Raw genomic sequence first — 288,358 nt, 5'->3', positions numbered from 1 at the left:
ACCTTAATTTATGCCCAACAAATGGGCAGATACCATCTGACAGGTGATTCGTTATTTGTCTATGAATTTCTCATCTAACCTTTATCCATTTACAACGACAGTTAATTTATACAACACGCATGCCACATCACACACTTTCATATGTAACATATGAGTCTCTACCTCTCTTCTGCTCCCACTCTCTCTGTGCTTGTGTGTGTGTGTAACCTTTTTGTTGCCGTTGCTGTTTTTATACGATATGCACAAATGAAATAATGTTTTTCTGTTGTGTGTCGGCAAATTGGCAAGCAAAAAAGAGAGCATGAACAAAATGGCATCAGGTATCAGGACTTTGCTAACCAAAGGCTTAGATTACACATGCAGATGACTGACGATATTGTATTTACTTACATAAGTTCCAAGGCAAAAGCAACAGATAGAGAACTCTTCAAAGTAAGAGCAAAACAAATAGAAAACTTGGATTAGCAATGAAACTTTGAGACACATTTGAAGAAGACTTTAAGGCATCAAACTTAAATCGATCCATCAACGTTTTACAAGAATGCGAAGCTTAAATTAATAGAGATAGACAATTACTTAACAATTAATTCAAAAGTTTTCTTTTAGAGCAACTTTTATGTGTCTACCTATAATCCAAAAATAAAAATGCGTTATCCAAACTCGCAACAAATGTTAATCCATTTACTGCAGTTCAACACAAATCCATTTCAAGACAAGAAACTAAATGGCAAAGTTAATAAAAAAATGTGAAACATATTCATAACTTCAACGTGTCACCTGACAACAAACGAGCATTAAAATCAAATACGCCAGCACACTCCATATACTCCATATATGGTATAAAATACTTCTATTGTAGCAGTTGTCACAAAGAAAAGGAAAAAGGATGCAGTTGCACTTGAAGTGCTTAATGTTAAACGCAGCACATTTTTCTTTTGACGTCGTTGTAACAATCGATGTGAAAGCTCTCTCGCATCTCCCACCCCACAGATGATTTACTAAATCAAAAATAATTTGATGACGTCACACACGAACACGCACACTCACACGCACACATACATATGCTAGTTCGCGATGCTTCATAAATTTCAGCATTAACAAAAGGGGTAGAAAAAGAATTGAACGCAGCGAACGGGCGGAAAAGTGCACAAAGTGCAGCTCTGACGCACACATCGTATATCATTACACACACACACACCGACACTCTGACACTTAGATACACGGAATTTGCAACGATATTTTACAATATAATTATGTCAACTACAGAGGACGACGACGAGGATAAAATCTGCGACGAGCTCTTAACATCTCAACAATACTTTGTGTGTCCGGTTCGGTGGCATTGCCATTGCCACTCTCATTCTCATTCCCATTCCCATTTTCATTTCCAATTCCTCTTTCGCTGCCCTTTTTACCCCTTTGCCTAGAGGGGATACAGCTCCAGCGCCAGTTGGCCACAAGAGCCGATGACAACGACGACGGCACACAGAAATAGCGGTAGCTAGCATCAACGGCGCCAGCATATAAAATTATGACACCCTTTGGGAGCACAGAACAGAGCAGTTTTGACTCTTACGTTCACGTCAAATGCAATAAGAGTGAGAGAGAGACGGAGAGGCAACTAGTATAGCTGTTTCATATCTTGGTGTAACTCGCAACTGCTCAACTGTTGCTGAACTTTGTAACTCCATCTCTCCAGGCTTTTATTGTGCAACAAAGGCTTCGCCTTTTATACTCGTATTGCATGCACACAAAATAAACAAAATCCAATTTATTATCAAATTTAATAAACAAATAATTTCGATGGCAAAGAGTTCAATTCATATTTACGTAGGAACATTCCGATTGTCATTATGCTTACATTTGCAGCAAATAACAAATATTTTAAATAACATGCATATCCAATGCAAATAGTAGACAAAAAAAAAAACAAATTCTTTACTTCAAATCTTAGCCATTGCGTATACGTAATATTCTCAGAGGAAACTTGCAATAAAAGTCCTTGCTTGAATAATCAATAAGACGCAACGTAATTGCTTCTCATTAGACTTAATCAACATTATTTTTAGGAATTCATCTTTTAATTAATATTTAGCTCAAATGATTCTTAAGCGTAATCAAATTAATGTCAAGCGCTTTAAAGGCGTTTAGTTGAAACGAGAAACTGCCAATGCATAGTTTAGTTAGCAATTATGACAAAAATGAGACGACGCACCTTGAAATGCAAATTTTAATTACTTTGCCACTTTTGGTGGCAGCTTTTGTGGTTTGGTGTTCAAAAATTAAATCGAAATTCATTTGTCTTAAGCAACCGCAAGAAACACAGCACTCACACACACTCACACACACACACACACACACATACAGTCACAATCGCACGCCCACACACACAGTCACAGTCACACGTAGTCGTATGTGTAACCGCACATTTGGCACGCAGTCAACCGTTGGGCGCCGCAAAGTATGCTACACGCATTGCAACTACAACAAGCTTCCCAAAAGACAGCCGCTGAATTTAGGTGGGAAAACAACAGAAAGAGAGAGAGCGAAAAAGAGAGAGCAAGAGATAGAGAGTGCGACCTGCAAGTTAAGCAAAGTTGGCAAACAAATTAAATAACCATTTGGCGACTTTCCGTTTCTACACACTGAGCGCAAATAATGAAGGCACAAGTCTAGCCCTTTCCCCAATCTGACGCCAATTACGCCGCCCACTACGAAGGCGCAACTAAGACGAAGCATCAAAACTTCAATGCGAGACTTTAGTACGCCTTTAATCTTTACTAAACTATCTGAATTGAATATTATTTTAGGGCTTTCCTATATATTTTATGAACTTCATTTTCAAATGTGACCCTTAAGTGAATAAATCAAACGTTAATTGATCCTTAAACTTATAATTTCATTTTAAAATGTAAGGCTTTAGAATAATTAAAAAAAAAAAAAACAGGTATATATTAGTATAATGAAAGTTGCTGATAAATACTGTAAAAATATAAATTCAGAGAGCCTTAGTTCCATATTTTGTGACATTGCAACTTCAGCTTAAAATAAAAATTGTCGATTGAAAAACTTGAAAGTTACTGATATTAAGTGAATTTTAGTTTCAATTTTTTTTGTGACATTGCAATTTTGACTACAAATTTTACGCAATTACTAGCGAATTATATTTTAATAAGGAATATATCAGCAAACTATTAAGTATCATTAACAATTGAAAAACTTAAATGAAACTGACACTAAATATTACTAAGGTGAATTGTAGTTCTAACATAACGATAAACGAATTTTACCTCCACGTTTTATAACACTTCAATTTGATCTTAAAATGGTTATCAAGTGCTTATATGTTGCAATCCATAAATATAAAAGTTACGCTAGAAGCTTTTAATTTGAATTAAGAAACTATTGTTTACTCTTATTAAGATTGGAGGCGTATTTTCAGAAATAATAGTCAGAATTGACCCGAGTAAGAGTTTTATAAAATAAATATAAATTTTTTTAATTTTTAATAATCAATAACTGTCATTGAAATTTTGCTCAACAGATTTAATCAAATGACTTTACAAATTGATATAAATTATAAACTTAAAAACTTGCTAGCTATTACCAATATATATAATATATATTAGTTGAATTTACTAATATATTTATGAAACGTTTCAAATGTCTCGTAAGAGCCAATGCAAAAAGCAACGAAAAATACTTTTCTCTTTGCTGCCTTCTATTTCAGTTGATTGACTTTTGTGTCTTCGGCATTGACCGTGATTAATCCACGATGTATAGACGACATATAGTGCAAATACTATTGGTTGTTTGTATGCTAATGAGTTTGCAATTTGATTCACCTTTAATTGAGCTCCAATGAGGTTTGTGCTTACTGCGCTGTTTGATTTGCGATTCAATTTGCTCATGTCACTGTTGGCTATTGGCTGTTTGCCGTCGATGTTGTTGCTTTTGCTGTCTGCTGTTTTACTGGTGCTGTTATTAATTCGATCACATTGTATCGTATATGAGCATTAAAGCCACGTCATTGGGGGCGAAGATACAGCAAACACAAATTTCTTTGCACTTTGCCGCCGACGTGACAATTTATCGACTTTCATTTGTCTTTTTTTCCACTGTCTGTTGCGTTGTTGCTATTTGTGTTGTTCTTGTTGTTGTTGCTCTTCCTGACATTTTTTTATTATATTTTTATTTTCTTTTTTCTGTTTTCTGTTTTCTCTTTCCTGTGATGGGCTTCCTTTTGTTTCTCTGCTCCTTTTTTTTTTTGTTGTGTTTTTCATTTTCATTTTTTTGCACTTTTTTCACATTTTTTGACAAGGACACACTGATGATAAATGTTACACGAAAAGGTGATATTATAATTCTGTTGTTTATTTTCATTCTTTTTTTGCGTTGGCAGTGCTTGTCTTTCCGTTGTTACTTTAAACGTTAATTAATATTTATGCATGTTCTTGTTACTATTATGTTATGTCGACCTTTCTTTTCGCTGTTGTCAATCCTTTTGTCGGGCTTTCCATAAATTGTGTGTCCTTTTTTTTGTGCATAATCACTTGCAATTGCTGAACAAAAATGTTAAATATAAATCTATAACTGACTATAAATTAAGAACTAGCAATCAAATTAGTTTGACATAAAAATGTAAATGAAATAAAACTGTCTTAAATATAAAATTTAATCAGTTTTATGTTCATATGAATGAAAAAAAAATAAATGTGGAAATCAAAGAATAATAAAGGAATCCATTTAGATTGAGGTTTTATGCCTAAATCAAAAATATAAATTATAACTTTCGAATTATCTAGTTAAAAGTAAGTAAAAGTAAAGTTGAAGTAAACAAAGAACTATTAAAAGAGCTTTACAGGGTTTTATTTTGAAATTGTATTCTCAATGTAGAGTTAATTGACAGGATCGTTATCATGTTCGCATCTGAGTGCATATCCAATGTCGAAGTAGTAGTAGTAGTAGTTAGATAAGTGGCATTCAAAGCCCATTGGTATTGCGACATGGATTTCATGCACGAATTGCCATTGCACATGTTTTGCAAGGCAATCGAAATGCAAACAAGAAGCTATATAGAGACAACGACTATACTACGACTACGACTACAAACAGCAGGGCTGCAACTGAAATTGAAGTGTGCAACTAAAAAATACAAGAAGAAGACGAAAGAAAACACAGAGACACGGAGAGAAAAAGAAGGTGAAAGACGCTGTAAGGCAGAACGTGATTCTCATTTCAAATTGATTTCCATTTGGCAGATGGTTCGCCGAATGTGTTTGTTGTAATTGCAATTGATTTGCCTCGGTAAGTGACTTTGGCAAAAGCAAAAGCAAAGGCTAGACTAGAGCACAGAAAGACCCACAGGAGTTTGAAGCTTGCCAATTCGGGGCAATCGCGAGAACGCGTCGTCTGCAGATTCAGATTAATATTTGTTCAGCGCCAATGCCAATGCAGCGCATTGAGACACGCAGTTATCTAACTATATATATATATATATACACTATATATATATATATATAGTTAGATGAAGATAGTAGTGGTAAAAGCCGTCGCTACACAGCAGCGTTTCCTTTTTGGGGGCAACCGAGGCAACTTCAGCCAAATGCTTACAATTCAAATAGGATTTGTATTTGTTTGCCTTTTGGCTGAGCTGCGTTTGCTTTGCCGGGGCATAAATTGCAGAGAGCAACTCAACTACCTGACATTCAGCGTGTATCGTTTTAAGTGTGTGTGTGTGTGTGTGTATATGTATATGCGTGTGTATGTATTGGTATTAGTTTGTTAACCTAGGTGCAAGTGTGTGTATGTGTGTGTATTTCCGTGTTTGCACGCGGCATCCCAAAAGTGTTGGGCAAATATTCAGGCTAGTTTGTTAGAACGCTAATTTGATGTGCTGCGAAAGTATCTTTTGGATACACTCTGCATGTGTGCATGTGTTTGTGTGTGTGTGTGTGTGCGTGTGTGTTTGCGGTCACAACAGAACGCCAACATTCACCTACAACGTACGGCTGCGCATTAGTGATATCTGTGCAAATATTTGGGCACACACACAGGGCGTATGAGTAATGTGTGCGCGTGTGTATGTATGTGTGTGAGTGTTGCATGCCTATCGCCATATCGTCTCAATGGCAGTTGACAATGATGAAGTGCATGTGTTTGCGAGCACAACTCTAGATTGAGCCCATTCAACTTCAACCACAACCAACAACAACAGGCAACGAGTAACATTTGATTGGTCTCTCGCTTTCGATAGATTGGCATTACATCTGGAAACGTAAAGTTCAAATTATTGACTCAACTCAATTTTTGAAGACTTTAAACGCTTTTTGCCATTTCTAGCAACGAATGGACAGCAGGAAATTAGTTGTATGTCTTCAATTGCAAATGCAAATGAATCGCACCTGCAAAAATCAATTTATTAATGCTTTTACTTTCCTCTTTTACATCGATTAGCGAAGGATAGTAAAAACTTCAAGTTTTCAATGCAAATCGCTTCAAATCGAAGTTATTATAAAGTCAAACAGTTCAACGTTGAGTGCCGTTGGGGCGTTTAATCCTTACTCTGCTTCTGAGCGCTGGACAAGTAACAAAATACGAAATTTAATAAAACAAATAAGAAAGCTACAGTCGAGTGCGCTCGACTGTTGAATACAAACAAAAACAGTGCGGTAATATCACAATTTTAAAATATACCAAATTAATTTACCACAAAAATACTAAAAATATACCAAGAGCTATATTTGTTATATTAATATAGTACTACCACAGTAACTAATACAAAAGTATTTTCTAAATAAATTCTACAATTTATGTCTGATCGCAACTAAATTTGTAGGAATTATAAAGACTTCAGTATTTATTGTATGTTATATACAAAAAATCAAGCTTCGAAATTGCGCTTACTATCCGACTTTTATCGATTTGCGGGGCGTGAAAAATATGTAATACAAACTTGATCTACGTGTTAACATAACAAGTGCTATCACTTATAGTCTCTGAGATCTAGGTGTTCATACAGACGGACGGACAGACAGACAGATGGACAGAGGCACATGGCTATATCGTCTCGGCTGTTGACGCTAATCAAGAATATTTATACCTTATAGGATCGGAGATGCCTCCTTCCTTGTGTACTTTTCTTGCCGGCACAAAGTTATAATACCCTCTTTCCCTTTCAGTAGTGGGTATAAAAACCCAAGGGAAAAAAGGGCGAAGGCTATGCCAAGTACACACAGAACTAGTAATAATGCACTAGTTGCGAAATGAATGACTAGCAGATACCCTCCATTAATACAAATTTTAAACTTGACAGATAATTATGTAAATTTAAATCGTTATTGGCAGCAACTCTTGTGAACTGAAAAGTCGTGCTGGATATCTGCCAAATTCGCTTGATAACTTTAAGGCAGCAATAAGAGAGCTCAAAAAAGGACGCACTGTGTATAAAGCTGGGCTGTTGGTTTGCTGGGTGGCTCAGTGAAGCCACTTGGAATGCAAATGCATTCGACCAGGTGGCCACTCAAGGCCCTTTGCCGCCTGGTGGTCAGGTGCAAAGCGTACAACGTTTGAGTTGAGTATTTATGAGAGCGAAAGCGAAAGCGAGAGAGAGAAAGGGAGAGAGAGAGAGAGAGGAAAAGAAGCCTTACTTTATGGGTAACTGGCCACGCGGCTTGCCACACAGAATTTAATGAGTTCTTTGTTTATGAATTTTCATTTATCTGGAATTACCGCGCACAGACATGAAGCAGAAAATGATTGCTCAGCCACGATGCTGTCGCTTTCCTCTCGCTCAGTCCGCGCACCTCGCGAAAAATTGTATAATAATATTGAAGCTTATTACCACAAGGTGAGCAATGTTATTATTGTCTGACTGAAGGCGTTGAACGCGGCGCTCTGAAGGATGCCCAAGGTGTTGACTTAGGACTGTCACAGCCATCGCAACCGCCGCCCGATGCCCGATGCCTGATGCCTGATGTCAAGTGTTTTCCATAATGCCAACTAAGCCCTTTTGCCACCTTTTGCAATCAAGTTGAACATAAGTAAATTTAAGACGTCGCCTCGCGAAAAGTCTTCGCACTCAGCTGAACAAGCATAAGTCCCTATGCCACCCAAGCAATTACACAACTTTTATTGCGTGTATTAAAAATCCCCAAAAATATTGAAATTGTTTTTGAAACACTTTAAAATATTTCAAGAAATTTCAATGCATGAAAAACGCTTAACTAATTAAACAATATTAAAAATATATTTGCTTATTGCCGAGTCGAGACTTTTAATCGATGTTGTTAAACATGGTTTTGTTGGCCATTGAAGCAATCGTAATGAAGACAAATAGAGGCAATTCCTCTTGGTTTGTCGTTGTCTCCCAACTTCATGGTTTCAAAGTCGTCTCCATTCAACCAGTGTCACGATTACTGCATATTTGTTTAGGTCTCTGCGCTTTTTTTAGTTTCCCTACCACAACTTGTGCCTTCGTATGTGTTGTTTGCCTTAGTTTATCTCCAACTCCAAGTACCCTAGCATATTGTGCATACTAATGTGTGTGCTAAATTTTGAGACTTAAATGTAAAAGTTCAAAAATTGAAAGAAAGAAAGAATAAATTTACTAAATTTTTGTGATAAATTTACAACTAAAAAAGTGAATTTTCTAAATTAAAAGAGAGAAAGAATACATTTTTTTAATGTGTGTGCTAAACCTTAAAGCTAAAAAGTGAAGTTGCAAAAATAAATGAAATAATAAATTTGCTAAATTTGTATATTACAATTAAAACTAAAAACCGATTTTCTAAAATTCAAAGAATGAAAGGAAAGAATAAATTTGTTATTGAGTAACATAAATGTGATTTAATATGGTACGTATAAAATTAGTAAACTTTATTCGTATTAAACTATTTATAGGGTATTCTAGAGTCAGGTATTATTGCCGAATGCCTTGTGGCTTGTTTTTATTGTTGCCAGCAATGTGATTCTCCTTTGGGAGACACACCATGCACATTTGCTGCTGTTGTCCGGCCACCAACTAACAAAAATACAAATACAAATACAAATATAAATTCAAATACAAATTCAAATACAAACACTACAGATGGAGCAACAGAGTGCGAGAGTGCGAAACAGAGAGAGAGAGAGAGAGAGAGAGAGAGAGAGAGAGAGACGGACAAACACTGTGCGGAGTCTACTTCATTGTATTGCAGTTATTGTATTTGAATTGGACAACTAATGTAAATAATACATCACATACAGTACGTGCTATAAGATTACGCCCAAGTAGAAACTGACGTTGGACAGATTTCCTATTTATTTGGCTTTTTATACCCAGTACACATTAAAAATGTGCACACACACACACCTACGACATAAGAAAAGGGTCTAATGTTTGTACAACAGTCGTTAAATTTAATGTCTTGGCATAGGATATTTCGTAGTTGGTCATTGCCATCCAGAGAGAGATTGAGCACTTGTTTGTTATTAACTTGAAAGATGAGAATATGTGTGTGCAACAACACAATTTTCATTAAATGCCACAACACAGAATTAATTGTTCTTTCAGAGCACTTCAAATTAAACAAGAATTCAATATGCGTGCAGCATAAAATTTTGTAAATAATTCGCAATAACAATCACAATCACGCACATTTATATTCGTATTTGCACAGACGGACACGAAAAATTGTTTAATTGCAATTATGCACTGCCAAATGGTAAACGTGAATTCAATCTATCGACTGGCCAGAAGTAAGCTTATCATTACTTTGTATTTTTTAGTTGCTATGAAATATATAGAATCCGGTTATAGCGACTTTCAAGGGACCGTCGTTATATCCGGAACACCTACAAACCAAAAATTGTAAAATAAAATTTTGTTTATTTTATGGTTGCCATAGGTTTTTAAAATGCAACTAATTAATGTTTTAATCAACTTAATTTGTATGGGGACCCACCAAGTCATCGAATTTTAGTCTCAAAAACCGGATGGACGCTATAAGCGGCGTCGTTATAACCGGATTCTACTGTATGTGGAATGTACAATACAACTGAGAAAATAATATATCTAATATTGTAAAATAAACATTTGTTATAGTTTTTTGTATACTTCTTCAAAGTAGTGCTGTTTAATTTCATTTTTATTTAATTTTGTATTATTTTCAAATTTAAGTCGGTGATCAGTTCTTATTTTTAGTGTAATTTTCTTAGAGGTAATTTCATTTGACTGCTTGTAGTATTTTCAAATTTTATTTTAGGGGCTTTTGAATTATTATAATCAATTCTAATTGTAAGATTTGTCAACTATTTTTCTCTTTAAATATTTTCCTTTTGTAAATATTAAAGCTAGCTATTAATATTCAGACACTTTAATCTTACAATTATATTGACAAACACAAGTTATATTAAAGCTTTAATTTGGCACCTAATGTCTCTTGCAACAAAGAAGGAAACCATTTAATTCGCTTTCAACACATTTGTGTAAACATTCATAGATTAGAATAGCACAACAAGTTCCGCTCTCTGAAACTTTACTCTATCCGCCTATCCGTCGAAGGCGAGCAGAAGCAGAGCCATTATATTATAGGAACGTTACCCTTATGACCATTTAAGTTAATCTTATGTTTATTTGTCCATTGATTAATGTGCGATGCCAGAAAACCCGCAAAGGTCGTTGCTGGAAAGTCTTCAATCATAGTTTGTTTGTTTGCTTCTATTCGGAGGCCTTTTTTCTTTTTGGTTGCCTTACTCATATGTTTTCTATTTTTGCTATTCTCGTGCTCTAGCATTTGCCTTCTTATTTTGTGATATTTTTTTTTGCCTTTGCAATTTGTAGCCTTCTATGGATTTATTTATGCATAAAATTTATAGGCAGAAACAAGCACATTTGTGTCATTAGCCGCAAATTTTTGACCCATTTGTCATTAGGCTCGAATGCGAGGGATTTGCATAAAACAAACCCAGAGAGAGGGGAGAGGGGAGAGCAAGCCTTGAATACACACATGCATAAGTATGTCTAAGAATATACGCACACTCGCTATCTGTTTGTTGTCTGTGTGTGTGTTGTTGGTCGGCTAAAATGTGTGACCGACAAGATTTATCAAGTAATAACAGACATTTCGGACAACCCATAGACCCATTAGTCACACGCTGTTTGACATTGTCTGAAAATATCATTTTAATCACAGCCGAGCTGCAGACTCCTCCTGCAGCTAAATCGCCATTGTGATGACCCGTTGCTCACACACACACACACACACACATAGACACATTATGTTTGTCGTGTATGTGTGTTTGGGAGATATGCATATGACTGGCTTCTCGTATGTGAGTGATATAATGCAAGTACTGTCTGCTCAATACTGAATACGCCAAGTACAAAACACATTAACATGCTTCAACACACGTATTGGGTGTGTGTGTGTGTGTGTGTGTCGATGAGCATTGACCTCACATGCTTTTGCACCTTCATTCAGCCATGAAAGCGCAATGTAAAAGATCTGAAACTGAGACTGAGACTGTGAATGACATCAACTCAATTGATTATCTCAAATATATATTTCAGAATCGATTTCAATTGACATTTTATTAGGGCAGCTCATGTGAGTGGCTGATTGAAAAAATTTTAAATTAAAATAATAAAAAAAAAATGAAATTAATTAATTATTAATCTAACTGATTAGGATAACAAAATTGTAAATAATATATGACGCATTAATTATATACAAAACATATTAATATATTAATATAATTTTATTCTAATTACCTGTTTAGTTTAGAATTTCAATACAAAATAAATTCATTTATTTTCACTTGTAGTTCAGCTTCAATTTCTTTAGCTTAATGATTAACTGAAATCTATATTTTAGATTCGAGTTCAATTCACTTTTTATAAGGGCAGCACATCTTTATTTTGTACTTTAATATATGAGGAAAATTCAAAATATTTTAAATAAACAATTTTAAATTGACGATTCCGAAAACTATTCAAGTTAAACATACATTTTTTCAGCTAAACTATTTATAAGCATGATAAGAATAATGTTAATAATCTTTGAACAAAGGAGTTCGTTCGTCAGGATAGATCTTGACGGAAGTATGAATAAAACACATCCATTCGCTTTGACTATTTATCTGGTCTATCTATTTATCTGGTCAATATTAGTTAGTAATTTGTACAATGCAAATGTTTATGTAAATGCACTGCTAACATTCGTCATCGATAGCGATTGATTGATTCATTTATGTTATTTTCAATGATAGCAAATTGATCAAATAAATTAGAACAAAGATAACTTGTAAATGATTGAATTTCAATTTTAAGAAACAATTTTACTTAAATTTAATGGAATTTAATGACATTCTGAATTTCGCCACTGCATCAACTGTGGATAACAAAGTAAATAAACTGCGATTATTAAATTAAATTCGATTCGATTCAAATACTTCTGAACCCAAAGTAATCAAGTTTTGAATCGGTTTGAGAAACTTACAGTTACTTTGCACATCTTCAAGATCGATGTTGCTATGAAACGAAGTTATCAAGCAAAACGTACTATATGTTAAGTGTGCATTTTGAGTATGACATCGAAACACCATCGGCTGACAGGCAAGCAAGAAAGAGGAGAAGAAAGATACGATGAATCTGGATTTGTAGCTGTGGAAGCGCTGTGAACAATGATTGATTGTATTTTGAAATGCATAACAAGAGACAGGACATGGACGAGTATAAAACAAATCAGGAATACAAACGAAACACGATGGCCGGAGTGGTTGATGGGTTGATAGTTTGATGGCTTGGCATTTGTGTGTGTTGGCCAATGTGTCGTATGAGTGATTACATGCAATCATTTTTGCAATCAGCTGGCAAGCAGCAAGCGGCACAAACTGACTGCATGCTGAAATAGTTATTACATTTAAAATAAATGATGTTTAAATTGCAGCTCAGACAGACTTTTCCAACACACACACACATACAAACACGCATAGTTGCGAAAGCAAACAATGAAAGAGACGGAGCTAACAATATCGAAAGAGAGACACTACAAACTCTGTCATGAACAGCAGCAGCAGCATCAGCAACAATCTGGCTAATATACAACGACAATGATGATGGCTAAGCTAAAGGCAACGGAAAGGAGAAGGGGGAGGAGAGAGAACAAGTATAGTATATTGTCATTTGATTAGATTACAACGCATTTGTGTGCTAGTGTGTGTGTGTGTATGTGTGTGAGCTGTTGATCTATGTTAACAACATGGACAGCGGGCTCTTGAGTGCCAGCCAACCAACCCATCGCACACTCCAGACTCCAATGATATCCGTTTGCTTGCCTATCTGACTTGACCTTCTCCTTCTACTGTCCTCCATTACAGACAGTTGAAAGCAACACGCCATCAACAGCAAAGTCACTCAGCTCAAAAGTCTGGCCCATCCATCCATTGCCCATTGCTATTGCTGCAAATTTTATTATCACATCCAAGCAGCAGCCAAGCCTCCACGTTCACTTTGTTCTCCTCGAACCCAAGCTAAACAGGGGAGCATACGCTCTTCTGCACTTAGTACAATTTTCATGTACATTTTTACATTTACATTTCACAATTTTACATTGACATGCGGCATGTGGCATGCGGCTTGGCCTTAGCAAAGACTTTTGCTTCTGCTTTTGCTTCTGCTTCTCATTCTACTTTTGCTTTTGCACTCCGGACATCGAGCATTTTGCAGTGTCACTTTTGAACTGTTATCATATTGTAAGGACAAATTAATTATAAAGTCATGTAATTGTTTGACAATGTTGGCCCAAATTACAAGATTCTGTGGCCAACAAGACAACAACATACGAGCAGATGTAGAATGTGTGTGTGGCTGTGTGTCTGTGTGTTTACTGGTCAATGATACATTTCTGCCTGCTGCCAATACGAAAACACACACATAGATGGTAATCGTTGTGTATATTCGTATGTAACCCAATTAGTTGACAAGCGTTTCAATATGGTTTGTTGCTCTCAGCATGAATACAATTGAAAATAATATAGCAAGAAGATGTGTGTAAACAGGCAGCAAATGGAAGTACTTTCTGACTGCCAAAGTGTGAACTTCTCACTCAAACGTTGTGCAATAGATTCTCACATATATTTTTTATTATTTGTCTAATTATTCAAGTTACCTTTTCAACACATCCTTAATCAATCCTCTATTTACTATAACTTAATCGGGATGCGAAATTCTTATCGAATTATGATTTCCAATTTCTTTTTCTTTATTATTATTTAATTCATTTTATATTTAATAATGTAAGGTGGCCAATTCTTTTGTTAATTTTAATATTTTTTCTTGTTTTCTAATAACATGGAGTGTATTGTAAAGAAAAGCGATACGTGTTAAAGAAATTTTATAAACTAAAAGTTGGATAATGAAAACTTATGGATAAAAACCTAAAAATTAAAGAGTGTATAAATCAAAGCGATGAACTATGAAATCATATTTAAATTTATAAACATTTTCTATGCAGCTTAAACCTCTATATAAAACTATTATATTAATTGCAGACAAACTTAATCAAGTGACTATAAAGCACAATCTTAAAGACTCAATAATAATGCATTGAGCAAGAACTTCATATCTCAAATCATCGCCATAATAAGGTCTAAATTATTGGCTTTGCCGGCAGCAGCAGCAACAATGACAACGCGACCAAGAACAACAACAATAGCAGCATTTTGGTACAATCGTTTTTGCTATTTCCGTTTCCGGCTGCACACACACACACACATGCAAGCAAGCACATCCGAAATAAATGATATGATGTGATTATGCAGCGCCATATATCTAACTGGGAGCAGCCGAGAGCTCAAAACGATTAATTATCAAATTGTTTTGTTCGTGATTGTCTTTTGTGACCGTCGCCTTTTGCTCCTCTGCTCCTTTGGCGCGTCTTCCTCTTCCTCTTCCTATCACTATCCTCTTCTGTTCTGCTCTGTTCTGTTCTGTTCTGTTCTCTGCCCTATGCCCCGATAAGCACTGGGATAACGAGAATTATGCTGGCTGTCTGCACCGGCCATTGTCTATTCATTTGCATGTGTGTGTGTGTGCTGCCTCTGTCTGTGTATCTGCGTCTATCTGCATACTTACATGTGTATGTGTGCAGCTTCAATTTCGCATATTGTTCAGTTTATTAAACTGCATCGAACTCTGTGCAATCTGTTAATGGAAATAATTTTACAAGTATTCAGCACTCACTATCACATTTTTTAATGTGATGAGAAACAATTTCTAATGGCAAGTTATTAGAAAATCATTACTTCAATTGTTATTGTTTCTAGCTACAATATTATTGTTTTGTATACTATAGAACATATTTCAATTTACTTTCGTAGTGTTTCATTTGCTATTGGTAGCTATATGCAAAGATCTTAAACTCAACCGTTTCCATAATATTACTATTTAAATTTTCAACACGATTACATTTTATGTTATCGTGTTAATAATTTTAATATATTGTAATTAAAGCAAGCAATAATAAGAAAATTTTACTATTTTTATTAGCTTTCTCTATACATACAAGTACATATAAAGTTCGTTGTGCTAACTGTTGTCCAGCTACTAGCTTAATTTCTTCATAATAAACTTAATTAAATTCTAATCACAAAGATTATATTTTTCATAATCCTTTGCTGAAAGCCTTTGCAACCATTGCTTTAGCAATAAGTATGCGATACTTTTAATTCGAACGAAATAAATACATAAATTGAGTTCCATATAATTGATTAGAATGAAGCGCACATACACATACACACACATGAAATAACGAGCTAAGAAATCTTTGTTACACCCTCCCGCGAAGCCACGCCCACTTAACACATCCGCCTTCACTAATATCTCAGTCCGCCGCCTAGTCAAAGACACACACAACATATGAAGCGAATTGATCTAAATTTTTGGCAATGACTTTTTTGGGCACATGCTTAAATCAACAGAACATCTTGCTCTGATAATGCATTGTAATATCATTCAGCTCTACACATCTAATCTGTAATGCCTTGCATTTCTGCACAACTGTTGAGCAATAGTGGCAACAGTTGAGCATCAGTTAATCAAAAGTACCCAAAAGCAAGCTTGGCAATCTTTGTGAAGCCCATCCACCCGACCACGCCCACTTAAGATATTAACCTTCACTATTATCTCGGTCCGCCACCTAGTCAAACCCACACACAACATATGAAAGATATAGATCAAACTTTTTGTCATTGACTTTTTCAGTCACATACTTAAATCAACTGGCCGCGGCTTCCTCTGAGAATGCAATGCAAAGTCTTGTAGTTAAGTATCATACAACTGTTTAGCAGCACTGACAACTGTTGAGTAACATAAGCAATCTTTGTGAAGATCTTTTGCTTGACCACGCCCACTTAGCTGGTTCGCACACACAAATTTCTTGGTCCGCCGCCTAGACAAACAGAATGACATCAATTTTTCACAAATTCTTTCAAAATTTTGGCAATCACTTTTTGTACAAATCGGTTACTAACTACATACTCACAGCTTACTCTGTCAATTTTTTACAGCATTGTCTATAATAATCGAATGATATACTTAATCATTTTTAAATTTGAATAATAATCTGGGCATCCGGCGACAAAGTTCATATGAAACAGCCACTCAAAGTTCTAAGTCTACACAATAAAAGTTTAGATTACAAATATGTGTGTTTTATAAAGCCATAATTTTTTTTATTATTTTGATTCCGACTGTTACAAAATCATTATTATATTTTATTGCGATTGACTAAAATTTGAAAACTATATTAATATTTTTATAAATATATAAAATAAATAAATATTCCTTCACATTTTCTTATAAAGTATTCAATCAAATGTAATAAAAAAAATAACTAATTTGTTTTTATGCTTACTTTTTTCACTAGTATTATTATTTATTTTGTATTCCCACATTGCTTTACTGAAAGTCGTTTCAAGTGCCAACTACAGTATGGAAGCGATAAGGAAACATCAAACTACAAAGAGAATGGCATTGCGTTTGACTCCTTTCGATTGAAGTCACAAACGAAATGGCCATCGTCTGGCCAGGCACACTTTGAATAAGGCTGAACACAAGAGAGCTCGTATACGTAATGACAGTGACTGCGAGAAGTATGTAGATGGACCCACATCAATGTGCTGTCAACGCGTCAGAATCGTTATGGCCATCAATGATTCGTTGTTGTCCATTTTAATTGCATAGCCAAAGTCATGCATTTTTCAAGCCATCAACATTTCAACACACACACACATATACACGCACACACAGGACACACTCATATCTCGTCATGAACGTTGAAACTCAGATCACAAACAAAAAGTCAAAAAGGAAAAAAAAACATCTACACTTGTTCGTATTTGCAATGTGCTCTTTCGTAGGGAAAGTATGACAAGATGCATAAAGCAAAAATTTAATTAGTGCTTTCTTTTCTTCACAACTTCATGCTAGATAATATTTTCGAGAAGTTCACAAAGTCCTACTAATTACTAAGTCTATAAAACAAAGTAAGAATTTTGATCAATTTTTGTATATTTATTTAATTAACTTATTTGAAATTATATAATATTGATATATATTCTTTTTATGTTGGTAAATATCAAACACACATTGTCTTTATATCATTGTCTTATAATCGGCCTTGAGTTTTTAATTCAGTTCGCTTAAGACATTCTAGTCAATCTTTAAACATTTAGTTGACCGACTAATTATACGAAATTTCTGAAAATAATTAATGTTTACCTCAATTAGTTTAGAAGACAAGCTCATTTGCTGAACAAAAATACCCTTAATGCATTTAGAGTATGAACAAACAATGTGAAGCAATTTATTGCTCTTCGGCATTCAAGTACTCGGTCTTGTGACCACTTTGTAACTACTATGTTCATGCTTACATACGTATACATATGTATTCGTGGTCCCTATATCAAGCAATTGCTTCTCATGGGGAATTCTGAATATTGTATGATATGCGTTGAGTTTTCTCGGTTTTATTACCTTTATATGATTTCCACAATACAATGAGAGTCCTTTTTGTTGCTATCCATAGTTTTCCTGTCATAACAACCAAACATATTTACTTCCATATGCAAGTTAGAGTATTTGATTGCCTAACAAACTAACTATGGAATGTGTGATTCTTAAACAGAGAGTCACAACTTTAATTGGAAAATTGACTAGAGTACCCGAATAACTTGTTTGTTCATGGTTCATGCTGCTGCTGCTGCTGCTCTTTTGTTTATTATGTTTTCTGTTGAGCAAGGGATTCGTTTTCCTTTTGCTGTTGCTGTTGCTAAATGTTAATGTGACTCTCGCACTCTTTCGATATTCTCTGAGTGATTTCTTTGGAAGTCAGCGTCGGTTGGCAGCATGAAAGCGAATTTCGAAATACTCCATGTGTCTGTATGTGTGTGTGTGTGTACAAATGTATGCACATGTTTGAAAATTTAATTAAATCAACATGCATAAACAAATTATATTTTTGTTTGGCTCACGCATTGCGCGATTGCTCGACTTCACAATGCTCCTCGGTTGACGGTTTGGGGATACAAAAGCAAGGAATGAGATTGCGATGTTGTGCTGTGCTGTGTGAGTATTGCTTTTGATTTTGCTTTTGATTAACATATTTCTTTTATCTGAAAAGGAAGTCAGAACGAAGCGGACTCAGGCGTTGCCTTTGTGCGCTCATGAGCATGAGCATATTATTAAAGTTATGAAACATTTTTGATAACATTTACCAAACAAACAGTAAAAGCATCAAATCAAAAACAAAAATTCTTACATATATGTACACCATATACTTACATATATAGTAACTGATTTTGATGCATATACATATGTAAGTTTATCGGCATATATAGTATATATATATTTAAATGTTGGAGGCACATACGTGTTTCGTCTGTCAGTCGCCATGACAAACTTAGAAGTCAGGAACACCAAAAAGAAACTTTTTTAATTAAAGCCAACAAAAACAAAAACGAAAAACAACAACGAAAAAAAGTAAGCGAAGGAACAACAACAACAACGACAACAAGGAGAAAAAATACATAAAAGTTGCCCCACTGATAATATCTTTTCCTGACCATCAGTCGAGGCCATCAACAAGTTGAACGAATTTTTCTGCAACGCTCTTCGGCTTTGTTCACCTGTTCATTCAGTTAGTCTAACAAATAGAATTTCTTTGCAAAAAATTCTTTAAAAATATATCAAGTATACTAGAGAACTTTTAGATATAAATGAATATTGCTATTCAATGAGCAGAGCATTCGCTAGTCGCATAGTCTGTTAGTTTAGTGTACTTTACTTGAAGCATTTCTTGTTATTTGTTTATTTTTAACGATTATTCTGCTTCATTTCCGGTAACGGAATTAAATCGTTTAGACGGCAGTCTTTTGTATGATTTTGCGTCGGCTTTCTTTCGTTTTCGATTTTCTGTTTTCTGTTTTTTATTTTATTTATTTATTTATTTTTTCCTTTTTTTGTGACAAAATTTAAAAGCAATTGAGATTATACTTTGTCTTTGCTCTGACTTTGTGGTTTACCAAATCAATTTGCTATTGACGCCTCAAGTGCTATTCTGAATGGTCTTGCGCTTTTTCTCCCAGCAGCAATTGCTAAATTGAAAATGGAAAATTGAGAATGTATAGAGTCATTGATTTATGTGTGTCGTTCGTCAGACATGAGATAGAAATGTGTTTTTTGCTAATACCCGCTACCCATATAGAGTAGATGGGTATTATAAAAGGCATTTGCGACCACATAAAGTATATATATTCTTGATCATCGCCAACAGCCGAGACGATATAGACATGGCCTGTCTGTCCGTCTGTCTGTCCGTCTGTCTGTCCGTCTGTCTGTCCGTCTGTCTGTCCGTCTGTCTGTCCGTCTGTCGGTCCGTCTGTCTGTCTGCCCATCTGTTAGTATGAAACACAGAACATCAAAGACTTAAAAAGATAGGGATATAATATATGTTATATGTTCTTGGTATACTTTTATAAATGAGATGCGGGTATAAAAAAGTCCAACACACTCAACCATGGATAAAAACTTGTTTTTTTTTTGGTATGACAATTCGTAGGTAGTTAAAATTATTTAAATGATGTCCAGTGTTATTGTTAGCTTAGTGTTTATCTATTTCCCCATCCAGATGTCAATGAAAAGTAATGGCAGGTGGCGAATATTTAAATAAGATAACATTTCAATACTTTGCTCGTAAATAATGCGAACTGCAGTTTCGTAATAGCCTCTAATGGAGTTGCTACTACAAAATATATTGATGTAATGTGGCTGGCAAATCGCCGCAACTTTATATTGCATTATTTTTATTGACTTCCTCTTGCTGCCGAAGCAGCTGTGGAAAGTGAAAGTGGAAATGAGAAAAGGGTGCAAAGAGCGAGCGAGAGAGAGAGAGAGAGAGAGAGAGTTGTAGCAATTGGCAAACATTCCAAAGTTGTTTTGGCAGCTGTTCTTTATAGAGAAGAACACTCATCGTGCCATACATTTGACTGTTTGTTCCACCTTCTCCATCCACTTCTTTTGCTGATTCTCGTTCTCGTTCTCGTTTTCGTTCTCGTTGACGTTGTCGTTGTCGTTATTGTTATTGTGTATTATTATTATGATTATTGTTATTGTTTTTGCATTTTAAAGCAAATGGACTTTTATGCGTTTCCGTGTATGTAAGTATGTTTGTATGCCAGTTCGGTTGAGTGCCAAAAATTAGCCCGCAATATTCGTTGGCAGTCCGCGCCAAAGCATTTTGATGTTCCTTTAACTGCCTTGTCCGTCGCCCATCAATTTTACTTACTTTACAGCAACAGCAACAACAACAGCAGCAGCGGCAGCCTCTAAACATTCGAGCACATAAAAATCAAATTTCCGCATAAATTACCAGCTCAACATTTTTGATGGTCCTGCTCCCAATTCTTGGTCTTTGCTGCTGCTCCAGCTGCTACTTCTTTATACTATATATATATACATACGTACATATATATGTATGCATGTGTTAACATAATTGAGGCTTTTATATACACGCCGAATAAGTGAGTGTATATGTGTTTTTCAGCGATAGAATATTTCGTAATAATTGCCGCTGATAAGCAATAGAATTGATGATTGCTTGTTGTTGTTGTGTCCATGAAATGACCATGTGGCAGTTAATAAGCTGATTTGATGTACACACAAATCACACGAGTTGATGTACACAACACACAAATGCGAATTTGCCGCCTACCTCGTAAAATTATTGTGTCATTTGTGACGTCAAAAAAGTGTTATACTAGTTTAGCTACTGATGAAGTCTTCATACACAAAAATAAAACCACTTCTTATTTATATGTTTTTATGTTAATAATAAAACTATTGTATTATATTTATATATTTTATTGACTTCTTAATGCAATCAAAGTTAAATGGGGATGTTATGTTATGCCGTTTTCTGAGATCAATTAATTAGCTGTTAAAACTATAAAAGTATTACAAATGAAAGTATTTCCATTTTCATTTGCTATAAATTTCATTAAGAAATTTAAATAAAATTACAACAAGAATTCATAATAGAAAAAAAAATTAAAATACTCATAAATAATTAGATAAATTTCGTTCAGAAATTTGAATAAAATTCCAAAATCAATTTAAAAAAAAAAAAATTAATACAATGTATAGTTCAAAAGAATCTCGATTTTTAATTGCACTCTAGAAATTCTAAGGTTTACGTAGCGTCCGCAGAATGCGCTGAGGCACTGTGTGTATAAACATTTAGCACAGTTATCGCCAATCCGATCATCGTGACGAACTAAATACGTTTGCCTTACATTTTGTGATGTTTTGCAGTGGCAATCGAAACTAAGTCGCGGCACCAATGATTAGAATTGACCTCTGACCTTGAGGCGCCTGATACGCGATATGAATCTATGAATGCTGGAATTACGCATTGAGGGCGAATCAAGTGTCGCAGTCGCGATTGAAATTCGCAGCATTCAAGACGTGAAACCCAAAAAAATATGCGTTTACTATCAATCTTGTTACTCAGCCTTTGTCTGTGCCTCAGCCTGAGCGCTGGCATGGCACGGCGACTGCAGCGTGAGGCAAGTGCGGCACCAGAACCAGCTCCAGCTCCAGCACCGGAGCCAGAACCCGCGCCTGAGCCAGCGGCTGCTCCATTGCCAGAGCCAGCTCCAGCGGGGAACGAGGACAAGGAGATCTTTATATCGGATGCGACGACAACATCAAAGCCACTGGGAACAGCCTCGATCAAGTCGCGGGCAATTAGCATGGATCGTGGCCTCTGCCAGGAGCGATCACGCTATCATCCACATTTTCCCAAATGCCATCAATTCTGCAAGCGACTGGAGCATTGGATTGGCCAGTGTTGGCGTGAGGATTGTCACTGCATCTCTTAAATTGAGAAATCACTTCCAAGAAGTCGCCCATTACTTTGCACTTAACTCAAATTTGATATGCCTAACAATGATGAACTTTGCTGTACTTAGATGCGAGTGCTTATTAAAGTTGCAACAAGTTTTCCCTGCCATCATTTCCTGCCTCTTAATTAACAAGTTTCGTATTATTGTATTTGAAATCAAACCGAAAACATTTTTGTAAGTGTGCACAGTGTACTAATTAAGTATACGCATGGCTCATAACTAATTCTATGTGTTTTTTGGTTTGTAGCTCTTTAAAGCCGATTTCAATTTCGAAAGTCGAAAGCAGTTGGGAAAATACGAAATACGCCGCTGTCGCTTTTGATGAAAGCGCAGCTGGCAAGTGCTTTTATTTGTGTGCATAGACAAATGCATACATAGATACATTATGTAACTACGAATGCATGTATGTATGTACATGCTCATGGCAAACACACAAATAAAATCCACGCATTTTGCTAGTTTTGCATGATGGATCTCCGTCAAACATTTGGCCGAATTCTCAGCTAACATACGACCGACGTACTGCATACATGACTGACTGTATGTATATATATTTATGTGTCGATATGTGTGTATGTGTGTGTGTGTGTGTTTGAAGTGTGTGCCAATGTGTGCTCGCATCTCTTTCATATGCTAATTTAATAGTAAACAGTGGCAAAAATGCGCGCACAGGACATGGCTACCAGCCGAAGGACCGCAACGACACACAGACAGACATTCGGAGGGACAACAGAATGCGCATACATGTAACGAGTGACAGCTACTAATAGCACACACACACACACATATGTTGTTGTTGTTAGTGTGCATAGTAAGCACACAACATGCATATTCATGAACTAAGTGGCTGCATTTCAGCGCCCTGTTTTGTAAAGCTTCTTTGTGCAAATTGTGAGCATTAACAATTCCTTTTTTTTTTTAGTCACTTTTTCACTTCCACCTTTTTGTATTTTCACAGCAGTTTTTCTACGTAGTTTTCTGTTTTTCTCCATTCTTATTCGTTTTTGGTCTGCTCCAATTTTGACAGCTGCATCGCATATAATTTTAAAATGAATGTAATACACAACAAATAAACAGAACTTAGTTAGCAGATGACTAAATTGCACTTGGACATTAAAATGAAAAGCAGCCTGAAAAATAATCCACAATTAAAAACGCAAAAGAAGCTGCTCAAACTCTTTGGAATTGGAAATGTATTTCGATAACTGTCAGCCGATATCACTTGCTGGCACATCTATTAAAAGGCATCTAAACAAATTATTGCCATCGGTTGACATTTGCAATGAGCCGCCGTGAGAGCAGACATTATAAGCTCGTTTGATTGATATGATTGTATGGCCATTAAAATTTAATGAGCTACGAGAAATGCCAAAAATATGCCTTAACCTCTTGACTACCGACCGTCTCCATCGCTTTTTTGCTGGCTGAGTGTGACATGGATATGAATATGATTTGGGATACACATTGTGATACCCTGTAAAACTTCGCTATTTTGATTTAAAGAGATTCTTTTCTTTTATTTTTCTTAATTGCAATTCGGCTGTCTTACTTAGTAGCTTTATAAAAAACAATGCTTATTAACACAAAACAATATTATACTACAAACTTTTGCCTGTTAAGCTTGGCAACGTCGATTTTACGAAAATCTTCTAATTTGTCTCGTTTAATTGCAACTTTGTAGCCTCAAATATTATTGATTTATATATTAGAATACTTACTGCATATCTCCTAATTCGATTATTCTCACGCAAGCAAATGAACGTAAGTATTGGCCAGTGTAAGACATAGATTGTGATACCCTGTAAATCGCCTCAATTTTTATTTTAGGCAAATCTTTTCTTTTATCGCATTTTTGTCTCACTTAGTTACCAACACAATATATTATTGATTGCAATTCGACAAAAATACGGAGTATTTGGCACTTCGATCAATGCTCGCAACGAGCGCGTCTAAATTGGTATTGTTCTTGTGTGCTCTGCTCGCTGTTTTTGTTGTATGTCCGTTCAACTGATTTAGCTCAATAATGTGACGCGTCTCTCACTTTGATAAGGGTCTCTTGGCTGCAGCTTCAACTCTGCTGCTACCGCTGTCAACAGATAATGACAACAACAACAACAATAATAACATGAGCAAATGCAATAACAATAAGTGGCAGGACAGCAAACACGAGTTCGTTATCTTTACCGCAATGTTAACACTGCTACACGGTCTTCCCATTGCCTGTATGTATTAGGACCGAAGAGTTAACGATTCCACCCTCCGGACCCTCACTCCCTACAAATATCACTCATTGCATCCCACGTCGATTGTTTGGTACATAACCTGTGCTCATTTAAAATTAGTCATCCCAGTGCTTAGCTAAATTTAGCTTAAGTATTTTGTCTAAAGGTCAAATTTGAAAATTTCAATTATAATTCAAGCATTCCTGACAAAATTAACAAGCTATTTTAATTACATACACTTTATTACAACTCATTCAAGTAACATGGGTAAGACCCATATTTAGCGTCAAAAAAGTAGGAAAATACTATCTAAATATATAATATTTAAAGTTATTTATAAAGATTTGCTTCTAAGCCACAGTCTAACAATCTGGTAGATTTTGGTATATTTTGAATGCAGTACTATCTTGTATTTTGTGCTCTGTGGTATTTTTTATTGTAATACTATATCAATATACCAAATATTGCATTTGGTATATTTAAGTAATTTTTTGGTAAATAAATTTGGTATATTTTAGGAATATGATTTTATTGAAAACTGGTCGCGGATAATTCGATTGTATCTTTCTTGTTTTTTTTTCTCAAATTTGGTATTTATAATTCAGTTAGTAACTGAACATTTATTTATGCAAGTATCTTCATGCAAGATAATCTATAGGAAAGTATAGGTCATAGCGGACAGAGCGGACAGAGCAGACAAAGCGGACAAAGCGGACAGAGCGGACAGAGCGGACAGGGCGGACAAAAAAATCGAATAACAAACGTAACTTTAGAGCTAGAGCTACGCATTTTGGTATATGCAATAATAACTATAGTAATTGTGATTCCTGAAAACTTGGTTGCGATCAGACAAAAATTGTGGAAGTTATTAAAGAAATACTTTTGCAGAGCGGACAGAGCGGACAAAGCGGACAGAGCGGACAAAGCGGACAAAGCGGACATGGCGGACAAAGCGAACAGAGCGGACAGAGCGGACAGAGCGGACAAAGCGGACAGAGCGGACAGACCAGCCTGAAATTATTAAAAATGTTATAAAATATATCTGAAAGTTTCTCTACCACGATGCGATAATATAATAAATTTCCCTTCAAATAGTTATAATATATATTTAACAATGTTTGCCAATTCATATTCTAGATTCACTGCGTGAATCGATTAAACTTTATTAATTTTCATAAACATATACATAAACAAATATGTATGTATGCATGTGTGTGTATCCATATGTTGTGTGTCTATACTACTACTTAGCGTCCGGTCGATGTTTGATATTTGATGTTTGATGATGTTTGTTGTGTTTGATGTCTCAGCACGATATTAACACGATTAAAACTAACGAAGCTACTCTAAAACTGCGAAACTGTGAACAATGTGTGTGTGCATAACTTTTGCATAATTTTGTGAGTTTACAAGGTGAAAGTTGTCTTGACATTGGATCCCTGCTTGGTCATGGCATCCTTGTGCAGTTGATATTGCAATGAATTCTGCGGTCCCAGGCGCAGAGCATCGCGCAGCTTGTGCCCAATCTCAAGGACTGCCTCCTTGTTATCGCCATTGGCAGTCCAGATTGAGATTTTGTTGCTCTTGCCACGAATGTTGACAACAGCGCCGCAGATCTCATCATAGCGATCGAACACTTCGCCGATCAGGCAAAGCAACTGAAAATTCCGAATCGTTTCTTTATTCAACTATTGCAGAAATAAGAGTGTAAAAATACGCACCACATCCATCCACAATTTGTCCAAATCATCCTTCAATATCTTATTAAGTGCAATCACCCAACGACCGCCATTATTATTGGCAGCATCCTCCCACATGGGGCGTATGCCCTTCTTGAACAGCGAATAATCGCTGCCCAGCTTGATCTCCGACGGCGGCTTGATGTGATTGTAGAGGTTCCAAAAGTCCTCGACAGTATCAAAGCTAGTGATTTCGTTTTGCATATCCTCCCACGTCTTGGTGCGATCGTTCTCCAAATACCACAGTGTCCACACATACTGCAACGGATGCTTGTCTAGCACCTCGGGCAGCATTGCGCCGCCATCATCCTGCAACAGATTGCTGCACTCTTCAGGTTCGGGGCCACTAAGTTCTTGGGTACAAATTGCCACATCACGTTCTTCACGCTCTACCTTGTCAGTGACCGCATCGGTTGCAGCAGCCACATCGGTTGCAGCAACAGCAACATCAGCTTCAGATGCGTCTTTGCGCTCCAATGTTGGATTATCATCGCCACTTCCGGTTTCCATCATCGATTCGCTATTGGGAACGGCACTTTTGAACATTGTCTGCAATTCGGCAAAGTCCTTCATAACTGCAATGGTTAAATTACTCGAATATATTGCTAAGCTGAATGTGGTTCAGAAACCGTTTTGATCAATACTGCGAACTCGTTGTACTGTTTATGCAAAATCCAGGGACAATATTTACTATTTTTTATGTTCACAATTTAAATGTTATTAAATTGTAAACGAACTAATTTTTTGGAGCTGCAAAAGTCAACTGACTATTTCAGACTACGTGCTCCCTTACATTTATATGCAAGTTGATGTTTTTCCCTAGGCATTCTAGAGAGACCAAAAGTTAATAAACAGTTTTTTTGATTTGTCTCAAAATGCTTGTGAAATTCTTCTTTGACAGCTATAAAGAAAAGTATTCACCTATCTAACAATGTATTAACTTTTTTGCAAAGCAGCAAACATGAAATGAATCAAGTAAATAATATATTATATATTATAACTATTAGAAATAATAATATTTATCAGCTAAACATAAAATAATGTTTGCGTTGATATTTTCAATTATTTTACTTTATTGGTATTCGTCTTAGATCGAAAGCAGGGCTGACAAAATATTTGTTCTAGATGGCTTTCAATGGCACCAGCTTCGAGCGACGCTTTTTGCCCTTAGCAACAACAGACTCTGGTCCACCTTGGAGCATCTTCTCTTCATCAGTTTTACGTCCAAGACTGGAGTTCAGCTTGATCGAATCCTTGCCAGCGTTCAACTGTTTCTTTTTGGCCAAAGCAATCATCTTTCGCCAGTCGGGGTTGTTCTCGCCTTCGCCAGCTTTGCGTAAATTATAATTGGGCTTGGGACGCTGCTCCTTGAGAGCCTTCCACTCATCGAGACCCATTTGCTTGGGTGTATCATCGATTAAAGGCTCGGCAACAGCTGCCTCATTGCCAGAGTCCTCATTGTCCATGTCCACATGCTTGAGGTCATCGATGCCTTGCTTCACAGATCCCCAGTTGTGTGCGCCACCGCCATTGCGTTTCTCCACGGCCTTCACGCCAGTCTTATTAGATCCAGACTGGCGATCAAACTCACGTTTGCGACTACCGCATTTATCCATTTTGCGGTAACGTGCTGAATATGCCTTGCCCGGACGCTTGCCAACCTCATTGTTGTAATCTGGCCAATTGTTTTCGGCCAAAGTGTTGCTGTTGACACTTAAACTTGCAGAGCGTTGTTGCTTCGTCACAATGCTGGCACCGACATTTGCCTTTTGTCCCGCATTGTTTTTGTTCAAAACTACTGACTTGTTCTCCATTTCAGTTTTCTTCATGTTTTCTACAAATGGACGATCCACGGATGTCTTTTTTTCGGCCACAACGGATACCTTCTTGGGTAGAGGAAGTACGACGGTCTTGTCATCATCGTCCTCGAATAATAAACCGAACCGATTGTTAGCCATTTGTTTTTTTTGGAAAAACTAGAGAAAAGTTTACAAAATGAAAATCTTGAAGCTGCTTCTCGTATTTTCAGCTTTTTACTTAATGCTGTCAACGAAAGCAATGGCTCAACAATCGATTTGAGTTATCGTTTCTATCGAAAATCAAGGACTGACATTTTGAAAGTTAGTGAAAAATATCAATACAATAATATCGGATACTTAAACAATGACCAAAATGTTACACAGCACATCTTTAGATATCTACTCATATATGTACAATATTTTATATTATAATGATTATAATGAATTATAAATAAAATAAAAAATCAACATTCTACAAATCGTTTTTAACGGAAATTTATAGTTTAGATAGTTGCTAGATATATTGATATGATAAATATCTTTCTGATTTCTTCCGAGTATACAATTAAACTCCTGCGCAGTTGAAGCAATTTTCAGAATGGAGGAATATTCGACGCTAATGATGCAAATTAATGAATTACTTTGCAGTTGATTTGTATGATAATGCCAGTGTTTATCTGCCTTGACTATAAATAGCGCACCTTGTGCGATATTATAACGGCGGACACGGCGCTTCTACTAACTGTTAACTGCTTAGTACAACAAGCACCGTGGGAGTCGACACTGCAAGTGCCAAGAATCTAAAATGGGCGAAATGAGAAAGCAGCCAGAGAGTCTTGGAGGCAAGTTCGAAAGACTGGAGGTCATGTAAATTGTTGGCCAGATACGAGATACAAGAAGAAGAAGAAGAAGAAGAAGATGAAGCGAAGGAGAGGCATACATATCGTATCGTATCGTATAATTCATATAAATTTGTTGGGGCACAAAACTCTCCCCGGGGTGCATTTAACTAAACGCAACGGGCTGGCTGGCTGGCTGGTTGGTTGGTTGGCTGTGGGCCACGGCTCTCTGTTTGCCACTGATGTGCCGGGTTGGTTGACTGCTCGTGGCAATTATAAATTGTTGAAAATAATTTCATTAAAAATGTAAAAAGCGGGCACCAAATAGAAAAGTGTATTATTAAAAGCCCAAGACCTCGCCTGCGACCTGAACTCGAGTAACGACTCAAAAGCGAAGCTGGCCATGGAGCTCAAGCTGGGCATGAAGCTGGAAATGGAGCTGAAGCTGCTCGAATGCTCGATGCTCGATGCTCGATGCTGGAGCTGGACGATGCTGTAAGGCTGCGATGGCAACGTTTGTCCTACATTTTGGCGCCCTTGTTCTCGCATCCGCCGTGTGTCTCAGTCCGTGTCTGTGTCCGTGTCGGTGTCGGTGTCGGTGTTGGCTACGTGCTGCCATTAACTTTGCTTTTGCCTCGCTCTGCTTCTCCCTCTCTCTCTTCAGAAAGACATTGTCCTGTTATTGTCCTTGTTGCTGTTGTTGTTGCTGTTGTTCGAACTTTGACTTCCTGTGCCCGAAAGGTTTGCACTTTGCGCCTGCTATTTGGTTTGCAAATTTAATGCGTTCGTAAATTTTCCACTGAAAATGAAATTTCATTTGCGTTAGTTCATTTCGAGTGCTCACTACACCTCCTTCTCCCCTTCCACACACACTCTGCCTCCTCAGTTAGCAAAGTTACGAGTATGTACGTATGTTTTTAGTACCATCATTTGAATATTAGCATCGAGTTGAAAACGCTCATTTTGCTGCCCTGTCGAAATGCGTGCTGCATTTTTCGCAGGGGCGCAGGAAATTAAATTGCCAATTTTACATAAATCGTTATCCTTTGCCAGCAGCAGCAATAGCACCAACTGTCTTCGCTCTTCTCTTTCACTCTATATTTTTCGCATTTGCTTTTGCCTAGAACTGCAACTGCCCGAAGCAAAAGACAAAGATAAAATAAAGTGAAGAGAGCGAATGCAATGCCAAGAAGTGTTTAACAATAACGTAGATGATTTCTGTTCATTGTCACGAACGCATTACGCACTCGATTATTTTCTCATTTCAATTAAAAGTTGCAAATGACAAGTTACAATTATTGATTTCTCTTCGTTAGTTTCGCCAAGCTAAAGTTAATTAACTTTTAATCTAACTGACAGCAACTAAACTTTACCATAAACAGTGTAAACTAAGTTCATTTGTAATCTCAACAAATTCAAAGATTTTTCTTAATATAATTACATTTGAAGTGAATTTTAAATAAACATTATACATTATGCTAGGGAGTTGACAGCAAACACAGCGCGAACAAACAGTCTGCCATTATTTAGGTGCTTTCTTGGCGCTACAGCTACACATTACTCATACCACATGTTGGCCAGGAAGTGACGTTGACTGTGTCAAAATTATTAACACGCAGACTTCACACACACACACACATATTTGATTCATATGCGCTCCATTGAGTTTAAGAAACGCGCCTTGAAAAATGCCCGCTCCTATTTTAATAAAATAAAAGTAATGAGCGTTGCCAAATATCATTTTCAGCAAATTAGTCGAAATAATTTAATGCCAACTGCTTCCTCTCCTGCGAGTGTTGAGTGCTGAGTGCATAAATTCATCAAAACGTCGTCGCTTAAATACTCTTCTTGAATATACTCAAGAAAATGGAAGTTTAAGTTAACGAATTACTTTGAAGCTTTGAGGAATACAATTTATTTCAATGCTAGCAAATCTTTTACCTATTAGTCTTTTGATTTTCCACTTTGTATAGCAATTATTCAGCTTAATCCAAACTTTAAAGTATGGAGATCATCATGCTCGCTAACTCGCATTTGTAAACGGAAATAAATGAAAATCGTTTGGCAGTGAAATGTGTAAAGTTACATTTTATGGTAATTAATTTGAATTCACATGATGAATTATTTAATATGTATGATTTTACGGATGATCGACCAAGTGATAAAAGATGTGCGAAAGCTTCTCCTCTTTTGAAATTCTTCTCTTCCGCTGCCGCATTTTATTTTTCGACCGTTTAGGCGTGTTGGTTGGGAAATGGGAAATGGGAATTGGCAGTTGGCAGTTTTGGGAGTTGGCAGTTGGCAGTTGGCAGTTTGGAAGCAGTTCGGAAGTTTGCTTGCATTATGTCAGTGGCATTTAAGAGGCTTTCATATTAAATCAAAATTAAAAGAAAACCAAGAAAGCGAGTAAAAAGCGAATCCAACATGCAATTAACAAAATTAGGCGGGTGCAAAAAAAAAACACACACACACACCCAGAAAAATACTTACAAAAAAATAACAACAAGAAGAAAAACACAGAAAACAGCAAGAAGAAAGCAACCGAAAAGAAAGAAAAAAAAATTCAGCAAATTAGCTTAAATTTTGCACGCACGAGTGAAACGCAGTGGCAGCCCAAAGTGGCCCAAGCTGAAGCTGAAGCTGAAGCTGAAGCTCCAGTTGCCAGTTGCCGGCGATGGGAAGTGATATAATTGCTGGGGCAGGAAACGTTAACTGACTGAGTGAGTGACTCAACTCGAATCACTGAGAGAGATGCGAGCTGCACAAACTGGGAACTGGGAACTGGGAACCAGAGAAGCGGGAAATCGGGAACCGGGAACCGGGAACCGGGATATACGCATAGAGGGAATGAGAGTGGAGCGAGGAAAAAAAAAATGAAAATAAACGAAAAGAAATAAATAAATAAGTACGAAGTATTCGGAGTTGGCGGAGCGCCCAAAGTGTTGCACACTTGACTGCGTCCAGGGTATGAGCTTTGGGAATTGGTTGGCATGAACCAGCGGGATTCGCATGCGGATTCAGAAAGAATATGGAACTGGGGGGAAGGGGTGGAGAGACTGCGGATGCGGCTGTCTGTTGGCTTACACGGTTTCCCACACAGCAGAGCTCGCCTGATGCCTGTGTTTATGTTGACGCCTGCAGCGTTTTTGTTTTTTTTGTTCCCCTTCTCGCTTCCTCCCCCTCCTCCATCGACTGCTGCTGCTGCTGCTTGCGACGACGATGATGAGTCGCGGTGCCAAGCTCAGATAAAAATTCATTTCTGAAATGAGCTTCATGTTGGTTAAAAGCAAATTGCCAAAATACCAATTCCAAAACGGAGTGTGGGTCATTCTGGGGATCTGTCCGTACTCATCTGTCTGCCATATATTGTATACGATTCATATGTCTGAATCTGAATGTGAACAGTCTGTGTGTGTGTGCAAATGCGTGAAAATGTTTTACGTGACGTGTGCTGCTGCTGCTGCACGTCATCAGCACACTCTTTGATTTCGCATACATTTCGTTATTCAAAGCAAACGCATCAAAGTATTAATAACAACACAAACTACATTACAAAACTTATACGCAATTCTTTCTCATTGGATTCACATATTTGAAATTAAATTACATCTTTTGATATTTGTTATCCGAATGGTCTCTTCTTGACATTCATGTCTGATTATTAAATTAAGATAATTTCCAAGATATTTAAAAATATATTTACAAATTAAACCACAATGACGTAAATTTGTAAAAATTAATTTTTTAAATTTGTATAAATTATTTATATGTTATTGAACATTCTTTTTATTAATAAATTAAAACGCTGCTTTCATGAAGTTAAATGTTTAAATAGTATAGCAGGCTCTTCTTGTTAAATAATATTTCTTCATGAAATGACAAAAATTTAATCAAATTATTTTAAATTATGTTGTTATATAGAAAACAAAAAATATCAATTTGTCAGACAAAGCAACTAAGGTCCATAGTAAGTAGGTTCTATACTAAAGTATTGCTTAAGTAACTTCTAAGATTTGTATTTAATCGCAACAAAATTCCTTTTAAATTCGGATTCAATATACTTTTGATACTTATTATGTGCTCTTCCGATATTTTTATGCTTATTGTAACATAGTGATAGTGATAAGTAAAAATAGTGATAATAAAGGTATGCAAAAATTAGAAAAAAGAATGTAATTTTCGTAGATAAATACCTCAATTTAATGCCCGTTCCACATACAAATCTCGCAACGAGCAGTAAAATGTTGTTTTGTGCAGAAATACCCTCGAGAAGTTGCTAATAATAAGGCATATCTAGTGGACTTTAAAGCTTAACTCAAACGTAACGCATTTATGATGAGGTTTTGTGTGATGATGCTCATCCTCGTTTGTTACTAGGTTACCGCCGTTAAGCAGGCGCCTTCAATTGGTTCGCACACTCAGTGGTCTTATTTATTCATATTTTCGACTTTGAGTGGCAGCCACTAGCATTACAGCTAACCGCTTGCATCCCAAAAAAACAGAAAAAGAGAAACAACAAATGAACATAATGACCTAAGCTACTAAACTCCCAACAATTCCATTATCCTGCCCACACTTTCCTGCTCTCTCTCTCTCTATCTATCTATCTATCTCTCTCTTATTTTCTCTCTCTCTTCCTCTTGCTCTCTGGGACATTCGCAGTCGGAGCACCGGATGCAGCACTGATAGCGGAACTTCTACTATCTGCTAACTGACTTCTAGCTCCCGGGGTAGATTCAGCTTCGTGTTCGTGAACTGAGTTTTGGATAGATGTTTCTGTTTCGGTTTCGGTTTTTTTTTTTTCGTGTGGGTGGGGGTTGGGTGCGGGGTGCGGGGTTGCGGGTGGCTCTTCACCAAATATTTTCATTGCGCACTCGAATATTCAGTGAGCAAATCGACGCTTGGCCAGCAATTGCATTTAAATAGTTTTTCATTTGACTGGGCAATTTGCGTTGTGTTTTGTGCCTGAGTATTTCCAGTGTGCCGTGTTTATTATGCCTTGTCTTTTTGTGCGTTTGGCATTTTGTATAGTCCTCCTCTGCTCTCCTCCTCCACTTCCATCTTATTTGCTTACGGTTTCAGTTTCAGTTTCGGTTTCAGTTCCATTTCCCTTCCCAAGTCAAAAATGCGTAATGTCAGTTACACACTTTCTTGTGGCAAATAGTTGTAATCGTTTTTTTTTTTTTTCCTTACTCTTTTTTCATTTTGTGGCATAGTTGTGAGTTGTTTGCAATGCGGTTGAATGCGTTTTCAGGCCGCTGACTAAGCAAAAATCTCAAATATTGCCTCAGGTAATTTGCAAGCATTTGAATGCTTCAATTTTCAGCTCGCATTTAAATCGATGAATTCAGTTTGCAATATTGTCAAAGTTTTTGCGTTCAATTTCCATAACTATTGTTAGACCACAGCCTTAGAAACTTTTCATTTGGATTGGTACTCAAACCATTTTCGTTTATGCGTTGCTTAAATTATTTTTAAAGTGCTTCACTCTATTAAAACATTTGTGCAAACCAACAAACAGTTTGTGTTTTTTTATGCTTGACACCCTCTAAAAATTTATCAGAATTGTATATAAAATTCAATGAATGGTTGCTTAGCTTAAAAAAGAATTTGAGTACTAAATGCTCTGAATATTAATATGACAATTGGAACTAATTTGTTAGGCCTCTTTTTCTAGAGGGTATTTACTAGTCTGTTGCATTATTAGATACTGTTGTTGTTGTGGGTGTGCTCTGCTGGTAGCCAAGTATTCCCTTGTCCAATTAAACGCGTTTTGTTGCCCGCCAAAAAGCAACAACCAACTTTTTTGATTAAAATTAAAGAAAGTTTTTTGAACTGAGCACTCGGCCATAAGTTTTTTGACGTAGAACAACGGCGCTGTGGCAGCCAGCAACGAGGCAACAATAACAGCAATAACAACAACAACAATGGGGCAACAAGTGGCGGGATAATGAAGGCTGCTGTTGGATTAGTGTCTGGGCATGGTTGAGGCGCACAAGTGCATAAGGCGCTGTCTCTCGTTGTTGCTGCGTAAGCGAAATTAGGAAATAAATTACAATAACAATAAAATGAAGTGGCTGGCTAACGTCGCGCAAAAAACAGCTTCCAGCAGCAGCAGCAGCAACAACAACAACAACAACAGAGACGCAGTCTCAAATCGCAATCGCAGCCCGCTGGCGATGACGATGACGATGGTATGCTTGGAACTGCAACAACGCCTCAAATTGTTTACTGGCAAAAGTTTAACCAGAAAAATTACAACATCGCCGCAAATTATCTGCGGCAGTGTCGCAGCTTAAGCATCGCCAACTGTAACACACAACAACAACAATAATAATAACAGCCAAGCGAACAGTGAGAGCAACAAATTGGCATCATTTCAATGTAAAACTTATTCCAAGTCAATTGTTGGCACTCGGCGCACGGCGCGCAAGTCGTCATGCCACGCCCCAGCATCGCCAACGCCCCAACGCCCCAACACCCAAAACGCCTTAACCACACACACATACACACACACACACAGCAGCAGCAGCGCCAAATGAGCATTTGAAACATTTTCATGGAAAACTTTTTCTTTGTCCACAATCCACGTCCGCGTGCGCGCGTTTTATTTTATTTCATTTCATTTCAGTTGAGTTCAGTTCAGTTTTTTTCCTCTTCGTTTCTGTTTTTTTTTTTTCTCGCTAGCGCGGAAATCGTAATGAATAATTTTGCTTTTAACTGTTTGGGGAGCCAGCAACAACGACAGCGACAGCGACAGCGACAGCGACAAATGCGAGAGACGAAGTCTGCGCGTTTGAGACAGAGCAGCAAGGGAGCTGAAGAGAGACAGAAAACAAAATCTGTATCGGAATCTGGCTTGAATCGTCAATGTGGTTGTTGTGGTTGTTGGGTTGGGATTTTGGCTTGGTTCAGTTTGCTATTGTTGACAACTTGACATCGCCTAGGTGGCCAACACTTCCATAGGGAGATTCAATTCGAGCTGCCAGAGGGGAAGCATTCAAATGGTTGAATTGCTGAAACTAAATCTCTGCTTGGCAATTTTCATATTTTAACTGATCTTGCAAGAGAAACAAGTACAATAGTAATAATTAAAACTCTTTATCGCTAACGAAATTTCACAAGTAAACATATTTTAGATTACTGAAAAAATGTTGAGACTAATTTGGCAATTTGTACTTAAATAGATTAATTTTATGAAGAACAATGTGAGGAATATGTATGATAGGAATGACAAATTCTCATTTATTTTATTTGATTTTAATTTCACAAGTTTTGAATTCATAATAAGTACTAATTTCATATTTGTAAAAAAGGAAAACATTCCACAAACTAAATATTTTAAGAGAAACGTTCTCAGGCTAGTCGTATACTTAACATAGATATTAAGTATACGCAGATTAATATTCTTATTATGATTTGTTTATAAGTTGTTGAATAATTGTTTCAAGTACAATTTAGAGATACTTTTAAATACATATTTTGATGCTCAGCTGCTTCACACAAAATTTCGTTTCCGTATGATTAAAATTTTGAATTGCGGCGCTGTGTGCAAATTTTGAAATTACTATGTAAGCAGATATGCAAAACTACAACCAATAATTAGATGAAATTGCAGCTTGCATTTTATGATGAGAAAACTATAAACAAATTTGATATTGGGCGTCTTCTTATTAGGCTAAAAAAATGTAGTAATAATTATAAGTAATATTCAATAGCAGCTATTAGCAATGTCTAATTATATATAAGCAAACATAAACTCTTATTACATACAAAATAGGTAAAAAGAGAATAAAATAATCGTTAAAGGAGACACGATCTTCATTTTCGAACTTTTACTTCTCAACTCCCATTTATTCGTGTTCAAGCTTAACAAGTTTCTTCTTTCGCAAGAGCTTAAATAGAATAATAATAAAGGAAAAAAAATGTATGGTTCGCTTGTAAGTCGGCGTCAAGTGGTAAACAAGCCTCGTCTCGGTTATAAATAGGAAACTGAAACCCACAAATGCATACGTTGATGATAAGCTTGTTTTTCACATGAAGCAATTAAATGACAACATAAACAAACCGAGAATAATAATGCATAAATATGCATTACGCTGAAAGGTGTAAAAAAATGCAAACAATCCGACTTGTTGATTGGCTTATGAAAGCGATTCAATTGGCAAGCTAAAGCTTAGCCGAATTTAACAAATTTCAACAACAGCAAACAAAAAAAATAGTGCCATCAACAAGTTATTTTGGAGACTTGATTCACTTGTTGACAACCCAGCCTTGAGGGTCACATACTTTTTCAGCTGACTGTAGGGTATTTACGTCTGGATATCTACAGTACAATTCGAGCGCACATTCAAAGCCATTTAAACCAGTTCACTTGCTTGCATCCGAGCTTGAGCCTGCTGCTGGCCAAAGCTGTTGGCCCCCAAGCCTGTTGGCCGGTTGACTGCTTTGGACTTGCTTGTTTAGCCTGCCAACTTGTCTGTTGTCCGTTGTCCGTTGTCGGTCGTCTGCTGTCCGTTGTCGTGTTGCCTCTGGTCGCTTCTTCCAGTTAATGCAGCAACGCTCTCAAAGGTGCCACAGTTGCCCGGTGGCAGCGGGGCGGGACGAAGAGGCGCCACAATGCAAGGCGCGCGTTTCCGTGGCAATTGAAGTAAACGAGCAACCAGATTTGCTGGCTTCCTTTTGGGAAGCTGGAACTTGTTTCTTCTGTTTGTGCTGCCACTGCGCTGATTTAGTTTTCGTCTCTCGCCCACTCACTCATTCACTCACTCACTCGATTGCATAATGCAATATTCGCTTTCCATTTGGACTCACGCATTTTGCCATTTCCGGACATCACATATCCCCACAGCATTTCGACTCCGTCTCCATCTCCGTCTCCAGCTCTAACCGTCGCCGTATTGTATCGTAAAGTATTGGTTTGGTTTTCATGAAGCTAATTAGTTGCCAGGCAACCAGTTAGCCACTCTCTGTGTCGCCTTTTATATTTGCCATTTATGGACATCGAATGAATTGCACTCACATCGAAGCGATGGCATTCATCATCACCTGACGACGGCGTGAATGGCATGCAATTATTATGAAATCAAATAATATGAAATGATAAACCAAACATTTGCACAATTTCATTTGGATGCGCATCCATCAGTCTATCATCGATTCAGTCATTTGGTTCTTTATAATTTTGGATTTTGTTTGATTTGTGCGAATTACCCAATTCTCGCAATTTGAGTTCATTTCGCATTTGGCAACTGAAATCAACTACAGTGAAGACTTTGCTAAACATTCTTCTTATGATAAAGAAAAATATCAGTTTTTTTCATATCAAATTTAATTGGTATACATTTTAGTTTTTCAACTCATTTAAATTAATATTTATAACAATATTCTCTTTATATTTTATTTTATTTTATTTTTGCAGAACCTTTTTAAATAAAATAATTAAGTTTTCTATATACATAAGTAAATTCCATAAGTTTTTATTCAATAAATGTAAAAAACTACTAACGTAATCGTTCTTTAAGTATATGTATATTGTTCAGATATTGTCCAAACGTTGAACTGATTTGCATTCCAATATGATTTTCATATGATAAAACATATTCGAATTTTTCCTAAAATTTAATCAGTATTTTTTAAGACACATTAAATAAATAAGTTGCCTGAAATCGATTTATGACCGAGAAATCGGTTCTCTTAAATATCTTTTTGTTTTGTAAAGCGCTTCCTACGAAATAATTTATTTATTTTTTTTTTTAATGTGAAATTCAATCTTTTTCTTTAGAAATATCAAATATATAATAACATTATCGTTCGTTAAAATATGTGTTCGCTTATTGTGTTAAATGCATATTGTTAAAAAAAATTAGCTAAACCTTAAGTTTATTTATATGACAGAAATTGATCGTTTAATAAAACTTATATTTTGGCACAACACAATTAAATAATTCAATTTCTCCCAAATTTAGTCAAAAATGTAACACAAATGATAGCATAATCAACTTCAAAAGAAGTCAGACTGTAAATTGTTTATGAGAGCGCAAAATTTGTGCGGGTGTCAAATAAATCTGTGAGCAGATATTTTGGGAAATTTTCGCATTCTCAAAAAAACATTTTGCTATAGATTAAGCAGTCACATCTTTCATTAGCATGCGATCTGAGCTAAACTGACTCATTGTTCCAAATAAAAAATAATAAAAAAAAAACAAATCGAAATGTCGATACAATACAATTACCTGTTAATTTGTTCAGAATTTGATTTAAATTTAAATTGGGTAAGTTTCCTCTAACGAAAATCCAGTTCTTTGAAACCAGTCTTTAGATAGCACTTTGAAAGAGACAAAACTCTAAATATGGGCCAGATATCCGTTTACTTCAAGTGAAAAGACAATAAAGTATAAGCCTAAACAGTTTAAGCTGTCATCCCATGCAACACTCAATTAAATTTTATGAATTAAATTAAGAATATTACCCAAAATGAAGAGATCGTGATTTAATTGAGAGTGACGTATTATTTTTACGTATTTCTGAATTAAAAAATTTTATTGTTATTGCGAGAAAGTAAACAAAAAAGGTATTTTACAACAATTAGTTTTTTATTTATATTATGTCAAAATATCAATGTTATATCGGTATACTGATGACAAGTTAGATCGATAGCGGTTGGTGTATCGATGACATCAAGAGGAGTCCCGTAGAAACAACGAATTTATAAATGCTTTCTATTAGTAATTACAATTTTAAAATAAGCCAAAATAAAGACACTCAAAATTTTGCATAACAATTATTAATGATGCAACTGCATTTAAGTTTTTTAAAATGATATATACACTAACTTCAGGATAACGTTTTATATTCATGTATTTGTGAGTATTTCGTTATTTGTTTTTATTAATTATGTTGTATTTAATTTTTTTTTAGACAAACACATATATATACAAAAAGTTTACAACAACGTATTATTTTTAGGAATATAAATTATCTTGAATTGCATCTAGAATTTATTGAGATAAGATAAGGATAAAAGATACAGATACACAAAGCGAAGTGATATGTTATATAATTAATATTACGTATACGCATACGAGTCTTAAAGCCAATTAAAAGTGAAATAAATGCTTGTTGTTTAGCCGTCATTCAGAGTGCTCAAAATAATCAGCAGCGGATTCACTTGTTGCTGCTAAGCTGCCAACACATGCAGCATGCCACTTAACTGGGCCAAACTCAAATTCAGCGCGCATTTACAATTGTATGCGCAAACAAGAAAAATTACAGGTCTAATGTGGAGTGGATGTGAGCGAAGAAGAAGGAACTGAGCAAAGTCGATTGCTGTTGTGTGTGTTATTTGCGCTGGCTGCTTGCTGCTTCCGAGCATTTTCTAATCCTTGTTGTTTGTGTGCGAGGACATCAACTGTTGGAGGAGCCATGCGCATCATAAACAGTCGAGTCGAGGCTCGACTCGATTCAACTTGCCAGCTGTGACTGCTGTTGCCTGCCTCTGCCTCTGTCTCGGCCTCTGTCTCGGTCTCTGTCTCTGTGAAGGCTTTTGTTATTACAGCGAGTATTTTCCTTCTTTATTTCTTTTTCGTTTCAGTCAACGTTTGCACTGCTAATTATAACTCTTTTTCTTTTTTTCCTTGTCCTGACTGGCAACTAACAAACAATAACGTAATGGCGACAGTAACTGTAAATGGATGTTAGCAGCCAAGGCTTTCAAGTGCCGCACAGCAACCATCCAGGCAAATTCTTTATTTCCTCTACACACGTATGTTAAACACAGCAAACTTCTCTGGCTTTAAAGTTGCCACTGCCACATTTTATGTGTGACTGCAAATTGGGGCTTTTATTTTTGATGTAACATGGGCATTTTGGACATCATTGTTGTTGCTCTGCGTTGCTCTACGTTCATGTTGCTATGGCATCCAGAAGTAACAGTTAAGTTTTACAGAAAGCCACTTGATTTTATTAGGAACGCTCATAAAGTCTTCTTCGTCATTGTCTTTGTTGTTGTTGCTGTTGTTGTTGCCCAACACCGAGCGAACGTCAGACAGACGATGGAGAGTGGAGAGACAAGCGACCCTCGAAACAGTTTTTATAGTCACAAACTCTTAATGGATGTAAAATTTGCAATGCTCTTGCGTAATAACCGTGCCGGATAAAGAGACAATGAGTGTGGAATCGCATTTAGGATAATTGGAATGCGGTTCATAAGTGCCCGCCCATTTAATTGGGCATGCCCAACTGTCTTTATGGATTGCCAATCAAATGCGCATCAAGAGTGTGCCATTCTAAAGCCAAACGCTTAACCCAGATTTCATCTTAAGTTGCACAAGTATTTCCACTTACACTTTGATCATTAGATTGCTGTTAGCTGAGGTCATTTAAGTTATCGACTAGCAGATTTAAACATATTTATGTGAATGGGTTTATTCAATATTTTATAAAGATATAATTTAACTATAACTGAGTTTTTATTGATGCATTTATAGTATAATTGTATACAAGGAGAGTCTGGTTTCAATAGGATTGTACCCAGATGAACACTATTAGTGTTGCCAGATTTATTCTGTTTCTTTGGTTAACTTATGTTTAGGTAATTGTTTTATAATATTTGGACTTCTTGCTTTTCTCCATCACCGTTTTTAGCACATCTTGCTTCTTTTCATTGTTATTTTTAATTATGTTCACTCTACTCACGATCGATTCATCTGCCTTTCCTAATTTATATGACTATCGCTGCTGGTATTGATTGCACTCTTACTCTACATTGCTAGACACATTCCAACATATCTATTTGTAGAAATTATTTTATTTTATAAAATTTGCTGCATAATAACATTTATCTTTTGTATTAGTCATTGACTAGCATAAATTAATAAAACTGAAGATACAATTTTAGTTAACAGAATTGACTAAATATTACATTTATTTTTTTTTTTATTGTGAAAAATATTTTTTGTTCATTTTTATATACTGGATTTATGGTTGCTAGTATTTTAGTCTTTTACCAGTCATACATTTTTACTTTCAGTTATTGCTTCTTTTGTCCTTTACGATGAATTTTCTGTTGCGCTGTCTTTTTTATTACATTTTCAATTACTTCATCAACGTCACATTGCTATTAGTTCTGCTGCACCTTTTCTTTTGTCTTCTGAATGAACGCAATGACTCGAGTAAATTCTGTTTGTGAACAAACGTTTATTTCTTAAAATCTTAGTTCTTATATAGCTAACAATCATTTTGTATCTCTAACTTTTTTTCTTTTTATAATTATCATGATCTAAATTGTCACGTCACAGCGCAGATAGCGTGTGATATACTTTTAGCATCTAATCTTAGTTGTCCAGTGATTTTATGACAATAATAATTCCATATGGTGATATATTTATTTGTTCATGTTTAACCTTGAACGTTTCTGAAGAGCTTCTTTAACTTTTCCCACTGCCTTTTTCTGTGCATTTTCCCATGCCTTCTCTACTAATTATAGTATTTAAATTATTGTTTTCTAGATGTTTCATACATCTAAGTACACATTTTATTTATTATTTATACTTTTGTCAATATACTCATTAAAAGTTATCTTTATATAAAAAGTATATAAATAGAACTAATGAAATTAACTGATGTTTTATATAAATGAATTCAGAACTATGTTTCAACTGTTGTAACACTCAATTCCCATTGGCTATAATGTCATATTATTTGAATAACAATTCTGTTGAGCAATACGCTATAATACCTGCGATGAATAACAGAACGCTGCGTGGATTAAAGTTAATAAATATAAGCTAAGGGCGCAATAAATTTCAATGCGAATATGAGCTCATAAACTAAAAACAGACGTTAATGGCAATACGTTGCAGGACCAACCGGGAAGTGGGGGGAAATGGGGCACGGGACACGGGTTAACGGGTTGCGGATGTTGCAGCACAAGCACAAAGAATGACGGCAAAACGAGCCTGCAACGGACAGCAAACGTGTTGGTGGCAAGCGGGTTGCGTTGGGCTTCGAGGGTGTGGAGGGGAAGGAGGCTTCAAAGCAAACGAGATGTTGCTTGTGGCAGCAGCAACATCATCGCTACTGCGTTGACCAAACACTAAGCCAACGACTTCGTGTTGCTTTTGTTGTTGTTGCTGTTGTTGCTGTTGCTGCTGTTGTTTTGTGAGTAAGTAGAATTTGCATTTTGTGGCAGCAAAGTGAAAAACGAGAAAACTCAAAGCGCCGCCAGCGACTGCTAATTGGCTGTAGTTGTGTTGTTGCACTTGCAGTTGATGTTGGCTTGGCCCCGTGTCATTGCTGTTGCTGTTGCCATTGCCATTGCCATTTGCTGCTTGCTGCTTGCAAACAAAGCAAATATGGGCACATCAAGTGAAACAAAAGCAACCAGCGCGCTTTAAACAGACGCTGACAATGACCACGGCCTCTAATGATAATCAGTTTGATTATGGTAATGATTGTGCTCCAAATGGCAGCTGTCTTCAATTTTCCATCAACACAGCAGCAACAACAGCAGCCAGAAACCAACTGCAAACTAAAAGCAGACAACAACAACAATAATAACAACAACCACAACAACAACAGCAAGCTGAACAAACAAGAAACGATCGGTGCCAGGTGCTTGCACCTAACCGATGGCCAAGTTGCAAGCAGCAAGCATGCGGCAATCGGTTAGTTGCATGCGGCTTTTGGGCAAAGCCTATAAAATGCAACGCCGCCGCATTGCCAATTTCACTCTCACTTTGTTAGCTAACACGCGAACCAAGAGGCCGCGCCAAGAGGCATCGCATCGCATCGCATCGCAAACTCAAACAAAACCTACATACAAAGCGTCACTCGCGATTCGCGTACGAAACGCGCACACGTGTCGTATGCGTAATGTTCATTTCAACAAATAAACTGCAAATTTGATTCAACTAAATCTAAGCAGCGAGAAAAAAACAAAACAACAACAATCAACGCGAGATATCGCATTATGTTTTTATCTTTTTTTTTGTCACGTGCTACGGTATTTAATTGAGTGTCAAAAGCGTCAATAAAAAGCAATAAAAAGCATAATAACAACCACAACAACAACAGAAACTACGAAATAAAGAAAAATACGCAACTTGCAACAATGTTACCCATAAAGGTGAATAAATTATTAATTTATACCTATCATATTACATTTTGCTGCCACCAACAGTAACTAAATTTTTTGTATTATTTTTTAATAAATGTTTGCTTCATTTTTTGTGTTTATTGTTATTGCGGTAAAATGTGGAAAATTTAAAGTTTTATTGCTTAATTAAACCTAATTGAAATGCAAAATTACAAATTTTCTTACTACTTTGATCGACTAATCTATTTGATATCCTAAATTTACTGAGGTTTAATTCGATTAGCAGCTTGCATTTCCATCAAGTTCTAAATTTGTAAATATGTGTTAAGCAAGCAATTTAAATAATTTGAAAATAGTGTTTGTTTATTAGTGAAAATTTATTTTCAACAATTAAAATGAGTTTTAGTTTTTATTTTTTATTTTGAAGTTGTAATGTACAATTTTTAGTATTCCTTTGTTTCAAATATAGTTCACTACCTTAAACTCTCTTCTTGCAAGAATAAATAAATAAAATATGCTTTTATATTATTGTATTCTTATTTAAATTTCATCTAATTAATATCAATGGATTTTTATTATTTCAAAAACATTTTAGTCAGAAAAAAATAGTTTAATGAACTTATTTATTATTCAAAACCATAAATTTCAAAGAATACCACAGATACATTAAAAGAGCAAACAAATAAATTTTAATTAAAATACTATTAAAATGGATTTGATTAAAATTTAGGAAAGGTAAATAGATAAAGATATCCTCAGCCATATATAATTTTATTGAAATTAAATATATTCTCTATGCAATGACGAAAATTAATAAAAAAAAATACAGTCAAATGACTAAATAAACAACTATTTTAAATTGAAATAATTTATCAATGTTTCTTATAGATGTTAAAAGCCTATAGTTATATATCATTTAAATGTAAAATTAATAAAATATGTATTGCATTTATTGAAGTTTAAGAAGTGTAAATACGACACACACCTAAAGACCTCTTAAATTTGATTTAAATAAAATGCATTCTAAAATCACATGTTAAATATATAAAATAAATTTGCACTTGAATTCTAAATAGTTCACTGTTGGTTTTGCATGGCATTTTATTGAGCTTTCGAGCGAGGTATGAATTTCGCTGTTGGCTGATATTAAATAAATAATTACAGTTATAATGACTGAATGTGTTTGTTTGTTTTAAGTGTAACTACATACTATAATTTGAACTGTGTTCGCTCAGGTTCATTGTACGTGGCATTCAGAAAATTGTGTTCGGCTGATGCCAGCATAATTAATACACAGTTTATAATTATGTGTGTGTGTGAATGTGTGTGTGTGTGTGTGTGTATCAGTGCAATAATAATTGTACCAGCAGCAGCAGCAGAAACAGAAACAGCAACAGCAATTTGTTTAACACTGCCTCTCACATGCGGTGGCTACAATTAAATTAATAATTGCATTTATAAATCAATTTAATTAAATTATTATGAAATTACAATGCAAAATGGCTGTGATAAAGCAAACACCGCATAAACATCAAACATGCAAGACTATCAACACACAAACGAACGCAATTTTAATCAAATGTTTTGCGGCCGCTGTCATTTATTGCATCATTCAAATAGTGCATTAAAAATGCATTAAACCGGCTGCACAATTCGCATAATGCGCTAAATAAATGATGGCACATCGCAATTGCCAAATGCACTCACTGCCCAGTATTATTTTATTCACTTATTCGTTTGCCAATTAAATCTAAATGTCCACTCAAACTGGAATGAATTTACAATTCTCGCTTTTTCCATTTTCCCTATCATTTACAGCTTGCTGTCCTGCTCTTTTGTTGCATCTCCTTCTCGCCAGCCGAGGAACTCGAAGCTAAGCCCACGGATGCTAAGGTCGAGGCTGTGGAAACCACTAAACTGACGCCCAGCGTCGAAGAATCGAAGAGTAAGACGGAAAAACGCGATTCTTCAGATCAAACAGGTAAGCAAAAAAAATGTAAATAACAAAAATTATGTTGTTGCAGCAAATTTCCTATTAAAAACAAACAAGAAATAATTAAATAAATGCCTTTTAAACAAATGGAATTTATATTCATAATCATCTTTCTTTAAAAACAGAATATATTTAAGAACAAATTATTAAGAATTTGTGTTAACATTCAAAACAAATGCAAGTGATTTACTCAACTCACAATTTTCATATTGTTAATTCTCTAGCGGACACTATTTACAGTAAAAAAAAACATAAACTGAATCAATTTTAAAAATAAATAAAGTTTATTCTTATAACTCTATATTTAGAGCTGAGATTGATTTTTCAAACTTTTTCCATTTTATCACAAAATGTATAAATTCATGAATTTTTTGGATCAAGTACGAATTTGTTCGTTTGTGAAATTATCTTAAAATAGAAAAATTATTCCAAAATCATGCTTACCGCTAAATAATGTGGTAATCAAGAGCTATAGATTCATAGATGTTTATTGTTATAAACTATGTGCATCACACAAATAAGACTAAATAGATGTTGTATTCACAATTTTCATTTAAAATTATATATATTGGCAATATTCACAATGAATTACACATAAATGGATTGCAATTTCAACTTGATATATTGACAGCTTGCATAATAAGTTTTATTCTTTCGAAAAATATATATGAAAAAGAACAATTGTTGTTATTATAAACTGCATCGTATAGAAATCTAAAAAGTTTATTATGAAATGAAAGCGAACAAAAAGAAACACAAGAGTGTATTAACAAATGCGAAAACAATATGCATTGATTTATTGAAATTAAATGCGAGGAATTTCGTGTAATTAGGTTGCATTTAATATTTTTTCATTAAAGAATAATTCTAATAATTAAGCGTGTAGAATGCAAGCAAGGCAATCAATCCGAGTGAAATTTGTTTGAATTCAATCAATAAATTGTGATAACTAAATGACGAAGAAATGAAAAGTGTAATGAAATTTCATCGAAATATTTATTTTCTGAATTCAATGTAGGCACCGTGTTCATAAGCAATCCAACCAAAGAGACCGCCTTCCGGCCCATTTACCCAGCGGCCACATACTACGCGGCGCCAGCGGAAAGCGATGCGATATTTGAGCCAACCACAGTGCGCTACACAGCAGCCGATGCAGCAGCAGCAGCAGCACCACAGCAACAACAGCAGGTAAGTGATGAGCACTGAGCAGCAATCGTTAATTAAACAAACGCACAACACTTTTCAGGCCTTTTATGGCAAGTCGGAAGGTGGCAGCATACGCTTTGGTGAACAGCGTCATGGCGCTGTCAGATCATCCCTTCCAGGTCCACTGAGACTTTCACAGCACCAACAGCAACAACAACAGCACCAGCAACATCATGCTGCGCCACCGCATAGGTTTAGCTATGCAGTGCAGCCGCAAGTGGAGCTTTATCAGCGGCCGATTGCCAAGCAACATGCGCCAATTTACAACTATGTCGAGGCGGAACCGAGCATGTATGAACGCCTTGCCCCACAGCAATACCAATTAGGTGGAGTCTCGACAGCAGCAGCAGCAGCCGCATCGTTGCCTGGCCATCGTGTGCAATACATTATCGCCATACCACTATCATATATGCGACAATTGCAACAGCAACTGGGCGGCAACTTGTTGCAAGTGCCCTCGAGCCCAGCTCCAAGCAGCAGCAGCAGCAGCACAACCACAAGCACCACCTCGACAACCACATCAACAGCTGCACCACCGTCAACACCAGAGTCAGCAATTGCCTCAGCAAGTCATCCAATTGTCCAGCTACTCGGTCCATTGGCACGCGATCAACCGAGCGTGTATCATCGCCATCAGTACTATCCAGCTGAGGGGCCAACGGCAGCGTCTCCCTATGCTCAGCAGTATCTGCAGATACCAGCTAGCGTTCTGCTAGCTGCCTCACAACAACTGCAGCAGCATCATCAACAGCATCAGCAACAGCAGCAACAACAACAGCAACAGCCACAAACGTACGCAAAGGTTGCTCCCACAACGTCGCCAGTCTATCAGCCATTCATCTATCAGTCGCAGCCACAGTTTCAGCTGCCACGCCTCTATCCAGCAGCGCCCATGATCTATACCGAGCAGCCAGTGGGTCAACAGACCACGCTTTATGGTGAGTTAAGTTAGCAAGTGAATTCAAACAATTTATGAGTTGCCTTTGAAAAAGGTAATAAAATTTAGGAAGGAAATTACCTTTTGGCTATAATTTAGAGAAGGAGAAAATTTAGAAAAGTATAAACGGAATACTAATAATTATGATTGTACTAATATAATAACAATAATAATAATAAAAATAGGAATACTTCAGGCAAAGAAATTGAAGCCAACACTTGACTAAATCAACAGATGAGTTTAGGCTATGAAATTGTAGGGAAATGCAATCTTTCAATTTTTAAACAGTTTGTTATTCATAGCCTCAATACCAATAGCAAAGAAATTCAGTGCAACACTTATCTACAATTTAAATCATTTCAAATATATTTAGTCAACAGTCTGCTGCCTATAAAATTTTTACAAATGTATGAAATTTGTTTGTATATACAAAAACAGACAGACAGTTTAACAGTGTTAGATAAAAACAGCTAAAGCAACCTCATAAAGTTTGCGCATTGTCAAATAAATGTTGCAGCAAATCTTGATAAAGTTACTGCTTTGTATGAAAAACTTGGCTAGAAAAGTGCTAGAAGAAAAAGAACATAATATACACACCCATTTTATTTTAGATTTTAGATTTATTAAGTAGTTAAAATAGTACAGCAATAAAGTAAGTAAAATAAGAACACAATGTAAGGAAAACTCATTCAGGCCAAACAGATATGCATAAATCAAAATTAGATAAATCTCTAAAGTAAAGTAACAACATGTGCATATTCGATCATTTACTAAAGTAAAGTAGCAAGAACAATAATTAGAATCTTTAAGTATTAATTGCCAATCAATTAAAATATGCACAATCAGAGCAGCAAACAACTCTAAAACTTAGTTACCACTCTACTCACATCCTTACTTCACCTTGGGATGCGGCAATTAGTGTCTATTTGATGCAAGCTCGCATCGGTGACGCTAATTTAAATAACTGCAAAAGAGCCTTTGGGCAATGTGACTATTGCGAGACAGAGAGTGTTGAGTTGGTGAAGATGACATTGCCAAGCCTTTTGTAATTTTTTTTCTCTCTCTCTCTCCCTGTGTGTGTGTTTATGTTATAGCATATCCGCTGGCACCGCAACATCACCAACCACTGCAGCAGCAGCAGCATCATCATCACCAGCAGCAACAACCGGCACGTCTAGTCCGATTGGGCCCCAAGCATGGACAACAGCAACATAAATACGCAGCAGTGCCGTTGGCAGCAACGGCTTCTTCCGTTTCATCGGCGCCAGTGGCAACAGCAACAGCAACGACAACAACGGCAACGGCAGCAACTCTAGTGTTACCAACAGCAACAACAGCAACGCATGAGGCAGTGCAACAGCAACAGCAACAGCAACAACAACAACCACATCATTCACTGCCCATCGTGCACTACAATCCAATTTATGTGCAGGCACCACCAGAGCAACAACAACAACAGCAGCAGCAGCAGCAGCAACATCAATTTGCAATATTGCCACGTTTTAGCAATAATAACCCAAAGGCGGGTTACAATCTAGCCCATGAATCAACGCCACCAATTCATGTTGTCAGATTGTCAGCAGCCAACGCATTAGGGCAGCACCAGCAACCGATACACCATTACCATCACTACCAGCCAGCCATGGCACAGCAGCAACAGCAACAGCATCCACATCTTTACCAGCCACATGCATTGCCGGTGGGCAACTACATTGAGGAGCAGCCACAGCAGCAACATCAACAGCATCAGCAGCAGCAGCCAGCTCTTATACCGTATTTTAGTCATCCGGGTGCCGTGCACTATGGCACGCATTTGTATCATCCGGCATCGGTTGCCGCCGTCTCAGCAGCAGCGGGCACAAAGCAGCTACAACAACAACAGCCACAGCAACAACATCAGCAGCGACAGGCAAGTGAAACGACCGCAACAAGTGGAAGGTTGCCAGGTGACAGCGGCGTCAAACAGCCAACAGCCGCCACGAATATTGTGAAATATCCCTAAGCGATGTCTGACGACAGCAACAGCAACAACAACAGCAACAACAACAGTTGCAACAGTCGAAAGCACGGCGACAACTGCAGCGAACTGTTCACTTTGCTTGCGGCTATTTTTGTTCCACTTGTTTCATATGTGATGTTTATGTGTGAGTGTTTGTATGTGTGTGTTTATGTGTATGTGTGTGAATGAATATCCTACAAAATATTTTCTAACTTATTGCAGCAGTTGCAGTTGTTATTATGATTATTTTGTTCTTATTGCTACCAAACTAATTCGCCTAATTTTCTAGAATAACTTTTTTTGTGTTGTGTTTTTTTTATATATACGAATGTTGTTTTTTTTTATTATTTTTATAATTTAATATTGGGTGCTGTGCTTTGTATATTTTGCAAAATATTTGACATTTAATTGCCTTGAAGTTTGTGTCCAACTTTTGTTTGCTCTTCGCGTTGTGTACATATTTTTTGAAATTTTTGAAATAAACTCTCGTTAATATATTGATAAAATCTGCTATTAAATTATTATTTTTCTTTTTTGTTTTTGTGGGAATAATTTGATGATGACTCAATGAAACAGAATTGTTGAGCTTAAAGTTTCTTGTTTTCGTTCAATGTTTTTCCACTTAAATACACAAAGTATTCTACAGAAATGTGGCTTACTTTGCATTATTGTTCGACTTAAAGTATTTTTGTGTGATTAAAACACTTAAATGGAATTAAAAAAGAAATACGAATGAATAATCGAAAACAAATATTATGCACGTATTTCAGTTGAGAAAAGAAATGATTGAAATTCTCGTTTTCGGGGTTTGTCACTATAATGATATTAATAAGAATGATAAAGTTGAGTATGCTCGACTGCGATATACCCGCTACCCATTTGTAATAAAAGCAAAACAGTACGGAATTATTCTTTAAAAATACCAAAATAATATACCACTAAAATACTAAAAAAAATACCAGAGTGTATATTTGGTATATTGGTATAATGATACAAGCTAAATATACCGAATTAATAATATTGCAAATATACTATGAATATACCAAAATGCTTGAAATTCTCGTTTTCGGGGTTTGCCACTATAATGATATTAATAAAAATGATAAAGTTGAGTATGCTCGACTGCGATAAACCCGCTACGATATTATTCTTAAAATATACCGAAAAATATACCACAAAATTACTAAAAATATATCAGAGCTTATATTTGGTATATTGATATAGTGATACAAAATATACCGAATTAATAATATTTCAAATATACTATAAATATACCATATATTATTGGTGAATTGCTAAATATTTGGTGTATTTTTATAGTTCTACATTCCAAAAATACCAAATATACTAGATTGTACAAAATATACTAGATTGTCAGTAAATGCAACTTAGACTCGTACAAAAGTATTTCCTAAATAACTTCGACAACTTTTATCCGATCCCAAGCAAATTTTCAGGAATTATCGACACTGCAATTATTATTGAGTGTACCAAAAATCGACAGCTCGGCAGTTGAACCTGATGAAGAATACACGTATATATTTTATATGCCTTTAGATGCCTTCTTCTGCCTGTTAAAAACATTTCCTCTCGACACAAACATATAATACCCTTTTAACCTTTGGGTAGCGGGTATAATAATAATAATAATGATAATTTATTGGCAAAGGCAAATCGTAAATCGCATATCCATTAACCGACTTATGCGGGCTTTGGCAAGCCGCCGGGTTAATCGACTCGCCCCCTCCCCGCACACATCAACTACATTCATACATATGTATATAGAGCGAGTATATTATGTACATAACTGAACTCTCGATGGAGCATGTTAAGCGTGTTGTCATTTAATTGAAAACATTTCTGTAAATATGATTAAGCCGAATGCATAAGCTGTGATTTGGGGCACAACTTCTGGTTTGGGGAGAGGCGACCGCAGCGAAGGCATCAATTAAAATGCCCATATTTAATGAACGCCTATTAAGAACTAAAGCACGTGTGGCAGCTGTGGCAGTTGTGTGTTGCAGGTGACAAAGCTTTTTAAGCTGCTGCAACACATACATACACAACATTTTGTTAGCTCTCTCTCCCTCTTGTCGCCCTGCTGTCTTTTCCGCTTTTAATTTTTTTAAATTTCCTGTAAATTCATTTAATAATGAGCTGGCAGGATTATATAATAAGCGCTTCAAAAGTCCATGGTCGCCTTTGTGCGTGTGTGTGTGTGCTTCGTTCGGTTGCCAGTGTCAGTGTCAGTTCAGAGGCTCATAAAAGTCACAGACCCGCAAATCCGTTGACATGAACGTTACAAAAAAAAGTATATATATAAAAGTTGGCAGTAGAATCGTTGCCGTCCATTCAATACTCTTGCAGTTTTCAGAACTTCATCTTTATATTTGAAGAGCTAATAAATAAAAAAAAAGCAAATTTTATTAAATTTTATTGCACTAAGATATGTTAAGCTGATTATTAAATTTGCATTTGCTATGCCTTGAACAACCGGAAGTGAGCACTTTAATGCCGCACCGCATGAAACGTGCCAAAGTTTTGAATGCCAGCTGCAAAAGGGTATTCAAAAGGCTGGCAAAGGGGCGACGAAAGGACTAAGAGGCATAAGATAAACAACTTCCGTTGAACGCCAGTGGGTGACACTTGCATAAAATGCGCATTTCCGGTTGCAGCTGAAATAAAAATGGCGGGCGGCACGCACGACGCACTCACTGCACTGCACTGCACTGCACTGGACTCCACTTCACTCAAACCAAGCCAAACCAAACCAAACCACTCGACGCCATATTCACGGCTACGGAACGTTGCTGCCAGTCAGTGGCCATATTGGTGACCATTCGCTCCGTCGAGCGTTTCTTTTTATATATTTTTGCTCTGCGTGCTTCATGTTTTAAATAATGAAAAGCTGCTGTGTTGTGCGTGAGTGAGAATGTTGTCGACTTTAACAAGCATTTTCAATTTGATTGCAGGCATGATGATGTTCGCACTTCACTTTCGTGTAATTCAACTGAGACGCGTTCACGATTTTACGATTTTATTTTGTTTAGCAGCGTGAACATTGAATAAGCCGTTTTGATAACCTGCAAGCGCATTTCAAAAGTTATTGATTATTAATTATTATTGGCACTACAGAAATGCATAAAAGGGAAGCAGAATTTTCGTGGAAATATTGCATAGCTATAAAGCATTTTATTAATTTTTCTTATGCATTTTGTACGACTCGAAAACTTTAATAATAATATCGTATATAATCAAGATTAATTTCACAACTTTTGCAATCTTCATTTAATTGCATTCAACGTGAAATCGAAATTAAAATAAATTAAAGTGAAATATAATTTAAAATTTTTAATATAATTTCGAAGGTAAAAAAAAAACTAAATAAATATAATAATAAAGAGAAACATATATTTAAAAATATACCTAAATATAACAATTTTCCCTTAACGCTCAAATTGAGTTAAATTAAAAAGCAGAATTCGAATTCTGTTCGCTAGGCTAAAGACATTTTTTTTGGTGCAAATAAAAAGTCAATTTATTTTAAATTTAAACAATATCGTAAGTGAATTAAAAGCATCTCACTTACACAGCTACTAAATGATTACTTACCGCCAAAAATGTTGTCATACGCACAGGCATCGAATGGGCAGCCACAATGGTAACCGAACGCTGTGCACGATTGAGCATCAAGAGCAAAGTGCGCCGAAACTCGATGGACTGATCCAACCAATTGCAAGCGTAGATGGCATGATAAAGTTGCTCAGCACCAAGACCGATATCTTCGGTGGCATAGCAGATGATGAATGTCTCAAAGACAATGGCCACGAACATGAAAAACAAATGGAGCAACTTCGAAAAGCTAACTTTAACGAAGAAAATGTAAAAGGCAAAGGTGCAAATCGAACAAGCTGTGCAGGCAAATTGATAGAAGAACACCGACGACATTGTATCCTGTATGATGGAAACCAATCTGAAAATAGAAATGAGAGTATTAATAAATAAGTATACAGAGAAAAAAAAGTAGATTGCAAATATTGATGTAAGATTGTTTCTATCTTAAAAACAATCTTAATTTTGGAACGTTTGAATTTGTTTTAAGCTTTTGGCCGCTGAGATTTTTTGAAATTGTTCCGTTCTTAAAACAAGATTCAAATCTTGAATTTTAAGATTGGACCATATTGAATTTTTGTAGAATTTCGATCATAATTCAAGAATAATCCTTATTGATTTTAAATTCGATATCATTATTCAAATTTTTGTTATTGATTTTAGCATATTATTTTTTTTGTGAATTATTATACTTGCAATAAAATAATCTGATGATCCCGAATGCAATCAATGAGTTGTTCATAGGCCAGCGACTGCGACTCTCGACCATGTCCGATCATCGAAACGCGTTGAGCCAAAGCTCGATAGTGTCCTGCCACCATAGTCATATAGGACATGGGATAGGTGTCATTGCTGAGCGTCATCAGAGCCAACGAATAGAGGCTCAACGTTTGCCAGATGACGGTGAACAAATACACACGATTCGAACGCTGCCAATTCCATGGATACCAAGTGGGAAACGCCAACTCCTGCTCCGCTGTGCAGGCCACAAACAGCATGGACGAGGTGAGAATGATGACAAACCAACGAAAGAGACCCAGAAAAATACGTGTCACCAGTTCAATATGCTGCTCGACAATGTCGCGCTCGCTTTGATGCTGCAACCGGCCATCCAGGTGATGGAGTATCTGATGGAATCGCTTCAACTGGCCGCGTATGCGCCACACATTGAAATACTTGACTTGTTCAACGAGAACCACAGAAGTCAAATAGAAAGTCTCACAGAATTCGGTTAGATTGCTGCTCAACAGGCACTCGATGTAGAAGGACATTGGCACATGCACGTTCGCAATTAAATTGATGATAATGCCATAGGCCTGATAGTGTTGGGCCCAAAACGTATTTCCCTCGGGTGGATGCAGGCCAAAGATGCGCCAAATAATCCATTGATAGGCAAAGGCACGCGTCGAGTCGACAACAACTGCGGGTAACATTTTATTCACAACACTTTTCGACACTTGGCTTTTATAGCTGCCGCCTAGACTAGATTTATGCAAATTGCTCCAGCACCTCCAATGGGGCGGCTACTTAATGCGTAAATTGCCACCCCAAAAAGCGTTTACCCCACACACTTAAAGTTTCATGCTGGCCATATCAAATTAAAGGCGCACTTAACTCTTTGATGGCGATTAAAATGAAGAGTGAGATGCGAAATGACGAAATTGCACTGCATTAATTTTGCTTGTTTAACGTGTTGAAATAAAATGCGATCGCGAGCAAGAAAAAACCCAGTAGTATAAAACATATATAAGGAATTAATAATAGATTATTGAACAGGTTGAATGAAGCTACCAAAGCAAAGCGCATTTTTACTTTGTTCATACCAGTTTTGTTGTTAACCAAAAAGCAACTAAAACCAATTGAATTGTGGGCGTATCTGCATTTGGTTTGCCAGAGATACACAATATACAATATATATTTAAAGTATAGTATAGAATGTCTATCGGGGAGCACCGCTCACAGGTGTCAAACGCGGCGTGTATTCAAATTAATAATGCCAAATTGATTATATAACATTTGTCAATGAGAATCTGGTTTCTGGGCTCAAACCCATGGACCATGGAGCTTAGCCATCCGTCAGATACAACACAACACAACAGTACAGAACAGAACAGAACAGAGCGTCGTCATGATTGAATATGATTGATTTTGGCGGCATAAATTATGAACAGGGCAAACCCAGCCAACATCCCAAACATCCCGTCCATCCCTGCTTAGCCCCCAAAAACTCTGGGCAACCTGTCGCGACCTTGGCCATTTGACAAATGAGCTGCGTAAGCCGAAAGATTTGCACAAGGCGCATAATTAAATGGCCACCGGGCGGCAAATTGGCATTGCCAGAAGCCAACAGAAGGCAGACGGATAGAAGGACAGAAGGACAGAAGGACAGAAGGACACATCACCATCAGGTGCTCTGGTCTCAATTTTAAATAAATAATGTCAATTGCAGGTCAATTATTGGAAATCGAATTTGTGACTACTTGCGATACTTGACAACTGGCATTCATAAAATTCAAATTCAAATCGAGTTCAATTAGCATTCGCATCAAATCACTGACTAAATTCGAAATAAGTCAAAGCGCTTATTTATCCATCGATTTAAATCGAATAATAATAAATACATAAATCTGCTGCCAAATCCTTTTTGCTTTAATTTCTCCAATTTATAAATATATTTTCGTATGCATTTCAGGTATTTGTTTTTATCGATTAAACACAATTATTAAGCAGGCATTTAAAATTTATTGATGGTAATTTGAATACATACTCTATTAGTTAAAGCATTTTTGACATTTTAGCCTGAGCTAATCCCAACAACAAGAAAAATAAATATATATGAATACCCGTATATTCATTTGATATGGTATATTTTGAATGTGTTATATTCGTTTCTTCGGATAACAATCTGGTAAATTTTTTATTCTATGTTATATTTTGAATGTATAGCGTAGAAGATTATTAAAACGGCTTCTGCATTCGGGTTTTAATCGCTTTGGTTTACACTCTAGTATATTTTATACTTTATGGTATATTTTGAATGTAGTAGTATATTGACATATAGATACATTTCATGTATTTTAGACATATTAATTTTGAATAGAAATTTTTGAAGGTATTATATTAGTTGTTTGGATTGACAATCTGGTATATTTTGTACTTTATGGTATATTTTGAATGTAGTAGTGAATTGATATACCAAATATAGTCATCGGTATATTTTAGTATTTTAATTTGGCATAATATATCGTAAATGTTATAGTATATCGATATACCAAATATAAACTTCGGTATATACTAGTATTTTCTGGTATATTCAGTTGGAATATTTTAAGTTATACTTTTATTGAAAAGGTTAACGGGTATCTCAGAGTTGTGAACTATCGACTGTAGCTTTCTTATTTGTTCAATAAATATTTAACAACTCAGCTTTGACATTTGTTATATATCTATATGAGTATATATATATATATATATGTATTTTTTTTTTTGGGCATCATAACTATTATCAAATAGACTTTAAAATTAAAACGTATATTATCTTTTGGGCCGACGGAAATTAAATGGAATGGAAATGAGCAAAGTCAATTCCACGTGTTATTTACAGATTTCCGGCAAAAACTTATAATGAAAAGCATAAATTAAATGCGAAACAGAAGAAAAAATAACATAAACAAATTAGATTGAACAGCATGAATGTCAACACGCATATTTCTAATACATGCTGCAGCCCACTGCAATGAATCTATTTAATTGCAATTAGCATTCTGTGAATGTAGTAGCTAAAATAAATAGAAGCGACTCTCGCTCGCTCTCTCTCTCTCTCTCTCTCTCTGTATTTCTATAACAAAGGCAAACGCCTTCGTGTGATACAAATTGCTGGTTAACTGCCTCGATTCGTTTATAAATGTACATGGCATGAGTATATGCTATTATTAATGAGATAAACATGACCATATTTATGGGCCGGACATCTGCATTGAGATCAGCGATCATTGATCATCATCATCGATGATCGCAGAGAGCGCATATCGAAGAGCGATATCTCATTTAGTATGTACTATACAAATTTGTATCATCGATAAACACCAAATGAAATAATCATGAAGAGAGAGAGAGAGAAATCAATGTGTGGCAATTTGTATAAAAGCATCTTGCGATTATTAATTATATTCACCTTTATTGTTCTACCCTTGAGGAATATGCAAATTCGTTAATCGGGTTTGATGAGCTGCAGAAATTTATGCGTTTTATTTTGCTAAAAAAAAATTTTATTATATAAAAATATGTTAGAGTTGTATTTTAGCTTAAGAAATTAATCCTTTTTTGGTTTGAAATGAAATTATAAATAAATAAATAGAATATCTGAATTTTGAAAAATGAAAGAAATTTAGCAATTAAGACAATTCGAATATAGTTTTAGTGCAAAATTTAAAATCGTAAATATATAAATAAAGACTGCGCTTTAGCTATAAAAATAAATATTTTTTACTTTGCTAATAAACAAAAGAAATTATAAGTAATTAAATATAACTTATAATGAAATTGAGAAATTAAAAAATTGTATTCACCCAATAAGTAATCGAAAATATAAATAAATACAATTTTGAAATTAAAAATTGAAATTATGATTATTTAGACATTTAATTAAATAATTCACTAAAGAAATTGCAACATACTTTTATTTCATAATTTCTGTCAATAAATTTTTGCTAATATGGAATAAATATAATAAACAATTTTTACCAACAATTAATTCGATGCAGTAAAAATGAGTTTACTTTTAACGTTGCCATAAATAACTAAAATATCATACAAATAAATACATTTTCTGATTTTTAATTGTCTATAAATTCAATTAATTTATTGATTACAATAAATTTTTATGTTTTTTTAAATACATATATAAATACACAAGATAGTACAAAATAATAACAATTTGTTGCATAAAAAATGTGTTTTACGATTTTACAAGTCTTTATTCCTTGAATTAAAAATATTAAATATATATTCAAAAAGTAATGAATATGTACCAAGCGAATACTGAATGCATTGAATTTTATTGAATAGCGCACAAACAATAACACATTAAAATATGACGCCTACGCATAAGAGAACTCTCATATACCGAAAAGCAAGTTGTCAAGTACACGAATATAAATAACCTGATGGCTAAGCTAGCTCTATGAATGAATGAATAAATGAGTGAATGAATGACTGAGTGTAAGGCAAAGCTAAGCAACGCAAAGCAAAGAAACAGTAAATGACTTTTAACTGAAATCAAATAAAACACATCGAACAACAAAAAGCAGTTCCGACCTGACAAACACTGCCAAGTTTGTCAAGTCAACTTTGACGAAAACCGAGACTCGAAAACTCTCTGGCTCTGTCTCTGGCTCTGACTCTGGCGATGATGACGCCAACGTTGGGTTTCTACGAGTATTGTCTCACTTCTCAGCTGTTCTCAGCGACCTTTTTTTTTTTGAGACAGATACTGAGATACGGACGTGGACAGGCTTATAAATAGCCCAAGACCGTCTAGAAGCCGCTTTAGTTCAAATCGAACGCTTCAAGTGGCATATAATTTTAATCTAGGCAACTACTCGACTATATCCATCCCAAATTCTACTCCTTTTTTTTCTATATTTTTTATTGTGTTGTTTTTGTTGTTTCATAAAAGAAGAAGAAAATGGTGAGTGCATTCAAGTGAGCAACTGTTCAATGTAAACAAAACTCTTGAAAGATATCAAACAAATCAAACTGTTTAACTCGATATTTTACAAAACAAAATCGAGATATAAAAATGCCAAACAAAATAAAACATGATTTAAATATGCTACGTGAGCCGAATATTCAAACTAAATGAACTTAATAAACATTAATAAAAAAAAAATAAGAAAAAAAATTGTGAAGCGTCGGCGTCACTGGAAATTCCTTCAATTTGAGTTCTGTTTGAAGTGTTTGCTTCCGGCACTTGGCTTAGCCAATGAATCAGACAAACTAACAACACAAAAAATGACAAACTGTTAAGAGAAAAATCTGATAAATTTTGTAATAAATTTACGTAGACTCGGATGGTTTTTTTGATCCTACAATTTGAATAATTTCGAGTGATATAAAATGAAACAAAATAACGAAAAGAGACTCCAAAAATGTGTATTTATAATTTAAGTAAATTTATTTGCTTTAATACAATTTTATATAATTTCATTTTGTTAAATATAAATAAAAAGATGAAGACTAAGAGTTAGAAAATTTAAAAGAATTTTAAATAACATTATTTCGTAATACACAATTAAATGCAATATTAAGAGTAAATATAAAAGAATCGTACGAAATACTAATAATAAAAATAATTGCAAGAATTTGTAATGAGAAAAGAAAGCACAAAACATTGTACGAAATACTAAGAATTAAAATAATTGCAAGAATATTTCTGCGAATTCTGAGCAATATGTAAATTTCTCAGGAAGCAAGTCAATTAATGCATATAACAAAAAAATTTGAGAAAAGGGAATGTTAGGTAGACGATAAACTAGCAAAGTTAGATCTTTCAATCATATTCTGAGTTGGCTTAATAAATAACACATTTGTCCCACAAACTTAGAGAGTTAAACATAGCTCACAACTCAAATCGATTTTTGGGGAATTCCGTAAAAATAATTAGCTAGAATTATGCGGATGATTAATCGCACGCTTTAAGCTAAACTTATGTGAAGCGATTAATATTCGATCATAATTTGAGATCATTCTATTCCTATTGCATTGACCTTGTATGGCCAAAGCAGCGGCTGCTGTCTTACTTTGCTCTAGTCAAGTGTGATTTTGAGGTTGCTTTTTTTGGGGCCGAAAGTAATTCAGGCAAGCTGCTGCCAATTTGCATAATTTTGCGGAATTTCGTAGTCATTTAATGTGTTCGAACTGAAATCGAACTTGTCAAACAGCAGCGCACAAACAACAACAACAAGTTTATTTGCCATGTGTCATCCGCAAGCACAAAACGATCGCAAATCTTCAACGAGATAATGTAATAAAGCCATCGAGCCCAGATGACGGACCAAATTTGGTAAAGCAATCTTAATTAAGTAGCGCAACTAAATCGAATATTTAACGCTCACCGGACACAGTCGTAATACTTAATACGCTGACGATGTTAACGATATTTGTTGTCGCTGACGATGCGATGACGATAAACTAATTTGTTTATTTATGAATTTAGAATTTTGTTATTTTTGTTCTCACTTTTTTTGTTGTTTGTTTGTTTGCGTTGCTTTGCGTTGCGTTCCAAGTAATGCTATGACACACCGTATTTTTTGAAGAGCGTGAAGCAAAGTGAACTTTATGTAAACAAGTTTCTGGTTGATTAGCTATAAAATGCAAGGTATTCATTTCATTCGATAGCTTATCAATTTCATTTGATGTGATATCATTTTATTGCTTTCAATTATAAGATTCGTGATAATGCAATTGGAGGGGCTCGAATGTTAGCTTATTAAGATTAGTTCGACTTTTAGTGAAAATACATATTTTAAGAATTTGTTAAGCGTAGAAATTCGTTAATAAGAATTTGTTGCGAATTAAGAGCAATATGTAAACTGCATATTTATATAACAATTCGAAAGAAGCAAGTCAATTAACGTATATAGCAAAAAAATTAAAGTAAAGGGAATGTTATTCCACATTAAATTCATTTTTCAAAAAAAGACACAATACATATTTGAGTGACATAACTTTAAGATACAGAAAAACAAACCATATCTAAGGGACTTTTTGCTTATTTCTTATGTCTAGGTTCTATTTTACAAAAAGAATCTACAACGATCCAAAAAAAAAAAACATAATTTAGTGTTGCATCAGTCGCACTACTATTTTAAGGAGCATAGCTGTATATGCTCTTTTAATTTGTATTCCTTTTGAAATTTGAATTTAAAATTAAATCAAAATATTAGTACAATAAACTAACACATTAGCTCTTGAAATATTAGTTATCATTGCAATGATTTCGTCTTTTAAATTTGATTTTTTTTGTTGTACATTCTAAATAAATTTAAGGTTGCAAAGAGTAACTTTTAAATTGGTTCATAAACAAACGTTTACTACTTTTAATATAACAATTTTGTAATCATTTTTATTTCTTCAATTTTCCTCAACAGTTTTTACAGTATCAACGGCTCTTAGGCCTGGCAGTGATGCTCATGGCAATCGGCAGTTCGATGGGCAAAAAACTAGAGAAGCGTTGTGTCAACTGTTCATATCGTACGTATTACACCTATGGCAACGATGGCCGATCCCTGCAGCGCGTGATCTATACAAATCCAGTCTACACACGTGGTATTTACAATATACAAGAATACAGTTCTCCATACTCACACAATGTTGTCTATGATTTAACTCTTGACTAACTGCCAAAGGCACTTTTACCTTTTAATACCAGAGCAAAAAAAAAAAATTGAAGCATTTCCGTGAAATTATCGTACGGCAGATTTTGTTGCAAATGGTTTGATAAAATATTACAATGAATGCATTTTTGTTTATTTATTTCTTTACTTTGTTTATAAATTGAGACGCTAGCAAATAGGAGACTTTAGTTAATGATTAAATTGTTGTTAAACAAAAATATTATTCACTTATAGTAGCTGTAAGAGAGCAAGATATTTAGTAGATTAAATTAGTTTTTTCATCATGATTATAATTCGATTTTCACTAAACAAATAGTATTAATAATTATTCATTTTTTTGTTGAATTTGAATTAAATTTTTTTGCTTAAAGATGATTAATTTGTAAATCAATGATTTAGTCAATATTTTGTAGAATGAATTAATTTATTTATTTATTTATGATTTTTCATTTTTTTTTAATTTGTCATGTGGAATTGATACAAAATTTAACAAGTGTAGAATGATTTTAAGTAAATACAATAATAACTATAGTCCTTATAATTCTTAAGAATGTTAGAGCGATTACTTAAAGAATAATACGTGTCTTAGTTGCTTTGGCTGGCAACGTAATATATATTACACTCTATGGTATATTTTTAGTGTATTCTTATATGAATATACCAAATATAGTTTTTGGTATATTTTAGTATTTTTATGATATACCATATATACAAATTAAATGGTATATTTTTGGAATTATACCGCACTCCTTCGCTTTTATTCAAAAAAAGACAAAGTTCTGTTTTCGACTTTTGCGGAAATGCAACGATAAGTTGAGCTAACGAAAGCACTTGGTTAATACGAGTTTAAATCATCCTTAATCACACTCACAGACACACACACACACATACGCAGAATCACCACACTCACACACTCACCGATGTTTGTATGTATTTTGTATATAACCACGTAGTTGAAATTAGTCGTAGTCGTATTTTGCAATCGCACGAAACACCTTTATGCAACTGCCGCACACCTTTTCTCTTTCTTTCTCTCTCTCGCTCTGTTTTGCAATCGTGCCACCTGCCACCTCCCACCCGCGACCATCTGGTATTTTTTGGACATCCCATTTGAAGGCCAGACCTATGGCTGCAGCGGCAATCCGTGCGGAGTGAATGCCGTGTGCCAGGAGGCCTCCGGCGGCCGTCCGGTCTGCTCCTGCCCGCCCGGCTTTAGCGGTAATCCGCTTACGCACTGCAATCGCGGCGAATGCCTCGACAACATCGACTGCCGCGGCGACCTGCAGTGCAAGGATAATCGTTGCGTTAATCCATGTGTCGGCGCCTGCGGCATCGGCTCCAATTGTGACGTAAGTTGTTGACAACCTTCGCGCTCGCTTCATCCAATGAAAATGACATGATGACATGATGTTTTGCAGGCCAGAAATCATGTTGCTGTCTGCAGTTGCCCGGCTGGCTACAACGGAGATCCCTATACCTCGTGCCATCTGAACGATCCAGGTAAGCCCGAAAATGTTTTAATAAAAACGAATTAAGGATTAGAGCCAATGAAATTACGATAATATTTCATTATGTGTGATTAACTAAAGCGCGCTTCGCTTCAACGAAATGCGTACACAAATCACTTTACATTTAAGTCGCAAAAAACTTGTTATTATTGTTGTTGTCGCTTTATAGCCAATTGACTGGTTTTGACCAAAAAAAGTCATTTTCGGGCTGGGCTGCGCTCGCATTGATTCATTTTTTTATTCAGTTCATTTTTTATGTAGGTTGACGTGCATAATATTTTGCTCGCTCAATACAACAACAACAAGAACAACAACAACAGCTGTGTGATGAACGCCCAACACAAAACGCACTTGCTCTTTGTAATTTTATGCTAATTAGCTGGCATTTTGTTTCGTAATTGTCAAGATCAAGGACGGGGCCAAGTAGGCGAAGGCGAAAGCGAACGACGCAAACCAGAAATGTCGATACTCTTGCATACTATAAATGATATCAGTCTGTATAAGTTTGCTATCGGCTTTGCCATTTCTATATTATTAGATTAGATTTATTACAAACTCGATATCTTTAGCCAACAATGTTATCTGCTTGATGGTCATATAGATTAAGAACGTTGTTACATTTGTTTATATTATTGATTACATAATGGATTGGCTTATTTTTATATAAATATTAAAATTTATATAGTAATTCATTAAATTGTTATAATAGCATAATTTCAAAACTACAATATCTATTTTAAATAATTAAAAAATATATTTTCATTGAATTTCTCTATAAAATTTCATTTCACACAAAATAGAACAACAAAATGCACTTGTTTACATAGCAAATTAATCAGTTTCTCATAATTCATGCTCTCTCTTTCTCTCTTTACCTGCAACTCATGTCTTCTTCTTGAATTTTAGCACTAGCAACGAGCAACTAGCAATTGCTTCTGCTAAAAAAAAAAAACGAAGGCCTTCTGCTATCCTTTTCCCACTAATGCAAGCTTGAGAAGTAGCCACTTCATCCCTTATACTTTTACACTAGCAAGTAGCAACTTCTTCCGTTAGACTATTGCACTAGCAAGTAGCATCTTCATCCCTTATACTTTTGCAATGTCAATTAGCAACTTCTTCCTTTATACTTTTACACTAGCAAGTAGCAACTTCTTCCGTTAGACTATTGCACTAGCAAGTAGCATCTTCATCCCTTATACTAATGCACCAGCAAGTAGCAACTTCTTCCTTTATACTTTTACACTAGCAAGTAGCAGCTTCTTCCCTTATTCTTTTACACTAGTAAGTATCAACTTCTTCCGTTAGACTATTGCACTAGCAAGTAGCAACTTCTTCCGTTAGACTATTGCACTAGCAAGTAGCATCTTCATCCCTTATACTAATGCACCAGCAAGTAGCAACTTCTTCCTTTATACTTTTACACTTGCAAGTAGCAGCTTCTTCCCTTATTCTTTTGTACTAGTAAGTAGCAAATTCTTCCTTTATACTTTTATTCCGCTATACTATTGCCCTGCTAAGTAGCATCTTTATCCCTTATACTTTTGCAATGTCAATTAGCAACTTCTTTCTTTATACTTTTACACTGTCAAGTAGCAACTTCCTCTGTCAGAAAAGTAGCAACTTCTTCTGCTAGAGAATTGGCAATTTCTTCTGTTAGACAAGTAGCAACACCTTCTGCTTTCCTTTTCTCACTAACATAACCTTGAATTGTTGCAAAGTCTTCTGTTATACTTTTAGCACTAGGAACTAGCAATTTTTTCCGTTAGAAAAGTAGCATCATCTTTTCGTATACTTCTAGAACTAAAAAGTAGCAACTTCATCTGCTAGAATAGTAGCAATTGCTTCAAGTTAACTAATTTAATTCTGCTTTTATAAAAGTGAAAAGAATAACATTTCTGTTATTCATTTTCATTATGCTGGGAGTATTGTTCAAATGAAACCACTATATTTGCTGATCTAATGGCAACGTCTGCTTTACTTTATCGTTACGTACATTTTCTTCAACTTAACTTTTAACTTGTTTTGCTTTAGGTGATCGTTTGAAGCTCTCACATATTCAACAGCTGAACTCCTTATATTCAAATGTATATATGAAATACCAATTTATTTTCAATAATTTATTTTATCTCACTTCTAAAAAAAAAAGTACTGCGGAATATAGATTTTTTAAGTGAACTTCAATGTTAGTTAAGTTAGCATAAATAAGTATTGCAGAATATAGATGTTAATATTACATGAAAATAAGTAGAATAATGATATACATATATTATATATAGAGCATTTAGAAGTCGTTGTATATAGAAAGGCGCATTAGTTGCTTGGCACAGTCGAAGAGTGTGATTTATGCAGGGTCATGTTATTCATGTGCAGGTTTGCTGTTGGGTCAAAGGAGCAGTTGGGCAGTCGAAGGCAGTTCCCGCTCCCCCCGCTCCCCGCTCCATGTCCCCGCATAGTGGACAACTTATGCGGCAGTAACAAAGCGCAAATAATTGGGGGCGTGGCTGGGCGATGGCACTTGAAATAGCCCTGAATAAATCGAATAAAGCAATGGGCCCCGTCTCCATCTCCGTCTCCGTCTTCGTCTCCGTCCACAGTTCCAACTCCAGCTCCAGTTTCAGTTCAAATACAATAGTAGTCAAAGCTCATTTATGCGCATAATTTTTACTTATAATTTACTTTCATTTTTTTGCTGTACAATTATCGTGGCTTTCTTTGCGGCAATCCTTGTTTCGGATTCCTTTCATTGATGACGATGATGATAATGATGATGATGACGATGATGATGATGATGATGATGATGATGATGATTTCGAAATTGTGGCATTTGTAACCATGACAAAAGTTGTGGCACACTTTGGCAATCATTGCAATGCTTAAAAGTAACTCAACAACGGACAAAACAACAGCTAAATGCTCATATTTATTTATAGATTTGGTCAATCGACTCCTCCTCCACAAAATATAGCTTCAGTCGACCACTTGAGTACTGCCATCTCTGATTTCATTTCCATTTCCATTGTTTTGCCTATTGTTTGAAATTTACATTATGGATACGTACTTATTGTGTATATCCCCAGAATATATACATATATAGTCATCAGTGTATATATATACAAATATGCGACATGAATTCAAGTGCAAATGGGCGTCTCCAATGTCCTTCTCTCTCTCTCTCTCTCTCTGTCTGTAGCTGTCTCTTTCTGTGTAGGAGTTGGGACAGCTGCAATCGCCGTATATAAATTTCTATGCCTTCAATTTATGGGCTTAAGCCAAATGCTAATTGCAATGCATATGAATCAATACTGAACCAACAAAAAAAAACCAAAAAAATTTGCATTTAAATTGGAAATTTATTTAAATGCACTCAATGAAATTGATAACCGAATGCTGAATGCCACAAAACTTAATACCCTGTGCGCTTGTCTCCTTCAAAAGTTTCCTAAACTCGCAGTTGTCCCCTAAAGGAAATTCTCTTAAAGTATAGTGAAGTCTTTACTTCGCCTAAGGACATTCAACTTAATTCAAATGTGGTCAACAGCTTTTACATTCAGTTTCAAAAGTGTTTAATGTAGAGACTAAAAATCTCTATTTAAATTGAGAAATATCAACAGCATTTTCATTTTTGCTTTTCAAAATACAATTATAAAATTGCCAAGCTTTTCTGAAATATTTATTTTTGCAAAACAAATTTCCAAACTTCTTTTTAAGCACGTTATAAAAAATTTTCTATTTTGAAATTAAAATACTTTAAAATCAAAATTATCTTGTTTCTACTTAGTTAATATTACAAATTTGTTTCATTTTCATAGAAAGAAATCAATTCTTATTCAATACAAATTTTTAAATTTTGAATATATTATATTTCTTTATACATAAATACTTTCCTTTCAAGAAATCAATTCATTTATCTGCAATATTTATGTGACATAAAACTTTACTTGTTTTTAGGTAATTTTTAATATTAATCAATCTTTTGCATTAACAACTTTAAAATGTAAAAAAAAAATACTTAAAATGTTCTTTATGCAAAGAAAAAATACATAAAAAGATTCAATTTTTTGCAATACAAATGTTTAAATTACAAAATTGACTTTCAGTTCGAAATGTACTTTATTTTAAGAAATACTTTTTTTATGTAATTTACAGAAATGAATTTAACAGAAATATAAATTTGTTAATTCAAATTTCCTTGTGACAGAAAAATTAAAAGAAATTAATAGATTTTATGCCAGTGATTCAAAAAAACATTCAATTCAAAATTAATATTTTTTTTAAGTAACTTCCATAAATGAAACTATTACAATATTTAATTTTGCACTCGAAATTTAATTGCAGTGAAGTAATTTGTATATGAATTGAATAAGAATTTAGAATTTTGTATGAAATTCACCCTGACAATTTATTATTTATTTATTTACATGTTAATTATTATACAAAATAATATAATAACTATAAGAAGGGAATGCTAGCTATTAAGCCTGATAATTTTATTTATATTTTTAGAATAGAAGTAAGTTTATTATTTATTGATTTACTTGAGCATTTCATTTTAAATTTTATTTATATACAATAGAAGCGACTATAATTAATATTATAGGCGGTTACAACTTTATTTAAAACTATAGCTACAGAAGTCTCAAGCAAGTTCCACAATGTTTAATCATCTTGTATTTATACTCAGTTCTTTTCTCGCTTTGTGGTCCACATTTATTCCTGATAGTTAACACTTTATTTTCAATACCATATTGGCTTCTTTATTACATTGTCATGGGCGGGGATTACTCGATAAAAATAATAACAATATATTTATCGCATCGATTACTCGTACATTGCAGAGGAACAATGCCATCCGAGTCCGTGCGGCATTAACACCAAATGCGAGATCATTAACTCGGTGCCAACGTGCTCCTGCCTCCACGGCTATCTGGGCAACCCGCTGAGCGGTTGCCGCCACGAATGCGAACACGACGGCGACTGCGGCGGCCGCGACATGTGCAGCAACTACAAGTGCGTCCCCTCCTGCGGCCAATGCGGCATCGGTGCCAATTGCAAGACGGTGGCCAACCATCGAGCCATCTGTGAGTGCCCCAAGGGTTACATTGGCAGTCCGTACACCGAATGCCGTCCCGAATGCTACGGCGATGTCGATTGTCCAGCCAGCCGCCCGGCCTGCTTCTATGGCATCTGCAAGAACACATGCGAGGGCGCCTGCGGCGTTGGAGCCGATTGCAATCTGCGTGGATTGACGCCTGTGTGCAGCTGTCCACGCGACATGACTGGCGATCCGTTTGTGCGCTGTCGCCCCTTCACCAAGGAGGATCTCTGCGATCCCAATCCATGCGGCACCAATGCCATCTGTGTCCCCGGTCACGACAACACCGGACGCGAACGTCCCGTCTGCAATTGTCTGCCCGGACACACGGGCAATCCTCTTTCGCACTGTCAGCGCGTAAGTTTTGCACTTCGCAATTTGAAATTGCCTTTGATTTATTCTTCTCTTCTCTGTTGCAGGGCGAGTGCTTGAGCAACAACGAGTGCCCCGATCACCGGGCTTGCATCAACTATCAGTGCGTCGATCCCTGCATTGGCAAATGCGCCACAGGCGCCAGCTGCGAGGCGAAAGCTCATCTCGCCGTCTGTCGTTGCCCCGCCGGACAATCGGGCGATGCTCTCGTCTCGTGCCGCCAAACGCGCACCTTCCCCGTGGCCAAGTACCACTAACATAAGTCTAAGTGTTTCACAGTGCTAGATGATGTTCATTCTGGCTACCAAAACGCCGCACTGCCTGCCCGCAACAACAACAACTGCAACAGCAACAACAACAACAACAAAACTCTCACTCACTTTCACTCACAGTTCTCAGTGCTTTTCTATTAATCCAATTGCACCTAATTCGCCTGTGACACCGCTAAATAAAAAACAAAACAAATACAAATTGTAAAACGAATAAAAACGAATTAAAAAAAAATATAATTACAAACAAATTGCGTCTCTCTTTGATTATGGAATGGGTACTAAAAATCGCTAAACAATATTTGCTATAAAAGATGCGAATTTAAGAATGCTAAATTCAGTAGCAAAAAATTGAATAATTGGTAATAAAAACTAGAATAATTGATTATAAATTATTTAGAAAAGTAAATATCAAAGACCACCCAAAAATTGTCTATGAAAGATGCCAATTCAAAGATGCTAAATTAGGTAGCAAAAAATTAAATAATTGGTATACAAATTATTTTCTTTAAAGATGGTAATTTAAACGTTTTAAAAAATTAAGAAAAAAATAAAGTAATTAATTATAAATTATGTAGGAAAGTAAATATTAAAGACCACCAAAAAGTTGTCTATATAAGATGCCAATTTAAATATGTTTTATGTTACTGCAACATAAAATAAATTCATTACAAATTATTTTTGTTTAAAGTTGACAATTTAGAGTTGTTAAATTATGCAGAAAAAATAAAAAAATTGCATATAAATTAGTTAAAAAAGGAGATATTAAAAACCACCATAAAATGGTCTATTAAAAATGTCAAGTTAAAGATTTAAAATTTGGTAGCAACAAAAATCAAATAATTGATAATAAATTATTTTAAAAAGTATTAAAAACCACCATTAAATTGTCTTTAAAAATGTCAACTTGAATATGTTACATTAGGCAGCCAGCAAATTTAAAGAATTGCCTAAGCTTTACAAAGCTTTTAAATACAAAATTGTGGCGATTAAATATATAGCTATATACTATAAATATTGGATTTTAGCAATTGATAAATGAAAAACTCTACCTATAAAAGGAAACATATAAGAAAGCTTGACTCTCAATAAAATCAAAACATTGTGGTATTATTATTTAACGAAAATATACTGAAATATACCGAAGGTTATTTTTTTGCTATATCGATATACATTTCCATTAAAAATATACCATTGAGTACAGAATATACTATTGAGTGTCAAAATATACCAAATTGTCAATCAAAGCAATTAAAACTGGACTTCAGCAACCGCTTCTTGCCATCTAAAAGTGTTTCGTTAATAACTTCTACAAATTTTAGCTCATTATTAAATATCAAAATCTGTTTATACGGACAAATATATATATATATATATATATATATGGACAAACTTCTAATAACCTTTGTGTAGCTGCTACAAAAAAGAATAATTACAGCAATTAAATGCATAAAAAAAGGAGAGGCTAACTTTGTTATTCCTAACTAAAGTTCGTCAAAGAGAATCCACTCAAATTTGTTGCAACTGTATTAAAGACACCTTCAAATTCCATTGCACAATCTACATCATCTGCAAATATAAATTGTATTATTAAATATCCTTTTTTGTTCTGTACTTTAACCATACTTACACACTAGCAAAAAGTTGTGCAAGAGAGTTATTTAAAAATTGAATTAGTGGCTTTATTTTATAACGTTCATACTCGTTCTCATTCTGCTGTGAATATGAATATATACAAGTATATATATGTATATATAGCATATACATATATAGAGGTATATGCGAGTATATATCAAATTATATATGCATGTATAGTGTGGATAGTAATTAACTATGGATTTACCGCACTTTCTAAAAGTCTCTGCCATTAAATAATTATATTTGGTGTTGAAACACAATAAATATGTATACGATTTCTGATTTTAAAAAGAGTCTATTATCAATCTATATAGTAAATACAATCATATACAGTTATTATTGATCTCACTTTCATATCTAATTGGCATATGGAAAACAAATTTACAGACCCGACAAAAAAAAAAAACAAAAAAATATATATAATAATAATTATATTAATTACACAATATATAATTGATAAATTGAACATAACTAAGTGGTAAGTGCAAGGAGGTGGTCAAATATCAAAATTGGAAGTGAAGTTTGATTGATGATCGAATACTACACATATCAAAAATTCATCTGATAACTGAACTATATGTGTGTGTGAGTGTGTGTGTGTGTGGCTGTGGCAAATATCAGTTTCAGTTTTAGGAGGGGGGTTGTTAAAAATAGTTTCCTTGGCGAAAGTGTTGTACAAAATGCCATTTTTTGTCGCACAAAATTGATAAATAATAATACAACGATGAAACGTATAATAATCATAGATCATTTGTTGGTTTTGTTCTCATTCTGTCTCGTTTTCTCAGCTGCTGCGTATAATCGCAATTATTGTTTCAATTATCGTTATCATTATTTAGTATTATAATATAATATTGTAAATACGATTTTGTTTGTTTTTGTTTTTTGTTTCTGTTTCAAATATAAATATATTCTTGTATAAATATGCAATTTGTTTTGTTTTGTTTTTTTCTTTTTTTGTTGTTTTTTTTTCTCATCTTTATGTATATTTATATATAATATATATAGATATACGTATATCGAGATACATATATGTATATATATACACAAATATATATATACATATCGAATTTATATATATGTATATAATATGTATATAAATTGCTAAATACAATTAATTGCGCTTTACATTTTCATAATTTTTCTTTTCTCTTTTACGGCTCTGAGGCATTACAAAAATTAAAACAAAAAAAAAAACTTGTCTTGTGTGTGTGTGTGTGTGTAAACTACATGTTGGTCTATCTGTTTGTGTGTGTGTGTATGTGTGTGCCATTATGAACCTGTACTACGCGCCACCACAACATATTCTCATCAAGATTCGACTGCAACGACGCCGCTTTCAACTGCAACATTTATTGGATTTCCGATTGCCCTTCTTGTTGCTCACGACAATGCGATCCTTTTGCTGCTCATCGGAGGCGGTGCGCAGCTTATGACTGAGCACCTGCCGCGTTATCGACAGAAACATATCCTCAACGTTGAGGTTATCTTTGGCGGATGTCTCGAACAGCTGAATATCCATTTGTCGCGCAAATCGTTCCGCATCCTCCGTAATGACAACCTTTCGATCCGGATCATCGTTTTTATTGCCCACTAAAAAACGAAGATTGCACATACATTTATTTATATCTCATTTCAGATACATGACAGAGAATACTCACCTAATACTTTGTTGACGACATCGCAATTGTTTTGGATCTCCTCGAGCCAGCGTCGCACATTCGCAAAGGAATCGCCATTCGTCACATCGTAAACAATGATCACTCCATGCGTGCCTCGATAGTAGGTGCTGGTGATGGTGCGAAAACGTTCCTGGCCAGCGGTATCCCAAATCTGCAGCTTGACACGCAGTCCATCGATGACCACCGTGCGTATCTTAAAGTCCACGCCAATTGTCGTTATATAACTGCCCGAGAATGTGTCATCTGAGAAGCGTATAAGAAGCGAGGATTTGCCCACACCTAGACAAAACAAAAAAAAAAGAAAGAAAAACCATGAATAATGTATTTGTTAAATGGGTTTCAAGAAGAGAGCGTTAAGTGAGCAAAAGAGATAAAAGAAAATTCCATGAAATTTGTGTGGAATGTTCGACGATTGTTTATCCAAAAATAAATGATTTGGTAAATTGCTTTTCTCCAATTACAGCCGCAGTTAGCAACAAACTAGAGCTTTACGAGTTTCGTTTTTAAAGTAGTTTAAGAGAAAATCAATTGATCGATTCTACGAAATCTGCCAAAACATAAACATTGCACATTAACGAACAAGACATAGGAAATATACGTATTCTTAAAACACTATTCTTTAAGTTAAGCTTGAGTCCAGCGCTTAATGAAGAACCGGGCTGTTGTTCATTAAGTGAAGACAAAAAGCACGAAACATTTACTTAAGTTAATTTCAAAATAAAGTAATAAGAAATGAATAAAAAGAAATAAATAATGAATAACAATAAGTAAATACGAGGGTTGCTATTTATATTTCTGGCCTAATAATGAAAATGCGAATATTTATAAAAAAAAAAAAAAAAAATGGATTTATTGTTTGTCACAGTATTCTCCAGCAAGATTTATATACTTTTGAATGCCCTCAAATGACCACGCCTTTTTTCGATGATGTGCGGGTATAAAAAGAAGTCATTGGGTGCCAAGTCAGGGCTGTACGGCGGATGACCCATGAATTCCACATTTTGACCGCAAAAAAAAGGCGCGGGTTTGAGCTGGTGTGTTGGAGTTCACGTTGTCATGGTGCGGAATGATCCAACTTTTCTTGATCGTTTTTCGAATTTCTACAAGGACTTCAGGCAAACAAATTGTGGTGTACCACTCAGAATTGACCGTCCTACATTGCTCAAGCGAAACTGTCGCCACATGACCAGTTTTACCGAAGAAACAGGCGACCATTTGCTGAATAGTGCTTCCTCCACGAACAAGGTTCGTTGGATTTGGCTCGTCTTCAAAGACCCACACGGTCGATTGCTGTTTTGTTTTGGGCTCATAACCATAGATCCATGAATCGTCACCTGTGACGATCTTATAAATGTCTTTTGAAGCACAGGGAATGTATTTTTTCAAAATTTCTTTGAACCAATTCACACAAGCCTTTTTTTGAGCAATTGTCAAATTGTGCGGGATCCAACGAGAACAATCCTTTTTTACGACCAGGTGTTTATGCAATATCGAATGTATTCTGGTGGAAGAAATGTCAAAGGATGCCTCTATCTCACGATATGTCACATGACGATCTATCGGCCACGATAGAATCCATTAAACCAGTATTTCACAGGGCTATAGGATGACACTTAATCGCCTTATAAAGATTTAAGTTCATCGGTGCACTCTAATCGTAATAATCCAAGTTGAAAGTTGTGAAAAATAATTGCTCGAAAGTGTTCACGAGTTAATTCGATTTTTCTGCCGAGGTAAGTTTTTGATTAATCGTTTATCGAGATCAATCGTGCTCGTTCATGAACAAGTTGTATGGAGCTTTTATTGATAAAAGTCCAAACTTTTTTTGGGAAATAGCCAATTGGTCCCAATAGGGCTAGAAGTGACCAGAGGCCAGAAACTTAAATAGCAACCCTCGTACATGATTCGAAGCGTTTTTTGTTGATTGAGGAACCAAAGTCAAGTTTAGCATATATTTCAACCCATGCTTAACGAAGACACAAACCAGTTGTCCAAGCTTGGGTCAAACTTCTCTCATTTACACTAAGTCTCTCGCAAAGAGGGAAGGCAAAACAGCTGATTGGTCGAGACAACAACACAGCGAACAGCGAAGACAGCGCACAAAGAAAAAATAACAACGAAAAGATCCCAAATGTTGAATTGAGCACAAACGTTGCACTTTTTCGTTGTTGCTTTATGAATTGTTGCTATTTATAACGCTCTCGCGTTGTTCTTGCTGCTGCTGTTGTTGTTGGTCAGGTGAAAAACATGCAAAAATGCAAGCGCATATTACGCATACGCACGTATGTCTAAGCATGCAAGCTTGTCAGCGGATATGTGAGCATGTTAGTGATTGAGTGTGAGTTTGTGTTTGGGTTTGTATATACATATGTATGTATGTGTGTGTGTATTTGCATTTTACACTTACCGCTGTCGCCAATTATAAGCAACTTGAACATATGATCAAAGTGGCGTGCCATTTTGGAGCTGCTGCTGCTGCTGCTTCTACTGCTTGTAGTTGTTGGTGTTTTAATTTATTGTTAATCGGCGTCCAAGTTGCGGAACAATGCAAAAAAAAATTTCGTTACTGCTTGTTGCTATTGTTGTAGTTGCGGTTGTAGTTGTTGTTGTTGTTACTGCCGCTGCCGGTGGTGTTGTTTGCCGTCGTGTTTGTGCCTTGCTCCCACATACACGCACATGCACACACAGACACACCCACACACATACACTGGCGTGTGCCTATCTCGCTCTCTCTCACTCCCACAGCGCTGCCTGCCTGTGTGCCTGATGCTGATTATTGCTGCTGCTGCTTGCTGCCGCCGGTTGCTTAAACAATATGATAAACTGTTGTTCTGCTGAAGCTGCGGGTGTGTGTATGTGTGATAAGCTCTCTCTCTATTGTTATTGCTGTTGTTGTACGTAGAGTTTATAGTTGTTGTTTTTGTTGCTTCTTTTGTTACTTGTTATTTAATTCTCGCCCCGGCGTTAAAGCACTTGACGCTCACGTCTGTCTTTCCATGTATTTTATCAGTTGTTGTTGCTGTTGCTGTGTTGGAAGCACAGTGGAACTTTTGCTTACAATGGTTATTTGAGTTGCTGCGCTGCTGGTGTGCGTATTTTTCAAAAATATTACAATTATAATGCTTATATTAATAATGTCACAACTCAACGAACGCACAAACACACGCACAATAAATTAGCAAGTCGCCCTCTCTCCTTCTCCGTCTTCTGCTGGCTGCTTGGTTCCCTAGTCACTCTCCCTCTCCCTTTCGTGCACACAAAGCCAGCGGATTATGCCTCGATTTTTTGTTGTATTTTAGGCGTTAGGCGTCGTCGCTCGTTTTCACTCACAAATATTCACTTTTTGGTGTTGCAATTATGTTTTCAATTATTTCGCACCTGCTCTGCTGACTGTTTGCACTAACTTAATTAAAATCATAATCCTAAATAATATTCATATTATGAGTAAACTATTACTAACACACGAATATATGGAATGCAGTGTGACCAAATCTCAACCATCAAATATAACTACTTTGGTCTCAAATATACCCAACTTTTCCATAGCCTAGTATGTATAGTGACATGAGTCTAGTATATTCTGCTGCTGGCTCTTGGTGTGTGGTCACATTGACGTTCCGCTCTGATATGTTTTTTTTTTAGTTTCATTTTATTATATATATTTTATATTTTTTTTTTCCTCACTGATAAAATTCAAATAACTTTTATAATAAGTTATCGTTAGCAAAATAATAAATATATTTCTTATGTAGTTGTTTCTTTTTTGTCCTAAAAAAAAAACATCTTCGATGAGCACCTACTTGTGCAAAATTGCAGCATAGAAACGTATTAAATGTTGGTATATCGATAACGATAGCAATGCACAAATCCGAGCGAGATATTCTGGGAATCACATCTTCAGTCCTTGTCTAGTTGATGTGCAAATAATTTATTAAAAAAAAAATCCATTTATTACATTAGGTAAAAATAACCAACAATTAGCAAACAAAAATTTTTAGCATTCACAACTTACAAACTTAAAAAAAAAATATGCACCAATATTTTCCAGGTTGGTGGATGTGTTTAATGAAAATACATTAAATTGAAGAGATTCGTGTCCTTTAAAAACTGCCTTATACCAGGTTTTCTTCATTTCTTAACTTGGTGAATATGTTTTATAAAAAAATATAGCTGCAAACTTCACGCTTAAAAGATAAATGGATGCGGTACATGAAACCACATGAGATCATTGGACTCTCAATTGCTCTTCAACAGCAATTCAACAACGCCTCGGGCTGCAGCGCGTGTTGGCTACGACGACGCATTGGATGCCGACCTACATGCAAGTCCGTCGGTGATCTGCGCTTTAAGGCAGAGCGTGAGCGCGTTTGATGTTTTAAAGGCGGCGATTGCGACTTCTCCTTCGCTGATCTCTCCACAACGAGTGTGCCGCGTCTTTGACGCAATCGAGCTGCACGATTCTCAGTTGGCTGAGGCACTTTGTTTGTATCTTTGGGGTAGCCACTGAGACGCGAACGTGAACGTGTTTGACGCATTGTTTCGGAAGACAGTTGCGGTGTCACGGCAATTGAGGCACGACGTTGGCGTGAACGCGTTTGACGCACATTATCCTTTTCAGCCTGAGATTCAATGTGATCAACATTCACATCCAAGGACAATCGACAACTCAGTCTCGAGCGCGTTGGAGGCACTGTAGCCTTCTCTGGCTGGGATTGAACAAGTTCATCATTGGCATCCTGCGACAATCGGCAACTCAATCTCGAACGCGAACGTGTTTGACGCACAGCCATCTTTTCTGACTGAGATTCATCAGATTTAACATCCTGCGACAATCGGCTACTCAGTCTTGAACGCAAACGCGATGGACGCACAGTATTCTTTCCTGCCTGAGATTCAATATGATCAACATTCACATCCGGGGACAATCGGCAACTCAGTCTTGAACGCACAGTTATATTCTCCGGCTGAGATTCAACATGCTTTACATTCACATCCTGTGACAATCGATGTCTCGATCGCGAACGAGTTTCACGCATTTCAATAGCTGTTTCACTCGATTGCGTAGACTTTTCCTCTGAGATTGTCTTGCGTCTGGAGCGAGAACGAATTGAAGGCGTTTGAGTTGCAGTTGTATTTGAAGTTAGCTGATTATTCTCTTTATCCTCCTCCCATTGCATGTCCCTATTAAGAGCCTCCCTTGCCGCGTCTGCTTCTGCTTTCTTCTGGTTGAGCATTGCAACAACGATTTCCAAATCATCTCCCATCTCCGAATCATTCAACTTATCTTTGATCTCAGACTTTGACTCAAGCGATGCTTGATCACCGTGACTTGATCGTTGATCGGAAACCGGCATCTGATCATATTTCAATTGATTGGCTTTGCGTGATTCTTCCTCTTGCTTCTTTAGCAATGCACAAACGATTTCCAAATCATCTCCTATATCAGAATCGCTCAATTGATCTTCGATCTTTAATTTCGGTTCAAGCGCTGCTTCCATGGCATGCCCTAAGCGTTGATCTTGCAAAATCGGTGAAGAATTCTCCTTTTCCAGCTTGTTAACTATGATGGGGCCACGTTTATTCTCGTTATTCTCCTCCTCTCCCTTCATGTCAGTCGTTGTCATGCAAATGTTGCGATTACGAAAACGAGAATCTTGACGTTCTGCGGACGGTGAACAATTGCGTGGACGCAAAGGCGTAATGCTTGGAGCATTCTCCTCTTTTTTCATTGAATGTTCCATTGTCTCGAATTTCATGTGTGAACCATTCAAGTTCGTGGCAGTTTCCGTTGGAATCAAAGTGTCATTCAGTTGCGGATCGATTGTATCATTTGTCACGCCATTGCAATCGTTGCAGCAATAATCTTCAGTGTCCAATGGTGTGCACTGTGTGTGCATTGGATTGCCTCCACAGAGATTGCAATACAATAGAATTTCCGATACCGATTCATCTGGATTCTCGCGACGCAATTGACAATTTTCGGCTGTGCACGTAGTCGTCAACATCCGTTCACCGTCATAGGCATCTGTTTGTTCCCAAGAAGCATCACTAAAAATACAAAGTAAATTTATAATTTCAGTTGCAATTATTTGCTGGCAATGATCTCTTACCGATTTGGCACATAGATGCCCCACATGCTAACCAAATGAAACTTTTCCTTATCGTTGCACAACGGACACTTGAAGAAATATCCCGCCGAGTTGGCATATTGTTGCAAGCAGCGCTTGTGATACCAGCCACGGTTGCAACACTTGCCCAAGATGTGTTCCGTGAACTTGAATTGTTCCTTTTTGAGCAACGTGTCCAGGCAAACGGCACATTCTTCTTGATCCTTGGGTCGCTGTGCGAACTTCTTGACATGCAAACTGCAAAAGGAATTGTACGTGTTGCAATATTGATTCTGGGCTCCATTCTTGATGCCGCATTCGGTGTGAAATGATCGATGGCATTTTGTGGCACAACATCCAATGTTGGCACCGTTTTTGTGGCAGTAGAAACATTTCTGAAATAATGAAGAGAACTAGTTATAACAATTCGAAAGTGAACATTTGTATATTTCGGTTTTTAAGGTGTGGAAGAAGACTTGAATTAATTTTAATAATGGTTCGGCTTTAAAGATATACAAGAGTAAAAAGTCGGACGCAGGTGGCAGGTATAATAATAATTGATGCTGTTGCTGCCTGTTGAGTAAATTTTACATACATTTTACATACATACATACATATGTATGTAAATTGCCTGCAATAAACACAAACACAAAAACAAAACGAAAACTTACCAATTTTTGTGTGCGTTGTGATTCGATTTTGATATCTGCTAAAGTGAAACAGCAAATATCGTCGCTAGTTTCACTGCCGTGCTGCACCAAATTCGAGCTTAAATACTGCAAGAGTAACAAACAAAATGTTAGCAAATTATTGGACGTGTTGTTGTTGTCCTTTACCCACCAAACAATTCTCATGAACAGTAACGCGGCCATGTCGACGAGAGTGCATTTTACCCAGCAAAAGCTCATCGTTGTTGGCACTGTGACACAACAGGCATTTCGTCATATTTCTTACACGTTTTATCCGATTTGTTCAATATTTTAAATGAATGTCCACAATGTCGAATGCGTTTATTTCTGCAAACTGATGATGCGCCGCATAAATGGCGGGATCTGTTGATTAAAACTGGCGTTGCCACGTTTTTTAAATATTATAAGTGGCAGCTCCTCCGACATGTAGCAATAAAGTAGATATCCCGTATCGATAATTAGGGTATCGATAGTCGGTTGACAACTCAGTATTAGCGGTCTATTTGATTTGTGCGTTAAACGTACTTATTGAATTAATATAAAAGACGCAAATATTTGAAATCTTTTGTAAATACATATATTTAAGTCATACACATTATATTTCCTTGGTACATACGCATACATTCGGTTGGATAATAAGTTATTTGGACCGTCGCCTATCGACGACAATTAAATACAATACAATCTTGGTTGTGGTTGGTTATTACACAAATTCCATACAATTAAAAAAAAACCATAATTTGATTGCCCTAACGACTTAAGATGTACATACATAGTAGTATAGCATTATTATCTCTTTACATATACACTAGAATTATAAATAACTATCGCGTTGTTTGTTCTACATATTAAATTGCTAAAAACCTTAATCACTACATATTGCGGTTTTGCGAAGAACAACATCTCTCTCATATATATATTGTTTGTATTAAGGGGGTAAAACACAAAAACAATGGGCAAATGAGCAAAAACGCGAGCACAGAGAATTCTATATAGACAAAAATCCTCGAAACTCTCGTTCATTATTTTAGATGCCCGCACGCTCTAGTGCACTTAATTGTGTGCCAAGACGTTCTTCGCGGGCCTTGCGCTCTGCGCTAATCTTCTTCGAGCTTTGATAAGTGTTTAGAAATGTCTGCACATCGATTTTGCCATTCAAAAAATGCTCCACATGCCGATCGCAATCGGCATCCGCATTGGATGCAGCAATTTGCAATAGTTCCTGCATAAAGAACACAAATAGTAAGTATATGTGGTATGGGTTTAGTGAACCATATTTACTCTGATGTGCTGTGGGGCATATTCCTCGGATTTCTTCAAGTATTTCTTGTTCAGCTGGTCACACTTTTCACCTAGCGTTTTTAACGCCGTATAGTCATCACTGAGCCGCCGCTTGAGCTCCACAAGATGTGAGCCCTTGCTTTCGTTTTCACCTGCGTGATTGAGAACAATTAAACCGTGTACAATGCCAAATGATGATGACAACTTACGTGAGATGTTCTCCACTTGATTCATCATGGAGTCGAGTTCCTCGTTCAAATGCTGCACCACCGACATTTCCTCAATGAAATCATCAAAGAACTCGGGATCGCGGTCGAGCTGCTTTAGCTCATCCAGTGACAGTGTTGATAAATTTGGCATATTGTCATCCTCTAACTTGAGTTCATTGACGCCATTGTTGTCCTCATTGGTCAATTGTTGTTGTTGCTGTTGTTGTTGTTGTTGCGTCTGCTGTGGCGTCTGCTGCGCAGTAGGCATCTTGCAGCCGAAATAACTTCAAAATTCTGCAGAGGTTCTACATACAAGACTTTATTACTAGAAAAATCTAACATATGTGCTATGTTAATTACAGCATCATTTAACTCACCTATTGCAATTTTGCATTAAGTTGTCTAACTTGCAAAATTTGAAATCAAAGTTTTGGGAGTTTTTGGTATAGTGTTATGTTATAACAAATAAAAAAAAAAAACTGCATTGCATTCTATGAAGCACCGTTTGTTTGCCAATATAGCGTTGCCACTTTGGCCCAAAACATAAGACACTTGCCACTGTGATGCGATTGTTTGTTATTTAATTGCTATTTAGTTATCACATCAACAATAAATTGATTTGTTGCCAAATATAATTGCAATTAATTGAGAAGCTTCTATATTTTTGCTTCTGTTGTTATGTGAGTGTTATGCGCAATAGAGATGAGATGCGACTGTGATTTTTGTTCAAGTAGAATCACACGATTGTTTTTAAGGCTTTAGAAAACCAAATAAATGCGTCTTTTGGCCAATAACTTCTGGACTTATTTTTTTTACAAGTTAATTGATATGATTTCAATTTATTTCAAATAACTTTCGTAAATATTTTGCAAACAAAATAAATCACAATAAGAATCGTGATAGTTTTATCACTGCTTTTGACAGTTGCACATCACTAAGCAGCGCAGTGTTGTTCATCTCTTGTGGTGAACAGCTGATTGCGGTTTTCACATTTCTTTCTGTTTTGAAGTTCACCGCACAACGCGATTCGTAAATAAAACTGTTTACATAATACAAATTACGGAAAATGGCCTTGTTTGAGATGAAATGGCTGAGACGGTTTGTTCGACGTCACACAAATCCCATAGCGGAGAATCGCGCAGAATTGTGGAAGCGCCGCCTCAGCATTGGATACGCGATACTGGCTTGGCAGGCATTTGGACTCGTCTGCTATATGGTCTACACGGGTCGCAATGATTGGGCCAAGTATTATGGCTACAAAACGGCTGAAGAAGCGGCTCTCTCGCCGGCTCAACAATTTGCCAAGCATCTCAATGTGGAGGGCACAGGCAAAATTATACGTATCAGCGGTTTCTCCAAAGTAGAGGAGGTGCCATTCGATGCTACTGAAGCCAAACGCGTCAAAGAATAAGCACTGTAATTTATAATTTAGTTCTTAACTTTTTTTTTTGGTAATTGTTAAATAAACGTGCAAAAGCGAAACGAGAATACTGGATTTGGTTTATTATTTGCCCTTAAAATGTAAACGCGATACGGTCACACTGGTCGCTAAACGCAAACAGAAACAGACGCCGCTGCTGACGCTCAGCAGCAAACAAACACAAACAACAAGCAAAGCCAAGGCTGCTAACGTTCGCGCTGCATGCAGACTCAACGTCTCAATCGCTATCGCTCGGCAATAATATTGAAATAAACATCATAATAACAAAATTCTAGTGAAGAATTAAAATTTGAATGTGTATGTGTAATAATTAAATCCTTCGTCGTGACTGCGTTGCTGCTGCTGGTGCAGTTGTTGTTGCTGCTGTTGTGTAGGTCGTGTTGCATCTAAAAATAAGAATAAGAACAAGCAGCACAAAAAGAAGAACAACAACAACTGCAGACTGCAAACAGCATCATCGAAATTTATTTAATGAATATTAATTGGCTATCAAGCGAGGTCACACTGTCTGCTCTCCTCTTCCTCTTTTGCTCCTTATTGTCGCGGCGCTTCGCAGTGTTAGAGTGTGTGTGTGTGTCAGAGAAATAACGGGACCAACAACAAATGGCATTTGCAATGCTCTCTTGTCTAATTGGAATTTTTGTGCCGAAAGAGAAAAAGTCGCTCAAGCTGCAAATAATTGCTAATTAGTTGCATTTCTTTTTCGTTGTTGTTTTGATGTCTTGCAAAGGCTTCATTCGCGACACGCATACGAATTTCTAATGCAATTAACGTGCGCGCCGCTGTCGGCGTCGACGCCGACGTCGCTGCTGCTGCTGCTGCAACAGCAGCTGTGTGGAAAATGTGTTTTTTTTTTGTTTGAATTTTTTTTTTATAAATATGTAATGCTATTTAAATGCTCTTCTTTCCATTCCATGTGTGTGTTTCATAGTGCAAACAGCAGTTGGAAAAGAGAGTCAAGTGTTCAACAACGTCGCAGTCATCTAACGGCATTTCAGTGTGTTGGCAATTACAAAAACAAAATCAAAGTGCAAGTGCTGCAGAACACACACACACAGCACAGCAGATGTGTGTGTGTGTGTACCGTTGATTGATTATTACTGCTTCTGTCTTGCGGGTAAGTTATAAACAATCTACATATGTATGTATATCGCTCTCTCTTTTCTTTGACCCTTCTTTGCTGTTGCTCTCTCTGTCTTTCTTGCTGGCTGACTGGCGAAATTGAGTTTTCAAGAGTTAATTAAAAACTCATTAATTATATAATTTGAGTGAAATTTTTCGACTTCACTTTCTGCTTCTAAGCCACAGAGAGAGATGGCGAGAGACAGCTGCAACAGCAAAATACAAGAAAAAACATTAATAAGCAAAACGTAAATCATTAACAACAACAACAGCAGCAACATCAATGAATAAATTTCAACAGAAATGAGCTGAGTTTAGAAATGCAACAATAGCAACAACAAAAGTATAACAACAATAGCGTTAGTTTCTATTTTTACATAGAAAAGAAAAAAATGAAACCGTTTTCTAAAAATAATTTATTTCGTATTTTGTATCTCGTTTGTATTTTGTGTTTATTATTATTTTTTTTTTCTTTTTGCTGTGAGTTGTGCTCGAGAAACGAAAGGAAAACGGATTATAATGGCTATGAACAACAATCGAATCATAAAATACAAAAAAAAAAACGCGTTATAAAAAAAGCGCCGCGAAATGTTTAGCATATGGTAGAAATGCGAACAAAGCGTGCGATAAACACAACAACACGCAAACATAAACACACACATGTCAACAAGGCACATTTCTCGAGCATGAAAACGGTGGAAAGGGAATTGGCGGAATCGTAATCAGGAATGGGGAATGGGGGAATGTGGAACCAGGCAACTCTGCGGAGTGCGGGGATCTTAAGGGTTGTCAACTTGAATTTGCGACACTCTTCGATAACAATTTATGATCGATTTCAATTCTCAGTTTATAATGAGAACTAAATATTTGAATATGAAAATGTAATGAAATTGTTTAAAGTTAAAAAGGAAAAAAATAACTAGATCCTCAAATAATTCACGATCTCTTTAAATTTGTGAAAATTCTTCTAATAACTCACATTCTGATGGACAAAATAGCAAAGCTTATTCAAATTAAAAAACCTAGCTGAAATCGTCAAATAAGTCACGATCATTTAAAGTGCATATATCTCTATAACTTTGATAAATTTTTATAACAATCAAATCAGTCAGAACTTTCTACATTTATTTGAAAATTTTTGCACATTTCTAAATTTGAATCTAAGCACTATATTATTTTTTATATTTTTTCAATAATAATGAATTATTAGATGATTTTTTAAGGATTTTTATACCAATAACAGTAAAATTTTAAAAATTAGTAATTGTCAAAGCATAAATTGATCATAATTTGCTTGTGAAAAGAGTTTGAATGTGTAATTTAATATAATAAAATATTTATTTTTATCTAATACATTTATCAAACCTGGCGTTGAAACGCATAGTCCCCAAATTATAGCGCAACACTGGCGCACCAAAGCGTAACACACACAAATACACGCAATGAAATCGACAAAGCGACAAACAAACAAACAAACAAATATTTTGCTGCTCACACGAGTGAATGCTCATGGACTCAGTGTTAGAGTTTGGAGTTTGGTTTGTCATACTCTATACAGAAAATCTTACGAATTTGCATGATCACTAAGTCGCTTTGTTTGACACTTTCTTCGCTCAGTTTATAAGTTATTGGAATACAACTTGTTTCCGATCTATACATTAGCTAATAGTATTACATATCATACAAATAAAGCTGTTTATCCGCCTGTCCGTTGCTTTTCACTGTGGTAAGGCTTTTGATACGAAATTTGGTGCATAGATATATTTTTGATATTGCAATAGCATATGTTGAGCCCAGCTTGATCAGATTACTACATCATATATATATTATAGAGCAATTCTTTCGTCTGTCCGTAACTTTCTTTGGTGATATTTTCTTCATTTTTTAAGCTATCTAAATCGAACTTGTTGCTGATGTTTCTAATAAAACAAAAATATATCAAAGCATTTGTATTTTTAATAGCATATGCTAAGTCCAGTTGATCAGATTACTAAATCATATAGATAATTAATAGCTGTTCGTCAGTCTGTCCGTAACATTCTTTGGAAATAATTTCCTTAGTTTTTCAACTATCTAAATCGAACTTGTTGTTGATCTTTATTTTTACTAAAACAACAAAAAGATATTAAAGTATTTGTATTTTTAATAGCATATGCTAAGTCCAAGTGATCAGATTACTATATCATATAGATAATATAGATCAGTTCTTTCGTCTGTCCGTAACTTTTTATGCTAATAATGTCTTTAGTTTTTAAACTAAATCTAAATCGAACTTGTTGATCATTATTTTTACTAAAACAACAAAAGTATTTGTAATTTGAAACTAGTTAGTGTATTGAAAGTTCGTTGTGTTGCAGCGCAACTTTCTTGCATTTCTTAAGTCGTTGCTTTTTGTGTTTTTAAATACTTATGTCATGCTCGCTGGTTAGCCAGTCGACTGTCTCTGACTGTTCGACTCTCTGGTTGTCTGACTATTCGACTAGTTAACTGCCCACTGGGTTTCTCAGGTGCCGCCGCAGTCAGTGCCAGGCGTAATGCGATCCGTTAGTACGACTTGCGATCGAGGCGACGTTGGTGGAGAAGTGGGAGAGGGGAAGGGGGAGGGGAGGGTTTTGGAAGCAAGCACCTTATGCGGTGGTTATCACCGCTGTTGCGATAACTGACGTTGTGTTCGTGTTTCAGATGGTCATAGACCCCAGCAACAACAACAACGACGACGTCGAAGTCGAAGTCGAGCTGGTCATAACCAAAACCAAAACCAAAACCTAAACAATAAACATACTATAAAAAAAAAAGCGAATGAGAAGAACAACAGCGACGTTTGTAGAATTAAAAACAACAGAACGAAATAATGCAGAAAACCGCAAATAGCCGACGCGGTTTGTGGCTTTTGTGGTTCCGGAACCGCGCAACCAACAACCTTTCCCCTCTTCCCCCCCTTTCTATCTGTCTATCTCTTTGGTCTATCTGCGGGTCGCTTGATAAGCTCACGCAGCAGCAGAAGCAGAAGCTATCGCAGTTACCAGACCACAGCATCAGCTGCTATAAAGAAGAAAAAAAAAGAAGTGGAAGAAAGCTGATCGACTATGAGATACCTAAAAAGTCATTAAATAATATAGAATAGTTGAAATGGAGAGAAAAACCTACAAAAAATTCATTTTAGTATTTTGTGGTAACAACAAATTATAAAATAAGTTTTGAAAAATCAACCACTAATTTATTTGAGGTCATTAAAATACTTTGATATTTTGTAGAATCAAAAAAATGTAGTACAAATTTATTAGAAACCACAAAAAAAAGAAAGTTTTGTATTTTATAGTAAAACACATTTGAAGAACATATTTTAAAAATGTAACTAACTATCTTTTATCAATGATCACATATTTAATATGTTCATATATAATAATAAAAATGTGTCGAAATCGATTTCTTTTCTTTTTACTATGCGTTTAAGAACTAGAACTTTGGAATTAGAATTTCATCATAATCATCGAATAGTTTGTATAGAACTTTGGAATTAGAATTTCATATAATCATAATCATCGTATAGTTTATGTTTGCGTCTGGTATTAAGTCTTAATAACCCTTCTCTGACCCTAGCGGGTATAAATAGAAAAGATACTAAACGAAATGAACTGAAATGGAAAAGCAAAAGCAAAAGCAAAAGAGAGACATCAGAAGTAATCTACCGGTTGTCTACCTGAGGCGCTTGTCTCTATTCTAACCTCGCTCCCTCCCTCTGCCCTCTGGCTCTGCCTCTGTCGCTGTCGCTGTAGAGAACGAAGCAAGAATCACAGCATCGAAAGAAACTGAAACTGAACTGTCATCTATTAAGACATTCCAGCCAATGGCTTGGACTTGGACTCTTCTTTGGTTGATTGCCCTATCGCCTGGGAAAAGTTCATGCCTGACTTTCCACCTTGAGTAAACCCCACGTCGCTAATCCGACAAACGCTGTGAAATCGATACATCAACGTTGCCTTTGCCGGTTCTGCATTCTGCATTCGCTTCTCTATTTGCCCGAGGGTTGCCTCCAAAGTTTAGAAGAAAGCTGCTGAAGAAGCTTTGTAGATTGTAAAGGAGAAAGTCATTTAAGATTGAGATCAATTTATTTAAAATCGAAATCGAATACAAAATTATTATTGTTGTTGAGAGATCAGTGAGAAATTTAGCGAACTGAAACCATGCTATTATTATTAATTTATATTCTTTAGCAAATTTTTATTTCATAAGTCTTTGCGGATCAAATCTTCCATCCTTCGGTTCGTGGAGAACAGCAAGTGTATTAAAAAGATTGCGCTTTATTTGTTCTTGTTATATATTCATTCGCATTTTTATTTTATAAAAATATGTACCGGAAACTGGTAATTTTCGTTTATCACATGTGATAATTAATCGTTAATTTTACTATATATGAGTGTCGCATAATTGATTTCGCGAATTCCGGTTAAATTGCATTAAAAGGTAAAAGCTGTGTGTGAGGGAGAAGAAAGTTGATTGTTTTAAGATTAAAGATTTCGAAACTTACGTGACGGCACCAAGTGCATTTTGTTTGGCAGCATTGTTGGTCTTCTTTTTCACTATAAATGCACATATTGATTAATTTAACAGATATATACATATATACATATAGATATATGTATAGTAAGGAGTTGAACTTACCGTCGTGATTATCAAGGTTTTCTCTGCTTGGAATGCCATTGATGGCACAATTGCTCCATAACGTGGTCAGGGATGTTCCAATATTTTCGAGGGCACTCAATTTGTGTCCGCCTTCGAATAAGTCGTTAACTTGCATATCATCGTCTATATCTTTGGCAATATCCTCAGCAATGGGCGCGTTATTCTGCTTTGGGGCGTTCATCGTTCGATAAAAAATTGATTATTAATTGTTAAATAGTAGAATTTTCATGAAAATCGAACAACAAAAAATGGAATAAACAAACAAATATTTCGACCGAACCTAATCACAATAAAATTCAATTGCTCCTAAGATACTAACAAAAAGAAAACATAAGCAAAAGACTACTTGACTACCTTACCCTATTTTGAAATTGTCAAATTCCCCGCGTGTTGAGTTGAGTGCTATAAAGCGGCTCTCTGACAACAACAACAGTGTTGGGCAACGTGTTACGCATGCGCTGTTGTTGGCAGACATAAGTAACATAGCGCTGTTGTTAACATGCGCGCGCGCTCCAAAAAGCAAACATTTTGCGCTTGCAAACTACGGTCACACCGTTTACAGTTGGCTCGTTCAGAAAACGCGCGTCGCGTCGCGTTCGCGTTTTGTTGTCAGTTTCTTAGCTCTGTTTTTCTTTTTTTTTTGTTTTTTTTTTTACGTTCGTGCGCGCTTTGTTTGTTTTTATTTGTACGACTTTGTGTTTAGTCTAACTGTATATACGTTCTAACTGTATGGCTAACACACACAGTGCGGTATGTGTGTGTGCAAATAAAATTGATGCAAAAATTACAAACCTCTATACAAAAAATACCTTTGCTGGCTGCAAACAATTAAATGAGAGTGTATGCGTGTGTGTGTGAGTACACATATCGAAAGCTAGAGCGGCGTGTGTACGTGTCTCCCCTGTATATACGAAAATACCTCTGTAAATGCGTGAGTGTGTATGTGTGTGTGTGTGTGCGTGTGTTCAATTCATTGTTAAGCGGTCGCAACGGCTTCAAGCGCTGCTGTTGTCTTGGTTTTTTCTTCTTCTGTGTGCACGACATTCTTCAAGTGCTGCTGTTACTTTTATTTAATTTACTCTCCTCTCACTTACAGCGAGCTGTTAAGTTTGTTGTTACCCCAGCAACAGTTTCCGCTTAAAGTGCATTTGTGTGTGTTTGCAAGTCTTGCATCCTGCTCTTGCTGCACTCCTTTGCAACATTTATGTAGTGTTGCAAAACGCGCGTGTGTGTGTGTGTGCTAAAAACATACGTGAATTTGTGTATTTGTATATTCAATTAGCATTGAAATGCAAAAAACAAGCTCACGAGCCACCTTTATTTTCGTATGATAGCAAAATATGTAATTATCTAATAGCCTAGCGCATTATCGCCAAAAAAAGACAAACATCAGATAAACCTAAAACTGCCTTACCATACTTCTGTCTCTCATTCTTGTTCATTGTGTGAAATGACCCACGCACCTGATAAAAAAAAAAAAAAGATAAAACTCACTAGCTTGTTTTGTAATTAATGAAATAATCCGAAATTTTCGCGTGCAATGATGTCATGTTTGTTTTATTTTCTGTATTTTCTGTTGCCTTTTGCTATTTGTGCTTCAGTTTAAATGTGTCGCTGTCTTGTCAAAAAAAGTTGAAAGCCTTAAAAAGCCTTTTCAACAAAAGCACACAAATTTGCGTGTAGATTGTTGTGTGTGGGAAGTCATTGCATGTAAACAAAAAAGGTTACAACAAGCTGTGTGTACGTCGACGTCACAAAATTGCTTGTAATATGTTATAGTATTTTATTGCTACTACCCTTCAATGCTATCTCAACAGTCACAGCGATCATGGAACAGCTGTGACGTCATGCCCTGTAAAGAGCGTGAGCGCAACCTGATCGCAGGGCAACCTTAACAGCGCCGGCCGGCCATAGACGGCAGAAAAGAAGAAGAAGCAGTGTCATTTATGGACAATACGCATGCATACAAACATATGATGCGCATGTGTGTGCGTATGTTTATCTATATGACTTCAAGCAGTACTTCCCCATCGTTGTCGCTGTCGTTGTCGACGTCGTCTGTCTTTTTAATGCACATTTCAATTTCTCAATTCGTATATACGAATGAGTAATCCATACGCTGGCCACATGATGACAATGAAAACAGAAAAAAAAATAGCAGCACAAAAACAAAAACCACATGAGCAAACACAAACAAAACAAACACATATATACATAAATATACATACATATGAGTGTGTATGCGTGCACTTAGCTACGTGCGATTTTTTAAACTAGACACCATTGACGTTGCAATCGGCATTGTTGTCCTTTGCATTTCAATTTGCAATTACCTTCTTATTAACAGCATACTTAATGAGTGTGCTTGTTGTGGTTTTGCGTTTTGTTTTGGTTTTTAGTACAAAACGCACTGTTGACGCGACGCATGTTAGTTAACAGAACAGTACGCTGTTATTGCAGCTTGCGAGTGTGCGAGCGAGCGAGCAAGCGGCACATTCATGGTGGCTTCGACCTTCTCGCTTCCACACCCTTTCTATGGGGCGGCGGCGTAACAGCAAAAGCAACGACAACAACAATGCAATGCGATTGTCAGAGCCGACAACATAAAACGAGTTTTTGTTGTTGTTGTCGTTTGGTTATTTTTGTTTTTGTTTGGCATGCAACACAAGACAAGAGACGCGCGTTGTGTTTTATTAGCATCTGCTTTGAACTTTCATTCATCGGTTTGCTGCGCTCGCTTTACTTTTTTTTTTGTGTCTTTTTATTTCACTTGCAATGGCAAAAATGGGAAGAAAATGTCTCGCAGAAATGTTTGTACTTTCTCTGCAGAGCAAATGAAAGAAGTCTTTATATTTTGTTTTTATCATACATTTTATTTGTGTGTGTGTGTGTGTGTTTTGTGATAACAGCGATAACGATTAATTTATAACGAACGACAACGAAATATTAATAATCATCAAAATACAACGAACTGCATAAACAAAAAATATACAAAAATTAAAAAACAAACTCGACTACAATAAAAAATTCATAGAAAAGTTAATGATTTACGTTTTGCAACAACAACAACAACAACACCGAGAACAACGAGTACAACGAGAGCAAAGTTTTATAACAATTGCAACACAATGATTAAATTAAAATCATTATTCCGCAGAGGACAAGGAACCTCGAGTTCTGCCTCCTCCAACAATTCGACGCACAAGCAACAGCAGCAACATTCCAACAACAATCGACAGAAGTCACAGTCGAGCACATCGCTCAACACGGCGCATGAGCAGCAGCAGCAACAACAACAACAACAGCAGCAGCAGCAGCAGCAACTGTTGCAAGCACAACAACTAAACAACGCAACAACAACGACAGCAACAACAAAATTCTATTCAAATCACGAGGCGACTTACGAACGTGGTGTCGATGTTGGTGACGAGGCAGCGTTGTTGCTGACAACACAACAACAACAGCAGCAACAGCAGTTACGCCAGCAGCCACAGCAGCTGAGCAACACGCTGCCGCAGAAGAAATCAAAATTCAAAGGACAAAAGCAGCCAAAGCAATTGCCACAGCAATCACCACAGCAACAGCAACTGATGACTTCGATTGCAGCTGCGCCGGCGCCGAACAACAGCAGCAGCAGCAACAATAACAACAGCAATGTGTTGCAAGATGGCGGCGTTGCTGCCGCTGCCGCTGCTGATTTCTATCAGCAATTAGCGGCAGCAGCAACAACCACAACAGCAACAACAACAAGTGCCAGCAACAGTAGCAGCAGCAGCAACAACAGCACCACCGGCACCAACAACGCCGCAACAGCAGCAGCCAATGCCGCGGCAGCAGCTGTTGCAGTTGCTGCTGTTGCAGCAAGCAGCTATCAGCAGCAGCAACAGCAACAACAACAGCAGCAGCAGCAACAACAACAACTGCAATTCATTAACAACGAACAGCAGCAACAACAACTGTTAGAGGTGCGTATGACAAACAAAATACATACATATAAATAATGCATATATATTGGAATAAATTTGAAACGTGTTTGGTTTGCAGGCTAACAACAAAATGCAGGAATTGCAGAAGCAATTGGAGCGTTTGGGACGCGAGCAATTGCAGCTGGAGACGCGAATCACGGAGCTGTTGCCATACCAAAGCGAGGTGACCAAACTGAAGGGTGATCTGCTCAAGATGCAGGTAAAAAGCCAGTTGAATCACATGGCAAAAAGAAGAAACAAACAAGCAAACATATAGTATACTCAATCAGTCAGTCAGTCAGTCAATTAACCGCAAAAAGCTGTCAATTGTCGTCTAATATTGTTACTGTATTTGCAATTGATGTTGTTGATGTTGTTGGTGTTGTTACTGTTGTTGCTGCTGCTGCTGGGGGCGTTGCGCTTCGTTACTTTAACCAATTTATTGATATTCAATATGTTTCGATATATATGCGATGCAACAAAAAACTGCGCTCATTTAATTGAAATTGTCGCCACCTCAACAGTGCGCATTAAAAGTAAGCTAACAGGCAAATGTCTCAATCAATCAACAACTGAAACTTGGCTTAATTTTATGACTATAATTTGCATTATACATTGGAGATATTTATTGGAGGGTTTAAAACAAATCCCGTCTTATTTTAATGCAGTTCTCTAGCTCTTGCTCTTTATTTATAGTGATTATCATTGTAGATCACAAGCGATCGATATTTGAACATTCTTATTCCAGTTCAAATACAATTTGCAGTCAGTGTTGCAAGCAACAACAACAATAAATAAGGGAAAAGAATTCGCTCACCTGAACTGAACTGAACTGAACGCTCGCTCTTTCTCTCTTATTACAGAATCAACAGGAGAAAACTCAAATGGAAATTGGCAATCTGAAATATGAAAATGAATCTTTGCGCAATCGTTTGCGGGACGTTGTCAACTCGCCATTGTCGGACGCCGAGAAGCAACAGATTATCCAAGATTCGCAGCGTTTGCACAGCTCAGCGCCCGCCTCGATAGCATTGCCCACAGTAAGAGTGCTCTCTATATATACAATAAATATATATTCTATAATCAGTTATACATTTGCAATTTTATTAGGCCAACGAAGCGACCAACGATGGGACGCCGTGTCTTACGCCCGATTGGGACAAACACTCGTCGTCCAGTGAGATATCAGTAGCGTGTCTGCAGGACAAGATCATACAGATGGAGGAGACGCACTATTCAACCAACGAGGAGTTGCAGGCCACACTCCAGGAACTCGCCGATCTGCAAACCCAATTGACCGACACACAAACCGAAAACGAACGTCTCGCCGAGGAGAAGGATGTGCTCTTTCAATCGCTCTGTCGCCAGACCGAAAAACTCAACGAGTCACGCACAAATCGCAGCACGATGCAAGAGCTCATGTTGCTCGAGAATAAGCTGCTCGATTTGATACAATCATCGCAAGAGGAACGCGAAGCTTTGCTGCTCAAGCAGGAGGAATTAATGAGTGAGCTGGCCGAGTTGCGGCAATCCCGCGACACTGTTCAACTCGAGCAGCAGCGGCAGCGAGAGCGCAATGCATTGCTCGACTCGCAGCTGGATGCGGCGAATGCCGAGCGCAAGCAGAGCGAAGCTCAGTTGTCGCTGGCCAAGGATGAGATATCGCAGCGTGCGATCGAGATCAGTCGATTGAGCACGCTGCTGGAGAATGCGCGATCGAAGATCGAGGAATTGGAGGCGGATTTGGCGCGTGGCGACAAAACCGATCTAAGCGATGTCCTCGATGCGGCCCGTCGCGAAAAGGATGCGCTCGAGGAGCGGCTGGCTGAGCTGCAGGATCAATGGTCACGCAGCCAGGCGGAATTGCGACGATTGCGCGAACAACTTGCCGGCCTAACCGAGGAGTGCAAGGTGGCCAAGAACAATGCCAAATGCGCTGTCTCGCATCTCGAGTTTCGTCTGGAGCAACTGCAACGCGATAAGGATAAGCTGAGTGGCGATTGCCAGACGCTCGAGGAGCGTGTCAACGAGTTGCAGGTGCAGTGCAAATGCCATCAGGAGGATAAGGTGCAGCTGCAGCAGTTGCTCACCGAAACGCAGCGACATCTGAGCGATGCGCAGTTGCATTTGAGCGACAGCGAATCGCGACTCGATAAGGAGACGCAGTTGCGCAAACGGGAGGCGGATGAGTGGCAACAGTTTCAGGCCGATCTGCTCATGACGGTGCGTGTTGCCAACGATTTCAAGACTGAAGCGCTCAGCGCACGCGAACAGCTGGTGCTGGACAACAAAACGCAAAAGGAGAAGATCCGATTGCTCGAGCAGCAGCTCGAAAAGTTGACCAAGCAACGTAAGTTAACTACTATTTCTTTATTCGTGTCTCGATTTTATTGTTGCTCTCACACTGCAGAACTGCAGCAGACGGAGACACAGCAATCGGTGCTATCAACTGTGCAGCAGGAGATGGCCTCGCGACGCAGCAAGCTCAGCTTCAGTCGACAGGATTCGCGACTCTCTGTGAAGACGCTCATCGAGAGCATTGAGAACAACAAGCCGGTAAGTGGCTGTAATGGAAGTAATTCATTCAATTCCTATTATGAAATAAGTGCAGTTTAAGTATTAGAATTATGAAAAGTATATTGCCAATTAGTATATAGATAAAAAAGCGATTTTTATGGACTTACAAATTAATATCAACAGATAGCTTTCTAAACTATATTACTAAAAAACATTATACCTGAAAGTAAATTACAATTATGTAGAATTTGTATTCACTCTTTTAACTAGGCAGCGAGGTTTGAGTTTGCATTTTGCTATAAAAACCATGCTTAATTAGAAATTTAAATTAGCAATGAGTTAGGCAACCAATTGTCAATTAAAAATCATAAAAATTATACAACAAAGTCAGGGTTTTCATGCTAAATTGAAATCTTCAGTTGCAGATAGTTAAAACAAGGTTTTTTTTTTAAAAAAAACCCTGACTTATTGTACGTGCAAATTACGTGAACTATGCTGTGTACAAATTACAGCCTTTGACCTTTGAGAGAAGTTATTTGAAGCAGGGCTTAAAAAAATCCAGTCTTATTGTACGGGCAAATTATATGAACTATACTACTGTACAGGCTTCTAACTCTTATCGTTAGTTGATAATTTAGTTTGTCAGCTAATTTAGAATGCGTAATAGAAGATATTTAAAGCAGGGTTTCAAATAAAATTCAGTTTTATTGTACGGATAAATTACTCGTAACTCTTGCTCTCTTAATTATTATTGTAGATTATAAACGATCTAATATTGATTTCTAATTCTTATAGCAAGGCAAAGCGGATGAGACGGAATCTCATTACAGCTCAACGTCCAGTTTGAACAGCGGCACACCCGAAGCGGGCCACACGCCCATCATTTTGCCCGTATCCAGTGATTGGCACGAGAGCGTAAGCATAAAATTCTATTTTTGTAATGAATATATTTTGAATAATTCTCTTTTTGACTACGCAGCTACGTTTGCCCGTTCTGCAGAGCAGCAATCTGCATGTGAATGTCAACAATGTTGGAGGAGGAGTGGCAAGCAACATTGCTGCTGCAACCACACCACCACCAGCAACATCGGCAACAACTGCATCAGCAACAACAGCACTATCAAGCGCAGCTAATCCAACCAAAGTAACTCAGCAGCCGCCACAGCTGCAGCAGCAATTGTCGACACAGTCAACGGCAAGTGCGGCATCAGCAGCGACATCGGCAACATCAGCATCAGCATCATCATCGCAGCCTTCCACACCAAACACGCCCAGCAGCTTGCAGCCCAGTCTAACAACGGCGGGCGGACAATCGCCAAGCAGCGCTCTTGTGGGCAGTCTTAGTTTTGGCAACGTCTCAAAATCATTCTTGAGTGGTGAGGAGCAACACTTTTCAAAGATGTATTTATTTGAAATATGAAATATATATTTAATTTTAGGTGAGCGCAAGGATCCGCTCAATATGCTGGCCAAGAATGGCGGCTCGAAGCGGAATGCACTGCTCAAGTGGTGTCAAAATAAGACGGTTGGCTATCGCAACATTGACATTACCAATTTTAGCTCATCGTGGAACGATGGCTTGGCATTTTGCGCCATTCTACATTCCTATCTGCCGGATCGAATACCCTACGATACTCTCAGTCCGGTGAATAAGCGGCGCAACTTTTCTTTAGCCTTTGCTGCCGCCGAATCTGTGGGCATTACCACCACGCTGGTGAGTGTAAAATACTTCGAATTAATCATCCATTTTCTGTACTCATAATGTTTCTTATTTCACACACAGAATATCAATGATATGTGTCAAATCGAGCGACCCGATTGGACACAGGTCATGTCCTATATCACAGCTATCTACAAGTACTTTGAGACGTAAGCTGGAGCCAGAAGCAGAAGCAGAGGCAGAATCAGAAGCAGAGGCAGAGGCAGAGACAACCTTCAGTTGGGAGATAAACTGTAGCTTTTGTAAATGCATTATTCTCTCTCTCTCTCTCACACACACACACACATACTTTTATTCTTTTTGTTTTTTTTTTCTTGGCTGGCTAGCAACTATTTATTATCATACAGCAAGCTACTCGTATTAATGCATTTCACATGGCACCGAGCAATACTATTTTTTGGCACGAATCTTCGCCTAGATAATGAAAAGTTTTTTCAATCCTAGATTTGTAATACGTATTTTTTTTTGTGTACTTTTTTTTTGTTCTCTTTTTACCGTGCAACTTTTGCCCTACTCATATAAATATATATTTAGCTATATAAATAATATTGTATTGTGTCAGGATTATTCAGTTTTGGGGGGTATAAAGTTGGGCCAAACTTGTATGCATTAAACGCTGATTTTAGAGTTTATTTTATATACTTAGACCTAGAGAAAATGAATGGTCGATTAGCTTTAGCATATTTATTATAAAAACAAAAAACAAAAACAATGAAAACAATAACGATGATTATCTTTATCTTTATTTATACACAACAAACTATTTTTATATTGAATTCTAAAAATACTATAAACAAAATAAATGGAATCATTAAAAACTTTATGTATTTCAATTCAAAACTCGGAGTTGTTTTTTTATGGATGGATTTCTGGTAAGATATATAAAAAGGAAGAGGTTTTCTTTTATTATTTTATGTATTCTATTTTATTTATTATTATATTTTTGTATTATTTACCTGTTGATGTAATCAACTTTTTTATTTTCTTACTCTGAACTTTTTCTCACACATATTTCATATAAAAATTCATTAAAATTTTGTCGGTGGTTGCTTTGAACTTGGCTCATCTTCCGCAAACATAAAAATTCATTGTTAAGTTAATAATTTTGATGGCGATGAGATGCCACGCCCCATTCACAATTTGTATTCATAATGAAATGCACACAGAGTGTGGTGGGGGAATGAATATCTTATGTTATTTTTTATGGTGTGGCACATAAAAGCGAATTAAAAAAGGTTTACACTTTGCTTAATCAAAAATTTAAGGTTTTGCTTATTAAACAGATCAATCTTGTCCGCAACATAAGCATTTCTGCCAACAGATAAGCCCAGTTAGCAACGTCGTCGTCGTCGTCGTCGTCGTCGCCTACTTCCCACTCGCCCCGCTATTTTGCTGACTGCCATTTGCCAGACCACAAGGCAAATGCCTAAGTTGAATGAATTTTTGAAGCGAGAAAGCGAAACCCAACCCAACTGAAGCGAACCCAACCCCAAACCACACGAATCATCACAAAGTGAACTCAAGTGAAATATAAGTTGAGAGCACACAAAAAGAAAATGGCGCTCTTTAAACATGATACGAAAATTTCCCTAAGTGCCAAACAGAAAATTTCCCAAGGATTTCGGTATAGACAGAGAGACACACACACACATACACACACACACAAAGTACCATTGTATAGAGAGATGGAGATACATTCGGCAGCCAGAAAGAGATGCCGCACATGCTGCACAGTGGGCGGGATTCAACGAGACGTCGACGACGACGACGACGACGACGATGGCGCCCACAACGACGGGGGGCGTGTGGCCTGCGGCATTTAATTAAGTGCTTAAACGTGCGCACACAACTCCCCCTCGCCACGTTGCTTGGCATCGTGAGGGGGATGAGGAGGGGAGAGAGAGAGAGAGAGAGCAGCATGAGGGTTGGGCGACGACGACTCGGGGAAACAGCGTGCGATTTTTTAAAATTAAAACAAGCCGATGATTGATGTACTCAAGGCTAATAAGTGTCGGCAAGTTTTTGTTGCTGGCAATTTAAACTGTCCAACCGAAGAAGCAACGTAGCTGATGCTGCAAGCTGAGAGCTCCACAGATGAGCTGAACTGAACTGAAACAAATGTCCTGCTATAGGATTGGTTATCCCAGGACTTAATAACTGCCAAAATGAATGCAAGGTAGGCGAATTTTTAAGCTTTTCCTTTTTGGTAATTTCCAAAAATTATATCTCTAATCTAACAGCATTTTTTTATATCATAGATTTGCACAAAACGTTTTAATTATGTTGCAAACATCATATTGAAATTTCATTGATATTGATTGTAATTAAAATCTCATAATATATAATAATATGATATAATATCAAACTGAAGCTTATAAATATGTATATAAAAGTCATATTTGAATGGAAGAATATTACTATTTTATATTCCTATTCATATATTTTTCTAAAAGTAATAAAACTTGCAAATTTTAACGAATTTTGCATATGTTTAAGTACTATAAAGAAATTTTCTTATGCGAGGAATGTTTTACATTACATGAGTCTACTATATATATAAATATTGAACATCTATAAAATATCTTAAATCTTCTTTACATAGTTTTTCTTTTAGTTTATAGAAAATGCTAAATTTACGGTGTTAATTTACTTTAAAATTTAAAACTCATTTACTTGTAAAATATAGTTGAGTATTATTCAAATAAAATTTGAACTCTTTAAGAAATATTCAAAATAATATTATACATAAAAAAAACTAGTTGACATCATTCTAAAAAAGTTGTTTCCTTTGTATGTATATTTAAATTCGTATTTTCAAAAATAAAAATGAAACATCAATGAAGTTTTATTCAGTATTTAGATTTAGATGCTTTAATTTAATATGCAATTTAAAATTTCTGTTCATTTCTTAATAATTATGATAATGTTGTCATGAATTTGAATTTATGAGTGTCTTGTTTTAATTGGAATTGGAATTTATTAAAGATGAGATAAACTCCACATAGAGAAAAAATCTAGATTTAAAAGTAGAATGCAAATCTTGGTTAAAGAACTTTTCGATCTTAAAATTTTGAAAAAAGATTTTTTAATTGAACACGATAATTGTTATTAGTGTGGAATTGATTTACTTATGTCTTATAAATTGTTCTTAATTATAATTTAAGTTGATTTACGCATAAGTATTGTAAAATAGATTAGTCAGAGCAGCTTCGATGTGGAATTAATTTGCTCAGCTGCTGGCGGCTTAAACTCTTTGGTCTACTATTTGGTTTTGTATCTGCAAATCTGCACGTTGCTGTCCGCAACACGCAGCAGGAATTGAGTTCAGGTATTATAGATACAGATAGTATTTAGTTTGATCCCTGGAGCAGTGCCAACCTTTTGTCACTGAGATAGATGCTGTCAATTAAGCGATTACCCTTCTGCGGGTTGCGGGTTGCGGGCATAAAAGTAAGTGTCTCTATCTTTTAATGTGTGGCACATGTCGTGGCATGATGATACGAATGCTGACGCATCATTTGTTGACCAGAGGCTAGAGGCCAGAGGCCTGACCAGACAGAAGCTGACCAGTTGGAAATAAAAGAAATGCCAAGTCATAAATCAAGAAATAGACAAATAAATTTCAATGTGGCAACATTTTAATATACAGAAATAGTCAAGACCCAGAGACAATGAATATGCACCTCACTCGCAACTCGCAACTGGCAACTCACACAACACTGCAAAACTACTATAAATATATTATCTATAGTTTCCACTCAACTGCACAACGATGGCACTTACCGGACGACGCTCGACGACGATGGCTAGATGGATGGGGTTTTCTTTTTTTTTTTTTTGGGTTTGGGTTTGGGTTTGGGTTTGGGTTTCACTTATTCCCGTAAATCATAACGGCAGCAAGCTATAATATAATGGCTAATGTGCACTCATAAATGGATAAGCGCCATGCCATATGCTTTTTTCTGTTCTTGTGGATTGGGTCAGTGTCCAACTCCTCTTCTCCTCTTCTCTCCTCTACTAACATATAGTGCATATATTGTGGTGGTAGCTGATGGTGGCTAAAATCATTTTGTGTGCGTGTCATTTTCTATGGGCACTGTCATTTATGGGTCATTTCCTCGAGCAAACTTCTGCATAATCGTTTTACTTATACTCTCACCAAGCAGTTGAAGTTGCTTCTTATACTTATGAATTTTAGTGGCACACTTTTAAGATAGTAAGATTGAAAAAATATGTCTTTAAATTATGCCTACTTTTTAAAAAAAGTTTCTAGCACTATATTTTAAAATAGTGTTAAGCAGACAACTAAACAGAAGGAAAAAAAGTGCTAAAGTTAAGAATAGAATCTTGAATCAAGATTGTATGATTTCAAAATTGAACTAAGAAGGTTCATTCATAAGTAAAATAGAAATTCTACAATAAAATGGAATCGTGAAATTCAAAATACTTGTTTAAGAAAAGAGAAATCTCAAAAATGAAATAAGAATGCAATTCTTAAATCAATATTGAACATTTTAAAATTCAGACGAAATAAAGAAAAATAAAGAACAAAATCTGGTTTTAAGATATTTTCTTTCGCTAAAGTTTTTAAAGCAAGACTTGCAATCTTCTTTTCTATCAAGAATAACAAAATCCTGCAGGAAGATTTAAGTCTTAAAAATATATGATTTTAAACTTAAAATGCAAATTTAGCTTAAATATGCAATCTATATTTTTTTCTTTCTGTTTAGTTATAGTAAATATATTTAATCTTTATAATTTATGTATTTAATGTTTAATTGAAATCTTTCCCCTTCTTTTACCACCAAAAAATGTTTATTAAATTTGAATTATATTATATATATTTATATTACTATCCTTAAATTAAAGTAAAAATAAATAGTTGATAAATTTTGAATGCTAAAATGAATAAAATGATAAATCTTGCATTTAATATTATTGAATTTCTGTTGCCACATAATAACAAAGCATGACAACTGGCCTTTAAAATCAATTGTGTCATAATACTCTACGCACTTGTTCTAATTTTCTCAATAGCCAGACCAGACACACACACACACACACACAATCCTCCACCTACATTTTGGAAGTTCACTTCCTGTCATAGTTGAATGTTAATTTTTCGATCAGCGACCCCTTTTCTTTCGTTTTCATTTCTGTTGGTGGACAAGTTGGAAAAGTCGGAAAATTCTTAGCGTTTCCGAAATCCTGTTTACTGCTTGTCAACTTATAAACAGTTTTCCATAATAAAGAACAACTTTCTGCGGCGGAAGCAAGCCCAGAGATTTTACAGACGGGAAAAAATTAAAAAGGATTATAAAATCATGTAATAGAAAAATGAAAGAGCAACAGACAAAGATTGAATGAGAGCTGAGCAACATTTCCGGTTCGAACAAAACTGAAATACTACTTGCCTGAAGATGGACCAACGATGAGGATGACGATGATGGAACATTAAATGACCAGGGCCCACTATTGAGTTGAGTTTCGATCGGATGGCATGACGCTGCTGCTTCCATTTGACTTCCTCTCTCTAGTCTCTCTATCTCCTTCACTCTGCTTGCAAACTCTCCAACTCGAGCTGGGCACAAAGAGCTTTATGATTTTCCGGTCAATACAATTGACAACGCGGCGGGCAGCATTGCATCCTTACAAATCAACAAGCATGACACATTGCTCACAGCCATTGTTGTTGTTGTTGTTCTTGTTGCTGAGGCAGCAACTATTAAAAAAAAGAAGAGAAGGGAAGAGAAGAGCAGAGCAGAGCAGAGTAAAGAAGTCAACTACTCGCAGACCATTGACAATGAGTGAGTGTTTGAATTGCCTTCATTCTTTATGCTTCATCCTTCCCCTTGCATTGAATGCATCATCTGAAGAAAAGATACAACACTTCGTAGTTGAGCTAATGATCAATAAATCCTCAAACTCAAGTTGCCTTTTCAATAGCCCAATTTGTTGTGTTGGCGAAATATCTGAGTTGCAATTGAGTTGAAGATGTTTTCCCAGTTAATCAACTAAGTATTTAATTTAGTATATTCTACAAATGTTTTACTTTTAGACTCAATTTAAATTTATCTATTTTTTATATTTAATTTAGATGCTTATGCCAAAGGCCTTTGCTGTCAGGGCTTTAGAAATAAGTTAGTATTAATTTTAAATATATCGAACATTTTTTAAAAAATACATTTAATTGTTTCAGAAATCACTCAAAATATTTAAGATTCTATTTAAGTAAAGAGTTATAGATTTAAATATAATTTAAATCTAATTATATTCAATTTTTTATCGCCATAATGAATTTCTGCACACTAAAGTCTTTTGGGATTTGTATAATAATAAAGCTCGTAAATAAAATTCATAACAGAATTATTAACAGGTCAACAAGGAGCTTTTCAATTTATTCTTTAATAATATTTGTTTACCATTTAAATGTAGAAAATTTCAGCCTAATCAATATGATTGAATTAATTGTGATTTCTTAAATAAGTCTACAATACTTTTAATTTTTGTTCTTATAGAAAATTCATAGTTTATACAAACTATTTATAATTCGAAGTATTCGAATTCGAAGTATGATAACTTTAATATCTTTGAGGTAAATTTAAAGCTTATTTATTATAATTTGTGTGCAATTCTTAGCAAAATCTGTTTTTCCTGTATGTTTTATTTGAATGTATTTCATATATTTCTTATTTTTGTTTTTTTTTTTTGAATAAAAAAGTTTTAATACAAGAAGATAAATTGAGATACTTTATTCTTTTTTTTATTAACCAAAATCATTTTTTCCAGCTCAGCCCAAAAGCATGCTATGGAAAAGTGAACGTTACAAAGTCGTTCTTCATATTATATCTAGTACAATTAGCTACTGCTAATAAAATACTTCAAATATACGATACAGATCTATGGATAAAGCAAAATACCCGTTGACCTGAACAATATGTTAAAATGAATCTTTTTTTTATTTAGCTGGCATCAGAGCTAAAGACATCATGCTAATAAACACAAAACACAGTCAGAGTGCAAGTGAAATCATTTGATCTGTTCCGGTTCTGTTTTGTGTTGCCCTTTCTGCTGCTGCTGCTTATCATGTTTGTCCTCTTGTTCTCCCCTCCTCCTCCTCCTCCTTGTCCTTGTGCTCCTCCTCATCGAATACATTTTCCACTTGCTCGCTTTGATTTGCACGCATGAACTGCTCATGAATGTCCCAAAACGCTTTTGCTTTTGTCCGCTGCTTCAATGTTTGTTTTGTCCAGTTACCCTTGGAGTGAAGGAAGGTGGAAGGGCGGTGGGAGGTGGGAGGTGGGAGGGTGTAACACCCTTGTGCCTAACCAGATTTCAATTTGTGCACGAACACGAAAGCCAAAGCGAAAGGAAAGTGTTTATGAGATTTTTGCCGAGGATGAGGATGACGACGACGATGACTGCCTGGAGATTTGGTTGACTTTTATTGTCTTGTTATTGTGTGTGCTTGGGATATATGTGTGTGCATACATCGTATATCGCTGGAATATATATATAGTATATGTGTTATATATACTTGGTGTGTTGACACCCTCCTTTCCTATTCGCCTTGTGTTGCTTGTTCTTTGATGTAATGTGACATGATGGCTTCATCAAAAGCGCATTAAAAACAAAGCGTGTAAATTGCGTTAAGTAAATAAAACAACACAACAAAACGATGGCAAACGATGTTAAACAAAACAACAGAGCGTAACATAAAATCCAATGAACCCAGCCAAACTACTCTGAGGAAAAAAAAACCCCTCCGAGTTGTAGCTTCAACTCTTGGCACAGCTCGTAAATTTGCCAATTTTCCATAATTCAAAGTCACAAAGTGCACAGCGGCGCAATGATTTACACAAAGTGCAAGATATATGAGCACAACAATCCACAACGATCCAAAAATAATTACCAACAGGCAGGCAATAGAACTGTGTAAAAATAAAACTAAAATCCGGGCCCAAAGGAATTATGACGGGCCAATGCATTTTACAAGTATCCTGGCCAAAAAAAAAAAAAAAAGTAAACATCAAAAAAGCAAAACTGGGGAATAAAAAACCAACCAACAGCAAAAGGATTCAGGCCATTAAGTTCCGGAAGTGTGTTGATAACCAGACAACAAGCTCCAAATGCAAATACTCGTCTAGCGGACTGTAACTGTAACTGTAACTTTAACTGTTACTCTAACTGTAACTGTGATTGTCCTGTGAAGGTCCTGACTGCGCCTTCCTCGAAAGAAATACATTGCAGTAATTGGCTGCTGTCGACAAGAACTTTCTGCATTTACTAAAGCAAATTCCGACTAACTTTTCGCTTGCTCAAATTAATATTCTTTTTCGTTTTTATACCCGGTTAGCCTTAGGGTAGAAGGGTATTATAAGTGTGTGCTGGCAGGAAAAGTGTGTAACAGCCAGAAAGAGGCAAAGTATATATATATATTCTTGATCAGCGTCAACTGCCGAGATGATATAGCCATGTCCGTCTTTCCTAAATCAAAGAGACTATAAGAGAAACAGCTTTATTTTTGTTGACAATCTGGTATATTTTGATCTATGTGCCATATTTCACAAATATGAGTTTCGGTATATTTTACCATTTTTTTCGGTATATTATTTGATATATTTTATAAATATAACCGCACTGTTTTTCTTTCATTCAAAGTGTGTAGCGGGTATCTCAAAGTCGAGCACACTCGACTGTAACTTTCTTACTTGTTTTTTTTTGCTCTCACGCTTCAATTGCTTGTCGATTTATGCAGACCCAAAGAATGCTCTGCTTTGTCGCATAGTAAACAAGCAACTTATGGAAACTGCACGAAATTACTTAAATAGATTACACACTTTGTAATATTATATTATTTAAAGTAAATATGATTAAGATATTTATTAAAAAGTACTTCGTTTGGCAAATACACAAATACAACAAATAATTTAGTTATTTTTGTTGTTAAGACTTAAAAAAAAATTGAATTTGGTTTCTTAATACAATAAGTGTAGATTTGATTTGTAAAAATATAAAAATAAAAAATAATAGTCGAAATCAATTGAAAATAAATAAAATTTTATTCTACAAATATTTTTCCGTATATGTATGTATATGTGAAATTAAATTTAAAATTCAAACACTTATTATCCATTCAAAAGTATTTGTGCGCATATTTTATTTAATAATAAAATGATAAATTCGCATATTTGATTTAAAAATTCAATGAAAAATTCAAACTCTTATTATCCAAACAAAATTAATCACGAATCAAAATTTTCCCAATCTTATCCTCATCTATTCCTATATAATAATAACAATTTAAATTTTTAATATTGAATAGAGAGATTAAACGTTATTAATTGCAAATCATATTTCAGAAATATGTTTCCTTGTATATTTTTATAGTGTAGTTTAAATACGACAATATTTCAGCGAAATATGTTTGAATATTTTAGTTAACAAATATTTCATTATTCTTTGTATGCACAAATTTTAAAATTATGTCTTTTTGCAGACATTAATTTATGTTCTTTCGTTTGAATTAATATTTAATTAATATATAATTTAAATAATTGAAAATGCGAACGATGAATAGTTATTCTAGTTATTAATTCACTTATTTGATTTGTTTTATTAAATGAATTAAATTTCCAATAAATAAATTGGACTTTATGCTGAGTACAGCTCATTTCAAGCATTTGATATGCAGCCCTGGTCAAGTCCGAGACAATTTAGTGAAAATAAATAAATAATAAAGCCGTCAGCGAAGGATACAAATGGAGAGAGGGAGGGAGGTGGGGTGGGATGGAGGTAGAGTTAAGCAACCCTTCCGTAGTGAATAAATCAACAAATTAATCGCAAACAGCAAGTGCAGACCACAGCAAACAGTTGCCACAGCTCAGACTGAGATGATGAGAAGGGGACGCTGATGATGACGATGATGATGATGATGATGAAGAGGCCGAAGCAGAAGCAGCAGAAGATTGCCGGATGAAACGGAAACGGAAACTCACACACAGTTAGCCACATCAAATTAAATGCGGCAAACGGAGATCAAAATGCCATTTTCGAGTGGCTTTAAAATGATTTTGTGGCCGATTTTTTCCGAAAATCGCATTTTTTTCAAAATTTGATTTTAAAATCTTGACGCTGCCATTGAACGGCGACACATTTCCGCTTCCGTTTCAGCTTCAAAACTGCACAACAACAACAACAATAACAGAAAAAAGGATTGGCAAATGGGGTTGGCCGTTAAGAGATGTTTTCTATTTTTTTTTTCTTTGGCTTTACGTTTCATTTAGCAAACGATTTCATTAACTAAAAAGCGCAACGAAACTGAAGGGTGACCTCCCCACTCCCACACCCCACTCTTTACCCTCCACTCTCGTGACCCCCGCGCCAATGTCACATATTGTTCCTGTCGTCGCAGTTATTGTCGTTGTCGTTGTCCTTGTGCCCGAAATCGAGTGGGCGGAGTGTGAGTTTTTTTTCTTTATTTGTTGCCGTTTGCTTCTCGGACTTGACTTGTGTTCGATTTGTGTGACCCTTGTCGATGTATGTTATATTTTTTCGTTTTTTTTTTTTTATCGCCATTGAAGTTTGTTTTTCCGCTTAAAGTATTTTTATTGAATAGCCTTATCGTTTTTTATGGCCACGCCAAGCCACTCGCCCGTGTCCCGTGTCCTGTGTCCTGAGTCTCGAGTCGCAATCTGAGTGCTGTGTCCTGTGTCCTGTGTCCCCCAACATCCTTTGAGCCATCATTGTTGCGGACAGACAGACGGACGGAGTCCTCGTTGTCCATTAATGCTAATCTAAACAAATTTTGTCATTAAAGGCGAATGCTCGCTATTCTTAGTCCATTCTACTTCCATATAAAATATTGTCAATCAATTCAATTACAAGTTGACATCATTGTTAGTTATTGTTGACGTCAATTGTCCGGTCCCGCACTCATTCCACTCCACTCCACTCCACTCCTCATCCACCATCCACTTTCTGGGGACTCCAACTCGCATTGCTGATTTATGTGGCACTTGGTGCCTCGTTACTTCGTTAGTATCTGCTGTCCAGTGTCCAGTGGCCATTGTTCATTGTTTGCCTCGAGCTTTTGTGTTTTGTGCGCTGTCCATCAGCATTGCATAGCATACGAATGTAGTTACATAGTTTATCCCCGGCCAAGTTATCCAAATCATCCAATACAACTTGTCCCACAACACTTAGGGGTATGCTAAGGCTAAATTACAAGTTTACTTAACTGAGTCAACGGATATTTCAAACAACCAAACATTGATAGTATTTATCGCTTACCTAATTATGTATGCATAAATTTAGATAATAACAAAATTATGAAATAAATAACAAAAAAAAAAGAAAGAAAGCAGCTGTGGAGTGTGCAAAACAGATGCCAAAAATATGCCAAACTAATATACCGCAAAATACTAAAAGGAAAAACTAAGTACTATATTTGATATTTTGGTATAGTATCATTCTAAATATACCGTTGAGTGCGAAATATACCATATTTTGCCTACACAAAAGTATTTCTTATATAACTTTTACAATTTGTATCCGATCGCAACCAAATTTTCAGGTCTCATATATTATTTTATATTATATATAACTTTGTGCCTGCCTTATAACTTTGTGCCTGCAGGAAATGTATGTAACAGGCAGAAGAAGCCATCTCCGACCCCATATGTATATACTCATGTCCATCTGTCTGGCTGTCTGTCCGTATGAAACATTGGATCTCAAAGATTCGACGACACTTGTAATGTTTGTACACAGATAATGTGTGTTTTTAGATTTTTTACACACTCCCTTCAGCTGCGTAATTTCAAAGATAGATTTTTGGTATATATAATTATAACTACTGCCATTTTGATTTTATAACTTATTTAAAAAAAATAGTTTTATATGGCCATATAGTCTATTGCAATCGAGATGCTTTGGCTGACAATTCGGCATAATTTTAAATCTTTGGTATATTTTAAATGTAGTATAATATCGTTATACCCAATAAAATATACATAAAAGTATTAAATATGTAGTTGAATTGAAAATACAAATATAAATTGAACATCGATATAGCAAATATAGCAATTGGGTTTATTTTAGTACCTTTCTAGTAAATGAATTTGTAAATTAAAAAAAAAAATCACGCACTATTTTGCTTTTTTCATTAAACATATTAAATTATAAGTTATATTTCATTATTATTATATGTATATTGTATAATTATATTTCTTGTTCAAATTAATGTTAATGCTTAAAAAAATCACATTTTTTTTTAGCGAAATAGATTGTTAGTAAAACAAATGTATAAGTAAATTAATAATTATAAATAAATTGTGAATGTATTCATGTATGCCTTTGCAAAGTGTTGTTGTTTGGTCAATTTACGTTTCAATAGAATCATCTGCTTTCTTTTATGATGTTGTTGTTGTTGTCGTTGTTGTTGCTGTTGTTGAGTGACTGACTCGACCAGGCGGCAAATGTCTACTCGAATTACCAAGCTGAGTGCAGGACACCCTTTTGGCAGGACGAGAACTCCCACTCCTCGAGCGCAATTAGGCAGCACACGTCGAGCTGCCGTGAGTCGCGAACCCTTTTTGTATACGTTGTTGTTGTTGTTGCTTTTGAATGACCAACTTAATGACTTCCGTTTTGCTTTTGTGGTGTGGCGTAGCGAGGGCATGAGATCGGAGTAGGAATCGGGATTGGGATACGAAGTGGGATCTTGGGTTCAGGCTCAGTTAATTGCTGTGCACCTCGACGTCGATGAAGTTGTCTTTATTTACTTTATGCGTGTTTTTTTTATTTATTTACAAATAATAAGAATAATGCAATCGAAATCAAAGGTTAAACAAGAGATCTGTTGGCAGCTTGCAACTGAATTTCGATCCTGACTTCTCAGGTGTTGCAACGCAACGCAACCCTTGCCACACACTTTGTGACGTACGCTAATGGGTTGGCTGCCACTCTTTATTCTTTATTCTTTATTGTTTATTGTTTGTTGATTTGAATTCTGATTTGAGGCGACCCCAAGCGACACGACAAAGTCATATCAATATCGTGGGAAGCACTAAACACACACACACAAACACACAGACAATGACAGAAAGAGAGACTTGCTCGGGGCTCGGCATATTCAAATTAGTCAAACGACACCCGGCTACACAAAAGGGAGAAACACACACACAGAAAGAGATAGCGATACAGTGTGAGAGAGAGAGAAAGGGAGACGCCAACGCGAGGTCATGTGAAAGTGCAAATTTATATTGGTTTAATGGTTTTTTGGCTTTGATTTCTGAGAGACAGCACTTGGACTCACCCAGCTATTCGCACACTCATTCACACACTCACTCACACACTCATTCCTTCTGCGTGCTGCCTTTTATGCAAATCATTGTAATGCAATATTTAAATTGATGTTTGGTGGCTTTTTAATGGCAACAGCAGCGTTTGCCAGACACGCAACTTGCGCCACAAAGTGCTTCTCCAACTCGATGAAAAGGTTTCGCGTTTGCCATTTGCCTTTGACCTTTTTCCCTTCCATTTATTCATTCCCATTCCATTTTTTCGGCATTTTAATTATGATACAAATTACGTTGTGTGCCCAGTTGTCATCGTCTCTCCATTGCTTCGTGTGAATCTTTTACGCTCCTCTGTGAAGACTCAATTTGCTTGTCAATATTCGTGGAAAAATCTTGCGATGGATCAATTTATTATATTTACTTGCTTGAGAGAATTATGTGGCAATGCAATTTAACAAAAAATAAAACTAATAATATATTTGATTTTATTTAAATTTATTCAAAATATATTTTATTTATTTATTAAGTATAAAAATTAATTGATTTACATTTTTAACAATTAAAAAGGTATTGCCAAAAGAAAAAAATATGTTTTATTGTATTAACTAAATTTTGTTTGTTACATGAACTGCGTAGAAGATTTAAATATGATGTGAATATGAAGAACATCTGGAATTAATTTATGGTAGAAAAAGATATGCGATACATCTTAGCTTAAGGACAATATAATATATGCAATATGAACAAGAAAGCCTTTGTTGATCCCATGAAGTATAAACATTTGAATTTAAATTTAAATTTGTTATTGCTGTTAACCTCTTGTTAAATTTCAGAGTAATATAAAATGTGTTTCTAGATTTTCGTTACACTATTTTATAACACATACTGAAGTAAAATACTTTCCATTTGAGTTTAGTTTCAGCTTATGAAAGACTTTGGCTTTTAACATATTCAAATAAAATAAGTGTTCATGAGTATTATATTTTATGGATTTTAAACCTACTTAATGCAATAACATTACCAATAATATTTAATAATAAGTGTAAATATTATGCATTCACAATATTTGACATGTATTTCGAATTCATTTTTGAATAAAATATAAAATAGATTTACATAAAAATATTAATTTCTTGTTTACAATTGACATGCAATTGAAATGTTAATTGAGATATAATAAAAAAATAATAAATAATATATTTTAATCATATATATTTTCTTCTGAATTATAAAAGTGTAAATTGTGCCTACATTAATTACTTGGTTATATTTTAAGTATTTAAAGCTGTAAACTTCAGCTAATTATAAAATGCTTGTGCGAATAAGAATTGTTAATTAAATGTTAAATGTTATTCTGTCGTATATTTTGTTTTTAAATTGTCACATCAATTTGCTAGCAATGAGATTGAGATTGAGATTTACAAAATAAATAAAACTTTTCCCCTCGACAATTCGTTGCTTTTCTATTTGCGAGTGACAAAAGTCAAAAAGCTAATCCTGGCCACAACATGCCAATGGCTAAGTACACAAAGCCATGTTGGAGGGGGACATAAATTGGGTGTTCACAAATAGTCAACATATTGGCCGCATCTTCATAAATAAAGAAGTGTGACCAGCGGTTGGACAGGGCGAGGGTGTCGGAGGCAGGAGGCAGGAGGAAGGGGGCAGGAGGCAAGCTGCACACGTCCGCACACCCAGAAAAGCGTTGCACGTGTTTGGGAAAAAACAACAACATCGATGAGGGGTGGAGAGAGATGGAGGGGTGAGCGAACGCAAAAACAATTGAGTCGACAAGATTACATGCAGGAAATTCAATTTTAAAAGCAGCTGCCACGTGTCCTTTTAGTGCTTGAAATTGTTACAGTTATTGAGCCTGGTCTTTGGTCCTGTTTCTGGTTCATATTGTGTACATCCTAGAGGGGTGTGTGGGTTGTGGTAATGGTAATCGTAATGTTCTTCGTGTGGTGGTTGCTGTTGTTGGCCGCCGAGCTATGAATATGTAATTTTGGCAAGCGCACAAGCGCAACACAACGCAACATCGATGGAAATTGAGCAATAAACGCGGCTGCATTGCGTTACAAATAAACAAAAGCCAACTGGCAACTGGCAACTGGCGGCTGGCAACGCGCCTCAAAGGAAACGGAACCCAAAACAGAGTCCATCAACTGGCCACCAGTTCATCAACCATCAACCATCAACCCACCCATCAATGAACCAATCCAACCAACAACCAACAACAAGCGAACAACCCACGACAACGACAACGACGACGACGGCGTCGACGTGTTAATTTGGCAGAGGGTGGCTTTCGAGTCGAGCGGGAAAAGACAGAGGACAGACGAATGCTGACGTCGACAGCGGAGACGACGACGACGCTGCGGTGGCTAAAAGGGCGTGTGATTGACTTAATTGACTATGAAAATGAGAAATTACATGCAGATAATGACGATGGCCGCGAAATGAACAACAAACAGTGCTGGCAATGGCAACAACTACATACAACTAAAACAACAACGTTGTGAATGAGGCATTATTACATTTTACACTCCCACCGCACCTCCCCCCGTCACCCTCTTCAATTCCCTTTCCCATTCCCATTCCCATTCCCCAACGCCGTTTGTAACAACTGTAAAATGCGCCATCAACTTTGACTTAATTTGATTTGATTTGCAAGCGCCCACAATGCAGTCAATCGCTCAGTCAATCAATCGCTCAGTCAGTCATTTAGTCACTACCCCCAAAAAGTATAGACACACACACACACACACACACACCCACACATATATACATAGATTTCCCAAGCACCTTTCGCTCGCCTCAGCGGGACGCTCTTTTCCGGCGCTTTATTGCAGCACGTTGGCTAATTAGAATGGCGATATTGCGACTTTGTATCTATCACATATAGGCACACACACTCACTCACATACACACACACACATATATATATATACAATGTGTGAGAGTTTTGTCATTAAAATTGCATTTTATTTGCGGACAACGGTCAAGCCAATAACCAAACTAGCTAATTGAGGAAAAGGTCGCCTTTTAATATGTTTTATAGCTTCAAAGGGCAGATGCCTCGATGTTGATGCTGTTCTTTGATACCGATATTTTCCCACAGCCAACTTCATTTTATAAAACTGATTTTAATACCATTTTTAGTATTTAAATAACTAGAATTAAGTATTTTATACAACTGATTTTCATACTAATATTATTAGCATTTTTGTATACTACAGATTTATATATTATTATTTTAGTATATGTTCTATATACTAGTATTTAGTATTTTATACAATTATTATTAAATTTTTGTATTTAGTTTTTATGTAATTTTTTATTAATTCATTTACCTTTTTTTTTATTATTTCATATTTTGAAAAGAAAACTGTATTTTTTACGAAAGTTTGAAGTAATATCAAGCATTTAAGTAAATTAACTTTCTGCAATTAAAAAATATTTTTAAATATAAAAATCGCATTTTAATATGACATTACAATAAAAGGAAGTAATAGGGATAATAAATATTACTATTATTTTGTTGAGAAATAAGACAGAGCGACTAAGGCCTTTCAGCCTGTGATAATAATAATAATTATGTTATAGAGTAAGTCTTATACAATTTTATTAACTTACATGCTTTAAGTAACATTTTAGAATCATAGCATTGCAAATTTATAATATTTATATACTATAAAAAATCAATTTATAACAAATACTTTTACGTTCCATAATATCACTTTGCCTTAACCAAATCATGGCAAAGATTTTTATTCAACTGATAAATAAAAAATTAGTATAAAGGTACAATAAGCCAAAATGTATTGTATCAAAGATAAATATGTGGTTTTAAGCTAAGCTTTAATATTCTATATAATGTGGTGCAGATATTTATTGAATGGAATTAAATTATTAAATTACTCACAAAAAAAAATAGAAAAGGGAATACAGAAAAGTTGCTAAAGCAGTCAAGCTAAATAAACTGAAATTATAAAATACAAAAATGTATAAATTAAATATTTTAGACACTTGAGCAGCTTTAACGTTAAATATAAAAATATTATGTGGTGCAACTTTGAATTAAATATTAAATTCTTATAATTAGCGAAATAAGTAAACAAAAATTGTCTATGTTATTATGCAAATGAATTTCATATACATATATGAGAAAAGATTACAAATTGAATTATAAATTAAGAAGAATGCTATTTATAGAATTTATTAATGTAAATGGATAAATACTTGCGCTTGTTAGCGCGATCGATGAAATGTATTGGTGGAATTGGCTAGACCAATGATGTGTGAGCTCGCTGGGTCTTATCTCAAAGTCGCAGCCCCATTTGTGGACAAGCAAATCAGCATGGTTGGTATAACATACATACATATAGTATAATATTATTTTCAATTGCAAAATCACACAGAGTGAAATTAAATTGTTGACGCCCACTTGGCAATTGCCTGCTCACTCATTGTGCACTGCCAATTAAATGTCATTTGCGTTTTACACGCTATACTATACAAAATATATATGTACATATATGTGTATGAATGTGATGGAAAAATGGTATTTAGTATGGCACTTATAAGGTGCATATTCTAGACATAGACTTGAAGCATTCGGGGAGCGCCGTTTCAAGTGGCTGCAGAGTCGCGTTTGCTTGTGGTTAAATCAAAAACGCAATTATCTTTGGCCTACAAATACAACAACAAGAACAGCGAGCTATATTATTAAGTACTACTATATGGTATAACAAAAAAAAAAGAAAAAATAGAAGAGAAGCGGGGTGAAACTCGTGCACTTATCGATTATTTTATTAATTGTAATCTCATTTATTTGCTTTGCTGCCTTTACTTGGCCTGTTTAATTTCTACATTTCTGTTCACTGATTTACGTTTATTTTCTGATAAATTTATTTATTCAATTGTCACACAAACATACACACATACATATTCGTATAGCGCTAATCAATTTTTCATTACAAACTGACCACATACGAGTATTCGAATCAAAGTCGTTGTTGTCGCTGACGTTGACTGGCACAGTCTGCCAGCCGCAGTCAGCTTTATCAATGCCAAATTTGAAACGCAGGAGCTGCAACAACTACAGCAACAACAGCAACAACAACATTCAATTTATCGACTGAAATCGCTGCTGATTAAGCGTTGTAAGTGTCGATCGATTGACATGCTACACGTACTCCTTGAACAGCATTTTTGTTGTTGTTATTCTGTTGTTGTTCTCAGCGTTTCTTCTTGTTCTTGGGCTTGTTGACAAGTGCTCACAGTTTAACCTGGAGTGCTGTTCTGTAGTTGTTGTTGTTGTTGTTGTTGTTGTCATCATTATTATTGTTGTTATTGCCCATCCGCTTACCTCACCTTGTTCTCATTACCCAATTACAAGTCGCCAATAAATACACGTTGAAAATACTTCAGTTAAACCCATTACAAACATACTTAATTAAAAAAAAAAAACAGAAAAATAATCCCAAAGAATCTTGTTGGTTAAATAAAGTAGATCAGAATATTCAAGGCACTCGCTTCGTTGATCCGAGAATAGAAACCTTAGTCAAACTGACTCCATATGTTGCGGAATGTTTCATACGACCTGTTGAACGACTTTTAGTGGGAATTTTCCACTAAAAATATTTCATACGCCCAGTTGAACCAATCTTAGTGGGAATTTTTTAATAATAATAGCGATCGGTGGATCACAAATTGTATTTTGAATACAGCTTTGCCGAGCTGCAAGGAATTCACAGAGTAAGCTGCAGGTAATCAGTTGGTAATGAGGAGCGTAAAAAACGTGACAGCCAAAATTTTTGACTTAAGTCTGTCATTAGTTGTGTGTGTGTTTGACTAGGCGGCGGACAGAGATATTAGAGTGGGCGGATGAGGTAAGTGGGCGTGGTTATTCAGCAGAGCTTTACAAAGAATTCAGAGCTTGCTTAAGGTACCTTTGTTCAACTGTTGATCAACAGTTGTGACTGATACTAAACAGTTAAGCAGAACTGAAAGACATTGCAATGCATTGCCAGAGGAAGTTGCTGCCAGTTGATTAAAGTATGTGATTGAAAAAGTCAATGCCAAAATTTTTGACTTAAGTCTGTCATAAGTTGTGTGTGTGTTTGACTAGGCCGCGGACCGAGATAATAGTGAAGGTTAATGTCTTAAGTGGGCGTGGTCAGGTGGAAGGGCTTCATAAAGATTGCCAAGCTTGCTTTTGGCTTCTTTTGATCAACTGTCACTCAACAGTTGCCACTATTGCCAACCAGTTGTGCAGAAATACAAAGCATTACATATCTGGTTATTGATTTGAGGATGAAAAAAGTCATTGCCAAAAATTTGTATGTATGTCGGTCATATTGTGTGTGTGTGTTTGACTAGGCGTCGGACCGAGATATTAGTGAAGGCGGACTGCCTTAGTGGGCATGGTCAGACAGGCGAGCTTCACTCATATTGACGAGCGCTTGTTTAGTGTACTTTTGATCAACTGTTGATCAACAGTTGTGACTATTATTAAGCAGTTGTGTAGAACTGGATGATATTGCAATGCATTCTTAGTGGAAGCTGGTGGCAGTTGATTTAAGCATGTGCCCAAAAAAGTCATTGCCAAAAATTTGTATGTATGTCGGTCATATTGTGTGTGTGTGTTTGACTAGGCGGCGGACCGAGATAATAGTGAAGGCGGACGTGCAAAGTAGGCGTGGTCAGGCAGTAGAGCTTAACAAAGATTGTCAAGCTTGCTTTTGAGTACTTTTGCCCAACTGTTACTCAACAGTTCTGCAGAATCTGACCGCATTGCAGGAAATCCCTTCGTCGTGTGTGAAAATGGCTTGCCAAATATTTTGGTTTTTGTGTCCCAAATGCATGTGCGTATGTTTGACTAGGCAGCGGACTGAGATATTAGAGTGGGCGGATGAGCTAAGTGGGCGTGGTCGCGCGGTAGGGCTTCACAAAGATTTCTTAGCTTCTTAAGGATTTTATGTGCAGCATCATAGTTTTATTAATATTCATAAGTCAATATGTAACTAGAATTGTTGTAGAACTTATCCAACTTTAACAATACGTTCATTTCTATTCTGCACACACCGATCGATAACCAAATGATAATAATCAGTTGATTCTCTGTCAAGGCCTTGCAGATCTGCATATTTCAATCTTGATTGAATCACTGACTTAGATATTTATAAAGAGAATATTATGTTTATCAAAATTACATCATGCTATTCTGTGGCGTATGCTCAAATTCCAACTAAAGTCGGATCTCCCAAAGACCAAAGTTCATATTCAGTCCCAAGCTTTGAAGCAGTATAGATAACAAACAAAAAGAGAGTCTAATAAATATTAACATATATCTTTGATAGTTTTATTGCCGAAAGTAATTTGGTTTGTCACAAGAAAAGAACTTAATTGAAAGAAAAACAAAACGATTATAAAGTCAATTTAATAATTTATTCAAATACAAAATGAGATAAAAAGAAACATTTTGGGAAAGGGTAAAACCAAAAAATGGAAATAGTTTCTACATATATTTGTTTTCAATTTAGTTCACCAAATACAAATTGAGAATAATACAAACTCATTGAAGGGAAAACCCAAAAACGTTTATAAAGATAAATATATTAATTTTTCATAATAATTTTAATAATGTGATTTCTAGTTTTTGATATGATTTCTTCCCGTTGTCTTTCCCTTTTGTAATAATTTCAATTTTAGCTGATTCTACGTAGAACATATATTAATAGATACTTTTTAAAAACTAGATCTTATGTTGTTTGAAAAATAAATTTATATTCAATCACAAGGAATTCTATTCGTTATTACAATAAAAATAAATATCGAAATAAAAATAAGTTAATAGCCTTTCGAATGCATCTTTTACTTATATATTTCCCACAATTTTTGAATATTCTTTGCCATACTTCAATCTGATGCAATGTGTTTAAACTTCGCGTAACTACAGAAGATTAGCTTTGAATGTGGTTCCCTGATATCTTCCATAATTATTGAATACTTTTTACAATTCCCTAGCACCTGACAACACACAAACACACACACCCTTTACATATGTGTATGTGTGCAGTCAATTCAATTAACTACGTCAAGAAATGAAGTTATTAATGATTTTGATAGATTTTATAGCTGGGCTTCTTCCGCAACGGCAACCACAACCACAACCGCAACCGCAACCGCCCGCCGCATCCATCAAGTGCTGCCCCGAACTGAATGTGAGTGCGGTGGCTGTCGCAAATAATGATAAGCTGGCACGTTTGTCGTTGACATGACGTCCACGCATGCTGACCACAATGTGGTACAAATATATACATATATATATATATGTATATACTCGTATATCGATGTACTCTGCGATCGGTTGGCCAAGTTGTCCGGCATTGTGAGACATATCGTATCGCTGATACGGCCCTGTCCCTGTCCGGACCCGGACCCGGACCCACTGCTACACATACATACATCCAAACACACGTAAACAAAGGCAATCAGGTGCACCTCCGCATGGGAGCACTGCGAGACCTAAAGCTTATCTCGAAAAGGCAAAAAAAAAAAAGACTGAAAAAGAAAAATTAAAAATAATAACAAAAAGTTTATTATTGTGTTAAACTGCTTGGCTGCTAGGCCATTATCAGTCTTGAGCAGTTATTACGTCTAATCTAGATCTTTTCAAACGACAACCAACCAAGAAAAAAAAATATAAAAAAAACAAAATGTACTCAAACTTTGTGAATGGCCCGGTTTAATCAACATCCTGCCTGATTATTTCTAGTACTATATGCAAATAAAGTTAATGACCATTGCCACAAATTTATAAGGCAATTACAATTGAAGGCATTTTTATAGTATACTCGTACTTCGTTCGTTACTCGGAACTGCTGCCACACTATAAATATTGAACGCTTTATTTTTGTTGTTTTTTTTTTGAAAAATTTTGTGCAATTATTTTGGCAGGCAACACTATCAATGATCGCCATATATATTCCAATCATCATCTGGCTTATTTATAATTATATTGATTTTTCGCTATATTTTTGCATTTTCATTTAAAGCTTGCGCTGACAAATCGAAAAGCAACCACAGAAAGCGAGCGAGAGTGAGAGAAAAGAAATCATAAAAGTATATATATATATATATACTAATATTTATGGGACTACAGTAATCGTTGATTTTATTGGCATTGTAAAAATGTTGCACATGTTGTTGCTGTTGTTGTTGCATGAAATATATGACCAGGCACTCGATGTTTATTAATACCCGGTATGGTTATTGTTATGGCGTCTAAAAGCAGCGAGCGAGAGCGAGAGCGCGGGGCGTATTCGCTTTAACAAACAATTCAATTTTTATATGCACCTGAAATCTAATTTTGAGTGTCGGATAAATCGACAGTAAATATATTTGCATACACAAAAGTATCTTTAACTGTTGAGAATGCAAATAGTATAGATAAAACCAAAGTTGGGGGTAACATTATAATTAGTTTTATATTCATTTTCATTATCTGTGATGATATAGTACTTTCTTCACTTAATAAATATCTATCTCAAAAAATGAATTTAAGATCTTTGTAAGTCAAGTTGCGTAGAGTATTTTGGCTTCGTTGTGGCCTTGCAATAGTTTCGCTTTAATTTCCAAAAAGCAACTCAGAAGCTAATGGCGTACTAGTTCAAATTGTATATTTTTTATAGATATGTACACACAGCTGAGTATATGTGAGTGTGTGTGAGTGTGTGTTGTGGGTATTCATGAGTGTTTTCAGTGCTCATTGATGAGTAATTTAATTTGTCGTTTATTCGAAAAGCACTTGTTTATTTTATGAGATACTCAAAAGCATCTACTTGAGTTCGAGTTCTTTATTTGCGCAAATTATGTGCACTCACCTATGAGTTTTTAGAGAGCATGTCATCGGCGCTAGACTACGCGTAGTCTATCTCTATCTCTAGATTATTGATTATGTTCTATGGATGCGATTTGATTACGATTTGGCCATATCACAAAAATGTATCAACTATCATTCGTTGCAGTCTCATAAAGTCAATGTATAATACCTTTCATAAACATATATACGCTATATGCACCCACAATTAGTGCTATCCGAGCTTATCAAGCGGGTTCAAGCGTTGCCATTGAACATACTCGCACAGCGAACAACGAGTGCGAGCATTATAAGTGGTCTCTGCTCTGGTCTGGTCTGGGCAATACTCCGGCCATACTCGTATAATCATTAATGGATTACGATCCCAATCGCTCATTGCAGACGTAAACGGTAGCTAAAAGCCATAATCAAGGCGTATTTATGGGCTGCTTAATGTTTTACCATTGTTTACTGGCCACCATTATGCATCGTGTGGAGTCCATCGCAGCACTACGATAAAAAACGACAAATGGACCTTATCTTTCGACTGCCGGTTGATTAATTTCGAGATACTCAAAAGCATTAGCAATTCAATAAGAATATATCTACAATTTTGAAGAAGGAGAATGAAATTGAAATTACACAAAATATATTCTGAAATATTCCCAAAATATATACAAATAATATCTACAATTTTGAAGAAGCGAAATGTATTTGAAATTGCTTACAAATATTCTCAGAAATATTTGAAATTATATTTACAATTTTGAAGAATGTGAATGTAATTGAAATTGTCAAAATATATTCTGAAATGTCCCCGAAAAATATGAAATAATATTTACAATTTTGAAGAAGGAAAATGTAATTGAAATTACACAAATATATTCTGAAATTTCTCAGAAATAATATGTACGATTTTGAAGAATGTGAATGTAATTGAAATTGTCAAAATATATTCTGAAATGTCCCCGAAAAATATGAAATAATATTTACAATTTTAAAGAAGGAAAATGTAATTGAAATTACACAAATATATTCTGAAATATTCTTCAATTTCCCTGAAATAAATATATAATAAATATGTACACATTGTTGTTGAATTTTTGTAAATAGTTTTATTAAATTTCTAAAATGTCTTGATTATTCAATTTTAGTTTAAATTTAGTATATTACAAATTAATTTGTCGAATTTCTTTTGTTTGTTTTGTCTGTGAACTCATTACGCACTATAAATTCAAAGAGTTTGTTTTGGGTTTTATTTCTGCACTATACAAAAAAAAAAAGTTTATATATATAATATATCTATGAATAAGTATTGATTAGTTTGGGGTTTTTAATAATTTTTACAGTTATAGATACGACTACATAATAGTTATATGTATATATAAAAAGTTTAAATTCTGCCTAAAAATTGAACACTAATTATTTAGTTGTTTAAATATATGTATATATTTACACGATTATTTACTATGTGTGTGTGTTTTTTTTTGTATTATTTTTATTTGCATTGTAATTTTGAATATGGTTTTAGGATCTGTTTTTTTTTGATTTTCCGTATTTACAAATCGATTGATTATCATTATTAATAATAATATGCATAGGTTACTTTATTGCTAAACAAAAAAAAAGATAACTACAGCTAAAATTCTAAAAATATTATCGACTGTCGTGCAAAAAAAAAAAAAAATTAAAAGTTCTTAGAATTAAATGGCCTGCGACTTTTGAGCCGCAGGAAAAAAAAATGTTGTTGTCTGTTTTGTTTGTTTGTTGAATGATATTTGTTGCGATGCCAAATTTGTTGCACATGCATTTACATTTTTTTGGTTGTTTTGATTTCTTTTTTTGTTGTTGTAATTTGTTTTTAGCTTAGCCAAGAATTCGTCGAACTTTCTTTTTGCAACTTTCTCTCTGGCCTGGCCTTGCCATAAGCTGCTCTAAAGAGAGAGAGAGAGAGAGAGCTCAAGAGCGAGAGAGAGTGGGAGTGGAGAGAAGGAGAGATAGAGAGCGGGGGACATCTTTTGTTATTAATTATTGCACCAATTTTTGTTGCCCCGCTAATCCAATCCACACACACACGCACACACACGTACTTATTGTCCAGTATTCGAGTTACCAGTCACGCCCAGTTTCAGTTCCATTTCCATTTCCATTGCCAACTCGAATCCAGGCACCTAACAATATTAGGGCCACCAAGCGCTGCGCTGTGCATGCGGATGGGCATGGGCATGGGCATGAGCATGCAACCCGGCGGCAGCAGCTGCCGCAGCATGTTGATACGCCGCGGCACCGTTCAACGCAACCAAATGATGGGCGGCAGCCGCATTCTGCATGGCGGTGGCGGTGCTCACGCAATCCTGCGACAACTTGCTGCCATCGCCCAGACACGGCTTCCCATTGCGCACCAGCACTGGGACGGCGACGCGACGCGGCGATGGCAACGCCGACGGATGATGCGGATGCGTGGCATGGCCGTGCAACAGGCCGGGATGCTCGTAGCCCTTCTCGTTCTGGGCACGCTTGGTCTTGTAGCGATGATTCTGGAACCAGATCTTCACCTGGGTGGGCGTCAGATGGATCAGGCTGGCCAAGTGTTCGCGCTCCGGTGCGCTCAGATAACGCTGCTGGCGAAAGCGACGCTCCAGCTCGTAGGTCTGCGCCTTGGTGAAGAGAACGCGACGCTTGCGCTTCTTGTTGGGCATGCCATCGGCATTGATGCCGCCGCCACCGCTGCCATCGGCATCGTCCACATCATCGATGTCCTCCTCGATGCCATCCTCGTTGAGACTGTCATCGTGGGCACTGCCGCTGCCCGCACCCGTGTCATGCTTCAGGCTATGGTTGTTATTATTGTTATTATTATTGGTGTTGTTGTTGTTATTGTTGTTGTGCAACGCATGCGCCGCCGAAGTGCCGCCAGCTGCCGCTGCGCCGTGCAACGTGTGCAACGCATCGCCCACCGACAACGCATCGCTGTCCGCCGAGCGACTGTAGCTCTTGTAGTCGCCGGAGAGTGCGGGCGACGTTTGGCAATTGGAGCCTATGTAGGTGTACGACACCTCGGAGGTCACTGGCGATGTGCTGTCCGGGCTAGCCGGCTGTTGAGTGCCTGCAATTGGAAGAAGCGAAAGTATGCGTTAGACAAAAGTGCCGAATACTTGTAGAGAAAATAATTTCACTTTGCTTTAATGTTAAAGATCTCTAATGCAGTCAATTTTTATGTATATGCTGTCTATAGTAAAACTGAGTAGCTGTGCCAAGTTTCGTCTAAATAGCTTAAGAATTAGAAGAGTTATTTACATAAAGAGAGGCGGACAGACGGAAAGACGGATTCTAGCATAATAATACTAAATACTAATATACTAATGGAGTTAATTTGTATGTTTATGCTGTTTATAGTAAAACTGAGTAGCTGTGCCAAGTTTAGTCAACATAGCTTAAAAATTAAGCGAGTTATTTGCATAGAGAGAGGCGGACAGACAGAAAGACGGAATATAGTATAATAATACTAAATACTGATATACCAAAAAGCACAAACTGTATAAAGTCGAGCGGACAGACGATCAAACAAATTGCGGATGAGTGGAGAACGTATTCATCAATGATACTAACATTATACTAAACAATAAGATTCTTAAAAATACAAATTTCTTAACTTAAGCGATTCCATTCGAGTGAGTTATTTGAAAACCGGACAGACGGAAAAACAAATAGTGGATGGCGATAGAGTAAATAATATATAATTTACAAAATTATGTTGATTTCCTATATTAAATTTCCTATTTCAAGATTTGTGATTTAGCTATTTTGAATACAACTGTAAAGATGATTCCAGTTGCTGCAAAACTGCGACTAGAATTTGCATAGAAACAGTCGGAGAAGCGTGTCTTCTGATGAAGCATAAAATTGGTTAAAGCAAAAAAAGGGGCATGAAAGGTTTTTCAATTTAATCAATCTTCATTTCAATTTGCGATCAACTCTTTTCTTTTTCAATTCAAGTTCGATTTTACATTGAGCTGCAGTAAAGAGCTCGAGTCAATTTGTCACCAATTTGACTAAATTAATGCGACAGCACACAAAGTACACACCGCATACGCACACACACACACCACACACACACACCGCACACACACACCCCAATGCCGATGAGCAGGCAAAAAAAAAATTGGCAGCTAAATGTAAAGTCAGTGGGTAAACAGGACAACCGCCAAACACTCGCACAATTGGATTATGTTCGAGAGGGAAAGAGAGCGAGAGAGAGAAACAGATGAGCAAGAGGGGTGCGGAGAGTCATTTTGGTGATCGGGGTGGCCAGATGCAAAGGCCGCACAACCCCGTGGGCCAAATGCATTTCAGTTGAGGAACAAAACCAGCAGCATACCGTACGCTCAACTAATAACGTTAATTAGAGGGCAATATTTCCATTGACAAGGCAACGCGATCAGCAACGATCGTTGGTCGACTACCTGACAACCCTGCCCTCTACGCAGGGCGCAACCCTGCGGTGTTACACCTTTTCGGGCTGCTGCCTTCTGACCTTCTGTGTGTGTGTTGCCTTTTTTGTTTCCTCTCGATTTTTGCTGCTGTCATTGTTTGTCGTGATCGAGAGACGACAAAATGCTTATGAAAATACACATTAAGGTTGCAAACTGACACACATACAGACAGACAGAGAGAGAGAGAGAGACAATGAATGGGATGCAACACAAAAGGCAAACCTCAAACAGGGCTGCGATCGTTGCTTCCTTCCTGCCTTCCTTTGATTCCCCCCTTCCAGACATCAGTACATCACTGTACCTCAATTGCAAATTTATAGTTAGCATCCTGGTTTTGGTTTATTCGCAACACGCCCACTTTTCTGTTCTAGGGATATAGATCGTTTGATTTATCGCCCAAAAGGGGGCGTGAATAGTGCCCAATCTCTCGGGAAAATGTTCGTCTCTGTTCGCTGTGTGTAAATTATTTTTCGCATTCCGTCACAATTGACTAAACAACACCCGTAACCTGCTGGTTTGCCTTTCCCCACCCCCCACACACTCCACTACTCCACTCAACCCACTGAAATCGTTCTCACCATGACAACTCAACAAATTAATAACTTAATATAATCAAAACGACTCGGCTTACAGCTGTGAAATTTCCCAAAAAAAAAAGAAAAAAAAAACAGCAAACAGGCAACAATTATAATTTGTAGCTGAGCACCATATCAACCGAAAAAATGAAATAATAAAAAAATAAAGGAAAGGCCAAGCAAAAAAAAAAAAGAACGAAAAAAAGGACGAAACGGAAGTGCGTGCCATAAATTTTCAGGCTTATATGAAAGGAATGACTGAAAAATGTTGTGTCCGCAACAACAACGCAACAGTCGAGGGGAGGCATCATATAAAAAACAAAAGGAGCAACAAAAAAAAAAAACGGAATTTATATTGTATATAAGGAGAAATGAAATAACAAAATTAATCCTCAAGTGTGAAGCGCATACAAACTATTAGTCAAGATTAGGTTGGGCGCAGTTGATAGGGAATCAAAAAATAAAAAAACGAAAATAAAGGGTGGTTCTCCAGGCACTTCGCGTTTCAAGCACCTGAATCGACGACACATCGACGCATCTGAGTAACGACTGTAGAATAAAATGCAATACGGGGCGTGGCATGCCCACATCAGAGAAATGGGCAACCAAGGGTTCTTCTCTCTGCCTCTCTGGGGTTATCAAAGTGCCACCGACATTGCGTTGCCCATGTTGCACGTATGCAAACACAGCTGCCTTTTGTGAGGCAATTATTGAACAATATTATTAGGCGGTTGCTCTCGACTTGCTGCACATTCCCTTTCCCTTTTCCCCTTCCCCTGTCTCACTCTCTTCCTCTCTGGTTTGTCCCTTCTCCCATTGGAGCTTCAAATACTTGCAAAATCTCAGAAGAGTCAATATTGAATATTTCTTTTAATAGCAGATATAAATACTCTTTAATGTTGTAAATATGACTTCACTAGCACTTTAGTAATAAGCTCATGGTAGCATTTTATTGCAAATTTATGTTAATTAAAAGATCACAACAAAATTACTATTTTGGTTTTCATATTCGAGAAATAAAATTTGTAATCGACTCTATGTAGTAACCAACTTAGTTTGTATAATGATTTAAATATTATTTTATATTCATTCAATTGAAATTATAAATTTTGCTTGATCTAAACACTTTCGACAAAGATACCATTATTTAAATAACAAATTGAGAAATTTAATTCCAATTATAAAAATTGGAAATACGATATTATAGGGTATATAAGGTATAATAATTAATCCGATAAGTAAACCCGTGATTAGGAAATTAAAAAGATTTATAAATGCAAAAATTATTTATATGAGAAAATTGCTTATTGATAAGTTAAAAACTCTTCATAAAAAATTGAAGACTCTGTGAGTTGTAATTCTTGTTTTTAGAAATACATTTCTAATACGGCAATTCAAATTCTTTATAACATTTTTGTAGTTGAGAATTGAGAAAAATATATATTTACACATATGATTTTAAGTAGCTGGTTGAATTGGAGAAATTGCCTAATTAATGTTTATAGATATTTGAATGAACAAGTTGGCTATAAAATGTATAAGAATTTTGTCTAAAAAACACCTTCTAAAATATGCCTATAGCATAAATGTTAACTGATATTTCTACTCCCCCTTTAAAGTTGATCATTTGACTTAACACCTATTATGAATAGTTACAAACTAGAAGAAATAAGTCTTGCAGATAAAACACTTACCATAGAGCTCGTTCTCTTTGATCCATGCGCTGCGACCGGAGTGCGAGAGCATCGTTTGGGCCATGTGATGGTAGGAGGACATCTCATCGAAGCTGCCGGCAAAGTTCTTTGGCAGATATTGTCCGGCGGCAACAGCAGCGGCGGCCGCTGCATTGTGACTGGCCAGCAGATGGGCAGCGGCCTGAGCGGAGGCGGCATGTGCATGGGCGCCCACATGTGGCATCGGCGGCTGAGCGCCGCCCGAGCTTTGATGATGCGACAGCGGCAGTGGCGCCACCGGCTGCTGATGATGCGGATGGGGATGCGTATGCGGATGCTGATGCAAATGCGGATGCTGATGATGCGCCTGCGGATGCGTCGGCTGCTGATGCTGAGCTTGATGTTGCTGCTGCTGCTGATGATGCGTCTGCTCTGTGCTATGCGGATCACCATGTGCGGCTGCTGCTGCTGCTGCTGCGGTGGCCAGCTCATCACCGCTACTGGGCGGTGGCAACGCTGTGCTGGGTGTTGGGGACAATGCCGTGGGCGTTGGACCATGCCCATGGCCATGGCCGTTGCTCGACTCGTTGCCCAGTTCGCTGCTGTGCTGGCTGTGCGTTGTGTGATGAGCGGCTGCAGCAGCCGCGGCGGCAGCGCTCTTCAGCTCTGAGCCATCCAGATTGAGTATGTCGGATATATGAAAGCCGGAGCGTTGCGACGATGGCACCTTTGCATCAAAGAGGCTGCAACAAACGAAAAAAAGAGCTGAGTTGTAGTTGTAGTCTATCAGAGTCGACATCCGACATCCGGTGTCGATGTCGTTGTCGTTGTCATGAATGACCGGAAAAGATCACAATGGATTTGAACCTTTCTACCTGCCACACACACACGAAGACATGTGGCAAGTACCTGAGACTGAGACTGAGACTGACTTTCACAAAAATTTGCAAGGCATGGATGTTTCACACCTTGCTCGGAATTAACTTTGATTAAGTGCAGCCAAATCGCTGGATTATTGACACCTTCTGTCCTGTGCAAGATCAAGACTCGCTGCACGCTGCACGCTCTTGTTCTTATTTCACATCTTCCATCTCTCGTTTGTCTTCGACTCGTACTTGCTGCTGCTAATGCAAATTTGATTTTCCACTAATACCATCAACAATTAAACACGCAAAGCCGCCGCTTTTGTTGCCCATCATCATCGCCTCCTCTACCTGTGTCTCTCTTTTGGGATTTTTGCTGTTTTTCATGCCACATGTTGGCGCAAGTAAAAAGCGTACTCGCTTCCGGTTTTTCCATGCACAAATTTTCCCAATTTTCGCTCGTCGCGAAATTCCCACGCGTCGCATCAGGTTCTATCTATCTATCCACAGACACAAAACAGTCGGACACTCGGACACTCAGACACGTCGGACACTCGGGGCATTCCCCGCATCTCGATACGGAATTCCCTTTGCACTGTGCTCTGGCCTTCGAGCAGACAGTGTGACGCCGTCGTCGATGTCGACGCGATGTTGTCGTCGTCATGTTGTCTGTTGCACACATGTTGGCCAGGTTGGGGTTTCCCTGCAACTCACCTATGGGAATTTCTAATTTCGTATTTTCTAAGCCGAGCCTAGCACAGGCCACAACCAGACACTTGAGCCGCCGATCGTTCTCTCTCTCTGTTGTTTTTCTTCATTTGCACCAGCCTCTTGGCAAATCTGCTTTACTTTACTTTGCTGCTTAGCTGCTCGGGGGAAATTACGTGATCAAGGATTTGGGTAATTTACTTGGTAGGCTGTTCAAGGGGCAAGTGCAAGTGTCTTGATTGGATCGAGTTGCTTAGCAGCTGGATTTAGTGGGCAACGTGGCTTAAAATAACCTTTTTAAGTGGCGAAAAACACGATCACGAGTGAGTGAACGAGTTTGTCTAAGAGAGAGAGAGAGAGAAAGACCAGAGTATTGTTGTGTGCTTTTTAAAGCTTTGACATGAAAAGCTCACTAATACTATGACAATTATTGCTGCACAAGTGGAAGCTTACTGATCGTGTAGCTAAGTTTAAATTGGAGCATGTGAACAATGCATTTCTTGTTTGGCATAAACTTTAATTACACATCAATTAACTCCCTAATATTCCAGTCTTTATAGAGTAGTTATTAGAGTATTTAAAATGTTGCTTGACTGCTCTTGAAGTTGAATATGTTTCAATGATGAAAATATGAAAGCTTTGCAGTTGTTGAGTATTAACATAAGGTAGCTTAGGATGATTGGATTGACAGAGAAGAGACTAACGGGTAAGATATATATTAAGAATACAATTTAAGCGCTGAAAATGCATTTGATCTTGGCTGATTCATTTTCTATTTATGCTATGATTTGTGTTCGAGTTTCAGCTCACGGATGAAAGCTTTGCAGTTTTGTAAAAATGGCTTAAAGATTGACGGAGTTGAAGCTAACAGCTTAGATATGATAATAATGAATAATGGATAATTAATGAATTACTTAAAATGCTTCTGAACTTGGCTGCTTTTAAATCTGAAGTTATTTTCAAAATATGCCAACATAAGTGGTAAATTTTCTACTTATAAATGAAAGCTTTGCAATCATGGAGTAAATTCGATTAGATTGACAGAGAAGATACTAACGACTAACGATATTTATAAATAATAATGAAGAGCTTAAAATGCATTAGCTCGTGTTTGTTCAAGTGTCAGCTTAGAGATGCAAGCTTTGTAAGGTATTGACTACTGACTTAAAGTAGCTAAGATCGAAGAACTAGGGACTAAGTTGCAGTTGTAGTTGTGGTTGTCAGTTGTTCTTACCCGGGCAACGCGTTGCGCAGAGCCGCCGGATAGAAGGCAGCCGGCAGCAGGGCGTGGCTCCACGGCGGCAGCAGTATGGGTGACCAGGGCAGGAAGGGAGCCGCTGCAGCGGCTGCAACCGCAGCCGACGATGGCACCATCAGGCTGCTCATGCTGTGCAGGCCGGGAAATCCGCTAAAGGCCGCCGCGCCCGTTGGAATGCGCAGCTGATCGGCAGCCGATAAATTGCTGGCACCGCTGCCCGGTGTTGTTGTTGGCACCGTCGTGCTGGCTGTGCTGGCAATCACTTTCGCCACTCGCTGCTGTTGCTGTTGCTCCATCGATGGCGTCGAGGTGCGCAATGGACGCTTGGGCGTTGTGGGCGTGCCCGGACTAACGGTGGCCGCACTTTGTGGCGAGGCGGGCAAACTGCCGGCGCTGCCAAGTCCGCTGCTGTTGCCACTGCTGTTGGTTGCCTCGCGTTGATCTCGTACTCGATCCCTTTCCCTTTCCCGTTCCCGTTCCCTTTCGCGTTCCCTTTCGCGCTCCTTGTGCTTGGAAGGCGTTCGCTCCATGCTGGGAGCATGTGTGTTGCTCGTCGTTGTGGTCGTGGTCATATCGGTGGCCGTTGGCGATGCCGCTGGACTGGCGACTACGACGATGTCGGTGCTGGGCGTTGGCGTTGTGTTGCCCGATTTGCGTCGCTGCTGCGCGGGCGGCGGCGTTGGCGACGACGATGGTGTGCTTTTGCGTTTCTCCGCCACTTTGCGGCCGTTCAATGTACCAAATGTGTTGCAAATACGAGAAAGCGCGCGGGCTTTCGAACAACAACAACAACAATAACACTTTACGCACTGAACACGAACAAAAATCACACTAGGCAATAATCATAATCATAATATTTTATCTCGAATGCCTTTAAAACACACAAACACACACACACACACACGAAGGAATTTCAATCAGTTCTGTGAGAGTTTGCAAAATAAAAAAAGTTTCAATTTCAATTTCAGTTTCAGTTTTCGGTTGCAGTTGCAGTTGGAAATGCAATATGGTGATAGCGATCTTGATCGGACGATTTGCGTGCTCGGATTCGGATTGCGTTGTCAGAGCCGCACTCTAAACATTCCAAACTGAAGTGTCATCAACAACTAACGAGACATCAAGAACTCGACACGAGTCCAAGCAGCCAACGGCGCAAAAGTACCAAAAACTACACACACACACACACACACACAGCTGCAGAGAGACAGTTTTGGTTATATGGCGCATCCATCCACCATTGGGTATATAGCCTGAGACACACACACACACACATACCAACACACCGATACACAGAGTCGTTGGTGCTTATGTGTATTGGCTTGGTAGAGAGTCTCTCTGGCTGTTGTTTAGTCGCGGCACTAAGTGGCTTCTCATGTCCTTTTCAACAAGGAGACACTACTACAACGACGCCAGCAGCAGCAGCAGCAGCTCGGCAGCTCGGCAACTCAGCTGCGGCAGCAGCAACAACAACTACAGCTGCAGTGAGTGGCTCATTCAACCACCACCAACAACAACCACCACCATTTGTGCTCTATCGCGCATCCTTTGTGCCAAACAAGGCCAGCCTAGGGCAGTGTGTGCGCTAAGCCTGCCATCTCGCTCACACAGCCAGCTCAGCAGCCAACGAGTGCCCACTTGAGCCGCCTCTCTATGCCCTCTCTCACACACACACTCGCATACACAGACGAGTGGCTCTCTCTATGTATGAGAGCTGCCATTGTGACGCTTCGAGTATGGCTAGAGGCTAGAGGTATGCAGCGTAGATATAAGGTAGCTAGCCAGCTAAGTAGGTAGATCGAGCTGTTTTGGCCAGTCAGACACAAGTCGTCGCATCTCTTCTGCACCTTTTCCATTCATTCATTCATTCATTGCCTCAATTGGACTCTGGCAATGTCTTTGGAGGATGCTGCTGCTGCTGCTGTTGCTGATGTTTTGCTGCTTTCGTCCTCGCACTTGATGTTGTCAACAATTGCCGCGTCATTATATTGTTTTTATCATTATCATCTCTCACTCTTACTTCGCCGTCTACTCGTACTTGTGTATGCTACGTGTTATGTGCGTGAGCCGCCAATTGTTTTTCGCCCATTTACGATAGCAACCATCCGGCATAATACTCGACTCGACTCCATCTAATTATTATATGTGCGAATCTTGTTGAATTCAAGTGAATACCATTACTGTATTTCATATACTAAGTAAGAATTGTTTAAATTTGTCTTGCTTTATTTAATATTATTTCGATAGTTATTGTCTATATAAGACATTCAATTATTACAGATTGAATCAGAGCTGAAGCGAATTCATTCAAATATTTGAATAATTTCATGTGTTAAGTATTGCCAACATAATGTGCAGTATATACCATACAGCTAATACAGTATAGTGTCAATATACCACACAGCTAATACAGTATATTGACACTGTAGTGTATTAGCTGAATGAACGCAACTCGAAAAATGGTTTACTAAAATCAAGTTAAAATAATTTTTAACTAACAAAATTTAATTTTTGAATAATTCCCAAATCGATATCAATTCAAGTTTGTCTTACATTTACTCTCTAACATTTTCTACCTCAATTATATAAAAACGTAGATTTATATAAATTTACATGGATTTAAATCGAAAATTTTAATATATAACAAGATTTGCATTCCATTTCAATATTTTGAATAATAGTTTGTTTTTGAAACTAAACATTTCAGTTAATTTATTAGTAAGTTTCTTTAAGACTATTATAACGGTTTTATTCTTCAACAAATAGCGAATATTGTGATCTGATAGATCGATGAATATAATCTTGACTATGCGAGTTCCATGTTCATGCGACTTATTGTTTTATATGATTTTTATTGTATAATATTATAAGGCTTAGAGTTTTGCAATATCAAACATATCCATCTAATACGAATAATTATTATTATTATTATTTTTTTTTAATATTATTAACTTCAATATAATGTAACAAATTTAGAATATTACCATTCTCGTATACTTCTAATATTTATTTAAATTATTGATAATTACAACATTCAACTTTAATGTAAATGAAGAAATTGGATATAACAATACCTAAAATATTTATTTAAAATCTTATTAAGTGCAAGTTGAAACTTTCAAGTAGATGTAACTAGGAGTCTTGAAAAATACGAAAGAATGTCGTTAAGTTAAATCAAACGATGAGGAAATACCATGTTACTTAAATAAAACAATCAATAATCGAAGCGAATGAAGAGAATAGCTTATGTGCACTACATAAAGCCTACAAAATTAATATTTATGCCTTTTTGTTTCGCTCTGAAGTTGTCTGCTGGTCGTATACGTGATATCGCTTTCCCTGCAGAATTCTCTGTCATATATAAATATATACAGCGCTGCGTCGAGTGTTTTGTTCGATTTGTTAGTAACACAATCTTAAATTTATGTTAAAGTTGAGTATCAACTCGAACTCAAATGTTGTCGTGACTTGAGCCAAGCACACTTGAGGCCTCGCTTATATGTAGAACAACGGCATAGTAGAATGGCATTCGAAATTGGATTTCATAAGTAAACCCATAATTATTTCAGATTCAGCACACACACACACACACAATGCTGTATACTGACTATATGTATATAGATATGTGGCTATATGGTGGGAGTATATGCTGTGCCATGCTGAAAGGAACATAATCAAAACGACCATTAGCTAAGTTGAGCAAAGGCAAAGCGAGGAGAAAGGAGGAAGGAGGAAAGGAGGAGGAAAAGTTTTAGCAATTGAAAAAATAACATGTCAGACATTGCGTGCAGCACACACATATGTTAGATATGCTATATAAGTGCGGTACAGGGGGGGAGGGAAGAGTATAAAAGCATTGGAGGGTCTCTTTACATAAGCAGCGGCTCCATGTATAGTGCTCGTAGCACTCGTGTGGCACATGAGATGCCATGGATGGGCCACTCCATGGCTCGTTCATGGCTCGGATTACAATTCCCAAAATGGGGAAAACACGCGCGCACACCTCACACACACACACACACACACACACACACAGACACACAGTTAATGTACACCGCCTCGTGGAAACTACGTGTAATGCCGTCGGCGTCGCTGTTGCTTTGGCTGTTGGCAGCGTTTTGCTGCTGGCTGCAAAGTGGGCGCGTCGCTAGCGTCGCGTCGGCCAATGGCAGCGCGGTGCGAGCGAGATGGCTAGCTAGCGTGCACTGGCGCACTTGCGCGCATGTAATGGGAAAATTTCCCTCGAGCATAAGGATAACAGCGACGCACTGGCAGAAAAGGGAAATTTCTGAGCACGCCCCTTTATTTTTTGTGTCGAATTCTAAATACATAGAGAGTGAGTGAGTGTGTGTGTGTGTGTGATGGCCATTGTTATGCACTTAATGATGATGTTGCATTTAACAATAGCGAGCAACAATAACAACAATAAGCCAAAAGTAAAAGCCTTTCAGCGCTGGCAGCGACGCGACGTCTTCTCGCCATTGTTGTTGTTGTAGTTTTAGCTTCCGCAGGAAGTTTAAGTAGCCAGTCAGCGGCAACAACAACAACAACAACAACAGCGACAACATTGATGACTCTCACACACACACACACACACACATTGGCAAATGTATTTTGTATCTTTTTGTATCTGTATCGCATTCAAATTACATGCAAATTCAATTGAATTTCTAGCACAAAACTCGTTTGGTTTATGCTCAACTTTGTGCGCTTCACTTCACTTTGCTTATTTATTTATTTTTATTTATTTTCTTGTATTTTTCCCAGCACTTCAAACTACTTTAGCGACTTCTTGTTGTTGTTGTTTTGCTTGTATATTTTTGTGTTTAGGGTTAAGTAGCTTCAATTCATTTGGCATCCTTGTTGTCCCCTTTCTGTTTTCTCTCCCAAGGATTGCAGCTTATTTATTTGTGTTGCGTATTTGAGACAAATTAAGTGGCAATTGCATAAACGAACCCAAAAGACAGTTTTTTCAATTTTGCATTTAATCAAATTCATTGAATTTTTGTTATTAGTATCAGTAAATAGCCCAATAAATACTTATCAAATATATAGTAATATTTGAATGAATTTGATAAGCAATGTTTGCAAATATCATTTAAAGGTCAAGCAATAAATAAATTGATTTTAATTTCGTACAACTTCCGCTCATTGAAACGATTCGATTTGACGACTCGTGTCGACTTATTACTTGAGATTATTTCTTTAACTTGTTGTTGTTTCTAATCTAGTAAATAGATTCTTTTTTTCATTGCTTTCATTGCTGGTATTGTGTGTAGTATATGAACATGGAATGGCAACGAAATAGCGTCGTTAACATTGTTCTTTCACAAGTACACACTTTTCATTAATCAAGATGCCAATTACCAATAGTTTTTTTCTAGTTTTGATTTGCTACTTCACTGATAAGCGCTTTCGTTTACTCGATAAACTTCTTCTAGTAAGCAGCGACAGCTGCGCTGCTCCACAGAAGTGTGACAATGCGTAGGCCACTTAAACGAGCCGTATCCGAGAGATACAATTAACAATACAATACAACGCGGCAAATAGCGAGTGCTAAATGCTGGTGTCGCTCCTCTATACAAATGCAATAAAATATGTTGAATGTCACAGAGGATGAAAAAACAGAATGAATGAAAAGGAAAAAAAACGCGCCAAGGGGCGGGCTAACAACCCCAATTAAACGCTTCATTGCGGCGGCTGCTGCTGCTGCAGCATTAGGCGTAGAAAATCAGAGGATCTCTCTGGCATACAATACAAAACATATAACTGGGGTGTATAGGCAAAGCAAGAGTTTCGTTGCCAAAGGTGTGTGTTTGCGTTTTGCGACAAGCAGTGAATGTTAACTATGAGTGTGTGTTAGAGTGGCGTGCCATGTGCACACCTTTAACGAGTACACACTCATACACACACACACACACACACACACACTCACAAGCACTAACACTCAGTCTGCCATTCATTCAATGCTCGTTTACTATCGTCTGCTCATCCATTGTCATCCATTTTAATTTACCTTCCGGTTTTCCTTTCGTTTCGTTTCATTTGATTTCGTTTGCTCTCGCTCTCTTTCTTGCATCCTACCCCTCGCCTCGTGTTCTCAATTGACGGCCATGACAATTTTTGGGTTCCACATTCGTTGCGCGGAAGTGATTTACCCAAACCCAAACCCAAACCCAAACCAAAAAACTATATGTATTCTGACTTTGTTCCAAGGAGTTTCGAATAGAGGCGGAAGTGCTGCTGATGCTGCTTATTCACTCACCTTTTACGCAATCCCCTCTGCCCAGTTACAACAGATCGGACCATTTGATTGATCTTCGGTTTGTTTAACAAGCCGGCCTCCGGTCACTTTTCCTTTTTTGGCGTGATCTCTGTAACCACTCTGCCACAGCCTTCTTTTGTTCCCTATCTATTCCTGTGTTATGTATCTTATTGCATCTCGGGCAATGACAATCTGTTGTAGTTTGCTAATTTCTGAATGGGCGTTACTACTGTATCCTACTTGAGGCTATTGAACTGACTTCCTAGCTACATCAAACTGTGTCAATACAGCTGGATACTGAGAATCGAGAGCATACAGCTGGACACCACCTTGAGCCTTGAATCAAAGCATCTTTACCTTTTGTATCGAAAGGGAATTCCATTGATCTTTAATGCATTTGATTTGTGTCAAATTTGTATTGTGCGAAATTGGCTTTGAATGGAATTACAAAAGTGTAAGACTGAATTTTCTTTATTTAATTAAATTTTGGTAATTTAAGATATTTATTTTGGACAGAATCTTTAATATTGTTTCTTATTATAAAAAGCAATATTAAAAACTCAATTAATCTCAAATAAATAGAACACTAGCAATTATATGTTCAACATTTATTATAATCCAGCTTTCAATTATGAAAAACCAAAAAGGAAAATAATCTTGTGAAATCTTTAAGCCAACATTTAAACAAACAAATCAAATATGAAATAAATTGTATAATTCCTAGATTGAATAATCCAACTGCTGAAGAATAAAAAATAAATTTAAGACACACGAATTTCGCTAGTTTCTATCGTACATTAAGCTTTGAATACTTTTCGTGAATACTTTTCATGAATACTTTTCAGATATATCTTATTACAAAAATTCAATAAAAATTTGTAGAACTTTTGATAAAAATAAAGCTTAATGTGTAAGAAGCAAAGATATACATTGCAGTGTCTTTAGTTTCATTCCCACAACAAACTTGTTAAAACTTGTCTGAAAACTTTTCAGCGAAACTCTCGATAATTTAAATAAAAGAAAACATAAATTGTATAATTTATAGACACAGCCGAAAATGAGAAATATAAAAAATAATTATGGCACAAAACACATCAAACTTATTAAAGCAAAATAACTTTGTAAAGTTTTTAACTAAAACATAAGTTTCATTATTCACATATAAAGCCCAAAATTGGATTTAGGAAAAACAATGCCAAAAATCTATTTGCTATTTTTAGATAGAAGTTATTTTTGCAAAAAAAATATTTCTTTGGTTATTTTCCCACAGTAAACTCTTGAAAACACCGCTGTAAAGATATTTTATTATACAATTAAAAGCATGTTTACTTATTTTCCAACCAAACGTTGTGAGATTTATTATGCTCAAATAATTAGACAGTAAGAATTGCAACTCCTCGTTCTCTTATTCTTCTATTAGCATTAAGTACGGCATAATTAATTGTCATTCGCTTAATAACTCACAAGTTTCTTATGGAAGACTTTGAAGACTGTTTGGTAAATGGCGCAAATCGGCTTAGGGAACTTTCACACCATTGTCAACAGTCAGTTGGCTAAAGAACTCGCAATCAAAATGCAAAACTGATTTGATGCGTTCGGCTTACGAAATTTAGATAAATTACTTCTCACTTTCGATACTCACTTCCCTTTCCCCCTCCCCCCACAGAACAGAAGCGCAGCCGTTGGCTAATGCCATTTTATGGCTCTTATTGAAAGGACATCGACATTGACAACGACAACGACATCGACATTGAGAGAATTGGGAATTGAGAATCGAGAAAACGGATGTTGTGTACTCCAAAGCGGAGGGCCCTTTAGTTTGGATTTTGAGTCAATGAAAATGCTAAACGATTGAAGGCAGGCAGCGCCAGACAAAGGGCGGGACAAGCTCATTGACTAATAAAAAGACAAATAACACATACAACAAAAAAAAAACATAGTTGTGCCCGTGTGTGTGTGTGTGTGCGTGCAAGCCGGCTGTGAGGATCTAATTGTAAGTGCGCAGAGTGTAATAAAGCAAAGGTCTAAAACCCGAAATTGACAAATGGGTTTGCGATGTGTGCTCCGTGTGTCCCACTGTGCAGCAGTTGCCTCAGCTCTCGCTTGGTCAGCTCAGTGAGTCAGTCAGTCAGTCTGGCAGTCTGGCAGTCAGTCGGCCAAGTCTATTAGCCAGTTCGTTGGCCAGTTGGCCAGTCAGTTTGTCAGTCATGCATGCGGCTGTCGGAAACTTCCTCTGCGCACTTCCTACTTCCTTCACAGCTTGACGCATTTACAAGATACACATTTGCAATTTATTTCAAATGCCAAACAATTTCAATTGCAATATTTTCAGCATGAATGGCACAGCGGCCACTGCCAAAAGCATTTTACACACTTTTGTCCTACACACACACACCTTTACCCATTTTTGTGGTATTGTCTTTGGACCCAAAAACCTGTATATCGCATTACCAGCAAAAAAAAGAAGAAAAAAACCAGGCTCTCTGTTCAATTATTGAATTAGTCATGCCATTTGTATTGATAATTCAAGCATATAATATTTTATAATAATAATCTTCAATCGTTGATAAGATTTAGACTTGGATTTTCCTTTGAACACATACGATTTGAATTTTTATTCTTGATAATTTAAATGCGTATTAAAACCGTTAAAAAGTTGAATATGTTATCGGATTAGTTATAAAAATTATATTTCATTTAAAAATTATGTAAGGTGTTTAAAACGTACTTCAGTATGGGAAAAAACTATGTTGTAGTAAATGCAAATGTAAATATTAATGTTATAAATTTAAATATAATTAATTTTTACAAAATATATTTACTTGCACTCAGTTAATTTTTCAATAAATTTTTCGATTTTTTAATATATATTATTATGACAAAAATATTCATAAGTACAGACAGAAAATGTACGATTTATTTGCTATTTTCAAATACATTTCGTTAGTAGCAAAATCTTTATTAATATAGCTAAAAAATGTACTATTCATTTTTATAATATTAAAAATATAATATTATACAAATATTTATTATTAACTATTTATTTGTATTAAAAATATAATTGGTTTTCAGTTGGGAAAATTTAATAAAAAATTGATTAGCATAAAATTGATAAGCATTTTTGACAGCATTTGAGTTTATAGCTAATTTTGAATTATATATTTCGATTTGAATTGTAACTCAGCTTTAGTTGTTGGCTTATGGCACATTAGAGCAATAATCTCGAGCAATGCCAAATGTATGTGAGGACATGAAATAGCTTTTTTGGCCAGGTGCCAAGCGAGTGTCCTCCCCAGCTGCAGTTGCAATCGCAGTTTGCAGTGGCCGTGTGACACTTCAGCCAATCACATGCTTCATTATAGGCCCATCAAATATCACAACAACAACAACAATAACAACTAAGGAGTAAGAAGTAAGAAGTAGTAGACTATGTCGCGTAGTCTTTAGTTCTCATTCCGTTTGGCGATGCACAAAATTCATTGTGTTATTTTCGCATTGGCATGGCGCATGCGATGTTGAGACTGACTGACTGCTTGACAAACTGGCATTAAATGTCAGAAAGTCACGCGTCGCGTCAACTCGACTCGACTCGACTCGAAAGCTGTGCAACATTTTGGTTAAATGTATCAATTTCTGATTCTGATTTGGCCCCAACACAACTGTCGTTGTTGTTGTTGTTGTTGTGCTTCTTTTTCTTCAAGTTTCTTTTTGGCAAACGTTTCCCAATGCCGCTGCTGTGTGTGACATGCCGCTCAGTCTGACGATAATGCCAGTAAGCAATGGCAATAGCGACAGCAACAGCAACAGACAGAACAACAACAACAACCACAACAACAATAGCAGCAGCAACATTGACAGACTGTTATGGCAAGTGGACGCTTTTGACAGCGACGTTTTAGCCGGGGCCAAAGACAAGATTCACGAAAAAAGCGAAGGAAAAAAAGAAATGCTCATGGGTGACAGTTCCAGGCTGCTTAGGGTTGTCAAGTTGCTGCAAAGGCTGCGACTTTTACTTTATGAGCTCGTCAATAATTTGAATTCCCAATTCTTTTGCACAGTTCATTGAATTGATACCAATTTGGCTCACAGTCCAATAAACATTATAATCCTTAATTACTCGGCAACTCTGGCCAAAGTAATAAAGCAAAGCAGCGAGAGCTATCGTTAATATTTACCTAAAAAAAAAAACGAAGGTAAAAGCGAAACAATTTTTGGGTAAAAAAATATAATACAAATGATCCCGCGTAAGGGGCGTATGAAACGCATTCGGAACATGCAACATGTCACACTTGGACACCCTAACAGCTAATCGAGTGATTGGGAATATTCCTAAGTTTTCCGCATACTGAAACATTTGTAGTTTTGTAAAGTGCCATAAAGTTATATAAGAAATTATTTTGTAACAAAGATCGATGAGTTGAATAAATTTATTTTTTTTAAAACATTTCCAAATTTCACACTTGAATATTAAACAAGTTTTAAAAATAATCATTGTTTTAAGCGTGGCAAAATTACGAGGAAGTTAAATGTTGTATATAGTAATACATTCAATAATTTCAAAAGTGCAAAATTGTTAATATTAAATACCAAATTAATTCAAAACTTTTATACATTTATTATAGTGAAAAATGTAATTAATGTTTTTAATTTCCATAATGCATTAATTTGGTATTTAATATTAACAATTTTGCACTTTAAAAAATGTGAAAATTAAAAAGATGGTTTCAGTTTGATTACTTAAAATCATTTAGATTTTCAAAATTGCAAAATTGCAAATTTGTTAAAATGAAATACGAAAATAAATGGAAGTTGAAAAGATTTTTAATAATATATGTATGTAGCGAATAATTTGTTGGAGTTTGAAAATGAAAAGAATGAAAAAAAAGAAAAAAATAATTCTGGCAGACAAACAACCTTTAACTAATTTAGTAAAATTGAGCAAGTTATTTGAATTTGCAAATTTATTAATTTGCTAAGTCCGAAATAGAAACAACACAAAAGTCAAAAACATTTGTAAATGCAACACAATGAGGCATTAAATAAGAACAAACTTTTTCTTTGTTAACCGGTTTTAATATTACTTTTACAGAGTATTTGCAATTCGTTGCAGCGAGTGAAAAATATTACTATACTCGTTTATACGTGATGGCTATACGTGTGTGTGTTTTGTTTACTTCCTGGCTCATCCGTCGGCGACTACGACGACGACGACGACGATGATGATGATGATGAGGACGGCGACGGCGACATCGACATGTGCACACATTCCCAGGCATTTGGAAGCTTTCGATTTTTGGAGTACGTTCAACTTGACTGACTGCGTTTCCGAATTGCGTTTAGTAACGCTACTCTCCACGAAAACATTCTTGGTATGAGAGTTCTGAGTTTTTTATTATTATTATTTTTGTTTTTATTAATAAAAGGAACTCCACAGAAAACAAAGACCCAACAGAAAAAAAAAATGGTATCATCAAATAAAATTATATTTTCGAACTTCATATTTCAAAGCGCTAGACAAGTGGATAGCGTGTCCTTTTCTACTCCAGAAACAAGTGCGCAAAAACAAAACGAAACAAAATAAAAAAGGGGTAAAGGCAGCTAACTGGTTTCATATTTATATTAATTTTTTTTGTTTTTTTTTTTTTTTTTTTTTGCGTCTTTGTTTGTCTGGCTGATGGCTTGAAGAACTGTGAGAACTGTTTGCATTTCAACGACACGATCTTTTAAGGAATAAATTGGCAATTTTTTGTGTGTATTTTGAAATATGCTTCAGTCTGTCTTCCAGGATATAAAAGCAGTCGAGCACGCACTTATTTTGAATTGAAAGAACCACAACAATTTGCGGGATAACATGAAGCTAAATATACAAATTGCTTTTGCATAACTATTTTCCTTCGTTTTTTTTTTTTGTTAAGCCGCTTGGACACACAACAAACAAATCGTTAATTAAAACGATGGCAGGATTTAGCAACAAAAATTGCAAACAATGGCGAAAAAAGAAGAAGAAGGAGGAAAGATTGCGAAAGATCTTTGCCGAACAACCTGTGTCCTGTAAGGATATGCAACCTGTGTCCGAAATGGGGAAATTTCAGAATCTTTTGCAGGTTTCAGTTGAGTTTTCGACATCAATGAAAACTGTGAAGAATAACTGTAACCAAGCAAAGCAACAGTAACAGCAACAGCAACAGCAACAAAAATAGCACAAGAATAAAATACAAATAAATAGAATTTGCTTTTATTTGGCAAACAGCATTATCCGAGATAAGCCGAGGGTTCGATGCAACGATTATGGACAAACCCAATTAAAGTAAAATTTTGTGAAACACACATTGACACTCTCTCGCTCTCCCTCTCGCTCTCTTGCTATCTCTTTTTTGTTGCGGCTGCCTGTCGCTGTGATTTTCCAAACGATTTCACTAAACATGTGTTTTGGTTTTCGAAAGTGCAGCCTGTGAAAAACCCGACGTCGACGTTGTGCCAAAAATGCAAAAGGTGACAAAGTGGAAATAATGCGCATTGTTAAGTGCCCCGTCCCTTTGCCACAGATCTAACTGTTGTTTGTTGGCTGTTTGTTGCTTGTTGCTTGCTCCTTGCTGCTTGTTTTTGCCTCAGGCTTATCACACCAGCCCATGTCAGTCAGACCAGCCAGCCATCCAGCCAACCAGCCAGTCAGTCAGCTAGCCAAAAACCGATCCTCAGCAATTCCATTCCATTCACAATGCCGTAACATTGGCTTAAGCCAACTATGCTTGTGTATGTGTGTGTGTGAGAGTGCGAAAATCAGGGGCTTATGACGGTATACGATATATAATAATAATAAGCAGTAGCCAGTAGTCGGCATCGAGAACAATTTCATTATGTTATGCCATTAAATGTTAATACTCTCACTGAATTGATCCTTTTCAACTTTACTTCTCTCTCTCTCCAGTTGAGGTTCTCCTTTGGTCTTGGGTCTTTTTCTGGGTTGTGTTTTCTTAGCTGATTTAAATCAAATTGTTTTTAATTGCCGCATCACATTCTTGGAACTGTTTTGACGTGTTTCACTTGTGCCTCGACACTAAGCCTCGGTATGTGCAATTTGTGGGTGCGGCATAAATATAAATGGATGGAAGCATATTTACAAATTACCGACGATTGGCTAACACTCATTCAATAGTATTTCAATATTTTGCAGAAAATGCAGCTTGTATATTTGTGTACAAGTTTTTATGTTTGATGGAAGATTAAAATAAAAATAAACTAGAAATTAATTAAACTTATTTCTTTTATTCAGAACACTTTATTTTAAATATAATATAAATATGAATTTGTCACAAGGGAATATAAATTTATACTAGGCTAGAAACTAAATTGACATTTTGTACTTAAATATAATTTAAGAGTTTTAGGGAAACATGTTTTTTGTTGTTGTAAAAAGTTGTGGATAACAATTTAAGTACAAATTTAGTAGATATTAAAAATCAATACACAAAGGTATTTTTCATGTTTTCATACTTATTCGGTTATATGATAATAACACAAAGGTTTTATTTACTTTAAAATAGAGAAATAATATAAGGCAATAAAATAATAAAATCCGATAATTCATTTAAGAATATAAAATACAAAATATAATTCAAAAATCTGATCTAACGTAATTCAAATATAAGTTTAAATGCATTTAAAAGCTGACACAAATTCAAATTGTGATAAATTCCATGTTCAAGGCAATATGAATAACTTAAATAATTTTACTATCCAAAACATAAATAAAAAGCTTGAGTGATTGAGAGTAAACTACTCTTAAAAATAAAAACAATCTGAAGAAATGCAATTTAAAAAAATACGTATCTGAACTAGTAGATTAATAAGAAAGGTACAGAAAGAAACGTGCCTCAGTATAATTTAGAAGCTAATGAAAATGCAAACTCTAATTGTGATAAATGATATTTTGAAGCTAAGATTAATAATTGGAATAATTATTCTAACCAAATCTATAAATACCGTGAGTAGTTGTGAGGTACTCGCAACTTGCATAAAATAGAAAGTAAAAAATAAATAATACCATGATCTGAACAAAAAGCGAGGAGGGGATTCATAAATAAGTCATGTAATTATTAACCGCAGTTTGTATGGGGTTAAATGCCGTCGGTAATTTGGTGTGCGTTTGTCCCACTTGGTCATAAGCCAATTAACCCGACAGCAGCGACAAAGATGCAGTTATTATTAACATATTATGATATCTAAACACAAATGGGAAATGCAAAGCAGAAAAAACTGTGTCTATTGGATACTCACTCGTAGACGTGCTTGTTGTATTCGTAATCCGGCTGCATGCAATAATCCTGTTGATACACATTATTTGTATAATAGCCGCAATCCTCGAAGTAACCACAATTCGGATTATAATTGCTCATAATTAAAGCCGTTGACGTTGATTGTGCTTTGCGTGATTCGCCAACACGGGATTCAAATTCAAATCAACGGGGACAAAAAAAAACAAACGAAAACACAAACGAAAAAAAAATTTGTGGGTTAAGTTGTTGTTATTGTTATTGTTAGATGGTTGCAGGTTGACGGCGCCTACTTCAATCGCACATTGAATCAATTATTTTGTAAGCTGGCGGCAATTATTTGCACGATATTCGTCGCCTGTATCGTCGCTTTGATCGATTTTTAATGCGCGATCACTTTATAATTTGTGTACAATAACTACTAAGTAATAACTAATAACAAACAGCAATTAAGTGGTCACAATTTAGTCACGATTTCATTCATTTGATTTGCTTGGGCTTTGCCGTGATTTGTTTTGATATATTATTTAATTCATCGACTAATTCATTTATGACATTTTTTTGTTTTGCTTTTTTTGTTTTTCTTGATTATGCATGCAATTGAGTTTGCTGTGATTTTTGTTTTTTGTTTTGTTTTTATGTTTTTATCGCATTCCCACTTGACGCGACGAGTTGGTTTTAATGGTGAACAATTAACATTTAAGCGGTAGCGTAGGTGTTAATTTATTTGTGGGGCTCGTTACATTTTCTTAGTGGTGCCTGTCGGAGTGTTGTATCGAGCGGTGCGCGCGCTTTTGACTGTCGTCGTTGCGATTTCAATAAGCCATAAAAATGCCATCGGCCCCCAACAAGCGAGCGGACAAGCGCGGTCCACTTACGCACTCGCTGATATCGCCGCAACGGCGACTAACTATGCTAAAACAACTTGGTCAACTGCAGATGCGCATGCGCTCTCTCTCTCTCTCTCTCTCACTCTCACACTCGCACACACACATAGATTGAGATAGTCGATTGCTCTCGCTTGCACTCTCAGCTTGTCGTGTGTGTATTGGCGATTACCGTTGATCGGTGATCGGTGATCAAGAGAATGCAACGAGAATCGGAAAAAAAAAAGAAACGAAACGAAAGAAACGTTCTGCAATTTGTTTCACGATGCGTTTTGAGGCTCTGCGTCAACTGACACTGACGAACTTGGGGGCCAGGCGCATTGCCTGCTTGCCTCACTTGACGGTGATCCACACACACACACACACACACGCAGAAAGAGAGAGAGAGAGAGAGAGAGAAAGAGAGAGAGATGGAAGCCTGCAGAGAGTGGCGCAATGCTCGACACTTTAAATGCTACAACAATCTCATATTAAAGTCAAATAGGTATTAAACAAAAAGGTAGAAAAAACACAAGCGAGTTAAACAAATATAAATAAAGTACACATCGACATATCGATAATGTATCAGTGCGTTTTGTCCATGTGTTAATGTGTGTGTGTGCTGTCCACAGATATGAATACGAATACGACTACGAATACGATTGCGAGTACGAACTCGCTTACGAATATATGAATATGTAGAGTCCCCGTCCCAGTCATAGATACAGATACAACAGGCAACGATTGCTGTTGACTCCAAATCGGGACTTATGCTTATATTTGTTCTTGTACCCTTTTACTACCCCGTTTTTAGTGCTGCCTGCTGCCTGCTGCTGCTGCTGTGTGCCACAGTGGTTCCACATTATGAAGTCACGAAGAAAATCAATGTAAATTTAAATGCAATGTCCTACATAAGCAAGAGATAAAATCTGATTTCTAATTTTGTGAACTCTTTAAAAACAAAGCTATAAAATATTTGCAAATTTTACAATATAGGTGCAAAAAAAATGTTAATAGGAAACTCCAGCAAAATGTTTATTTTTATTATGTCTTGAAGACTACAAATGTCTATATATATTAAATTATTAATTTATTTTTATTCACCAAAAAGCAAAGAAATAAAATATTTCAAAACAAATATTTTTTGGTTAAAAATCTGGTATATTTTTTTACACTATGGTATATTTTGAATATAATAGTATATTGATATACCAGAAATAGTCTTCTGTATAGTTTAGTATTTATTAGTCCATTAATTCGGTTTATTTTAGTAATAACACGTCTGTTATACTGTTAGTAACAATATGTGGCGGGTATTTCGCAATCGAACACTTTCTTAATTGTTTATTTTTTTTAGCTTTAAGGAGTGGTATATTGTGTATTGTAGTGTAAAATTATATTTTAAGCTTGGTAAATATAGTTTCATGCCAAATAAAATAAATATTTTCAAGTTGTGCAAAAATGTTTAGCAAATGAAAAGTCTGAATTGCGCAACAGAATGCAAATCTTAAATATTTCGATCTTCTTTTCATCTGGATTTAAGATTTTACCTTCTGGATTAAATTTTAACATAATATAATTAAAATTCTTAATTTATTCTTGATTTTAGTGCATTTGTTCTCTTAATATATTCAAGTAACTTAAATTGAAACACACTGAAAAATATAAACATTTTGTTTATTTTCTTTTAAGTTTCAGTTATATATATAATAAATAAATAATGTATTATAAATTCTGAAAGTAAAGAAAATATGATGTTATATTTATTAATTTTTGTAAGTTTCATAAATTTTATTATGTAGTTACTAGTTTAAAATAAATATTGCAATTTTAGAATTTAGTTTTAATTTTTTTTTTGAATATATTTGAATTGGATTTGAATGCATTTTGTGAGAATTGCACCAATGTAACGGTAAAAGTAATCAGTCGCCACAATGCAGCACATACTCCGGTTAACATTTACCAGACCATCGGAGCTCAAAATGAAGTGAATATAATGCCAAACAATATTATTATTATGACGATTATGTGGCGCATATGTTTGTTGATAAACAAAGAACGGACCCAACGGGAGTAGTTGGAATTCGAGTACTCGAGTTTAACTGGAGTGCTGAACAGAGCTGAGCTGAGCGTGTTGAGGAGTCTATCGAGTCTTGTCCGACGTGTTGACCGTCCGTACACCGGACTGCAATTGCCACTGGTGTGGGTCTGGGTCTGGGGAGGTCTCTTTCAAAAGGGTAGCTGCATTGCTACTTCGACACAACACAGTCACTTACAACTGCGTTTTTTTTGTTGTTGTTGTTGTGTTTTGTGTTTTGTTTGTATAAAACTCGTTGCGATATCAGTTGTGTGATACGCGAGGTACGCTGTGATAATGCCCTCATACAAGCTGAAAGAACAACCTACATACGAGAGACAGCAGCAGAGCACAACGAGCACAAGAACTGAAACTGAAACTGAACAAAAAAAAAAAAAAAACGCAGTAAGCACAAACTACATAAGGTAGTCGTCACATTTGTTTGCTGCTTGTTGTCATATCGTAAGCATTAAAACACTTTTTGATATGTACTTACGATCAGTGATTATGATTTAGCTCCGCAACTACAACAAAAACTCGGTGAGTTGTCTTTCCACGGGGTGGAGGTTGGCTTATCGGGTTATGGGGGCTAACCGGTAGCGAGCTCGCATTTAATCACGCTCATTTTGCCCGGGGGGCCGACAATCTCTGGTTGTTATCGCATTGTTCACATACAAACAGATACAGAGACATATATGTATGTATATAGAGCTGATACAACAACGACGCTCGGCCCCCCAAAAGCAGGCAACTGCCTGCGAAGTGAGCGCACTATTGACATCTCTGTTGCACCAACAGCCAGAAATCAGCGACTACTGTTATCTGATAAAGATAGACAACGTCTATCGCTGGCCCCTTCTTACGCCCTTTGACAGCTACATAGTATATTTTGTATACTATATACGAGCGATGTCTAGCCTACTCTAAAATGCGTGTTCGCGCCTTGTCGTCTGCTTTGCGATCGTTGGATTCCACATAAATCATAAATCGCCATGTGAATACCCATTGATGAACATGACTTGACTCAAAACGAAAAAAAAAAGAAATCAAATATCTGTTTTAGCACTTCAAGTGGTTGGCTTCCTTTTTACGTAGAACGAAATCGGCTTCAATCTGATCAGACGGCGCTAAGCTGAAACAGCAGACACAAAAAAAAAAACCAATGAACCTGAAATATTATTGCGAATTAGTCTTAGTTGGCGTTGTTTATCAGCTGAAGCATTTGCTTGGCAAGTGTTCACTAATTTAAAACAGCAACTCAAGTGCATTTCAAAGTTGTTCTGCCCCGTTCTATCTGACTATCGAGCTATATCTCTGTATCTGTATCTGTATCTGGTATCTGTATCTGTTCGTACATTGTGTGCACATTCTGTAAGTGCATTGTTTGTTATTTGTCATGTAGACGACAGTGGCCACTTGGAATACAAAATGCACTTTGGAAAGTTTGTGGACTAACAACAACACGAAAAGTTCAAACTGACTCTTTAATGCTCTTACTTTGCTTTAATCGATTAGTTTTTAGACAACGAAAACTTAAAAGTTATTTCTAATAAAATTTCAAATTTTCTGCATTCAATTTACTACAAATAACATCTTCTAATCATCGATAAAAGTGCTCTATAATATTTGAGTTATGCTTGTATCGAAGACAGTGAATAAATGCATTTAGTGTTGTGATCTTTATCTATTTCTATGCCGTGCTCCAAATTGGCTGCCACACATCGATCATTTGTGTGTGCTGTTCGAGTAGTCAGCCAACTAACCAACCAACCAACAAAGCAACCAACCAACTAAATAAGCTGCCAACTATATATGTCACATATATGTTATATGGAAAAACAAAAAAAAAAGCAAAACGCTCTCACTGTGTGGTTGGCGGCCCATTGTTTGGACTCATATATCAAAATGTACGTCAATTTTCATGCTTTGGACACTTGATAGACTGAAGTGCTTTACATTGATTTCACCGTATACAATATACTCCACACAGTTTCAAGTGATTTATTGTAAAGGCTTGTTCGTGCACTCCAACTTGAAACTCATAATGAGCACACATCATAATCAACGTAAGCACACTGCGGCATAGAAATCACCTCATTAAGTGCCAACTGCCCCCCCGCTCCGGGCTTCGCTCCGCCTTCCACTCTACCATCTATATATAGTATTCCATTCCTAAGTACAGCCAGATAATTGCGATTGTTCTATCTATTAAATGTACTCCCGTTTCGCACTTCGATTAATGTCAACTTGTGAAGGACGTTTCGCATGGACAACTTCAATAGCTCTTATTCTGAAATTGTTTAAGTAACTATTGCATATTCAATTTAAGAATAACACTTGTTCACTTTTCGATGATTCATGTTACAAGCAATACGAAATTTTCTGCATTTTCATCGTAATTCGAGTGAGTCATACTGGAATTTATTTTCCAATTTCCACCTAAAGATAATTGAATATGAATCAAGCTGAAATCGATTTTAATTGGTGTTTAAAACAATTCTTTAATACAAATTTGTAAGTTGCAATTGCAAATGACTTCATTGATAACGCGTTTAAAGAGACTTTCCAAAAGAGACTCCAAATAAAATTGACAAGTTAATCTAATATATTGCGTGTGTTGTCGGCCATTATCGAAGTATATTTTACAATTGGCAATCAAGTGAATTACCGCAGAGCCGATTAAAATTTTCATATTCGCAAATAATTTCGCTTTCTTGGCCCCGGCGACTCTATCAGGGGTTTTTGTGTGTTTGCCACATAATATACGATCGACCCAATAAACAGGAAATTTAATAAAGAAGAAAAACCTATTAAATAAATCATAATAATCTGTTGGCATTATTAAAATACTTTGCTATTTGTGTTATCAGCAAGAGCGAGACATAGAGAGAGAGAAAGAGAGACAGAGAGGGAATGTGAGACGCATTTGAGGATATTGTTTTTCTGTTATTTTATTTTATTTATGCAAAATATTTCGAAAAGGAACACAAAAATTCAAAATTAAATAATATATGATTATACAATGAAAATTGTTTTATTTGCCATTTGGGTTTTTTGTTTTGTTTTATTTGGTTTTGTTTTTTCCTTTTTTGTTTTTATTTTGGTTTCCTTTCGCTTACGTTTTATGTTTGGTTTTTTGGTTGTTCTTCTTTCTTCTTTTTTTTGCATTTTTTTTTGTGAAACATTTTACAATTGTTATGCATAATTTGTCATGGCTTCTTTTTGCATTCGACTGCATTTTGCATTTTGCATTTTGTGTTGTTGCATTTTCCTCAAATGTAGCATGTTGCATATTGTTGTTGAAAATATGTTTTTTTTTTTGCAATTACAATTTGCATGGCGCAATGTTTACACTTTCCACTTTAATAATAATATATATAGCGTACAATTATTGTTGCAATTACAATTGTCATTGAGTACATTTAATATTTAAATTTTTTATACGTTTCCATTTCGAACCTATGCAAAAATCATAGTTGACAAAAAGAAGTACACATTTTCTTTGTTATGTTTTAATTTTATTTTTTCGGTTTTCTTTTATTTCATTTCATTTCATTTCTTATTTTTGTTTTTCTTTTGTTTTTATGATGAGACTACGACAAAAACACATGCGACTTATTACACGTTTTTTTTTCTTATATTTTTGTGTGTTGTTGTTTTGTTTTGTATTTTTTTTTTTTAGTTTTTTGAGTTTTTTTTTTGCATTTTGTTAATGTTTTGCTTTTAAATTTTGTGTAAATTTTTCATTTATGATATTTTTTCTTTTTTACTTTTTATGTTTAATTTTATTTACGCAGGACGGGGTTTATTTCTTACACATTTGCATTTTCGCTTTCATTTTACTCTTCTCCTTTTTGTTTTTTTTGTTTTTGCTTCACTAAGTGTAAATATCAATTGTTTTTTTTTTGTTTTTAATAATTTTCTTTTATATATGTATATATTTTGTCATTTTTATATATTAATGAATAAATTAAAAAATATTCAAGCTTTGACTAGTTAGATTTTTTTTGGTATTTACTTTGTGTGTTGTTGCTGTTGTTGTTGTTGTTCTTGTTGTAGTTGTGTGATTTGAAATATATATATATATATATTTTTGTTGCTGTTGAAGTTCTTGTCATACTCTAACGTCAGTGTCTGTGTGAGTGTGCAGTGTGTGTGTGTGTGAGTGAGTGAAAATGCAGCCACCGCATAAACGTTTTATGGACTACGGATTGTTCTTGTCTTTTTAAGTTGCTCTTTGGGGTTCTGAATATGATATTATACATACTTATTTACGTATGGCGTATGCTTGGGCAAAAAAAAAATAGAGGTTAACAAAAACAATGATTATAGCGGATAGTTTGGGAGTTTTGCTTGGAGCCTAGAAAAGCTTTACAATATATATTTGAATATATATATATATATATATAAGTACCTATGCATTGAAGCATATGAGTATTTTTCTCAATGTTCGCGCAGTTAAGTGTAGATTATTTGAGAAAGTGAGAGGTTATGAAATTTATATATGTGTCACAGCAATATGGATTTTGTGGGGGGGAAGATGGTGGTAATAGGCCTGAGTAATGCAACCGAATGCAATAGAGAAAACTTGATAGCTAACGAACGACAAACGAACGAATATTGAAAAGCTAATGCAATGTGTGTGAATATCGCGAATCGAAATCGTATTTGAAATCATTGAATATTGAATATCAACATCGAGTGCCTGTTGAAGGGAGTAAATACGAGTTTTGTTGTTGATGCTAAATATATATTTCATATACATTCACATACATATAAGTGTGATATACACATACATATGTATATATGCATATATCATTATTGATTTATTCGTATAGTTATACAAATAAGGTTACAAACTTTGGTTTATAGCAAAAAATGTACTACAAATTACATTTATATAAATTGGATTTGCTCGTGTTTTTATCTGAGTATTGGTTCATGAGTATGTGTGTGTGTGTATGGGTGTGTATGGGTGTGTGTATCTTTTTATTAAATGACAAAACGTCTCAAATCTGAAAGCATTTGGCAAACACTTGTCAAATATTTGCCAAGCAATCGAGCTGAAAAATTAAACTAGCAATTTCAATCGGTTTATCTCGCCTGCCAGCTTGTCCGTCCCTCTGTCTGTCTGTCCGTCTGTCCGTCCACTTGTCGTTTATCTGTTCCCAGTGTCAATTGCTTTGATTCGGTCCGTCTATTGTCTATTGCTTGTCCAGCTGTGTGACTTGTTCACCTGTCCGTATGTAACATACGCCTGTGTCTGCAGTATTTACTTTAATTGTCAGTAATTGTTTTGATGCAGCCCATTGTGCAATCAGTTTTGAAGCGCAACTGAAGAGCAACTTGGGGTGAACCCTGAACATACTTCAATACTTTTGTTTGCATAGCATTGTGATATTGATTCAGTGTCGTCGGTAGTTCTTGTTCTTGTTGTTGTTGTTGCTGTTGAGTAGTTGGCAAAACTAACTTCAGTTCAACGATTTGTCTAATTTAACAAAATCATTTGATATGAACAAATCTATAACAAACACAATAACAAATTTGCTGCATACTCCCAGGGGCTCTAGTGTGCGTGTGTATGTGTGTAAGTGTGTGTATGTGTATGTATGTGTTAGTTGCAAAAGAACAAAAACCAGTTCCAAAAAATCTTGAGAAAATGTTCGAAAAGAGAGATTTTTGCAAAACTTTCTTGCTATTGAATTATCTCATTTCTTTCATATGCGTTTCATTTTGTTTTTTTTGTTGTTGGCTATGCACTTGCATTTGTTGCTTAATTTGCTGCTTTTGTTAATATTATTTAGTTGCCTTACTAGCTGAGTTTTTGCTTTCATCATTTTGTTTTTTGTTGCTTTTCTTTTTTTTTTTTTTTTTTGGGTGTTGTGTATAGATACATAAATACATTTATGGACATTTTTGCGTTTTGCTTTTGCTTTTGCGTTTCTCATTTTCATTTTATATATTGTTAATACATATATATATAGCAATATATATATATATATGTGATTTTTGTGGTATTGCCATATATATAGCTGTATATGTGTGTATATATATGTATATATATATATATTTATAGATTAGTACGCGTAGGTAGCTCTTAGGTTCACATGTGTCTGTGTCGCTCTGTACGTGTGTGTGTGTGTGAGTGTTTGTGTGTGTGGTTTTTGCTTACGTATTTTGCTTATGCGTTTTAAAGTTTTAGCATCTACTCATCTTTGTTTTTCTTTTAGCATGCTGCGCAGTTTAACATTAATTTTAATGTTTTTCTTTTGTAATTTTCATAGCAACTTTTCGGCTTTCCATTAGAATTTTGCTTGCGGCGCTAAAAAGTATGCTACGCTTTTTATATTATTTGCGAATGCCGCCATTTTGCATTATGATTATGTATGAGTGTATGAAAGTGGGTGTGTGTGTGTGTGACTGTCTGTGAATGTGAGTGTGCGTTGTGAATGTCTTGACAATTTATTTACTAGGAATATAATCTTCGTATTTTTCTTTTGCTTTTTGCTTCTCAAAATGTTGCAATGCAATTGCGTTTTTTTATTTTCTCAAATTAATATATTCTTGAATTTGCCATTACATTTCAAATATTAGCATCTTCTTTAGTCCTCTCAAATTCAATTCTTCTAAACAAGAACAACGCAGTACAAAATCATTTGTTTAATTTTCTATATCGCGCAAACATTTATTATTTTCCCTTTGCAAACATTTGAATTTTGCTCTGCACTTGGTTGATGTTAGGGAATGTAACAAATGAAGAGCTTCTCCATTTGTATCCTTTCATTTGCACTTGCAATTTCGCGTATGTTTCTGTTTACAATTTTCATTTTGAAGTATTTGTCTTAGGTTTAGAATGTGAGAAAGGGGAGAGAGAGCTAGAGAGAGATGCTGCTTTTTTGTTGACTGCATTTTGTTTTGGTTTGTTTACATTTTTTTGGTTTTTGTTATTTTTGTTAAACATTTAAATACTTAAATTTAATTGCTTGCTTTATATTTTTGCCTTTCATTTTTTAAATTTAATATATAGATGCATTACATTTCACTTATGTTGCGGAACTGCGCTCCTTTAGACGAAAAAAAAAATGTTTGTTTCTTATTTGTTTTTTTTATATGTTAATTTCATTTACTTTTTTTGTATTTCTTATTCTTGTTTTGTTCTTTGTTTTTTTTTGGTTTCTTTTCATTTATTGATGTGCCATGCTCTTTGCTTTGCTGCTTCTTCTTATTCTGCTTCTGCTTCTTCTTCTTGCCATTTGTTTAGGTGCATGCATTTAATTATTAATTGTTTGTTTTATTTTTTATTTTTTTTTTGCTTTGCTCGCTTTTCTCTAGTTGTTTACTCTTTCACTTCGAAATATTTGTAGGTCGGATTTTCGTACCCATTGATCTGCATGTTGGGCACGATTTTCTCCTCCTGCACGATGGGATGATGTGTGGTAACATTCTAGATTTGTTGGTGGGAAAGAGATAGACATATGATTAGTGAGTGAGCATAAACATGAAAGAGACAGCGATAGATGCTTAGCATATTGTGGATGCTTCGTTTGAGTCAGTGAGTGATTGAAATGCATAATCAAAAATATATTAAAAACTGTTATAATTTTTATATTGCAAAGTATTTGTATAATACTGTAATAATAAAATGTGACGAACATAGTTACACAAAACTGTTCAACAACTTTTTGTCAAGTTTTTTTTTTCTAAAATGTTGTAATGCAAATATAAATTAAATGTGTATCAAAATGTTTTTAACGAAAAGTGTTATACAAATAACTGTTAAAATTTCTTTCATAATATTTTTCTCAAAATGTTTAAATGCAAATATATTTTAAACTGTTATACGCATTTTGACGAAAAGTGTTATACAAATAACTGTTATAATTTTTTTCATAATATTTTTCTGAAAATGTTTAAATGCAAAATATATTTTAAGCTGTTATACACATGTTGACGAAAAGTGTTATACAAAAAAAAACTGTTATACAGTTTTAAATGTGAAATGCGTATAACGAAAGCTGTTAGAACTGCAATAACTAGCATCAACAAAATGTTCCCTAGCAAAGCATCCATTGCATCAATTATTTTCATACCTGATCCACCTCAATGAAGCCCTGCGCGTGCGGCGAACGCGATGTTCGCCACTTGGCAACGGCCACGCCGACAAATACGGCAGCCATTAGGGCGATGCCGGCAAACGAGAGCGTGAAATAGACATTGCGCCCCTCCTTGGCCGCGTGCGCATGCGAGAATTCGCGTCGCAGCGAGAAGCTCTGTAATGAGAACGAGAGAGGATACGCTTTAGGCAGATGCGGCGTGATACGTGGACCGCGCAGCTCAAATACCGATTCACGGTGGCCCAGATCGTGGGTCATGAAGTGCTGCACCTGTGGCTCAGCCTCCTGATGGGCCACAGCGGCAGCCACCTCCTCGACAGCTCGCTGCACAGCATCATCATCCACCGTTGGCAAGACGGTCTGCACTTTGGTGCTGCAAATCAAACATGAAAACATACAAACATATTTATGCAGATCAATTACATGGCATAAGTGTTGCGATAAACTGATCGATACCTGACCGTGGCCTCAGCATACTCAGCATCAGCCAGCTCCTTCTCGCTCTTGGTTGTGTCAAGATTGAGATTCGATGCAGTCACCAGACCGCCAACTCCGTCCATGCTCAGCTCCTTGCTATTGATGCTCTTGTCCTGCAGTTGTTGCTGCTGCTGCTGCTGTTGTTGTTGTTGTTGCTGCTGCTGTGACTGCGACTGTTGTTGCTGGGTTTGCTGCTGTTGCAATTGCTCTGCCGCCTGCGACTTGAGCATATCGTCCACCTTCTTGGCCTCCATGCGCAACTTCTCCTCACGCAACTTCTCACGCTCGGCGGCACGCTGCTCCTTGCGCTGCTTCTCGGCCAGACGCAAACGCTCCTTCTCGGCCACCTTGCGTTCGATCTCGATGCGATACTTGTCCAAAATGCCAGCCTCGGCCTCCTCGCTCATGCCCAGAGATGAGCCGGGAATGTCATCCTTGCTGCGCAATGCCAAAATGTAATCGTTCATCAGTTGGGCAATCTTGGCCGATAGTTCGGGATAACGCTTCAGCATGGTCATCGACTGGTTGACAGCACGATCGATATCGATCAGACGCTCCAGTGTGCGTGGTCGCTCCGATGCGGCTGCCTCCAGACCGCCGGGACCGCCCGAGTTCAACAGATGGCGATAGTGGGCTAGGGCATGGGCACGATCCTTGTGCAGAGCACGCAACAATTTCTGCAGACACTTCTCGACATGATGAGCCTACAAAAACGGGGGTGCGATCGATATTTGTGTGGAACCTGTGCGATTTATCGATCTATCTCGACTTACGTTTGGTGGCTGCTCGGTGAGCGCTTGGGTGTAACAGGTCATGGCTTCGCGTTTGCGCTGATTGATGTGGGCAAGGACACGCTGTTGGTGCATGGCGGCCAGTTGGTGCTTCTCGGCGTTGCCTTCTTCCTCGAGTGCCTGAACAGAAGTCTAAAATTACATTCCCATATAAAGACGTATTGCACACCAAGAGAGAAAGATTTTATCAGCATGAGAGTTTGCAGAATTTTCAGTTTTCAGTTTTCAGTTTTGATTTTGTTTGTTTCATTCGATCGATTGCAGCAAAGCTTCGATTACGATTACGATTATGATAACGAGATAACGATTACGATTTTGCAATGATTTTTTGCACTTTTAGATGTTTTAGATACAGTTACGTTCTTTACTAAATTGTGTACAAATTTTCATGGCTATAACTTGCACTTGGTCGTTAGTTAAATTTACTGTGTGCGTGTCTGTGTGTGTGTGTGTGCGTGTGTGTGTGGGAAGTGAGCGGCGGGGGCAGGAGTTGGATGACTCAGTTTCGAAAAGTGCTGCTGACGTAACACAATGCTGTGCAGAGTGAGAGAAGGAGAGAGAGAGAGAGAGATAGAGAGCGAGAGCGAGAAAGCGATACAAGTACTAGAACATAAATATCGATTTGTGAATGAAGTGTGGAGTGAGGGGCGGGGGTGGGCAGGGGTGGATTATTGGATATAATCCAAAACTGTACGAGTTCGCATGAGATGGAGTTTCGATTTGGAATGCCACAGTGCAACAGCATGGAGTCGAAATGGATTCGGATTCTACGATTCTTAAGAGCTATGCGAGCTATATAGAGATTACTATATTATGCTTTTTATTGCTATTTACATAATCGGTTTTTATTGGAGGCAGCTCATTCATACAAATATTTAAGCGCAGCATTTAAGCCATATTGTTTTTTTTTTGTTTTTTTTTTTAGCATTGAAGCAGCATTTCATTTAAGCCTTATATGTATTGCGCACACAGAGGGAGACAGAGAGAGAGAGAGAGATAGTGAGAGAGATAGAGACAGAGTGTTTTGTTAGCGACGGAAAGAGAGCTGAGCACTTGCTTGTTCAGGTTTTGATTATGGCCTTGCAGAGCAGTGAAATGAACAAGGTTTTTAATATAAATGGCTTTGTTTTATTTTATACAAATTCGTGTGATATTTAGAGCTTCACAAATTGGTATTGAGTTCTTACGCAGTTAGAAATTGTTTAAAGCTGTGCAAATTAGCAATTTCGTCTGTTCACGGGTCGTCACAAACATCTTTTTCTTATCGCTTAAGATAGCTTATTGAACATCGAAGTAGCGACCAGATCTTTATGACATATGACAGTACCAAATATAGTCTTCGATATATAGTATTATTAGTATTTCTTCAGTATATTAATTTGGTATACTTTAAGAAGCACTTGTATGCTCTTTAATAATGGGTAGCGAGTATTTCACAGTCGAGCACACTCGACTGAAGCTTATTTGATAGTAACTCTGCAAGGATTTTTCAAACTTTGACAGGCCAAAGCCAGCTTCTCTTTCTTACGTTTTCTTGTTATTGTTTTGTTATTGTTTGCTGTTTTTGTTTTGTTTTGGTTAGCGCTAATTGTATAGCAATAAATAAAATAATATAGATTATTAAGCCAATCCGTTCAACTACTAAAGCACTTTCGTTCTTAGATACAAAATATGCAAACGAAATCAAATAAATATAATGAAAACTAAATTTTACAAGTTATCTTTTTGTATTGCATTTCTGATGTTGCTATTGTTCTTTGTCTTTTTATGCTGTTTAATTGTTGTTGTTTTTACTGTTTTCTGTTTTCTGTATTCTGTTTGCGTTATGCTTTCGTTATATTGCGAGAGTATGATTAATAAATCATTATGCTTGTTATTGTTGTTACTGTTATTGGTTTTGTTATTATTATGATTACAATCTGATGCCTCTTTCGCTCCCATTTGCCATACATGGATACACAAAACAAGAGAGAAATTACAGCTACGAACATACACACATACACATAATTACACAGAATAAGACAGAGAGAGAGAGACAGATAGAGTTTGAGTGAGATACAGAGAGTTGCATAAATGATATAGAATTCAAGCAGAAATCGAAATAAATAGATGGCTAGATCGTTAGTTCGACAGGTGCATGATAATTTTGTGTTTCAACTTAAAGCAAAAACCAAAAATCATACTGATATTGATAATGATAATGGCAATGATATTGATAATGATCACGATAATGTTATTGATAGTGATTATGAATAGATTGATTACAAACTGATTGCTGTAGTACGTTATTATATTGTAAGCTACTTGAAGGGCGCAACAGCTTTTGATCAATGCCCCCTCCGAGTCTTGTACATGCTCTCAAATCTGAGGGTTGTGTCATGATTCAATTAGTGTTCAAGTTGTGTATTTGAAGAAATTGTCCCAAGTCGGTGTCACGCCTAACTACATCGGCTACCCACTATCATACCCCATTTACAAATAAGAATAAGGCAGAGGTCGGTTTTAGCGTTAGAATTACTCCTCGGCTTAACACACAACACAAACTGATCTGAATTTCTTCAGACAGCATCTGAAAAGCTTCCTTCTGATGAATTTTTTACACGGGAATACTGCTACCCCAGCCTAACCCTGGTCCCATTGAGTATGACATCACTCTCACAAGGAAAGTCAGATAATTTCTTGAAGATGCCGATCTCAAGACCCATAAACGTATATAGTACTATGGTAGCGGACAGTAGGAATGTTTAGAACTCTTCTAAGGCAGCCCATGAGTTATTTCTTTAACGAGAATTACTGAACCGAGAATTCTCTATTACTTATAGATGGCTAGTATACCAATCGCAATGTGAGTTTATTAGGAAGGAGCAACTAACCGAAGCGTAATATCTTGGCATCATTCCGGGACAAGAGAATCACAAGAGAATCCACTCTTAAAGGCTGCTAGAAGTGTGACCGAAAGATGCAGAAATAAAGCAGGCAAGGAAATCAATATGTTACTTGAAGCTAATAGATTAAGGCGCAGATTTGGAGGATCGCAGTGATCAGAGAGATTTGAAGCTGCACTCTGCACAGAAGCCACAGTTATAGGCTAAGAAATCCTGGCAGTGCGATCTCGAAGAGACTCTCACTTGAAATCCTAAGACTTGTCCCCTGCCAAAATTATCCCTATGATATGAAGTTAAGGTTCGGCTTGAATATGTTCCCTCTAATGTGTTGTTATTGTACTTCAAACATACTCGTATGTATATTGCTTACTAAATCAAACTAAATGTGTACTAAAAGTGTCCTCTCCCTCACACACACACACGCACACATACGCAAACACATGCATATGTAGATATGTACATGTGTAGGTTAGGTATATACATATACATAAGCAACCAAAGAGAAAGAGATAGAGAGACAGAGAGAGAGAGAGACAGTGCAAATAGAATGTAATAGAGACAGAGAAGAAAGCAATGTTGACAACGGTGGAACTGGGATCGGGATTGGGAAACTATATGCATATAGGGGAGGAAGGAACGTACTACAAACGGATCAAGTGGAATACGGAGGTTGTGGAGGTGGGGGTAGGAGGGAGGAAACAAACCTGGAAGCGTGCCGTCATGCGCTGCTTGAAACTCTGGGCTGCCTTGGGATCGGCCAGTCGCATGTCCTGGTACTTCTCCTCCAGATCGGACCAGTCCTTCATCACACGGGTGACCTTCTCGCGATGCGATTCCTCAAGGCGCTGTTGGGCTTCCTTTGTTTAGAATACGTTTTGTTTTTTGTTGGATAAATAAACCTGCGCCCTCAACGTAAACACTTACTTTCTGACTTACTTTGTAGCTCTGATGCTCGTAGTGGGGATCGAAGTGCGTGAAATATGGATCCGATGTTGGCTGTGCCGTCGATGGCGGTGCACCCACCGCACTTGCACCCGCACCCACACCCGCCATGGCAGCCGACGAGGCAGCAGCAGCAGCAGCGGCGGCAGCAGCAGCTGACAATTGTGGCGTGCTTGTGGCAAGTTCCGGTTTCGCAGCTTGTTGCTGTTGATTCGATTGCTTCGATTGCTGCTGATCCACAGCTGTGAGGCTAGCCGGCGACATCGATGGAGCCTTCAACGAGGGCAACGCAGCTGGCTTGGCACCGCTCGAGCTGCCATTTTGATCCCAGGCATCGGCAATGCCGGCCACATCGCTATCGGAGCCAGCGCCATCCTCTTCATAGTTATCGCTATCCTCGCCGCTGTCGTATTCCGCATTGATGTCATCGAGTGCTCCGCTGTTGGCATCGCTGCCAGCGCCAGCTGCACCGCCGCCAACTGTTGCCGCCTCATCGGCAACCATTTCGTCCTCCTCATCATCACCCATCAGATCGTCCTCGTCGTCCAGTTCATCGTCGTTGGCATCCTTTGAGTAGTTGGAGTCATTGCTCTCATCTTCCTCGTTCACGCTAAGCTCATCGTTGGCCACATTGTTGTTGTTGTTGACGTTCAAGTTGTTGTTATTGTTGTTGTTGCTGTTGCTGTTGAGCTGAGCTGGCGGCATGACAGGCATATCGGTCTTCTTTACGCGTATCTCGTCGGCTGCAAGTAAGTCGAGTCGAGTCGAGTCAAGTACTTAGGTTAGTTTTGGTGGTTACACTCACTCTTAAAGTGCTTGGGGCAGCAGACAAACTCAACGCCCGAGAAGAGCGAAATGCCGCAGGGCAACAGCATGGCAAAGCTACGCATCTGCATGCCACGCTCCTGACAGGCAGCAGCTCCGGTTTGGTTCCATCTCACGAATGGCCAGCAACGCGACGCATTGTGTATGTGATCGAAGAGGCAGCCCTCGGGCACCAACAATGCGTCCGATTGGAATGGTCCTTCTGAAGCCAAACGAGTTGCCAAAAGTCGCATCACATCACAGATTGCACATCATCATTTCCAGTTGCCAGTCGCATTTGTTTTGTTTGTTTGTTTTCGTTGGAGACAGAGAGAGATAGAGTGAAAGAGCAGATGTTTCACATTTTTGTGGCATTTCAAAACAGATTTTCTCTTCTCGTACTCACCTAGACAACGGAATGGCTTAATCCAGCGATGAGCTCCCTTGCACTTGGCCGCATTGAGTGCGCCCTGGCGACACCAGCCTCCGATTTTCTGGTAGTGCGATGACTCCACGATATTAGTAATGTCTCGATTGGGATAGGCCTGAAAGATGTCAAATAAAAAGCAAGGAAATTAAATCATTTATTTGACTACATATTTTTATTGAATAAGAATTTAGTTACTAGTCGTTAAGTGTACTCATATTAAATGTTTGTATTGGTTTATTATTCAATGTTTCAATTATCAATACAATTGTAATTATTCAATAGTTTTATAGCTCCTTCAGCTTGCGTTGATAGTTCATAAAAGTATGTGAAAGAATTACAAATATGAATATAAGTATATAGTACAAAAAACTTCAAAGCTCAGATATATTCTTATGCACTTTGACAGCACTTAATGCATTCAACTCAGAAGTATCAATACTTTAAAGATGTAAATAGATCAGAAATTCTTTTATTCATTTACTAGCATGCATAGTTTATTATTCTATGCCTTTAAAATTCATGTTTTAATTTGCCTTTCAAAATATAATATAATAATGTATGTCTTATAGTAATTTCTGAATTTAAAAATGAGTGACGAAGAATTTAAAAAGAAAGATTTATCTTAGTTAGCTACTAAAGCTCTTAAGAATGTTTCAGCTATGCAAGAATCATATTCCAATTTATCGATTACAAAATGCAACATTTTTAGTCAATGTTGAGCACATTGATTTGAGAACTTCAAGTCAATGTTTGTTAACTGAATCACAAAAATTCGTTCCTGTCATTGAGGAACAATTTCTTCAATTTAAATCGATTATAAGCTTATGCGTTAGTAATCGAAGATGCCCTTGATAAATTTATGCGAAATTCACAGAGCACAAAAGTCGAATTAAGCATTGCTTGAGAACATGCTTTGAAAGTATTTGATGTTTAATTTCGTTTCGTAAACGTTTTGCGCTCTATGTTGAATTTATAATGTCTGGCGATTTTATTTTGGCTTTTCGGTTTACCTTTGGGAGTAACAACAAGAAACAACAAGAAATACGAGCATGTTAACTAATTCTAATGTTTATTCAAATGCGAGTGTGTGTGTGTGTGTGTGTGTGTGTATTTCAATCCTGACTTGTGCTATTTAGATGCTTAGCAACTACAACGAAATTATCATCTTGATTGAGTTGTTCCAAGTGGCAGCTGCTTGTTGTCAAGTGTGGATGTGATTGTTTGTGTGTTTGTGTGTATATGTGTGTGTGTGTGTGTGTGTGGAAGACACTTCGAGGCATGTAAATTGAGTGCACCCAAAAGCCTTGGCTTCGATTTTGACGCCTGACTGTTGCACACACACACAAACACACACACAGTGTGTAGCACAAATAGTCAAATTGGGGCAATCGTCATTCACTCACACACACACACACATACACTTACGACGAAGCACTCACTCACACAACGGTAAGAGAGTGCCTTTGAGTGGGCATCAAAGTTTTCAATTCGTTTTGTTCCATTGTGTTGTGCCGAGCAACGCACACTTGGCGTATGCGTAATGTGCGCATTTAACTCTCAAGGATCTCTAGCATATCGCCCAGAGTCTTGACACTCTGACTCTCTCCCAATGCGCTAGATTAGCCATCAACTCATCCATCGACCTGGCTAACCCAACCTCATTTCTTCCACTATAGTATTTTTGTATTTTTCTTAAGCTGCAGATATTATGATTGTGAAGTTAGAGTCGGAGTCGGAGCTGGAGCTGGAGCTGAACTACTACTAAAAGCTTCAGTATATCGGTTTCTCCTCTAGCCAGCAAGTCTATAAATATTCATTGTGTGTGCGTTGTTGCCCCGTTGGGAATTGGGAGTGGTGGGAAAAAGAAAGGCATATCGTTGAGCGCAGCGTAAGCGGTTAAATCATTAGATATTTATAGGTTCCAGTTTCATTGTCTGCGGCGCTTGCTTAGCCAAGCATTTCATGCGTCGCTTTTTGTTTGGCCAACGAGCAGTAAAACTTTAATTGGCCGCCCGGTTTGATTGACTGGCTAAATGACTGACTAACTGAATGGCCTAATAAAATATCGCACACAGCCACGTGCCACATACATACTCATAGCATATATGTTCACTCTGTGTATGTGTGTGAGTGTGTGTTGTATATGTGCACTACATTTGTTTCAAACAATTATGTGCCGAGTGGCATACACACACATAGAAAGAGAGAGAGAGAGAGAGAGAAGAAGCAGCAGCAGCAGCTCATGAAAATGAGGCCTTTTTAAATGTTGTTTGAGTGTTTCGTTGCAAATGGCACACATACTTACACACACACTCTACACACACACACACACACACACACATACACACATGAATAATACGAGTGCAAACGGCACATAAGCTAGTACGATCCGCTTGCCGAGCTGAGCTGAGCTGAGGCCAGACAGTAAGTTCCCCAACCATCTCCCATTTCGTGTCCGCCTCCCCTTCCCCCCTCATCCCTCGTCCTGGCTCTGTTGCCACATCTTTTAGGCGTCCAACACAACTGGGTGTATACGATGTATTGCCGTTGCCGTTGCTGTAGCTGTAGCTGTAGCTGTTGGCAACCGGGCTAAATAAAACATTAAAAGCACAAAATAATGATGCTGATGCATGTCAAGTCAAACTGAAAACCGAAACCCCAAAGGCCTGCCCCGCCCCCTCCAGCACACACACACTGAACACTGTACACTGTACACTCTACTATATACACTGAAAAAGTAAAACAAGTCTCGCCACAAGGCCTCATGCTGTGTTCAGTCCATAAGCGCAACAAAAAAAAAAAAAAAGAAGAGGAACGCACAAAAGCCACTGTGGCATTCACTTGAGATATGCAATAAAAATTCCGAATAAAGAAAATGTTTCATCATTTTCTTTTGCCGGACTTTATTATTATTATGCTTACAATGTGCTTGCAGACGCTTATTGATAAATTGCAATAAATCAATGCTTGACCTCCCCTTTTTGCATTAAAATTGAATGCTAATTGCTGCATATTACAGCTCAATATTGATTTTTATTTTCTTGTTGTAGAATGGAATGCGTATGAAAACAATACAAATTCTGAAATGCTTGTAAAACGCTTTTTGCAATTTCTCTAGGTATTTTATTTGGCATAATTGAATGTAAATGGCGTTAATCTAGTTTGCTATGCAAACAGTTGAGAACATTTGCATACAGATTTTGGTAGCAATTTACTCTACATTAATTTGCAACGAAAATACTATACTATAAGCTCTTAGTAAATAAATAGAGAATTATTTTTTTTAAAAGTGCGACAGAATAAATCACTTTTTTCGCTCAAATTATTTTGCATTTATAGCATAATAATTGTAGCTTATATATTTATTTTATTTTATATTTACTTAAGTAATCCTATCACAACTCTAATAATTTCAAATTATTGCGATTATCACACTAACACATTCATATAAATTTATTTAATTACGTGTTATGAAGGATTTTTATGAAACTGTTATATTTATAAAATACTGTTGTACGGAGTTCATACTTGTTATATTTATAAAGAACTGTTATACTTTTGACTACTCAGTGAAGTACTTGAACTTGAGTTTGCTTATCATACTGTTCTATTTATAAAACACTGTTATACTCAGTGCCGCATTCCAACTTGAATGTGCTTATTAAACTGTTATATACATATATGAAATACTGTTATACTTATTATGTTTATTCTAGAATAGGCACTTGAGCTAGCTTATTAAACTGGTTTATTTATAGAATACTGTTATGCTTGTTGTATTCAGTGGCGCATTGCTTATTAAACTGTTATATTTATAAAACACAGTTGAATTTAGTGTCATATTCTAACGTAAATATGATTCTGTAATATATAACATTTTGGTATACGTGTTATATTCAATCGAGCATAGTTTGCTTATAAAATACTGATGTAATAGTAATTGAATTATTGTATGTTTAGAATACTATTATACTATTGTGGCATATTGCTTATTAATCTGTTATATTAATAAAACAAATTTATACTCAGTTGCTTATTGAATGTGGCTTAGTAAACTTCAATGTGTATAAAATACTGTTATACTTGTTATACTCAATGGAGAACTGCTACTCTTATTTGCATATCGAACTGTTATATCTATATAAAATACTGTTATCCTCGGTGTTGCACTGCTACTTGCTGATCCACTGTGCGTTCTTGGCAGCTTTTGTTTGTCGTTGCCCCATCGTTGCCATTGCGTGCGTGCGAATTGATATACGAGTATCCTTCGCCTGCCCTCTCACACTCTCTTGTTTGCACCCAGCATCGCTTAGTTGCCATTTAAAGGGAAAATATAAAAAACGCACATCATCATCAGCAGCAGCAGCAACAGCAACAGCAACAGCAGCAGCCAGCGGCAGCAGCATCCATAACAACAACAACAACAGCAGCAGAGATGGCGACAACGTCATTTGCAGAGGCAGCCTTTGCCTGACCAGTGCTCGCTGTTGTTCTTGTTGTTGTTGTTGTTGCAGCTGCCTGCGGTTGACTGTGAGTCCGCCATTTGTTTGGTCGTTGGAGTATATAAACGTGCCAACCGAATGCGCAAACCAACACACGCACACACACGCAGAGAACTACACATAGCATCACTTTCACACGTACAGACGAGTGTGCTGCCAAAGTAGGCGTGGCGGGAGGCAAGCTGCGAACTGCGAGCTGCGAGCTCTGGGCCTCATGGGTGGCGCAGGCCCAAAAGCCTAAAGCTCGCTTGCCCCCTCAGTTGCTGCTGCTGCTGCTGCTGCTGTCGCATCGCTCGCTCGGGCATCGCTCTGGTATCGCGTTGCGTTGCGTTGCGTCTCAGCTTCTCGGCACTCGGTTGTCGTTGTGGCCGCGGGGCGGAAGGGGAGGGGAGGGAAGGGAAGGTAAGCAGGGCAGGGTTTGGTTTAGCTTGGCCCGGCTAAAATGTGTTCGTTCTACTTGGCTTAATCAAAACATATTCAACCGAGCGTGATGCTGTTTAAGTGCTTCGCTCGAGAGAGCTTGCCACAAATATACACGCAGCGCAACTTATTGTAACAGAATTTGATTCTTTTGTTTTCTACAAGCACACACAAGCAGCCAACATATGTGTGTGTTTGTGTGCGAGAGTAAAATGAAAAGCAAATTTAATTGTATAAAATTAGCAACAACACACACACACACACAAAAAAAGAGAAAAAGCGAGGCTCCCACAGCGGCGTGTGTGCATGTGTGTGCATGTGTGTGCATGTGTGTGCATGTGTGTGTGTGCGCTAATGACAGACAAACAATTAAACTTGACATTTTGCTATTGTCCCTCAACAACACACACACACATGCAAACCACAGAGGTAGCTAGAGGAACGTGTTGTTGCTATTGTTAAACGTGCATGCGCTTATCCTTGAGCAATGCAATTAGACAAGTTTCAATAGCAATAGAAACCGCATCAAAAACAACAGTTTGAGAACAAAAAACATTTAAAAAACAATATATGTTTGCATATAGTATATATTGCGTTCCACATTCCACATATTGAACACAAAATGGCGGCAGCTGTACGTAGTTGTTGTTGCTGTTGTTTTCTTTTTTTTTTATTGTTCTCTCTGCAGTTATTGCTGTTGTCATGCTCCTCAACAACATCACGTTTGGTCCTTGAAGGATACGTTTTATTTTTGGCCACAGATCGTTAAAATACGTCACATGCATACGTGGGCAGCACTCGAGTGCGTCAACACAGACAAAGAGAGCGATAGGGGGAGAGAGAGAGAGAAAAAGTCTCGCACCCACACATAGAAATATCCCAAAGCAATATGGGGAGCATTCCCACTATAATATATTTGAAAAGTAGAGCAACAAATATGAACTTAAACTCATTTCAAATATCATGAAATTAAAAGCATTTGCTTTCAAATACTTCAAGTAAAATGTAAGCTCCATTTTACGCCTACTTTTATGAAGAATACATTAACTATATAAATGTTTCCTATGCTGTCCAAACATTGAATAAAGTATCATCAAACTATTGTGTCCCATATTTGGTTTTCTTATATTTAATATTGCGAATTCAAAAAAAGAACTATCTATAATACTTTACTAATATTTTCACCACGAAAATGTAAGCCAAAAAAATATGTAAATTTAAAATTTAAATTTATTCCCAGCTTTGCAGTGACATTTCAATTTAGAAATATATATTTTGAAAAGGAAAAAAAAACAAGCTTTTGCTCAAGAGCAAAAACAGTTTATAATGAGTGGGCAACTTGAACTTATGCGCGATTTTAACTATACTTATATTTGATGAAAATCAACTGCTTCAGTTTTTTCCTTATTACTTGACCGACTTATCTCCGCTAATTATTTTCATTCTATTCAAACTCATATTGAAGCTTGAAAAGTGAAGGACGATTAACAAAAAAAAAAAAAATATAAAATACATTTTTAAACAGTTCAAATTATGAAACGATGAACGAGTGCTCATCAAATATTTACGGCATTCATTTATCAAACAATAATGTGAGCGTATGAAAAAATTGTAATGTTTACTAGCACAAAATTAGTTAATTGTCCTGAAAATCAGATAGTTTATCAAAGCAGCAATCAGTCAATTAGTCAGTCACCCAGATATATGCAGAATATGTTAAATATGTAAATAAATTCAATGCTCGTTTTTGTTAATTCAAATGCACATGAATATTTTTGCATCGTTATAACCTCAAATTAAATGTGCTTTTATTTGGAAAATGTTTAAATAAAAGAAATGTTTAGCAAGCACACTTTTAACACAATTTTTCGAATATTGTTTTGTTATTTGAAAATCAGTTTGTCAAACAAAAATAAATCGAAATTAATTAAGAATTTTGCCAAAAGCCGCAAATACGAGTATGGAAAAATGTACATAACAAATACACGAATATTTTGTTCATGAAACAATTTCCATTTATCGTTTTATCCTCGCAACCTGCTCCTGCCAACATTTTCATATTTTGATCAAATTAGTTTCCCATTCAATGGATTTTGCTGTTGCGAAACAAAACAACACAAAAAACAGAAACGAAAACAACCAAAAAAAAAAACGTTGCATACCGCGAGGCGCAAATTTGCCACAGACTTCACTGTTGACGCCTGCAGCTGACAGTTGGCTGTTTGGTTTTGATTTTTGGTACAGATTGTATGCGAAGCATGCCCCAAAGTGCTTGTCAATGCATGCAAAATGCAAACAATCGACTTCTATGTGCGGTGTGTATGTGTGTGTGTGTGTGTGTGTGTGTGAGTGCGAGAGAGAGAGAGAGAGAGAGAGAGAGAGTCGCTGCAGCCGAGCGCGTTATTGAAAATGATTTTTTAATGCGACATTGAGGTGAGGTCACAGCGCACCCGCCTCCACCTTCAGTTTGCCTCCCCCTCTAGCTGTCCCGCCTACTTCTTCTCCCTCAGAGGCAGCCTCATCGCTCGTCAATTGCCGCCGCCGCCGATCCCCGCTTTGGTGCGTGTTCTGGCAAATCATTTTGTGGCAACTTTCTATTTGCATTTTCCTCTGTACATTTTTGTTGTTGCCGTCTTTTGTTTTTATTTTGCCATTGCTGTTGTTGCTTCTGTATTTTTTTTGTGTTGTTGTGTTTTGTTTTTAATTTTATTTTTTATTTTATGTGCGCGCGGTTTGAAGTCCGCAGGGGCGTGGCCTGGCCCCAAAGGCATTTGTTTGTACACGCCGCTGAGCTTGTTGTTATTTAAGTTTTACCGTCAACCTCGCTCCTCGATCCCGCCTTCGCCCACACCGCTGTGCTTTAGCCACGCCCACAACATTGTCGTCGTCACTCTCGGCACTGAATTCGAGTTTATATGTATTTATACCCGCTACGTATGGGGTAGAAGGGTATTATAAGTGCCGCAAGGAAATGTGTGTAACAGGCATTAAATATATATACAAATATATATTCTTGATCAACCATGTTCTCAAGCGGCGTCAATCATCTGATACACATGACAGTTTAAGCCTATAGAAACACCTGGCATTCAGTTACTCCACGTGGAGAGGTTGCTGGTTACTTCAAGCCACCACAAATGGCTTAAAAGTGTCAAGTCAGTTGGTGAAACACCAGGCGAACATAAGAGAGCAGCAAGCAGAAGTACAGAAACTTTCTTACTTACTCGTTCTTTTTAAATTAAATTTATTTAATTCAAATGTCTTTATTGTTCGTTACTCTCCAAGTTTGCTGTTCTAATTCAACCATTTAATAAGTCAAAATCAGAATAAAACAGAATTTTTTGTAGCATACTTTCAGGTTTCAGCAATTCAAATCCTCATTGCGAGATCGAGCAAAAGATGGCGCCACTGAGCAGCTTCAGCTTGCTACTGATTATGTTCGTACTTTATCTTGTGGCTTGGAACTCTTTTTTATATTTTAGCCGCGCCTTTAGTAAGTCAACAACAACACCTACTTTGTTGAGACTTAAGATTTAGTAAGTAGTTGAACGTATATACTATACGTACTTATGATATGAGGATAAGGCTTGGCCCGAATAAGTTTCTCCTAAATGAGTTGTTAAGGTTGTTGTATTGGAAAAATTATTTAAAAAAAAGTTGAGTCAGTTGAGCAGTTAAATGAACAACAGCTACTAAAACAAGAGTTGTAATACCAGATAATTCTAATTCTAATTTGGTGATCAAATCAACTTAAAAGTTGTTCAAGAAACAGGCTTTAGAATGAAGTTATTGCAAACAAACATAGCCTGGATTGAAATACTACATGTTATACAAATCAAAGCAAATTCACTTTTTTACTAGCGGGTATTTCGCAGTCGAGCCTACTCGACTGTAGATTTCTTGCTTGTTTTAGTTAAGTCAATGCTGCTGACGTTAGTTAGTTACCCATTCCCCAACAACAGCAACAACAACAACGGTTGCCCTACGGCCAACACTGACCGTTGCTCCGTCTCTCTCTTCGCTCTCCCTCTTGCTCTTTATGCCCCTCGCTTTTATCCGTTCGTGGACACTCGGCCTTCGCGCGTGTGTTTGGACCTCTTCTATGCGTTGACATTGAAATTGTAAAAATAATTCTCCCCAACCCCCAGCCAGCAGTGAGCACCTTTCACGCACATATAAATATATGCTGGGTATATGTAAGTAGTATGCGTATATAGATAGAGTAGCTGAGCCACACACAAAACATACACATACATATATAAGGACATATGTATATTCAAGTAAGGGCCAAAAAGGCTAAATGTTGTGTTGTTGTTTCCATTTGTTTTCCCTTGCCATTGTTGTTGTTGTTGTTGTTGTTGTTGTTGCTGTGGCTTTGCTGGGGCTTTTGCTGTTTTTGTGTGTTAGTTCAAAGTTTTGTGTCACAAAGTCATTTCTGTCAAATAGGCAAAGCAAACACATTATAACTCGACTGTCTCTGTGGGTGAATGTTGCGTGCTTTGTGTGGGTGTGTGTATTTGTGTGTGTGTGTGAGTGTTTGTGATAGTGTGCGTGAGCGTTATTTAAAGTTCAGTTTGACAAGCACTGTTGCCCAGCCGGTGCTTCTCACTTTCCTTTGCTTTTCCTTTCCTTTCCCATTTTTTTTGTGACAACGCGTATACGCCATGTGGTCCTAAGCATAAGGCTCAACCCGAGAAACTTGTCCAAATGTTAGCCAAAAACACTTTTTGCTCGCATGCGAACGAAACTTTTGGGCAGCGAAACTTTGTTGGTTATATTATCAATAAAGAGACAAATAAGTTTGCTGCTGTTAAGCGACCAATCGATTAACTTTTTACTTAAGGAATTTTCGATTAATTGAAAAGAGAAGCATCGAGCAGCAAGCAGCAAGCAGCAAGCCAAGGGAATTTCAATTGCCAGCACTTTGCAAATAAGTTAGCAAAATATGAAACTTGCATAATTTATGCATCTACTTAAGGCAACTCAAAGAATTTTGCTTAATTCAAAGAATGAATTTTATAGCAAATTAATTGAGCTATGTTTTCGTTCAAGTTCTCTTACACACACCAAAAAGAAAGAAAGAAAGGAAAAGAAAATAATGTCCTTTGTTAGTTGTGGTTGTCGTCGCTCGTTTGTGCCACAATATTCTTATGTATACATGCAATACATCACCTTTAATGGGCATTATGTGTTAGCAAGCATTTAGCCCTAAATGCCCGGCAATGTTACAAACAATTGAATTAAGACTGGGCCGCTGCACAATTGTCCCCCCCCAAAGCCAGGGCGATGGAAGCGTGCTGGACGGACAAACACACAGCCCAAATGAGCCGCCAACCCAACAGCAGGAGAAGCAGCAGGAGGAGGAGCAGCGCTGGGCCACTTGCCACTTGCCTCTGCTGTTGCGCTGCGCTGCGCTGTGTGTAATTTTGCCAGGCATTTAAGGACTTTGGTCGAGGCTAAAGCTGAGCCTCAGTCCCAGACCCATTTGTTAGTTGTGGCCTAATGTATGTGTATGTGTCAGTGTCTATCTGTCTGCCTATCTATCTAACTTGCTCTCTTTCTCTCTGTCTGTCTGTATGGTGTGTGTGTGAGTATTGGGCATTTATATTTAGACATAGCTGGAGTATATAATATAGTTTGCCTTGTATATGGCTCGCTGGTTGTTGAGTAAAAACGACTAAACTACTTTTTGCCAGTTCAGTGGCTTTCAATGGCCATGCGGCATTTAATTATAAACATTTTATAAATATACTTATGCTGCATGCACTTACTTATATCTATACCACACATATACACATACAACACACAACAGCGCATTAGCTCAGCTCATGTCCATGTGGCTCAACAATTTGTTGCCAACTTGAGTCGAGTGGTAAATGCGAATAAAAAGAAAGAAAAACAGTGAAGGGAAAATGCAATTGATTTCGCTATAAATCGATGTTTTGCCCATCTTCATTTGTATTCCCCCTCGCTTAGACTGAGTATCTGTGTATCTCTCTCTCTCTCTCTCTCTCATTGCTTATTTCACTCGCTCTCCTTCTCTCTCACTGTCCTCTTTGGCATTGCTTTAAAAGTACTTGCACTATGATGGCAATGTTCGCAGTGAATGCGAGTAATTAGCGCTTTGAATGCCCCACTCACAATTCACAATCCACAGCACTCACTATTCACTCAGCACTTAGTGCGCAGTGTTCAGCAATCAGGGCAGCAAACAAATCTATTTTTTCAACTACACTTTATATATTAAAATGTTGTGTCAAAATGTGTGAATGAAACAGTTTATGGCCTGCCAGTTGCTTTGGCCATAAACACCAACTACAAGACGACATTATGTATACGTAAAGCCACAGTGTGAGCCGCAGAAATATGATAGGCATCAGCTAGAAGCATTCTGAGCATTGTGTTTGTGTGTTTGTATCTTAATGTTTGCATCTGATGGCCGCATTTTAATTGACAGACTGTTAATGCAGCAATATATACACACACACACGACTCGCTCACTCTCTCGCTTTGTCGCTTTCTGGGCAGACATTAAAGCGAGCAAATTGCATTTTGAACCATAAATCGCATCTAAATTCAATTAACTGTGTTAACTTGCAAGCTTCAACTTGGCGGTGGGGTCAGCTTGGGCAGCTGAGCTTCAACTGCGCACGCTATACTATACTATACTATACTATATAAATGTAAGCTCATTTGTCGCAAAATCTCATTAACCGTTCGTTTGGAGCTGGAGCTGGAGCTGCTGCTTGTTAGTGGCGAGGGGTGATGGCTAAGGGGGTACGCCATCATGTCGTTAATTAGGAAGGTTTTGTAATTGAATACACAGAACCGTTATGATGTTACCAGTTACCAGTTGCCAGTTACGAGTTGCCAGTTATCAGTTACCAGTTACCAGTTAGCAGTGACCCAATATCTTTTACCATGTATCTGCGTGTAATTGGGCGTGTGAGTGTGTGTGTGTGTGTGTGTGTGTGTGTGTGTATTGCCATATCACTCATCATTAACTCATTTGTAATGTGTTTTGCTTATGCACTTAATTGATCCAGTTGAACAATGCGTGTCGGCTTTTGTATTTGACCCTTTAAGCTAATTTAATACCTATGTTAAATATACAATTCCAGCAATTAAATCTAACAATTGCAAGCCGGAATAAACAACTTTCAACTTTGCCCCTTAAGAAGAAATATGATTCGCAAACTTATTGCCCAACAATTGAAGCATGTATTATAGTAGTTAAAGGCGGACAGCTAATTAAAAACAATGAAGAAAGCTACATTCGAGTGTGCTCGACTCTGAAATACCCGCTGCCATTCTAAATGAAAGCAAAAGCAGTATTATTTTTCAAATATACCAAATTAATATATCGAAAAGTTTAGTATATTGATATGGTATTACTTTCTAGAACAAGTAAGAAAGCTACAGTCAAATGTGCTCGACTATAAAATACCCGCTATAAAGTTTTGTAATTACTGTTGCGAACGATTCTCAATTGCAGTCTAAGAGAGGAAGTCCTTTCAAGCTCAAATGCTGCGCGAATCGATGATAAATATTTCGTAAGTAAAGTGAACAACATGCAAATAAATAAAATAATAAGTAAGTAGTAAAAAAGACAATATGATTTGGTCTTAAAACTATTGAATTTGTTTTAGTTTATGATAAGAGCATGGACAATGTTCTTGAAATCAAGATGTGTTTTCTAACATTTAGATTTTGTTGCAGTTTTGAGAACAGAATTCTAAGAACTCAGACCAAAAACAATGTTTAAAATACCCTTTTACGCTTTGGGTAGCGGGTATAAACAAGCAAGCACTAAAAGAGATTTTGAATATATAAATACGTGCCCGCTTGGCAATTTGTTGGATTTGTTCGGCTGGCAAAATCAATGCGTGTTCAATGCAAATGAGTACAAAATAACAACGACAGCAGCTTGTTCTTGTTTTGTGGAATATGTAATTTAACTCATTACCGGAGCAATAACAGTATACGAGTAACAGCAATAATAAGCAAAGAAATATTTTATTGTATCTTTGACGCAGATACATATATCGGTAATCCCCGAAAACGAAACAATGTCCAGACACATTTCATAGCCCGTGGCATGTGTTGAATGCAGAGGAAAGCGGGGAGGGGAAGGCGGGTGTGTGTGTGGCGTTAAAGCAGCTGCAAATTAATTAATTTCCATTTGAATTGCAAACAGTGAAATAAAAACCAAAATAAGGCAAACCAAATGAGTAATAAAAAAAACGAAAAAAAAAACAGTGAAGAGAAACCAACATTTAAATATGCACATACTTAAATGAATATGTTATGCTGCACTTGGCACTCGACGAGGTCCTTTTGCCCCCCCGTCCCTTAAAAATAAAAAATAAAAAAGCGCAACCAGTTCAGCAATCCGCAACCAAACAACAACAACAACAATCACAACAGCAACTACAAAGGACAACAGGTTTTATTTAATTAATTTCTTTTTGCGACCGCCGTCAAAAATTTTTGAACGACTGTTGAAAAAAAGTGTAGCATACTTTTGTGCGGCTTGATTTATTTTGCCAGCAAACAGCATTTCTGACCAAAAGTGTGGACTATGCAGCATGGTGAGTGAGGGGTGGGGAGGGAAACAGGACTTAAATGCGAATGGAATGGAGTGAAGTGGAGAGGAAATGAATGCGGCCTTCTGTTTCGCTCTCGCTCTCTCTTCCTCTCTATATATAAAATATATTTTTATATGTGTGCGAGAATTAAGTGAGCGTAAACTCTATGTGCGTGTGCGTGTGTGGGTGTGTGTGTGTGTCTGTATAAATTTACTATATACTATATGTATGTATATATAAATATTTGTTTGTGTTTGGGCAGCGAGTGCTGCTGCTGCACGGAAAATAGCCAAATTAAAAAGCGAGCAAATGTTTAAGAAGAACTGCCGCACAAACACACGCACACACATCGACACACACACACACACACACACATGCATACACGTACAGTGCACAGCCTCGCTCTGGCTGCAATTTACTTGCCTTGCCACGTCGCTTTTGCATCAATTTGGCTTTGCCCCACGCTTGACATTAATGGCAACCCAAAAACTCTCGCTATCGCTCTCACTCTTGCTCTTGCTCTTGCTCTCCCGCTCGCTCTTTCTGTCTACCCTGGGTGAAACTCGTCGGTGGAACTGCACTGCGACTGTGTCTAGCTTATTGGATAATCTGATTTAAGAGCCAGTTACTCACATGCATGCACTTATTGCGCTTAATGGCACGCTAATGATAACAAATGAAATAAAGTAAGCATCTTCTTCTTTTTTCTTTTTTTTTTGCTGGGTATTTCATAGTCGAGTCACTGTTTGTTATTTTCTCTTTTTTAATTTTGTTGTTGTTTTCCTTTCTTTTTTTTTTTTTTGTTTGGGGTATTCGTTAGTGGCAACTGCAGTTCAAGGCTTGTGTTGCTGTCGAAACCAAACAAAATTCACAGATTGAAAATTGCGTATACGTGCAGAGTTCATCACTGTTGTTGTTGTTGTTGTTGTTCGTACGTTCGTACACAGATTTTTGTTTCAACTGCAGCTTCAGCTTCAGTATGACTATAGAATGCTATTGGCTGGCATCAGCAATCATGAACAACAGTCAAATGCCTTGTATACTTGCATATTGGCGCATCTTCAGCTAAACGCACTCAGCACTCAGCATTGTGCTCTGCCATTGCCATTGTTACGTATACGCAATGTGCGTGCGTGGTTCGAGTTTTGGGCTAATCAGCACAAAGTGCTCACAGAGTTGCCTAGCAATGGCAAAACACTAATGGACTGCTAACAATGCTCTGCCGGATTGTTCATATTGTGTTCGCTTTGTAATTATTACACGAAAATTCTCTAAAAATACATTCAATCAATCCAAATTGAATACGAACATTCTTTGGCAAATTAGTAAATCAATTGTTGTGCCAAGTAAAAGTGTAAAGCAAAATGCATTGAATTGTACAAGCATATTTTCTATTTCAATAATTTAATTTAACGAACCGCATTCTTACACAAATTATTAATTATGCAGTGAGCAGCAGCAATTTTTGTCTCAAGCTGCTTTTATGCGGCTTTATGGTTTCTCATAAACTGACTGCAAAATTGAAATTCCAGCATTGCATTCAAATGAAATTTAATCAGAGAAATTCACAAAAATCTTTAAACAAAAGCAGAGAGTTTTGGCTTTGTGTGTCTTATTTTCCATTGCATTTTATATTACAATCGAAGCGGCAGCATCAAAAACATGTGCCCATAAATTAAGCATAATAAACATAATTATAAAATACTCTTCTCGATATATATACGCAGCAAATTGTAGGCTGGCAACATTTGAGCGCAATGCAAATGAAAGGCCAATAAAATATTTGCCACAGCCGCAGCCACAGACGCCGCCATCAGCCATCATATGAGTACCTTATTTATGGCCATACACGAGTGTGTTCTCCTCTCTCTCTCTCTCTCACTCACTCTTCTGCTGGTTGGGTGCGAGTGTAATTTGATTTATGTTGTGGCAAAATGACAGCAACAGCAGCAACAGCAGCAATGATGACGATGGCAGCACCAGGTCGCAACAAATTTGCGTGTCAAAATCAACTGCGACAGCTTTGACATCCCGCAAGGCTCATTAGAAGCAGCCTTACCACTGATAAGGATGCGCCACACACTTTTGCGCCACAAATAAACAGCAAAAGAAAAAAAGAAGTTGTGTGTGTACGTATAATAAAATTAGACAAACATTTGTAACTTAACGTTGATTGTTGAGTTGAAGTAGAAATTGAATTTGAGCTTAACTTCTCAACTTGAAGTACACTCAAGGACAATGGGAAAGGATTTGCTTTTAATGCAATTATGCAACAATAATTAGCTAAGTAGCTGGCATTGAAAGGTGATTCAAAGCCTAAAATGAAAACTAAATTAAATTGCAATTGTATTGAATATCATATTTGAATTGCAATAGATTAGCCTAAAGTCGATGAGTGCATTTAATTGTTATACTCGTATATTGAACATTGCCTTTATGCATTACGATGTAATCAATCTGGCTGGCTGGCAATTGTGTGATTAAATTCCGAATGCTTCTTTTGTTCTCTATACAACTCGAAATTGCAATTGCAAACAAATTGCTTTAGCAAATCAGATTCATATTTACATACAAACAAATTCAATTGCACTCATCGTATTGTAGATTCTGCAATTCTGAATTCATTTCCATATCAAGAACATGTGCTTTACTCCTCGTTGTGTTTAAAGGTCACAAATGCAAATTTCGCTAAACTTATTGCGACTATCGAAGCTCGACACTCGACACTCTCGACTCTGCTCTTCTCTGATTTTATTTGCAGTCACAATTCACTTAACACTGCCAACGCCATCGAAGCTCAACAAAGAAGGGAGTGAAGAGGCAGCCGAAGGATGTGAACTATAGTGAATGTCAGCTCAACGTTTGACATTTCGTTGCGCCTGCATTGTCCACATTTATGGGCTATTGTTGAGTGCAGCAGCAGCAGCAGCAGAAAGGGAAAAAATGCTCTACAAACGCTACATTAGCCAGAGAAAGCTGAAGAAATTTAATTAAAAAAAGCCAAAGCCAAAGGCAAGGCAAGGTGAGGCAGGCAAGCGAGCAGCATTGCCAATGGGATGCCAATTTATGTTGGCGTTCGCGTTGGCGCTGGCAACGCGTCGTATGCGTCATGTGTGCTGTGCTGTGCTGTGATGCGAGGCGAGGCAAAAGGCAAGCAAAGGCAAGTTAACAGGCAAGTAACCAAACAGCCAGCAGCCGAAGCCGAAGCTGAAGCTGAAGTTGGCGTTTTGAATAAACTGCGCTGAGTGGCAGCGAATGCGAAACGTATGCGACACAAAAATCAAAAAAGAAACGAAAAGGAAAAACCGGAGTGAAAATTAATGGAAAATTAATTAAGTGTCGTTTAATGTTGTCTCTATGCAAACGCTTTCAACGCAACGCAAATTAAATTGTTGATGCCACACACAGCAGGAGTGAAGGAAGAGACGGCATCGAACTCCATCCAATCTCCATTCTCCATCTCCGTTTTCCGTTCTCTGTTCTCCATCTACTTTCGCTGTCTGTCGCTCTCGCTGTGGTTGTTGGCTGTTCGCTGTTGCTATTGCTGACTCTTTTGATTTATTGCCTTTCATGTTGCTGCATTTTGAGTGGCACGTTGCACGTTGCACGTTTGCAGGTCGACATGGACCAAGCTACTGCTGCTGCTGCTGCTGCGGATGTGGTTCGAGCTGCTGGCTTTGGCTGCTTGCGGCTAGCCACTTGAGCGTTAGCCAGGCCATAAAATTACATTTTTGCCATGAGTCCAGGTCCGGGAAACGGTGTGGGTGCGGTAAATGCAATAGTGAATGCAAATAGCAATTTTCATGCGGCTTCAATTCAATCAGCTGCACATTATGAACACCATTGCCATCGCCATCGTTGTTGCATTTCCCCATTTCCTACATATTTCTCTCTCACACACACCTACGTATTCCCTGCACACTTACCTTCTTGCAGTAATCAAGCAAATCCATTTTATCACGCAAACATGTGGCGCCCGTTGTCTTCTTGCTGAGGTCCGTTACCCAGCGACCCTCCTCCGATAGATATTGCGGCTGATATATTTGACCGGCTTCGCAAAGCACGGCGATCTGTGGCTCCCAGCGAGGCGAGGCGGCCTGCAAAGCGAAATCCGAAAATAGAATTAGATTAAATATATACGAAGTATTGCAAAAGAAAGAAAATAGCATAGATTTGTGTTTATGTGTGTGTGTGTGTGTGAATTGTTGATTGAATGCTCTCTGTGTATTGAAGTGAGTGAGGCACATGCTCATCGATGGCACAAACAAATTGATTCATGTCACGTTTGTTGCATCAACCAAGCTGTCGACCAGCTGTCGTCCACAATATATATGAATATATATATGTCTCGTTTCTGCCGTTTGCTTTAATTGCTAAGCAAACAGTTGACCAACGACATAAGGACAGAGAGAGAGAGAGAGAGAGAGAGAGGGAAGGTAAAAAATTGCAAATCCGTGAGGCAAATCCAGAAATGTAATCGCTATCGATGCATTTTGAATGTGCAGCTGCAGCTGCACACTGTGCGTATGCGTAATGCGCACATAACACATTAATCATACGCCACATTGTGCAAGTGAGACTTGCTGCCATTTATTGTGGGCGTGTCTGAGCGATAAAAAATGATGACGAGACGACAGCTAGAGACAGCCAAAGAGAGAGAGAGAGAGGGAGAGACAGAGATAGAGTGTGAGATATCACATTTGAGGCTAAGAAGCTGGGTGAAATTGGCGTGTGCCAGACGTTTGCAAACGTGGCAGCAGACACGCCACACATGTGGCAATCAAGTGAGACAACTGAACTCATTAGGCACAACGAGAAGTGAAACCTCAACGATGTCTTAAATGCTTCATTACAGCTGCCATTGCCAGTTTTGCCCCGTTACGATTTGGCACTTTGATGAATGACCATTTCAAATCCAAGTGTGTGTCTCTGTGTGTGTGTGTTTAGAATAGACAAGCAGCAAAACGACGACGACATCAATTGATGGATTGATTCAATGATTTCGCTTTGATTTGAGCTACTGAGCTACTCCAATGCATAACACAACGCTGTGATTAACTCTGCCATCCTTTTGCAGTTCTCACTCTTTAGTTATAAGTTTTTCCCCTTACTACTTAATCCTCGATCAATTTTAATGTATGCCTTATTTTATACTTTACTTTATTCTGTATTTTGAATCAACGATCAATTTTAATTCATGATTACTTTATTGCGTCGCAACTCGTTTGCTATTTTATTTGTTTGGTTGCTTTTGATGTGCCACTTTTTCGTGCTGTTCCCATTTCGCGTAGATTAATAGCCTATGCTTCCTTCTTTCTATCCTTCAGTTGTTGCCGCTTTTCTTGCATTCGCAATTGTTTCTGCTGCCTGCAATTTCCATTAGTTGCTTCCATTGTTTGACATCAGTTCGTTGATAAGCTGCAGCTCGTGTTTTTTGTTTCAGCATTCGCATTCGCATTCGCATTCTACGCTGCATTCCCATTCGTATTCGTTTACGTATTCGCATTCACATGCGCATTCAAACATTTTGCATTCAGTTCGCTGTGCGTGATTCGAAGCGAAATGCTTTCAATCTAAGAGCTTTTGTGTGTGTGTGTGGATTTTTGTGGATCATCAAAGCAAACACAACAAATTTTTCGTAAATATTCAAATTACGGAATTGAAAACCCAACTTTAATTTACAGCCATAAATTAAATGTAACTTCGAGTGACAAGTGACAGCATCCTGTATGCATTTTATTCATCGTTTATCCTTGATCTGTGCTCACTGATACTTGTGATTTCATCGTCAGCGTCATCGTCATCGTCATCGTAATGTTGCTTCAAGCACATTTGTTTTCTTTCATGCAATTTGTTGTTGTTGTTGCTGTCATGACAACACACAAAATCTGAGCTGCCCTCAAAACAGCCTGTGGTGTCGAGGGTGGGAAGAGGGGGCGAGTGGCATGTAAACTCCATTATCAAAATGCATTTGACGAAGAACCTAACGTAGCTGCACATAAACTGCATTAAAGAATCCTTCCTGTAGCTCTGCCTCGCTTCGCCTTTTGCCTTTTGCCTTGCTAATAAATATAATAATAGCGTGAGTTACCCTGGGCTGGCATGTGTGTGTATGTGTGTGTTGCATGCCGAGAAATAGAGCTTGAGTTCCTGTTGCAGCCCCAACTTCAACTCAACTCCGGTTGATGTTGTTGTTCTTGTTGCTGCTGCCTTGTCAGTCAGCCATTCATCCATCTATCCACACACCAATTGCCATTATTCATGTGCCTGGCTGTGTGTTCGTATGTGTGTGAGTGTGTGGGTGTGCGCTCAACTATTTCAAAAGTAATTAAGTTGGCAAAAAGGCGGCAACGACGACGTCTCGACATTGTTGCTCTGCAACGTTTCGTTCGTTTGCCTTCTTCTTCTCGTTGTTTGTGACGTTGCCCAGCATTTTTCCAGGCAATCTAATAATTCACAAAACAAAACATATACACACACACACAACACACAACACACAACACACAACACTCATACACACATACATACACGTACTGTTTGCATGTGAAAAATTCTTTGGCTGAAGTTTTTGCTTGGTTGAGCTTTTGCCTTTTCGACGCCATTATTGAAATCGTTCTGGCCATATTTGTTGCTGCTACTGGTGTTGCTGTTGTTTATGGTGACACCAAAGCATATGCCAACGTGCAACGTGTAACGTGCAACGTGCAACAACAACAACAAGCCGTACAATGTTGCAATCGTTATAGAAGGCGGCATATTTAATATTGTCGCTGCCGGGGCAACGCAATCAGGCCCAAACTCGCACAGCAAATCATGCACATAGCACACACACACACATACACACATCCAACACACACACACACATACGACACACACATTGAAAATATGAACATGGAAAGTGCAGGTGGAAGTCATATTTCTCTGGGCTCATTTCGAACGCTTCTGTTGCGGTTATCAAATGGTTATGACTGCAATTAAATTACTGATGCAGTAATGCATCATAATAAATAATTGAATCGCCACTCGCCTCTCACATTCACATTCACGTTCACATTCAATACACACATTTTTGGTTTAACAAGCGTATTCAGTTGCAAACCGAAAGTGTGCAACAAAATCTCATTCAACTGTTGAAACAAACGGATCTGTGGCAAAGTGGCAAGCAGCAAGCAGTGTAATCAAGCATTCAGTATTAGCCTGACCCAGACCAGATGATAAAGTTCTCTGTGTGTATGTGTGTGTGTGTGTGTGTTTGCCAGTGAGTTGCAAGGTTGCCAATCATCGGAAATGAGTTGGCAACAATTTGCTGGTGGCGCATTTTGCGAGTGGCAAACAGACGAAACATAGAGCGAGTCATTGGCAGGCGACAATCCAAATCGAAATTAAACAAACGCACACACACACACATAGAGAAAGAGAGAGACACATGCAGTTACAGCGGGGCTGCATGCAACGCAGCGGAAGCGGAAACGGATGTTGCAACGGGCGCCAAGCCAAAGGCAACGACGGCAACAGCAACGGCAACGGCAATTGCAATTGCCAAAGTCTGCAGGCCAACAATGTTGCACAGCCAGTCAGCCACGCCCCTCTCTCCATCGCCTCCTACAGTGCCTGCTGCTTCTGTTGCTGGCAATCAAAGCTTGTGTCGTGTGTTTTTGCGCGAGGCAAAAAGGCAAAAATGTAATCAAACGCACGCCTGCAAAACCTTTTGCAGGTAGCACAGGCAGCAGAGGACACAGGACACAGGACACGTAGGGGGCGTAGGGAGTGTAGGCGTGGCCAACTAGGGCTGGGCTAACAGAGTTGAGTTCAGTTGAGTTCAGTTCATTTCAGGTGACAGTGACAAGGCGACAGGGCGTCGAGTGCTTGTCAACCAGCTGCCAAATCGGCGACACAGTGCATGCAAAAATGTTGCGGTCACTTTGAGCGCGCACACCAACTGCAATCCGAGTACTGCTGACCAGCCAGTTGAGAAGTGGCGAGTTTGGCAAGCCTACAACAGTGGCTCCCATGACAACATCGACATCGACAACAACAACGACAACAACAACAACTCATTCAAGCTAACAAGTATTTCCACTCAATATATCAATTTATCAATTATATAGCATCGCCCATTGGTTAGAGTCTACTCTATAAATAGTAACACATGCCATGCAAACCAAATACTCAACTGACATATTGATTCGGACCATCATGTCATGTGCAGCAGCAGTTTTGTGTGCGGCACAAAATACTCGTATTTAGTTAGTTCGTTAGACAAACGCCATAAATAACACTCAAATTTTGTGTTCAATGCGTCCATTGCTCATCGCTCACACACCCGATTTGCATATATTTTGCAGCACACTCTGTCAAAACACACTCTTCAAGTGACTCGTGAAGCAGACACGAGCAGTTGGCATTCGACTAAACATTTACTTAACCGGAATTGCTCAACAAATAGCTGACGGCATTTTTTATTGTGGCACGTTTTTAATGAGTTGAACTCAATACGTTTTCAGATACAGTTGCAAAATTAAAAATAACTCAACTCCTTACTTTTTTCTTATTTCTTTTAATTTTTAATAATATGTGATGCTGAAAATTTAAAAAAAGGCAACGTTAAAAAATGACTAATAAAAACAGCAAAAATTTGAATCAGAATAATAAATTATCACTTATCAAAAATCACAATTTTAGCTTAGCATACTTTTAGGATGCATATTAAAGGGCGAATCCAATAATTAGCGGCATACTTTTACCTCCGCATTTGAATTTGAAAGCATACTTTTAGGATGTGAATTTTTGCGGCGCGCTGCATGTGAAATCTGAAATTGCCAATAATTTAAACGTGGCATACTTTTAGGATGAACAATTATTTCGATTCCACAGCTAATATTTTAAAGCATACTTTTTCTGAAACTCGTCAATTTCTAAAATCAACTTGCTGCTGATTTATGTTCGCCTGGTATCTGAGTTTGTCCAACCGGCATTTGACAAGGGATCTTCGATCTGAGCGTGGCTTTGCGACCACTCAATTCTTGAGACCGCAAAATATTTTAAAGCATACTTTTAAAATGTTAATTTATTCGGAGAACACGTCCTGTATTGCGGTCATTTGAAGGACGATCGTGATGTCCTTTAGTACAAGTATAACCCTTATATAATCAAATTGATTGACATGCTCAAAAGGACGAAAATCCTTACAGGACTCGAGATTTGTTGTACTAAGAAAATAGCTTATATCTCGGCCATATCCTGTTTGATCCTTTCGTGGCATGTGTCAATCGAAGCGTATTCGTAACGACTATTATCCTGCAAAATATGATCCCGATTATCCTTGTGGTTCTCAAGTTATCCTGGAATTTGTGAATTTCATATTTTTCATTTTGCCAACGGAACTGAAAAATTACAATTGTTGGGTGCCAATCGATAGAGTTGGTCCTTGCGATCCTAGCAATACAAGTCCTTTGAAAATGCGACAGGATATGGCTGTGCTATACACATTTTTAACTTTTATATGCACTATTACTAGAAATAATTTACATCCTAAAAGTATGCTTTTAAATAGTTTTTGCGCACAATAATTGGACGGCCGCGAATTAACGACAACATCAAAGATCCCTTGTAAAATGTCAGTTTGTCTAAATGAAATACCAGGCGAACATAAATCAGCAGCAAGCAGATTTTCAGAAATTAAGAAGTTTCAGTAAATGCTTTTAAATATTGGTTGCAGAATTCTTATAATTGCTCATCCTAAAAGTATGCCACAATAAATTTTCGAAAATTTCAAATTTCATGTGCTGCATTACCGCCAATAATTTGCATCCTAAAAGTATGCTTTGAAACAGTTCTAAAAGTAAAAGTAAAAGTATGCTGTAAATATTTGCTTTCTCTTTAAAATGTTGCTAATATGAATAGAAAATGTATAATTCTGATTTGAACTTTTAATTTATATTCAGCTATGTTTTTCCCAGCTCCACATTTCAAACTTATTATTTCATCAAAAATAACAATTAAAACAGTATTTTTTATATTTAATTTATTTATTGTTTAATGTAATAAGTGTTTGTAATGGAATGTTATATTAATTTGTTCATTTTGTATAATTAGTTTAGCGTAAGACATCTTTAATGTTGCTATTTTTTAAATTAAATTGCTTAATTAAAAATACAACACAAATATTTGTATAATCTGTGGCAGCTGTTATGCAAAGTATTTAACAGAAAGATGTGTACTTGTTGCACAGTTTTGCACAGTATTTTTAACACGCTCAAAAGTTTGAGCGATAAACGAAAGTAGAATGATTTACGAATCTTTTCGGGGCCTGGACATTTCCATTAAAATATGCAGAAAGTTATTAAAAAGTTACTTGGAATTGTTGTAGTACAAATAACACACAAAACAAGAGGCGGAAGTATAACAAGTTGTTTATTTATGACAAACTTGTTGTGGGTGTGTGTGTGTGTGTGTGTGTGTGTGTGGGAAACTGTTACTTAAGCATTTTGCGATACGAGATTCGTGGAATCGATTGCCAAAGCCACAATCACAATGCGTCCAGCTGGAGTCAACTTAAACCTGTCGCCCAATTTCGAATTTATTTATAGACTTTAAAAAGTCGCAGACAATTCCATTTCCCGCCCCGCCCCCCTCACTCCACGGCGACGCAGTCTCAAGTCGAGGAAATTCGTGGAAAAGCACGCCAAAGAGAATAGAAGAAAAGCAAACTGGGCAATAAGTACATGCTACTTATAATGCGGCAGTGGCAACGCGGGCAGAAACACAATTATGTTAATGTTTACTCGACCGTAATTAACTCAAATTTATGATATTTTAATTTCGCCACAGCGACAGCAACGGCGTTGGCATTGAAGGCGTTTTTCTTTTTCGCTTGTGTTTTCTTTTTTTCTTTCTTTTTTTGTGTGTGTGTTTTTTGTGTTGTTTTCTGCAACGAGCGTCGACCGACGACAGGCGACACTTGAGAGCGCAAAAGTTGAAAACGTTCAAAGCAAAGCGCAAAACCAAAAGAAGCACAAAAGAAATTGCGTTATAATAACACACGTAATAAGTTTTTCCATTCTCTATCTCTCCTCACTCTCTCTCTCTCTCTATTTGCCTCTCGTTCTCGGCTGTCTGCTGGGGCATCTTCCCATTTCCCCATTTCACCATTTCACATTTCACATCGTCGCTCAGCAGCCGGAACAAGAGCCAGGGACAAATACAATTTTAATGCGAGCGCGCGTTAAGCAAAGAAGACACAACAAGAAAACAATCTTGCTTGGCTTTATCAAAGATTGAATACCCTTTAGAAAGGCCATCAAGCAAATGACTAGAAAATACCAAAATAGATTAATTATGACTTAAGCTAAAAGCTGCGCGTACTTCGCTCATAATTGCAAGCTTATAATAAGTGTATGCTTAAGATTTCGTTAAAAAAAAAACAAAAAAACAAAACAGAAGCAACTCTGGCGAAGCATTAAATTCAGTTTTAAACCCTAATTAACAGAGGTCAAAGCTAACGTAATAGAAATCATTGGCTGTCCATTAAACACTTTGATAACTAGCAAAGTTAAATGGCTTTTTTAATCATAAAAATAAACCGAAATTGCAAAGAAAATTCTTTATGCAATTTAGCTACTGTTTTGATATAATTTCTAGTAATGTATTTTACATTATTTATTTATTATTTATTATAAAGCTTAACTTTTAACCTAGTGTAGATTTACTAGAGCGGCTGCTTTGGCGACTTTTTAATATAAGATATATACTTAATATAAAATAAGATCAAGTATTAAAAGAGGTCGAAGTATAACATAAACCTTTGGCTGTTAATTAAACATTTTTCGGTAAAATTTCAAATGAATTGCAATGCAAACATTTTATGCAAATGTATAGCAATGTTTTCTCATATTTCTGCACTTCAATTTTATATTTAGTATACTTAATATGAGAGAAGATGAAGTATACGATCTACAAAATAAATCGCGATTGATTATGAATTCGTTTTATTTCGCCTTAAACATAATCGCAAGTATATATAATGCTTTATTGGGGTCGGAAGTGCTTGCTGCAGAGTGTGTAGCGAGCATGGAAAGTATGGAAAATACTGTGAAAAACGTAAAATTTATTGTTTGCCAAAGTCGCTGAGGAGGCGACGCAAAGTGCTGCGCCACAGCCACAGCCACAGCCAGCAGCAACAGCAACAGCAACAGCAGTCCCCAAAAAAATAACAAAACGAAAGAAAAAACGAAGAGGCAAATGTATGCGAAAAAGGCGGAAAAAGCTAAAAAAAAAAAAAAAAAAAAAGAAAAGTGGGAGAAAGAATGGAAATTATGTTGTGCATGTTAAATGCGGACAGGCATGAAAACAACACGTAGCAAATGCAAGACAAATAGTGAAAAATAGCCAACAAAATGGGCAGGCAAAACAGTGGAGGGGAGATGTGCGTGTATGTGTGTGAGTGTGAGTATGAGTGTGAGTGATGTGGGTGGGCAATGTTTTTTTGGGAGTCAGTGTGGACGAAATAGCGTGTCTCGTTGGCTGGGATTAAAGTAAGTCAAAGTTGAAATTTTCGGCCACTGCACAAGCAAACACACACACACACACACACACACTTTCACACACTAACACAAATACCTAATCACACTAAAGCTGCCACCCACATACACCCATACACACACAAACATACAAACAACACTGTGTGACTATTATTTATGACTTTGCTACGTTTTTGCCTTTCTGTGCATTTTTCGCTTTTTGGCATTTAATTTTTTTGTGTGTTGCGGCTCAATTTCAAGTGTCAAAGCATTCTCTAGTAGTTGTGTTGATGACTCAGCATGTCAAGCACATACACACACACACACGCCTGCAATTGCGTATGTTTTGTTGGTTGTCTGGTTGTGTGTTTGGGGTTTATGGCTTGCCTCTGGCATTTGCCATTAAATTTCAGCGCTTTGTCTCTGTCCCGTTTGTACTCGAATCCGATTCTCCTCTGTTGTGGCACACACACTCACACACACACACGCACACTCTTGAAGCTACTTGTGCGTGCCAAGAGTTGAGAGAGATCTGCCTGGGGGCGATTCACTTTGGGCCCCCGAAAACATGGGCTTGAAAATGTTGTTTGAAAAGTGCACAGAGAGCAGAGAGAAACTTCAAAAAACTCCAAAGAAGCGAAAACTTTGCCGAAAACAACTTTTGTGTGCCAAGTGAAATCCCGAAAAATGCTTCAATGCTGTCTCTGCTGCTCAGCTTCAGCTTCTTCTTCATTTGCAGTCTCCCTCTAAACTTTGTGTGTGTGTGTGTGTGGCATGCAGGTAAGTCAGACAAGTGATTGCTTTGACAGAGTACACTCACACACTCGCACTCTCGCATGCAAATTTAAATTAATTTTGAGGCAAGCGCCTGCAAGTATGCAACAACATTTTTTATTCGGCAACTTTGTTGCCTTGCCTTCTAATTGACGTTGCAAAAAGCAGTTTTAATTACATTTGCTGACATTGCTTGAGGTGAGCAGGGCATACTATCTGTGCACATATATATTTTCTATGCTCGCCATAAACTTAGACGACAGAGAGAGCGAGAGAGAGAGAGAGAGAGAGAGAGAGAGAGTTTGTCACACAGTTACATCATCTGAGTTTGAGCAGCTTGGCATTGCGTTGGCATTTCAATTACAATTTTTATCAGTCAACTGCATTCAGCTGCACACTTGCAGCTATCACAGCGCGCATCTAATTGATTTTGCATAGCCTCCCTTCCAGACAGCAACATCCGCAGCAGCAGCAACATCCGCAGCAGCTGAAGCTATCTCTTCAATTATCCAACGTTGTCCAAACGAAATTACCCAATTCCTGGCCCCATTTTTTTTTTCTTCTTTCTTTTTTTTTTTTGGCAGCACTTGCAATTCCTATTTGATTTTTTCGGCTTCTATTTGCCCAGTGCGACTCTTTAGATTATATGGGTTATATGCTTCTCTGCCTTCTTCTTCTTCTGCTCCTTTTGCTGATGCTTCACTTCGTTATTTGTCGATTTGCTGCAGGTCCTCTTTCATTTTCTATTTTTTTTTTCGAGCACAATTTTGAGCTAATTGAGTGTGATTCGAATGGCCAAGGATGGAAATTTTCATGTGCGTTTACGGCCCCATAAAGACCTCTGATTATAACGATGATGATGATGAAAGGGACGTGCTAATGATGCTAATGCTGCTGCTGCTGCTGAATGATTAGCTATCTATCGATTCGATTCACAATCAGATTATTCACTTATAATAGCGCAAAGATAAAAGTTCACTTTGCTCTCACTCTCACTCTCACTCTCATCTCAACAATTCAGTTCTGGCTGAAGTTTTGCACCTTCATTGATTCAATTATCAGCAGAGACTTTTTAATTAAGAGAATGCTTTTAGAGAAGTCTTTTATTCTTCTTCTTTTTCTTGTGTACATCTCGCTTTGAATAGGCTCGCAAAGTGTATTTAAACTACATCAGCAAATGGAGTATTAAGACGCATTAAATTAAAAGTCATTTTGTGTTTCGTTTTTTCACTCGTCGTCATCATAACCTGTCGCTTGACAGAACAATGATTTACTGACCTTATAAACGCTGCCAAGAAGCCTTGTTTTAAAAATTGCAAAAAAAAAAATATAGCAAAACCATATAAAAGCGAAAAAAAAAACAAACTGTAAATTAAGTCTGCTGGAAATTAAATGCTGAATCAGCAAACCAATCAGCAAAATTACGCAGCGAAAATACTCCGGGTGCGGTTCAGTTCGGTTTGGTTCGGTTCGTTTCGGTTCGGAGTTGGTTATAGATCCGGTTCCGGAGCAGCGTGGGTTGAGTCCGCATATATATAAAATATATGTATATCTATATATATTTATGTACATGGCGCATTAATGGCCCTAAAACGTTGTGCACATTTCAATGCATTGCATTGAAAATTGGGGCTAACAACATTTTTAAGCTGGCCACAAATTGTTGGGGCTTAAGCTCCCAAAACAAAACAGAGCACAGCAACAAAAGTAAAAAGAAAAACGTTTCATAATAAATATGATTAATTTTACAGGCTCAACAGTGCGTTCTATGTGTGTGAGTGTGTGCGTGTGTGAAATGCAGGCCTCACAAAATTAAAATGAAAATTTCAAATCAAGAGAAAATTGTGTGTGCGTGTGTGTGAGTGTGTGGAAAACTAAGTGGCGTACGTTGGCAGGCAGCAAATGGATGCGCTTCGGTCGAAGCCATTAAACAATAATAAAATTAAAAAACAGAGAAGCAAAACCGAATGAAAGAGCAATAAATGAGGAGGAAAAAAAAGTGCTGCATGCTTTTGGGCGTTGCGTCCATGACGAGGCATTGCAATTCAATTAAGTGTAAAAACTAATTAAGTGACTCTGCGTTGGATCAAGGCCTGGCAAAACGATGCTTTTAAGGCTGCTCCACAAGACAGCTGTGTGTGTGTGTGTGCGAGTGTGTGTGTGTCTGAGTGTTTGTATATGTTGCATACTTTTTGGTAAAACTTTGGCGTGCGTCAAAAATAAATTGAAACCGGAAGCAGCAGCACACAGTATACAAAAATCAGAAGAGAGAGAGCGTTGAAAGTGAACCACAGTTAGAGTGCGAGAGAGAAAGAGAGAGAGAGAGAGAGAGAGAGAGGGGAGACGTGTGGAAACTCGTGCGTGTTTCAAGATGGCGACTTTGACAACACTTGGGCCTAATGGCAGTCTGACAGTGTGGCAGTCAGGCCGTCAGGCAGCCCAACAAAAACTTTGCCCTGACAGCGACTAATTCTCATTCACTTGATGCACACACCAACACACACACTCGCACACTCGCACACGCGTACACACATGCAGGCATACAAATCCAAATCCATTTCCATACAGCTCTCTTTCATCCGCCTCACCTCCTGCTCGCTATACTCATTTTCATTTTAATCGCAAGCGTAAGCCAAATGAAAAGCTTTTTCAATTTATTTTCTCACATCTTGCCTTACCTAGCTGAGAGCTGAGAGTTGAGAGTTCGGTTTGAGTTTGAGTTTGAGTTTGCGGAGTCTCGAGTCGAGTCGAGTCGAGTCGAGTCTCGAACTAAGGCAGTGTAAACCTTTGATGCTTAATCATTTGGCATGGCTGGAGGATGTTTCGAGCTCGACTTTCGCTTCAGGCTGCCGCTACACTTAATATCCTGTATAGCACAGCAACAACAACAACAACAACAACAGTTGAACAATGGGGTAAACAAGATGAAACTGTGCAACAATTTTGTATGCGCACGTTTGGCATAATTTATGCTCTTTACAATATTAAAGCGGATTGCTGGATTGCTGGATTGCCAGATTGTCAGATTGCTATTGAAAAGTAGCGAAAGAGCAAGAGAGAGAGAGAGATAGAGAGAGAGGAGGAGGAAGAAAACGTGGCACTAAAAGCATAATGGTAAATATACATAAGCCAGCAACTTTGCCTGAGCTTAAAACCAACTATCGATAAGCCGTACAGCATTCCCGGTTTCACCGCCATCGCCACCGCCACCGCCATCGTCGTCATCCACACTCAAAGTCAAAGTCGTTGAGGCAACGCTGAATTGCAGCTACTAATTGCATTGCACCCGCTTTTCAGAGAAGCTGATGCTAAAGCTGAAGCTCATGCTGAACCTGAAGCTGAAGCTGATGATGATGCTGAACTGCAGCTTAACTTGGGCTGCCAAAGCTGCTGTTGCCGCAGGCTACACGGTGAGCAAGAGCAAGAGAGAGAACGATAGAGAGGAAAGAAGAGAAAGAGAGAGAGAGAGAGAGAGTGCGAAAGGATAAGAAAAGGAGGTAGACAGAAGTCATTGCAGTGGCTTTGATAAACGGTGATTTAAGCTTAAAGCATTTCACGCTCATTATATACAGCGACACAGACAGCCACTCGAAGCACACACACACACACACACGAACACACACACACACACACACTTTCGAAATATAAGGTGAGTGCAGATAAAAGCTTGTTGAAAGCCATGATTGAATTGCCTGACAGTGGGTCGAGTTAGTTCATTAAATCAGCTCTCACTTAGAGAACTGACCAAAAAGTGTTACTTCAATGCAAGCAAACTATATATACTATATATATACATATATATATATATGTATATAGAGCAGAGTAAATCTGTTTCTCAATTCTCGTATTTACTCTGTATCCGTTTGCAGTTTATCTGTTTATCTGCTGTTTCCTTTCACACTTTGTTTGCTATTTCGATTTTTCTCTGCTCCTCTGCTCTGCGTTTTTCTCATTATCTCTCTGTGAAGTGAAGTCAATGAATTACACTCGACGAGTGTGTGTACTTGAGAGGAGGGGGGGAGGATAAATGCTGCTTACGTGCATAAATTACAAACAGAGAGTGGCAAAACGAATGCACAAAACCTCAGAGGCGGGCATATGGGGCGTATGCGCAATTTGGCCAAAAATGTCGACGCCAACAAGGTGTTTGGTGGCACATAAGAAAGACAAAGCGGAGCACAGGGAGACGGAGACGGAGAGGGAGAGGGAGATAGAAGACATGCAACTTTGTTGCACGTGAGAATACAAAATACAAAATACGAAATACGCGCGTTGCAAAAGGCCACAAAACTTCTTCTGCCGTTGAGTTGCGTATCGAATTAACTTTGCCAACAGCACATCAACATCAACATCAACATCAACATCAAGCAGTGCGTCAAGGGGATGCACATAGAGGGCACACATAGTTTCTCTCCCAGGCTTCTTAATTAAGTGTGAAAAGTGCACACGAGGCAACTAGCACAACCCAACGGACAATGGGACACAATTCAAAGCATTTCACTTGCACCTTCCATTTTCAATATATTTTCGTTAATCTTTCATTTGACAATGAGGATGCGAATCAATGAATCGACATCGATATCGATAAATCCTCTAATAAACTAATTTCTAGCGTCACTGTAATTTGGATATAATGGTAATATTTTTTTCATAGATTTAGTATTTAAAGTTACATTCACTAATAATCCATCATCTTCTCTCGATGAATAATTCTGATTTTAATTAAATTTTAGTTAATTATGTAAAAACAATTAGTGCTGATTTCAAACAGATCGAAATTTAAATCGAAATAAGCATGAATACAAATATTTGTCATAATTTTATTATTAATAATATGCAACTTTTAAATCCTTTCCTTTTTTGTTTTAAATAATGTATCTACTTCTCACCTTCTTGCCCTTTAATCAAACTCTTAAAATATAATAAATTAGTGTTAATTCCAAACTAAGCTCAACTTTAAATTAAATACGTAAAACTTTTCGTAAATAACTAAATAAAAGTTTATTTTATTTATATAACTGTCTAATGCATCTACAAGTACTTCTCAAACTTTATACATTTCAAGCTTAAGTTAATTCTCTTTAATTGATTAATAACTCTTCAAATATTTCTCATTCAAAATAAAAGCTTTATTCAAGCTGTTCTTAACTTAGAAATAAAAATAATTATTAACGTTTCACAAATTTAAAGCTTAAGTTAATTCCTTTTTGCAAATAACTCATTATATATTTCTCACTCGAAATGAAATCTGAATTGAAACACTTAAAAATAAATATAATTATCTACATTTTCTATAGGTTTCAAGTTTAAGTTAATTTCATGCGTTAATTCCCTTTAAAATCTTAATGACTCATCAAATATATCTGAATCAAAATGAAATTTGAATTCATGCTGTTCTAAACTTAAAAATAAACATAATTATCTTAATTCCTTTCCTTTAATTTATTTTGAATTTCTTTTTTTAAATAACTCATAATGTGTTTCTCACTCTCTCTCAGAATAAAATCAATTAGTGTTGAATTCAAGCTGATCTTAGCTTCGATTATATAGTTAATCGATCGATTGCTGCGACTCTCAACGATTGCGACCCATTGTGCCAGGAAGTCGTTGGCGTTGTCGTTGTCGTTGTGCGATTTTGCATTCTGGGGTTGTTGGGTTCAATGTATGTTAATGGGTCGTCAAAGGGGGCAAAGGGGGCTTCGGGTGGCAGCAGCAGCAATGGCAGCAGTGGCAGCAGATACGGGTGGCAGATACGAGCTCGCTCTGCTGCCAACTTAAGTCTCAAAACAGACACACACACTCGCTTACACTCACATATAAAGGCAAAATGATGATGATGGAGTGCAATTACTTGAGGCGGAAGTGACAGAAGTTGCTGCGTCTTTACTGGAAGACGGAAGGGGGGAAGGAAATGGAAGCGAGGTGGCGGCAGAAGGCAAAGTGCGCCAACCAAATGAACTTTAATTAAATTCTTTATATGCATACTTGTGCGTAATTTTTTCTCCTTCTTCCTCTTCTTCTTCCTTCTCTCTCTCTCTCTTGCTCTACATTATAAAATGGGCGACTGAGCTAAGCAAGGCAAAAGGAGTCGACAGACAGAGAGACACTTAGAGAGCGTGTGTAGTGAAGTGTCCTGGTTTAAAGCCATTGCAATCGATATAGAATTTCGTTGCTTCTATATAAAGTCAACGCTGAACCAATCCCCGTTGTTGCTGTTGCACGTTGCACGTTTCAAGGTGTGGCAAATAAGTAAATTAAAATTGCACCTTTTTCCCATTTTTTGCTTGAACTTTTGCACTGAACTTTTCGCTGCGAACTTTTCGTGCATCTTTCTAGCGCCTTCGCACAAAGGTCGCTGAAAAGTTTTTCGTTTTTAATTTCTGTATTCGTGTTTTTTTTTGCCATCGCACCCATTAAAAAAGTGTTGAAGCTGCTCTTGCTTTTAGTTTTGCATAATTTTACTTTGCTTACGCGGTATTTTGGTGTCGAGCATGCTTCTCATATCATTTATTTTGCTTTGCTTTACTTTGCTTTGTTAATTTTTGTTTTGTCAACTGGACGCCATTTGGCTTCCTTATTTAAACGCTCTCAGCTCTCAGCTCTGCGTTACTAGTTACTTTTCTGCTGCTCTGTCCCTTTCTCTACGTTAAATATTTGTGCATATTTAGCACAAAAAAGTTGCAGAAAAAATGAAACTAGAGTTGGGAATAAAACAGGGGAGAGAAGAACTTAAAAATTAGTACAATTAAGTTTAATTGACGTAATTTTTAGTGACGCCAACAGAACAGAGAGTGAAGTGCCGGGGATTGGACAGTTGGCCAACTCTTCTCTAAAACTGTTCGACTGCAAAGAGGGGGGTGGAAAGATGGGGGGGGGGAGACATTAACAAGTTCATAATGGTGAAATATGCAATTTGAGCTGTGCGCCTTAACAACAGTTGGACACTTGAATGGCACCCAATTACAAAGTGTGCAAAGTAACCCAATGGGACGGCAAACTTTCCCTCTCTCTCTCTCTCTCCATCTCTCTATCTCTATTTCTGTGTGTGGTGTTGGGGAAAATGGGAAAAGGGGAAACAATAACAGCCAGAGCTGTAAATGATATGAGGGATGCCAAACGTAAAGCAGCGATTTTTGCTTTGTTCTCACTTTTTATGGCCAAAAGTTTGTCCAACAAAGAGAGCTAGAATCTGATAGAAAAACAAGAAGATACTCTGATACTCTGCAGCATACTCTATTTTTGCAAATGAAAATAATCACGAAGCAAAGTAAAATAATTTCGAATTTTTATAAATTTATGAAAACTGCCTTGACTATAATTTATGTTCGCATTGATTGCTTTTCTCTGGATATCGATTCAATTGCATTCGTTATTTGTTCAGTTTTTGTTTCATATTTTTCGATTTTACTTTTATTTGCACTTTTTGCGCTTTTATTTATTCAACAAATTTAATTGCAAAACAAGACTTGTATTTATATTTCTAGTTTATTTCCATTTATATATTTGATTTTTTTTTTATTTTTATTTAATTTGAGAATTTTAATTATTATCGAAAATAAAAGAAAAACTTTTCTTCATATTTTCAGTTAATTAACATTTACACATTTATTTGGTTTTTGGTTTTTTTGATTATGCATTTATTTAGATGACATCTTTATATATATTTTTATTCAATTTTTAGTTTTTATTTACAATTTTTTCATTTATTTGCTTCTAAATCACTAGTTTATATTTTCAACAACTTATTTATTTTATTTATTATGTTTTCAGTCAGTTTTATAATTATTTTTGCATATGTAGCATACAAATAAGTTTCTATTTATATAAATACGTAATAGTTAGAGAACAAATTAATGGTAATTTTGAAGTTTTATCAAATAAATTTTTAATTTTTTTATATTTATTAAGTGAAGAATCTGTACAGCATATAAAAGTAACTAAACAACACAGGTGTAGAAAAATGGGATTAATAAATAAAAATACAAATAAATATAAAAATATGTTAAAATATTTGTGTAATTGACTCATTGAATAACCCTAAAGTTTAATCATTGGTTTTCAAGTGCTTTAGTTTCACTTTCAGAGGTGTCAAAGAATTTCAGCCAATTTTCGTTTTTGTAAATTGAGAGAATTATCGATTACATATCGATGACACACGCCTAAAGCAATTGCTGCAGCAGAGTCATCATAACTTCTTTACTGACTGACTGAATGACTGAATGAATGAATGAATGACTGAATGAGTGCGTGTGAATGACTGAAGTTGGGGTTGACAGCCTCTTTCGCTCTCATTTTGGGTTGGATCTTAATGTGAATGTGTGTGGATGTGCATGTGTGGCCTTTGCTTTGCTTTGCTTTGCTTTTGTCTTTTGTATTTGTCTCTTGTTGTCTGTCATTGTTTTTGTTCTTGTTGTTGTTGTTGGTTGTTTTGGCTTTGTTGTTGCTTCATTCATTACACACAGCTCAAATTGGCTTTGTTGTGACTTCTTCATCTGACTTTTTTTTTTGCTCTCGTTGTAATCTGTAAAGTCTGCATTGCTTCAAAATCCATAAGAAAAACAACGCATACAAACACTCGCAGGGACATTCACACACGCACATGATATACATATATATAGCAAGAGATCCAGGCAAGAAGACAACAACCCCAAACCCGAGACGAATGCCTCAAACCAACGCGTAATTTCCTTTGCTTTGCCTGTGTGTCTTATATTTTTTTGTTGTTGTCTTGTGTTTTTTTCTTAGCTGCTCATTTCATGAATACTCTGAGGGGTGTGGGGGGCGCGTGGGCGTGGCAGAGCCGAAAGGAAGTTTACTTTGTCGCAGTGTCATTTATTTTGGCATTTTTGCCACTGACGTTTGTCGCTGCTCTCCAGCCTCAGTCTCAGCCTCAGTCTCAGCCTCAGTCTCAGTTTCAGCTTCTGTTTCTGCTTCGCAATCGTACTTGTTGTTCTTGCTCTTCTTCTTCTTCGTTGGCTGCTTTTGTCGTCATCATCATAATCGTTAGTTTCGCCTTTCAGTCGCACTCTCTGCGACTCCCAAGTCTCTTTCTCTCTCTCTCATTTCTTACGCGCCCTTCCCGCTGGCGAGTTAAGCGCCCCGGAAAAAAACATTGCCCCCAACTTGTTCTTCTCCTTCGTCTGTCTGTCGCTGTTGCTTGTGATTGTGTGCGTTTTTATGACTCTTATCTGCTTTGTTGTTGAAGCAACCACGCTGACACTCCACTCCACTCCACTCCACTCCACTCCACTCCACTGGCTGCCCCTCACTTCTCTCTCTCCCTTCCCCCCCTTGCCAACCGCATTCATGTACGATATTTTCCACTTTTGCATTGCATATTTCAAGGCGCAATTTTTCGTGTCAATAAAATAAAATCGATATTTTCATGTCGCGTCGCTTCGCTTCGTTTCGTTTGTTGTTGTTGTTGTTTCTTTTTGCCATATTCGTTGCTGCTGTGGTTATTGTCATTGTTGCTGCTGTTGTTGTTGTTGTTTTATCAATTCAAAGAGTTCAACAACTTTGTGCCACATACACGAATTTGGCCCGCAATAAAGTCGCATTTTGTCTGGCAGCGACAGCCGCTTGACCTGAACCAAACTTTACATCAACTCACACACACACACACACACACACACACATACCTGTGTATGCGTGTGCATGTGTGTGTGTGTATTTTTTGGACATGACATAGAACCTTTTTGGCTACGTATGTCAAATCTCCTTTAAATAGATGAGCCGCAGCTCAATAGACCACAACAAAGACATCACTGCATACATGTTATGCCGGGAGTGGAGCTACAGTGAAGCTACATTAAAACAAACTGTTCAGAGGGAGTTACAGCAGTCATACGAACAGTTGACTGAAGCGAAATACAAAAGTTGTAACTAAAACAGCAGTTAAACTGTTTCATTTTAAAGGCTAGACTCAATTGAAATTATGTTTTAAATCATTTAGAATTAAAACATTGATAAAATGTTTTCGTTTATAAAGTATTTTGTTCAGTTTACGTCAAATGACTTACTTGTGAGTAAAGACTGTTATATGAAGGCTTAAATTGGCATTCCTAACATTATCAAAGATTCAAAAATACTAAATACCAATAAAAAAACATGTAAATTTAGCCTTAATTCAGCAAAACAGCAACATTTGATGAAATACAGAAACGAGGAGGGAAGCTAATTTCCCTGTCTAACCACGCCCACATAGCTCATGCATTTTCCTCACATAAACCAACATTTTTGGCAACCGATTTTCACACACGATCGCTTAAAAAGCGATTAACTGTAATTAGGCGAAGTTCTCCACAACTGTTGAGCAACAGTTGGGGAAAAGTACCCAAAAGCAAGCTTAACAATCTTAGTGAAGCTCTGCTGAGTGACCACGCCTACTTTGCACATCCGCCTTCACTAATATCTCGGTCCGCCGCCTGGTCAAACACACACACAACATATCATCGATATATAATAAATCAAAATTTTTGGCAATGACTTTTTTGGGCACATATTTAAATCAACTGCTAGCATCTTGCTTTGATGATGCATTGTAATATCATTCAGCTCTACACAACTACTTATTAATAGTCTCAACGGTTGATCAACAGTTGATCAAAAGTACCCTAAGCAAGCGCTCGTCAATATAAGTAAAGCTCGCCTGTCTGACCACGCCCTCTTAGCAGGTTCGCCTTCACCATTATCTCGGTCCGCCGCCTAGTCAAACACACACACACAATATGAAAGTCATACATCAAAATTTTTGGCAATGCCTTTTTTCATCCTCAAATCAATATCCAGAAATGTAATGCCTTGCATTTCTGCACAACTGTTTAGCAATAGTGGAAACAGTTGAGTAACAGTTGATCAAAAGGTCCCAAAAGCAAGTTTGGTAATCTTTTTCAAGCTCTTCCGCCCGACCACGCCCACTATAGATATTAACCTTCACTATTATCTCGGTCCGCCGCATAGTCGAACACACACACAACATATGAAGCGAATAGATCAAAATTTTTGGCAATGACTTTTTCAGTCATATACTTTAATTAACTGCCAGCAGCTTCCTACGATAATGCATTGCAATGTCTTTTAGTTATGCACAACTGTTTACCGACAGTCATTAACAATTGATCAAAGGATTCCAAAGCAAGCTTGCGAATCTTTTTTGAAGCTCTTCTGCTTGGTTACGCTCACTTAGTACTTAGTACCACTTGAATATTTTAGTCCGCTGCCTAGTCAAACACACACATAAAATATAACGAAGATATCCCAAAAATGTTGGCAAAGACTTTTTTTGCAGCTCTCGATTACCAGATGATTACTTTGTCAAGGCTTTGTATCTTTGCATGCTTGATCCTTTCACTGACTTAAGCTTTGAAGCAAAAGTATACACAGATTACAATTTGATCGTTTAACTTCCTTTATCAAAGTTTGTAATAAACTGCACATCAAACTTGCTTAATTAAATTCGTATTTTGTTAAATTGAATTACACATAAACTGTGTGTATAATTTACTTGGCTAAGAGTAGGAAAATTAAATATTTTCACTTAATATCTTAACTTCAGTTGCTAATTTTGTTAATGTTAGGTGACAAAAATGTGCAACTATGTAAAAATATCATCGAGTTTTGGCCACAAATTCACAGACAGATTTGTTGGCCATGTTGACATGCGACGAATTTTGGCTTGGGTTCAATTTAAGCATGTTTCAGAGAGCAGAGCAAATGAAAATGCTAGATACACGTAAATTGTGTCAATTTCTTAATTAAAAAACATCGCAGCAGCAACGACAACAACAAGATCGCATTGAACCTTTAACTGGGCCATTTACCACACAGCAACAGCAGCAGCAACAGCAGCTGCAAAATGCGCACAAATTAAAAGAGTATAAAAGTAAATTTGAAGCGTATTTAAAATAAACAACAGCAGCAGCAATAGCAGCAACAACAATAGCCGCAGCCAAAGCAAAGCAAACCACGCAGCAGCAACAACAACAACAACAACAACAAGAACTGTAACAACCCACGCAACGCAGTTATACAATGACCCAACTGGGGTAGTTAACTCAGCAGCAGGGTGTGGAAAACCTGGCTGACGGGGTGCGGAAAGGGGAAAGAAGCTTTTGGGTTTTTCGGCAACATAGAAAGAGAGAGACAAAAACAGAGAGAGAGAGAGAGAGAGAGGGAAAGAGAGGAAGGCAGCGCGCTGTCGTCGCTATGCAAAAGCGCCACGTAACTGTCAGCGTTGAATGCTTGAAGCAATAGCAACGGCACACACACACACACTGACACACACACACAGCAGCAGGACATTGCAACACCATAGAATTTTCAGCTAGCGTAAAATGCTAGAACAACAACAAAAACAACAGCAAAGCAACGAAATCCCGTAGCGCCTTGAATGAATGCTTGAAATTGGTTTTTTGTATTACAAGCGCTGCTGCTGCCAGCAGAAAAGTATACTACAAAATATATCAAACACACACAGACAAGCAAACACATACACACACACACACACACACAAATACGTAAGCCAAAAAGGTGGTTGTGGAGCTCAGGTAACCCGAAATAAATTCGAAATAATTTGTGTAAAATAGACGAAGCCAAAACTGAAGTTTGGAGCTGAAGTTGCAAATGGAAATGAAAATGGGAAATGGAAAATTGAAGTGGAAGTCGTAGTCGTAGTCGTAGTAGAAGTAGAGCAGCAACGGGACTGTGTGGTCAAAATAGTATGTGTGTGTGTGTGCGAGCGTGTGGTGAAATTTGCCGGCGGCAATGTGAACCTACCACAAGACAACAACAATTCACCACAGCGAGCGAGCGAGCGAGCGAGCGACCAAAGCCGCTTTACCTTCTTCTTTTTTCTTTTTTTCTTTTTGTTTGTTTTTTTGTTTTGCCAAGGCTGCCCAAATAGCAAGGCCAACGAGGTGGAGGAGGGGTGAGGACAAAACAAAGCAAGAGAGCTGCTAAAAGAGAGTGTCTGTCTGTGTGTGTGTTGGAGAGTACAAGTGTGCGTGTGCTGAAGCCCTGGAGGCTCATAAGCAGGCAGCAGATAAAGCGCTGGCATTAGCAACTCTTGAGAAAGTTGCGCTGCGCCAAAGGCGCTGAGGTAAAGTATACACACACACACACATACGTAGAGTTGTGTGTATGTGTAGAAAAAGATACACTTGCTTACTGACTGACTGAATGCCAGACTTGGACTCGCAAGGACATTCATTCATTTGCATTCATATTTCATACATATTTGGCATTTGCACATTGATTTGACACCCCCTTCCCCAGCAAACTACCACAGCTTAACTAATCCCTCCCCCTCCCATTACCCCCTCTTGTTGGGTGTTCAAGTGCAGACCCCTGAAATTTTCATTTCATTGACTTCATTTAAGATTTCGTTTAAGCCATAAAAGTTGAGCAACAAAACTGAAAACTGCCAAACGAAAAAGTTTCTTTATTTTTTCGGTATTTTATTTTATGGGCCAAACGAGTCAAAGGTTAGCCCGCCTCTTCCTCCCTCCGCCTCTATATTCCATATAACCCTGTATAACAAATAAACTCGTTTCAATTATGGCAAAGCGAGACAGAGACAGAGATAGAAAAAGAGCCCGAAAAGATCATAAACTAAAAGCGGGAAATCCCGTTTCCGTGTGCACATTACAATCTCTCTCTCTCTCTCTCTCTCTCTTTTCCCTTTCTTATGCCTTTTCTTGTGCTCCATATTGCTGTCTTTTCTTCACTTGTTGTTCCCATTCTTGTTGTTGTTGTTGTTGTTGTTGTAGTTTGCTATGCCATTGCCACATTTCACATTTCACTTTGCCGTTTGAACCATTCACAATAAACATGAGAAATATTTTCCTGTCCAAAAATTATTTCTGCTTTGTAATTTCCTATGCTATAAAGCATGGAAAGCGGCGGGTCACGCGGTAACAAGGGGCGCAAAACGAACGAAAAAGGTCAGAGAAAAAACACCAAAAAAGCAAAAAAGCACAAAAAAAAAAAAAAGGGAAATCAAGTCAAATGCAAATAGGCGAAATAACTAAACAGAAGGCAAAGAAAGCAGCAACAATGCAAAACAAAATGGCGAATCGTGTTTCGAAATAAAAGGCAAAATTTAAATTAAAAAGACGTCGACATAAACATTTTGCCAACACACACACACACACACACTCACTTGGGTCGTGAGTTGGCATTTCCTTGGCTTAGGTCACTGCAAACCAACAACAGCAGCAGCAGCAGTGACAACAAATAAAAAACAACAACAACAAAACCAGTATTTAAAGGTAGAAACAGGACGTGGAATTTCGACTTGTCACTCGGGCACAGTGGGGCAAAGTTTATAGTTTGTGAGCGAGGGAAGCTAACGAATGCGATTAACTCTGTTCTTTTTTTTCTTTACTCAAGCAAAACTTTTGCAATTGTTAGTCAACATTTTGGCACAGATAAAAAACGAGCTTGAATTGCAATTAAATAAAGATAATAAAATGCATTTCATTAATGACTGCTATATAGAGCATTTTTATTGTCTTAATGTGCAACACTATATTAAAAAAATAACAGACAAGTAGGAAAGTCTTAGTCGAGTGTGGTCGAATGTGAGATACCAGCTAAACCATGCTGTATAATTCTAAAAACATACTGAAAATATACGAAATTATACTAAATTAGTATACCGCATTAATATACTAGCCTATACAGCATTAGTGTACTGCAAATCGACAAAATATGTTATACCGATTAAATATATCATACATATTCTAAAATATACTCCATTATTATACCGAAAATTGGTAAAAGTATACTGAATAAATATACTTCAAATATATTAAACTATACCGAAAATTCCCTATGGGAAAAGAATCTGAAATTAATGTTTCTTGTAAATTTAACTTTGTCATTTTACATTTTATTTATAATACCGTAAAAAGCATTATTGCATATCTCAAACACACTTAACTGGCATTTATTTGATCTAATATTTAATAAAAAAAAATTGTCTTGTAAAACTTTGGAAAATATTAAATAGAATGCGTCAAAGTAACACGCAAGAATATGCTCTTGCTTCAATTACAAGAATTATGCAATTTAATTGAGTGAGCAAAAGAAGCCACAAGAATGCTCAATTCAAGAAATATGGGCAAAGCTTTTGCTTCCACTCAAATGGTTTCTTATTAAATGCAATATGAATGCAAAAATGCATTTATTAAGTTGCTGAATAATTGGCAGAGAACTTTATATTTTCATTATAAGTTCAAAGGGAGTTGAAGTGCAATTAATTGGCAACAATTTGTGATGAAGAAATGAACTGATATTAAAAGTAAAATTCAAAGTAGTTTGTTAATATCATTGTTCTCAATGGATGTGGTACAGTTGGCACAAGGCACAAACTAAATGAATTGTGGGCAAATGGACTCGGATGATTGCGGTTAATGTTAGGATGAAGAAGAGATATGTGTGTGTGTGATAGGGTTAGTCTGTTAAACGGACCAATCTATGAGTGCTAACCACTTAATTTTCCGTATCATTGAGATGGCATATTAAAAAGGATTGCCAATAAGTACTCCACACACACATACACGCACACACACACACGCACACAAAGGCACACACACACACTCTCGTTTATTTCTTTTGGCAAACAAATTAACTTAACTGTCAACCGCAAAATCACAACAGATGCAGTCGCCACTCAATCACTGTGCGAGTATTTGTGCCGCTTCGAGTGCCCTCCGTACGTGTGTGTATGTGTGTGTGTGTGTGTAGGGAAAACTAAAGCGGCTGCCGACCCCAAACAGCATGTTATGTATGTGAAAAAGGGGAGAGCAAAAGGGAAAGGGCAAAGGGTTGTATTGCTGCCGATAAAAAACACTTTTTATGCCTTTGGCCTGAGCTCATAATATGACAGCGCGTTCAGTTTTCAGTGCTCAGTATTCAGTGTTCAGTGTTCAGTGGCTCTGCCCAGGCAGCGGCAAACACTCAATATCAATAGCGCTTTATTTACGTTAAAAATCATGCTCTAACACACACACACATATAAAGAGAGTGGAAGAGAGAGAGAGAGAGAGAAAGAGGAGCACAGGGCGCATAAACAATTTTGTAGCATACTTTCGAGCGCTGGCTAAAATAAAAATCAGAATATTTATCGTTGTTGTTGTTGATGTTGTTGGCTCTGCTTTTTCGCCTATATTCGCACAAGTATTTTATTTTTGGCGCTTTATTTATTTGCCAATACGTCAGCCACACACACACACAAACACACACACACACATCGAGAGTGTGGGGCGTGCCACACAGAGGCGTCAGCGAACGGGGGAGAAAAAAAAAACACAGAGAGAAAACGCTGAGAGTGTGGGCCTGCTGCTTGGCTGTCTTTGATTTGGACAGTTTTCGAGTGGTTTCTAAAAAAAAAAAGAAACGAAACGAAACGAGAGAAAAAAAGAAGCAAAACAGCGAACAAAGAAGAAATTGAATGGAAACGCCGCCGCCCCCATTTGAAGTGTGTTCTGCCCGTGACCCAAGAGGCTTTCGATTTTAGTAAATTTATGATGCTGCCAGCTAGATTACATACATACATATATATAGCATATATATATATATGTGTGTGTGTATATGTGACCCTGGCGACAGGAGTTGTTTGCTGCTTGGTTGCGCATACGACACGTTCGACCATAATCCATGGCACAACAACATTTAATAATAATAAAATGAAACTCTCTCTCTTGCTACAGAGAGACAAGAGACCAAGAGGCCAAGAGAGCGAGGCGAAATGTTGAATGTCATCAAATTTAACGCCTCAGTTGGCTCCCCTTCAAAAAAAAAAAAAATAAAAAATAAAGTAGCCAAAAAAGAGAGTTAAAATTCGATTCTGATGATTACGTGAACGCAGAGTTATATCACACACACACACACACACACACACACACACATAGAGCACAGTACAGCGCAGCAGTCAGTGTAGTTATCGATAGGCACTTATCGATAACGCGCGCTCGCACTTCGCAATCGCACACTTGACGCCACATTAATCAATCGAGCGCACAAATCAGCGCTTAAATGGCAATTGAGTTTTATGGTTATCCCCGCTGCAGCTCTTTCCCCTCCCCCCTCTCTCTCTCTCTTCCTCAACATTAACGTCTGCCACATGAGTCCAATACACTGAACGCCAGAGGGCGCTAGCGTGTGTGTGTGTGCAGCGACAACTCCTAAAAGTAGACAACGCTGAAAATGTCATTACTTTGGCCCTGCTGCAGCGCCACTAACAATTTGTCTTTGGTCGAGGGAGGGGTGGGATAAGAGGAGGGGGAGTGTATGCTGGCGTCTATGCTCCAGTCATTGTCGCATACAAGTGGCACATAATGTGCCATGCCACGCGCTGCATGCCGCATGCCGCATACCGGGACATGACGATATGCTAGCTGCGAGTTCTCCATTCTCTGTTCTCTGTTCTCCGTTGTTCGTCGTCGTTGTTGTTGTTGTTGTTGTGTCTGTGCCACACTTGAAATATTTAAACGATAAAGTAACTCTGAGTGTATGAGCCACTGTATGTATGTATGTGTTTGTGTGTGTGTACTTGTGCCTAATAGAACCCAAGTGACAAAGGCATAAAAACACATACATGACCGGAGAGCAAAAGCGAGAGAGACAGCAAAATGAGTTTTATAATGGCCAAAGAGGGGAAGAGAAAGAAAGAGAGTGAGAGAGAGAGACCGAGAGATGGGCGTTGTGGGCGTGTTGAACTGTCGTCTCGTTGTTTGGGCTCTTGGCCATTAACTTTTTGCCACAGCTGTGCATAGCTGGCAAATTTTAGCCACAAACAGCAGAGTTTAATAGAGCCGCCCACGCAGCCAACTCACTTGCATGCCAGCAACAGCAACAACAACAGCAACCAGAGGCGACAACAACAACCACAACAAAGTCAACAGCAACAACAATGTCAACAGCAACAGCAACAACAACAATTATGACCAACTAAAACTACAACAAGAGCAAGAAGAACGACAGCAGCAACCGTTGCGACTGTCTGTGTGTCTGGCTGACTACAAACACAATTACAGTTGACACCAAACACACACACACACACACACACACACACACACACACACACACACGCACACACACATAGATAAACAGCACTCGTTGCTATTATGCGCCACAACGCATACAACATTATTTTATTAAGTGCGACGCAGAAACAAATGACGATGAAGGAGCCAAGCAAAGCACAGCAAAGGGGCAGCAAGGGAAGTGAAGCATCAAGAGCAGCCACAGCAGAAGGAGAAGGACACCAAACAATGTGCGTTGCTTGGCTCTCGGCTTGGCTTTGGGTTTTTGGACATGGCTGGTTATGTGTCAGCCAAGCGCCAATCCGCAAAGTCAACGCCAAAAAAGGGAGCTGAGCCCAAAAGACTTGGCGCTCGACACATGCCACACACACACACACACACACACGCACACACACACACACGTACGCAGACAAGTGCAAGTGCCAGAGGCGACACACGCATATGCATATTTACATACATTCCTGCGAGCTAAGCTTCAAAATCTCTTGCAATCTTTTTTCTGGCTTGTGCACAAACGAGATAACAAGTCTGTGAAATATGCTGCTGTGGCAAGCCGCAGCTTAAATACGCTACTCGATTAATCTTTTCTCTAAAGAATTGTCTTACATTTACACAATTAGTGACAGCGTAATTTGTTTAGCAACTAAGCAAACAATGTCCAAACAGCGTCATAAATATAAACTCAACTTTGCAAGAGACAAATTTTGTGGAGAGGGAGTGGGAAGAGAAATAAACAACATTTAGCATTCAGTTGAAAATGGCGAAACGAATGAATTTTATGGAATTCTTGTTTGCATTTTTTGTCAGTTCACATTCAGTTCATATTTGCAGCAATAAAGCGGCTAAAATCCTTTTTGCAGCCAGCTAAATCTAAATAAATAGAGACAAACGTGGCCAACTAACAACGGCAAAGATTAACAGACAACAGCCAAGCTCTTAAGTAATAATCGATTATTTTCAATTAGTATGCTGGCTGAAGATAGATAGAGAGAGAGAGAGAGAGAGCGAGAGAGAGCGAGAGAGAGGAAGTCGAGGGAATGGAATGCGATAATTGGTAATGACATCGAGTCGATGCCGCTGATTGCAATCGATAATGCGTCTGACCTAACCCAACTTGACAGGCACTTTAATGACCCCGCAACACGATGATGATACGATATGATGTAAGTAAATGTGTGTGTTATTATATTTATATTTCTGATTTATTGCTTCATGCTTAATTGTCCTTATTGTTTACGTTGTCTGCAATAAATTGATTTTCAATTGCGCGCAGCTCTGCTTTCTTCTCCAACTCCTTGGCTGGCTGTCTGTCTATCTGTCTGTCTGTCTGTCTGTCTGTCTGTCTGTCTGTCTGTCTGTCTGTCTGTCTGTCTGTCTGTCTGTCTGTCTGTCTGTCTGTCTGTCTGTCTATCTGTCTGTCTGTCTGTCTGTCTGTCTATCTGTCTGTCTGCTTGTCTATATGTCTGTCTGTCTGTCTCTTTATCTGTATGTCTTTCTATCTGTCTTGCTGTCTGTCTCTCCTTTTTTATGTCTGTCTGTCTGTCTGTCCGCCAGTCTGACTGTTGGTCTGTCGGTTAGTCCATCTGACTGTCTGTCTTTGCGTATAAATTTCATTATCTGCAAACGCGCTCGTAAAATTGACATCAAGTCAATTTTTGTAGCTTCTCAAATGTCTCTCTCTCTCTCTCACTCCTCCCTATCTCTCACTCCCTCTCTGTTTATCTCCTTCTCTTCCCACTGTCAAATATTCTTTCATTTTTTTGCTTTGCTTGTTTGTAATGCCTTTTCCATCCCTTGCAACATATCCGAGTATTTTGAATGAATGTGCAAATAAAATTTAATTTAATAGCAAATTTTATGTCACAAATATTGCGCTTCACTTCAAGTTACACACAGAACCCGGATGGAGTTTTCGAAGCAATCCCCACATGGTGTGTATGGGTGTGTGTGGGTGTGTGTGTGTGTGCATTACCCACATTTATGACCCTCAAATGGATCTGGGAGGCGCGTTTGCTCTTCGATTTGACAAGTTCACCGCCCACACCACAGCAACAATGGGAATCCCGTTGTGCTGATAGCCAAATGGGATTTGGGGAATACAACAGAGACAGAGAGAGAGAGAGACAGAGAGAGAGAGAGAGACTGAGAGAGAGGTAAAAGCAAAAGCAGAATCAAAAGCTAAAGCCAAAGCCAGACACAGGCCATGGCCAACGTATTAATGTGTCAAACTCAACTGAAGTTTTGCCATTTGTGATTTTCTACTTTTCCTTTTTTCCATTCCATTTCATTGTTTCGAGGTTCAAAATTGAAGTCTCTGGCCCAGAGGCAAATTGAGTGAGAAATGAATGAATTTCATTTCATAGTATTTTTTTAATGACATTTGACTAACGCACTTCGAGTCTTCAGTTGCTTCATTACAACGATTCATTTATTCCAATCAACAGAATCGAGAAAGCGAAAAAGCGAAAAGCCAAGCAAGCGAAAACTATGCCAATTGAAAAATAAGCCAAACGAGAAAAGGCAAAAAAGTGGAAAATGAATGGAAATGCAATTGCATGCAGCAAAGTGAAAGGGGAAGGGAGAAGGGAGGAAGGGAAGCTAAGTAGGGGACGCTGAAAGCATAGTCAAAAAATGCAATATTGCGATTTTATAACACAAATTGCTTATAATCACCCAACAAACAAAACAACGTCGAACGAAGCCAAAGCGGAAATGCACGTTGTAATGGCCTGGAAATGGGCGCACAAGTCGTTTGTAGGCGTGGCTCGGTACTGGCCAGCCAGGCGATTGTGAGTGAGTGGGCGTTGAGAAGGTGGGAGCGTGGTCAGGGGAACTGGGGGAGTGGCAGCTGCTGCTGCTGCTGCGTTAACTGCGCCACGGGTTGCCCATTTTTGCATGGGAATGGCATAAAAATCATATTTCCGTTTTATTATTTGCTGTTAATGAAAATGCAAATAAAATTGGATTTTCCGTGGCGCACAAAAAGCTTGGCTAAATATATATAAAAAGTCGAGAGCGAGTGCAAGAGGGAGAGAGCGAGAGAGAGAGGGAGAGGGTGAGACAGAGAGAGAACGAGGTTGTGCTGCGCTGCTTCAAATGTATTTCCTGGCGCAAATTTCAAATAAACATTTTGGTTATCATCATCAGCATTTGCTCACTCGCTCTCTCTCTCTCTCTCTCTCTCTCTCTCTCTCTCTGTCACTCGCTCCCAATCTCTCCCCCTCTCGCTCTCGCCTTTTGCCGCTTTGTTGCGTCCATGTTTTGCCAGTTAAAAGCAAAAATTTAAAAGCCAGCGAATATTATTTCTATTGCTCTATGTGTGTGTGTGTTTAGAATTAATTGGGTCACGTAATTAGCAGCTTGTTTGTTTGCTTTCTCTGTATGTGTATGTGTCTGTGTGTGTGTACGCTGCGTGGAAATTTGATTATTTGCATTTAAGTGAAGCATTTTATGGGGAAAACCTGGCCAACAACAGCAGGGACCAACAAACCGACAACCGGCAAAACCTGACAACCTGAATGGGGAATTGAAAGACTCTCCCCGAAATCCCAAATCGCCTTGAAAACGCCCGCGAATTACATGACTCAAAGGGAATGCCTCAGCCTCAGCCTCAGCCTCGGTGTCAGCCTCAAACTCAGCCTCAACCTCAACGTCAGCCTTGGCTTTGCCTTTTGTGGCATTCTCATTTCCTGTGTCGACGCTTCAAGAAGCTGCTGCGTTGCGGCCAACGAACACGATAAGAATAAATTATCAAAACACATTTTGTGTATTTTCTATGACACACGATGAATCAAATCTAATCAAAATTTGCATCTTTTAGCCAAAATCGAAGGCACGTTTATGCCAGATTCGAACTCACTGTTCGCATTCGCATTCGCATTTGTCATGCGGTTAAATTACGATTTCAGTTTTTCTGTGTGTTATTGCGTCAAGTTGACAGCTCGGCGTTGACAAGTTGGCAGCGCTTGCCGCAACAATAATTTATCACGACGCCGGCTAAATACATCAAGAACAGAGAAACCACTAGATAATATTTATTTGTTAAGGAATTTGTATAGACAACACCAAATACTTAGGGCTTGCTTAGCGACTAAAAGTATTGGCAGCTTGTTATTGACAAGTTTGCAGGGCTTAACGCAGGAATAAAGTGGACAATTGATTAAAAAGGAGACGGAGAGCATAGATTATATTTACGTATCAATAATATAAATATGAATTTAAAAGATCACTTCTATTTATTGACAAGTTGGCAGCGCCTAAAGCTGGAACAAAGTATCTAAAAAGCGGACAATTGATTGAATGTGAAAAAGCAGAGAATAGATTGCATTTATTTAACAATAAAATTGATATCAATCTAAAACCTGCCCATTAAATTCAAAATCCGTTCAGCTACTCAAAAGTATTGGTAGCCCTTTGTTGACAAGTTGGCAGCGCATAAGAGCATGCGGCGTTGCCACCTCTCTCGCTTTCTCTCGTTCTCTGTGTTTTGAGGTTAGAGTTGACTGCTCGCCAGCAAACGAATTATGCACATAAGTAACTATTGCATTTGAATGACCAGATTCGAGTGGTGGCAAACGCAACTGTTTGCGAATTACTCGCAGATAAAGCGACAGTCACATTTGTATGCAAGCAAGGTTAATAATTCATTCATTTATTCATGCATTCATTTATTCGCCATGCTCAGCCAAACAATGTTTATCTATGCGGTTATTTATCTCTCGAGCCAAAGACAAAGTGCAGACCATTTCCTAGCCGAAAAAACTCTTCCAGCACTTCACTCGACACATCGCGGCTAATGACACCATCGATAATGATGCCATTCTCTTCATCATTCCACGTTACATTCGCCATTCAACTGTGTGTGCGTGTGTGTGTGAGTGTTTGTGTGGCCGGATTTGCCATTTGCCATTCGCCGTTTGGCGTTTGCCATTTTGCCAAAAAAAAAGAAAGAAAGAAGAAGACTGACAAAAGCTTTTCTGGGCAAAACAATTCGCGTGGAAAAGTCAAGAAGACGAGCTTCATTTTCAACGTATGCAACGGATTGTCTTCAATACTCGAGTGAGTGCCCCTTGAAGCCTCTCTCCCCACCCCCCGCTCCCTTTCTCCTTGACTCGTTCGTTCTTTTGGGCGAAACGTGACTCGTGTGAGGCGATTGAAAAGTGGCAGGCAACTGAAATGAAATCAGCAGCCGCCGCCGCAAGCTCAACTACTGAAACTCGAAGGGACTTTAGCGGCTAAGAGACTTCTGTTTGGGTGTGAGCGTGTGTTTGTGTGTGTGTGTGTGCCACGCCCACTGGCAAGCACTCGAACAAATAATGCATGCGAGAGACTTTTGTGGGTGTGTGTGTGTAGGGCACAACAGCAACAAGAAGGAGCAACAAGGAAACTCGTTCAGGCTCAGTCAACAAAATGCCAAATTCAAGCACCTGCCACAATTTGAGCTTGGCACGTTGTCGTCGTCGTCGTCGTATAGTTTATTCCTATCACACACATATATTAGGTTGTTTGGTAATGACATACCGGTTTTTTATTGATTTTTGACGACAATTTTAAAATAGTTAGCATTGTCCGATTTAAGTGCTTTATGTACCGTTCTCTTCGATGATTTTCTGCCATTTTGATGGTAACTTGTATATGCCTCTTCTAAAGAAGTCCTTGTCCCTACTGGCACAAAACTCGGCGGTTCGATTTTCACAATCCTCCCTTGAACTCAATTTTTGTCCATCGAAAAAATTTTGCATGGCCAAAAACAGATGGTAATCGCTTGGAGCAATGTCCGGTCTATAAAGTGGATGCATTAACACTTCCCAACCAAGCTCCCGTAGCTTGTGATGCGTCACCAAAAAAGTATGGGGCCTGGCGTTGTCATGATGGAACACAACGCCCTTACGATTCACCATGGCTGGCCGCTTCTGTTCAAGTGCAATCTTCAATCGCTCCAGTTGTTCACAGTAGAGGTCAGAATTGATGGATTGGCCATAGGGCAACACTTCATAATGGATAATTCCTCTGATATCCCACCATACACTCAGCAACACCTGTTGCTGGCTTTGCCACCGTTTGAGACGACTCACCGTGCTTCGACCAGGATCTTTTACGCTTTATGTTGTCATATGTGATCCATTTTTCATCACCAGTGACTAACCGATCCAGAAATGAGTCGAGTTTATTACGGTGCAACAAAGATTCACAGATTGATACACGGTCGAAAAGATTTTTTTTGGGATAACTCATGAGGCACCCATACACCGAGCTTTTTTTGTTAAATTTTTCGACTTTAAATGCCTATGGACGGTTTCCGTGCTTAGTTGCAGCTCCTCTGCGAGGGTTCTAATAGTCACACGACGATCTCGATCCACTATTTCTATGATTTTATCCGTATCAACGGTCACTGGTCGTCCGGAAGGCGTGGGTGTTTCGGCATCAAAATTGCCACTTCAGAATCGCCTAAACCACTGTTCGGCGATTTGAATCGAAAGTTTGTTATCTCCTAAGACAGCAATAATCTGTCTGCGAGATTCCGCAGAAGTTTTTCCTTGTGCGAAATAAAATTTAAAATTTGCCCGAATTTCTGCGTTTGTGAACTCCATTTGAATCGATTGTAATTTTTTAACGTGGAAGCTCATGTAAACAAACTATATGTCATTTTAAAGGTGATGCCAATACCTTTGAAACGATATATAGCATTGCCAGATACGATTATATTTGACTTCACAAAAGAAGCCCGAAATTTTAATGTAAAAACCGGTATGTCATTACCAAACAACCTAATATATATACATATAGTATAGAGTATATATTGTATATATATCTGTATATATTGGCTTACATCGCGTCGCTGCCAAGACGTGCAACACAAACAGCACAAAAAAAAAATAAACCAAAGACGAGCCAAAAAACCGAGTGAAACTTTTTATTTTCAACTTCAGCTTCAGCTGCCATCTTCAGCTCCTTTTTTTTGGGAGGAGGACGAAGGGCAACAAAACCGAGAAGCCGAGAAACTTCCAACTGTAGCTGCGGCTATCAATGGAGGCCTTCATCGTGCCCCTCATCGAGTTGCCTCAAGTGCTTCGCTTCGTCTTCTTCTCTTCGTCTAGCTGCGTGTCTCACTCCCCCTACTTCTCCCCCTGCCTGCTCCAACTCTTCTTCGTCGTCGTCTTCGTTCTCGTCCTTGCTCGAGCTGCTGTTTCGACTGTTTGCATTAGTTAAAGCCGCGCTGGAGTTTGTCTTCTTTTGCACCCTTTTTTTTGTTGTTCTTCTTCTTCTTCTTGTTGTTGGCCTGGAAAATGGCGTCGCGGCTCTCTCTCTCTTTCTCTCCCTAACACTCTCTTTCACTCTCTTGTGTGTGTGTGTGAAAGGACTTTCGGCGTGGCTGCTCCGACGCCGATTTGCCTTTTATGTCTTTCGCTTTATACTTGTCTCTTTGCTATAACATTTCTCTCGCTTCGCTCTTTTGCACCTTTCGCCTTTTGCGTTTTGCTTTTGCCTTTGCCTTTGCTTCGTTTGCCATTCAATTCTGGTTCATTTGCTCAATTGTGTGAGTCATCAGCCATAATCATGTTCCACCATCTTCCACCATTTTCATCATTATTATCAACATTAGTATCTTCGTCCTCGCGCATCCTTTTGTGGTCGCCGCTGGCAGGCGCAAGTCGCAAGTGGCAAGCGAGTCGTCACCTTGCGGCCGCCGCAGGATAAGAGTTGTTGACCCATGTGTGTGTGTGGCATGTAGCATGTAGCATGCAGCATGTGGCATGTGTGGCGTGTGGCATGGCCATGAGCCATCGCACTCGCATTGAATATCGCTCAATATTTCTCAGTCCTTTTTTTGCTCCTTCTCGTCATAGCATCCAATACTTAACCTTAATTCTAGGCCTGAGTTTGCAGCATGTGTGTGAAACAAAACGTGTCCAAGCGTTTGGGGGGAGGGGGGCAACAGAGGGGTCGCCTTTGTCAACGTTGAAATGAGCAAAATGCATAATCGAAAAAGTTATTGAAGCGTAAACGCTTTGTAACTGAATATGGGCATGGATACGCCGATTAAGGGATATGATACGATGAGCAAGGCGGTGCAGAGGAAGGGGAAGGGGAACAGGGCACGGGGCACGGGGCACGACCACAAAGTCAGGATGAAACCCCAGTTGAGATGCGCTGGACAAGCTCTAATACACACACATAGAAAAAAAAACCAAAGCTGCACACAAACCGAAATGACAGCAGGAAAACCAGCAAAGGAAAAAAAAAACGAGCGGAAAATAAAAACAGAAGCAGAAGAAAGCAGGCAAGAAGAGAAAGAGAGAGAGAGAGAGAGAGAGACGGCGGAATGAAACGCAAAACGTATGAAACGTACGAAATGAAACGAGTTGTGTGTTGAGTTGAGTTAAGGATTCGAAACATGGGCTGAAGGACACACACAGAGAGCCAAACAAAAGCCAGAAGCAAAGACAGGCGAAGCCGAGCCAAAAGGATTTCAGCTGTTGTGTTGTGTTGTGTGTGTTGTGTATGTGGCACGGGAAATTGAAAGGAAGTGGGGTCACTGCACAGTGTCTAACTGTCTGCTAGTGTGTGTGTGTGTGAGTGTGTGTAGTATGACACCACAACTAATGAATGTGCACGAACAGCAAAGGAAGAACAACAACAGCAACAACAAGAATCGAGGGAGAGGAGCGAGAGGCAACGCTGACCAAGTTGTTTGGCATTGCCAAGCCTGACAAATGCTGAAGGATTTGCGAGGGTGGCAGCAAGGAGGCTTCGATTCATGATGGCATTGCACACAGCACAGGCACAGGGGCAAGGGGAACGCTGACTAAGTGCATGCAATGAATGCAAACGTCCACCCATGATTAAATGGCAAGTGGCAGCCACAGCAGCGAGCTGTGAGCACAGATATACTCGATAACAACTACAACTACAACGACAACTACAACTACAACTGCGAGTGCAACTGCGAATGCGACTGCGACCACGCACAAGGCATTAACTGCCATCGAGTTTTTACGAGCAATGCTTAGGCATGAGGCACGAGGCGAACTCAAAGCCAGTCTACAGTGCCACAATGGGGAGGGGACAGATGTGCCTTCTTCTTCGACCCCATCATTAGTGGATGACATGGCGGTGACGCGCACCTCATCGAATGAACTGGCAAATGGTGAAATGTTGAAATGGTGAAATGGAAAATGATAAGCAGCACGTTTCGATTCGATTGTTTGCTGAATTGTGCAAACGATTCAAGCACTGTATTTATTTATGCAATTGCATTTATTTATTTATTTTATTTTATTGCTGCCACAAATCCAGACGAAAGCCCAAGGCAACTGCATAACAAAATTGCACTTGGATTTCCATAATTCACCAAGCTTAAAGACGTCTTAAACCACTGAACAAAGTAATCACATAGAAAGGTGGCTCAACTTAGACAGCAAACGGAAATGATTTCATCTACAAAAGAAAAAAAACCCACACACACAACACACTTCTGAGGCAAACAAAATAACTGGACACCTGGGAAGCTGGCTAAAAACGTATCCAACTGATCAAATGTCCAATTTAATGGCAAACATTTGAAAAGCAATCAATGCATGAAATGTGAGTTAGCGACAACAAAAGTAACATGCAATTAAATGTTCAGACTGCCTCTGGCTGTAGAATTTCATTCTACTATATGACACAAATACTTAATTACTATATAAGAAATACTCAATAATTGCATACATCAAATGTGATTTGCAAATGTATCACTTAGTTGCCCAGCAATATAGAATTAGATATTTAGTCAGCTAAATTCCAAGTTATGAATTTAAAGATAAAGATAAATAAATACTTATGTATATATGAGCAAAAGTTGTCACTAACTGCACCAACATGACAATTTGAATGACCATTAAAGTAAATCTTTTCTGTACTTATTTTTAAAGATGATACAAATTCGAATAATTTGAAATTTACTAAAAGTATTTCTTTGAGTATAACTCACTACCCATAAAAACTAACTACATAATAGTCATTATGATTCCTGAAATTTTTGTTGCTGTTGTTTATCAAATAAAAATTGTAATAGCTACTTAAGAAATACTATTGTATGGTGAAAAACGTCTTCTTATTGGTATATATTGTACTCTATGGTATATTTTGAATGAAGTTCCATAAAAATATACCAAAATAGTAGATTTTGCTATATTTCAGTATTTATGTAGTACATCATATTATCGACTCTCTCGCTTGCTTAAATACATTTTGTTGCAAAAAAAACCAGAAATTTTAGAAAGAAGTATATTTTCAATGCTGTTTATATGAGTTCATAATAAAAGGAATAAGAATATTATGCTAGTCGAAAGCACATTTATGGCATCAAAGCATTGTGTAGATAAATGTCTAAATGTATTGTTATTATCGGTTATTGTGTAAGCCACATTCAACTCTAGAATTGAACTGAGTTTGATTTTAAAGCAATCGACTGAACTGGGCTTAAAGCCACGTCAACTGACAGTTTCAGCCCCGTCGCGCTCATAACTGCGTTAAGTCGGATTGCTGTAAACATGGCTTAGGGGTAGCTAAAGTTGAGCGACCAGCGAATTGACGACTTGCTGTCCTGCCAGTTTTGCCCGTTGCCCGTTTGCCCGTTTGCCAGTTGCCAGTTGCTAGTTTCAAGTTGCGAGTTACCAGTTTACAGTTGTGTTGGCCCGACAATCAAATGGCCAAAGCGCAGTTATCTACACAGAGACAGAGAGAAGCAACCCTCCTCTATGCTTGCCCCCTCCGTTGCCGGGGTTTAAATGTATCTGAGCAGACTTTGTATGGGTTGAGGAGAAAGAGAAAGAGAGAGAAAGAGAGAGAAAGAGAGAGAGAGAGAGAGTCCAGGCCGATATCGGCTGACGCTTGTCGAGTTGGGTTTGTTGCGTGGACATATTGCACATTGTGCTTTAGCTTGACTGGCAGTCCTTCTCTCTGTCCGTCCGTCTGTCCGTCCGTCTGTCTGTCTGTCTGTCTGCATGAGTCAGACACGCGTGCGACGAGTCCTTTGAAGCAACATAAAAATATAGCAGCAACATAGAGAAAAACACAACAACAACAAAAAAAATGGAAAATAAGGAAAAACATAGCTGGGGCACAAAGTGGAAACGTGAATGAAACGAATGGAAGCAACCAACCACCGAGAACACGAGACCACGAAATGTCGACGTTGCGATGCGTTTGCTCCGATAACGTGCACGGCAATGTTGACGACGACGACGACGACGACGACGACGACGACTCGCTCCACGACAAGCTCAACGCTGAGCTGATGGCTGAAGGCTGAAGGACTCTAAGCGTATGGAGAGTGGGAACAGCATGTGGTTGTATAAGGTGACTGTGACTATGACTATGACAGCCACAAGCCTCTGCCCTGGGTCACTCATAAATTGTTGGCAACAGCAGCAGCAGCAGTAAGCAACAACAACTTACATGAATAGCGGTATTAAAGTATCAAGCTGAACAGCCATATAGCATGGGGTACAAAAGAGGAGCAGCTAGGGATCTAGGGAGCTAGTGAGCTAGGGGGAGATGTGCGAATCAAATTGCTGGCTGCATACACAAAAGCATTGCAGAGGAAGCACATGAACTGTGCAACGTGCCACCTGAAGCGGGGTCCAGCTTATAAAGCAGCTTAAGCTCAAGTCCGAGTTCGAGTCCTGTCCACTTGATAACCCATGTGGGTGACCCACCTCTCCACCTCTCCACCTTTCATCCTCTTCCTCCTCCTCTTCACTGCCTTTTTTTCTGTTGTTGTTTTCTAGCTATGTAGCTCATGCCTGCTTTGTGCTGTCTGAGTAAATTGCTTTGAGTTATTCAAGTGCAGCAACTTTGATAAGACAAAGCACATCACTCTACTCTGCTCCTCCAAAGCCTGAGCCCTCGAGCACAACGCAAATTGTTTTTCGAATTGCTTTAAATACACAATCGATGTGTGTGTGTGTGTGTGTGTGTGTGTGTTTGCTGATTGAATGGAATGCATTGACCAACCAGGTGAGCAGGTGACTGTGTCATTTGCTTAAATCAAAAGTTGCTGGCGCAAACACATTAGTTAACTACCTTTCATAGCCCCTCCACTCCGCACAGCGCCCCCTCTTAACCCACCCCCTCCACACACACACTCTCGACTAATTTCGTATGCAAATTGGTTGGCTGCGTGTTGTGTAAGTGTTGTGTCCGCTTTTGGGCTACCAAAACAAAGCCAAAAAACGAAGCGAACCGAGAAAAAAAAGAACCGTTCAATTAAGCCAATATTTGCGCACACTCGCGTAATGTCTCTCAGTGTATTAGTGTGTGTGTGTGTGTGTGTGTGTAGCGGCAACGAGACCGAGTTGAAGTCTCTTTTGCCGTGGCACATTTTTCGTAGCATACTTTGCGGAGCCCGCTTAGACCACGCTATAAACCCGTGTGATGCGTGTCCCTGTGTCTTCTCCACTCCAGTATGCGGGAGTATGTGTATATGTGTCTATATATATTATATATATGTGTCTGTGTGTGGAATAGCGATAGGATTTCGGTTTCGGTATGACTCACCTGCACTGTGCCAATAAGCACAACGGCTGCCCAGAGGCTCCGCAGCAACAAATTACGACGCAGCGAAGCGCACATTTTCCTTTTTTGTATTTAGCACTTTTCTTTGTTGTCCAATTCGATTTTGCTCACACTCTCTTCTCGCTTTTGGTATGTTTGAAAACGTTCAATTTGATTGTTTTATGCTTGTTGTTGTGGTTGGTTGTTGGCTTTTGCCTTCGTTATAGAAATACATAGATTTTTTAGGTTATTTTTCTTTTCGTTTTTCTTTTTTTCGTTTTGTTGGTTTTGATTTCGTTTTGCACTTGGCCAGCGACAGCAGCAACAACAGCAATCGTTAACAACACACACACAAACACAGAAAAAAAAAACTTGGAGTTGAATATATATTGTATTAACAAATAGAGCACTCTAGAGCCGTTGTTGTTGTTGTTGCTGTTGCTGCTGTTGTTGTTGTTGTTGTTGCTGCTGCTGACGCTTCGTGTTTCCTTTTGCGCTGCCCCCAAAAACTATGCAACGAAAAGCGTCAACTATTAAGTGTACACATGTGTGTGTGTGTGTGTGTGTGTGTGCGTAGTAGTATTTGATTGTAGAACGTAGTAGAAGTTGCTGGGAGAACGAACGAGAGAGAGAGCCAGCTTACGCCACAGCGAGAGAGAGAGAGAGAGAGAGACAGGGAGCGAAAGAGCGAAAGGCACATTGATAGGGTAGGTTGGAGCGAACATACGCCAGAGCGTATGCTTTGCCCCGTCCTTATGCCTCCTCACTTGCCACCCGCCGCCACTTTACTCACAACTCTCAACTCGTTACTCGCTCACGTCCATGTGCACTCGCTGCAGAGCCTTCACCTAATCAACTTTAAGTACACGTATTTTCCAATTGTTCGTCAACTGGCGCTGCTGTTGCTGCAATAATATCGGAAAAACGATTTTCATCGAAAAATCCAAATCGAAAACAGCTGCAGTCAATTCTTTTTTGGGTCCACACCCCGCCAATCTATCACATATCCTCACATCTTACTCTCTCTCTCTCTCTGTCCCCCCAGATAGCGCGCTCTCGCTCGCACATCAAGGGCCAACACAGTGTCTCGCTCTCTCGCGCGATTGTGGAACAACTGCGCACGCACAATTCCAAAGCAATCAAACACACGCACTGGACTCTCGCTCTCTCAATCGCACTCCTCCTCTCTGTCCCACACACACGCACACTCGTTCGTTCGCTCACTCGCACTTACACACACACACTCAGACACACACACGTTGCGCAAAAGACACAATAAAATGAGGAAGAACACAATTTACGATTAAAGGCAGCACAAAGTTTTTGCAAAACTGTTTTTCCTTTTTTTCGTTCGTTTTTGTTTTTGAGTTTAAGTTCCGTTAGATGTTTGTGGTAATTAATTGCACTTTGTTTTTCGCATTCTGCTTCTATGCATCTTTCATATTGCTTTCGACACGCACTCGAAAAAAACATAACCAAATAGAATAACAATTTTAATGCCGACACTTGAAGAACAGCAAAAAAAAAGAAAGAAGAAAGTAAGTAACGACGAGCAATGCGCTCTCGCTCTCTCTCTCTCTCTCTTTCCCTGTATGTGTGTGTGTTTGGTATACAACAACTACAACTTGTGCTCGCTCTCTCGCTCTCACTCTGTCTGTCTCTGCTTCGCTCTGTCGTAACCAGGTTGACAACCTTGTACTAACTGTTTAACTGTAGTCACAGTTATAGTAAATGGTTCGAATGCGCCAGGAAACTTGAAGAGTACCTTGCGCTGCGAACGCTCACAAACGACTGCAAGTGACGCTGCTTGCACGGATAACTCGTTGGCTCTGCCTATGCTTCTCTCTTTGCGCTCGCTTTCGCACTTCCGAATCGGACTCTGTTCGCAGCGGACTCGGTACTTTGAACTTGTCATCGGATTCGACCTCGAAGCCGAAGCTCACAACTGCGCATGCGTCTGTCCGCCAATCAATAATGAATACGAATTCTCGGCTTGCAATTGGGGGTGACTTTGGCTCTAAGTGTCCTCAAGTGCGTGTGTGTATTGGTGAGCAACTGTATGTGTGTGCTTCTGACAGCAGCAGGTGCTAGATATGCGCTTTCAGGGATACGGCTTGAAAAGCTCCTTCCATCTTTCAGCAGTTCCAGTTCAAGTTCCAAGCCAAAGCTAGAGATAGCATCTCACATATCGCAACAATGAAATAGCTCTATTATTATTGATCTAATTTAAATATACTTCACATTAATTTGAAATACTTTTTCAGTTCAACCAAATAGAAAACGATTTTTAAGACAATCTTGGCTTATTTTCAGAAATCAAAATATGGTTAATTCCATGACGGAATTTGTCCCGTTCGAGACTCTTTACAGTGAAAATAACATAAACTGAAACAATTTTGAAAATAAGAAAAGTTTATTTTTATAGCTCTAGAATGGTTTTGGAATTTTCGTTCTGTTTTGTTTTCTATCGTGATAATTGCAAAAATTAACCAATTCGTACGCACAACAAAAAAATGAACGAATTTATATATTTTATCGTAAAACAGTAGAAGTTCCTAAAATCAATCTTAGCTCTAAATATAGTGCTTATCTAAAGCTTTAAGAATAACATTCACTTATTTTGAAAATTTTTTCAGTTTATGTTATTTTCACTGTAAAGAGTCTCGCACGTGACAAATTTCTTCATGGAATTACCCATATGTAGATGTAATATAGCGGTGAACTAATTAATCTATTATATTACAGTTGCAAGCAATACGTCAGCGCAAGATTAAATCGCAAGTGGGAAAACCTCAAAGCGTAGCGACAAATCCCCAATGGATTATCTTTTTCTAAATCTATTAAGATTTCATTTATAAAAAAAAAACAATCATTCATTATTAATAAGCTTGTTTTGTTTCGCTTACGCCAATTCAAAAAAAATTCTATACTTTCTATACGCCTTAAGATGAAAATATACATTTTTATTAAATTTATAGACAAGTAAATGTTAATAGCGATAATTGCACACTCAAATTGTACACTAAAAATGATGGAGTCATTAAAATGAATATACTTATATTAAATATAGTATGTTTTGAAATTAATTTCATGACTTATTATAAAAGATTAAATAGACACAATAGATATAATAAGTTAACCGATAAATGATACAACGTTATAGATATTTTTCACACAAATGATGCCCAGAAATATACGCATTTAAGTTAATAGATTTAAAGAAAAAAATACTAAGTGCGATGTACCATCTATAAGAAATTATCGATATTATGTGGCATAGGATACAAAATATTAGTTTTCAAATTTGCAGCCCTGCTAATCAATATTATTTTCGAAAGTATAAACTTTTACATGCTTAGAAGACATCGCATTAATTTGTAATTAAGCTAGTTGCCCCCGCATTTCGGTTTGTGTCTCAACTGAAGCTCTGTCGTTAAAAATAAATTGTTTCGTTAAGTAAGTTTTTCGTTAGGTTAACAAGTTTGGGTTCTTAAAGCTTTCGAAAGCTTTCGATTTGTGAACTTTCTTATTCAGAGCAGCCTTTAGGGCGCTTATTATTTCATTCTGAAAATGTAAAGATTTGAAATTAATAAGTGTAAGAATTTGCAAAAGTAATATCAACCATGTATTTATTGGATTTATATATATTTTAACATTATTATATATATTTACAAACATTTGTTGTCAATACTTTTATAAACATGCAATTTGAATTTGCATTCCAATAGAAAAAAAAAATAAAAAAATACGATATAATAATAATTACAATAGAAATTTGTATGTGACAACGGCAATGTAATAGACTGATGATTTCTTAGCGTTAGTAAAGATTGTGAAGGGCCAAACAATTGGACTAGGAGTGGTTCGCCAACAGATATTCGTAGACATAGTCGAAGGCGAGCAGCATGATAGCACCACCGGGTCCCAGACGCATAATCTTTGGCACTAGACCCTTGTAGAGAGCACGGAATCCTTCCTCGCGATACACAATGCCAATGGAGCGGAAAGTGCCGTGATATTTGATCTGATTGGCCACCGGCTGTGGTCCCTGAATACGCGACTTGGCCACATCGAACGGTATATTGATGAAGCAGGCCAATGTGCCCGATGTGAAGCCAATGATGACCTTACGCAGGAACTCTAGAGTCTCATCTTTGTACTGCGGCACAATGTTCTTGACCGAGTGATAGAAACCAAAGTAGACCATGTTGAAGGTGCCGTTGCGACCAATTGTCGCAGTCACGCCTTTCAGCAGTCCCCGCCTGCCGAAACCATCGCGATTGATTATATCGCGTGCCACACTGAACGAGGATGCCGTCTTCTTCTGACGATCCGCCTGCTGTGCCACCTTGACCACCTCAAAGGGATTCACGGCAATGGCTTCCAGGGTGCCAGCTGTCAAACCGGCCAGCGAAAATGTCAACGGTGTTGGTGTTGGTGAGCCGAACTGGAATAATGGTTTTGTCTGCTCGAAGACCAGAAACTTAATGGCTCTCTTTGGCGTCTCGGCCAGAATGGGCGGCAAAAGACCCTTCCAAAAGGATAAAACTCCTTCCTGGCGATGCATCTTGACGAAACAGTCGATAACGCCATTGTAAGTTGCCTGCCGAAAAGAATTGTGGATAACTTAAATTATTAAAATATTTGTATTTTTATATAAAATAGATATTAATATTAAATTTATAAATCCTGTAAATTTATAGTAAATAGAAATGAACACTATATTTGATAATCCTCAACAAAGGTTGTCTGATTAGACAAACACTAGGCTAAAAAAGTTTTTGCGATATAAACAAATATTATATTTACATTATATGAATTATGAGCTCCAGCTTATATTTTATATCTACGTTTCAAACAAGGAAAAACTTCTATCATAGACATAAAATAAATATAATATTCAATAGCTTCAGCTAAAGACTGAATTATATACATATATATTTCCTATATCTATATTTTATCATTATCTTTATCAACAATGATTTTGTGATCAGACAAAGACTAATGAGATATTTTTGCTGCACTCAATATATATATATATATTCTTATAGAAATTATTAACCTCAATCTTGCATATACATATATTTCTGTTTATCATAACAACTACAGGGTATTTCTAAGTGAGCACTCGCTTTATTTCTATTCTCTTTCGCTCTCTTTCTCTCTCCATGGAAATTGACAGCTATTCAGAGGCAGTGTGCTCAATATTTTAGACTTATTCATTCTGTTTTTCATATGTACATATGTTTTTTAATTTGCATTCTGCATCTATTTTAGAATTGCGCTATAAATCAGTTAGTATATCTAGGTAAACAGAATTATTCGTATGCACGCAAAATAAATAAACTAGCACAAGAATATCACTTAGCTGCGGCTCAAAAGTATTATATGATATACTATACATATGTACTTATGTACGTGGTATGTGCTTGAGAGACTCGTAAAACTTCCCAAAAATTCATTATAAAAAGCTTAATGTTTTTGTTTTTCTTGTTTTGGCTAGATTAGATAGGCGTTAAATGCAAGTGCCCAAAACTGAGACTTTCGCCAGACATACATATTTCTTAAAATGCGAGAAAGACTATCATAATTGGTTCTAAGTCAGCATAATCAGCTGATAACCCAGTTGGGAAACGTTCTCTCCATCGATAAGGCTAGAAATACTCTCAGTATATGTATGTATATATATTCGTGAATAAATATATGTATACTCATCAGCTGTGCGTTTGTTTTGGGCTGTCTAAATATATATTAATTTGTTTGTTGTTGCGTCTAGCACGCATTCAGAAAAGAATTCGCATTGACCTTGACACGACCTTTGTAAGCATCACAATTCATTCACTTTTTCCTCTTTCACATAATTGTTCTTATTCTTATTATTATGCTGTGCTCTGGTCTGGTCATAAAAACTCTGTTCGTCTGTCTCTTATCAGCCTTATGGACTGCGCTATATATCTGTCTCAGAAGGTTATTCGACGGGCCACTTAAGCCGAACCACTCGAAAGCTGTACAGCAGCTCCTCCTCTCTCTCTCTCTCTCTCTCTCTCTCTCTCTCCCGGTCTCTTTATCAACTTGAGCTTTCGCTGGCTTTTCTAAGCTCTACTATTTCGAAAGCTGTACCAGCTGATGTCCGATTGCTGATGTGCTAATTGAAGTTGCATGACGACTCGCTAGACTCGTAGACTTACCTCGCTGGACAGTGCGGCAGCTGCGGGTGTGCACTGGAGTTGCATGCGTGTCTTGACCACATCCAGCGGTTGCATGAGGCACACCTCAAGGAATCCGGCAGAGCCGCCAGCCATCACCTGGAAGGCAGCTCGCTTGCCGGTTGATATGCTCGGTGCTGCTTCGCTCATGTTTGTTTTGTATTTTATATTGTTTACGTGTTTCGCACTCTCTGTTGATGTAAAGACACAATTTTATACGTTATGCATGAGATCGAAACTATGCGATCATTTTCTTTTAAATGTAAAGTAAATGTTAAAAGCAAGGCTCACGTTGTTCGATTTTCAATTCAAACAGCCAGCACAACTACTTTGACAAAACAAACAAAAATAAAGTAATAAAAAAAATAAGAAAACGAAAATAAGAATAAAAACAAAGATAAAGAAATACTACGCTACCCAGACGTCGACCGCCGCGCGCTTCGACAGCTCAATTCGCACTGAACCCGAGGCAGGCGAATTGAACTCTGCAGCAGCAGCAACAACAACAACAACAACAACAATCCCTGGTCTGGATACGGGGTAAAGCGAACGCGAGGGAAGAGAATTACTGGCACAGAGCTTTTAATGACGCAGCTGGCGACAAACTGAGACCGGCGCGTGCTGGAAAAGCTTCCTGCTGCTGTTGCTGTTGCTGTTTCTGTTGCTGCTGTCGGTCATTACTACAATAGCAAAAGCAGCCAGCAACAGCTAACCGATTCGATCGTACAGAAAGCTTTCGATCTACAGCGACACCGTTGTCGTCAGCTCGTCTAATGGCTTTCTGTTTTGTTTATTCCACACGCTTTGTGTCAACTTTTGTTGGTGGTTGCGAAAAAAGCTTAACTGCGATTCAACTTAAGATTCTAACAGCTGCAGTATTCCTTATACATATGTTATGTATGTCGATTGATATGTGATGGACTGTCTGGTCGATCCCATCATAAACTTTAAAATGCTGAAGCTCAGACAGTGACATCATAAATAACCGTAATTAGTTAATGCTCTACATATGTACTTTCTGATAACAGTTCGACATAATAAGACCAATTATTGCCAATAATGAAATCAATTGTTATCTATAATTTTCTTTCAAATTTAGATTATACTTTATTATGCAAGTGATGTTAAAGTGATACTTATATTTATCGCAAAAAATATGTATAAGGGGAGTGACTGTTAATACATTTTTATTTACATATAGTACATATTCTCGTATATTGCACATCTGTATGTGTGTATGTACTCTCAACATGTCAAAGCCTTGTCAAAAACTCCAACATTTTTATTGCTTCAAACCCTAATTTAATTTCAGCTTTGTTTACCTGAAATCTTTCATTATATAGAACAAATGTTTTTTGCTAAATAAACAAACACTTCATTTTTTAATTTTTTTGCTAATGTGTAAGATAAACTTTTCCACTTAATAAATATAGATAAAAATGAATATAAAGTAAGTTAAATTGTAAAAAAAATAATAAAGAAAAAAATCGTTGCATACGTATAAAGATGCTTTTGTTCATTATAATTAATGTAGGTATTCAAAATCTATTCATTAACATTAATAATTTAATATAATTTCCATTTAATTATTATTATTATTATCAGATTATTGTGTTGAAGTGGATTTTTATGATGTGGTTAAATATTATGTTACCAATGAGCAGTCAGAAGAAAAAACTTTGTATACATAAATATATAAAATTATAATATTGTAAACTTGCTTATTATCTTAGTACAAAATATTGTTATATAATATATTATATAATACATTACGTAAATATTAAATCTTAAAAGGAAATCTATATCAGAAATGCATTGCAATACGGCAAGCAAATTCTTTGTGTAATAATTGACTGTTTGGAAGAAAAATCTATAAATAAAGAAGACTTTATATTCCGCCATCTACACGTATTATCGATATAATTATATTTCTATAAACTACCAACAATGCGTAGTGAATTTATCGCGTGGGTGTGGCATATTTAATTAGCGGCTTCCCGCTGCAGATGCATCTATGCATCTATCAGTTATTGTATCTAAGAGTAAATATGCTGAATATCAAAGCGATTAGCGACAGTCGCCAGTCGGATGGTGGACAGTGGACAAGTGTATGTGTTCTAGGAAAAGAGGCAGCAACAATAGTTTGACATTTATCTGTCTGTGAGTCAGTATCCGCATCTGTATCTGCATCTGCATCTGCATGTGTATCTGCATCTGAGTCTGACAGACGCATCTGCTGTGGGCTCTTGATTAGTTTATTGTTTATTGTTCATAGCACACCGTATGCGGTGCATCAATCAGTTTGAGAAGAATGAGGAGAAACACCCAAAATACGAAACAAATTATGAGTGCCATGAAAGAGAGAGAACCAGAGAGAGGAGATGGGGGATAAAAGAACGAACGAATGTATCTGAGAGTGTATCTGTCAGATGGATTGAGGACAACTTTCATTTGCATAAAATGCATTCTATATAACAAATTGACAGAACAAATTGATGGTGTCAAAAATGCCCGATGCCCAGCATCTATGATTTAGATGCCTTTCATTTGATGCCGAGTCTCGAGTGAGTGAGTGCGAGTGAATGCATGAGTGCTTTCGAGTGTTTTGAGTGTAGTTTATGACTGTCCAAATATTTCCAGCTGTTAATTATGGGCACGAGTTAGCGTGAGTGATAGATGCGTGTGTTTGTGTGTGTGTGTCTGGAATGTCCAGATACGATTCGATCTTCGCTTGCATCTCTCACACGATCGCAAAGTATTTTAGTTTTCGATTTTATTCTTTTCGGGGGGTTCCAAGCGAATTTAAAACGCATTAGAATCGATTAAAAGCTCATAAGATGGCCAATTAAAAGTAAAAAGTGGAGTATGCATTCCATTTTCTCGATCCCAATTCCCAATCTAATTATGTTGTAAAGTCACGCAATTGTTGAACCAGGCAATGATACAATATGCTATATGCTATATGCTATAAATTACCGCCTAAACATAGCACTTAATAATCGATATGAATGAATGAAAATCGCTTTTCGATTCGTTCACGCATGCGTAGTAGATTTTCTTTTGCTCCGTTCGGGTTCGGGTTTTCCCATTTCTCATTCGTTGCAGCAGGTAATCGAGGGTAAGAAAATGATTTTATTTTTGTAATTAGCTGGGGACCAGCAGATAGCTCAACGTAGCGCCGATTGATCGATCAAAGCTGCGATCTACAGGCTAATAAATCATTTTTCCATTCTCATTTTCTCTAAAACACAGTTTTTCCCATTCTTCCCTTTCCACCCTCTCTCTCTCTCTCTCTCTGTGTCTTCGGGCTTAGTTCTAGATCTACAAAAGTGAGAACTCACGACCGCCCGTTGGTCCGTCCAATTGTCTGTCAAAGGCTATTAACCCCATTTTTGGCGCGACCGTTCCACTTGTTCAGTTCCCTCTCCCTCTCCTCTCTCACTCTCTTTCGTTCTCTTTCAATGTCTTGCAAGTTGTCCAAATTGTTTTTCCAAACAAAGTGGAAACGGAGCGCCAAAAACCAAAAGAGCAGCAAGCTACTTTTGGCCGTAACTGTTGGACCCTTGTCTAACCCCGCCTCCCCACTTGCCACATTCCCATCAATGTTTTGATCGTGCAACTCAAGCGGGTCCACAAAAAAAAACAGAATATATATATATTTCTTCTTCATAGTCGAAGCAAATCAGTTAGAGTGTTTTGATTAATGCCACTTTTGACAGCTGCCAGAACACAACAACCACAAAACAGAAAAGAGAACGAAAAAACCAAAAAAAAATAGCAGTGCACTTTAGAACTTTCCTTGACAAGTTGCCACAACCACAAACGACGAGTTACGACATTATGAAATGCGGCACTTGGAGCCACGTAGCTGGAACAGCTGTTAAAACTCCGCAACAAGGTCAACGCGCAAAACACTCGCCCATACATAGTTCACCCAGTGAACTCTTCTTCGCTTTAGTTTGACCCGCTGAGAACGAGTTGGACGAACCAGTTGAGCTGTGAGGTGACAACAAATGAAAGTACGAGTTTTGCCAAAGTGTTGCCTCCGTTTGTGGTGGCTTATAAAGCACATGGCTGTGGCCAGGCCGTTGGCCAGTCAATTGCACGACTCGCAGGCAAATGGAAATGTCGGCAACACTCGCGAGCAACTGTTGCAACTTGATGCTTTGGCTGCTGCCGCTGCTCTTGGTGCTGCACGGCAGCTCAAGTTGGAATGGTGAGAGCTACTTGGATGCCGCACAGCGTCCGCTCTGGATACTCGAAGACGAACGCAATCCGAGCGAGGATTATGAGACGACAACGCGGCGTATACGTTATGCGTCGCAGCGTCAAGATCGCCAGCTGCCGTTGCGCATTGTGGTGCGACCAGATGCAGCGCCTCCGCCGTTGCCACCACGCCTGCCACATCGTGTGCAGCTGCCCAGCCACTATGTGCCACATCACCAGCAACAACAACAGCAGCGTCGCCACAAGTCCATGTTCCGGCCACGCAATGAGCAAAGACGCCGCCAGCCGCAATCGCTGCCTGTGTTCGACAATGCACCCGGAGACAATGCTTTATCCGCCACCAGCTATCCGATCTTTGTGTACAACGGCACCAAGGGTGAGCTGCTGGTCAACACCATGCTCAGTGCACAGCGATATCCGATGCAGGAACCAGTGCCTGGTCAAGTTTTGTATCCGCCATCGACGCCGATGTTTCGACCGAAGCCGCTGGTCGAACGTTTTCGTGTGCCCAAGCAGCGACAGTTGCTCAACTTGACGCTGATTCCATTCTATGCACATGAAGCGATCACGCTGGCACCGCCACCAGCCACAAGCACAAGTCCAAGCACAACGACAACCACATCGACTGCAGCAACCACAACCACAGCAACTACCTTGGCTGCCACCCCGACAACTGCGGTTGCTGTAGCCTCGGTTGCAGCGCCAGAGATGACAACGGCGCCAACGAACAGTGTCACGACGCCACTGCCACGCCCCTATGAAACACAATTGCCGCCCAGCAAGCGACGGCGACATCCCAAGAAGACGAAGCACTACAATGCGTATCGCTCGCCACAGGAAGTGGTGCAACGTCCGCCGGTGTTGCGTACCTCACACGCCTTGGCCGCACCCAACAATCATCGGCAGCATCATCATCATCATCAGCAGACGCAGACAAGCAGCTTCGATCATGCGCTGTTGGCTGACGATGAGCTCCAATCGGAGATGCTGGACGAGGAGCAAGTGGAGGAGCAAGAGCAGGATCTGAGCGAGGAAGTGCCGCTGGAGGAGAACCACAGCAGCGGAAGCAGCTCTTTGCAGATAGTTTACATGGACGACAGTCTGGAGGCAACCAGCAGCAGCACAGTGGTGCCTAGCACAGTGGTGCAAAGACAGAGTTCACGCTATTCCCTAAAGCGTGAGTACTTTGCATTTCCCGTCTATACTTTAGGCAAGCTGCTCCAAGATCCGAGCAGCGACAAGGTCAAAATGGGGCACATTGTCGAACTGGGCGACTCCTCGGAGCCAGGTGACACCTGGTTCATAATGAATTCACGGTGAGTTTTGTGTCACTATTCCTTTCACTCTCTCTCTTCTGCAATCTCACTTTTACTCTGCAGCTATAAGGGACCGCATCGCAATGCCCAGAACAAGAGCCAAAGCAACTATTATACCTCGAAGTATGTGCAGAATTCCAAAGGTACGAGGACATAGCGCAAACCAAAGCCAAAGGTTTCTACGATTAAGACAATTTTTTTTGCTGAATTAAACAAAGTTTGTTACTCGATGCGTTGACTTTTTTTTTATGCTGAATTTTATTAGCTAGAGATGTGATTAAGTAGATTTTAATCTCGCTGCTCTTTAAACTACTTTTCCATCCCTGATCTTGTTTAGCTTTTTGCTTAATTAGCACATCAACACGTAGATACAAGCTTTATGCGGACATCATGTTACATATTGTCTTTAGTAAAAAAAAACTCTATCAAGAAATAATACATCAGAATTTATTTGGCCTGTGTTGGAAAAATATGTTTTGTGCATTATAGGGAAACAACTAAAATTAAATCTTTTTACATTAATGATTCACACTTTGATACTTTGTCTGTCATTGTTGATCTTGGATTTTTACAGTTTCTTAAAGTTCATCCATTATTTTGTGGTCATACAAAGCTTTATCAAGTGAACTGCTTTGTAAAGTAATTGTACATTTATTTATAGAAAGACTACATGAAATTCAACTTTTTAAAATACTGATCTACACTTTGGTCTGTTGATCTGGCCATACTGATATTTTATATTTTATTTTTACCACACCTGATCAAGATATAATAACATAAAAAACTTCGCAATCATGATTATTATAATAGAATATCATCAATTTTGCCCTTTCGTCATACTTCGATCTGTTGATCTGCCAAAGTGGATTTTACAATTCTTTAGTATATTCAAACATTTTGTATATTTCATCCAATTATGTTAATAAGTGTTTATCGTCGCTGCTCTATATGTTATGTATATACAATATAATATTATACAGACAACATCAATTTCACCCTTTTCGCCATAATGATCTACACTTTGATCTGTTGATTTGCCAAAGCTGATCCTCCGTTCTTTGGCAGTCACAATTAGCTTGTTGAATTGTTCTAATGTGTTTTTTTTTGTAAGTGATCATGATCATGTCATGATCACCCGAGATGACCATTAAATGCCTGCTTAACGACGACGCCTCAGAGCTTTGTCTGTCTGTGTGTGTGTGCTCAGCACGATCATTAAAACTGTAGTCACATTAACACCTCAATGGCAGTTATTCTTGAATACTCGACAACTTCTTCTTCATCTCCATCAGAGTATACTATATCGCACACTCGTTTGTATTGTGTTGAAGCTATACGCTGTGGGTTACCATAAAAAATGGCAATAAATTCCTTACAAAATACCAGAACACAAAAGGAGGTTTTTCTTTTTTTTCTGGCTAGAAAGTTGTCATAAAAATGAGATTTAATGGTTAAACTTTTTTTTTTGAGGGCGCTTCAGTTACATAAGCGTGACTGTTGCATGCAAAAAGACATCGAAACAATGTCTGATTCTGACCCAAATTCCACAATCGAAAGAAAATCCAGAAAAAAAAAACAACAAAATTTGAATGTGTGAAAAGACGAAAAGAAATGCATACAAATAAAACTGAAGAACCGAACTGAGAAAAAGTCATCTACACATGTTTATGGCTAATTCAATGGCCCTTTTAAACAGAGATTGCCCCTTCCCCTACCCCCTAGATAGACCCCGCCCCCATGTGGCTCCGTCATTCATTCAATCATTTTGTCAATGATGTTGCTTTCTATTCTAAACGCATGTTCATTATTATTATTGATTTCCCAACTTTTAGTTTTTTCGCTCTCTCTCTCTCTCTCTCACACTCTGTGGATTTTTTTGGGATTCTTTAGGCCTGCAATTAATTTTGTTGCGTTGTTCTATTCCCCTCGCTCCACCCGCTGCATCGAGAAACTCCTTCCCCCGGTGAAACAAAAGGCAGACACACGCCGTGGCATCTTTCATGTTTAACGAACATTGCTCTGGGGCAAATGCAACATCAGACCGAAGCCGAGACTCAGACTGAGACTGAGACTCAGACTGAGACTGAGACTGAAACTAAGACGAGACGCAGACAATTGAACCTCAACCCCGCCCCTTTGGAGCTGACTCCAGTCGGAGAGACGGTATAAAAGCTTGGCCTATAACTGTTTTTGGGTTTAGAACAAATGCAGCTGTGAACGCGTGCGGAGAAACGGACAATCGAAGAGTCGAACTATTTTTTTTTGTTTTTTAATATTATTTATCATACCGCTAAGGATCATCGAATTAAAAAAAAGTGCAGTGAAGTGTTCTATACAATAAAAAGAAAATCAAAATGTGGCAATTTTTTGTGGTATGTGTTTAGAAATATTATCGCAAGGATTCACATTGAATAAAATATGAACATGACTTGAGAAAACTATTCAATAAAAAATGTATTGTAATCACAATACTTAAAAAATCAAGATATTATTTAATTACCAAGAATAAGCATCATGGATTTAAATATGCTACGATTTCCGACTTAACTAACAAAATTATAATTTATTTATTTATTTTTTAAAAGTGCAGCCAATTTATTTCTGAAGATCAAACGTATTTAAAATTGTGCTCTGTAGTCTGTTCAACTTACAGTTCAGCAATAATAAATGTTTAGTAAGGATCATAAAGTATTGGACAACTGAAAAGTACAACAAAATCAATCACTTATCTGATAAAACTTTAAATAATTTTTTGGCCAATAAACATAAAAATATTGTTGTAGAAAATCACAAATTGGAAAGCTCTTTGCATCGGAAGATTAATGCTATTTTATATGTCTATATATATTTCATATAGTAGCTAATACTAACAGGAAGTTCAATTAATTTCAAGTTCACATATTACTATAGAACACTGAAAATGAAATCTGTGAACAGGCAATCAAGCAAATTGATTAGATATAAAAATATTTGCGAGCTACTATTTGAAAAACTTTCTTAACTATCCTTCAATCTGATGCTTTTTTATACTTTCAATATTTCGTACTTAAAATAAATAATAACATAATTTATTTGAAGCTCTCTAGATAGTAAGTAATATAAAATTTTTATATAGTAATATAAAACCACCAAAAAAGCTATAGTCACAAAAAAGCTATACGCATTGTGAAATAAAGCAAAACAGTGCGGTATTCATTTTTAAATATTAACCAAATTAATATACCAAAAAAATACTACAACAATTTCAAAGGATATATTTGGTATTTTAATATAGTAGTACATTCAAAATATACCAAATATACCCATAGAAAAGTAGTTCTTAAATAATTTATAGAAATTTTGTCTGCTCACAACCAAATCTTTGAGGCATCATAATATTTATTTCATCACGAGTTTATCTATTTAATATTCAATAGAAAGAACATTAAATCTACGAATAGATTTGATTCTCAACTTGCTGAGAAATAAATATATTTGAAAGATATAATTTAAGCAATTTCCTCAACTCTCTTTCTTTGCAGCTCATCGCTGGCCTTTGCTGCCTGCCGCTGCCGAGCAGCGCCTTCTGGTGGCCCAAGGCGACGACGTAAGTGTTGCAAGCTGCGTTGCCACATTCAAAGTGTACTCTTCTAACATCATAATCTCTACTCTAAACGCAGTGAAACTCCACGCGCTCAGGTGCTGCAACAGATTCCGCTCACCTACTTCCGGACGTACACTTATCAGCCGCTGGCTGGCGAGACATTTGGAGTGCCGCTCTTTGGCTTTGGGGCAGCGCAGACGCCGCTGCTCTCGGGTCGTCACTACGATCCCTATGCGGTGACCAGCTATGCGGCAGCGCGACGACACGACGCAGCCACAGCTGGCCACAAGGGTGATGTGACGCCGCCGGCAATGGGCGGCGGTGGGAGTGGCAACGGTGGCAGCAGCAACAACTTGATGCCGAGCACAACGCCAGCGACAACGACAACGATGACGACAACAACGAGCACAACAACGCCACCGCCACCGCCTCCGCCACCAACAACGACAACCACAACGACGACAACGACAAGCACAACAAGTGCGCCACCCACAACGAGCACAACAGAAGCCACATCCTCTTCATCCTCCTCCTCTTCGTCCTCGTCCTCTGCAATGCGCTATGCCGAGTATCCAGCTTATACTCGACGTGTTAGCAATCTGTACAATGCACGTCCTCAGTATCCGTATCCCGATTACTTCAACTATCAGCCGCCGAGCTCGCTGGCAGAGAAGAGCGGCTCACGGATTCAGTTTGTGCCCTGCATGTGTCCCGTCAGCATGCCCAGCATGTCCACACTCTCCACACTCAGTCTGAACAGTGGAGCGAGCACCGAACGCGATCGTCCGCTTAGCAATGCTGTGCCTCTTCCCCCCGCTGCTGCTGCTGCTGTGGCTGAAGATGCTGCGAATGTCAATTTGCAGGCACGTCACATGGAGAGCGAGGACTCCGAGCTGGAGGATGAGACGGATGCTGAAACTGATTCGGATGACGAAGCCGATGCTGATCCAACTGCAGTTGTGCCTCTAGTGGAAGACGCTGCCATCGCAGCTGTCGATGGCAAAGTTGCCTTCGAGTCGCACACCACGCCCACCGTCGACTCCAATAGTTTGGTTTAGTTTTAATCATTGTCCAGCTGCCAATAGTATTAAAAGGCGCCTAGACTGAGAGATCTCGCTCTCTGGAGATCTTGTTAGAACAGCGCCAACGACAGTTTGATTTTAGCCCCATTCCCATTTTTTTTTAATGTCAAAAATCAAATAAATTAGAGAAACTATCAAGTGCAGTTTGTTTTTTGGAAAGTTGTAAATATTTATGTATTATTATGCGTAATTTTGAAATGAGTTTAAGTAGAACTCATTGCCAAGCTTGCGAAGTAAACATAAATATTTAACTGACTTAGACCACAGCAAATAGTCTAGCTTCTAGATTCAGTATTTACTCTTGGTCAGTCTGAAGGGCTTTGATGCTTTGCATACACTGTGAATAATAAAAAGTCTTCTCTGGCCCCTTAATGTATATATATTCTTGACCAGGGTCAACAGATATAGCCATGTCTGACTGTCCGACTGTCCGTATGAACACTTGGAGAGACTATAAGAGATAAAGATATCATTTTTTTCGACAGCTCTTTGTTTGTTTCAAATTTTTACCACGCCAACGTCAGCCTCCGAAAATCGATTGGAATCGAATAACAAGTGTAAATTTGAATCTAGAATCTTGATTGATTTTATTTATTTGCAATTGCAATTATAAAATTGGCTTTCAATAATATAATACATATATTGTAAGTTCATTCTTAACATATTCATACATCGAAATAAACATTTTCATGTATTTTATAAAAATATGTATTTGCGATAAACCATTATATTCAGAATAACACATACCTTGTCATTTAATAATGCTGATTTCATATTAATATTCATTATTTACCATTCTAAATATAATTTCCCATAATATGTTTGAAATACTTTTCTGACGCTGATTTTAAGCAATTCATATTAAATAAATAAATATAGATAAATAAAAACATAATTATGTGTTGATTATAAAACCGAAGTAATTATGCATAATATGTTCAACCGCTAATAAAAGCTGATTTGGCATCACTTGCTGACAGCGTCGACGCATCAATGATGCTTCTCAATGAATTTCTCTGCCAGACGATTTTATTTCATTCTCTTAAAAACGCTGATTGCTGTCTAATGAGCAACAAGTGCTTCTAAAACGTAAAACCATTCTATGATATGATAGATATTATTGTTAATTACTTTGCAACCTTTGACTAACATTCCGCATTTATGACTAAGAAACGAAAATATAGATGCAATTGATTTGTTTTTATTGTTAATCTATTATTTGAATATGCTTTTGTCAGCTGTCAGTCGAATTGTACAGAAATTTGTTTGTTCTATTTGTTTTGCTATTTCAACAAAATTAGCTCAATGTCATGCCTCTGTTTATGGGCAATCGCCGCACTCGCGAAGAGGATGAGACTGGACCCATTAAGCTGACTGAGGAGTTGGACTACAATTTCGATTGCCTGATGCGGGTGGCGAAGACCATGTGCCAGACACTGGGCAGGCCAAAGGATCATCTCATCTGCCGCAGCACACTAGATGAGCTGATCAAGTTCAATCGATCGGGCTCGCCGGAAGTGAAACAACATGTCCGCAAATTTCTACGATTCTATTTGCAAGTGTTGCGCTGGACGCAAACGCATCAGCCCACAAAAACATATGAGAAATGGGTGAGGATTAATATTATAAACATTAAGTATACGCATATATAACACAAGAAAGCTTTCTTAGTATGGCGATGCCTGTAACAGCAGAGTTGATCCGACTGCCAACAAAGACGAAGAGTACGTTTGGCTGGAGGAGGGAGTATCGTATTTGGCCATGAAACAGTTTGAGGATGGCTCCACCATGATCTATTCGGCGGTGGCCAAAGATCCTGGTGCTGGCTGGGCAGACAACGGCTTGAGAACGCTCGCCGAGCAGTTGGGAAATTGATTTCATTATGATAAACTATATTTCGACTAGTCAAATTGTATTGTTAACTATTTTAAATGTAGTCCGCATCGTCTTTAAATCTTCAGCCTATTAATGCTGATGTTATTTAAACAGTATTTTTGATATATATAAACAGTATAAAACTTTTTGTTACCATATCAGCAGAAATTATTATATTATATTATGGTATAGTTTAAATAAAAAAAATGTTTCTTGCAAATTTATAATTAAAATAGAGTAAATTATGTTTATAATTAAAATATGTTATTTGCTTGTCAGTACACATTTTTTAAAGATTTTTTGTTGCCACGAAATCTTAAATGAATACCTTGTAATTTTGCGTTACTCTTCCACATATTTGGAAAATGAAAAATCATCCCTACAAAAGCAAAGCAAATGAACATTTTATCTATAAACAACAATCTGGTAACACTAGACAGAAACAAAGCGCCATCTGTTGGCGGCAACATGTAATTTAACTAATTTCTATTATTTAACATTAAAAAATAACTTTTCCAGTATTTACTATAATTAACCAAGTTTAATTTAATAAATGCAAATACTAATCGAAATAAAGTTTCTAAAAAGTCACCGAAATTATTATTATTATTATTATTATTATTGTCGTGAAAATGATCTGCCAAGTTGTTAAATAAAACATAGATGGCGCTAATTTCGAATTTGACAAACTAGTTGTAATTCCCAACTGCTTGTTCAGGACTATTACGTTATAAATAGCGCACTTTTCTAGCTACATTCGTTCTTGCTTCGGCAGAACATATACTAAAATTGGAACGATACAGAGAAGATTAGCATGGCCCCTGCGCAAGGATGACACGCAAAATCGTGAAGCGTTCCACATTTTTTTTGTCAAAATTTTATTGATTTAGTTTTTTTTTAATTATTTGATAATAAGAAAATTTCTACTAAATAATGAATCATTATTTTTATTTTTATTGAAACTTTAAGTAAAATAAAATAAAAATTTATAAATAATAAATAGTATTAAATAATAAATAAGTAAATATAAAACAATTTTATTAAATTTCAATTAATAAGAATATTAATAATGAATTTTAAAATCTTATTATATGAATTGCAATTACTTATATAACGACTAGATCCCTCGCATGACCTTTAACACACTAATAATCATAATAATCACTTGACCTATAAAACACAAGTAATTAGTGCTATCAGCATTGGAGGTGACATTAATTATTCAAGCGGATGTCCGATTTTACATTTTTACATTTAGTATTATTCCCAATAGTTTCGCAATTGCCCCCACCGCAGTGTAATAGTTACCTAATGCATTCCATGTGTAGTGGTTGTGTTATTCAATATTGCACTTTAAAATCATATTGTTGTAAACACATGTGCGCGCAAATATTGTACGCAGGAAAATACTGGCAACGTCAATACTCTTCTTACACTCGTGTTTACCTGCTGTCATTGGTTATCGATCAATTTGTGTTCTTAATAAACAGACTTTGCCTTTTAATAACATCTTGTTGCCAACTGCAACGATAGTGTACACATAATGAGTTGTTTACCCTATACGCAAAAAAAAGTTCGAACCCTATAAAAATCTATTTATAGAACATGTTGAAGCTGTTAATCAGAAGTCAAGGGAATTCGCATTAATGTTTAAGATTATGAAATTTCACAGAAACCCATATTCGGGTTGTATAATCAAAAAAAAATATATATATGTACTATATATAGTCAAAATTATAAAGCATGATTATTATTATATACAAATAGAAAGATATGCAAGAAATAATAATTTCAAATCTAATTCTCAGTTAAGTGTAGACACTAGTCTGCTGACTCTAGATTTCTCTGTGCATCCCGGTTGATTCGGGTTATTTTTTGCCCGATAGCCAGGGGGAACGAGACTCAAAGAGTGTGAGATCAAGATAGAGAGTGAGAGCGATCGAGCGGGAGAGACAGAGTGAAAGGATGGTGGTAATGGTGGGCACGATCGCTTGTGTTCGTAAACAAAAACAAACAAATGATGTATAAGCGAGTGTGAGGAGAAGACGAGCGAGCATCCACTGATGATAAGAACTGAGCGCGATGCCATATTCTGGGTGATCGAGTAGCATCAGCAGCAATGGAGCCAATTGACGTCAATGGCGCAATGAAATCCTGGTGGAAAAGTCAAACAACTAAGAAACCGGTAAACACCTTTGCCTTTGGACTTTGGACTGACGATGTCTGAGTCTGAGTCCGAATCACAGACAGTCAGCCAGTCAGACAGACAGACAGACACATATAGTAGAGTATATAGTATAGGAGAGCTCAGTCTGAATCCGTAAACGGAACAAGCGTCTCTCATCATTGATAAGGTCTTCCCCCCAGACATTGACATCACCTGCAGTGCACCTCCCACCCATCGACGAGGTTGACACAGTTTTGAGTTTAGTGTTTCTTGTCGATCTTTGGCAAGTCGATAAGACTGTCTCTCTCTCTCTTTCTCTCTTTCTATGTGTACACTGTACAGTCACTCAGTTCGTACCCTCTACTCAAGTCTGTCTTCTAGCTTATCACAAAGTCCAAGTTGCTCTGACTACACAGCGTAGTACAACAATCTTCCCCTCACTCTTTCTCTCTCACTCTTACTATTTGCATTTCCCTTCTAGCATCCATATGCAAATGAAGAATGAAAAAGGGAAAGAGAAAGAGAAAAAGCCGTTACAAATCGAAGTTTGTTGAAGTTTCTAGCTGCGACTTTGATCTTCGACGTTCTTATCTTGAAAAAATGCATCAAGAGTAAACGGTTGCTTGTACTTTGCATCTGTGCAAGAAATGTGCAAGCCAGCAGCAGTTGGGGCGGGTAAGGCGGAGGAAGGGAGACCTCTCGCTTATCTCTCAGGGCTGAAGTTCCCCCATGTTCGCTAACGGTGCGCTCGCTCATGCATCAGCCGAAGTGCCGACGAAGTGCCGAACTACCAAACGAAGTGCCGAAGCTCAACTTGAGCCATCGTCGTCGCTTCGTTTTCGGTCAGCGATCGATCGGGCATAAAAATTGCGTAGCTTGCAGCTGATCGGCTCAGTGCTTTGACGGTCGTTAAGCGTGAAACACACAACAAACCAAACAGCAAGTGATTTACAATAGCGCAAAGCTAGAGCGAGAACGAGAACGAGAAACATATGCTAACAGGAACCGTGACGACGCGAATGCGAGCGGGAAAGAGCTAGAGAACGAAAGCGAAAAAGAACAAACGGATTGATTGCAAAGAAAACGTGCAAAGCTTAGGCACACGTAGTACTTATAATAGAGACATCGACACTAAATGATAATAGGCGAAAATACAAAAAGAAAAACCCGAAACGAAATCAGAGTGGACACAAAAACCGTCAAGTGGACAAAACAGACACTGACTGACAACAGATAGAGACAGGTGTGTGAGCGATTAGATTAACTTAACTTAATTAAAAAACCAACAATAAAACAATTCATTCAATACCCATAAATCGTACAACTTAAGTTAAGCTCCACTATCTCTATAAAGACAATTATCAAAACTCTGACGTGAAGTGAAGTGAACGTGCACCAAAGAAAAAAAATCACTCGTTTAGTTCCTGCCTAAAATGTAGACTGACTGCAACACAGCAGCAACACAACAACCCAAAAAGAAAAACCTTGCAAAAAACTCAGCAAACAAGAAGAAGAAGAAGAAGAAGAAGAAGAAGAAGTAGCGAACAACCGACAAGAACCGTTTGTGGCAAGATGTATGTGGCAAACACAACAGGCGGCCTCATGCTGCAGACCATGCTCTACTTGGCGAATCACACGAGTCGTGCGGCAGTCAACACACTAATCGATCTGCCACCTGCCCCCAAAAGCGGTAAGTAATCCATCCAGATTGGACAGCTTTTTTTTATAGAACACTAATACTGGTTTGTTGTTACTCAACAGTCGCCAAACTGTAACATAAGCTAACAGAACTTGTCACCGATCACTCAAGTAATTAGAATGCTACTCCCAAAGATATATAATTACAACCTATCGTTATGTTTTTCTATAAATTTCGCAACAAGTTGACAAAGTGTTTATATGATAGTGCGCTGCCCTAGCATTACCTTCGATCGTATAATATATATACTAAAGTAAAATAGAGATTTATGGCCTAGCGACAAATTCTTCAAAACAGTATAACAAGCTTATCAAATAGTGGTATAATATTACTAAAGTTTATAAAGAACAATAGATGGTTTTTAAAAAGGATTTTCCATATTCATTATTTGTCTCCCTTCCTTACGTTAACTATAGTAAGAGGTTTATCAAAGCTGTGCATTATTATTATATATTGATTAGCAAACTCGTAACTATTATGGCAATTGAATAATTTATTGAAAGAGAAATTGTATTTTTTCCCCCATAATAATCAAAGAAATTTTCAAATGTTCAATGCAAAAGTTCGCACTATTAAGATTGTAAAATATTTATAAATTATTTGCAGAACTTTTATATATTTATTCGATATTTCCCAGAGCATTCTAAATTCTGTCGCTGTTTGTGATATTTCCTTTCTTAACCACACAACAGTATCAAGTCTACAAACGATTTTTCCAAATTTACAAACAGGTAATACTTTTGAAAATCAAGTCAGCTAACTAGTAGTGATGCTCGCCTCTTAAAAACTGCATCATATCAGCAGTTGAAGTTGATCGTTTGGTTGCTCTAAGGTTTCACAGGTAGATTGAAAGTTTAGCTGCATTCATTAGTCAAACGAGACAAGACTTTGGCCCCCTCAGACAACGAGTTCAGTTGAAGTCTGAGAGCATCTTCAAATGATCATTTGTGGCTTGTGCAAACAACATTCTGGTTTCAAATGGTTCGTTCAACTCATTGTCGATGCAGAAGATGAGAAGGGAAAGCTTCATCTAGCCGATGATCGTTCAGTCACCTTATGCACACAATTTGCATATGAACTCAAAAAGAATTTTGCATTTCGGTCAGCAAGCAAATTCTATTCGTAGCTTGCAATTCGCGATAGTCATTCGATAATCTATTGACGACAAGATCGGCGTATACACACGCCTATCTAATTGAAGACTTCCGATATAAATATAAATAAGACACTAGCTAACTCAGATAAGCTGCCATACTCAATGGCTCAATGATAAAAAACAGAAAAAGAAGTGGGTACACCAACAATATCGATAATAACAATGACGTTATTGATCAGCCGAGCGGAAGACAAAAAAAGACAGAAGCCAACTTCTGAATGCCACGCAACGTTGAGCAGCCGACGAAGGCTATGAAACGATCGATCGATCGATCGACTCAACGATCATAGCTCGTGGTACTTTAAGCAAGTGGAAGGAAATGTCCCCAAGAGACGTTGTCAACTGTTGATGCGGTTGACCAAACCGTCAATAACAGGCCCAATGACTTCCGAACAGCATAATTAATGCAATCGTCCAACAGCACCTTAGTATTGTAATTATCCATTGACGATCGGTAAACGAAGAGAATGCTCGACTATTAGATGCTCTTTATTAAGCAGAGCTAAAATAGTTTATAATTCTATTTTACGTCATATTACTACGATAATTAATTTCATTCTTCGAAAGCATAATCCCTAAAAAAAATAATTTCACAAATACAATTAGTTCTGATATTTATAATATAAATTATATACTTTAAAAATCGTTAAAGTAAAAAAGTTTTAATGAACTTTGGTTTAAATTTCAAAGATATTTTTGTTAACTTCATAAGAGTTTTTATCGTAGCTATTTTATTTCCATTTCCTTTTTTGTGATAATAAATACTAATTTCCTTTTTGGAAGGTAACAAAAGTCGCCATATCTTTTCAAATTATACCAATTGTGTTAATGAAATGTATACAACAAGAGACTATTTCAAACAATTATTGAAGTTGTAAAAACATAAATAAAATTGTAAACCTAAGAATACAAAAACATTCGCAATTTTAAAATAAATTAAGAATTAAATAATGTTAAGTTGTTGAAAGTCTCAAATCATGTATAATGAATCTTTAATACACGATTAAATACTTCTCTCTGTGCATAATTTGTAACTGAACTTATTAAATAGAACTTTGCGTTTGGTTGAAGAAACTCATTTAGATTATTTTGCATCCATCTATTTACAGACATCAACGAGGTGAAGTGCTTCGGCGTCTACGGCTGCTTTCCGATCAACGGACCATGGAACACTGTGACACGCACGATCAGCGTGCATCCGCAGAAGCCATCAGAGATCGAGGCGCACTATACGCTCCACACACGAAGCACACTCGATCAGCCCAAGTTTATTGATCTCACCGATCCGGATGCTGTGCAAGGATTGGGCATAAATCCCCGAGGTCGGATCTATTTGCTGGTCCACGGTTACTTGGAATACAGCAACATACCATGGATGCTCGAAATGGCCAAGGCGTTACTAAACAACTGTCAGGACAATTGCAGTGTGATCCTCATCGATTGGGGTCACGGAGCAAATCCCCCCTATGTCCAGGCTGTGGCCAACATACGATTGGTGGGAGCCATAACGGCGCATGTCATTCACATGCTGTACGAGGAGCTGCAGATGCCGAATCTGGACAAGGTGCACATCATTGGACACTCGCTGGGCGCTCATTTATCCGGCTATGCGGGCACACATTTGCAGCGTGACTTTGGCTTGAAAATGGGACGCATTACGGGCTTGGATCCCGCGGCACCGCTCTTCACCGACACCGATCCCATTGTGCGTTTGGATCGCACCGATGCGCATTTCGTGGATGTTGTGCACACGGATGCGAACCCCTTGATGAAGGGCGGCCTGGGTATCATTCAGCGTGTGGGACACGTTGATTTCTATCCGAATGGAGGCTTTGATAATCCCGGCTGCAACAAGAAGCTGCAGGATGTGATGAAGAACAATCAGAAGGCAACGCTCTTCCTCACGATGCAAGAGTTTATCGGCTGTAATCACATACGCAGCGAACAGTATTTCACCGAGAGCATTGACAGCAAGTGTCCCTTCCTCGGCATCACCTGTGACTCCTACGACGTAAGTAGATCACTTAAGCTACTATCTCAACTGCTTGGCTAATTGCATCTTTTATCCTTTCTCCAGAGCTTCAAGGATGCCAAATGCAGCAGCTGCGATGAGCCAGGACGTTTGTGCATGCGCATGGGCTTACACAGCGCACATGATTATCGGCAAGCGCAGGCACGTGGTCTGATCAACTCAAAGGATACACCTCCGGTGTTTTATCTGATGACTGGTGAGCGTCAACCGTTCTGCCGTCAACACTACAAGATCACAGTGCGCGTGTCCAGCCACGATGAGAGCACGCTGCATGGCGGTGAAATTGGCACACTCTCCATACGCGTGCATGACGAGCACAGTCGCAAGAGCACCGAACGCATGAAATTCTCCCCCAAACCGATGTACTTTGAGCCCGGTTACGAGTACACGGCGTTGTTGGCCGGCAAGGATCTGCGGGATCCGGGACATGCGACGGTCTTTTGGGAGTATTCGACGAATTTCCTCAATCCGCTCACCTGGCGACTGCTCTCAGCGCCACGTGTCTATCTGGAGTACGTGCTCATCGAGTCGATGGAATCGAGTGAGACGTATGTGAAACTCTGTCCGCTGCACGAGGGCGCCATTCTCTCGAATACGGAGAATGTGTTGCATACGCATTACTGCAAGGATTAGGCGAGACAGCAACCATCCGCAAGCTATACACATTCACCATCCCCCACTTAGACATTTAATCGAAAGCTTTGCTGTGACATGCCCAAAAGACGGCAACACTTTTTTTCCGCTTGTGGTTTGCGCTTCAGTCCAGACACGAACCAACCAGCAACCTCACGAAATGTGTGTGGTGGCTGTCCTCGCTAAGTGTGCGAACGGAAGAAGCGCACGCAAACAAAACTGTTCCCGCTTTTATTCGCCGCCCCCGCCACGACCCCTTCGCTAGAACGCACGCACGCAAAGGCACAACAAAAGCATTTTGTATTTTATTATAGTATTCGATTATAAAATAAGATATGCGATTGTATCTATCATAAATTAGAGCACTGGGAGCGCGCAATGTTATTTATCTGTATGTTTATGTATTATATATACGTATACCTAATTGTTATTTATATAATATTCGCTTTAATTAACCATTTTTTTTTTCAACTTTTTTTTGCCTAGAATATTTATGAATATTTGAAAATAAACCGAAAGTGAAAATAATAAAGCCTTAGTCAAATTACTAATTGAAGTTTGCCGCCGTCGTCGGATTTATCAGATTGGGGAAATCTATAAAATAAAAAAAAACAAAGATTTAAAAGTGTTTCATAACTGAAAATAATTTTGTTAAATTCTTAAAATGTTTAGTGATGATATTTGCATAGTAATTATATATATTATAAGATGATAGTATTTAACTAGATTGTTAATAAGATGCTTTTAAAAATGTTGTACTCCAAGCATTTGTCGCTTAGTCAAAACTTGGCTAATCTCTAACTTGAGTCTTGATCAAAATATTTACTGAGGTTCGAATACTTTGAATATCTTAGTTGCAATTGAAGAAATTCCATTTCAGAGATTTTTTATAGATTGCCAGCCATGGGAACGTTGTCTCAGTTTCAGTTTAAGTTTCAGATTCAGTCTCAATCTATGGGTTATGATTAAAGTTGCCAGTTGTTTCTAATGAATTATACAAATACAGCTAAAGATACAGATACGAATACAGTCAAAGATACAAACACACACAGTTGTGCATAAATTTAGTGTCATGGATCCTTCTGCTTGTTGTTTTCGTTGTTGTTGTCGTTGTTGTTGTTGTCGATGCCGTTGTCAACTGTTGTTGTTAATAATTTAAATGCTTATCGCGACGAATGTATCTATCGCATGCGTGTGTATCTTTTACATATAATTGATATTATCTGCATTTGATTCGTTGACTCGTTTTTTTTTTCTGTGTTTCTGTGTTTTTGTTTTTTAGTTTTCTTTGATTCTCTCTCTCTCTCTCACTCTGCTTTTCTTTCACTTTTTGGCTTTTGTCGCATGTCTTTTTTTTTTGGTGCTTTGTTTTTTTTCTGTTTTTTTTTTTTGTTGTGTTTGTATCTTGTACACACATTCCACAGGTTGCTCGAAGGTTGGCCAAGGTCTGGGCCCCCCCGATTCCGATTTCGATTCCGATCCCGAATCCAATTCCAATTCCAATTCCGATCCCGACGAAACACGAGCATGTGGGCATCCAGTTGGGTCACTTGATGATCATGTTGACAATCTTTGAGGTTGTGGCGTTCATTCTGGGTTTTCTCATTTCTTGGAATTGAAATTGGATTTCGATTTCGATTTGAAGTTGAAGTTGATGTTGATGTTGAATGCGGAGTTGGAATCTGTTGCGAGAACCTTTTTTTGTTTTGTCGTGTTGCATGCCCCATAATATGCATTCATTAATAATGTTTATCGTTGCCGCTCTGTGTTGGCCCAAAGTGTCACAGACTGTGCCACACACACACACACACACACATACAAACGTGCCTCATCTTCTGCCCCTTCTCTTCTCTCATTTCTTTTAGCTGCCACTGCAATTAGCATTTGATGCACTACTTACAAAAAAAATGTATCTAAGTGAATCCTTTGGCTTTTTAAATTGCCCACAGCTGTGGGGCATGCCTCCGTCTTAATTAGTTGCCCCTCGCTACCCCTTCACAACCCCGCTTCCACATAAATCTCAAACGACGGCTGAGCGACATCAAATGAAACTCAAATCAAAATGTCATAACTTGCACTAGACGAGACACAAGCGACAATACGTCAACATGCCACCCCTCTCTCTTTCTCTCTCTCTCTTGCCACACCGTTGCACGGTGCGTTTAATTAGTCGCCCACTCCCACTCCCAACCCTCCTCCTCCCCCTCGAAGATTCCCCCTTTAAGCAGCGTCGTCGGCGTGGCAAACAAATCACATAATTATGATTGAGCGCAGCCTCCGTTTTGCCGCCAACTCTTTTGCCTCATCACTCTTCCACCTCGTGGCAACTTCCCCCTTCTCTCCTTTTCCTCCCCCTCTCTTCGACTGCAACTGTGGCGCAGTTTTGGGGCTTTCTTTATGGCGCTGGCATATAAATAAATCTGTCCGGCTCACAGCTGCCGTAATTGAATGCAAATGCCCATCCAAAAATACGTTGCATCTATTGCAGCCGCCTCACTCTCCTGTCCTCTCTCTCCCACACTCAGCTGATGTCAGGCTACGGCGAAAGGCGACAATCTGCTGTAAATTATCATGTGTAGGTGCCACTCTCCCTCCCTCCCTCCATTCCCATTCCCATTCCCATTCTCATTCCTATTCCCATTCCTGTGAGATGCTCCATTGTGTTTGCTGACGATGCGTGGAAAACTAATTTTCCAATCTCCCAGTTCTCCCCCCTCCTCTCTCATCAACCCCATCCCCATCTCGAACTCTAGCATTTGCCTTTTTTTCCTGCATCGTTTATCTTGCGCACATTTTTTGATATTCATAATTTGTGGCGTGTGCTCCTTGTGTGTCAGCTTGTTAAATTGCACCACGTGTTTTTGATAATGACGACATAATTATGTCTCCCAGACTCTAGACTCTAGACTCCAGACGCCACAGTTTCCGAGTCGAGCCGAGCTCACAATACACAGGATATGCATACCATCAAAATAATTGGAATTTTTCAACGATCTAATCGAATCCAGGCGACTTGGTTTAGACCAAACCATGTCAAGGAATATCTAAAGTATTTCTAATTATTCCGCAATTAAGAAATTCATCAGAAATTAGTGTAAAGTACTGAGAAACATTTCAGGAAATGTTGTGTAAAGCAAACTCGAATTCTACATAAGAATTCTAAAATAGTTTTCTTTTTCGCACCAAAATTTTCGAAACGTTTGAAGTGTAACAAAATGTTGTGTATGTTTTCTAACCATTGAATTTACCTAAAATTCATTTTATAATTAATAACAACCGAGACGATTTGGCCATGTCCGTCTGTCTGTATGAACAGCTAGATATCAGATCTGATAATGTGGTATATTTTGTATTCTGTGATATATTTGGAATTTAGTACTGTTTAAATATACCAAGTATAACCTTTAGTTAGTATATTTGGTATATTCTAAAGTATTTTGAATACTTTTTACTCTGTGGTATACTGTGACTGTAGTACTGTTTAAATATATCAAGTATAACCTTTATTCAGTATTTTTTGGTATACCAATTTGGTATATTTAGAATGTAGTACTGTTAAAATATACTGAGTATAACCTTTAGTTAATATTTTTTGGTATACTACTTTGGTATATTCTAAAGTATTTTGAATATTTTTTTACTCTGTTAAAATATACCGAGTATAACCTTTAGTTAGTATTTGTTGGTATACTAATTTGGTATATTCTAAACTATTATGAATAATTTTTACTTTGTGGTATACTCTGAATAGTATATACTATATCAATATACTAAATATAGCATATACAATCTATATATATATGTGTTTAGTTAGACCCAATTAATAGTGTAATTTAAAATTAATAATACACTGTAATAATAACAAGTAATTTCTAATTGTTATGTACTCTAAATTGTTTTTATTCACAAATGAAATGCTTAACAATGATAAAAATAAATGGAATATACGTAAAATAGACTCTCAAAAAAAATTACGAATTGACGCAATATAAATTGTGAAAACAAATGAGAGAAATTGTAATGCAGCTGTTTGTTATAACAAAACTCGCAGTTGTAAATGTTAAATGGGTTATTGTCCCGCTCCGCCCCTCGTGCCACGCCCCGCTTTGAGGCATACCCTTTTCTGCGTCTGTGGCTGTGTTTGTGGCTGTGGCCGGGTGTCAACTGCAGGGAAGTTGGTCCGAAGGTGAAGTAAAGGAAATGCCGAGTGAATAATACTCGTACTCAAAGCGAATCGCCTGCGGACATTTAGAGGACTAATTTAAATATCATTAGTAAACAATTAAGACAAAGGAGAGCAGCAACAAAAGGAAAAGCACGAAAAACCAAAAAGGATGTTAACAATGCGATTGCTGTGGCGGTGGCTGTGACATTATCGCAAGCCGCCTGTCAACGCGCGCCACGCCCCCTCCAAGGGCGGCAGTTGTTGTTGTTGATGTTAGTGTTGTTGGTGGGGGCGGAGGCGGAGGCGGAGGCGGAGGCGGAGGCGGAGGCGGAGGCGGGAGTGAAAGGGGTTGAGCTGGAAAAAATGTCAACGAGCGAAATCAAAGCAAATGCTTTTGCTGTTGTTGTTGTTGTTGTTGTGCTTGGCTTTAGTTGTGACAGCTCAAAGGATTGCGCATGAAAAAAGGACGTCGCCAAAGAAGAAGAAGAAGCTGAAGCAGAAGCTAAAGCTAAAGCTGAATAAAGGTTTCGCCAGCGGGAAGATTGACGGCGACTGCGATGCTGCCTTTTCTTGTTTTTGTTTTTGTTTTTGTTAATTGCATTTCAAATATAATTTGTCAAAACACAAGCTGCCTGCCAGCTTCCCTTTCCCCATTCCCGTTTCTCCCTCCCCTACTCCTTCTTCATGCTCTACACTTCGCTGCTTAGCAGAAAACGTGCCTTATCAGCAGCCGGGGGCGTGCAGCTTGCGGTAATTCACATGGTCCACATGGCGAGCGAGCGAAAGAGAGAGAGAGAGAGATAGAGAGAGAGAGCGAGAGCTGGAGGTCCTGCTTATGGGATGGGATGTGGCCACGTGCCACGTGCCACGTTTGCTGGTTGCCACGTTGCGCACTTTGCCCGTCACCTGATGCTGCTGTTCCCAAGCTGCCTCCCCCTCTCCTCCTCTCTATCTCTGCCTCCTCCACTGCCACGCCCACTCCACTTCACTACGCAGTTGTGAATGAGTTGGGCGTTGTTGATGATGCTGCCTCTGCTGCAGGATTCTTGTGTCTAAGGTACTGTGTAATATGATCCTGCGTGTTTGAGCATAATTTGTTATTTTGGCTATCGCATTCCTTTTTGTGCTCTCACCCTCTCACCCTCTCCTCCCTCTCCTCCATCTTGCTGCCCCCTCCGTCACTCTCTTGCAATCGCATTACATCTTTTGTCAGCGGTTTTTGGAGAATCGCTTGGCAAAGCGAGCAACACAAAATATCGATTACAATTCGCTGAAACTTTTTTTTCTCATTCGCTTTTTGTTGTTTTTGTTTTGGACCCCATTTGGAAGCGAGAGCACATAACCATAAATAAGGGTCATAAAAATGATGCTCAGTTGTCGCTGCAGCTGCTTACACAGTCTCCAATGTCTCCAAAGTCTCCAGCGTCAACTCCAACTCCAATTCCAACTCCAACTCCCATTGGAAGTCTCTGTCGCTGTCCTAAGAGCAACAAATAAATTCTTTTTCGGCGATCCGACAATGTCCTCAATACTCATAACATTAACTCACCGTCTCCTCTCGCTCCTTCTCTCTCTCTCTCTCTCTCTCTCTCTCTGTCTCGCTCTCTTTGTATCTGTGCAGTCACTTTTAATGAGCCTCATTTTGATCACGATCCCATCGATGATATGCTTGCCAATCCATTTCCATGGATCCCTTTTGCCGGAAATGCACTTAATGTCATTTCTGGAGTAAATGCGAATATATTTTTTAAGTGCGATCTCGAATCTTTTCCTTAGTTTTAAGTTCTAGTGCATTTATCTACTTTAAAGTTTTTTAGATTCCATAAAATATTGTATCGCAAATTGCACAAACAATTATTATTATTTGGAAATAATTTTGATAGATATCTTTCAGTTTTGTTGTTCTATATTTTTAATTTAAGTTAATTTAATGTATGTTTTCATACTATTCCTAATATGATATTTAAAAGTTTCCAAGTCAACGTTACCCTAAAAAGGTTAACTAATTTTTCGCTAATTTAAACGCCTTTAAAAAAGTTTTCTAGCAATTTGAATATTTAAAAAAATGTTATTTGAATTGTGCTTGCCAATTCTGACTGTCTATGAATTTAAAAATAAATCTCATTACTATACAATATTTTCAAAGAGTTCGCTTACATTATAATATTAAAATTCATGTCATACATTAAGACATTTAAAATGTAAATGTCAACTATTCGAATTCAATTTATATAATTAATATTAAAACATAGAATATTATCAAAATTCCTGTTAAACTTATTCCGAATTAAAATCCCGAGAGTAGCTTTTTTAATCGCCTTGGGCTGTTTTAAAATTTATTGCATTCAACTGTTACTTAAGCAATCTATGTAAATACAATCTTAATTTTATATATAAAACAAAAAAATATGAATAAAACCAAGAAGTTGACAAAAATGGGAACATTTAACATTTAATTTTCGAACCTACAAATTAATACACATTTCTTAAGGAGGGGAAAATTATTTTCCAAATATTTTCAATTGCTTTTAATTCGGGATTCGGGAAGAACAAATGAATAAAGTCCACATACAAATACATATGTATGCAAGGTAGCTCATATGTGTGTAATTTTAATATTTAGTTGTATCGTATACGATTTCCCATGCTGGGGTATTTATTACCTACAATGAGTACTTAACTGTGTAAAGTACTCAATTTACTCTCTCGCTCTCTCTCTCTCACTCTGGCAATCATCTCTCACAGTTGAGCGGACATGCAAAGAAAGCCGCCAATGTTCTTTTTTTTGTTTGTTCTTCTTGTTGTTGTTGCTTAGTTTTGATTTTTTGCTGAATTTGTTTTGTTTTCCGCTTTGCTTTTGTTTCGCTTGCTGCTGCTGCTGCTGTTGTTGTTGTTGTTGTCGTTGTTGTTGCTGTTGCCATTGTTTTGCCATAAGACACAGGCAGAGCGAAAGGGAGAAGGAGAGAGAGTGAGCACATGTCGAAAGCGGAGAGTTATTAAAAACAATATTCGCTGGATAAGCAGCCAGGCATGCACAAGGGAATGGCAGCGCAAAGAGGAGCCCGAAGCAACAACAACAGCAACAACAACAACAGCAGCAGTAGAAGTTTTGTTTTTGCTTTTGGTTTTTGCGAGATTTTCTGCTGGATTTGAGGAGTGGGCAATGGCAATGTGCGGCTTATCTCGCATCTTTGCATTAACACTTCGGGTTTCGCTGTTCGCTATTGTTGTTGCTATGCACACACACACACACACACACACACACACACACAGGCACACACTTACTAACTTACTCATGGCACACAAAATGGCAGCCACTGAGGGCAGAGTTGCTTTATCAGATCAACGCAATCGACGCCGCCGCGCAGTGACAATGAAAATTTAGCACCTTGACTCATACAAACACAAAAGCACCAATACACACTCTCTCTCACACACACACACACACATGGCACTCTCTCTTGCTAACGTTCTCTCTGCTGCTTTATTTGTTTGTTTTTGCGCTCTCTCACTCTCTCTCTCTCTGTCTGGCCACGGCATTTACAATTTCTCAAAGGCATTCGCATTCGTGAGCATCTCACGAGTCAAACGCCAGACTTGCTTAGCCGCCTGCTCCAAGGCGCTGGGCGATTTGCCCTTGAACATGTCGAGACTGGGCAGAAAATAGTGGGGACAGCGTCGATATTGCAGGCACGAGATTAACTGCAGAAAGATGCCATTCAAACGATCCGCAATGCAACTCTCGTCCCACTCAAAGTCACGCGGATGCTTCTCGCACTCGTAGAGCAGCAGATTCTTCAGGTGATAGGCGGTGATCGGATTGCCGGGCAGCTCCAAGTGCCGATCACGCAGCGTCTTCAGTATGCTCAGGCACCGACGACGGCAGCCACCTTTGAAGATAACAACAGCAACAAGGATCAGTAGTCAGTAGTCTGTGTGCAATAGAATCTACTAAGTACAGTAGAAGCTCACAAATTTGCATACTCAAAAATCTTTTGAGAGATATTCAAATTTAAGTTTTTAATGTAATTGTGGTAACAAGTTTAAACTTACTTAAATTAAATAAAGTAAATAACAATGTTGTAGTATATTAATGTACCAAGTATAGCCTCCAATATGTATTTTTAGTATTTTTTGGTATATTAATTATTGGAAATTTGATTTCTTTCAAATACGAATAAAGTAGAATTAAATTTGAAATTTGAATTTGCAATTTCAATCTTTGAATTAATTTTTGAATTAATTAATTTTTCGCTAATTTAAACTCTTTTAAAAAAGATTTCTAGCAATTTGAATATTTAAAAAAATGTTATGTTAACAAATGTTATTTCAAAAAATGAATGAATCTAAATAATTGAAGAGAAATTAACACACAAATAAAATGTTAAAATTAATTTAAAAATAAGAATATTCAGAAATTCAAACTTTAATGAAATGATGAATTGAAGTTTTCAAAAGAAAAGTTGAATAAAATTATTATAGAAATAAGAATTTGTTATCTTTGAACCTATTCAAAATTGCAATTAAAGTTTATGTTTTGTTGCACATATTTAGAAAAATGAACATCATGCTATATTTCCCTGAATAGTTCAGTGAATTTGTGTTTTGTTATTATTGTTTTGAAAATACATTAAACAGAGAATATATTTGAAATTTGAAATAAAAATAAGATTTTCCAAAAAGGTGAATCTTAGGCAAATTTGAATTGATTAAAAAATAAAAGAATAATTCATTTTAAAACTAGAAATTTGGAAATTCCCAAGTTTCGTAAAATAAGAATGAAAGTAATTAAATTAAAGGAATAAAGAAAGTATGGAAATAAGATTAAGTAATTTCAAAATAAGATTCAATACAATGTTGTTACACTTTGCGAGTGTCTACTGTACTAAGCTACCGTTCATTCGTTCGTTCACGTACCTTGCAACAGTCGATTCTCGGCCTCAAAGAAACTGAGCACCCAAGCATCGCCCTCCATGCTGGCCGCATTGTTGTTGTTCTTGTTCTGCATAACGATGCTCTCCTTTGACAGCAGATCAAAGCCCTCCGTCTTGACCTCGGCGACGATATTCGGATGCGGCCACGGGATGTGCGGCATCGGCCAATGGGCCGCCGATCGCGGCCAGATGCCCGAGCATTTGAATGCCGGCGTTATTTGGACCACAAAGCGTTCGCGTATCCGCAACTTCACCTCGCTGGTGTCGCCAATCATCTTCACCATATCCCGATAGATGCTCTTATCGCACGCCTGAGCCACCAGCGTCTGGAAGCGTGCGCGTATCTTGCGCGACGACAGATAACCGGAGGCCGTGATGAACTCCACCCACAACGACATGGATCGCTTGCGTCCGTCGCTCAGCTTGAGCACCGCACAGCCGGGCAGAGTGCCGTCATCGACGAAATTGAAGACGCCCATCTGATTGAGGTAGAGCACAATCTCGAACTCATTCGGTGAGATTACCTCCACGCCCTCAAACCTAAAGCATCCAAACGAGAAAAAAAAAGAATCAACAACATCGGATTAGTCGTGGGCAATCGATCGCATTTGATCTTAGTGGCAATTGGATCGGCGTAATTCAATCGACTGCTGTCTGTCATCGCTGTGCCACACTGTGTGGCCCTTACTTATGTAGTCTTACTTGCTCGTCTTGTGGCAGCAACAGATCAATTCACCTCTGCGAAACATGCAACGTCATTGCTGTCAAGATCGCCTCATATCGATCGCCACATCGTGTGGCAATGACACTCGCCACCAGGCAAATATTTTGAGCTGCTGAATAATTATTACACCTCAACTTCGGTCTGATAAAATCAGTTGAGAATCACAGCTGGTCGGATTCATTTCAAGGATTTCAAAGAGAAAAGAAAACAATTCGACTAGAAATTTCCAAGGAATTGAAGGATGTAAAAATCTAGTAGTTGCTTTCTTATTGGAATTTTTACATTTTGAATTCATATATTTTTAATGTAAATTGGGTAATGTAATATTGCATTGATTCATCTTATTAAGCTTGCATTCTAAACTTTGATACCAATGAGGAAAATGTTTAATAATTATTCTCTCATAAAATAATTTATATTAATATAAATCAACCTAGTTTAAACAAAACTCTGACCTTACTTACTAAGAACATTTATTGAATGAATAAAGCAAGTTTAATTTAATAATACTGACGAGTTAAAAGAAAACTTCATAAAATTGTAAAACTCTAATCTGTCAAATAAATGTTTTAATCGATCATAACTGCAATCTAGTTCATAATTCTATTAGTGAGTTAATTTTAAGTCGCAAATATATTAGTCCAAGAATTTATCAAGCTGTAAAAATGTAATTGATAGTTTAATGATTGAGGTGTAGCTTGGAGTCTTGACACTTAGAGGAACAGCTAGATTATTATATCAACCAACAAATAATTCAGAACTTGAAGATTTTATAAATTTATTGCAGCTTTTATGAATGACAAATATTATGAAGCATGTTTAAACAAAAAGTTGAATTCTATATAATTTTGTAAAAAAATGATTTATATTTCCATGTTACTTAGACATATCTTTGAGAGTTCTGTTCATTTCAATAATATGGTAATAAAGTTTGAAGAAGTTATAAATTTTTTAACACTATAATTAACAATATTTAAAATAAAGAATAGCTTTAAAATAATATGGTACACATAAATAATGCAAATAAACAATATAAGATACTGCTACTGAACAATTGAAAGGTATTGTAATTTAATGATTCATGATCCCTTTTATGATATTGAAATTTATATAAAATAGTTTCATTTACTTATAAATTTGCCAAAAATAATAAATAAATATGAAGTTATTTACTTCAATTTTTCTCATTGAGAATCTAGTTTGAATGTTATTTATTGCCATTACAACTTATTTATCTTATTTCAAATTTAGTTTTAATTGCAAGCAAGAATGCAATCAATACTTAAAATAAGAAACTGCAATAAAGTTTTTTACAAATTGTATTTCTTTCACGTGTTTCAAAACACTTTATAAATAAGAATATTGCTTTATAGTAGTCAAGTATTGCAAGTTAGTTTTTTAATGAATTTAGTAGAACTTTATTTATATCTATTCCTATTAATTTCATTCGTAACTTCAACAACTTATAAAATATTCCCCATTCCTTTATTGATGTTCGCATTTATTATTATTATTCTTTCCATACAGCTTGCTCTACTCACCTGCCATTGCACTCGACGAGGCTGGAGATGAAGCGCGGCTCCTGCAGCTCGACCTCCTTGAGTATGTCCTGAACGATCTTGCAGATCTCGCGAATGGCCGTCGCCGTTTTGAAGATGCGCGCCTGGACGCGTTCGGCACAAAAGCGATTCATCTGGTAAATGATGCGCGTCTGGGCGGCCAACATGTCCGGCGGGACCAACATTATGGATTGTACAAGTGGGTGGGGGGAGGTGGAAGCGGGACAACTCTCACAACTGCTGACAACTGACGACTGTCGGTCTGGCTTGGATCGTCTTGGGAGCTGCGATCGCTTGGCGGTTAACTACAAACGAAGCGCAAGCGACGAAGCTTGGCCGTGACCTCAAAGGCGTATGCCAATTACGCGACTTTGAAGATGCCAAATCGGAAATGGCATCGACAACGACAGTGGAGAGATTGGGGAGGGGAGGAACGGAAGAAGAGGAGCTGGAGGTTGCGAGTGGGACGCACAACAAACGACACTGAAGACAAAGGAACAATTCAATTGTGAGTTACGTTGACAGCGCCGTGTGGCAACAATGGGTTGCAAGTGGAGCACAACACGAACTTTTTTGTATTTGTATTTGTTTTATTTCGTTTTTTTGGCAGCGTGTTATATTGCGTTGAATCGAAAGCGCGAGCACGTAGCGGCCAGATATTGTATCGGTATCTGTATCTGCATCGATAACAGCCGCATCAGGGCGATATCTGGCTCTGGCCGGGATTAGCAGCGCGTTTCTACGGTTGCGTTTCGTTATGCGTTATTGCGACTCGGAGTCGTTGTTGTGTTGTCTTCTTGTCGTGCTGTCGAATGCCTGGCAAGCGATACCGATACCGATTCATATGAAAAGATACGCAACAACGACGACGACGACGACGTCGTTGTTGTCGGTCCGGCGTCGTCAGCGTTGTAAATCTCGCGGATATTTACAGCTTTGGCAGATAAAACGCTCGGCCAACACACACACACACACACACACACACACATACCGAGAGCAAAAAACGATGTTTGTGCAAAAAACAGGAAAAAAAAGTGCAACTCTTTGTATGTGTGTGTGTGTGTGTGTGTGTGTGTGTCCGCCATCTCATGAATGGTAATCTCATGAATTACACCCACAAATGCAGTTGCCTCAGATAAAAAACTGCACACACAGACACGAGCGCAGATGCAAATGCAGATACAGCTGCAGCAGCAGCTTCAGCTACAGATACAAATACAGATACAAATACACAGATACTCAGATACGCAGCTACACAGATGCCGATGCAGATACAGATGCAACTGTCAAAGTGTCACGTGACAGCGGCCGTGTCATTGTCGCTCAGTCTCGTGCCAAGCTGCAGCAGCACAAAAAATATCTTTAAGATACTGCAAAAAAAAAAAACAAAAATAAAAAGGCAAGAAGCAAAGCAACAGAGAGAGTCAAACAACAGCAATGCTGACTAATCGCAGTCCATGTGAAAGTATCTCAAAGTGTGTGTCTGTATCTGTAAGTGAGTATCTCGCGCTGCAGAGTATCTATGTGAGCGGCGCACGCTCATTGGCCGCACAGCAAGCTCCGCCTCGCGCAGACACAGACAGAGAGCGAGACCAAGAGAGACAGAGAGAGAGAGAGAGAGAAGGCAAGTGGAGAATGAAGCCGGCGGCTTGTCGCTCCGTCGGCTTTTGAGACGACACTGCAAAACGTCACGCAGCGGCGCGCTCTTTGAAGTCACATGCGCTCTCGCTTGCACTCCCTCTCTCTCGTTCTCCCTCTCTCTTAGAGTGTGTGTGTGTGTGTGTAAATTTAATTTGTTAAATACATTTTGTGCCAGACGCCGTCGTACACGAATTGTGTGCAATAATTTATCTGAAATGTGCACTCATTTAGCAACGAGCAGCGAGCAACCCTCGTCCAAAGAGACAACAGCAACAGCAACAGCAACGGCAGCAACGGCAACGGCAACGACGATATCTTTATATCTCACGGATACACGAACACACAAAAGTTTTACATTTCACAGATACTCGCGCAGCTACACAAGATACAGATACATTCATAAATATGTCGCCTGGATTAATGTGCCAGTTGGCAATTTTTGACAGCGTTGTTCTCAACCGCCGTCTGCCCCACCTCCAGCTCCTTCTGCCTCTCCCTCTCCTTCTGTCCACCTCCTTCTCAGCAGGTAGTATTCATACTACAGTATATTAGCATAGTCTCTATACTATACACATATATTTAAGGCTAGTTAAAGCGACGACTCGACATTAAAGACAAGTGTTCCGCATTGTCGCTGATCAAAGCATTCGTCAAATTTGTTTTGTATCTTTCAATTAGTTGAAATTCCTTGTCATCTGGCAACTAATTCAAAACGATGCCAAACAGCAAACGATCGACGCATAAAAAACACACAAAACACTCTAGTAAACAAAAAGAAAACACAGCGAAATGATCAAATGAAAATTTTGTATAAGATACACTTAAAATATATCTTTCCATTTGTATTTGAATACGCTAAACATTATAATGATTCGCGAAGAATTTCAAATGATATACTACATATAAACTTTTGAGATATTTGTATAAATATTGTATTAATTTCATATCAAATTTGAGCCATGTAGTTCGTCATTCGTTTTTTTGAAATGCCTCCAAGAATGTGTGAAAAAATGTATATTTAATATTAAATATGATTGTCAAATGTAAGAATTTAATGAATGAATATATCGCAAAGAATTTAAAAAATCAAAAATAAATAGTTTTCCATTCATTGATCAAATTTTGAGTATAAATTAAAAGCAACTGTAAAAAATAAAACTTGAATCTAAAGATTGTTTTTCATTCGTCATACTTACGAGTAAACTAAAATATATTTGCTATAAAATGAAAGCTTAAAAATATACAGATCAAATCAAATTTAAATTACAGAACATTAATGTAGATATAATAATAAATTTAAATCAATTTAATAATTTAAAGTAAAATAATCGTAGATATATAATATATAGAATAATAAAATGTTGTAAAAAGCAAATTAATATTGCTGCTTTACAAAAAAAGTACGAAAAACCAATCAAGTAAAAATATTAAATTACTCTGATAACAGTAATTATTGTATTATTGTTATTGCATTGAATTAAATATTATTTCAGCTTTATTGCAGGCAAATGTTACAGCAATAAAACGTTTTGGTTTTTTTTTTTAATCTAAATATAAAATTTAAAATTGAAGACCTAATAAGTTGTTAATACTCAACATGTCTAGTATCTTTAGAATTAATATTTCATATTACTTCTTCGTAAAATAATAATTAATTTTATTTTCAATTTAAATTATGAAAAACATTTCAATTTCAATGCAATTGAATCGAAAGCAAGACAATTTGAAGAATCCATCTGCAGCCCAAAAGAAATAGTTTCCAAAAACTAAATTGTTAATAAATAGTTTGAGTATTTAGAGATATATTAGTGTTGTGCTTGTGATATCTTTAAATATTAATCGAAGCCCCATTTGAGGAGAAAAAAACAGGAACTACTTAACTGTAAGCAAGCTATTTGAGATATCCAAGTGATGAAGTTGTTTAACGATCAATTAGTTATAAAGATTAATGTGCAGAGATATACATATTTTCCACAAGAGTTATGGACACTTCTGATATGTTAATAGCTAATCAAACAGGTTCAAAAACACACATACAAACACACAGACAGACTTTCACTAGGAATAAAATATGGTTAATAAATATATTTGTTAAGTTTCAAAATGAGTAAATTAGGATGGAAATAATCTGCACAACTGGCAAATGAATATTGTGAACTATTATCAATAGATCGCTCAAAGTGATCACAATTTATAGTATCTACTTTTTAGGGGGAGATCAGTGAGGCATTGTGGCCAGGTGGATGATGATGCGATGCGATGCGATGGTATTTGGGATTTGGGATTTTCAGAGTGCTCAGATCGTCAGTTGCATATCTGCATAAATTTGAAACAAAAGACAGACGGACAGACGCACAAAGAGAACCAAATGGTAAAAAGTGGAAACGAGCATGTACTATAAATTTATAAGTGTGCGACTGTCTGTCTCTGTATGTGTATGTATGTGTGTGTGTGTGTGTGTGTGTGTTTTTCCCGTATTTATATATCTCTTAGATCTTGAAGAAATTTGAATATAATTTATGTGCAATCGTCGCGTTTTTCGGTTGGTTTATTTGCTTGCTCGCTTGTCTTGCCTTCCTCTTTCCCCTCTCTTCCCTTCTATTCCCCTCTTCCCTGCCCCCTGCCCCTAGCCGATCTCTGTCCCGAACCCTGGTCCGGTTCGGTTCGGTTTTTGGTCCCAAATGAAGAACGATCCATCCATCTAAACGTTTGTCACTTGCTGCGTTGTCGCCGCAACGTTTGTCTTTTTTGCTGCTCCGCCAGCTCTGCTCCTTCGTCTCTTTTGTCTTTGCTTCTTGTTATTATTGTTGTTGCTCTCGCTCTTTGCTCTTGCTGTTGTTTTGGTTTTTGTTAAAAAGCGTCACCGACACCGTCGTCGACCCTCGACCATTGACCATCAACGCAGTCGTTTATCTTGTAGATATATCAGTCTGTCCAGCTGAGACTGAGGCGAGAGCCGCTGCTTAACTTCTCAACCGCTTCTCAGCCGCTTCTCATCTGCTCAACTGGTCAACTGCCCCAAGTTTCTATGGAAAAGAACAATAACACAATTTCACATGCATCCCCAACACGAGCATATTATTCATGTCTATCCTCAACACACACACACACACACAAACTCTTTTAAGCATTTATATTTTAAATACTAAATACTAAATTCCAAATACAATTTGCGAATTTTAAAAGCCAAAAGAAATTCATGTTTAGTCAACTGCAACAAATAAAATGATGTTATAATGTTCAATCAGAAGTCATTTAATGAAATCATTAATAATATTTATAAAAAGCATCCATCAAACATCAGCATTTATTATGTGATACAATCTCAAACTATCCACAAATCAATTTGCGAAATTTTAAAATGAAAAAAAATGCATTAACTGAAACTAATATAATATAGATGTTATTAAAATAGAATGAATTACGAATATTTGAATACAATTAAGAAATATTCAGTATATACAATAAATAATATAAATATAATGAAACTATTCAAAAATCAATTTGAGAAATTTTAAAGACACAAAATACATGTCCAATCAACTGCATTAAAACTAACAATTTTCTTTGTCAATTCTGTTAACAAAATCCTTGAAGTATTAAAACTCAAATCGTTAATTACAATGAAGAAATAATAAGCAGCAATTTAAAAAAAAAAACACAAGAAAAAATATCTACTATGAAGTGCATTAAATCAAGTGATAATTCCATATTTCTGAATACTTAACGATATATTATACTATATACTATATTATATACCATATGTTAAATTACTCTTGCTGGTTTACTGCTTTATGATAATTGCACTGCAATAAAAACTAATTTCTTGAAAGCTACTGCTAATTTGTACAACAAAAAAACGCGAATGTAAACTTTGTACTTAAACAGAAATTTAAAAACATTGTTTTGAAATGTAAATAACTTAATAAACTTATTAGATGGAAGCTGACAATTATAATCTCAATTAAAGCTGTCAATTCTTACAACAAACTTACGTTTTAAAATTAGCATTTTCCATATTTAATTTTGTAATATTTATAGTAAGGACAGCCTTAAAAAAGTTAATAAAAAATGAACCTATTGAAATCAAGCAGCTAAAAATTGAAGTCTCCACTAAGTAAAGCTGTGAATGCAATGCCAATTCCCAAAGAAATTTTTTTCAAATATGAACTTATCATATATTAAATATAAGCAATATATGAAATTGAAACAAGAAACTATTGCATTGAAAATATTATTAAATTTGTATAGATAGATATGTTAATAAAATATAAACCTATTCAAATTGAGTAGCTGTTAATTTTTAGAGCAAATAAACCCTTGAAAATTGAATTATTTCATATGATATGCATTCCTTATACTGTACGTATCTGTAAATTTCAAATAAACACTTTTGATTTGAAGAAACTACTGGATTCAAATGATTATTAGATTTACATAGAGAGCAGCCCTATAAATGTTAATTGAAATACGTTTTGTGTGCCTAAATAAATCACATGGCGAGTTTATTTATGCGATTGTCAACCGAGGCACATGCATTGCATATAAAAGGTCTAGTTACATGCTGTCTTCTCTCTCTCTCTCTTCTTCTGACTCTCTCACTCTCTCTTACTTTGACTGCCCTCCGCTAAGTCAATCTCATGCTCCCTTTGTGCTGTTAGGCAAATGCAAAAAAAAAAGGCAAACGCTAAGCGGATTTGCGTTGAAGTTCAGCGCCATTAAACCCGTTTATTAAAGCTCTTGCCTGTGGTGCAGCTCATCTTGTTGTTGTTGTTGTTGTTGTTGTTGTTGTTGTTGTTGCACCGTACTCGACTCGACTCCACTCATGAATGCAGCGAACATCAATGGCAGCAATAACAGCCGTAAGCCGTGCGCTTTTTTGCTTAAGTACAGGTGACATTTGACTACTTTATTGAATTATGACAGCGAACAAATCAGCGACACGAATCCTCTCAGCCGTTTCCCCTTCAATCAGTTCCTCTACCTTATTTCTCATTCGTTTTTTTTTTTTTACGTTTGTCTCCCATGCGTTATCTACCGCTTTTCTCTCAATGCCTGCGGCCTCATTACGCATGCGACGCGTTGTCCAGACTGCGACTGCGACTGAGCGCGGAAACTGAGCAAGAGTATGGGAGAACTATATAGTACATGTGTTTCGCGATCTTCTGCCTCGCATACTAATTACAAGTGCAGTCAGCTCCGTGCTCTCTTAACTCACACAGCAAGTGCACGCTAATCACGCAATGTGCTCGAATCCCAACTTGATTCCCAACGCAACTCAACCCAACCCAAGGTCCAAGTGTAGCTGTCATTTTACTTAGCGTTCATTTTCAATAATATCATAATTTATTGTTACAACAAGCCATCTCTTTCGTACTCTCCCGCTCCATATCTCTCTTTTACTCTCTCTTGCCCTTTTAGTGACATTCTCATTTCAGACACGTACTCGAAAATCGATCTCAATTTCGTAGTTCAGATATCACGCGCACAGCCCCGTAGAGATCCGTCCCAACCTTTATTTTTATACCCGCTAGCCAACGGGAAGAAGGGTATTATAACCTTGTGCCTCCAGCAAATGTATGTAACAAGCAAAGGAGGCGTCTTTATAGTATAAAGTATATACATTCTAGAACAGTGTCTGTCTGTCCGTCCGTCCGTATGAACACCCAGATCTCAGAGACTATAAGGGATAGAGATATAATTTCTTTTTAAATAGCACTTTATGTTTGCATGCAAATCAAATTAGTTTCAAATTTTTGCCACGCCCCCTCAGCCCTCGCGAATCGATATCGAATAACAGCGTAGAGTTAAGCTGGAGCCGCTATTTTTTAAGCATATAATAACAACTATGTATAATTCCTAAAAATTTGGTTGGGATCAGATAAAAATTGTAAAAGTTATTCAAAAAATACTTTTGTATATCCATATATGGTATATTTTAGATTTTATGGTGTATTTCAAATGTATTTTGGTATATTTTTAATATTTTGTGGCGCATGTTAATTCGGTATGCTTTAAAATAAATTCCGCACTGTTTTGTTTTTATTCAAAATGGGTAGCGGGTATCTCACAGTTGAGCACTCTCGACTCTTGCTTTCTTACTCGATTTTTTGTGTCCGCTCCCTCGACATGGGCACGCCACGTTCCACATAGTCCAGAGTCTCAGCTCAGCTCAACTCGATTCTCCATTCTCAGTCGCAGTCCCTCAAGCCGCAATTCTCTCAGTTCTCTCCGATTCCCTTTTTGTATATACACACTTATATGGCCAATATATATATTTGTGAGCTGACCAAGTTGGCGGCCCTTTTCAAGCTGCGATGATCACGTTGACATTTCGCTTCGACCATGGCGGCTGAGCGGGTGTCTCTCTCCCCTCTCTCATCATCCCTCTCGCTCTCTCCCTCGCTCCCTCGCTCCCTCGCTCTCTCGCCGCCTGGGGCTGTTGACATGTCGCTGCTTGTGATTGATTTAGGGCTCGTTGCCTGCTTTTTGTTTTCCGCTGAAGCGCAGCCGTTTGAACCCATTGTTTTTAACCAAAAATGGGCGTACGATTGTCACAAAGAAGACGACAACAACTGACTACAACAATCACAATCACAGCCACAGCAACAACAACAACGAGTTGAGCTTTGATAATTCGTAAGTATTGCAATTGATATTGAGCTTGGCGGAGAGTCTTCAAACTTAATTGATCGCATTGGATTAGTTTGATAATCGCAAATGCGTTTCAGAACAGGAGTTCAATCTATATTTCTGGATAATTTCATATTGAATGCAAAGGAATTAAATGTTTATCAACATATCATAAGCTGAGTATTCGCTACGTATACTTAATTTGATATCATTAGCTTCTCAGAACTTACAAATATATCTTAACAAAGTCATTTCTCAAATTTCATATACTATATATACTTTTTTTATATAAAAAAGTAAGCAACATGAAAAGCAGAAAATAACTTGAATTTTCGAAAATAATTACTACAAGAAATGCTTTTAAAATCGATTAAGTTGTTAGCTTGTCAACAATTACTTACTTATTAAAATGAGCCATAAAACTTATGATAATGAGCCATAAGATAACTTCGCTTTTTCTTATATATTTAAATAAACAAAAAATAATTAAAATCGATAATCAAATTAATCACAAATATCAACTTGCATATTTTCGCATCATAAAATTGTGTTTATTAACTATTTAAAAATTTAGCTGTGCAGTAAATAAAGTTTTAAAAAATGTATAAAACTTAATTTGTTTCGTATAAAAATATTAAACTATATTATTAGTTAATAAAATTGCTCTAATTTCATATTTAAAATGTAGATTTAGTGAAATAAAAATGGTTTTAAAGAAATTTAAAACACTGCTTTGTAAAAATCTTTATTTCTACTCTAATTTAAATTATAGTTTTGCTACAATAAAAATAATTTTTTAAAATGTAATAATACTGAAAATATTTCCTATAAACAAACTAATTTTTTGAGTTATAAAATTGCTTCAATTGAAGCATTTTAAATATGAATCGCAAGAAAATTAGTTTTAAGGAAATTTGTAATAATAATAAAGAAATCTCAACAATAATTGCATTAACTATTGATTATTTTGAGCAAGTTAAATTGCCAACAAATGTATTTTTTAAATTTTGAAATAAAATCCAATAGAAATACAAGTTGCTCGACCAAAAATGCAGAGTATACAAAGTGTATTTAGATTTCTACACATTGATAGCAGCTGATTTGCCGATATTCACGCCAAGAGTCTGGAGGAAAATACACGTAATTACGGCAACTATGTAAAAGATTTCCAAGCAACTTGCAGTGGTTGTTGTTGTCGTTGTTGTTGTAGAGGTAGCTATGGTTGCTGTTGCCGTTGCCGTTGCTGTTGCTGTTGCTGTGGCGGCTCGTCGAGCGATGCCTTGCGGCGCTTGTGGCTCACCGTATTAAATTAATATTTGCTTTTTGTCAAAAGCCTATAATCAAGCACCCTGGCGATGACAGGCTAAGGGGCTCTAATTACAGCTTGTTACCCTGATGCACTGGCCACACAGGTCGTGGCTCACTTGGCTCGCGTTTTTCCCCCTCCTCCTCCTCCTCCTCCTCCCTCTCCGTCACCGTCTCCTTTAAGCGTTCACGGCTCACGCAAGCGAAGAGCGCAAAGCGCAACGCGATTCTGCAACTGGTCAACGAGTTTTGCTTGGCCTCCGTTTATGCTAAGTGGCAAGCGCCGACGCAATGCAACAGCAAATGCTTCTTTCTTCTTCTGCTGCTGCTGCTGCTGTTGCTGCTGTTGCGTACATCTCCACCTCCTTCTCCCCATCCTCTTTCTCCTCCTCATCATCGCAGTCAGCTGCCAGTGCAGTTTGATTGAAGTCCGCAAATTAAAATGGCCATGCGAAGAGTTGAATGCAATTCTCACGATTTGGCAGACCCGCGTCATTTGTTCTTCATTTGTGTGTTCTCGCTGCCGAGCCTCATCTCATCATCAAGCGAACGTGTAAGCTGTGTTCATTTGGCTATCTGCAACAAGCTGAAACCGAAAACCGAAAACTGAAATCCAAGCAAACGACCCCTGATCCGGTTTCGCTGATCAAATTAACCATTTAAATAAAACATTTGTTTTGATTTTCGCTTAACAAAAAAAAAAAGAACGCATTGCAACTGCTGCCAAAAGAAAGAGCCAGAGAGACAAAGAGAGACAGAGAGAGAGAGAGAGAGAGATGCTGATGCCGGTTGACAGCCGTGCACAAATCTCGTTGTTGGTAGCTGCCTCAACCTCCATAATGATCATGATCAACAGAGGCTACTCAGCTACTCAATCTCCGCAGAAACTTTAATTCCCGATTATCACAGCATTTACTCGTACTTAAAGTGCCAGTTTCTTTCTTTTTTTTTTTGTCCATCATTCTACACATGCCATCAAATATTATACTTATACTTTTGTTTTATAACAAATTGTGTGTTCAAAATGTGATTATGAGATGTTCATAAAAATTTGCTTCTGGCCATTAAATGAATATAAATTGCAGCGAATTCATTAAGACACGATCCACACAAACACATTCCAAATTGAGTAACCGCTTCAGAAACCGAAACTGAAACTGAAACTGAAACCGAAACTGAAAACAAGCACGAGAATTTGGCTAACAAATTGGACACCAAAAAAAAATATATATGTGTATATATCTGACATCTGCCGATGATGACAGGGCGAACACAAACATCAACAAGGGTTGAGGGAGGCAGGTTAAAGCTACGGCCAAAAATTATCATTTATTAATTGTTCTTTAATTTGTGTGGGAAGCAAACGCATCAATGGCATTTCTCCTCACTCCCTCGCTCGCTCAGCAGCAACAACAACAACAAAAAAAAGCATATCAAAAACGCGTCGAGCCAAAAATCAAATATGTTATCTCGACAAGAAGAGCAGCAGCAACAACAAAATATAAAAGCAACCGCAGACAACAACAAATAATAAATTTATTTTTGTTTCTTTTGGGCATATTAAAATGCAAATCAAATCCAATAAACAACAACTCATTAAAAGCGCAACTAACCGGCTAACGACCCGATTTTTGAATGTCGCTGCCATATCTTCTTTTCTGGTCGCCCAATCAACCTGCTGGCATGACGCCTAATTGGTTAAAGAATATATATTCCATATATGAACCTTATATAGGCGCCCTTAGCATCCAGCCAACAACGAGCGACTTATCGATTACGTGTATTTAATTGAAGCGTTGCAGTTGCTGTAATCGATAACAGTTTCAGTTAGAATACAAAGCAGATACTGTTCAGTATCTATAATAATGCTTTAAATCATATTTCTATGTCATTCAATAGATCTCAGATATTAATTCCCAATTAACGATCTATCGACTTCATTTCAAACGTGGCAGTTGCTGAAATCGATGACAGATTTTAATCAGTATCTATATCAACTAATCTTTTTTTGAGAACATCGGCTTAACATCTCTGATAATATTTCTCAAATTTATGTTTCTATAAATAATATATATTAATAAATCGTTTGATATTCATTCCCAACTGGGTTATCGACAATACGTGTTTCACATACATTTGATAGAATGAAATAATCAAATATTTGCACATTTAAATGTCATAAAATTCCCATTGTAACTGTCATTTGCACTGGAATTTCATATAATAAAAACGTGCAAGCATAAATCAATTGGAGACAATAAAACATACTATTTATGTATATCAAACTGCAACAGCAATAAATATGTATATGAAGAACAAGCCCCAAAAAAAATGGAGATGACTAAAGAATACCCCTTAAACTTTTTATATTTCAAGAATGACAATATTTAATTAAATTCTTTTAATTTCAGATATATTAATATAAATGAACTGAAATAAATGAAAAAGTTTTCACTTGAACAAAATAAATGTCACTTTTCTTTAATATAAATTTAAAGAAACAGCTTTAATTTATTATTTGCAGGGTATAAGAAATTCACAAAAAAAAAAAAGAACTGACCGAAAAGTGAAATAATTGAATTTATGAATGGCTTTAAATTTAATTTGACTGTTATGTCTGTTGCTTGAAATTGAAACTCACACGTGATCTACATGTCGTATGCGCAATGCTTCGTTGTCAATCGATGAATTGGTTTCGTTGTCGTTGTCGTTATCGTTGTCGTCGTTGTTGTTCTCGTTGCTGTTGTTGGTTTTCATTTGGCTGACTCAGGCTCAAAGTGGGCCGCTTCAACAACTTTAGCTTATGGCCATAATCGAAGACGAGCAATGAATTGGCAATAAATGTTTTCTTCTTTCGTTCAATTGATGTAAAGTTTATTGGGTTTGTTAGCTGTCTTCGAAATATCTTTAATGTCGCATTAAAATTCGCAACGCATTCGACTACAGCTCCGACTGTCAGTCGCGATGACATTTTCAATGGCCGAGCTGTCCACACACACAGCAAAAAAGAAGACCCAACTCCGATGTCTCCTAGATATCGCGACCTATAAATTGCCGCAAAATTGTCAAATTGCCAAAAATGGCACACGACGCCGTTAAACATCAAAGACCCTAATGCTAGAACCCGAACCCGGATCTCTATTAATTGTTATACCAATTGCAGTAGTGAAAAGTTTTGTTTATTCAACTTTGAAATAAAAAACTCAATTTTCAATTTGTTGTTTGAAAAAAACTTAGGTTTTTATTGACTAAACTCACAAGAAAGGCAAAACACAAATAAATAATTATAAACAAAAAAAAAGGTTGATTTCAACCGCATTTCGCCGAGTTGAGCGCTACTAAAATTGATCCTTAACTTAAACTAAATACTTTAGCTAATTTTATTTGCCGCCTAGGCAAAAATGTTTTGCAATCTATCAAAAAAAAAAAATTCATGTATGTATTTATGTATTTAGCAAGTATTCATACTTAGTTTACTTAGGCGCAGTTTTTTTTTTGTTTGTTTTTTTTATATTTAATTTTGTGCGTATTTATGACCTTGTTATTATGTATATATAAATGTATGTATGCTTTAAAGGGTAGATATTTTTGTTGTTGTATACGTATTTGTAGTTGTATCAATTAAATATAGGAAACTCTTGAAGCGGCGTATACTTTTCGAAAGCACCTAAGAACTAAATTTAATTCTAATGAAATATCAAATAGTATTTGGGTTAAAATTTCCTCCACGAACGTTACCTCACTGAGCGTTGCCCCCTTCCCCACAATCCTCTTCGCTTCTACTACAAAATTCTAATCGTATCTCGGGGCCGCATTATGCGGCTTTTGTTTTTTTAGCTCAAACAAAAAGAAAAACATAAAAATTAAATAAAAAAAAATGAAAAATAAAATTAAAATGATAACAAAAAAAAAAAGAAAAAAATAAAACGAATCGAATCCAACTCTCTACTTGCTTAGCAGCTAAACAAACTCTACAACTCCTCGAGGCAACGCACATTGGTCAGCATGATGCGGGTGAGGCGCCACACCTGCTTGGCGGCATTCTCGAGGGCCCCCGGCGACTTGCCCTTGAAGAGATCCATGTTGGGCAGGAAGTAGTGCGGACAGCGACGGCATTGCAGGCACGAGATCAGCTGTAGAAATATGCCATTGATGCGATCCGCAATGCAGTTCTCCTCCCATTCCATTTCCCTCGGATGCTTCTCGCATTCGTACAGCAGCAGCGTTTTCAGATGGTACGACGTTACGGGATTCCCGGGCAGATCCAGATGGCGATCGCGCAGTGTCTTCAATATGCTAAGGCAACGACGGCGGCTGGCACCTGCAACGCGAAAAGAAACAATTTATTTTTAAAATATGTATACAAAAATTCAATCTATGGTTTAAAATTTTGAGAGGAACATTAAGTTCCTAAGAAAATAATATATTAAATATTAATGTTCTAATGAATCCAAAATATATATTTATACATTTATTTTCTAATAAGCACAAAATGTCAAAACGAATTTAAGAATATAATAAGACTTATAATTAACCAATTTTGTTTGGAATAAAATTTCTTCTAGCTTTACTTTCAAATTTTGAAATAAGTACTCAAATTTGTTGTTAAATTTTTTGTTTGTTATTTCCTACAGATATTCACAATGTTTGTATCTTAACTGACTATTTATAATTATTTTTCCAGCTAAATTTAATAAAACTGTTCACTAAGCATTCTAAAGTTTTTTCTTTTATTATTAAATTACATTTTCAAACTTCTCTACAGATTTTCTAATTATTCACATCTTAACTGACAATTGAGTAATATTCTTTCAACTAATTTTAATAAAAGCTTTTATTAAGTAATTTTAAGATGTTTCTTTTAAAAGAATACATTTTTGAACTTCTCTTCATAAAGTGCTACAGATATTCCCAATATTCGCATCTTAACTTATTCGTTTTACTAATTTTAATAAAAGTTCTTACTCCCAAGTATTTTCATCAAAAAGATCAATTTTCAATCTTCATAAGTTTTTCTCTTTATAAGAAGCCAATGATTTTCACAAGAGTTACTCCTTAATAGAAAATTATATTATTATGTTGACAGAAATTTCGTGGTAGGTATTCCCAAATTTGTTCTTTTCGGATTTTCTACACCATAAATAATTATCACAAAAACGAGGCGAGTCATGTTCTAAGTTTTTCCAATCCATTAAGCTAGTTAGTCAGATAAATAGAGTACTTCAAGTTAAGCTCTATTATTTTGTGAATTTTGAGTTGTTTTAGTTTTCATTTTAATAGATTCCAGCATTTATCATTTATTATTTTGGACATTGATTAATTTCAATTATGCCCGATTACTCATTTTAATGGCACTCAAGTGTCCGATGCTTTTGAAAAACTGAGCAAACAAATAACATTTATGAAATTTGATAAGTGCCTACTTCCATCATAAGGTTAATTGTTCCTTTTCGAAACTGATTAATCAGTGCGTGTTTGTTGTGTGTGTGTGTGTGTGTGTGGGTGTGTTGCAAACTTTTGTGTCTTCTAATTTGCTGTTAATTGACACTAGTTGGCAAGCAAACCCATAACCCTATAACACAATTATTCAAGGTACATAACATATGTGAACTCAGATCGGTAACTACCATAAGTAGGCCTCGAACCGGTTTGATTGATCAACCTACGCGTACGTCAACCAGCACATAAATCATGGACATGGAGTGTCAAGAGACGTGCTAATCTCGACCTGCTCCGATAATCACGGTTCGAGACCACTTATATTTTCACAATACTTGGTTTTTTTTATTATTTTCATTTTTTGCTGGCTTATGGACTATTATTATGGCCATAGGCCATATGTTTCGATAGTGGTGCGTCGTCTAGTTATTGTAATCATCGTTATATTACCATATAAAATAATTTCATAATAATTCCATGGAATGTTTTAACATACTCAAGTTCATGGCCAAGCGATATACTTTTTCAATTTTGAGTAATGAGTCTTACTAAATCTTGAAAATATAAATCGAAATCAAGTCACTAAAGTTGTAAAGCAAATTATTATAATGAAATCATGATCTGCAAATTCAGAAACAGAGCTTAAAAATAGTTGTTCTTACACATCGATATATCGAGTATGATAGAATGCTTAGAGCTGTAAATAATATTCATAATATTTAAATAAATTTTACAAACTGTAGAAAAATATTCTTGGAAATTTCCTTGTAGTTTGAATTTTTTAAGAAATTTTGTAAGTTCAGTTCACAAATGAACCAAACTTAAACAAAACATTTTTGGAGAATTTCGAAATTTGTTGAAAACCCGATATACGATGATGATAGCGATAGCGATTGAATCAAGCTTGAGAAAATATTTATTTTAGTTTTGTGAATTTCGACTTTGATAAATATGTAGAAAGTGCGATATACGATAGCGATAACGATAACGATTGTGCGTCATAGTATTAAATTAAATGCCAAATCGATCTAATCGAATAAAATTTGTATTAAATTAAATACTCAATCGATCTGATCGAATAAAATTTAGAATGGGAGTTGGAAGAGTAAAATTTAAAATAAAAATAATAGAGATGAAGATGAAAAGGACAAATAAATCTCTATCTGATGTCTTGATTTCGATTTCGATATCTATTTGGATTTCGACTTTGATTTCGATTTGGTTTCCGATTTGCAATTTTGGTATTTGACATCGCTGTTTGCGGTTAAAATTTTGTATTCGCTTTAAGATTCTTAGTTTTGCTTTTATTTTTGTTGTTTCTATTTTTTAATTTTTTTTTTTGCTGTTTCTGCTTTTATTTTTGTGTGTGTAGTTTTCGTTGGGGAGCGCTTCTTGGTGACTGCGCGCCCGTTGTTTTATTTATTTGTTGACTTTATCTAATCGCCGAGATTTAAAATATTTATAAAATCGTTTAGAAATTTATTTATGGCTCAGGCATTGGCATTGTTGATATCTACAGCTACACGGACCCCAAAAACCCGTTTGGTCTTTCGACCAAACCAACTGACTAACTGGCTACCTTATAGCTATGCCAGCGCGACTTTGTCTTCGTCTTCTCGACTTCGACATCGACATCGACTTTGACTTCGACTGCGTTTATCTGGCTCAGATCAGCGGATTTGTGCGCGTGGGGAGAGCGAGAGAAAGAGACAGAGAAAGAGAGAGAGATGCCAATAGTTGAGTTTGCTCAGTCAGTGCAGCAATCGTCGCCCTGAACAGATTTATGATCGTTGCCAGTCGCATATAGGGGCCCGTATCTCATTTCTTATCTCTCTCCCGATAAACGATGGATGCGTTTGCTATTCGAAACTAAATCGCTTCGATCTGCTGCTTAAATGATTGTGAATTGATTGTGATTTCGATTGTGAATTGTGATGGTGAAATTCTAGTATTCATTTGGCATTTATTTATTCCAAAACTTTGATCATATCGTACTAGATATGATCGCGAACAATGTGCGATCGTCTAACGAACACCTTATCAATTGTGGATCTCAGCACAGAGTCACCCCAAAAAAAAAACACGAATGGTCTTTGGCTGCCACAAAGATATCGCGTATCTGGCCTCAACGATCTTTGGGGGGGCAGAAACTGATCGTCTGTCGTGTGGCCAGACCAAATGCTTAATTTACAAGCAATTATATCAAACTACAGTCGCTGATTTGTTCGAAATAAATCAATTAAATTTAAGTGTGTCACTGATTGTAAATACGTTAGCTACTCCCCATATACCGTTGACAGTTTGCTACCAGTCCAAGTACTAAACCAAAAAAAAACAACAACAACAAAAAAGAATTGAAATTCGATTGAAAGTAAAAACAATTCTAGATTAATTTACAACCGGATAGCATTTATTTTCGTGGCTTTTGGTTTAATGGGGTGTTCGGTTTTACCCATAAATAGTCATAGACCTATTTCGCCTGCTCTCGAAGTTTCTTTAAATAGCCATCGCCTTTGGATGGTAGCATACTATATTTACTAACATATATGTAGTAGTGCCTATCTGAGGTACTCTGTATCTATGAAAATGTCGAGATTTCTGCGGTTTTCCCCAACAAATTTAATCATCATACTTTCAAAATAATAATTTGATTACTATTTCAATGGCATTACTAGCATTATATTTTAAGTGCATTGAAGTATTAGTTGATTTTAATCTTAAATATTAAATGTTAAAAATTAAAAAAAAAAAATTGTTTTCTTCTTTTTTTCTTTTTTTGTTCGAAAAATTGTAATTTCGATTCTAAATCGATTAGCTTATTTGAATATTATAATATACTTTTGAATGCTAGATTTTCTTGGTTCATAGTCTAAATAATTTTAAAGGCTTTCGAATAATTTCAAAAATGTAATTTAGGAAATTCCATATTGCTCTTAAAATTCCGAAATTATTTTTCACTTTCTTTATTGTCCTATAAACTTTTGCTACATTTCTAAATCGGTTTCCCATTAAGAAATATTAAATCCTTAAAAAATGTGTATTTAATATTCGTTTTCTTTTTTCAAAATAATTTATTATTATCAATAATTTTAAATTTTGATCGAAAATTGTTGATCTTGAAATTTGTAAAAAACTGTTTCCTCTCTTTGTAAATTTTTTTTTGTGATAGATGGGTAATAAGAATTTTTAAAGTATTGAAATACTTTGAAGAACTTTATTGTTTCAATAAATCTATTATTCAAATTTCCTATTAGATCTCTTTTTTTTAAACATCTTAACTAAACTTTTACCTTGATCTGCGTAGACTAAATTTTATCTCTACTATTTTGATTATATTTTCAATGGCACTAAATTCACTTATTTAAATTTTCTTTTATTGATGGAGGAAGCTTATGTGATTCGCCGACGGCAACTTGGAGCAAGAACTTGAAGCTTTATAGCCCCTAAATAGAGAAGGATAACTCACCTTGCAAGAGGCGATTCTCGGCATCCGTAAAGCTAAGCACCCAGGCATCACCCTCCATGGCGGAGTTCTTGCCCTGGAGTGCGATGCACTCCTTGGAGAGCATATCGAAGCCCTCAGTCTTAACCTCTGCCACAATATTGGGATGCGGCCAGGGGATGCCCGGCAGCGGCCAATGCGAGGCTGAGCGTGGCCAGAGGCCGGCACACTTAAAGGCGGGCGTTATTTGCACAATGATCCGCTCTCTGATCCGCAGCTTCACCTCGGTGGTATCGGCGATCATCTTGACAATGTCACGATAGGCACACTTATCGCACGCTTGGGCCACCAGCGTCTGGAATCTGGAGCGAATTTTGCGTGCCGACAGATAACCGGATGCCGTGATGAACTCCACCCACAATGACATGGATCGCTTGCGTCCGTCGCTCAGCTTGAGCACCGCACAGCCGGGCAGAGTGCCGTCGTCGACGAAGTTGAGAACGCCCATCTGATTGAGGTAGATGATGATTTCGAATTCTGTGGGTGAGATCACTTCCAGGCCCTCGAAGCGACCGTTATAGTCGTTGAGGGAGGAGATGAAACGTGGCTCCTGCACCTCGACCTCCTTGAGCACATCCTGAACGATGCGACAGACCTCCTGGATCTGTTTGTGGATCTGCGCCTTGCGCACCTGCACACGATCCGCGCAATATTTGTTCATCTGATAGACCATCTTGGACTGTGCCGCGATCATGTCCGACGGCACCAGCATTATTGACCCGGGTGACGACGTCGTGATTGCGATGCTATCCTCTCCTTGTGTATTAATTATGTTGTGTTTTGTCTCTTGCGAGAATTTTGTTTAGGAACTGTGGCAAAACTGTGTTAACAATTTTTCAATATCTTTTTTATATTCTTTTCTTTCAAATTTTTCACTTTTTGCTTGGTTTTGCTTTTGCACCAAAAAAAAAAAATATTATAGTTTTTTGCAAAAAATTGCAATTTATTGGCAATTGATTTTGTTGTTGTTCACTTAACAAAACGACGGCGGGCGGCAAACGATTAACGGTTAACTGCGGCTAACGGCGGCTTCTGCTGATATCACACGTAAAAACACAACAGTTCGATGTCGATGTCGATATCGAGTTGCAGTTCGAGTTCGAGCTCGAGTTCGAGTTTATTTCGCACTCGTCGGAGTCGCAGTCGCAGTCGCAGTCACCTCGTGTCGCGTGTACTCGCGCCATCAACTCCAAGACATTGACTGATTTCGTATGGCGTGCACGCCGCAAGAAAAGTATCTCTGCCGGGCCAAACGAAAAGCAGCAACAACAAAAACGACAAACGAAAACGAACAAAACCAACAAACACAAACAACAAAAACCAGCCACAGTCGTCGTCGTCGTTGTCGTCGCCACAGACGCAGCCGCAGCCGCAGCGCTGCTCAAAATCTCCATCTCCCCATAGCTCCAGTTTGGCGTGAGTGTGAGCGAAACAACAACAGCAGCAGGCGCATTTCTGTATAGAGCGGCGGGTGAGTGTGAGTATGCCATGTGTCTTCTCTTTTTTGGCGCATTCACTCTCGCACGCACACACACTCACTCACACGCTGCGAGAGAGTGAGAACGTAATGGCTGAGGTTGAGTGTGCTCAGCAGTTGTTCGGCTGTCTGCGCGTGTGTGTGTTTAGCTTTATGTTTGGTTTTACTGTTTGTTTAATGCTCTTTTTCACATTGTTTGCTTGCTTGTTTGTTTGCTTAATAATGCGTTATAATGGCGACCAGCTGCAGCTAAGAACACGCTCTCAGAGAGAACACCGCACACACACGCACACTGACTGAAATACCCTAAAATGCAAATTCAACCCCCTTTAAGCCCACCGCTGCACTGTAGTGTAGTGTAGTGTAGTGTGCGGCCTCTTAATGGTTTCATTTGCTTCTCTTACTGTCGCCGCTTAGCTCCGCCTCTTTCGCACTCACACACGCACAGCCGGCAAACGGCATTCACATAGATAAGCACAAATACAGCGACAGCACAGCAGAGACTCTTTGTGTGTGCATGGTTAGGGTTGTTAGTTCGCCTGAGTGTGTGTGCGTGTGTGTCTGTGTGTGGGTGGTTGAAGTTACACCAGATACAAGACATTTATTCTAATAAATGAGCGGCATAAAGAGAAGCTTCAAATGGAATTTCAACTAAAATATGTGTTTGATTAAATAAATAAACAAATATCGTATTAAAGTCAAGCAAAAAAGCATTTTAGTCAGTTCCAGCCCCTAATAAAATATTTAGAGTACGCAGGAAAATTGCAATGAATTCGTGTGTGCTCATTAAATAGTTGAATACATGTTTTAATGCGCATTTCACTAATTTGTTATTGCTAATATAAAAGTGATATTCAAATTTATTATAAAAACATTTTGATTATTTCCAACCCCAAATAAAATATTTAAATAATTTAATATATGCTGTAAGAGATGGAGAGAAAGACAGGGAGAGAGAGGGCAGTGAAATTTTGAGAGGGTCTCCATATTTCATTCTAATGTTATTACCAGAAGCAGCGTCCACGAGCTTTTCCCATTCGTGTCCCGTATTAATGCATATCTAATGTGATTAATGGCCATTTAACACGAGCTGCTAACGTGGGCTCAATGGATCTAACTTGGACTGGACTGAACTGAACTGTGCTAGAGAGTGTGGGGGGTGCTGTGGGTGGCGTCTTTCAGCCATGAAATAATGCAAAGAACACGAATGAGGGAAAAGAAAAAGAATGGGAAGGGAAGAAGATGGTGTCATATCTTGGTTTTTATGGCCAGCTTGGCTACATTAAGTTCCACTTTAAGAGAGTGGCAAACAAATTATTATGTATAATTCAGTTTGAACTGTGTGCCGGAACCTGCATTAAGATAAAGCTAATTAACACCTCAGCTAGCCTCGAGTCCAGTTCAGTTCAGTTCAGTTCCAGCTCTAGGGTCTAGGGTCGTCTCACCCTCCAAAAAAAAAAGATACGTAAGTAAGTTTAAAATACAACTAAGATGTTTTTCCAGCGACGTCTATCATTTTTCTTACCTCTGACTACATGCGATAAACGAATGCGAATGACGTTGGCCACAACAGTCAACTGGAATTGAAACTGAAACTGAAACTGGGAATTGGGGAACCTTGTGTCGTCTGCGTTGCATGTCAGCGACTATGGAAATGAGGAGCTGATAATGTGCGAGAAAAATGCACTGGGAATCACTTTAATGGCCGCGTAAATGTGGAAAATTATCAAAGGGACACGAACTTAATTGCGGCCATTATCGGCTTTTATAGCATATAAATTGGAAATGAATTATGCAAACGGCCACGTTTGTTCAGACCCAACGACTTTCGATTCCAAAAAAACAGAGGAAAAATAAACGAAATGAAAAAAAAATGTAAAGATCTTCATTAGTGTCTCAAGGTCGTGGCAATAATGCAAGCTAAAGAGTCAATGCTGTTTCCATTTATCGATAAACAGATATAGAAATCGATCGATCGATGAGATTTATGCAAGTCACGAAGCGAGCAAAGGAGGAAGAGATGAAGAGAGAGAGAGAGAGAGAAGGAAGAGGGGGAGAGATCGATTCTTGATCTTGGGCAGCACGGTAGTCGTCTCTTTAATTAAATTGTGTATGTTCTGCGTCCCGGTTAGCGACAACTTCATTCGCGGCGGTTTCCTTTATCAGCTGCACGAGATCAGCAATGATGAGCTCCTGCTGCTGCTGCTGTTCGCTCTGCTCCTCTCTCCATATGGCATTGGCACATACGCTTTATGGTTCGGTCTGACCAAATGAGCAAATGGCGGAAAATTAAGTTCGCTGTGGCAGCAACAGCAGCAACAGCAACAGCAGCAACAGCAGCAGCGACAACTGCAACATTCGTATCCAGATCGAGGGCGAGAGCGCAGAAGCGGAAGATTGCAATCGCTGGCAGCTCAACAACATCCCTCGCTTCTTCTGCTCCTCCTGCTGCTCCTGTTGCTACTCCTGATGCCCTTCTTGCAGCTGCTGCTGCAGTGGCAACATGGACACGACACGGTCCCCTTTGCCTTCGGATATGTGTCCCACTTTCGGTTGCCAGCTACTTGGCTACTATTTTGTGGTGACACTTGGACGTCGACATGTTCATTTGTTCATTTGTTTGTTTGTTTTTTTCTCATTTTTCCTTTTTTTTTTGTTTTATTTTGGCTGCCTTGTTGCCAACTGAACCGTTGCTGCCACATTCTCGTCGCAATTGCAGCCCTTTCCATTTTGACTATTTCCATCGCAGCTCCAATTTGCGACTTATTCACTAATTGACTTTGCTCTTTATGGTGTCACTTAAGTAACTTTCAATATTCAACCAAATTAAATTGACGCTCGCAATTCAACTTTTTTTGAGCATATTCTTTTATTGCTATAGTACTTTTACATTAGGAATAATTTCAATAATTTCACTATTATAAGAAAGCATGAAACACCAGCAAAAATCATTTATTAAGATTTAATTCCTATTTTCTGACAAGAAAAATACTTTCCAGTAGAAAAATGTATTTATTAAGCTTATATATTTAAAATAACATTTAAATAAAATGTTCCATTAAAAATTAAATGTGTTTTACAGTTGTGAACTTTGAAAAAGCAGTGCGTCAGAAAGCAAACTACATAACGGCTTTTATTTAAAAAAACATAGAAGTTATTTCGGCAATTAAAATAAAATACTTTCTCTACTTGTAAAATACAATTTATTAGAGTAGGAATACATATATTATTTTTGTATTTGAAACAAAAAAAATATATCCACAATTTAAATAAAATCATCATTAGCATTATTAAAGTGCATCAAATTGACTTTGCATCTATTCATTAGCAAATGTTATTTATTTATTTACTTATTTGCAAAGTTCAAGTTTCTTAAACATGTTAAAAAATAATACAAAATAACCAGCAATAAACTAAACCTTGCATTTAATAGAAAATCACTTTAATTTCATATACTTATGCATCAAAAAAATATTAAAAATAGTTGTCCGATTACTAAAATATATACAACATTTATAAATTTGATAATTTCCGCAAAGTTTTGTCAAAGCAAAATGTGATTAATTTGGAAATTTCAAAATTTTTTATAATGAATTCCCAAAAGGTTCGCATCTACTTTGCTGTTTAGCACTTTTTTTCTTATTAATGCGCTGAAGCCAAGAAATAGAATTCCAAAGTGACATTTTTGATATGAAGAAAATTTGTAGAATTTATAAAATGTTTTCATTTGAACTCGTTAACTGCTGAGCATTTAAATTGCTCTCTGTCGTAGATGCATTAAACGCAGATCATTTTCAATCTCAAATTGGGGAAATGATTCATTAGCCAACTGGCAATTACACTTGTAGCGGAGCACTCAACAGCTTCGCTGCTATGACAATGACGAGATACAAAAAAAACAAAAATAAAAAAGATACAAATTCGAAGAAAAGCATCAAAATCTGATCTGTGAGCTGCAGTAGCAATCAAGAGTTGGGGGCGGGGGAAGATCGATCGTAGACCTTAATTAGGGCAGTGCCTGAGATGCCACCTTAGCACAACTTATTGAGAGAATCGGATGAAAAAGACAGAGAGAGAAAGAGAGAGAGAGAGAGCAATAGATATGTCAGATCTAAGGCGAACCCATTTCAAGTGCACACACACACACACACACGCAGAGAGACGAGATCATCGATCATTTTCCGATTGAGCTGGCCGAGCTCTGATAATCTGGCCGAGCTGCCAGCACGCATTGCGTTGTCGTTGTGCAGTCGAGTTTGTCATTTGATATGATGGCAACGTTGACAGCGGCCCAAAAAAGATGAAGAAGACGACGGTCGACTGATCGCAAAGCGAGAAAGAGACAGAGAGAGTGAACAAAAGAGAGAGGGCGAATGGATGGCGCTTTAGCAGGCCAACTGACGACATCTGACCTCTCCTCTGCCTTCAGGTTGTCGGCGTCAGTTAACGTTGTTGTTGCTGTTGCTGTTGTTGCATGTGGCATGTGCAAAGGTCAGCTGGTTGCAAGCTGCCAGATTCCAGCCAAACATTCGAAACACACAACAGCAGCAACGAGGGCATTGGCATTAGCATTTACCTGTGTGTCTCTTCTCTCTTTCTCTGTATGTGTGCGTGTATGTGTGTGTGTGTGTGCCCAAGTGGCGCCTGCATCCCGTCGCGCGTTGTCTGCATATGCGGAATATGCGTGAGCGTCGAGCTCTGAAACAAGAAGGCAAGCGATCAAGCTTGTATCTTTGGACAAGCGATTGCCATAGCCAAAGCCCAGCTCAGTCTGCAGTCTTCAGTCTGCAGTCTTCAGTCTTCAGTCTCTGCAGTCTGTGTCCAGACGACGGCAGCATAACATTCAAATCAGCGCAACACAAAAAAAAAGGGGAATGAAGAGAGATTCAGCTGGTCGCGAATTGGCCGATCCACCGCAGTTGCAACCCGCACAGTCTGTGGCACACTGGGGCTCCACTACTCCCCCCCCTCCACCCCAAACCACCTGTGGTGGTTGCACACACATAAAATTCAGCGACATGCGGTTAAATATGCTTAAGTTTTCCCGCGGACAACTTGAAATTAAGTATATGCCACAAAGCACTTGAGCAGACACATCCAAATCGTCGTTGTTGCCAGTCGTTGTTGCACCATCCACCTTCCCCTTCCACTTCCCCTTCCCCTTCAACCAACCCATATGTGGTCAGTAATGAGTCTCTCTCTCTCTCTCTCTGCGCCAATCCAAGTCCAAGTCCAAGTCCCATGCAGTTACCTTAATTTATATATTGTTTGGTCTGTGGAAATATCAACGCATTCGTGTAAACGCAGCTCCTTATCCATTTATTATAGCCATTAGGCTTTGTAGCTGCTTCACTTCTTCCACTCTTCCAGCTGCCAACTAACCATTCCCGAATTCAACCAGTCTCCAATCTCCAACTCCAACTCCAATTCTCGACTCCTGCTGTCGCTGCTCCAGTTCGCATTGCGACATTTGATTAATTCTCATTGCTGACTGCTGACTGGCAAAGGAATCCGGCTTGTCATCGAAGTGCAATCAGTCCGCTGCTTAACTCAGATTAGCTTTACTTCGCTTACCACAGCTGTCAGCTTGGCTACTCGGATTTAGCTAGCACATTACTCAGGTAATGCCATGATATTATGATTCATTAACTACTTTATTTTAAAAAAAATATGGTTGATCAATTATTGATTTATGAAAATGATATTAGTTCCTTAATTAATTTATAAAAAAGAAGAACAAATTTTAATTATTAATTTATGAATTTATTTCATAAATTAGTTCCTTAATTAATTTATAAAAAAAAGAAGAACAATTTTCAATTATTGATTTATTTTTTTATTTTGATAAAAAGAAAATTCATTGATCATAAACTATTTCTTTACCACATCATAAGTGGATCATGAATTTTATTTTGCTTATAGTTTTTAAGAATTCAGTCTAATGAATTTTGATGACGCCAAAATTTGTTTTTTTTTATTTTTTTAATGCAAGTTCCAAATGATACGCATAATATAATATTTGTACATAAACACATACCTCAAAATACAAAAGTTTGGTATACAATAATAAAACAAATCTTGAAAAACTAAGTTGAATATCTCTCCAGGGAGTACTTTAGAAATACGTTCGGTTTAAGCTTAATTATATGTAACCTTTTAAAATAAATAAAATAAAATAATGAAGATATGTGAAAAACTAAATCGAATAACAATATAATAAGTATCAACTTAATAATCTAAAGTCAAAAAATAGAACAGTAATATATTAAATATTTATATTTATAGTTGTGAATAACAATCTCAAGATTATTTCTATTTAAAATCTTAGAATTTATAAATATGTACATATGTATGTATGTAGATTAGGCTACTCATATTATTTATTATTTGAGTTATATGATTAGATTACAAAATATTTTGTTGATTTTATTGCATTGATTTTATTAGTATCAAGCACTACAAATATTTAGATATTTTGAAATTTATATATGTATATTTTTGATAATTTATTATGCCCATTTTATTGATAATTTCGCATTAAGTCTAATGCATGCAAGCATAATCCTATCACAAATAACAAATTTGGCCAACATTTCTTCATATGCACCACTTCGATCTGAATATCACAACAGCAGAAGCACACACACACACACACACAGACACACACGGACACATATGCAATTGCAAATCTTTTCGATGCTCTGCTGTCTGACCACGCCCACCTAGCTCATCCGCCCATTCTCATATCTTGGTCCGCCGCCTAGTTAAACACACACACACACATGTAGCACACATAGACTAAAATTTTTGGCAAGTCATTTTTACACACGATCGTTTAGGTAGCGATTACCTGCAATTGGCTGTGGTTTGGCACAACTGTTGAGCAACAGTTGATGAAAAGTAGCCTAAGCACAAACTTGGTAATCTTTGCGAAGCTATTCTGTCTGACCACGCCTACTTTGCACATCCGCCTTCACTAATAACTCGTTCCGCCGCCTAGTCGAACACACACACAACATATGAAAGTCATATATCCAAATTTTTGGCAATGACTTTTTTTGAGTCACTTGCTTGAATCAACTGCCAGCAGCTTCCTCTGACAATGCATTGCAATGTCTTGCAATTCAGTACAACAGTTTAGTAACAGTCACAACTTTTAATTAACAGTTTAATAAAAGCACCTTAAGCAAGCACTGAAATCTTTATGAAGCTCAAATGTTTGACCACGCCCACTTAGCCAGTCCGCCTTCACTAATATCTCGGTCCGCCGCCTAGTTAAACACATAGCCACGCATTTGGCATACATAAACTAAAATTTTTGGCAAGTCATTTTCGCACACGATCGTTTAGGTAGCGAATACCTGCAAAGCACTAAGATTCTGTGCAACTGTTGAGTAACAGTTGAGCATAAGTGCCCAAAATCAAGCTTAGCAAACCTTATTAAGTACTGCTGTCTGACCACGCCCACCTAACTCATCAGCCTTCACTAATATGTCGATCCGCCTCCTAGTCAAACACAATGACATAAAATTTTCGAGCATAATTACAAATTTTTGGCAACCAGTTTTTCACATAAATATATTACCAACTAATTACTATCAGCACTGCAATGCAAAGAAAAGCAATCTCGATTTAATTCTGCTATATTCCGGTACGTTCCATAATTCCAACTAAAATCGGTTCAAAAAATTCATATGAAACAGCTGAAGATCAAATTTGCTAATGTATCCATTAAAGTGCATGTAAAACTGTTGTAAATTTACCCAAATTATGATATACAAGTTGGCATAAAAAACGTGTACGTATTTAGTTTTAAATATCGCTCACTTTGGTGCATGGTCATAATTGATTTTAAACTTTTTTGACTGCACATTCGGAGTGGTTAAATGCGCATCGTGTAACGAAAATATAAGTTCATTATATATATATTTAAAACTAAATCGATGTTGTGTATTTTCAAATACAAACTCTTGACAGTTTTTGTATAATAAAATAATTGCTATTGCTAGTTAGGAATACAAGAATAAAAAGTTTCAATAAGAGTTGGGAAAACTTCTATGTATGTTAATGAACAGTCACTTTTGTCTGTTGCAATCACTTTCATTAAGCAAGCTATAATAAAGTCATTTAATTGTCGCCTTAATCATGCGCTCAAGTGTTTAAACAGACAAATGGCTTTTGCAAATGAAAAACTGAAAGGAAATGAAATAATGCCTATGTAAATGAAAAACTGTAAAGACATGAAATAGCAAATGTCTTGTCCAATAAGATCGGCATATATAGTTAGTTTATACGCTATAAAAGAGGCCTTAAGATGTGATTGAAAATGCACACACTCATGTTACCAAAAAACAGAGAACGAAAGCATTTTGTTGATAGCCTTAAAGCAACTGCTTGACTCGTCTCTCTGTCTGTGTCTTCTGTCTTTGTTGCTGTCCTGCATCCAGAGAGTCTGTCTTATCGCGTCTGTATTTAAATTATGGCAGCGAAATCGACGACAGACTCCAGAGAGAATTGCGATGTTTGCTTCATTTGTTTCATCGCGTCGCATCGCGTATTAATGCAGGATGTATGCGACATACATACATACATATAAGAATATATAAAGATATGTAAATGGCGTATGGCAACATGGCATGGATGAGCCATTAGCCATTAGTCGCATTGTTAATCTGAGAAAAAAAGAGAGACATTCTCGCGGGGCGCCTCGGATAAGCTGAAGAAGGCGCCCATAAACATGAATTCGCTATTATTGCGCCAGAGACAGCGAGAGAGAGGAGCACTCTGGGTGTTATCCGCACAGGCTGATTAAATGACCAAAAGTATTTGGTTATTCAATTAAGGATCAATCGAATATCCATCAATGTCAGTAGAACGGAATTCCTAGCATGCTGTGTGTGTGCTGTGTGTATAATCTCATTGCCAGATCTGCGAATTCCCACTGTAAACTTGGTGAATTTATGGTCATAAAAACATGTCACAATCACCAACAACCAACAACCGTCTGCAGTTTGCAGTTTGCAGTCTGCAGCCTCCGCTCGTATTCTAAAAGTGTTTATTTTGATGGCCACCTCAGTCGGGCGCTAATTAGGACGTGTTGCAAGTCCCACTCGAAGCTGCACACAACAGCAGCCAACAGCAGCCTAAGCTCGAGTCCAACTCGGAGAGCTCTCGCTCTCGCTCTCGCTCTCGCACTCGCTCTCGCACTCTTGTCGTATCATTAAAATCAAAATCAAAATCATGCAAACGTTTAACAACGCTACAAAACATGTCGCAACGATCTGCAACAACGATCTGCGGAGAGGTGTAAGGAGAGAGCTTGCATTGGCTCATAAAAACGCGCCGTTACAAGCAGTTGGCCACTTGGCAGTTGGCTCGTAAACTTTACTAACTGATGGCCCCAAGATTTTCACTGGAAAGTTGAGCGTTTGTTTTGGGAACTCACAGCTACAGCTTCCAAGCAGCTTCCACTTCACTGGCTTGCTCATCTCTTCATGGCTTCATGGCTCAGAAATGGCTCACAATTTGTAATTGAATGCATGTAAATTGATTTCATCTGCCATGCGCCATAATATCAAGCACTTTATGACTCCTCGCCAAGCGCCCAAATGCCACCACAAACTTTATAAATTTCACGCGCTGACAACGCAGAGAGCGAAAGAAAAGAAAGACTCGAGACTCGAGCAACAACAACAGCAACAGCAAACCGGGCCCTGAGTGATGCGTATACGCTAAATATTATCAGCAAGTACACTTTAGGCCATTAGCAGGCCATTTAAGAGACGTCTGCGGCATTGCGACGACTCTCAATGAGATAATTTCTGTTCTGTGGAGAGGCGAGCGCGCAGTTGCTATCTTGAATTATGTCAGTTTTGTAATTTTATGCGAATCTTGTTAATTGTGCATAAGGTTTTTCAGCATGCCACTCCATTGCCGTCACCTTTTTTTCTCCCTCTCCCTTTTTGCCACGCTCGCAACTCGCACGCAAAACGAAAGACTTAGGCAACGAACTCGCGACGGGCAACCAGCAACCAGCAACCGGCAGCTGCAGCCAATGCTGGCAAAACGACCATGAAATTGGCCGTTGCAGCGACAACAACAGCAGCAACAACAACAACACAACAACTACTGTCAACTAAAAAATAAAGAGCGACAAGAACATTTCGAAATATTAAAGAATTAATGCTGCAAACTGTTTAAAATCAAATTAAAAAGCAAAGCATTCAAATTCTGTAAAATTAAATATTACATTAGGCGATAAATAATTATAGAAGAAATAATTTAAAAAGCTTTTAAAATAATTTGAAATAGCCCTTAAATATAATATTAAATAATATTACAAATTCTTTTGTTAGTAATTTAAATTATATTACAAATTCTTTTGTTAGTAATTTAAGCACACTTTTTCCTAACCAAAGGCCAAAGCAGACAGCCCTAATAAATTTACGCTAGGTTATAAATTAATTTGTAATATTTCCTTTAATAAAAGTAATAAATACACAAATATATTTATTTGAGTGTATTTTTTACAATTTGCAACACTAAGCTATAAATAATATCAAAAGAAAAATATATGAATTCTATAAATAATTTACAAGCTTTTACATATCACATTTAAATCTTTTTAATGCTGACTTTCACTAGGTAAAATACTAATTTCAAAATAATCTAAAGGAAAAATATAAGGCAAATCAATTTAAGCTTCATGAATTCAAAAATTCAATTCTTACATACACTTTCTTCCACCGAGATTTTGAAAACAAATTCAATTTTATTCAAAAAAGAAACAATTAAGGAACAATAATGTTTATTAGATCAAGAAATGCAATAGTATTTCTATAGTATGTATTATTGTGTTATAGTGTTGATGTATTATAGAAAAGATTGCAGATGAATATTCTATAAAATACAAAACAGAAATTTACCCATCGCTCTAATAAATGTCTATAATTGACCATCGATGCGCATTTGGAGATAATTTGAAATGCCTTCACCCACGAATAATCGCACAAAAAAAAAAAATCAATTTGAATTGTTTTTTTTTTTGCACTTTTGTGTTTGCAGCTTTGGTTTCTTGTGGCGCCGTGGCAGTCTTCAAAATCGCATAAATTGCGGTTATTAACGCGCGCTTAGGCCACAACTCATGTCAGAATGTATCAATGGATCCCATATGGAGAATATTTATATTTCAGTTTCAGCTTGCGAGGCAAGAAACCAAAAAAAATAAAAAATAAAAAATAAAAAAGCAAAACCAATAAAGGCAACGCCAGCTTGGGGCACCGATCAGAGCTGCAGTGCACTGCTTGTGCTTGGGATAAATTATTTCGGGACAAGCAAAATATCACTTCGATTAATTCAAACAAAGGCCAACGCCAAAGCAAGAACCGCCTCGCCTTCACCCAACTCCAACTCCAACTCCAACATTGACTTCGACTCCAACTGCAGTCTGAAGTTCAACTGAGAGAAGACTGGAGACTGAAGTTAGCCGCACCCCAATGCAAATAGAGTTGGCATATCGACAACCAAAGAGAATTGAAAATCGCAGTCGACACGCAGCAGAAGGGCAAAGGGAACAGGAATGGGAACTGGGAATGGAGCAACCGAGGAAGGATCACAGAAACGCAGTCGTCCTCTTGTTTATTTGGAATTGAGCTTAATTTGGACATGATAAGTTGCTCGAGCGGCTTTTACCGACCTCAGTCGGCTGCCTTTCATGTCTTTACGATCTTTTGCGATCGAATTGATGTTTTACTTGCAAATCCTGCTGCATTACCCCAGGGACAGCGCACAGAGTGAGAGAGAGCATTGCATTGAAGCACTCTGAGCTTAACCAATTCGCTGTGGAGTCCTCAAGGCAGCAATAGATGCAAGCCCTCAAGATGGTAGCCATAAAAACTAAATGAAAGTTTATTATTCATCATAAGTTGATCACGCGTAAATTATTTTCATAGAAATTTTATAGATTTTATAAACAAAGAAAAGTCAAGAAAAAGCTGTTAAAAATTCTATATGCCTTGCACTTTCTAGTCGATATTAGTTCTAATTTTAAAAGCTGATTATATTCTACGAGTCGATGGCCTTAGTAGCTAGCACTCCCTTCTTTTAATTATTTTATTATTTTGTATAATAATTAACAATAAATAAATATTATATTCTAATTGAAATAGTACATTAAAATGTATTATAAATAAGTTTACTTTGAATTTTCAATACTATTTGCGCCTTTCATTAATTGAATAAAAATACAAATTTGAATAAACTTTCAATTCTATTTCTTCCCTTTAATGTAATTCTTATAATAGAATAAACATAAAATTATAAGTACATTTAATTGAAACTTTCAATACTCCATTTCCGCCATGAAGAGAAGTTTGATC

General features: G+C 37.4%; 20 protein-coding genes and 1 non-coding gene across 37 annotated transcripts; 10 read left to right on the top strand and 11 right to left on the bottom strand.

Moving 5' to 3' along the window:
• The first annotated feature begins 21,992 nt into the window (after window positions 1-21,992).
• On the top strand, window positions 21,993-22,550 carry LOC133848045 (nematocyst expressed protein 3-like). Its single transcript, XM_062283410.1, has one exon. It carries the CDS (start codon window positions 22,021-22,023, stop codon window positions 22,417-22,419), a length of 399 nt encoding a protein of 132 aa, XP_062139394.1. The 5' UTR covers window positions 21,993-22,020; the 3' UTR covers window positions 22,420-22,550.
• Window positions 22,551-25,790: 3,240 nt separating this feature from the next.
• On the bottom strand, window positions 25,791-27,196 carry LOC133848627 (eukaryotic translation initiation factor 4E1-like). The gene is made up of 3 exons (XM_062284263.1): window positions 27,034-27,196; window positions 26,387-26,979; window positions 25,791-26,323 (listed from the first exon to the last, which is right to left on the bottom strand). The coding sequence occupies exons 2-3, from the start codon at window positions 26,975-26,977 to the stop codon at window positions 26,072-26,074; spliced, it is 843 nt and encodes a 280-aa protein (XP_062140247.1). The 5' UTR covers window positions 26,978-26,979; window positions 27,034-27,196; the 3' UTR covers window positions 25,791-26,071.
• A 269-nt stretch (window positions 27,197-27,465) lies between these two features.
• On the bottom strand, window positions 27,466-28,463 carry LOC133848889 (intracellular hyaluronan-binding protein 4-like). The gene has a single exon (XM_062284619.1). It carries the CDS (start codon window positions 28,360-28,362, stop codon window positions 27,526-27,528), a length of 837 nt encoding a protein of 278 aa, XP_062140603.1. The 5' UTR covers window positions 28,363-28,463; the 3' UTR covers window positions 27,466-27,525.
• A 15,145-nt stretch (window positions 28,464-43,608) lies between these two features.
• On the top strand, window positions 43,609-50,764 carry LOC133848443 (myb-like protein Q). Of its 2 annotated transcripts, XM_062284004.1 has the most exons (6): window positions 43,609-43,621; window positions 44,108-44,169; window positions 45,958-46,120; window positions 47,151-47,320; window positions 47,379-48,276; window positions 49,370-50,764. In XM_062284004.1, the coding sequence occupies exons 2-6, from the start codon at window positions 44,155-44,157 to the stop codon at window positions 50,275-50,277; spliced, it is 2,154 nt and encodes a 717-aa protein (XP_062139988.1). In that variant the 5' UTR covers window positions 43,609-43,621; window positions 44,108-44,154; the 3' UTR covers window positions 50,278-50,764. The 2 variants fall into 2 exon arrangements, with proteins under 2 accessions (XP_062139988.1, XP_062139987.1); XM_062284003.1 differs by lacking the exon at window positions 43,609-43,621 and having other exon boundaries at window positions 43,796-44,169.
• Window positions 50,765-52,721: 1,957 nt separating this feature from the next.
• LOC133847589 (odorant receptor 19a-like) lies at window positions 52,722-55,498 on the bottom strand. The gene is made up of 3 exons (XM_062282739.1): window positions 54,579-55,498; window positions 53,887-54,249; window positions 52,722-53,357 (listed from the first exon to the last, which is right to left on the bottom strand). Exons 1-3 carry the CDS (start codon window positions 55,317-55,319, stop codon window positions 53,304-53,306), a joined length of 1,158 nt encoding a protein of 385 aa, XP_062138723.1. The 5' UTR covers window positions 55,320-55,498; the 3' UTR covers window positions 52,722-53,303.
• A 3,934-nt stretch (window positions 55,499-59,432) lies between these two features.
• On the top strand, window positions 59,433-69,774 carry LOC133848267 (neurogenic locus notch homolog protein 1). 2 transcript variants are annotated; one of them, XM_062283762.1, is made up of 6 exons: window positions 59,433-59,575; window positions 62,037-62,214; window positions 63,399-63,631; window positions 63,701-63,782; window positions 68,626-69,239; window positions 69,302-69,774. In XM_062283762.1, exons 1-6 carry the CDS (start codon window positions 59,573-59,575, stop codon window positions 69,509-69,511), a joined length of 1,320 nt encoding a protein of 439 aa, XP_062139746.1. In that variant the 5' UTR covers window positions 59,433-59,572; the 3' UTR covers window positions 69,512-69,774. The 2 variants fall into 2 exon arrangements, with proteins under 2 accessions (XP_062139746.1, XP_062139747.1); XM_062283763.1 differs by having other exon boundaries at window positions 59,434-59,575; window positions 62,037-62,139.
• A 1,801-nt stretch (window positions 69,775-71,575) lies between these two features.
• LOC133848995 (ras-related protein Rab-35) lies at window positions 71,576-76,321 on the bottom strand. The gene is made up of 4 exons (XM_062284796.1): window positions 76,013-76,321; window positions 75,251-75,923; window positions 72,823-73,122; window positions 71,576-72,754 (listed from the first exon to the last, which is right to left on the bottom strand). The coding sequence occupies exons 2-4, from the start codon at window positions 75,300-75,302 to the stop codon at window positions 72,501-72,503; spliced, it is 606 nt and encodes a 201-aa protein (XP_062140780.1). The 5' UTR covers window positions 75,303-75,923; window positions 76,013-76,321; the 3' UTR covers window positions 71,576-72,500.
• Window positions 76,322-77,065: 744 nt separating this feature from the next.
• On the bottom strand, window positions 77,066-80,051 carry LOC133847070 (histone-lysine N-methyltransferase 2C). The gene is made up of 4 exons (XM_062281833.1): window positions 79,791-80,051; window positions 79,622-79,726; window positions 78,954-79,345; window positions 77,066-78,891 (listed from the first exon to the last, which is right to left on the bottom strand). Exons 1-4 carry the CDS (start codon window positions 79,893-79,895, stop codon window positions 77,091-77,093), a joined length of 2,403 nt encoding a protein of 800 aa, XP_062137817.1. The 5' UTR covers window positions 79,896-80,051; the 3' UTR covers window positions 77,066-77,090.
• A 140-nt stretch (window positions 80,052-80,191) lies between these two features.
• Window positions 80,192-81,817, bottom strand: LOC133847071 (vacuolar protein sorting-associated protein 37C). 3 transcript variants are annotated; one of them, XM_062281835.1, is made up of 4 exons: window positions 81,507-81,817; window positions 81,130-81,454; window positions 80,921-81,072; window positions 80,192-80,861 (listed from the first exon to the last, which is right to left on the bottom strand). In XM_062281835.1, the coding sequence occupies exons 2-4, from the start codon at window positions 81,395-81,397 to the stop codon at window positions 80,667-80,669; spliced, it is 615 nt and encodes a 204-aa protein (XP_062137819.1). In that variant the 5' UTR covers window positions 81,398-81,454; window positions 81,507-81,817; the 3' UTR covers window positions 80,192-80,666. The 3 variants fall into 3 exon arrangements, with proteins under 3 accessions (XP_062137819.1, XP_062137820.1, XP_062137818.1); XM_062281836.1 differs by having other exon boundaries at window positions 81,130-81,446; XM_062281834.1 differs by having other exon boundaries at window positions 81,130-81,434; window positions 81,507-81,814.
• A 257-nt stretch (window positions 81,818-82,074) lies between these two features.
• LOC133847073 (uncharacterized) lies at window positions 82,075-82,617 on the top strand. Its single transcript, XM_062281837.1, has one exon. It carries the CDS (start codon window positions 82,196-82,198, stop codon window positions 82,538-82,540), a length of 345 nt encoding a protein of 114 aa, XP_062137821.1. The 5' UTR covers window positions 82,075-82,195; the 3' UTR covers window positions 82,541-82,617.
• An 81-nt stretch (window positions 82,618-82,698) lies between these two features.
• Window positions 82,699-97,289, top strand: LOC133847069 (cytospin-A). 2 transcript variants are annotated; one of them, XM_062281832.1, is made up of 9 exons: window positions 82,699-82,867; window positions 83,502-83,687; window positions 93,204-93,380; window positions 93,451-94,690; window positions 94,751-94,896; window positions 95,653-95,772; window positions 95,837-96,233; window positions 96,297-96,571; window positions 96,641-97,289. In XM_062281832.1, exons 3-9 carry the CDS (start codon window positions 93,225-93,227, stop codon window positions 96,728-96,730), a joined length of 2,424 nt encoding a protein of 807 aa, XP_062137816.1. In that variant the 5' UTR covers window positions 82,699-82,867; window positions 83,502-83,687; window positions 93,204-93,224; the 3' UTR covers window positions 96,731-97,289. The 2 variants fall into 2 exon arrangements, with proteins under 2 accessions (XP_062137816.1, XP_062137815.1); XM_062281831.1 differs by lacking the exons at window positions 82,699-82,867; window positions 83,502-83,687 and adding exons at window positions 91,283-92,340; window positions 92,420-92,560.
• A 23,571-nt stretch (window positions 97,290-120,860) lies between these two features.
• Window positions 120,861-145,072, bottom strand: LOC133848991 (homeobox protein vnd). 2 transcript variants are annotated; one of them, XM_062284791.1, is made up of 3 exons: window positions 129,290-130,120; window positions 126,506-127,227; window positions 120,861-122,849 (listed from the first exon to the last, which is right to left on the bottom strand). In XM_062284791.1, exons 1-3 carry the CDS (start codon window positions 129,883-129,885, stop codon window positions 121,924-121,926), a joined length of 2,244 nt encoding a protein of 747 aa, XP_062140775.1. In that variant the 5' UTR covers window positions 129,886-130,120; the 3' UTR covers window positions 120,861-121,923. The 2 variants fall into 2 exon arrangements, with proteins under 2 accessions (XP_062140775.1, XP_062140774.1); XM_062284790.1 differs by lacking the exon at window positions 129,290-130,120 and adding an exon at window positions 143,853-145,072 and having other exon boundaries at window positions 120,865-122,849.
• Window positions 145,073-149,911: 4,839 nt separating this feature from the next.
• Window positions 149,912-220,425, bottom strand: LOC133848989 (amyloid-beta-like protein). Of its 11 annotated transcripts, none has more exons than XM_062284785.1 (12): window positions 220,319-220,425; window positions 218,630-218,842; window positions 178,671-178,841; window positions 161,211-161,349; window positions 160,806-161,027; window positions 159,983-160,743; window positions 159,763-159,915; window positions 156,156-156,293; window positions 155,362-156,086; window positions 155,134-155,278; window positions 154,882-155,061; window positions 149,912-154,235 (listed from the first exon to the last, which is right to left on the bottom strand). In XM_062284785.1, exons 2-12 carry the CDS (start codon window positions 218,702-218,704, stop codon window positions 154,128-154,130), a joined length of 2,817 nt encoding a protein of 938 aa, XP_062140769.1. In that variant the 5' UTR covers window positions 218,705-218,842; window positions 220,319-220,425; the 3' UTR covers window positions 149,912-154,127. The 11 variants fall into 11 exon arrangements, with proteins under 11 accessions (XP_062140769.1, XP_062140767.1, XP_062140773.1 ...); XM_062284783.1 differs by having other exon boundaries at window positions 156,156-156,305; window positions 160,806-161,024; XM_062284789.1 differs by having other exon boundaries at window positions 156,156-156,305; window positions 159,763-159,903; window positions 159,995-160,743; window positions 160,806-161,024.
• Window positions 220,426-222,238: 1,813 nt separating this feature from the next.
• Window positions 222,239-225,384, bottom strand: LOC133848237 (mitochondrial 2-oxodicarboxylate carrier). The gene is made up of 3 exons (XM_062283720.1): window positions 225,250-225,384; window positions 224,815-225,023; window positions 222,239-223,229 (listed from the first exon to the last, which is right to left on the bottom strand). The coding sequence occupies exons 2-3, from the start codon at window positions 224,980-224,982 to the stop codon at window positions 222,480-222,482; spliced, it is 918 nt and encodes a 305-aa protein (XP_062139704.1). The 5' UTR covers window positions 224,983-225,023; window positions 225,250-225,384; the 3' UTR covers window positions 222,239-222,479.
• Window positions 225,385-228,549: 3,165 nt separating this feature from the next.
• Window positions 228,550-230,598, top strand: LOC133848847 (uncharacterized). Its single transcript, XM_062284547.1, has 2 exons — window positions 228,550-230,375; window positions 230,439-230,598. Exons 1-2 carry the CDS (start codon window positions 228,952-228,954, stop codon window positions 230,530-230,532), a joined length of 1,518 nt encoding a protein of 505 aa, XP_062140531.1. The 5' UTR covers window positions 228,550-228,951; the 3' UTR covers window positions 230,533-230,598.
• Window positions 230,599-232,613: 2,015 nt separating this feature from the next.
• Window positions 232,614-235,146, top strand: LOC133848384 (uncharacterized). Its single transcript, XM_062283927.1, has 3 exons — window positions 232,614-232,747; window positions 233,897-233,961; window positions 234,035-235,146. Exons 1-3 carry the CDS (start codon window positions 232,730-232,732, stop codon window positions 235,014-235,016), a joined length of 1,065 nt encoding a protein of 354 aa, XP_062139911.1. The 5' UTR covers window positions 232,614-232,729; the 3' UTR covers window positions 235,017-235,146.
• A 1,119-nt stretch (window positions 235,147-236,265) lies between these two features.
• LOC133847899 (uncharacterized) lies at window positions 236,266-237,056 on the top strand. The gene is made up of 2 exons (XM_062283189.1): window positions 236,266-236,650; window positions 236,712-237,056. Exons 1-2 carry the CDS (start codon window positions 236,351-236,353, stop codon window positions 236,913-236,915), a joined length of 504 nt encoding a protein of 167 aa, XP_062139173.1. The 5' UTR covers window positions 236,266-236,350; the 3' UTR covers window positions 236,916-237,056.
• A 618-nt stretch (window positions 237,057-237,674) lies between these two features.
• On the top strand, window positions 237,675-237,781 carry LOC133849611 (U6 spliceosomal RNA). The gene has a single exon (XR_009895400.1). It is a non-coding gene; the product is annotated as a U6 spliceosomal RNA (small nuclear RNA).
• Window positions 237,782-239,971: 2,190 nt separating this feature from the next.
• LOC133847872 (pancreatic lipase-related protein 2) lies at window positions 239,972-245,134 on the top strand. Its single transcript, XM_062283143.1, has 3 exons — window positions 239,972-240,772; window positions 243,047-243,948; window positions 244,015-245,134. Exons 1-3 carry the CDS (start codon window positions 240,655-240,657, stop codon window positions 244,600-244,602), a joined length of 1,608 nt encoding a protein of 535 aa, XP_062139127.1. The 5' UTR covers window positions 239,972-240,654; the 3' UTR covers window positions 244,603-245,134.
• A 5,995-nt stretch (window positions 245,135-251,129) lies between these two features.
• LOC133848540 (protein mab-21-like) lies at window positions 251,130-256,900 on the bottom strand. The gene is made up of 3 exons (XM_062284156.1): window positions 255,967-256,900; window positions 253,685-254,241; window positions 251,130-252,657 (listed from the first exon to the last, which is right to left on the bottom strand). The coding sequence occupies exons 1-3, from the start codon at window positions 256,167-256,169 to the stop codon at window positions 252,308-252,310; spliced, it is 1,110 nt and encodes a 369-aa protein (XP_062140140.1). The 5' UTR covers window positions 256,170-256,900; the 3' UTR covers window positions 251,130-252,307.
• Window positions 256,901-269,050: 12,150 nt separating this feature from the next.
• LOC133848707 (protein mab-21) lies at window positions 269,051-275,711 on the bottom strand. Its single transcript, XM_062284364.1, has 2 exons — window positions 274,469-275,711; window positions 269,051-269,884 (listed from the first exon to the last, which is right to left on the bottom strand). The coding sequence occupies exons 1-2, from the start codon at window positions 275,214-275,216 to the stop codon at window positions 269,535-269,537; spliced, it is 1,098 nt and encodes a 365-aa protein (XP_062140348.1). The 5' UTR covers window positions 275,217-275,711; the 3' UTR covers window positions 269,051-269,534.
• Window positions 275,712-288,358: the final 12,647 nt, after the last annotated feature.

The sequence above is a fragment of the Drosophila sulfurigaster genome, chromosome X (genome assembly GCF_023558435.1).
Source record: "Drosophila sulfurigaster albostrigata strain 15112-1811.04 chromosome X, ASM2355843v2, whole genome shotgun sequence".
Taxonomy (NCBI): Eukaryota; Metazoa; Arthropoda; class Insecta; order Diptera; family Drosophilidae; genus Drosophila; species Drosophila sulfurigaster.
This window is presented reverse-complemented; position numbering and strand designations above follow the sequence as displayed.

Bases quoted from the DNA above. Each gene is read 5' to 3' on its own strand.
- LOC133847070 (XM_062281833.1), bottom strand. From the start codon at position 79,895: ATGACGAAATGCCTGTTGTGTCACAGTGCCAACAACGATGAGCTTTTG. The intron at 79,727-79,790 runs GTGGGTAAAGGA...TTACTCTTGCAG, and splicing joins CTGTTCATGAGAATTGTTTG to TATTTAAGCTCGAATTTGGT. The intron at 78,892-78,953 runs GTAAGAGATCAT...TTGTATTTTTAG, and splicing joins GGCATCTATGTGCCAAATCG to TGATGCTTCTTGGGAACAAA.
- LOC133847071 (XM_062281835.1), bottom strand. From the start codon at position 81,397: ATGCCTACTGCGCAGCAGACGCCACAGCAGACGCAACAACAACAACAA. The intron at 81,073-81,129 runs GTAAGTTGTCAT...TCAATCACGCAG, and splicing joins TCAAGTGGAGAACATCTCAC to GTGAAAACGAAAGCAAGGGC. The intron at 80,862-80,920 runs GTAAATATGGTT...TTCTTTATGCAG, and splicing joins ATGCCCCACAGCACATCAGA to GAACTATTGCAAATTGCTGC.
- LOC133847589 (XM_062282739.1), bottom strand. From the start codon at position 55,319: ATGTTACCCGCAGTTGTTGTCGACTCGACGCGTGCCTTTGCCTATCAA. The intron at 54,250-54,578 runs GTATAATAATTC...ATTTCTATTTTC, and splicing joins ATCAGATTATTTTATTGCAA to AGATTGGTTTCCATCATACA. The intron at 53,358-53,886 runs GTAAGTAATCAT...ATGCGCTTGCAG, and splicing joins GTATGACAACATTTTTGGCG to GTTATCAAAACGGCTTATTC.
- LOC133848267 (XM_062283762.1), top strand. The intron at 62,215-63,398 runs GTATTTACAATA...TCCCATTTGAAG, and splicing joins AAATCCAGTCTACACACGTG to GCCAGACCTATGGCTGCAGC. The intron at 63,632-63,700 runs GTAAGTTGTTGA...GATGTTTTGCAG, and splicing joins GCATCGGCTCCAATTGTGAC to GCCAGAAATCATGTTGCTGT.
- LOC133848707 (XM_062284364.1), bottom strand. From the start codon at position 275,216: ATGCTGGTGCCGTCGGACATGATCGCGGCACAGTCCAAGATGGTCTAT. The intron at 269,885-274,468 runs GTGAGTTATCCT...TTCGCGTTGCAG, and splicing joins CGAGAATCGCCTCTTGCAAG to GTGCCAGCCGCCGTCGTTGC.
- LOC133848384 (XM_062283927.1), top strand. The intron at 233,962-234,034 runs GTAAGTGTTGCA...CTCTAAACGCAG, and splicing joins TGGTGGCCCAAGGCGACGAC to TGAAACTCCACGCGCTCAGG.
- LOC133848991 (XM_062284791.1), bottom strand. From the start codon at position 129,885: ATGACCACGACCACAACGACGAGCAACACACATGCTCCCAGCATGGAG. The intron at 127,228-129,289 runs GTAAGAACAACT...CGTTTGTTGCAG, and splicing joins CTGCGCAACGCGTTGCCCGG to CCTCTTTGATGCAAAGGTGC. The intron at 122,850-126,505 runs GTAAGTGTTTTA...TTCCAATTGCAG, and splicing joins CAAAGAGAACGAGCTCTATG to GCACTCAACAGCCGGCTAGC.
- LOC133848045 (XM_062283410.1), top strand. From the start codon at position 22,021: ATGCGTTTACTATCAATCTTGTTACTCAGCCTTTGTCTGTGCCTCAGC.
- LOC133847872 (XM_062283143.1), top strand. From the start codon at position 240,655: ATGTATGTGGCAAACACAACAGGCGGCCTCATGCTGCAGACCATGCTC. The intron at 240,773-243,046 runs GTAAGTAATCCA...ATCTATTTACAG, and splicing joins GCCACCTGCCCCCAAAAGCG to ACATCAACGAGGTGAAGTGC. The intron at 243,949-244,014 runs GTAAGTAGATCA...TCCTTTCTCCAG, and splicing joins TCACCTGTGACTCCTACGAC to AGCTTCAAGGATGCCAAATG.
- LOC133847069 (XM_062281831.1), top strand. From the start codon at position 91,504: ATGATTAAATTAAAATCATTATTCCGCAGAGGACAAGGAACCTCGAGT. The intron at 94,691-94,750 runs GTAAGTTAACTA...CTCACACTGCAG, and splicing joins CGAAAAGTTGACCAAGCAAC to AACTGCAGCAGACGGAGACA. The intron at 94,897-95,652 runs GTAAGTGGCTGT...TAATTCTTATAG, and splicing joins GCATTGAGAACAACAAGCCG to CAAGGCAAAGCGGATGAGAC.
- LOC133848540 (XM_062284156.1), bottom strand. From the start codon at position 256,169: ATGTTGGTCCCGCCGGACATGTTGGCCGCCCAGACGCGCATCATTTAC. The intron at 254,242-255,966 runs GTGAGTAGAGCA...TGGATGCTTTAG, and splicing joins CTCGTCGAGTGCAATGGCAG to GTTTGAGGGCGTGGAGGTAA. The intron at 252,658-253,684 runs GTACGTGAACGA...TTATCTTCAAAG, and splicing joins CGAGAATCGACTGTTGCAAG to GTGGCTGCCGTCGTCGGTGC.
- LOC133848443 (XM_062284004.1), top strand. The intron at 47,321-47,378 runs GTAAGTGATGAG...AACACTTTTCAG, and splicing joins CACCACAGCAACAACAGCAG to GCCTTTTATGGCAAGTCGGA. The intron at 48,277-49,369 runs GTGAGTTAAGTT...TTTATGTTATAG, and splicing joins TCAACAGACCACGCTTTATG to CATATCCGCTGGCACCGCAA.
- LOC133848627 (XM_062284263.1), bottom strand. From the start codon at position 26,977: ATGAAGGACTTTGCCGAATTGCAGACAATGTTCAAAAGTGCCGTTCCC. The intron at 26,324-26,386 runs GTGCGTATTTTT...CGGAATTTTCAG, and splicing joins ACAAATTGTGGATGGATGTG to TTGCTTTGCCTGATCGGCGA.
- LOC133848237 (XM_062283720.1), bottom strand. From the start codon at position 224,982: ATGAGCGAAGCAGCACCGAGCATATCAACCGGCAAGCGAGCTGCCTTC. The intron at 223,230-224,814 runs GTAAGTCTACGA...TCTTTTCGGCAG, and splicing joins CTGCCGCACTGTCCAGCGAG to GCAACTTACAATGGCGTTAT.
- LOC133848889 (XM_062284619.1), bottom strand. From the start codon at position 28,362: ATGGCTAACAATCGGTTCGGTTTATTATTCGAGGACGATGATGACAAG.
- LOC133847073 (XM_062281837.1), top strand. From the start codon at position 82,196: ATGGCCTTGTTTGAGATGAAATGGCTGAGACGGTTTGTTCGACGTCAC.
- LOC133848847 (XM_062284547.1), top strand. From the start codon at position 228,952: ATGGAAATGTCGGCAACACTCGCGAGCAACTGTTGCAACTTGATGCTT. The intron at 230,376-230,438 runs GTGAGTTTTGTG...TTTACTCTGCAG, and splicing joins TGGTTCATAATGAATTCACG to CTATAAGGGACCGCATCGCA.
- LOC133848989 (XM_062284779.1), bottom strand. From the start codon at position 218,704: ATGTGCGCTTCGCTGCGTCGTAATTTGTTGCTGCGGAGCCTCTGGGCA. The intron at 178,842-218,629 runs GTGAGTCATACC...TTCGCTTTGCAG, and splicing joins TGCTTATTGGCACAGTGCAG to GCCGCCTCGCCTCGCTGGGA. The intron at 160,744-160,805 runs GTGAGTGTAACC...ACTTACTTGCAG, and splicing joins CTGCCCCAAGCACTTTAAGA to CCGACGAGATACGCGTAAAG.
- LOC133847899 (XM_062283189.1), top strand. From the start codon at position 236,351: ATGCCTCTGTTTATGGGCAATCGCCGCACTCGCGAAGAGGATGAGACT. The intron at 236,651-236,711 runs GTGAGGATTAAT...AAGCTTTCTTAG, and splicing joins CAAAAACATATGAGAAATGG to TATGGCGATGCCTGTAACAG.
- LOC133848995 (XM_062284796.1), bottom strand. From the start codon at position 75,302: ATGGCACGCCACTTTGATCATATGTTCAAGTTGCTTATAATTGGCGAC. The intron at 73,123-75,250 runs GTAAGTGTAAAA...TGTTTTGTCTAG, and splicing joins GCTTATAATTGGCGACAGCG to GTGTGGGCAAATCCTCGCTT. The intron at 72,755-72,822 runs GTGAGTATTCTC...TTCGTTTTTTAG, and splicing joins TGTCGTCAACAAAGTATTAG to TGGGCAATAAAAACGATGAT.